Here is a 265,465-nt window from a genome sequence, read left to right on the forward strand (position 1 = left end):
TGAGGGAATGTGAGGGACACTTTACCTGAATTCTGCACCTGTTTTTAGTCCGTTGTGAACCCTTTATTCATAATATGGTTTAACGTAATGTAATGAATTATTTCAGATTGTACAGTTTGTTATCTATGTATCGTAAAGCCCTCAGATGTGGTCAAGGATGACATTGACGCAGATTCACTTCAGTCACTTTATTACCATTAGCAATAACATTCATGCAAGAGCTGCTATCGGCTACAGCTCACGTCCAGGCACTCCACACACAGACTCCCTGACTTGAGCCAATGTTCAGCGTTACACTCTGGTGTTCTTTGCTGAAGTCACAACCACCAGTAAACAGGACAGCCCTTAATGGCCCATTCTCAGAGCCAAAGTTATGACAGTATTTATATATGCTTTTATTATGCTTTGTTTTACTCTGCTGTCTGCAGCCAGGTCAGCATTACGAGTGAGAATCTGTTCTCAATTGTTTTCCCTGGAGAAATAAAGGTAAAAGAAAAAGAAAAACATTGACACTGATCCAGGTTGGGGGCACACCCCAAACCGCATCGTTCGTTTGGAATGCAAAAAAATGAGAGTCTTTAGGCTACCTGGCCAAGAGGCCATTGTCTGTCCACATGAGTCGTTAGGTGGAAACTCCTTCATTAATATTCCACAAAGTTGTAAAGTAGTAGTGGTGTTGCCTCACGGGCCAAGGAGGCTGTGTTAGTTGTTGGAGACAGAATTACTGACCCTCTTTGAAATGGACGAAAAGACGGCCTTGTAAGTGGTAAATAGGTGAAATCTAAACCAAGTCACACTTATTTTGACCTACGTTATGCATAAAACAGTAGGAAAAAAATTGATTCTGATGGCATGGGAACTTCAACAAATGAACTGTACAGGCTTGAAAAAAAAATGCAATTGACACGAATTGGAGCTAAATTGGCAGGTACACATGCTAAGCAAAAGGGAAGGTACCCGATGTCAAATTTACTGATTTGATCCCCATTTTAGTCACCATTCAAAGGTCAGAGGTTAGGTGAAGGATACAGCATGTGGATTATATCTTGCTGAATCAGGATTTCAAAATTGAGTGAAAGCAAAGTTCATTTGTTTCAGCATATTCCAAACACTGTCAGTCAGTTGTTTCGTTGCTTCGAATGAACTGCATCAATTCAAACATACTGCAATAGTTTGTTTTATCGAATTGTTATCACACCGTTGAAATATCAGGCAATCCTGCACACGTTGATTTTGCAAAGAATCTTATATTGTTCAGTATAACTAGGCAACAAGTCGTACTTGCTTATCCCTACAGAAAAAAATCGAATGGAAACTGTTGATGACTTGACTTCCCACAAGTAGTTTGTAAAATGCAACGTTAATTGATATAAAAGCGAAGATATCACAGTACTTAGCATGTATTCCAGCAAGTCCCAACATCCACCTCGAACGTGAACTGTCCAAAACCGACGTTATTTTCAACATGTAACGGAAGACCATTTTAACACTTCGCCCACAACACCAGCACATGAAACACACCTTTAACCTACCTTATTCATTCCGTTGCCCATGGTGGCTTGGTCCTTGTATATAATAGAAATATATCTATTCAAGCCTTTCAGTCTTGTGGCGCGCAGTTCCAATTCCAACATGTATTGTCGTCTTCCGGATTGTTTGGACGTGAAACAACTAGTACATCCGGTAAGTGACGTCATAGCAAAGGGACAACTGGTCGTTATTAAAAAAGTTATTTTAAAAAACTGCGTTTATCGAGGAACCGCTGTATGAAAAACTACAACTTTATTTTTATTATTATTAGTGGATTGATAGTGGTGGATGTTATTTTGCATTATAATAAGGATGTGGCAAATGCAGCAGTCAAATGTGTACTGAGCAGTGTTAGGAAAGTTCCAAAAATGACCCAGTTCACTTCATAGTTCGTAATTCTAAATTTTAAACTGTTTACCATTCCAAAAATGAACTAGTTCAGTTTTGTTTTCTTCTCAACATGTTCCTGACTGGCTATTAAAATACTCTTTTAAAATACTGGCATTTAATTTTCCTGTTGGTGCCACCCATTCAGTCCACACTAGTAGCCAGCTGCAGCTGTCACCCTACAATCTCAAAGGAAAAACATTGTCTTGGTTTTTGAAATTCCAAATTAAAACAGAACGGGTGTTTTGTCCTTAAATGTGCAAACAAAACCACAACAGTATGACAGGAATAATGATTGGTGAAAGGACATTGATAACTTTGCATTACTTGCAACTCTGGCTGACTATATTAAATTGTTTTTCTCTTCATATAGTCATCCATTTTCTGTACCACTTATCCTCACTAGGGTCACAGGCGTGCTGGAGCCTATCCCAGTTATCTTCGGGCGAGAGGTGGGGTACACCCTGAACTGGTCGCCAGCCAATCGCAGGGCACATATAAAAAAACAACCATTCGCAATCATATTCACACCTACGGGCAATTAAGAGTCGCCAATTAAGTTATCATGCATGTTTTGGGGATGAAGGAGGAAACCAGAGTACCCAGAGAAAATCCACTTAAGCACGGGGAGAACATGCACACGCCACACAGGCATGGCCGGAGTTGAACCCGGGTCCTCAGCATTTATTCGCCGACACTTACAAAGCTGTCCTATTCACAGACATCAGGCTCGTATATGGTCTTCAGACAGGTTGGTCCTGGAAGTCCCGAACAAAACCTGGCACTCTTAAATCAAAATTTACTTTTGTTCAAAAAAAAAATTTTCACACCAGAATGAGCGCATTCTCAATGACATTCATCACACAGAAATTAACTAAATTAAGTTCATTTTCACACAAAATATAAACTAATTCATGAACTTTCGCTCATTGAACTCATTCAGGTACAGCACTGGTGCTGAGTTTTAAAATGGTATGTTTTCAAAATTCGTACACACGTATTTGCATTCATACTCTTAAGTTCTACTTTTTTCCCTGACATTTTCAGACAGTCACAAAGTGGGTTCACATTCTTTTACATTTATTTTCTTTCTGTAATATACAATGAACTTAAGAGGAAGAGATCTTCCACAATGATCACACTGAGGTAAAGTGGATGGCTGATCAATACAGTATAGCAGGGATTATTGGATCTTTATATTGGTCTGCTTTTTATTTTCAAATGTGTGACATGGTCCGCTTGTTACTTTTACTTCTTCCACTGCTTATTTTCGTAGTCCCAGTGTGATGAGAAACCCTCCACGGGGTTAATTCTCATGTCCAGCATCCTCTGCAGCTCTTTCTCTTTATACTCATGCTCAAACGTGTAAGGAACTGGTCCATACACTGAAAAAATGCAAAAAGGGGGGTCATAAAAAATTATGTAATTACTAATTTGTGTATTTTCTTCATGGAATCTATATACATTCATAGAATTATAGTAAGAACATTTACCAAACTCACCATACTTCCTCTGCCAGAACACCACCAGACCAGTGAAGCCAAAAAAGAAAAACACCCCCCCAAGCACAGTCTTCCACTCAGATGATCCCTGGTTCATCTCAGCAAAGCTCTGCTTAAAGCTGATGCGATACACTGAAATGGGATCAGAGGAGCACACATTGAATGAAATGTTAATATGTGTTAATGCAATATCGGTCTCCAAATGTGTCAGTTCCCGAAATAAATAGTCAAGCAAAATCTTACATGCTATCTTCTCCTCATTGGAGAGTGCGGCCCATGAGCCTTTCTCCTTCTCCTTGAGCGACTGCTGCTCTGTACTCAGGTTCTGCACGTAGCTGATGTCTGGAAGAGGGTTCTCCCGCCTGTCAAAGTAGGCAGGGAGAGTGTAGCTCTCCACCTTAGCGACACCTGCCGGGATCAACACACAGACTCATTAAATAGAATAGTAGTTTAATAAATGTACACAAAATGAATATTACTTCATTGCCATTTTATTTCTGACATACTAAATTCTGCATGACTGGGATATACCACAATCAAGGTGTTGATATACTCAAATGCAGAGAAGTGTCCATAGGGACAGGCATTTATCACCACAAATGCATTTTAGAATGTTTTAGTTTGTAATCATAATTTTTACACCCCAGGGTAGCGCTTCATTACTAACTTTGCCGTCAATATCATGAAGTAAACCCAGCCTAAAAGTTTTCTGCACACACTTCACTAACTTTTGTTCACCAAGGCCTTGCCAGTGGGGCACTCTCTCTTCATTCTCTAGTTTTTAGTCAATGTTAATTTTTTTTAACAGATTTGGCCCAGTAATGCTCCATGCCAAATACAGAAGCACTGTCTCCTTAAACTCTTCCAACTTCGATTTAACTTGCATTTTTTTCAAGTGGAGAGACCAAACAAAACAAAACAAAAACATAGCAATTAAGGCGCAATGTTTATTGGCGAGGATGCCACTATTGGATCCAAAACAGTATAATGTATAGCATGTAAATAAGTTCCTGGGAATGCATCACCAAAATGGTCAAATGACTTAAGTCAAATATAAAATGTCAACAGAAATAGAATCTCACATTAGATTTGTTATTCAACAAGTCACAGATATACAGTTAGCCTAACAGCATTAGCATTATTGTTCAAGTCATTTTTAACTTACAGTCACTACATCAATAAATACCAACATGCTTGTTAAAAATTGTTTTTTTCTTTGTGCCTGTTAAAATTCTCAGTCATCCAGGTCAGAGTAACCTGCAAAGGTTGAATTGAGAGATGAATGGACTCTTCTTGTTAGTTGAATCAGTTGTGTTTATTTTTCGTTGCTTTCGGAAAATCTTCAAAAATGACTTGGGCAACTATGCCATCAAGCTAACGACAAATGACACATAAGTAATATTCACCATGACTGCCGCGTAAGCAGAGCGATGTGGAAATGGCACGTTTGCCAACAAGACTCAGGGCTCTGGTTGCCAGCATTCTGCAGAATAAGGGGAAAAAATATATATACATCATTCAAACGCCACAGTTATGTATAAACATCTCTGGAATTTGTTGACAAAGCGTGTGTAAAGGCAAGACACTTAAAAGGCATTAAGGTAGGTGCATTTGCAATCTAATGTAATCATTACACGGCCGGGGGGGGGGGGGGGGGGGGGCATTTACAAAGCAATGCACTTGAGCGACACTTACAATATGAAGAACTGTGATTACAAACAAATAAAATATGATTCAAACTTAATTCAATACATTGTTGCAGATTTCAAATTAAATGGGCCGCCCGTGTTATTGAAAAAAAGAAAAAATGACAATCGTATCCTCTTGTTGAATTTCGTGAATATTCTAAAGTTTTTATTAAGCAACTCAACAACATTTACGTAAACTTTTTTTTTTTTTTTTGTGGGGGGGTTAGTAAAACGAATCCAAGCCTGATGTCTATCATTGAGGTCTTCGCCGTGCTTCATGGCGAACGTTAGCATTAGCCGCAGACGCAAGGTCAAAGCGCCCCGGCTTCATTCAATAACACCAGCCTTACTTTCGATGGTACAGTACAACCCAATATAATATTCGCGACTCGGTTCGCTCGTGGAAAATCGCGTTCGCGTGAGGCAGCGCAAGAACAGTCAAGACACGAAACACAGGAAATCTACTCGTTGAATGAATTGTCTGCTACATGCTAACGACAGCTAGCTCCGATGGGCTTAGACAAAGTCATCCGAGTGCTGTTGACTAATTCGGTCACAGGTGCCGACAACAGCAGGATTAGTGCGTCGACTTTGAGAATGCACATTAATTACAAGAAACGTCTTGAAATACAACCGTGAACAAGCCACAAATAAGAAAGGTGTTTTTAAGGCGCTTACTGTATTTTGCTTGCTCCCGTCCACCGATAGTCTCAAAGGAAGTGCATTCGACCGGAAGTACTTACTTGGCCATAAAGTACTTTGCTATTTGCGACGGACTCTAATCATTTTGCGGTAGGAACATTCTAGTTTACGGCCGCGCCGGTCCAGAAATAGTAACCAGTGTGCTCGAAAGAAGTAAGATTAAGTTTACTACCTGCCTGTTCGAAGGAATATTTTCTTATTATATAAACTACATCCATTTATTGTGGCTAGATTCAAATTTTACACTTACTCATATGGAAACTTAGCGTCAAGCACACGCTGTGGTTTGAACGTGACAACTGACGCTACATTTCTCCTCCTATGACATGCGATATTAGCTAACTTATTAGAAGTATTTTTACGTCGTGTGGCACGAAGATCTGTCCGATTCCTTCACGATCATGCCTATTCAGCTGACAAGTCAGGCTTACTGTAAAATGCTCTTGCACGCCGCCAAGTATCCGCACAGCGCCGTCAACGGGTTGCTGGTTGCAGAAAAAGCCAAGGACAAAAAGAAAGACAGTCACCACGATCCGGTCTTGTGTGTCGACTGCGTGCCGCTGTTCCACGGCACACTGGCTCTTGCACCCATGCTCGAAGTTGCCTTAACATTGGTGAGTCTCTTTTCTTTTGTTTTTGTTTTGTTTTGTTTTGATCACCATTTATACAGCCTATTTGACATCTGTCGTAAAATAAGCACCTTTAACACAAACGTGCAGAAACTATCAATTCAAAAAAGAAGTATGGATTTACAATATTTAAAAATAAATATCAAATATAATCTGAAAAAAAAGTCCAACATCAATTTCTGTGGCACCGCTCTCAAAGTACCCACCATAATGACATAAAAAATGCAATAGTGTAGTAGACTGTAGTGTTCATCGGCTAAAAAAATGAGGAAGAGGTTTTATTCTTATAAATTATATTTAATGTTTTTGTTAACCATTCTAACATTACGCACAGTTGGAACATGAACGATCTTCCTAACTATGGCAAAATAAAATACAAACTTTACTTAATAATTCAATCAAAATGTATTTCACACAAAAGTTAAATATAAAATAAATGTTTGAAAACATACATTTCTAAATGATTAACTGCATTATTACACTCAAGTGAACTTCAAAAAAATGTTTATGCCATTGTAACATTAAGAACAGTTTGAAAATTTAATTCAGTGATTCTTTTGCATGGCGGCACGGTGGCCGACTGGTTAGAGCGTCAGCCTCACAGTTCTGAGGACCCGGGTTCAATTCCCGGCCCCGCCTGTGTGGAGTTTGCATGTTCTCCCCGTGCCAGCGTGGGTTTTCTCCGGGCACTCCGGTTTCCTCCCACATCCCAAAAACATGCATGAATTGGAGACTCTAAATTGCCCGTAGGCATGACTGTGAGCGCGAATGGTTGTTTGTTCCTATGTGCCCTGCGATTGGCTAGCAACCAGTTGAGGGTGTACCCCGCCTCCTGCCCGATGACAGCTGGGATAGGCTCCAGCACGCCCGTGACCCTAGTGAGGAGAAGCGGCTCAGAAAATGGATGGATGGATGGATTCTTTTGCATACCACTAGAGTGAGACTGATGTTTATAAAAAATGAGAATTACTGCAATGGGACATTTCACCATGATGTATATTGCTTGAAAGGGAAATTGCACACCAGTCGTAATATTACATTTCTACAGGTAAGTTGCTTAAATAAAATTGATGTGGGAAATTCAGATAAAGTTAGCATGAGCATTGAGGGACTGGCTAATTGACCTTTCTGTTGTTCAGATTAATGGCAGAGATGTGCTTTTTTGACACAGAAATGAATTGCTATAATACTCAGACAAGCCAAGAATTTTTTTTTACATTATCTAGTGTCAGAAAGTGCCTTCCACAAACCTGATAATGGTTTGTCTCAGTATGTCCCTTTAGCAGTAGCTACTCCGCACCGAGGCAGTCTTGCGATTATGTCTGTACGACTATTTACGACACGACTCGATTAACCTCCTCACCCGCAGGTTCCATTGGATTCATTTATCCATTCATGCATCCATTTTCTGAGCCGCTTCTCCTCACTAGGGTCGCGGGCGTGCTGGAGCCTATCCCAGCTAACATCGGGCAGGAGGCGGGGTACACCCAGAACTGTTTGCCAGCCAATCGCAGGGCACATACAAACAAACAACCAATCGCACTCACACCTATGGGCAATTTAGCGTCTTCAATTCATGCATGTTTTTGGGATGTGGGAGGAAACCGGAGTGCCCGGAGAAAACCCACGCAGGCACGGGGAGAACATGCAAACTCCACACAGGCATGTGGATTGAACCCCGATCCTCAGAACTGTGAGGCTGACGCTCTAACCAGTCGGCCATCGTACTGCGTAACAGTTATTATTAGGGTTCAACGTTTGCACGATATGATGTTTCTCGGGATGACAATCATTAATATCTTCAGTTTGATTGTACATTTGTAAGTTGATCCTTTTGATATCTGTGTTCCTCTCAGATTGATACATGGTGTAAAGAAAACAATTATGTCATCGCAGCATACTATCAAGCCAATGAACGCACAAAGGATTCTAGGTAATGAGACCTCCCTGTTTTGTATTTTTATATAATAACCGGTTGAAACACAGGTATGGCACTTTTCTATTTTTCATCCTTTCCTTTGCAGACCCAACCAAGTTGCTGAAAAAGTGGCAGCAAGGATTTCTGAGTGTTTCAGTGAAGCCGCAATTGTTATGGTAAAAACCGAATTGTGACTTTTTTATTTTTCCTTACTGCTCCCTTTGTTGTTCTATAGCATATTCTTTTACAGGTCTGCCTGTTTTTTTGCTGTATCCCACAGTATTATTTTAAAACTGAGTAGAGTAATGTTGTGTGGAGCCGAGCCAAGCTTGCGAACACTGTGTTCAGAATTAACCAATCGCAGTCAAAGTTATGTTAAATGGGAGTCAGCACCAGTCACCACCCACCAGCCACAATTTAAAGTGCCTCTCACTTACCCCAATTAAAGTTCAGATGTTCTGTTCTTTTCCTTACATTTTTGTAGTTACATTTTACAGCAGGTCTGTAGGTCCTGGCATTAAATATCCCAAGACCTTCAGCATTCTACTCGAAAGAAAAAAGAAGAAATGTCAGGAAACGCTTGCTTGAACATCTGAACTTAACTTGAGGTTAATCAGAGGCACATTAAATGTTGGAAGGTGTGTGCTGACTCCTATTTAACATGAGTTTGAATGTGATTGGTTGATTCTGAACGCAGCCACATCCCAGTTTATCAGTTATTTATTTTTACTCAACCTCTGTAAAATATTACATTTCCCCCCCCAGTTGAGGTTTACAAATTGTAGGTCACATCAATGAGTGAAAGTTTTGAATTGAATGATCTTGGTCTCATTTTTAATATCACAGAAAACTAGCGTTTGAACAGGGTTGTGTATTTTTTTTTTTTTTTTACATTCACCGTTTGTTATGTTTGTTCTCAGGTTGACAGCAGCAGATTAAAAATGAGCTGCCGCGAACCTATTGTGCTCATTTATGATCATCACGAAAACAAATGGAAAAGCAGAGATGTCAATCTGTAAGGTTCTCTCAACTTGGAGGGTTCAAATGAAATAATTGTTCAAATGAAAGCTTGACCCGTTCTTCCATGTTTCCAGCGACTCCTTTGAGGACTGGAGCGAAGCGCAGAAGATCACGTCGGCTCTTCTCGAGGGTAGGTCCTACGAAAATTTGATTGACTTTGACAATCACCTGGACGACCTCAGGAACGACTGGACCAACCCGGTGATCAACAAGTCTGTCCTGGACCTGTGTTAAGACCGTCGGCCGTGCAAGCTTAAAAAGCGCATGGAGACTGATGCCATTGCTACTTGTGGCACAGGAGCACACAATGCTCAACGCTGTCCCGGTTCCACCTGTAGTTCTGCTATTGTCCAGAACTTGTGGAACATTGACCGTTTATTAGGTCAAATGATCTCAAGGGCAAGCACCTGGTGTGCACTTTGGCAGGTAGTACAGACACAATATGGCTCAGTGCATTGTTTTTTAAGAGAGAAAAAGAGAATGCTGTGTCTATTTGTAGTTATAAATTAAACATAGAAAATATTTGATCAGTTTTCTTCTTCTTAACATTGATATGAAGTAGCCATACATAGATAGAATCCCAAATACAGTGTGCCTTGAGATAAGAGTTTCTGTTCTGTGACCACGTTTGTAACTCAAACACTTCTATCCCAAATCACATTTTCCCTTTGAAATGGATGGAAATCCCATTAATCTGTTCCAGGAAAAAAAAAAATAGTAAGAAAAATAGTACTCTATAATATTTTACTCCATAAAAACATACAGTAATGACAATTAAATGGAATGTAAAGAATTAAACAGTTTTTGACACATTTTGCTTCAATTCAATGGACGTGGTGCTACTCCTGGTGTACAGTGGGTACGGAAAGTATTCAGACCCCCCTTAAATTTTTCTCTTTTTGTTATATTGCAGCCATTTGCTAAAATCATAATTTTTTTTCCTCATTAATGTACACACAGCACCCCATATTGACAGAAAAAAACAACTGACATTTTTGCAAATGTATTAACAAAGAAACACTGAAATATCACACAGCCATAAGTATGCAGACCCTTTGCTGTGACACTCATATTTAACTCTGGTGCAGTCCATTTGTTCTGATCATCCTTGAGATGGTTCTACACCTTCATCGGAGTCCAGCTGTGTTTGATTATACTGATTGGACTTGATTAGGAAAGAAAAAAAAATTTTAGGAAATTTATTAGGAAAAAAAAAAACACCTGAAGGACTCCAAAATGGTGAGAAATAAGATTATCTGGTCTGATGAGACCAAGATCTCAAATTGTTGGCCTTAATTCTAAGTAGCTTGTGTGGAGAAAACAAGGCACTGCTCATTACCTGTCCAATGCAGTCCCAACAGTGAAGCATGCTGGTGGCAGCATCATGCTGTGGGGTTGTTTTTCAGCTGCAGGGACAGGACAACTGTTAGCAATCGAAGGAAAGATGAATGCGGACAAGTACAGGGATATCCTGGACGATAACTTCCAGAGTGCTCAGGACCTCAGACTGGGCTGAAGGTTCACCTTCCAACAAGACAATGACCCTAAGCACACAGCTAAAATAATGGAGTGGCTTCAGAACAACTCCGTGACTGTTCTTGAATGTCTTTTAGCAAATGGCTGCGATATAACAATAGTGAAAAAATTAAGGGGGTCTGAATACTTTCTGTACCCACTGTATGTGTATTTCCCACATAGGGGCAGTACAATACAGAGACAAGAAGAGTTTCACAACTGACTCCATACGCTGCAGTAATGTTAGCCGTTTTTTTCCTTTTTTCCCCCCGCATAATATAAAGAACATGAGGAGGATTGTTGTTTGTTACTGTTTTCAAATATCCGTTACCTAAAGAGTTAATGGTGACACACATGCTGTTCGTTAGCCCCTCTATGCGGTTTTGCATTAAGCTAATGGACTTTTGTAAGGCAAAGTTACGTGGTTACACATGTAGTTGAGTTTGTTTTATATTTGGCTTTGATGGACAACGTCAAGTGGGAGTGGCAAACAGCTTGAAGCCTCCCTTTTTAAACATTATTCACTATCTGCTGTGAAGTGAGTTCAGTTCATTGCCACCATACAGTGGTTGTATCTCAAATTTGTGATTGCAAGTCAAAGATAAAAAAAAAAAAAAAAAAGCCAAACGAGGGCTCATATTGAAAAACTTGGAAGTCAGGTCACTCGTATCTCAAGGCAGAACTAAGTGATTTGAACTTGTAGATTGTACTGAGGAATGATGACAAGGTTTGTTGCAGTTTTCATACATCCAAAACATAGTTTAAAAATTACAGCACCGTAAGACATTTTTTACTTTCGCATAAGCACCAACAATCATACAGTTATTTTTATTAAGTTATTCCGATTTCCTCTCTAGATCACAGAAATGTATTACTTTTGTTTTGCCCGATTTGCTTTATGTGTTACTGTATATTTGCTCAAATGAGCCCTCTTAATTCTTCTTTCTAGAAACCAGAAGACTGAGTACGGTATGATTGTAAAGATACAGTGCAAGAGTTGTGTTTGAGATTCCTATTTGGCAGCAATAGCCTGTAACTTCAGTCATGTATGGTCATGACATTTTTACAGTTGTTTCTTTTTACTAAATGTACTGTCATACTCTTTATGGTATATGTCGAGCACTGCATTATCGTTGGGAAGTTCAACTAAATCACGTCAGCTTCAAGGGAATTTGAATCAATATTTTGTGTGTTGCTTTGATTTGTGGATTAAAATGATAAACTGTGGCATTTATTTCACTTTAGATGTTTTGCACTATAAAATACACAACGATAAGTGACTTGCAATTTAGTTGACCAAATTATCCAAATCAAATGGCTCTTCATAATATACACATATACAGTGTGTATACAATATGTAAGAACTTAGATATCCATCCATCCATTGTCAACACCGCTTATCCTGGTTAGGGTCACGGGGTGCCGGAACCTATCCCAGCTGACTACGGGCGAAAGGCGGACGACACCCTGAACTGGTCGCCAGTCAGTCGTAGGGCACATATAGACACGGACAACCATTCGCACTCACATTCACACGTCACTGAGTGGGAACTGATCCCACGCTGCCCACACCAAAGTCAGGCACGTGTACCACTACACCATCAGTGACTAGAACTTACATATATTCATTATTAATGAAAATATATTGTATTGATACCCCCTCGGGACAATTTCTGTAATATACATTCACCATTCTAATACAGAACATTGCTTGATAATCGAGCACAACACCGCACATGGGCCACACGGGACAGGGACAATGAGGACCTAGTTGAAATGAACAGTATTTCTGCATATGGACCGAAGTACAATTCATAAATGGTGAAATGCTTCCAGTGTGGCTCCCTATCAACAGTATGAATGAAAAAGCAATCCCAGTACATTTGACAGTTTTAGAAATAAATGTGGATGTCGTCCAAAAATTTCATCCATCCATCCATTTTCTGAGCCGCTTCTCCTCACTAGGGTCGTGGGCGTGCTGGAGCCTATCCCAGCTGTCATTGGGCAGGAGGCGGGGTACACCCTGAACTGGTTGCCAGCCAATCGCAGGGCACATACAAACAAACAACCATTTGCACTCACATGCACACCTACGGGCAACTTAGAGTCTCCAATTATTGCATGGTTTTGGAATGCGGGAGGAAACCGGAGTGCCCGGAGAAAACCCACGCAGGCACGGGGAGAACATGCAAACTCCACACAGGCGGGGCCGGGGATTGAACCCGGGTTCTCAGAACTGTGAGGCTGACGCTCTAACCAGTCGGCCACCGTGCCGCCCCAAACATTTCAATTGTCATTAATTAAATGCGCGGCACGGTGACCGTTTGGTTAGCACATCCACCTCAAAGTTCTGAGGACCCGGATTCAAATCTGGCCTAACCTGTGTGGAGTCTGCATGTTCTCTCAGTGCCTGCGTGGGTTTTCTCCGGGTACTCCCGTTTCCTCCCACATCCCAAAAACATGCATGGTAGGTTCATTGAAGACTCTTAAGTTGTCCGTAGGTGTGAATGTGAGTGTGCATGGTTGTTTGTTTATATGTGCCCTGCAACTGGCTGGCGACCAGTTCAGGGTGTACCCCGCCTCCTGCCATCCATTTTCTACACCGCTTATCCGGTGGATGGATGGATGAATTCAATGTCCACAATATGATTTTTAGTGGAGACAGTAGTACACCTGGTGCCGTTCACACGTTCATCAGAACTAAAAGACAGCAGATGTTTCTAGAAGGACAGTTAATCATTTATGTCTTCATTATCAAATGAAGCACTGAGGGATTTTTTTTTTTTACCTCCAACCAAAGTAGAGTTATGAATTGAATTGACTTTTGATTTGTTCAGCATGTCATGTGTCAGCCTCACAGTTCCGAGGACCGGGGTTCTATCCCCGGCCCCGCCTGTGTGGAGTTTGCATGTTCTCCACGTGCCTGCGTGGCTTTTCTCCGGGCACTCCGGTTTCCTCCCACATCCCAAAAACATGCATTCATTGGAGACTCTAAATTGCCCGTTGGTGTGACTGTGAGTGCGAATGGTTGTTTGTTTGTATGTGTCCCACCTCCTGCCCGATGACAGCTGGTATAGGCTCCAGCACGCCTGCGACCCTTGTGAGGAGAAGCGGTTCAGAAAATGGATGGATGGATGGATGGATGTCATTGTGAAGTATTATAGACGTATGTCAGAATCAGAATCATCTTTATTTGCCAAGTATGTCCAAAAAAACACACAAGGAATTTGTCTTCGGTAGTTGGAGCCGCTCTAGTACGACAACAGACAGTCAATTGACAGAGAACACTTTGGAGACATAAAGACATTGACAAAAAAAAAAAAACAGTCACTGAGCAATAAAGGGTTCCTAGTTGTCTGGTAATGCCGGTACATTTTTTAAAATTATTATTATTATTTTTTACAATTGTGCAAAAGATGCAGCATCCTCTAGCACTTAGAGCAAGCAGTTTGAATGACTAATATTGCAATAGTCCGGTGCAATGACCATGGTGCAAAGGGCGCCGAGACTTCAAGGACTGTATGCAGTTTAAAGTGATGAGTAGTTCGATAATCTGGGACAATGTTGATTGTGCAAATGTTGCAGATACTCCTCAAGCAGTGTGCAAATGGAGCAGATGCTACTCTGGCATGAGTGGCCAGTATTGGTCAACAACAGATATGCAAATAGTGCAGCGTGTTGAGACTACTACAGTGAGTGCACAAGTAATATATAATTGGCCCCACAGAAATGTGACAACAAACTCAAGTCAAAAAATTGCCAGCATGTTGTCATGGAATTTTAGGTTAGCTGTTTAAGAAGTTGATCGTTGGAATGTCTGCTAGTTCTAGTTTGCATTGATCGGTAGCGCCCACCTGAGGGAAACGACAACTGCGGCTGTCTTTTCCTGCAAGCCAGAGTTTTACAGTTCCTTAATTGCTCCAGATTAGTTTTTTTCCCACTTCACTAAACTGGTGGCAGCTTTGAAGCTGTCTTAAATTTCACTCAACAGCACGAAGCAAAAAAAAAAAAAATAATAAGCCAACGGCGGCTCATAAATCAAGGTAATTATTTGTTTGAATGAGTTAAAAAAAAATTAAAAAAAATTTTATGACTCCTCATCACCGGATGAGAAGTCATAACAAGCGTGCACAAGCCTACGATGTCATCAAATGTGAGCAACAGAGAAGGGTTTTTACTTGAGTGTGCGACATCACTTGGTCCTGATGTTGAAAGCTGGGGACGAGGAAGAGCAGGACAAAGACGAGGGCAAGGTAAAGGAGGCCAGGTGGGAGGAGGAAAAGTAGTAGGAGGACAAGTAGGAGGGGCCCGACAAGTACGACAGGTAGGACAAGGAGGCAGATGGCTCTTGGCTGTACAACAGATTTGAAAATGAGAGCGCACATCTGAAGACATGCAAAGCAAGCAAGCGTTGATGACTTTTGGACCTTTTTTACAGATGAAAGACCTGTCTCTGTAATGGCAGGAGCAGTCGTTGAGCTTTCCATCGCCTCTCAGTTCAACGCAGTCGTCAGGTTGTTGAGTTCGCCTTTATTCCATGGGAGGAAGTCCTGTGCATCACATCAGAAATGTGACTTCAGTGTGTCGTTTTCAGGATGCTTTTCTCACAACATAATCTTTTTGGAATATTACAAGTTCATTCTGGCAAAATGACTTCATTTTCATAATTAAAACAACATAAAATGACCAGTTTGTTCACATTGTCCTTTCATTCTTGTCAAATGACAATGCACTTCTCTCTTCTAATTTTTTGTTTTGGTCATTTTTTTCCCCCTCATCATTAAAACTGATTTTATTCCCAAATTCCAACATCATTCTTGTAATGCAACGGCCTAATCATTGCTTCAAAGGATTTTTTTCAGTTTAAATTACTTTTTGAATGATAGAATTTCAGTACTCATCGTCAGCATCCCAAGAAATGAACAGACCTTTCGAGTGATGGTAACAATGACCGCCGTACAGCTCCCACCCGTTGCTCACATCGCACTGTGGCTCCCGACTGGCTGTAAACATATTTTAGGGATTAGTCTAACACGTGGCATGTTCTTGTTCTTCATAAAACCGGGTCTCCATATCAGCATGAGGTTCTCCGTGAGGCGTCTTCTGAACAAGACTCAGGAAGTCTGCCATTGTCCCCTGGGCGCCCATTTTAGTGTCACTTTGGCCATTTCGTGGTTGCCCTCCACATTGTATTCCGTTGCTAAATAATTGCAACTCTCTCTTGACAATAGATCATTTGACCAATTATTTCATTGTATACATGCATCCAATTGAATACATACATTTTAATGCACCAATTAAAGCAAAATAGCAACAATCCAAATTGACAAGACAGCTGCTCATGAAGCACGACGATAAAGGTCCATCCATCCATCCATTCTCAACACCGCTTATCCTGGATAGGGTCGCTGGAGCCTATCTCAGATGGCTTGGGGCGAAAGGCGGACTACACCCTGAACTGGTCGCCAGTCAGTCGCAGTGATAAAGGTCACACCACACAACTTTTAAAGTCCAATGCATGCACTATTCAAGCATTGCTTTAAAAAATGGGACGGCGTGGCTGGGGAGGGTGAAGTCTGGGCTTCCCTGCTAAAGCTACTGCCCCCACAACCCGACCACAGACCCAAGGCTTTTACTGTGAAACTCTGGGTAATTTTAGCAATTCGGAATAGTTCACGGGATGGCTTGAATGAGGTGAACACAAAGTTGGAATGGTTCAAATTGATCGAGGAACGTGGAAACGAGGTCAATATATAAAAATGTCTAATTGCAGGCTTTTATTTTCAAGATCTAGGGAATTTTAGCAATTGGGAATGTTCACAGGATGGCTTGAATGAAATGAACAAGTTGAAGTTGGAATGGTTCAAATTGGTTGAGAAATCAGAAAACTGGAGGTAATCATGTAAAAATGTTGAATTTCAGGCTCTTATTTTGAAAATCTACAGAATTTTATCAATTGGGAATAGTTCACAGGATGAATGAAATGTGCTGAACACAAAGTTGGATTGGTTCAAATCGGTCGAGGAATGTCAAACTGGAGGTAAATATTTAAAATGAATTTCAGACTTTTATTTTTAAAATCTAAAACATTTTAGGAATTGGTTATAGATCACTGGATGGACACCAAGTTGGAACCGTTCGAATTGGTCAAGAAATTTGGAAATTGGACGGAAAAATTTATACATTTTCAATTTCAGGCTTTTATTTTGAAAATCTTGGGAATTTTAGCAATTGGTAACAGTTCCTGGGATGGCTTGAATGAGCTGAACATGAAGTTGAAATGCTTCTAATCAGTTCAGAACTAGGGAAACTGTAGGTAACTGTGTGAACATTTTGAATTTCAGGCTTTTACTTTGAAAATATGGATAATTTTAACAATTTGGAATAGTTCATCATAGTGGCGTGAATGAACTGAACACAATGTTGGAATGGTTCGAATCAGTTGAGGAATGTTGAAGGAGAGAACAATGGGAACATTAAATGTAGGTGAAAACTGTGAAATTTTGGTCATGAGGGAATTTGGGGAAAGTAGAAAATATTTTGTAGATGGAATGGTTTGAATTGGTCAGGGAATGTTGGGGGAAGGAGCTTCCCTGAATTGCTCAGTCATTCACAAGCAAAGATGGGGCGAGGTTCACCTCTTTGTGAACAAGTGCATGAGAAAATCAACATTGAAAAAGGGGGTTGATGGTCCACACGGATCTGATCCTTCCCGTCATTTCTCAAGTGCATCTGAACAATCAGCCTCAAGGATGATGGGATTACAAGGTGTGTGTCATTACAAGGTCAATACGATCACGTCCTCCCCTCTCCCCCCCTGACAGCCTCGGTAAAAAAAAAACTTATGTGGTCTTGATAATCATAGTCTATTTCTCTTGTAGTTCAAAAAGTATGATCATCTCAGATTAACATAAAAAATATACTGTATATTGTGAGGTTTCTGTGGAAAATGTCCCTTACATAGGGTTAATATTGGAAATAGTCAACTGCATTGCATTGAATTGCATTGAATAGTGATATTATGTCAAACTGGGTCCAGACTTTCTTTTCTACAGTCTCAGCAGCTGACCATTGTTGTACATTGTGTCACTTGTTAACCCTAAATAGGGTTAACAAAGTGGGGTTCTAGTTAATCGAGTTGGAATGTTGAGCGACATGACAGGCTGTTGAAGTTACCTCACTGAGGTACACTATACCGATATCGGAGAGCGGTAAGGGGGTCATTCCTGATTTCAATATACTGTACTCACAAGACTGACAAAAAAAATGCAATGACAAAATGTCAACCTCAATGGGCCTACTACCTCTTTTTTTCTTGGAAAATACACACACAACAGGAAGGCCAGTGCCCAAATTTGAACTCATCACCTCTATACTGTACGGTAGATGTGCTAACCACTCGATCTCCGTGCAACCCAGTATACTACAGTACACTACAAATGTACATGGAGATGGAGGAGACATCACAGCAGCAGCTGTAATAGTCGCTCTTCGCAGAAGATAAAGCATATGTGCCTGCGAGCATTGTTATATTGTTTGTAGGCAATGTTGCTCCACCATTTATGTTCAAATACCCATTGCTTAAAAGGATATAACACTATGTCATTTCCCAGTGCGGGTTAGCATTAGCATTAAGCTAGCAGACTTAGAGACAAAACAATGTGGTTGTTTTAAACATCCCCTTCCGTCAACATTTAATTGTTTTTATAATCTTTTATCAGGTTTGCAAGATAACTTGGATGTAAAATGCCCAGAAGTTCTGCCGGAGGTGGGAGTTGAAACTCCTTCTGACAGGGGATTCTGCCAGACGTTCCCAGCAGACCCTCACAATGCGTTTGGGCCTGCCAGGTCGGACCAGCATCTTCCCCACCATTTGAGTCAACTCACCACCAGGTGGTGATCAGTTGACAGCTCCGCCCCTCTCTTCACCCGAGTCTCCAAGACATGCGGCCCCAAGTCGGATGACACGACCACAAAGTCGATCATCAAACTGCGACCTAGTGTGTCCTGGTGCCAGGTTCCCCCCCCACCCCCAAGGACTCCAAAAAGGGTGGGTACTCTGAACTGCTGTTAGGTGCATAGGCACAAACAACAGTCAGGACCTGTCCCCCCACTCAAAGGCGGAGGTAGGCTACCCTCTCGTCCACCGGGGTGAACCCCAATGTACAGGCGTCGAGCCGGGGGGGCAATAAATATACCCACAGCTGCTCGGCGCCTCTCATCGTGGGCCACTCCAGAATGGAAGAGAGTCCAATCCCTCTCAAGAGGACTGGTACCAGAGTCCAAGCCGTGTGTGGAGGCGAGCCCCACTATATCTAGTTGGAACTTCTCGACCTCAGACACCAGCTCGGGCTCCTTTTCTGCCAGAGAGGTGACATTCCACGTGCCTAGAGCCAGTTTCTGTAGCCGGGGATCGGATCGCCAAGGTCCCTGCCTTCGGCCCCCGCCAAGCTCGCACTGCACCCGACCCATATGGCCCCTCCCACAGGTGGTGAACCTGTTGTTCAGTCATTAGTCCTATTTTAAAGAAACAAAAACAAACAAAAAAAACAAAACAATATTTCACAAATTCTGCCAGGGTATGTAAACTGTACATAACATATATGTAGTCATACGTACACCTGCCATATTGGAATGAAAGTGTAGGCTACACCTTTTTTATAATCACTAGGAGGCAGTGACATATTAGAATGAAAGTGCACACCTTTCTCATAACCTCTAGGTGACGAAGGCATTTTGGAATGAAAGTGTACAGCTTTTTCATAACCACTAGATGGTGGCATACATGTGAAAGTTGTTTTTCCATTTGCCCCTATACCTATGTATAATGCACACTTTTTGGGGAAAGAAATGTGTATTATACACAAGAAATTACAGTACCACGTGAGCTCAGTAACACTTCAGAAAAACATTGTCCCTTACCATGCAAAGTGAAAGCCATATATCAACAACACTCAGAAAACAACAAATAATACTAATAACGTTTTTGTTGTTTTCTTCTGTTAAAATTACTTTCTCAAATATTAGGATTTAATTCTCAGAAAATTCCAAAGTAATTCTTGTTACATTTTCATCTTTTTCTTGTCATCACACCACATCTTATTTCTTGTTAAAAGACGACTTGTTGGGAAAATGCCGTAAAAGATCAGCATACCAAATTTTGTAAGTCAGAAAGAAAAGGCATATCTTCCACCTTGTTATTTTCAGTTCCACCCATGCGTCCCAGTATGGCGAACGCTTCAAGCCATCTTTGGGAAAGAAGAACATCAGCTTTAGCACAAACACAGAAGCCAAACTCGATGGATTTTGTGAAGCATTATGGCATCATTCCTAGCATTGTCAGTAATCCCCAAGCGGCAACCTTGGTGCTCACCAATCAAAAACTTAAACTCATCTTCTGAGTGGAAGCTGGCCAGCATCCCACCAAGTTTTGAGCAGATGTCTCGAGAAACAATAGCAATGATCATCGTACGGCTGCCAGCCGTTGCTCACATCGCACTGTGGCTCTTGATTGGCTGAAAACTATACAATATGACCCACAACAAAAATACATTTGACACCCATGCCTAACACGATACTCTATGCAGTACTAGTAACCTAACACGTTACTATTTCCTGACAAGTAATCAGGTTAAAGTTCACTTTTTCAAGCCATACTAAATTATTATTTTATGAGTCACACAAGGTAAACAGAGACTCTTTGGCTTGCAAAAGAAGACACCAACAACTTATACACATGCAGCTGGTAAACCACCTGGTAACTTGCAATATACACCAAACATGACCAAGATGCCAGTGTTTGTCATACAATCCGCAGTCAGGGTTTAATGAAATAAAATTGCGGGGAAGTGTTCCACCGTTGCTCCACTATTTTGGTCATTTTCCTTAGAAAAACGTCTTTAAAAGGCTCTAAATATCTGTGTTCATGACTGGTGCTGCTTGTTTATTTTTCACATACCCTGTAATATTTACCTGCCATGTTAAACACATAATCATTTGTGGGTTGATTATTATGTAGCGTCGGCAATCCCAGTTTGCCTCACGGCTCAGGTTGTACAGTAAATAGTTTCCATTTAGCAGCCCCCCCCCCTCCAAAAAAATCCATTACCACCCTAAAGTCCCAATGACTCAGCAGTCTAAACCCTGACTCTGTGCTTCATTTATCCACCTACTATTCAATCTGTCAGCGCAATAATCCATACTCCATCCATGTGCAATACTACTATACATAGATTTAAAAAAAACATTCGTAATCTTCTAGTCTTCTTCTAATCTTCTTCTAGTTATCTTTTGTTGTACAATAAATATCTTATATTTCTTTTATTTCTTATTTCTTTTATTGTTTTTTTAAAATACTATACATACATGTTTGCACTGGAGAAGGAGCTGCACTTTCAATCCCATTGTATGTATATAGTAACAAGAAAAGGCATTCTATTCTATTAATTATGTGATAACTGTATGTTTTTATAAAGTATAATATTATAATGTGCTAATTTTCCTCATTAAAACACAAAACATTGTTTTGTTTTTGTTTTTTGGGAGGCTGGGACAGATTAAAGGCATTTCCATTCATTTCAATGAATGCAGAAAGATGATTTGAGGTGTGAGTGTTTTGAACAAGAAGACCAATAAAGATATTTTTTGTTTAAAATTTATTTCTGAGAGTATATGTATATTATATTATATTTTTAAATCCCGTTTCAAATTTGTTTGCTGTACCGCCAAAGGCATATTGCTTGCATGACGTCCAGTAGCCAAAGGCTGAGCTGCACTGTATGTGTTTACAGAGGAAACTAGTGGGTAGAGAACAAGGAAGGAACATTTCTTGTCATTTCTTGTTACATGTTTTAGCAGATGTCTGCGACCCACCCAAAATGGACCCACAAGTTGAGAATCGCTGGAAACCTTGTGAAAACATCCATTGCAATCGATAGAACAAGAGAGAAAAAACTGATGAAACCTGTCAACAGAAAATAGATCTTCAGACAACATAGCTGTGGTCCTGCACGGTGTAGGGGTCTTCAGACCTCTTATTCCCATCAGATGGACATCTCATGAGTGAAACTGCTTCACCTGAATCAAATAGCTTCACGGAGCGGCGCACTTGCCACCTCCAATATAGCGGTGTCGTTGACGTATAACACAGACCACTAGCGACATCTTGGCACATGTCTATGCACCCATTGGTCCAATATCTGTGACGTCTAGCCAATCACGGCTGTTTGCTTCCTATGCTGTTTTTGTTCGCGGGAAAGTTTATGCTAGCAATGACAAGCTAGCCAAGTTGTCGGTTGCGTTTTGTGTCCGTCAACGAACAACTATGGACCCTTCGGAGGTCGAGTTCCTGGCCGAGAAAGAGTTGGTGAAGATCATTCCCAATTTCAATCTAGACAAGTTATATTTGATCGGGGTGAGTACGTCGGGCCGTTAATTTAACGATTACCTTCTAAATTGGAGTTAGTCAAAAACGATGGCGTCGAGTACCTTCTCGAAAGCACGGAGAGTGCATTGTGTTATTATATTCGCAGGGGGACCTGGGGCCTTTTAATCCCGGTTTGCCGCTGGATGTCCCCGTGTGGCTGGCCCTCAACCTCAAACAGAGACAGAAATGTAGAGTCGTTCCACCTGACTGGATGGATGTTGGTAAGAAAACATTTTCCAAACCTTATTGAGCCAGGGCAAACATAGGCAAAATGTCACGGCACACCACCACGACAAAACGTCACAAAAAGATATGTTTACTCAAATAATTATGCTCTCGTCTCAAATTTTCTCACAGATGTATTTATGCAGTGTGAAATCTGAGTGTGTTTAGTTCAACGCAAAGCTATGATTCTGTTGCATTCTGCCCGCCCCTAGTTAGTCTAAATCAGTGTCAAACTTTCGGCTACGTTCACCGAAATTTGATCTTGATATTTGTGGCTTAATAAGATATAAATAACAACTATTGTATTGGTGCAAATAGTTACAAGTACATGCGGAAAATATACACAAATTAATTAATTATTATCTTGTTGCAAATCATGAGCAGAATGAAAATTTGTAACACAAACCATTACAATTTCAACAGTATTGCAACTATGTTTTTTTCCCCCCATTTACACGTGCAAATTGCAGATCAAAGTGGAACTATACAAGGGGTGTCAAACGTAGATCCCGTGGGCCAGAACGGGCCATCAGTGGGTCCATTCCAGCCTGTGGGCATAGAAAACATGGTCACTGCTATATTTCCTTTCTTTAAAAAAAAAAAAAAAAAAAAAAAAAAAAAAAAGGCATGCGTTAAATATATAATTTAATATTGGATTTACATTTTCTAATATCAAACGAACTGAAGTTCATTGAAGTGTTTAGAAATATTGGTGGGGGTAAGTTCACAGGGAATGCAATTCATGATACTGGTGAAATTTCAATTGTTTTTGTCAAGAACTTTCATATTCCTCATGATTTGCAACAACAAATTTTCACAAAATAATAAATGTGCATATTTTTCAAATTTATTTGGAAAAAAAAACAAACAAAAAAAACAATGGCAAAGTGTTGCAATATTTATAGCTTATTATATTTATAAAAATAGGTATTTATTTTTTACAGAACTGTAGTGCAAAGGTGACACAGCATTTTATATGAAATAGGCTTCGTTTGCCACTGAATCTTTGCATCTTTTAGCCTTCACAAGTGCATCAATATCAGTTGTCAAACCTGAGGTCCAGCCAATTTCAGAATGTCATCAAAGTGGTTGTTTGTGCGCCCTCTACTGGACAAAATTAACAGCAACACTTACTTTTATTGAAAAAAAATAGCAGTGAATATGTTCTATCAATGCAGCCCTATGGGGGGCACAAGTCAGTGCAAACTGTAGGCCGGTCCCAAGCCCAGATAAATGCAGAGGGTTGCGTCAGGAAGGGCATCCGTCTTAAAACCTTGCCAAACAAATATGAGCGTTCATCCAAAGAATTCCATACCGGATCGGTCGTGGCCCGGGTTAACAACGTCCGCCGCCGGCGCCGTCAACCTGCGGGGCGCCGTTGGAAATTCAGCTACTGTGGGTCGAAGTCAAAGAAGAAGAAGAGGTGGAAAGCGGGTTATTCGGCAGAAAGAGAAGAGGAAAACACTGAATGTGGGGACTTTGAATGTTGGGACTATGACAGGAAAATCTCGGGAGTTGGTTGACATGATGATTAGGAGAAAGGTTGATATATTGTGTGTCCAGGAGAGCAGGTGGAAAGGCAGTAAGGCTAGTTTAGGGGCAGGGTTTAAATTATTTTACCATGGTGTAGATGGGAAGAGAAATTGAGTCGGGGTTATTTTAAAAGAAGAGTTGGCTAAGAATGTCTTGGAGGTGAAAAGCGTATCAGATCAAGTGATGAGGCTGAAATTTGAAATTGAGGGTGTTATGTGTAATGTGATTAGTGGCTATGCCCCACAGGTAGGATGTGACCTAGAGGTGAAAGAGAAATTCTGGAAGGAGCTAGATGATGTAGTTCTGAGCATCCCAGACAGAGAGAGAGTCCTAATTGGTGCAGATTGTAATGGACATGTTGGTGATGAAGAAGTGATGGGTAAGTACGGCATCCAGGAAAGGAACTTGGAGGGACAGATGGTGGTAGACTTTGCAACAAGGATGCAAATGGCGGTAGTGAACACTTTTTTCCAGAAGAGGCACGAACATAGGGTGACCTACAAGAGCGGAGGTAGAAGAACGCAGGTGGATTATGTCTTGTGCAGACGATGTAATCTGAAGGAGGTTACCAACTGTAAAGTAGTGGGAGGGGAGAGTGTGGCTAGACAGCATAGGATGGTGGTGTGTAAGATGACTCTGGTGGTGGGGAGGAAGATTAGAAAGACAAAGGCAGAGCAGAGAACCATGTGGTGGAAGCTGAGACAGGACGAGTGTTGTGCAGCTTTTCGGGAAGAGGTGAGCTTCCAGAAGACTGGACCACTGCAGCCAAGGTGATCAGAGAGGCAGGCAGGAGAGTACTTGGTGTATCTTCTGGCAGGAAAGGAGAGAAGGAGACTTGGTGGTGGAACCTCACAGTACAGGAAATCATACAAGGAAAAAGGTTAGCTAAGAAGAAGTGGGACACTGAGAGGACCGAGGAGAGGCGAAAGGAATACATTGAGATGCGACACAGGGCAAAGGTAGAGGTGGCAAAGGCCAAACAAGAGGCATATGATGACATGTATGGCAGGTTGGATACTAAAGAAGGAGAAAAGGATCGATACAGGCTGGCCAGACAGAGGGATAGAGATGGGAAGGATGTGCAGCAGGTTAGGGTGATTAAGGATAGAGATGGAAATATGTTGACTGGTGCCAGCAGTGTTCTTGCTAGATAGAAAGAATACTTTGAGGAGTTGATGAATGAGGAAAATGATAGAGAAGGGAGAGTAGAAGAGGCAAGTGTGGTGGACCAGGAAGTGGCAATGATTAGTAAGGGGGAAGTTAGAAAGGCATGAAAGAGAATGAAAAATGGAAAGGCAGTTGGTCCTGATGACATTCCTGTGGAGGTATGGAAGCATCTAGGAGAGGTGGCTGTGGAGTTTTTGACCAGCTTGTTCAATAGAATTCTAGTGCGTGAGAAGATGCCTGAGGAATGGAGGAAAAGTGTACTGGTGCCCATTTTTAAGAACAAGGGTGATGTGCAGAGCTGTGGGAACTATAGAGGAATAAAGTTGATGAGCCACACAATGAAGTTATGGGAAAGAGTAGTGGAGGCTAGACTCAGGACAGAAGTGAGTATTTGCAAGCAACAGTATGGTTTCATGCCTAGAAAGAGTACCACAGATGCATTATTTGCCTTGAGGATGTTGATGGAAAAGTACAGAGAAGGTCAGAAGGAGGAACATTGTGTCTTTGTAGAACTTGAGAAAGCCTATGATAGAGTACCCAGAGAGGAACTCTGGTACTGCATGCGGAAGTCTGGAGTGGCAGAGAAGTATGTTAGAATAATACAGGACATGTACGAGGGCAGCAGAACAGCGGTGAGGTGTGCTGTAGGTGTGACAGAGGAATTTAAGGTGGACGTGGGACTGCATCAGGGATCAGCCCTGAGCCCCTTCTTTTTTGCAGTGGTGATGGGTAGGCTGACAGATGAGGTTAGACTGGAATCCCCGTGGACCATGATGTTTGCAGATGACATTGTGGTCTGCAGTGAAAGCAGGGAGCAGGTGGAGGAACAGTTGGAAAGATGGAGGCATGCACTGGAAAGCAGAGAAATGAAGATTAGCCGAAGTAAGACAGAATATATGTGCATGAATGAGAGGGGTGGTGGGCGAAGAGTGAGGCTACAGGGAGAAGAGATAGCAAGGGTGGAGGACTTTAAATACTTGGGGTCAACCGTCCAGAGCAATGGTGAGTGTGGTCAGGAAGTGAAGAAACGGGTCCAAGCAGGTTGGAACGGGTGAAGGAAGATGTCAGCTGTGTTATGTGACAGAAGTGTCTCTGCTAGGATGAAGGGCAAAGTTTATAAAACAGTTGTGAGGCCAGCTATGATGTACGGATTAGAGACAGTGACACTGAAGAGGCGACAGGAAGCAGAGCTGGAGGTGGCGGAAATAAAGATGTTGAGGTTCGCTCTCGGAGTGACCAGGTTGGATAAAATTAGAAATGAGCTCATCAGAGGCACAGCCGAGGTTCGATGTTTTGGAGACAAAGTTAGAGAGAGCAGACTTCGATGGTTTGGACACGTCCAGAGGAGAAATAGTGAGTATATTGGTAGAAGGATGATGAGGATGGAGCTGCCAGGCAAGAGAGCTCGAGGAAGACCAAAGACAAGGTTGATGGATGTCGTGAGGGAAGACATGAGGGCAGTTGGTGTTTGAGAGGAGGATGCAGGAGATAGGCTTACATGGAAAAGGATGACGCGCTGTGGCGACCCCTAACGGGACAAGCCGAAAGGAAAAGAAGAAGATCTTCTCTATCTATCCCCATGGGCTGGATTGGACTCCCTGATCGACTGGTTCTGGCCCGTGGGCTGTAAGTGTAACACCCCTGGTCTAAATGATTGAGTGTCTTTGAATAGCAGTATAAGTTTTTTGTTTCTTAAATGTGATCACCTGCTCTGTTGCCTCATTTACACTTTTTTTTACAAATTATTTTTTATTTTTTTAAAACCTTCCTGTGGTGCCTTGACGTTTCAGAGAAACTTGAGGAGATGCGAGAGCTTGAGAGGAAAGCGGCCGCCTTCACACCTGTTCCCAGTCTGTACTACATGGAGCTGACCAAACTGCTGCTCAACCAGTAAGTCGCAAAAGAATCATCCTCGTCTCATTCAGCGAACATTCACTTCACGTCGTCTGTACCTACTAAACCCAAAAGTGCTTTGTTTGTTGTGCACAGTGCGTCTGACAACATCCCCAAAGCCGATGAGATCCGCACACTAGTCAAAGACATCTGGGACACGCGTATCGCTAAACTCCGACTCTCTGCAGACAGCTTCATCAGTCAACAGGAAGCTCATGCGAAGGTCAGAGCATCACTTGTACTTTGAGGCAGGGGGTGTTTTCCAGGACCCCCTTTGTGGTCCCCATCCAAGGAAAACCATAGAGTAAAAAACAAGATGATGGATAAGCAAATACAGGTATATTCTTGCTTTTTTCTTATTTTTTTTTTGCCAGTGTTTGACAACAAGCCTGCTAGTAAGGGGTCCCATTAGGGAGATTCCCACGTCATGACGTGTCATTGCAGTTACAGTTGGCGGCGGTTCGCCGCATGCCAAGCGATTGAGCACCGCACATCCACAGCGTGCTGCAACAGAAAAACTGCGACCCTGTATTGGGTTTTCAGTCTCAGCATACAGTTTGATGTACAGAATTATTTTATTGAACCACAAAAACAAGGCACGCTTGTCAAGGAAGTGTATTGCCACAAAGAGACGATACGGGCAAGAAGAAGGAGGAGAAAGTAAATAATAATTGATAGCTTCATTCATTGACTTCACTCGTGCATTTCAGTGACAGTAACTCTCTGTCCGCATTTCACTTTCTAGTAGGCATAGTAGGTACATTATAAATACAGTTTTGTTTTATTGTAAAATACTATACAGTGGTTCCTTGCGATAAGAGTGACCCGACTTGATTAAAAAAGTAAATAAATAAATTCCAGATACGAGCTGTTGTTCCGCTTTTTTTTTTTTTTTTTTTGCTTTCAAGCAGGCGGCACGGTGGACGACTGGTTAGAGCGTCAGCCTCACAGTTCTGAGGACCCGGGTTCAATCCCCAGCCCCGCCTGTGTGGAGTTTGCATGTTCTCCCCGTGCCTGCGTGGGTTTTCTCCGGGCACTCCGGTTTCCTCCCACATCCCAAAAACATGCATAAATTGGAGACTCTAAATTGCCGTAGGTGTGACTGTGAGTGCAAATGGTTGTTTTGTTTGTATGTGCCCTGCGATTGGCTGGCAACCAGTTCAGGGTGTACCCCGCCTCCTGCCCGATGACAGCTGGGATAGGCTCCAGCACGTGAGGACAAGCAGCTCGGAAAATGGATGGATGGATGCTTTCAAGCAAAAATTTGAGCTACAAGCGCTTCGAAAAAGTGGCTTCAAACTGTTTGTTGTGACTCCTAGTTGAAGTTTACTGCCAAACTATACATCAAACAGAGTTAAACGTGTATGGAAAAAAACATAGCTTTGCCTTAGAAAAGTCTGTTTAGCTTAATGCTGACAAACAATGCAAAACGCCATGAATGGGCTAACAATATCATCAGTGTTGCCGGGTTATAACGCCTTAAACAGCAGATATTTGAACACTAACAGAGAAGCAACACATGCAGCCAGATAATATAACAATACTCAGACATATATTCTTTATCCTCTGCGAAGAATGACAAATATTACTGCAGCTTCCAGTGGAGTAACTTGTGATCATCTCCATGTATATTCATGACTGTATTATACTGCCCCCAAGAGGCCTGGAATGGCATGTCCATTAATTTTAATGGGGAAAGATGATTTGAGTTTCGTGTGCAGTTAGGGAACTAATTCAACTTGTTTCTCGAGGCACCGCTGTATATAATTGGTATCGGTACGGGTGGGTCTCGCTTACGCTTCAAACCAGGAAAGGCTTTTTTGGGGACGGAAAGCTAATTGACATTTTTGATTGCGTGTTAGATCTGCCCGCTGTTAACCGGCGATTCAAATTTGGAATCACAGCAGAACTAGCGGTCGACACTCGGCCACTCATGAAAATGAGTTGCCGAACCATGTTGAACGTCCAGGGGCTCACTCCACTCTTCTTCATCTACAGCTGGACAACCTGACTCTGATGGAGATCAACACCATCCGGCGGTTCCTCCTCGGTTCGCTCAACTGCATGTACAGGCTGCGCTCCAATCTGCAGCCGGGATCCAGTAAGGGACAGTTTGCGGATTTTTGAGGGACGCACCTCGATGCTCCAATCGATAACGACTCGAGGAGCGCCGGGATAGTTGGACTTGTTTTTACTATCAACGTCACTCTTAGGACTTTGACGATGATGTCCTTTCCACGTGTCTGGCACAGTACATTCAGTTTAGGACCCGATACATGAATAATTGAATGTTGCATGACGTGTTCTAAATAAAAGGTGATAATAAATAGTGATTTTGTATTTTGTTCTGTTTTATGGAAAGCTATTCAAGGATTCATTCAGTATCTCTGACGAGTGAGGCAGAACTGTACTAGTTGATGTCTGTGTGAAGCAAAAGATAACGCATAGAATTTTATATCACTACTCGTACTAGTAGCACACAGTTCTCAACTAATGCACAGTTTTGCCTCACTAGTACCTTAAGATTGAGATCAAGCATAGCGAATAAAAGCTCATATGGGTTTATGGAAACATGTTTGAGCATTTATTGTAAACCAAAAAAAACAACTTAGTAAGACAAGGCCATTTGCTTATTGCACTGAATTGCCCTAATGAGGTAAAAGAGCGTACTAGTAAATGGACCCTAAGCTGCATATTAAAAGAAAGAAATGCTCAAACTACTAGTGTGCTGAATTGTCAGAACAAAGAGCATACTATGCCGTAGACCTTAAGATGGATACGAAGGATATGGAATAAATGCTCAAACGGCTTTATGAAAAGTCAATTGGAAAACTGTTTCTAGACACAGTCAGTCTACTAGTGCATTGAATTGTGTTAGAGCGAGGAGAAAGTACACTAGTACACGGATGTTAAGCTGGATATCGAATAAATGCTCCAACGGCTTTATGGAAAGCTAGCATTTATTACACACAAAAAACGGACAATTCGAAGGCGAGACCAAGGTATATGAACATTTTTGAAATATTTTATTTCCTTTTTTTGTCTGAAATCACAGCCAAATATTCATAAATACCTAATTACTACATTCAACAAAGAATATATTACATTACAATGGATTTTTTTTTTTTTTTTTTAAACAGGATTTCACAGAATCGAGAGATCCTCCGACGAGGCGGGGCTTACGCTGTGGACTGTGCCACCCTCTCGCACTCACCTGGCCCTCAAATAAATGGGCTGTGATGCTCCTGACTTTTAGTTTGGGCAAAATGAATGGACGTGAAATGTTTGAGCTACAGTTTGATTGACGAGGGTCTAAAATAAATGAGGCACTTATTCATACGCTCATAATGAGGGTGTTGTGCTTCCGTTTTGCTGATTTTCCTTCCGCACGTTATCGGGACGGACTTTAACGGTGAAATCCGCAATCCGTGCATGTGATTGGTTCCTACAAGTCTGAGTGGAGCCACAGAGGAGGCTGTAAACACATCAGTTTTTGTGTCATTTTCAGTTTATTACATGTTGGCAACGGATTGGATAATTAGGTATGATCCTTGGACATCGCAGGAAGGACACGACGGGAGTTTAGAGGCTTTTTTAGCTTTTTTTTTTTTTTTTGGGGCTAAATCATTTTGAATTTGAAATGTATTGTTTGGCACTCGGCCCTTCATGGTTGTGGAGAAAAGGCTTGGACCTGGCAAAGGGCCTGTTGCTTGATGCTATTTTGATGTGTGTGAGGAGGAGTCTTCAATAACTAGCAAGATCAGCTGGCCACTTCATGTGTGTGTGTGTGTGTGTGTATATATATATATATATATATATATATATATATATATATATATATATATTTATCAAGTCAAGCCAGTCAAGTAACAAAAACTGGCTTGTGTGCACACTTCAGTGAGAGGCAAACATTTTGTTAAGTCAGCGGAGAAGAAGCTGAAATGGACGTCACGCTATGCTGTGAATAAAAAGGTGGCAAGGGCACGCGTCGGCACCTCGGAAGGAACTTCACCTCGTAACCGCTCGCTGCCAGTGAAGATAAGATCCTGTGTTTTCTCTCAAGCTGTTCTGGCCAGCAGCAGTACAAACACTATAAGCAAGGCTGCCTTTTGCAAACACCACCCCCCCCCCTCCGAAAAAGCATAAACATATAAAAAAAAAATGGCAGGCTTTTTTTTTTTTTTTTTTACTTTTAAAAGAACAATGATTAAAATAATAAACTTACAAAAATTCTTTTAAGTCTTCATATTATGTACAATATAAGGCTGAAGCCCCTTTTTAAAATTCTTATTCTCAAATTTTCCCATTTTGAAATAAAACATTTCCTTAATTATTTCCCCCCAAAAATGTGCATTTCAACATTCTGTCCAAATTCAAATATGTCTTTGTTGTAACACAGTACCACCAGGTAGTTCTTCAGCTATTATTCATAAGTGCATGTCCAGATGGAACGCTCGCAGTGCCGCCGTCGTGACTTCACTTCCTGACTGGCCGCGAGCGTTCCTTTGGACTTTCGGAGTGTCTCTTCTCCCTCGTTGGCAGGATTGTCTGTGTTTTGGGGTGGCGGTGATGAAGAAGAGTGTGCGACAAGCAGGACTCCACCGTATCCCGGAGCCTTCGCCGGGCTCATTTAGTGGCTACGTTGGCACACGTTGGGTTATGGCGCCAATTGCCCCTTCCTTCACTCTTCTATCAGCACTTCTTCTCCACCATAGAGCCGAGTCGATTGGGATAATCTACTGTGAGTCTGAGAGGAGAAGTATCTAGGGGAAGGGGGGCATTGGATGGCGGCTTTTTTGTTTTTTGGAGGGGGGATGTCACCTGGGAGGGTAGCCCTTGTAATGTCCGCCTCTGGGCCAGTGCGTCTGTGGCAGAGTCAAACACTTCCTAAAGTGCTCCAGCTCCGCTTGCAGCTTCTCCCTTTCTACCGCCAGCTTCTGCCTCTGGGACATCAGCTCCTGCAGGGCCAGGAAGCAGAAATCAAACACAATGCTAACATTACCATTTATTAAGATTACTATATGTAGTATGAATTCCTGACATAGTTGTGGTTCACGATTCACATTTGTTTTTTTTTTGGGCTCTAAGATGCCGCGTCTTACCCCCATGGTATGCGAAAGCTGCTCAGCAGTGAGACTGAGGTTGTAGTTTTGAGCTTCCAGCCGTCGACACTGGTTCTGCAATACTTGTCGCTCCAGAGTTTGTTCTGAGAGAAAATGCAGAAAGAGGGTTTAAATTAAAAAAAAAAAAAAAAAAAAAGAAAAAAAAAAAAGGGCAGTGAACATGACAGGTGCGACCTGAAGAATAAAGCCTTTGTTAAAGTTTAAGGGAATGAAAGACAAGATCATAATAGTGGGATAATAAAGATGATAATAAAGACAAATGTGACTAGCAAGGATATTTACCTCCACCCGGTGACCAAGATGTGCTACAACAACTCATTTCGTTAGTTCATATGCAATAAACTAAACAGGAATTAAATATGATATTATAGAATGACTAAATAAATAATTAAACAAAGGGTCGAAGATAGAATTCTTACCTTCAACGTATTCCTGATAAGCTTCAAATATGGATTCAATCCCTTGCCACTTGGAAGCTGGCACCGCCTCTTCCTCCCCCTCCTCTTCGTCGTCGTCCTCCTCTGAGGCAGACAGGTCCTCCCTCGTCCCTGAGGCGTCGCGGTGGAGCGGCGCGGAGAAGTGCTGCCCGTTGGGCTGAGGCTGAGGCGTGTGCGCGTGTGCGAGAGCCGACTGATGCGTGCTCGAGTGTGACTGGGAATGCGGAGGCGGCCTGCCGGGGGCGCGCTGCAGCTCGGGAATGTTGTAATGGACAGAGGACTCCTGCAGGGGAGACGATTCGGACATCCCGGTAGCCCCGCCTGAAAGCACAATGAAGGGTTTGTAAACTTCAAAAGGAGTGGAGGGAGGGACTGATGAAAATGAGACTCTGTGTGCCCATGATTGCCATTATTTTGTTCAAGGGAGTGTTTAATACTTTCGAAAAGATAAAACAGAGAGAATATAATGATACTCGTCATAATGTCCCACAGCCGACGGTGACTTATCGAAATTAAAGTGGGCGGCAGTAATGTGAGCTCCGAGAAATAACGATAGCACTCTTTAAAAGGAATGAGCTCTTGATTCAAATAAATGTCTCTTGAGACACATTCACTGAATGAGCTAGCAAAAGTTCTTCACAGACACCAAGTCAGATGATAGGAGCCCCAGGAAAGATATGAAAATGACAATTATCGCATGACTTCACAATAGGAGCGTAAGAACTAGGACTCTTAACAGTTCATCAAAGTTAAGATTCGATTCTTATCTCGATTTCTGACCCACAGTTTGATACCTGAGTCAATTTTTTTTGTAAACAAATGAATATAATGAAGGGAATATTTTAAAATGAATTAACATAGCATTATGTTTGTTGTATTATTGTATTAAGAACAGTAAAATATTTATCATGTATAGAATAAATGCCTTTGTCAAGAGGAGACTGTGCGTGAGTGGATTTTGGCGGCCCAGTTAAATTAGTTTCGGCATTTTTTGAATCACTTTCGGAAACCACGTCCACTACGCGACTTCCATCGCTGTCCGCAAAGTTTGAATCACGGCAACTGGGCTGTTCTGAATCGAAAAGATTTTAAACTGAAGAAGCTTTTTGGATTCAAGGTGAAACGTCTTCAACAAACAGGAAACAGTCGAGTTGCCTTGATTGACGCCTTTGCAGATTACAATGACCTGGGATACAAATGACCGTCACCAGAAAAAGGAGTCACGACACGCAGTTGGATGAGGCTTCCTAAATAAATGTATCTTTAATCTAAGATGACCTTTTAACAAATAATTGACGATAATAATAATGACACTAAGTTTGGTTGCACTGTGACCTCATATGGCTGCTGTATGTGGACTGGAGACACGAGCGCTGGGAGATGGCAGGCAACACAGGTTCGTGTCTTAAAGGCCCACCGTACACTGCGCAATGCGCTCGAGCCCAATTGGACCGGACCATCGCAAAAATAAATAAATTAAATTAAATTAAATTCCCGCACATTGAGCAATTGGATTTACGGAGGCCCTGAACAGCGAGCTTGTATAGATAGGCGTTTGATGCGGCACAGCCAGTATATTGTACTTCATCACAATTATTAAACCATAAAAAGCGTTAAGGAAGAAGCGAGTTGCTGACTTCTTTGCGAAAGGATAACCGCCCGGCCCCTCCCCCTCTCCCTCCTTTTCACTTTTTCAAAAATGTATTTATTATTATTATTTTTATTTTATCAATTTATTCTTTGGGGTAAAAAGACTATGTTCAAGTAATTTTCCTTATTGTATTGTTTTTTTTCTGGTCTTGCCCTCGTTTATTTTTTGGGGGATTTCTTTTCATAAAAATAAGTACAATCATATTTAATAGTGTATGTGAACTTTTAATATTGACACCTTTGTGCCGATGTATATGTAATGCCTTACTCGTATACGCATCCAAATTATTATTATTATTTTTTTTAAAAACAGCTCACTTTCTCCCGTTCATTTGAACATACGCGGTACGCACCGCTTGCGTACATTTTGACCACAAACTCCACTTTTTCATTAAAAAGGTGTATTATAAATATAGTGAAGTATTGTTGTAAAAGACAATATTTGATACTTCATATACTGTATTTGTACGGCTTGGGGGCGTCGCGGCAGCCGTTGTCTGGCTCCCATTGAACCCGGAAATGTATTTTTAAGCGCGAGTGAAAGCTTATGTGCATTTTGATTGGCTGTACTCTGCGACTCATGAAAATAATTGCTCAACCCGGCACACGCGCGAGAGTTCAGTCGGGTTCGGCCGCATCGCTCGATGCGGGGCAAACTATAGAGAATCGCAATTTTCAATTTCAATACTGCATCGTTTCAGGCGTCGTAAGAGCGATGTCATAACATGAGCCCAGGACAAAAACCTTTAGGATCGTTGCTTGCATTGCTTACCTTTGTGTTTCTGCAGCGCCTTCTGAGTAGACTGCAGCACAGATTCATGGAACTGCTGGGCAAATTCCTCCGGGGTGAAGCTGTCCCACGGTTTGGTGCGTCCATTTATGCTGTGGACGCCCTCCTTAGCCTGGAGAGGGAGCGGGGGCCGCAAGCTGTTCAGCAGGCTGGAACTTCTCTTGGAGACCGGCCCCTCGGTGGCCCCCCGGGCCTTGTCGGGGTAGACAGCTGGAGAAGGAGGATCCTTTGGTCTTAGCGTGTCCCCGAGGGGTTTTGGGTGGCCATTAGGGGACGGGGACAACGGGCAATGTGAGGAGGGGCTGTTCGGCTTGACACTGTGGTGGTCTTCAGATTCTGAGGGTGGCTGGGAACATGCGGAATCTGTAACGATGCCAACATATTTTAAATAATATGATATGCATTTTGGCTTTTAGTTTAGGGTTAGTGAAAACGGACCTCGGTTAAAAAGTTCATCTTGAATGTTTTCTCATTAGCTTAAGCTTCATACATTTTGTTTTGTGAATGTTTTTCCAAGGCAGGGATTTTTTTCGTTTTTGTTTTTAAAACAACACTGCTGTGGACAGAGATTTTATTTATTGGAGAAATGTATGCGTGTACATTCTTTGGAAGAATACATCAAGTGAATAAACTCGCTAATGCGACACCTGAGGAATGAGGAAGTGCTTGATGGGTCCCACCTGTAAGCTGCGCTGGGGGGCTTTTGCACAGCGGATGAGGGGCATGCCTGATGGTATCCAAGGTTACGCTCTTTTCTTTAATGGCTTGAAGCAGCTCCACCGCCCTTTCATTATCTACAAATTGAAAAAAGTAAATACAAATAAATGACTGAATTTCACAATCCTATTGTCATTTGTGGGCAGTGAAACCGTAAAATAAAGGTGTAATAAATGTGTGTGTACAAGAACATTGCAGCTTCAACTAATATAGTCCTCCTTTCAAACTACGGTAAAAAATGCATTATGTATGCAACTTGAATACGCTGTTAATGATACAGGAAATTGAGGGTGAGATGGTGGCATCTGGTGTCAACATGTTAATGAGAGGCGGCTGCATGTAAAGCAGACTGCGCTCAACTGAAGTGAAGCGTCAGCGAGCTGTGGAGCCCGCTGAGAACGACTACAATGCCCGCAGAGCTAATGAGCACGAGATGGTTCTGCTTTGCTCTGCTGGAATGAGATGCAACACTGATATGAGTCACTGATGAAGATGTCAGCATGGCGTGTAAAGGGCGCTGGGTCGATGCTGTGAAGTTTAACCGGTTCACTACAGTCAACACACGTGGGGAGTGGATGCAACAATCTACAAATACTACAGTCTCTTGCCTCTTCTCTGCTGAAGTGTGACATGGGAAAGTCTGAACATAGTGAGGAAGCGCTTCTTTTCCTCCAGCTCCGGTGTTCGGTCCATCTCCTCAGGGGTGAAGCGCGTGCTGAGTTGCGGGGGAGGAGGAGTGCGTTTTGACTGCGAGGCAGCTGGCGAGGGGCTGCGCTCCCTGAGCATCCTCCGCCGCTTTCTTCTCTTCTGCTGCACCAGCTCCTCCCGCCGGCTCACAGTGGTCAGGCTGAACATTCCCAGGAAGTCCAGTTTCTGCACAGAAATGTTGAAAAAGTTCATACTACTACTGCCAAGTCAAGTGGTTTGTGTTAGTGTGTTGGTAGGTGTTTTACCTCTGTGGAGTCATCAAGTTTGAGTGGGGGCTGCTCTGCAACCCTTCTGAGATGTGCCCTCACTTCCTCCTCATCACTTTCATCATATGAGTCATCCAGATCATAGTAGTAACCTGCACAGAACTCACATGTCACCAAAGCCACTGCTAACTACTACTAACTTAGTGTCACCTGCACGTTGCAGTTCCCTATTACTATCAATAAGTACAATTTCAGTCAGCATTGTTTTGTGTTTCATTGTGAAAACTGTATACAGTGGACCCCTGCTAATCGCAGGGAGCGGGTCGAACCACGAATAGCGAAAAACTGCAGATAACTGACACCCATTATAATTGCATTTTTTTTTTTAAATTTTTTTAAATTTTACTTAAAAAAAAAAAACAACTTTAATAAATGGGAGAGACTCCCAATAAGCATTGTCAGAGTTGGTTCCCACCCCCCAAAAAAAAGAAAACGAAAAAGGAATAACAAATGGAAAAAAATGGGTAAATAGGGGAAACAAATGAAAAACAGTCTGCGGGGGTCCACTGTAGACATACATTCAAGGGGTCAAACTGACTATTCGATGACGGTTAGAGGTCAATTAATGGCCAATCGTGTTTTGGCTTGAATAACACTGACGCCACGCTGAAAGCAACAGGCGCTGGATCTGCACATTAAACTAGCAGCCTCAAGTGCGTCGAAATATTTCACTAAAAATGAGACAGTAGCACGGTCATCTGCAAAATATGCAAGTCAAATAACATATATCAAATATCACATAAGAACAAGCGCTGTGCACGTCCATCTGAAAAGGAATCCGCTAACGCTAGCTGACAAACAGCCTAAATTCTCATGCCAGCTGTCAATTATTGAATTTAACAAACGCCCTCCTGTAATGGAAAAAAAGACAGTATACTGCTTTGGCGATGAAACGAGGTTGAGTGGTGGTCCATCAACCTTCTTATTGTGAAAATGAATGGTTCCTGTTGGCCTGACTCAGCACTAACAACGAACCCCCCCCAAAAAAAAACCTTCATCCTTCACCCACTGACACATGGCACACCCCCCTTGACTCACTAATCCAATCACAAATCACAATCAGACGTCTTCACTGCCTCACAGACAGTTGGAACTTCGAAAACTACATTATTGCAAAAGCATTTTGCAATAATGCAAAAGCTCCTGTGATTTTTATTTTGTTTCATTATAGTACTGTTGAGGGTAGCGACCCCGCAGTTGTGTTACGTGAATTGATGTTAGACTTATACAGTTTCCAACTGTCTGCGAGGCCATGAAGGTGCCTGTATGTGATGGGATCAGCGCGTGTCTGAATGTAACTGGATAAGAGAGTAGTTGGGGCGAGACCATATGTCTACGACTGGGAGAGTTAGCTTATATTTGGAGGCCGGGGCAAACAGTTGGCCGCACAGCGAGCTGACAACTGAAGAAATATCAATGACGTCATCGATTAATCGACATCAGCTCGACTGTCATCATGAGAGCGGCGACTACAAAAATTCGGAAGTCGTTCAACCCCTAACAAAAATAATAAAATAACAATCTGTACTATGTGGGACCAACTACACCACACCTTGCGTGGTTGGTCGTGATCGTTATCGTTATTAAGTACTGTGTTGAGTTGAACAGAATTTGATTGCTTGTTGGTCCCATCACGAAGTCTTATGTACTGTAACACTGACAGTGCGAGTACCTTTCTCCTTGGCTTCCCTCTTCCTCTTCTCCTCCAAGTCCAGTTTACTGACCGGCCTTCTGTGCTGCTGAAGAACCTCGTCATAGATCAGCATTGTGTCGGGCACCGTTTCCTGTGGGGCTACCTGTACGACACCTGACCCAGACACCATGCCAACAGCTTGTCCGTGACGACTGTGCCCTTGAAGGCTCTTCAGTCCAGCATTGCTTTTGATAGCTCCTTCCATTTCATACTGGCTGGTCAGTGACATGGACGCCCGGTGCTGGCTGAAGAAAGAGTGGGTGGATTTCTCCAGATCGGCGAGGAATGTACTAGGCTCTGGCAGGCCGGGCGGCCCTCTCGGTTGCAGATACTTCTCCATTGTTCCACTGTCTCTCCTCCTGGCCCCATCCTCATACTTTGAGGGGCCGGGCGGTAGCCTACTGAGCTCAAAGTGTCCCATCCCTGAGGGATCGTGGGTGCGCCGGGACTCTGAGGGTGTCTCTATTAGAGATGCTGGGTTCCACAGAGTCGTGGGAGGCGGAGGGTGATGTTCGCGTGGGGGCTGAGAGGGTTTGGGGGAGATGAGTGGCGGAGGGGCACCTAAGTGGGAATGGAGGTCTCGGCTTCCTGCTTCGTGGTTATTTGGTCTGTGAACACAAAACGCAACATGCTTAGGCATTAATTAGAAAATAGTTCTCATGTATGAATGATATGCATTCAACACACATCACTCCTTAAATGCCTTGCATTAATAATCATTTGTGCACACACACTTGTGTGTGTGCATCATCAAATATCAAATCAAACACAGACACGGTAGCCCGGAGGACTGTGGGGGACGTGGCCAAGACACACTATGTCCTCCAGATACAAATGGTCATTTTGGATCTAATGCGCACCCACATGCACACGGGGTAGACCACATTCATAGAAGTCAAGGAGATATTCTTGGGGAAAGCAGAAAAAGAAATGACAGTAAAGGATTACAGGATGACAATCAGGCTTCCTTTTTCAATCTTTTAGTGGGAAAGAATTTGCACGAAATGGCAAAGTAAGGAACAATATATACTGCAGCCTCACACCCTTGGGGCTGAAGAAGTTATGTAAAGTATATGTAAACATTGTAAATAATTGTTTTCTGGGGGGAAAAAAACACCCCCAAATGGGAAAACTAAAAATACTCCGGTATTGTTTGTTGTGTTTTTTTATATAAAATTACAAAAGGCCAACATTAGCAACTGAAAAACAGCAGAGGAGTATGGTAGTTAAGGAGAAAACGGCAGAGTCAAAAGAGAAAGGCAGATGGACACAGACTACACTGTATCATCAAACCTGGCAGTAGAACTAGAACATACTGCAAGAGCAGCCGCCTCATCAGTGCCTCCTATTTCTGTTTAATATTTCTGTTTGTGAGACTAAATGTGTGTTATCTATAATCTGCAGCGTATGATGTGATTCAGTGATGATACCATCGCGTTACTGATGGTAGACTTGTATGTCCTCGCTGTTCTACTAGTTCAGTATTAACCACAACCCAACTTCTGAGTGAGACAACACAAACAACACATGCATTGAACAAAGGACAGGAAGTCGGAGGCATACGCTGTGCAAGGTTGACAGGATTAGTCAAGAATCTCTCTGCCTTTGTGTAGCTTAGCTGTCCCACCCGCTGCCTGTCTGAAACCCTCCCAAACACATCTCATGAAACAGCAGTTAGCAAGACCCCGTTTTGCACTCTGCATCACCGCCTAAACACGGCTGTCAGTCTTGCCTCCATGTCGGACACAGAAGCGGGCGCGGACAGAAATAGAGTCAATGTGATTCTTCTGGCAGGGTTGATCTTTTTTCAGTCCTGTCTGAAAACAACCCTCGAAAGCTCGTCAGCATTGGAGGCGTCAAAATACTGGCACCACTGACCCGATCTCGGCCCTTGCACACACTCATCTGTGTAGCAGCTAGGGGAAACCATTTGATGAATTCTCGAATTCATGTTTAGGAAAACAACAATCAGTCATCGAGTCATCCTTTTTTCTTTTTTCCCCCCACTGATAATTGGTCCAGTAGCTAAAATAAGTAGGAAGTTGCAAAGATAAAAAGTATTTACTTTAACCCTCATGCAGGAGGCTAAATACAATTTAAGTTAATTTATATTTGGATTAAAATGTATTTTTATTTCAAAAGGGGATATTTTCATAATGTTCAGATTTAAAAAATTATGGTTCATGTGTGTGGATAATTAAAAGCTATAACTTTTTGCACAGCTCTCGCTATCTCTTGTTTTTGCTATAGGATGCGCCTCATTCTTAATTTTTGTCACTTTGGACATACTTTGTACCATCATTTAAATTTTGAAGTAAACTGTGAATAAACCATAAGGAGCGTCTGGAATTTGTCTTTGGCTGACGAAGTTTCAGACAATGAGGGAATGATTGATTGCAACATCCGGCTAAGGCTTCATTGATTACGAACCGACACCTCAATCCATTCACTTTCCACTAATCTGTTTGGTATTTACAGTATTACAAAGTTCGCAACAAAGAATAGGAAGTTAGGGATTATGCGCAACCAACTTCCACATTCGGTAAAACAGGTCGAAGAATTTATGTTTAGGCTTCGTTCGTTTTGACATACATGTACAAATAAATGATATACATGTATTTAACTTTGTCTGAAGACACCAGACATAAAGAAAGGAACATTTTAGAAAGTTCGCGTTGAAACAATGTCATCAGCCCGTAGTTATGCTCATCACAGCATACATAGGAAGTCCGTTAATCTGCAGATTGTTTTACACTTAAATGGTAACATACTAAAACATACTTTTATTATTTGGCCAGCAGCCTGTTTAGGCAGTAGACTTAATTGTAGACTTAATTGTAGACTACTTAAAAGTAGACTTAACGTACAATCAGTGACTTAATTGCTTCAACACAAATTGTGCATATGCAAACAGTTTTTGTATGAATTGTGCAAGGTCACCAAGACAGTATTAAAATGGACGGGAGCTGTCTTCCACCGAACAAATCCTCACCTGTGCAAGTCTGTTCTGTGTTCTGGTGCGTCAGGATTCCGTCCCAAGTCCAGGTGCTGTTCCAGAACCTGCTGGCGGAATTCCGACACCTGGTACTGGCGATCCGCTTTCTCTTGCCGCAGCTTGCGTTGCCTTGCCAACCACCTCTCCTCCTCATTGTTCCTGGGAGCAATTATGGAGGTTGGGAGACCTGTCCCCATGGCGCTGGGCCCCATGTAGAGGCTGTGGCCTGAGATTAGACCAGGGACCGTATGATGCGATTGTACCATTGCAGAGTGGAGTCCTGGCGGGACCGGTTTTGGAGCTGGAAGGGGGGGCTCTTTGGTTTTATCTGTGAAGGAGCAGAAAGATCAGTGGGAGGGTGTTGATAAAACAAAATGATGGTGCGACACAGGCAGCAGTGACACATACCAGCCCGATTAGGGGTGAGTTTTTCTGGCTTGGTTCGGTCCTCCTGCCCTCTCATGGCATGGAGTTCAGCCAGGTAGTGGCTCTCCATAGCCTTGGAGGCTTGCATCTCTTTCTCTCTCAGCGCTTTCTCCTTCTGCCTTTCCAGTTCCTTTTCTCTTTCCCTCTCTTTCTCCCTCTCTCTTTCTCTCTCTCTTTCCCGCTCCCGCTCTCGCTCTCTTTCTCGCTCCCGTTCTCTTTCTCGCTCCAGCTCTCGCTCCCTCTCGCGCTCCCGTTCCTTCTCTCGCTCAGCCTCCCGCTCCCGCTCCTTTTCTCGCTCCCGTTCCCGCTCCCTCTCACGCTGCCGCAGCTCATCCTCCAGCTGAAGCCTGGAGAGAAAAGTCGACGGGCACACAGGTGTAAAGGAACAGGATGGGTTGCATCAAAACAAAACAAAAAAAATAATCACATTTAATATACTAGTGTACAATACATGCTTGTATTTGCATGCCTAAATCAATAGGACTTTACCTCTCAGACTGCAGTGCTGAAAGTGAAGGGTGTGTGAAGTCTCCAGGGTAGCGGACCCCTGATAAGTGCATATGGACTGCGGATGGATGGATGGGGGGTAAAGCGCCCCCTGCTGGTAGTGGATAAAAAGGGGACCTCAAAGCAGAAAGGCAGAACGGGTCATCCATCCTAGGAGAAGAGCGTTGCATGACAAATAAATAAATAAATAATAATAGCATCAGTCTCGCATTGGAACAGCACACCATTCATTGTCATTAACCTTTGTGCCTCTGTCTCCTCAATGAAGAAACAGAGTGTCTCCCAATCTCCAAAGAAAGCAGCAGTGTCTGTCAGCTAGCCTCAATCACTGCACAGCAGCTGTCAGAGTCTGTGTTATGTTGCAACTGTGTGTTGCTTGTGTATATCGGTGACATCCACAGCTCATCCCCTCATTAAACCCATTATAGCGCGGTATGTGATGGCTGCTGCACTTCTCTGATGTTGCGAGGCTGACAGGAGGAAGGGCGGTGGGGGGTGGGACGCGGTTTATGTGAAGGCCTGAAGCAAGAAGGGCCCTTCAACATACACACACACTTCTAGCACACAGTCATACATAATGTAGCGTCAAAATGATCCCATTTGGGGGTTGGGGGGAATCTGCTGCTGGTATTTTTCGAGTGACCGCTGCTGCTCTTGGAAAGATCTACACAACATTAGAACCTCAAAGAAATTCAGATTCCCTTGAAAGGAATATATTAACTTGACGATGCTGATTGTTGTGTTTGTAGCTTGCAGGGGAATACAACTGCACTACAATAGAGTTTTACACCACTGCAAACTACAACCACAAAAGTCAAATTAATATCCAACTGACGGTGGTAATAAATTTGAATTTTCTCATCTTTGTAAAGACATTTTTGAATGCAGCTTTGAGATTAGTTGAGAATAGTTGCCTACAGTGGTGCCCTGATTTACGAGTGACCCGGCTAACGAGAGTTACAAGCCGTGGCTCTGAGCAATTTTTGCTTTGACTGGCTAGAAAGGGATTTGTGGTCCGAGCGCGATATGGTGGCAGCAAACTCAACTCAGGTCACCTCACAACAAGCAGCAGTTTAGCAGATAGTGATCAATTCTGCAAACATAGAGCCTTTAAGCTGTTTATACATCTCATAATGCTTTCAGTAATAAATATCTGAACACAAATGGTGCACCAACACATGTAGGCAGACAATACAACAAACTGAGGAAGTAATTTTCGGCTTTTCCCTGTCACGGGTCACTACAGCGAGTCAACTCTATTTGTTTGGCACAATTTTTACACCAGAGGCCCTTCCTTGATGTAACCCATTTTTATCCAGGCTTGTGACCGACACTGGCTGGGAATTGGTGAACTGACCAGGAATCAAACCCGCACCATCTGCATGAAAGGTAGCTCACAAACAAGTACTGTATTCTTTATTGTCTTCAAAAACACGACAATATTACTGAATATTACTGAGCACTTGTGACTGTCTTCTTTGTGTATAGCTGCATGTCTGTATTATATTGTGCCCTAGTGGCCAAGGCACGAACACCAGAAGGAGCCGCACAATTTATTAATCATGATGCACACTGTTTAATTCTTAATTTTTTACATTCTATTTAACAATGTTAATAATGTATATTTTTGTAGTTTTGTGTAAATAGTATTTACTGTATGTTTTTATAAAGAACAATGGTACAGAGTGCTATTTTTCTTATTTAAAAACAAAACGCTTTTTGGGGAGGCTAGAAAAGATTAATGGCATTTCCATTCATTTTAATGAGAAAGATGATTTCAGATAAAAGTGTTTTGATTTTCAATAGATGTGCCAAGTCAACAAAACGTTTGTATGAAGAGGCCCACCTATACGGCGTGAAGGAGGGGTGAGGCAGGTAGCTGGGATGGTAGTATGCAGCAGCGGCAGCTGCAGTGGCGGGGTCGAGGCCCAATGGCAAAGAGGGCATGCGGAGAGCATCCTCAGTTGTGGCATAGGGCCTAAAACCACGGAGGTACTCTTCTGGTACAGGACCAGGCGGCACGGCATTAGGCAACTGTCTGGGAAGGCTGTTAACATATCAAAAAGGAGGGAGTTGAAGTTGATTGTGTGCAGGGGAAATTGTAACAGTTTCAAAAAAATTATACATATACCGTAATTTCTCGTGTATAATGCGCATTCCCCCCCCACAAAAAGTCAAAAGTCAATAGTTCGCATTATACATAGGTATACGTAAAAAAACTTTCACATTTTATAAATGTATCCCGTCACCTTGAGGTTATGAAAAAGGTGTACACTTTCATTACAATATGCCACCGCCACCTAGAGGTTATAAGAAAGGTGTGGCCTACACTTTCATTTCAATAAGACAGGCGTACGTATAACTGCATATATGTACTGTTGTGCTCATAAGTTTACATACCCTGGCAGAATTTGTGAAATATATATATATATATATTTTTTGTAAATTTTATTTATTTATTTATTTTTAAATACGACTGATGACTGACCAAAAACCATCATTAATATATTTATGGTTATGTTTTGTTTAATGATAATGCTTTTCCGAAATGCTTGACAGTTTGAATTATTTTTTTTGAATTCCATTAAAATAAAATTATATGTGTTTTGCCTGGCCCTTCATGTTTTCTTTAAAGAATTGTACACATCATACAAATTCTGCCCGGGTAATCAATCATATGAGCACAACTGTGTGCTTTCTCATTTAATAGATAAAAGTAGGGCTGTGAATTTCAAAATAAGGGCAAATAATAAAAATAAAGTATTACGTGTTCAAATAAAGTGCTAAACTTCAGAATAATTATTTGAAAAAACAAACAAAATACAGATAATACTTCATGTTTTGATCATATGGGTAGAAGCAAAATCATGCATTGTAAAAATGCATTATACATAGGTAGAAGGGTTTCCAGAATTTTGAGGTCAACATTGGGGGTGCGTATTATACATGGGTGCACATTATACACGAGAAATTACAGTATATAATACAAATAGCAGATTGGGTGAGCATCTCATTCCAAAGTTTAAAAGGTATTCAACGCATGGCGACACTCACTTGAGCGGCTGGAAACGCGAATCCTGCATCACAGCGCCAGGGGGGAGACCAAAGGCATAAGGATTTCCCAGGAGGTGGGCAGGGACTGAGGGGCCCTTTTCCTGGGGGAGGGTCCCCTCTGCACCCAGCCGTTCCCTGCTGGCCCCACGAGGCCCCGAATCAGCCTGGGGGGGAAGATGCAACCAGAGAGTCTTAGTCATTGTTTGAGCAGACATGTGACCGACACGCTTGTCAGTGTTGATGGAGCCCATCCTGTGAGGGAAAAAAAAAAAAGAAGTCTGTTTACGATTCAGAAGTCTCTCTCACCGCCTCTCCTTACACCTCAGCCATCTACAGCAATTCCCTACAAATATAAAACCATTCCATCATTTCTCTGGGCATATACAGTATGCTGTATATACCCCAAACAGGACATGCCCAAAGTCACAAAAACAACTAAATCTAAGCAAGAAACGTCATCCCGAAGCTCATTAAGAATGTGGTAATGTACAGTGGGTACAGAAAGTATTCAAATATTTCACTCTTTTTTATATTGCAGGCATTTGCTAAAATCATCAAGAAGTTATTTTTTTCCGCACAATGTGAACACAGCACCCATATTGACAGAAAAAAATTTGAATTGTTGACATTTTTGCAGATTTATTAAAATAGAAAGACTGAAATATCACACAACCATAAATATTCAGACCCTTTGCTCAGTATTTAGTAGAAGCACCCTTTTAAGCTAATACAGCCATGAGTTTTTTTGGGAATGATGCAAGTTTTTCACAGCTGGATTTGAGGATCATCTGCCATTCCTCCTTTCAGATCCTCTCCAGTTCTGTCAGGTTGGATGGTGAACGTTGGTGGGCAGACATTTTCAGGTCTTTCCAGAGATGCTCAATTGCGTTTAAGTCAGGGCTCTGTCTGGGCCATTCAAAATCAGTCACGGAGTTGTTCTGAAGCCACTCCATTATTTTAGCTGTGTGCTTAGGGTCATTGTCTTTTTTGAAGGTGAACCTTGGCTCAGTCTGAGGTTCTGAGCACTCTGGAGAAGGTTTTCATCCAGGATATCCTTGTAATTGGCCTGATTCATCTTTTCTTCGATTGCAACCAGTCTCCCTGTCCTTGCAGCTGAAAAACACACCCACAGCAAGATGCTCCCCCCACCATGCTTCTCTTTTGGGACTCTATTGGACAGGTGATGAGAAGTGCCTGGTTCTCTCCACACTTAGCGCTTAGAATTATGGCCAAAAGGTCTATTTTGGTCTCATCACACCAGAGAATCTTATTTTTCACCATCTTGGAGTCCTTCAGGTGTTTTTTAAACAAACTCCATGCGGGCTTTCCTGTCTTGCACTGAGGAGAGGCTTCCGTCGGGCCACTCTGCCATAAAGCCCCGACTGGTGGAGGACTGCAGTGATGGTTGAATGTCTAGAACTTTCTCCCATCTCGCAACTGCATCTCAGGAGTTTAGCCACAATCATCTTTGGGTTCTTCTTTACCTCTCTCACCAAGGCTGTTCTCCCCCAATTGTCGGACGGCCAGCTCTAGGAAGGGTTCTGATCGTCCCAAACGTCTTCCACTTCAGGATTATGGAGGCCACTGTGCTCTTAGGAGCCTTAAGTGCAGCAGAATTTTTTTTTGTAACCTTGGCCAGATCTGTGCCTTGCCGCAATTCTGTCTCTGAGCTCTTCAGGCAGTTCCTTTGACCTCATGTTTCTCATTTGCTCTGACATGCACTATGAGCTGTAAGGTCCTATATAGACAGGGTCGTGGGTTTCCTAATTAAGTATCAGTATAATCAAACACAGCTGGACTCCAATGAAGGTGTAGAACCATTTTAAGGATGATCAGAAGAAATGGAAACCACCAGTTAAATATATGAGTGTCACAGCAAAGGGTCTGAATACTTACAGCTGTGTGATATTTCAGTTTTCCTTTTTTAATAAATCAACAAAAATATCAACAATTACGTTTGTTTTCTCTCAATATGGGGTGCTGTGTGTACATTACCGAGGAAAAAAAATTACTTAAATGATTTTAACAAATGGCTGCAATATAACAAAGAGTGAAACATTTAAGGGGGTCTGAAAACTTTCCGTACCCACTGTACAGCATCACCACATGAACAATGACTTCCTGGATTATGTGTGCACATCTTCCACACAAAAACATCCACAGGGAAGGCAACATCCAAAGAGAAACATCCTGCTGCCTGTGTTTCTTGTCAATCCTACATCTCTGACACCTCCCTCTCTGCCTTTGGCAGCATGCTTAGACTCACTTATCCAATTCCACAACACACACGCGCGCACACACACACACACGCACACACACACCGTTTCAGAGGTACAAAGAGGGCGCTCTCCCACTCCTGCTGAGGGAGTGGGAGAGCGCTTTCTGAAAGCTTTGGTTTCCCTTTGGCAACAAATGCAATTGCTGAACAGAGAATCTTGCAACCTTTGTATAAAACAAATCCCATTCAGTGAGACATTACCCTCTGCATTGTGTTTCTGCAACCAGTGACCCAAGCTGACACTGATGTGCAACATCCATCCTCAAATGCCCCCTAATGTTTACTCCACACATCTTTCTTTGTTTCGTAGATACACATTTCCACAGATCGCTCCTTGTTTGTTGGGCTTCACTAAAAAGGAAGCTGCTTCACTCTCTCAAACAGCAAGGAGATCACATTCCAAAAACAGACAAGCAGAAAGGATGTTCTTATACGTACATACGGTATATAGTCTTGTGAACTGAGCACGTTCCGAGTCCTGTCCCTCCCAAAAATTATATAGTTGCAAAACTGACAATGAACCTTTCCTTTTCCTATCTTGCTTTGTTTAGGGCTTAAAGCAGCATCTATAATGTATATCTACTTGAGAAGATTATGTGTGAGGACGATCAGCATACAGTGCAAAACTATATTGACTGCAATACTCTATATAAATTTTTTAATATCATGACCACAGACAAATTTTTGTTACATAAAACACATTGCAAGCAACGCTGTTTAACCTTTTAATTCTATGACGAATTCGAATTTGAATGAAAATGTGTCAAATCAAGATCATACACCGAGGTTAGTGTGAAAGGGTTTTCATAATGACGGCAGTGACTCAGTAACTGTTAGTTGGTGCAACGCCCAGATGATGATTACCGCGAGAATCAACTGTTCCTTTCCACCCAATTTCACAGAAATCCCATCATAAGAGGATGAAACAAAGCACTGCGTTGCTGCTGCTTTTCTGCGATTGCCTTACCACCGTCACTGCACGTCCTTATCATGTTTCATGGAAACAACAAACGCACATTTGAATGAAAATGTTTAAGCATAGCTATCCAGCCCTATGAAAATTATTTTATGTTTGCACAAGCACATTTGTGTATAAACGAAGGTACAAACGGCTGTACCAAAGACACAGGTTACAATCCACATAAGAAAGAACTCAATCACCCAGGTACTACTACATCTATGCAGACATTAGACTTTGACCACTGACTTCTCTTTAACAGCAGCTTGTTACGCATGCACGCACATGTACAAGTGCGCAGTCTCAAAGACACAATCCATTTACTGCCATCTTCCTCGGAGCGAGCCGGGCCCAGTAACCTTGCGTGGCTGAGAGACCCTGCACATTGTAGAGTGCTCGTTTACGCCTCTCAGATGGAGTCCTGAGTCTAAATTGCCAATTAAAAAGCAATTACTGGCCGCAGCGGGAGCAAAATCCTGCAGTCATTAAAGCAAAATGCCAACGCACCAAACCCTCCTTCCATCACTGCCTTGGCCATTACCCCGCCTATGAAAGACTGGCTCATCTCAGGGACACTGAATAGAAAGCAGGGCTCATATTGTATGTTAACACAGCTACAAACAAGCTTTTATTACAGACTGTAAAGGGGTTTAAAGATAACCCCACAGCCTCCATGCTAACCGTTTTCTTTTAATTGAGTGACCTCTACGGCCTTATGGCTCTCTAGGACCACGAGGGTCATTGTGCTCACTGAAGGGGCATAGCAGTCAGGCTATTATGATGCCACCTTTTGCATCTCTGGTGTTGCACTTGCCCACCCCAGCTTCTCTGTCCACATCAATTGCCTCAACCTCGTCATTCTTCTGCTCCACAAAGCCGCTGGAGGCCCGACAAACCTGGTGACACGACCTTTCCATTTCTATAGTGACTTCTTTCATACACAAACGCAGGCACACAAACATGTAAACTAACAAACAGCCTTATTTACAAAAAGAAAACCCGTTTTCAATTTAAGTAACTGAATTGGTGACACTCTTGAACGGCAATAGACACTCCCTCCACTCCAATCTCTGGCTGACCCTTGAAATCTTCAAGTGTTATTTTGTAAAAAGCCATCACTAAGCTGAGTGAGGGTCATTGGGGGGGATCTTGTCCAGACAAGAGGACAATGGTCTGAATAACACTCGCATATTTCAAGCTGCGTGACCTCCTCACTGGCTGTTTGCTGTGCCCCCCCCCCCCCCCCCCCCCCCCATTTCCTCTCACCCTATCCCTTCGGATCCATCAAACTGTGCCCAGACCAGTTTGTGCATGGTGCCAGGCAAGTGCTGTCCATAACCGTGTGCTTGGCCTCCACCATTAGCCCTGAGCTGAGATAAGAAGGCTTAAAGCAAGGCCATAATCCATAATCCACTCCTTATCAAAGCAAGCAGCTCTCCCTCCCTCCCTCTTTCTAATGCCCCACTACATAACAGCAACTGTGTGTCAGGACTCATGAGGCGGAGGATGCACTTGACTGCGTGGGTGAGGAAGGCGGGACTAGAAGTGTAGTTGGAGGAGGGGGAGGAGCCCAAGGGCTGTGGACTTTGCAGGAGCTGCTCCAAGGGCAAGAGGGCTAAGTAGGGAGGCTGTCACCTTGGTGTCCCAGGGGCGGCGGGCATTGTTTAAGTCAAGGAGCCAAAGAAGGTGGGTAGTGGTGGGATGAGGGGATAGTGAACTCAGGCACACACTCATTGCCCCACTAGCTTTGTCAAATGTACAAATGTCACATATGTAGCACCCTAATCTTGAGTAACAGGTCAGCGAAAAAAAAAAATCCATTAATCCTTCGTGAGCCTATCTGCGTGCACGCTTGTGCTAACTGGCAAGCTGAAGAATAAACACTCCATCGCCTCTTAGACGGCACACAAGGAAATACAAGGAGGATACAGCCTAAAAATAGAACAGCTTTCGCAAGGGGTTATTTTTTTAATTTTTTTTTTTTATTTATTACCTGGCGTCCCTCACTCCTCCAGAGGCCGTTGCTAGTCTTGGTTGGAGCAATTGTGACGACGGGCGGAGTGTTTTGCACGCTGTGGCCTGTTGGGGGAACCAGTACAGGCCCTGGACAGAGAGGACCCCTCTTGGGCGTACTGACTGGAGAGCTGTGGTTGGTGGCTGGCGACGACACTGGGGAAGATTCACTGCTGATGGAGGAGGCAACTGGGGAAAGACAGGGAAGAGAAATTAGTGTAGTAACAATGATATTATCCTGCTTTACACAAGGAGAACTGATTAGTGAGGATGTAACAACATCTAAATCTCATGGTTCGGTTTTATCACAGTATTAATCTCACGGTACGATGATTATTGCAATCCCGTGGGGAAGCCCACGATATGGCAGGAAGGTTCACGCCACAGCACAGGTGGGGTAGAGAGGCGCATGCAAGCAGAATCAAAAGACCGCACTTTTTCTTGCTGGCAGAGTCCTACTTGATAGGCTTAAGTAGTTTGTGCGCTTTCCCACTGGTTTTTGTGCAGAAAAATTATAAATTACCCTGCACTTCTATCCTTGTCCAGCCAATGTTTACATTCGTTTACGTCCAAAATGATATCATTGCGGCAACAATAATCATGCTATGCTCACAATAACAAAACTGTCCATTGAGAAGTTGTCTGTTCACCTATTTGACACCTATTTATTGTCATGTTTTTTTATTTATAACATTATCAATTGAATAATGCCTGGCGGCACGGTGTACGACTGATTAGAGTGTCTGCCTCACAGTTCTGAGGACTGGGGTTCAATCCCTGGCCCCGCCTGTGTGGAGTTTGCATGTTCTCCCCCGTGCCTGCATGGGTTTTCTCCGGGCACTCCGGTTTCCTCCCACATCCCAAAAATATGCATGGTAGGTTAATTGACAACTCTATATTGCCCGTAGGTGTGAATGTGAGTGCAAATGGTTGTTTGTTTATGTGTGCCTTGCGATTGGCTGGCAACCAGTTCAGGGTGTACCCCGCCTCCTGCCCGATGATAGCTGGGACAGGCTCCAGCACGCCTGCGACCCAAGTGAGGAGAAGAGGCTCAGAAAATGGATCGATGGATGAAGAATGCCTTCTAACAGTGATTCCTTTGCTTAAGTCCAAAAATTTAAGTCAAGTCAGAAACACAGGAACACTCCTAAATGCAGCACAGAAATCCTTATTTTCTTTTTCTCCGCTTAGTGACATGCTTAAATTCGGTGAGTCGTCTCCTCTGATCTGAGAGTGGAAGAGATGGGGCTGGCCAAACAGCAACCACCACAACCTGCTTAAAAAAAAAATCATAACAGGAAATACTGGTCTGTAGCGGTTCTGTGAACAGGGTTTAGTTTGGATAGTAGGGCTGCTGTTCAGTTCTTTTTTTCCAGCAATCACATTTAATGTTTCTAACTTTCAAGGGAATGTATGGTAATTTCTTGGAAAAACGATGTACAACCCCAATTCCAATTAAATTGGGACCTTGTGTTAAACATAAATTAAAACAGAATACAATGAACGTGTTGCAGCCATAAAATTCAAAGTTAATGATTCTTTGCTAAAAACAATCAAGTTTATCAGTTTGAACATTAAATATCTTGTCTCTGTTGTGTATCCACTTAAATATAGGTCGAACATGATTTGTAAATCATTGTATGTTATTATTTATGTTTAACACAACGTCCCAACTTCATTGGAATTGGGGTTGTAGATCAAGATATCTCTATGCAAAAAAAAAAAAAAAAAAAAAGACATTGAAAAATTGTCTTTTATAACAAATAAGAATCCTTCATTCATTATTGATTTTCCAGATTCATAGATCAAGACAATTTGTTCAAATGCCCATCCCTCACTGAAGACAAAAAGGGGATTGTAGCACTACAATAGCAACAGATAGCACACTTAAAAGGCCAGATGTATGGCCCTAGGCACCTATTATAGCATGACACTGATTAGGATGAGCAGCCCTTTGAGAGTCTCAACAGACTCCGGAAACGTTGCACGAGTGTCAAACACTCATCGTGAATATACATAGTTGCACATACATTTGCAATTCCGCTGCATGCACGCACACAAACATACACATCAGGTGGTGAGAAGCTGGCCCAATGAGCTTCTTTGCCGCTCTGAGGCTTGCTTAACAAAACCCTCCAGGGACAGCCTGTAGCTGAGGGTCACAGTCTGGTCACATGCCTCGCTTTCCTCACTTCTCACTTTCCCTCTTTGTAGTCCAAACGCTCCCAAATGATACACTCACATTCACACATCACAGCAATTTCAGTTTCAAGACCACACATATTTACTGTATCTGTCTGTATGCTGATAACTATGATTCCTCACAAGGGTGCCCAATATCCCTATCCTTTCTTCTATAATCTTGACCAGCGGGTCTACTTGGCTCATCAAAAAGCAGCATTACGCAGTCAAACTGGGTCACAACCAATTCAATGGGACCTACACTACAGCGTGGGAGCAAGAACAGAAGATGAGTACAAAAAATGCACATCCTTGAGCAGGTAGTTGGAACGTCTACAAGCTCGCAAGCAGCCCCACAAAAGAAAGACAGTTGAAACCGCAGGCCACTTTCAGATCTACTTTCTCCCCACCATCAACGAAAACCACAGGCCTCTTCCATATCGCCATTTCTTCCAAGCGACGGTTACCGTGGTAACTGAACAGACAACATCCTCTCATGGTGTGTGCGGTCAGGGAATTGACTGATTTTAAACATCTTATTCTAACTAATAACACTAAATAACGGAAGGAATCAATAACGTCAGTAAGGCGACGGTCCAGAAATCTGAAGATCTACGGTGGGGTTGGAGTGTGTAGTTGGCTAGAATAGTGAGGTGAGACATGAGCATGAAAAATGAGATGGGTGGTGACTGGGGGTTAAAAAAATAAAGTGAGAGTGCAAAAGAGTTGTGAGGCGAGGCAAGAGGTGGAGCGGAAAGGAAACAGGGGTATTGATGGGGGTGCGTCGGGGGGCATATCTTGTCTACACAAAGGCAATTAGTAGGTTAATCCTCCCCTCTCACCTCGGAGAGCCATGACTTTCCCCTGCAAGACTTGGTCAATCAATAGCTGCCCACTCAGCCTGGGGAATGGAGGTACACTTAATACAGCTCTTGTGTCACAGACTATTCACTGACCACACACATACACACTAACTATGCTCTATAAGGATGGGGGAACAAATGAAGCTGGAAGGATAGAAGAGGCAGAGATGAGAGGAGCAGTGAGCACAGTGATACTGTACTGCTAAGCAACAGACCGCCGCTCCATTTATTTCTCCCGCCCGTCTCCCCCACAAGCCCTCCTCTCATCTCCTCTGTTTCGTCCTCCTTTTCTGTTAAAAACAGAAAAGACTGGAGGAGAGGCGGAGCAGCCTAAATAATTAAGTGAGCAGGAAGAGAAGCAAAACAGGTGAGTGGAAATAAGAGCGAGCTATCCAACAACAAAAATATTTACACAAAACGTTGCCGCAGTTCTTGAACAAGATGTTGACCAAAAATCAAACCACTCTAACTCCTTTTCCATTAAAAGGCCAATATCTATTATTCTAAATATAAAAATGCTACTATTGTCGTAACATACTTAATGGATGTCATGTCTAAAATATGTGCCTCTTCTTCGATATACACTAACAGTGACTGTGGCTTCCTGTACGGAAACAAGGCAATGCCCAAACTACAGTACCCTCATACAGTATTGATTGTTGATTAATCATGTCTTGAGGTGATTATGTCAAAAAATGTGTGCATTACTTGGCTGCAACCAGTTGAGTCACTGCTGATTTTGACCAGTCAACTAATTTGTAGTCTGAAGAAGAACAACACGTCAGCTATGGTAAGGTCAGCACACATATACAGACCTTTGCTATGGGACAACTCTTACAGAAAGCTATAAGTACTTCATTTTGCTGTATGTGGCATTTCATGTGGAGAGGTTTGCTATTTGGAAAAACAAACCACAGTATCTTTTTCATACATAATTGATAGAAAAAGTATATTTTAGGCGGCACGGTGGCCGACTGGTTAGAGCGTCAGCCTCACAGTTCTGAGGACCCGGGTTTAATCCCTGGCCCCGCCTGTGTGGAGTTTGCATGTTCTCCCCGTGCCTGCGTGGGTTTTCTCCGGGCACTCCGGTTTCCTCCCACATCCCAAAAACATGCATTAATTGGAGACTCTAAAATTGTCCGTAGGTGTGACTGTGAGTGCGAATGGTTGTTTGTTTGTATGTGCCCTGCGATTGGCTAGCAACCAGTTCAGGGTGTACCCCGCCTCCTGCCTGATGATAGCTGGGATAGGCTCCAGCACGCCCGCGACCCTAGTGAGGAGAAGCGGCTCAGAAAATGGATGGATGGAAGTATATTTTAGAAAAAGAGAGGAACCCAGAGTAGGGCTGGGAAACAACAACAAAAATTGAGTAACTCGGCTAAGTCGACTTCAAAAACTGGTTGATCTAGAATTTAAGCATCAAAGCTCTGCCGGGACCAAAAAAAAAAAAAAAGAAAGTTCCTCCTGGAACCATGTTTGCGCCGCCGGAACCAATGTTTCAGACTCACATTTACTGCAGATGGACACAGTGTTGGGCACCTGATAAACTTTACCAAAAACAACAAAGGTGCATCAATGTACATATAACATGATTGATGTGATGTGAGTGAGCTGAATGGGAGCTACCGTTTTTTTAACCTAAAATGGTAATCGCTATTCTACTAATGCTAATTGTGAATGCAAACTGTTTAGCAAAGGCAATTAGTCTAGTACTTGACGAAATATCGATAGGATAATTGATTCTAAAGATTCGATCGTGACAGCCCTTCTCGAGAAATAGGCCACAAGAAGTGATGAGAGAATGTGAGCACCAGGGTGTTTGATTTATGCGACGCTTCTTGTGTCCTCTATTACAAGTCTCCCAGACTGCCTCCGCACTTGACCGCTCGAGCTGAGCCACACATGCGCACACATAAATGACAAACAACAGACCAAGCTGTTGTCATAGGCTTTGTTCTCTTGCGGATGCTTTCCCTTTATCCATTGACCTCATCAAAGAAAAGCCCCCCCCCAAAAAAACGTCAGGCTCTGTGATAGATGTAGAGATGCACAAAGTGTGTGCTACTGTGCCAAGAGAAGATGGCGGATTAAAATAATGGGGGGAGAGGGGATATTCTGTCTTCTGCTGACTACACAACTACAAACTGTACATTGCGCTTTAATGCAGCACTGTAACTGAGGAGGGTCACGCAAGAAATCCGGTTATGCTATATGGAGGAGGGTGCGTTGTGTCAGTCGGGCTTGTTTGTGAGTGTGTCAGTAACAGTCACAGCCTGAAGGCTTTTGCCTTGAAGGTGCATGCAAAGCACAGCCAGGCTGTGCAAGCTTCAGGCAGGCTCCAGATGGAGAGGTCACAGACATACTTCCTCACTGTCCCAGCATGCTCCTAGAAACAAGGAGAGCCTCCGGACACATGCACACAAACACGTACCTTACAGTCACACCAGAAGCTGACAAAGACCTCAGGTTTTCACAAATCTGATAATTACTATCAAATCTTTCAGGGGGGTTGGGTTCCTTTGCCAATGCACTCCACTATCTTGTGCCCCTTTGTTCTCTCTCTTCCTAGTCCCTATTTCCAGGGATGGTACAACAGTTGGTATGAAGCCAGTGATGAAATTCTGATGATGTGTCTACAAGCGTGTGAGAGGAAACAACTGCGAGAACTAAACCCAGATCTGCCTAATTAATCACATATCAGCGGGCTGGGCTTTTGGAGGCAGAGTGTTATCAGCGCTGTGCGTGTGTGTGTTGTCTGCCCCTCCGATGCTCATTATCCATCACTCTTCAGCACAGCTCTCAGTACTCAGAACTGTTCATTATATTTGCTACAGACAAGTGAAAATTCGTGTCTGGGTTTGCACGTGTGCAAATAAACAGCGACGGTGCTAGAGTGCTTAAATGAGTTCAGTAGCTGCTGGTGGTAATAGCAGCACTCAAACCAAAGCTAAGTCCTCCAGGCCGTAGGACGGTGAGTCATGGTATCCCATATACAGTACGGTGCACAACTCATCTAACAATGGCGTCAGAGATTGAGAGTTAAGGTAGCTCATGAAAATATGGCAAGCTGCAGCTTGCTTACAAGGTTTCAAAGACAACTATTTGCATGCGTGGGGGTGTTGGGGTGTGTTGCCTATAAATACAGGCTCAGAAGACAGAGATGGCTGGAGCTCCAGGGGTGACATGCCTCTACCCACCCCAGGGTCATGGCTCAGAACACAAGCAGAGTTGCCCCCGATGCCCCGACGGCTGACTCACATACACATCACATCCGAGACCTGTCAGGCGGTACAGTCAGCAGGCCTCAAAAATAGCAAACTACTTTTTTTTTTTGTGGTTAAAAAAAAAAAAAAAAAAAGGTTCTCGGCTTTATCAGCAATTATCTGGTGGCTTGTTTTTTTTTTTTTTAATACAACAACAAAAAAATAGAACCCTTTAACTTGGCGTTCACATATTTTCATCTCGCAGCAGGATGGGAAGAATATCAAAAAGCAAGACAGGGCAATAAGAAGAAAAAATATCCTATAAAAAGACAAGTCCTAGACAAAAAAAAAAAGTGAAGTAGAAAGTAATAGAGCGTGCATGCAGGGTTGAGAAGTGAAGTGAGATGAAGGGGAGATGGATCAAGAGGGAGGTGATGAGAGCCGAGTCCTCTCTCTATCTGCACGTAATAAATCATTTGCAGGGGAGCAACGTGTCTGGGGACAGCCAGGATGCTGAGCCAGGCCAAGGGTGGAACACAGGGCTAGCTGCGTCTCTACATAAGCTAGATATGAGCACACACAAACACACACAGGCCTCTATAAACTCAAACACAGATAGGGAGCGAGAAAGTCACAAAGTGGTCACACTGGAAAGTAAGTTTGAATGGGCTAGTAATGGGCTAGGTTAGTAACAGGGTAGGGACAAATAGGGTAGGGACAAAATATTAATATTGCAATATATTGCGTCATAATTGTAATTTAGTTTAATTATAATTCGATATCAATACTGCCACTTTCCATTGTCCAAGCATGTGAACTTGCACATCTCTGTGTTCACTTCAATTGACTGATAACATTGATATGACCACAGAAAATAGATTTATTTTGATGTTTTTTTAAACATATGGATGCTCCTCTACTCACCACTATGTAAATATTTGTCCTTCTTTTGATTAAGACCAAAGAGTCTCATCACTGTCGAGAACAGAGCCGATCGTCATTACTTTAATTTTGAGCTGTTGATTGAGCTTTTGCAACTTATATTACATTACAAACTGTATATACAGTCGTGATGAACCAAAATAAAAATTCTTGGCGGAAAACGAAAAACAAAAGTGAGGAAACCTTGGCCAAAAATCAAAACACCGAAATAAATTATTATGGTAATTATTAATAAAATTGGATTTATGGCTATGATTGAGCACTAACCTCACTAAAAATCCTATCACAATATTTTTTTCTTTTCATATCAGTCGATATCGATACACTGTATATCACGATATGAAACAATTATCTTAAATGTTGCCTGTTAGTCTTAACGTTTTGATTTAAATATTTATTTCCTCTCAAAAGTTGAACATGACATGGAACATTATACAACTGCCTAAAACAAATAAAATATGTTTATATTCATAAACATGTATAATATGACCATGTAAAAGCTTTCCAATTCCGATTTACGCCCAGGGAGTTGGTAACTTTTATGCTTTTTGTATGCTTTTTGCTTTTCATAACTTTGATAAAGGTTAATCCATTTATCTTTAGTCTTCAGAACTTGGGCTCATCTCTGTTCTCGTTGGCAAAGTCCAGCCTGGCCTTCAAATTCTTACTAATCAGTTGTTTGCATCTTCTAGTGTTGCATCTGTACTTTTGTTCCTCTTCATGACCTTCACTCCTGCCCTCTGAATGTTGTTGCTGAATTCACTAAGAGTTCTTCAACTAAGTCAATTTCTTGCCTGCAAATAGCAATATTGCACTCAGCTGCACAAACGGCCCATGGAACACTCTTAAACACAAATACATCAAGAACAAATCTCTGTCACGCAGACAGTTACAAAGGAGGCTCTGACTTGAAGGTCAAATCACAACTTTACCTCGTGGTTCTTCTGCCTGTTTTGCCAGTTTTCGGAGTGCTGCAGCGAATCCAGAGTGAGCCGATTGGGCGGCTGGGCTCCCATTGGCTACGATGGAGCTGTTGAGAGGCGACGGGGTGAGAGGGCTGACCGTCGCCGTTGTACGGGTTGCCGTGGAGATCATTCCTAAGGATGGTGACTTTGGCTCATGGCTCATGCCTGCAAAGAAACAGAAGATATGGAATGATTTTAATATCCAATTGAGCATTTAGGAGCGAGAACTGTCAAATAGTTGATGATACGTTTATTCATTCAAGTCTTTTCACATAGATCAGAACAATATACTACTGAACGACGACTATGCGAAAGAGTACAATCACCTTCGTCAAAATGCATGGGAAAAAAAACAACACATAAAGCTGCTCTCTTGCACACTGATAGTGTGGTGCCGGGTTTCTGTGACAGCTGCAGCGGATGGGGATTGGTGGTGTGAGGGGCAGAGGGCCATTCATTGTACAGCTTGGGGTCAGAGGTGGAAGGTTACGAGGGCAGGTCAACCTTCCACAGCCAAGAACTAAACGTCTGGCTGCATGTCTGCTTGAGGTCAAAGGTGAGACAACACACAACATCGGAACGGCGCTGGCACAATCAAAGTGATTGTGGTACCTTGTGTGTTAACTGTGCATGTTATCAACAGTTCACGTGTGCATGAGACTTCCTGCAACAGCATAACGGAAAAGGATGACTTCTCGTGTAAGAGGGGGAGAAAGGGTGGGAGGTGGTTCCTTTTCTTCCTGTGTGTGTTTGTGTGTGTGTGTTGAAAGGTGACACCGCGTTGACAGCCCCTCAGTCAGTGGAATCCCTAAATGCCAGGAGGCCGTGTGATAGCCTTACATGCTCCGACAACACACACACGCAGGTCAGTTCAGAGGATATCGTTTATGTTCATATTAGTATACATAAAACTAGCACCCAAAAAATGACCCACTGACATAGAAAAAAATGTCAGTAACTCAATTGTATAAATGGGATTTGTATCTGAGTTTACTCTCGAGGCTGAGAGTGCTATAAATAGATTGTGTCCCCTCTGGAGCCGAGCAGCACGGTACCCTGCATGTGTCTGACACATACACAGCAGTGGATTCATACATGAGAGAGAGACAATAACATTCCCAACAGTTCACAGATAGTCCTGCCTGTAACCCCCAAGTTACCCGGTGCACTCCGTGTGAACCCCGTGCACAATTAATAATGGAGTCAACAATGACTACTGGCTGAACAATACACACTGCGCCAATGGGAGAGTGGCAAACGTGCAAACACACAAACAGCCTGTCAGTTAATGCTACTTAGTTAACCCGCTTTCTGGCAGAGAAATCCCATAAAGGCAGGAAAAGTAAGCTAAGAGGGTAAACGAAAGAAAGACTGAGCATTTACTAAATGTAAATAAAGACACAATAAAGACAGAAGGCTGGTGTCCGACCGCACACATCAAGCCACATGGTGAAAGGAGACAGACGAGAATAAAGCTTGACAAACAAACCCAGAGCCACACATCCGGAGGTTTGGCCCGAGTTCCTGTCACCTCCACTCATCACAACCCTCACCCTCCCAAGCCGACAAACAGACAGTGTGGTTGTAGCTCCTTACTGCACAAAGGAGTGGAAGCGCCTGGATCCCCCATGTCTGCATCTTCACATTCAGCCCACACCAGCCCGCACCGGCGGCCGCTGCGAGGACGCACACCATCTTCCTGCTCGCCTCTCTTTGCTCCCTCGCGTCTATCTATCTCCTCTCGCCCGCCTGTCCGCCAGCTCTCCCTCCCCGCCTGCCTCTCACAAAGACCGTTTGGAGCTTATCTAACAAAGCAACACACCACACGCGCTGCCTATCTCTCCCCTCTGTGTTCTCGCTCTCTCCCTCTGAGTGAGAAAACAGAAATTCTTAGCCTAGCAGCTGCTGCGATGTCACATGACCTCATCCCCCCTGCCACCGCCCCCCACACCCCCACACACACATAAACCTCCCTCCTTGACACTCTCCCTCCTCCTCCACCCCTCTCAACCTATAATTCCTTAACCATTTGTAGATAACAGACACAGGCATGCATGGCTTGCCAAGGCGAGCTGGGGGAAGGGGAGAGGCGTAGAAGATCCTCAGCCATTCGCCACGCCTGACCCCTTTGGCGTGTGTGCATGAGCTGTATGTATGTGCATCTACTGATGCAATTGGGATAACTAAGGGTTGGTAAATTCCCTTCCTTTCTTGAGACAGAAAGACATGTCGTGGCATGTGTCAAGCCCTCGAGGATCGAGGAACCATGGGGTTAGGAGCATTGCCCGCAATGAGCTAAGCTCAATTTACTTTACAGGCATTCTCGGTGTGTCATGACAAATTTGACATTCGCAACTACAATGGAAACACATGCAAAAAAAGCACTTTATTTTTATTTTAGACCAGTGGCTACCAGGGTGATAGTAGTGGAGTGTATGTAAAAGCATGGCTTCCGCTCCGTCTGTCCTGCTCTCACTGCAGGGGTGTGAATGGGTCAATTAAAAAAAATTTTTTTTTTTAGTGGGTTCCTGCTGCTATGCCTTCTCCTCTTTTCTCAGAAGAGCAAGGGAGCAGGCAGGCCAGACAGAGGACAGCGGAGAGGGATTACCTTTGGGGCGCAGCTACACGGTAGCGAGCACACAGCCAACGGCCACCTCTTGACAAAGCTATGTTCTGTTATTCACGACATGCTCTATCGCCCCATCCTCACACACCTTAGCTCATTCTTATCACGAGGCAACCACTCTCACAGATCTGACACAAAATCATGAGCTGTGTTCCGTCACAACTCTATAATGAAAGCAAAAAGGATGTCAGTATGACACTATGGGCAGAAATTGTAAAGACACAACACTGAATGAATGAATGAATCAATGCACTGATAGAGCTTACGACCCTTAGACCCCAGTGCATCTTTGTTATTCATCTAAACAAGACATTTTGAAAGATTCCACAGTTCCTCCACCATCATCAGGAGTAAAAATTTCTCTTTTATTTCCTCAATCTTTATGATTGCATTGACCAAGGCCACTGTTACCGAGGGTTATAATATGTACAAAAAATATGTTTAAAAAAGATCTAACAAGATATTTTATATATATATATATATATATATACATACATATACATAAACAAGACAACAACAGTACAGTATGTGAGCAAAAGCGTTTGTACCAGAAGAGATTATGGTACTCAGACCCTGCTGACTAACACACCCAAGTCTCCAGCTCAGTATTACCAGGCGACAGGCAATCCAAGAAATAACCAGCAGATGGCGACATCGCCCAGGTAATTGGTAAAGCAGCACATGGCCCAGCCTTGCCTTTGAAATCCAGTCAGATGCAAGACGGGAAGGGAGCAACTGATTCAACCGATAACATTCTCTTGCATGAAAGTCTGAGGAGATGTGAATACATAATGTGTTTTGGCAATGGCACGAAGGTTGCTAAAAGGAATGTGTTACATACACGCTGAGCTTCCACGCGCTGTTACACCCTGAGGGGGAAATAAAACAAAAAGGTCTGAAAAACGGAATGTAGATTACAGCAAATCACACACGCACGCGCACACATGCACACAGTCTGAACAGATTGACTGCTAAATGGTATACAGTAAACGCATATTTTTAACACCCCACAGAGTAAAGCTGATCACTAACCGCCATCGTCAAATAAACACACAGTTGCACCTTTTAGTGGTTTTAATTGAGATTGCTCTCTTTCTTTCTCGCCATCTCTCTCACACACACTCACAAAATAAATCCTCTTGGCTCCTGTATGCCCCGGCCAGTGGGGAGATAATGCAGTGGCAGCTTTGGCGAGTGGTTAATCTTTAACCAGGAAGGGATTTGCCTATCAGCTTGTTAAAACTAGCAGTGGCAGCCCATCTACGCTAAGTTGAACAAAGCGAGGCTGGAAGAGGATAGCCTACAACTGCGGAAGCATCGTTCACTTTGAGGGAAAGCAGATGCTTCTTGTTTTTTTTTGAAACAAGCTGGGCACAGTTCTAGCATCCATTGTAGATTTGTATCCACAGTAATGTGGATGCAATTCACTGACTTGCCATATTAGACGAGGACGGTAGTTAAAACACGTTTTAAAATTGAACTCTCATACATTCAACCATCTCGCTGTGTGTTGACTTTTCCCACTGTACAGTAAGAGCGGAACAAATACAATATGTGCACTGTACTGGTTCTTCCAGAAACCTGCTTGGAGCGTTTGACTAATAGCAACGATGTTTTTTTTGTTCGTAGATGAGTTTTAACTACATGGATGGAATAGTTATAAAACTCAAGTGACTTTTAATGTTTTGTGTGACCAATGTGCATTTTATGATTATAAAAAAAAAAAAAAAAAAAAAAAAACAAGCAAAAAAAAAAAAAAGGGCTCAGATCATAGACTGTGATAATCATTGTGAAAGGGGACCGCAGATGCTTTGCTCACTGGGGGAAAAGACAACTTCCATTTGAGGGGCAGGTTCCAGTTCCTGTCATGGTGAAATTAGGCAGTGTTAAGTAGCTCAGCCACTCATACGGGAGGGATTTTGGAGTTAGCGTGATGAGAACTTGTCATCCGTTATGGCTGACAGCCTTGTTAGCCGTGGTGACAAGGCTGTCCGAGGGGCGGGCATGTTAATAGCACTTCTCAGTATAAAAAGACGTAAATCATGGAAGAATACAAGTGATGCAAATAATCTAAACTAGCAGTAGGCTGTACAAAGGGCACTACTGCACTCTGAATTACAGAGAGCGCTAAAGGAGTAAAACTACAGTTAGGTCAACAAGTATTTGGACAATGACAGATTGTATGATTTTCCTTCGATACATCACACAGGGTCTGAAATAAAACAATCAGCTAGTGATGTCACGATATGAAAATTCTGATTTCAATACTATACCTGAATAAAGTACTTTGATACCACTACTGAAACGATACCATTAGCATTAAGCTCGCAGATTTTCATTTGTTGAAATTCTGCGGCTAGGTTGAACATTTAGTTTTTGGTGTCAGATTCAAACTGACTTACTTCAACTGTGACCTGTAACCTTTTATGGATTAAACTAAAACCCCCACGCTTACCATACTGTTATTGTGTGGAGCCCTGGAGGTTGAGATTAAAGTAGCCTACCGCACACGCTCGTCTGACTTTTGTTCTCTCCACATAAAAACTCTGTACATTTTTTAATTGGACTGATTAATAAACTGCTTGAAGCAAGCACACATTGACTATTTACCCCTATTTACTATTTACTATTTACCCCCACCCCACATACACACACACACATTTACACAAAAGTACTGGTTACTTAAAATGCGCCGTATCATTTAATGTTTCATGCTGGGGTATCATAGTACTTTTCGAGTACCAGTATCCTTTGCAGCCATACAATCAACTTATCATTGAAGTGTGGACTTTCAATTTAAATTTAAGAGGTTGTTATTGGGGAGAGAAAAAAAACAACTTTTAGGAACTCCAGCCACTGCACAATATCTACATTTTCAAGTTTCAAAAGTATTTGGACAAAGAGACATATTGATTGATATTTTCTCGTGAGCCCATGCACAGAAAGATTTCAGAGTTTCCTTTCTGGAGATGCTTTCCCAACACTTTACTTTCAAAGTGAATGAATAAAGGCAACTCTGTCATTGCCCAAATACTTATGGACCTAACTGGACATAAGCAAATGAAAGCAGGAATAAGAAAAGCACTTAAGGTCATATCTTCAGTTTAGCAAGCATGCACGGAAAGTGAACCTTTGACATACTGTAATATACAGACTCACTCAACTCACTGACAGCAGGATAAACCTGCTCAGGTGGTTCCAGGTTTGTTTAACTTCAAAGATGAGATGTCAGGACAATTTACCCTCGAGCACGAAAGAACGGATCTGTCTGCTCGAGTGTTTGCAAATGCGCACACACCTGCGAGCGCATGCCTGAGCGCGTGCGTGTCACCTCATTTGCCTCATGGCGAAGGCCAAGAAATCATATCAAGGAAATCCTGTAACAGTAGCTTTATGGCTACAAAGAGTCAGGGTGAGAAACAAGAAGGGGAGGAGTGAAGAATCAGGGCGCGAGCCAGCCAGCATTGCCTGTGTGAGGGCTGTCATTATACAGCAGGCCTCCATTATGCAGCTACAGCGGAGAACAGAGAACATCTTCCTCTGACCTCACTTTCTCACACAGACAGACAGACCCACACACAAACACAGCACAAAAGCAATACACGAGAAACTTTAAGTGTGTCTGTGTGTGTTGTTCATCCCTCACCTCCTACTTCTCTTGCGCTCTTCTAGTCACACTGCACACCACCACCACCTCAACCTGCCGGCCAGCAGCTTGCGACAAAAACCTGAATTTCAAAAGACCAGCCGGCATCTCTTCCCTCTTGTCACCTTCCTCTCCTTTTATTTGGAGAAGCACACATCCACAGAGAGTCTATGTATTGAAGGGAGGCACGAACTCAGATGATATTCTCCCCTCCTCCCTGCATCCGACTCACCCACCCCGACAGCGCCATTTCCTCTGTCTGTTAATTACATGCTGGCGGTGGTAGAGGTTGCTGTGCGTGTGTGTTTGTGTGTGACCGTGTCATCTGAGGAGTGTGTGGCTGTGTTCTCGGAGACACCAGCGTGGGCGCGTAACAGCACAGTCTGGTTACGCTTGACAACGCTGCTTAGAGTGCAAGCACCCAAATGCAGGGGGAAAAAAAAACGCACGCACACCACACACACACACACACACACACACACACACACACACACACGCACGCACGCATACGCACACACACACAATACCACGCGCACATTAGAGCCTTCTGTCTTCTCTGGCTCACATGGTCCATGCCCCAGGAGTCAAGCTGCTGTCTGTGTGGCTGCGCTCTCTCAGCAGCTTCTTGCTGAGAGGCACGCAGCCCCCGTTGCTGTCCTAACGAGGGGGCCAGCTTCAGCACCAGCCCAGCCTTTCTACTGAGAGGAGGCAGGGAGTCCACTCTCGACTCACCCGTACTCGCAATCATGGTCTACACCGCCATCGGGCCCTGCTGACTTTGTCTTTAAGCACCTGCTGCCGTGAGTCAGGGGAAGGTAGCTGGGCGCCAAGACGTGACAGGTGTTGTGCATGTGAACTAAAATGCACAAATGGATGCAAATACGTAGAACGGAAGCACTGCCATTGAGCATATCATGGTTTATGCACCTGTGATGCTCAAAAACCTGAAGTCCCATAAACACACAGGCTGCACGTGCCACTACACTATACGAGATACACTCAAAATTCTGCTGTATTCACAGTTTGGGTATTTTCCATTTTCTACCACCACACCTTTGTAGATGTGCAAAATATCATTTATGACTTAATCATATAATAATTCAACTGTTCAACTTCTACACAAAAGTAAATTAAAACTAAACAAAAATGTCAATGTAATTTCCTCACCTAACCCAAAAAAAAACCTAACCCAAAAAAAAAACCTCCACCTTTTCAATCCCAGGGGTAAAAAAACAGGTGAAGCCACGTGGTGGTTGTCTCTTTACAATGACATAACACCACCATGGAGGCCATCATTACCAACGAGTGAGTGTTAAATTTTGATGAATTCATACAAACCTGTGTAAAATGTACAACCCCAATTCCAATGACGTTGGAACATTGTGTTAAATATAAATAAAAACAGACTACAATGATTTGCAAATCATGTTCAACCTATATTTAATTGAATACACTTCAAAGACAAGATATTTAACGTTCAAACTGATAAACTTTATTGTTTTTAGCAAATAATCATTAACTTAGAATTTTATGGCTGCAACACGTTCCAAAAAAGATGGGACAGGTGGTAAAAAAGACTGAGAAAGTTGAGGAATGCTCATCAAACACCTGTTTGGAACATCCCACAGGTGAACAGGCAAATCGGAACAGGTGGGTGCCATGATTGGGTATAAAAGGAGCTTCATTGAATTGCTCAGTCATTAACAAGCAAAGATGGGGCGAGGTTCACCTCTTTGTGAACAAGTGCGTGAGAAAATAGTCGAACAGTTTAAGAACAATCTTCCTCAACGTACAATTGCAAGGAATTTAGGGATTTCATCATCCACGGTCCATAACATCATCAAAAGGTTTAGAGAATCTGTAGAAATCACTGCATGGAAGCGGCAAGGCAGAAAACCAACATTGAATGCCCGTGACCTTCGATCCCTCAGGCAGCACTGCATCAAAAACCGACATCAACGTGGACAGGATATCGCCACATGGGCTCAGGAAGACTTCCGAAAACCAATGTCAGTAAATACAGTTCGGCGCTACAACCGTAAGTGAGACTTGAAACTCTACTATGCAAAGCAAAAGCCATTTATCAACAACACCCAGAAACTCCGCCGGCTTCTCTGGGCCCGAGCTCATCTAAGATAGACTGATGCAAAGTGGAAAAGTGTTCTGTGGTCCGACGAGTCCACATTTCAATTTGTTTTTGGAAATTGTGGACATCGTGTCCTCCGGGGCAAAGAGGAAAAGAACCATCCGGACTGTTATGGACGCAAAGTTCAAAAGCCAGAATCGGTGATGGTATGGGGCTGTGTTAGTCCCAATGGCATGGGTAACTTACACATCTGTGAAGGCACCATTCATGCTGAAAGGTACATACAGGTTTTGGAGAAACATATGCTGCCACCAAAACAATGTCTTTTTTATGGACACCCCTGCTTATTTCAGCAAGACAATGCCAAACCACATTCTGCACGTGTTACAACAGCGTGGCTTCGGAGTAAAAGAATCCAGGTACTAGACTGGCCTGCCTGCAGTCCAGACCTGTCTCCCATTGAAAATGTGAGACGCATTATGAAGCGTAAAATACGACAATGGAGACCCCGGACTGTTGAACAGCTGAAGCTGTACATCAAGCAAGAATGGAACGAATTCCACCTACAAAGCTTCAACAATTAGTGTCCTCAGTTCCCAAACGTTTATTGAATGTTGTTAAAAGAAAAGGTGATGTAACACATTGGTAAACATGACCCTGTCCCAGCTTTTTTGGAACGTATTGTTAATGATTATTTGCTAAAAACAATAACGTTTATCAGTTTGAACATTAAATATCTTGCCTTTGTAGTGTATTCAATTAAATATAGGTTGAACATGATTTGCAAATCATTGTATTCTGTTTTTTATTTATGTTTAACAACCTCCCAACTTCATTGGATTTGGGGTTGTATTTCATGATATTGGTAAATGCAACAATATAATAGTACATCATTAAGGCTTCTGTAATTAACACCTGAACTCTAATAAATTCCCATTGCCACTATTTTAAGAAACATGGTACAAAAAAAAGCATTGCAATTAACAGTGTGTGCTAAACAAATATTTCATGGTAAATGGCAATGCTAATATTAAATTCTACAGAACCACTCACTGATTTTTTTTCCCAATAGTATGGCCTTCACGCGTTGAATGAATTGCGACACATGGTTATAGTCATTGAGAAATGGAATGAGGGGCTGCATTATCTCTAGTCTTCAGCTTCAATATGAAACCAGATGAACAAAAGAGCAGCTCTACCTGTGCAAACAGCAGTCAGACAACACGGAGAATATGGAAAGTTGTGCATTAGTTGTGTAAAATACACGATATGACAGTCAGCTGATTGAGCTGATGTCACGAGGGGGGAGGATTTGTGTGTATCAAGTGGCAAACAGACAAACCATGTTGAAGAGAGATAGAGGCAGACACTGATAGAGGGGAAGGAGACATGATGGTGTGATAGCAGTAGAAAAAGCCTTTGTTTAAAGAATAGCCTGTAGTGCAATGTTGGGTTAGACAGAGAGACACAAACAAGACAGACACATAAACACATGTACATTAGTGGGTCATGCATTACGTATTGAGCACACTCACATTAATAATGCTAAATGAGAAAGAGGTGAGGGCGAGTAGTCAAGTATGGTCAGTGCTGAGTGTGTATCATTCCCTTATCTAGTGTGCTCATGTTGCCTGCCCTGTTTGTTTAGCCGCTGCTAATCAGACTCTGCGGTACGACAACGGCAGCAGCGAACGCCGCCTTACACACACACACACACACACACACAAAAAATACAATAAAAAATATTCTACAGGTTTCTAAACGTTTGGTGTCGTGAATGGAGCAAGAGTTACTCAAGCAAACGACAATCATTCCATATAAATGTGCAGTATGCATTTGTGCTCTTTGTGACTTGGTGACCGTTGAGTCAAACTGGTCTTGACTGTTTAAAATGGTGCGCAAATGTGGCCTACATCCCTACTTATATAACATTATGCAAAACTGGGAGAAAAAAAAAAGAAAAAGAGTTGAACTGTATAAAAGAAAGATATAAGCTACTATAGTATATGGGGTTACTTGGGACAGGTGGGGTTAAAAAATGATTGACCCTGAAACATATCATTTATAGAGTAAATTCATAGCGATACAGTGCCTGAGTGTAAAGTGACAAGCAAATTAACATTTCACTCTTACAGTAAATGCCTTGCCAGCAAATATTAGCCACATAGGCATGAGTGAGTTTTGTTAAGCCGGGTGACAAGGACAGCGGAACATACAAGGGAGCACATTGTGGCCGCTGAACACACAGCGATGCACAAGTTGAGCAGGGAAATGTGGAACACAAAGCGGAACGTGTTCAAATAACAAAAAAAAAGAACCACAGGAAGTGTCTGGGTTAGTGTTGTACTTGACTTCCTGGTGTGCTATGAGATTGTGCCGATGTTGCTGTCCTGTCTGTCTCAAATCCACTCAGCTTTTCAAATAACTACATTATCACTTGATTATTCAACTGTGTAAGTGGTCCGCATATTTTAGAGCCTAACTGTACTACAGTTTTCTTTAACACCCTTCTTCTCGAACGCAAAAGGGGAAACCCATTAAGCAGAATCGAAAATGGTGCAAAAATCCCAGACATGTCCAGAGACAGAACTCTGCACGGAGGCGAACAGAAGTGGCGACATGAGAGAGGAAAAAAGGCACGCATGTTGGCCAAGCAAAACCTTAATTTCCTAAACATCCTATAGTGGTTTCGCCATCATCACACAGGCAGACCACATAGCAACCCTGCCCTGACACACACAGAGAGCGGTTTGCATGCGCCACCATCTGCATATCGTCTCAGGACATAGTTTTATAATGCTAGTCAAATCTAAGTCTCTTCCAGTAAAATACATACCATCCTCTCCATTGAGGAACTATGCAAACCCATGCAAAAGCCCTTCTCTTGCTCTCTCTCAACATCCAGTGCTATCCAAAGCTATCAATGAACGCTGTTGATAAGGAAATGCAAAGTGGGTCACCTTTAACTCCGCGGCTCCTCGTATAAACAATACAGGGAGCTGCTTGGGACTGCGCTAATCAGCGCCAGGTGCTGTCGCCACAGACAAACTGTCACCCACACTTTCCTGAACACAGCTGCTGTCTCGCCCCACCCCACCCCAGACGCTCACCACACTGCAGGCTAGTGCAACACTGCAAAAAACTGCACAAAAGGCCCCCGAAAACATGCCGACCCGGTTATGGGCACGATTACTCAGGAAAATGTTCAACGGCTTCAAAACGGCACGTCGCGAGCGCGAAACGCTTCAACTCTGAGCCAGCTTTTCATACATCGTCTTACACTCTCATTGTGTGCTCAACTATCAGTTACAAGGGACGATAAGTCACTAAATTCAATTTGTCAACACAGCAAAAAAAAATATGAATTAAAAAAAATATGAATAAATCGTTAAATCATTTGTACGAGGTGTGACACACACGTTCCAGGACTGTGTCATAAAAAATATCGTTCAAATCCAAACTACAAGTTTCCCATTTCAAAGCAATCCACCAGGAGTATATTGAACTTTTCCAGCCTTCTCTGCCGTGCCGTCATAGATTCCTGGAACAATTAGTTAAGGATCCTCCACAGCACTGATAGCACGGCCATCTTGATGTCGTCCACAGTTTCAAAACGGGTCCCCTACAGCTTGGGAAATATGATTTTAAAAAAAATAATAATTTAAAAAATTTAATAAAAAAAAAAAAAATCACACATAGACATGTCTGGTGAGTAGGGAGATTGCTCCAGCACGGCGATGTTCTTCTCGGTCAAGAACTGTCGGATGCTCAGGGCATTGAGACCAGGCATGACGTCATGGTGACGCAGCCACTCGTTGTCCTGCCACAGCTCTCGCCTCTTCTCATACACTGAACGAAGCAAAATCCACAGGATCTTTTTGCAGACGGGCTGGTTGATTGTCGGGGCCACATTGAAGGGGAAAACTCTTAGTTTGGGTTTGAAAAATATCTTTTGACACCAGTCCTGGAGCTTTTTTTTGACACATCTTGTGAATATAGATTTTTTAAAATAAAATCATGCAATGAAAACTGCTGTACGTTTGTGCCTACTTTAGTGGCCAAGTGCACTTGAATAAATAAATAAATAAATAAAGGTGTGCGGCGCGCCTTGAAAAGCAGCTGTTGAACGTGCACGCGCTTCAAGTGAGGTGAAGGCGCGCGCGTGGGAAGTGATTCAACACCGTCCACCTGCCACGCGCGCACACACAAAAACAACTAACGTCAACAAACAAACAAACAGGCTCACATCCTTCACTCGAGGCCACCAAATGGCCCGAACAACATGCAAGACAATACGAGCTGTAAACGAGCACTGGCATTTTCGACTGCCGAGGAAAAGCTACTTGTACACTTACTTCACAATGACGGCTCAGTAAAACAAGCCCAAAGGTTGCGTTTTGCATAATAAATGCAAGCAAGTTGAAGTTAATTGGGGTCTGTGTGCTCGGAGGGGGGTCACCCCTTCAGGCTCATCTGCTCTTTAAAAGACAATTGTCTGGAAACCTTTACGATACATAAGTAGCACGAGAGCTAAACGCTACAATCGCGACTACTGTACCTTACTTCGCTTTTGCTTCCCCTTCCGCAATGGGGGAAAAAAAAGAACGGTCGGCTGCAGCGAAAAAAATTAAATTAAATTAAAAAAAATAAAGACAGCCGCCGTTTGCTCGATATCCTGAGGACTTTCTTAATAACATACACAATAATATCCTCGCTTAACACAAACAACGCCACAAGGTTTACACTCACCGCAAACAGCGAGAAAGGGCTCATTCCAGGGTTAATAAATTAGTAACTTCCTGCCGTCATCGGCGGTGGGAACGCGGATACATCCATCCGTCGAGTGCTCCGACTTTTGTTGCCGCGCAGGAAGCTCCGGCGCGGAGCTGAGAGCAGAAGAGAGGAGAAGGTGGCCGGCTGCTGGGAGCCGGGAGCCGGGAGGCGGGAGCCGGGAGGCGGGAGGCGGGAGGCGGGGCTTCGTCGCAGGCGAGCCGGAGGAGGGGGAGGGGGAGGTGGGGTGGTGGGCATAAGCACCTGCTCCCCCCTCTGCCACGCATCCGGGGCCCGAAGGACGGACCCCGCTTTGCGGCCCCCCCCCCCCCCCGCCTACATGGCGTCAACTCAATAAAGTTGCCAGCGTCCTCAACCACGGCGAAGGGATCGAGTCACTTCTTGTTTCTTATAAACAAACACATTCCACTTTATTTTATGAGTATTAACAGATACAGCGCCCACTGATATTTATAAACACTACTGTGTGTTTTATGATGTAATGCAAAGGTGACAAACTCAGATACAGCCCGCTGTGTCTACTTCGTGATTCATGATAATGCTTACATTTTTTTTTTATTTCGGAAAAAAGAAAAAATCAGTACCAAAATTGCATATTTTCCTCCCTTTTTTATATATATTACAAGCATTTTTTCCCCATCAAATCCCTTTTTAAAAAAAGTCACTGTAAAGCAAAAATAAATGTCTCCTATGTAAATGTCACACACCACACTGAAGAGTTCTGTTAACAACACTGCCAAATTTGAATGATTTCAAAACATTTAAATGTCTATAAAATGAGGTTCAGAAATCGTGCAAAATCAAGCATTGGTCTCCGCTCTCAAGCACTGTGGAAGTATCCGCTGACTGCATGAAAACCACACACCCCTGAAAAATGGATGTGACTTGGTCCAGGGGCAGAGCCAGGGGTTGGCCAGGATGTGGCATCGGGTGGCCACCCCGATGGCCAACCCTCTCCTGTGTCGCCAAGTTTATTTTTGTTTCTAAACAGCCACTAGACTCAAAAGTAGAAAAGGTACAGTAGTTTGAGGGGTAAAAAGTTCGATCACCATGCCCTCCCTGCGCCCCGCCCCTTTGACGATCGGTTTTGAAAGGGCAAAAAGTTAGCTCAGCACCGCTGACAGTGTAACGCTCCACAATTCAGGGTAGTTATTCTGTCTTTGCAGATGTTTTTAGCAATTATCTTCAAACGTCTAAAGTATAATCAAAACATACATCCATCCATTTTCAACACCGCTTATAGCTGGTTAGGGTCACGGGGTGCCGGAGCCTATCCCAGCTGATTTCGGGCGAAAGGCGGACTACACCCTGAACTGGTCGCCAGTCAGTCGCAGGGCACATATAGACACGGACAACCATTTGCACTCACATTCACACGGTCACTGAGTGGGAACTTAACCCATGCTGCCCGCGCCAAAGTCTGCCGACTGTACCGCTCCATCATCAGTGACTATTTCAAAACAAATGGAGTATCTGAATTCATTTTAGAAGGTTTTTAACATAAAGTGATCAATAACTGTATATAAAATATTTGTGTCACAATTTTCCATGACTTCTGATTTCAAATTCAATTTATTTAAAAAAATATCCAGTATATATATAAACAATTCCAGGTTCAATTGTGTACATACTGTATAGTTGTAGAGTCACTTTATCATATTATTACATCGCTTTCACAGTCATACGGCTCTGAAGGACACCATAACTATGGTGTGGCTTGCAACTGAAATGAGTTTGACATCCCTGATACTTTATCAAAGGTTCCACTTTTCACTGAGAGGTATTTACTGTATTTAACCATGTTTTATGTTTAATATAGGGGTCTAGGTAATTAGAGCACTCAATGCACTGTATTACAACACCTTTTGTCCTTGGGTAAGTACATTTTATTTATATTGCACTTCTCAGAGAGAGGACTGAAAAAGTCTTTCACATGGTTGAAATACAGAATGACGTTTGCCACGAGGGGAAACAAAACAATCAAATCTTACTTATCTTTAAATGGGTCCCTCTACATGCACAAGGTACACCCTGGACTGGTAGCCAGTCAATCACAGGGCACAGTAATAAACTTATTGAACATTTCATTAATACCTGCATTACAGTGGAAACCAAGCTTGTGGATAAACTCTACTTGTAATGACTCTATTCTTACAAGTAGGTGGACCACAAGTGTCGCTTACCCTATTACAAAATGCACCCATATTTTTCAAGAATTTTGTCAACCCATATTGTCAAAATCCCACAAAATCCTGATTTAATCTTATGGCTCTCTCAAAACATCTGTGAGGGCACCAAGATAACAGGAATGCATAGGCCTTTACAAGACCAGAATCAATGTGGAAATCGCATTTTAATTTAAATTAAGCAACAGGTGTAAGGAAAATGATCCTTTTGTTTAGCCAATTAATTATGTTGCACATTCAGTGAGAAGAAGAGGTAATTCATGGATTGTCCACATGGGGACAGCCACTAACCAAGAGCACACAGTGAAGCTTCAGACGACAAGCGTCATAAAATCTACCAACTCCTTCCTGGTTCATCAATGGTTTTACTGTGGATTAGATAGTAACGGCCCCACAGATTGTAGAATCAAAGCCGCTCTTGCCAGCGATAAAGACAGACAGTTCTTCCAAAGCCGAGGATGGATATTTGGATTACATAGGCAATGGCTGAGGAGGAGGTAGGGTGAGGCATTTCTAATAGCATTGAATTCATTGTTAAAATATGCATTGTGGGGCTCCTGCCACAACCTGCAGTTGGCAAAAGTACTGTACTTACACTGTACTTACAATAAATAAAAGTCTTAGGCAAAATAAGTACTGATTCAACTGAAAGTAAAAATGAATGTTGACTGCCACTAATACACATTGCCTGTTTGGATAACTTGGCAAAATAGACTTTTATGCGCACAAAATAGTTTACCTCTTTTATCAACTTTCAAAGTGCTTGTACGGAGAAGAACAAAAAAAAAAACAACTAGCTAAGATTAGCTCAAACCTTTATGCTATCAAAACAATGTGTAGCTTTTCTAATGTGAACTGACCAAAAAATAAATAAATCTTGGAATCAACAATATCAAACAATTCTCTTAAATAAGGCCATGGATGGAGACTAGTTTGCTTCTCCAAATCTGTTACATCAGCATCATTAATGGTCCCAAAGTCCAAAAGATCTCAATCAAGTAAGATCTCAAGCGCACTTAACTTTACCTCTCTCTGTTTACGATTTTTACATCGTGTCGTCATCCGCGGAGGCTGACAAAAAGTAACCAGCACATTTTGACCAGGTAAGGGCTAGAAAGTACAGATATCTGTTTTCAAGTTTAGGGAGTAGGAGTAAAAAGTCCTCAGAAAAATAAATACTCAAGTACAGACACCTGAAAAATGTACTTGCTGTAAATACAGCAATGAAGTATTCGTACTTTGTTACTTCCCACCACTGACCCTACATAATGTCAGTGCTTTCGATGTCACGACCTTACTCTAGAACGTGTGTCTGGATGCACTTGTGCAGTGTGTGGTAATGACTGTGTGTGTTGTCTTTCATCCAAGTGCTGGTGTGTCCCTCACCTCTATTTGACCTGCCTGCCAGCGAGAGGGAGCAGGTACCATGCGGCACAGAGACCACCGCCTCTGATCTGCCTCTTGCCGTCTGTGCACACGCTACAGTTTGGACAGCTTTCTCCTCACTGACAGAGCCGCCTTCTGTTGATTTAGTCACACGGCCTCGGATGTCTTTTTTAAATTTGTTTACTTTGACACTGCCCCCTCTATTAACCACCATTGAACTTTTTTGCATTGAGTCATTTTTGTTATTAATGATAAATTGTTAACCATTTACACTCTCTAGCTGCATGAATACTTCTCTGACAAAACTGTGTTTCACTATCTGTGTTTACATTATTAGTATTTTTTGAAATGTCACTGCATTGTGCAGATGTACCTAATGTTTAGGCTATCTGTGTCCATCTTTGCCAACTCCACCCTCTTTTATACCCCCCACCTAAGATGATTACTTGCTATCCATGCTACTAACATTCCTCTTTATCTCTGCAGCCTTTGCCCCCCTCCCACCCCTCTCTCCCCCAGCAGCAGACCTGGCCTAAGGCATCGTTCTCTTAATTTAATAAAGGGGCTTAAGCTTTTGAGAGGCTTTTGAAGGATCTGACTGCTGTTACATTCATTACAATCTATCAGCCACTGGAGACAGAAACAGCATGGCTGTGGAAGAGAAGAAGGGAGGCTTCCAAAATTGTGCTAATTATTACATTTACACCTATTTTGTCCTGACTGAAATTATGGCAGCACCCCCCACCCTTTTCAGGATGCCTCCTTGAACTCCCTCTCCCACCTCCATTATGTGGACGACAAGTGGCAGCTCTTTTAGCCTTCACCGTGGGGAGACAGACTCAAAAAAGGATACGCTGTAGTGCATAAAAGAAGACACCCCCACCACCAAAAATGGGACACAATTTTCAATATGATTCACTGCAGTTCTACATTATACGACAACCGCCATAATACAAATTTGTTAAATATACACATCTCAGACAGTGTCAATCTTAACAATATTATCTTAATAAAGGCAGGGTTTCTAATACAGCCTGTGGCTTTTATGTGCGTATGTAAATGAATATTTGCACGGTTGCGGCTGGATGACTGGCTAGGCCACTGTGTGTGCTCCACACTCGTCCATGGAAGCTAATAGAGGTAATTAACATGCTGATGAGAAGTTGAACCAACAGCAGGGGAGGAGCGAGGCAGAGTGACAGGTTAAACAAGGAAAGGAAAGCCCTGTTTTGTTGTTTACCTCTGCGAAGAAGGGCTGTCTTTAGACTCCAATGTGCATGTATACACATTTGGAATTTAGTGGAATCGAGTGCGATAATCTGCCTTAAATCTACTTGACATCACTGGAAATATGCGTCTTATCTGCCCTCACCCACCTATGTAAATATTAACAGATGTAGGAACACATGGTGTAAGGTAAAAGAAAGCAGAGTCGGGAAATAAACGGGGAGGACAGGGACATCTTTAGATGGGACGTGGGTAAACGGAAGGAGAAGGGAGGAGATGTATGGATTGAACATGTTTGGCTCTGTTCCCTCCCATCTGCTCATGTGTATGTATGCAACAGGGGGAGTGTGGTGAGGCCTATTCACAGAGGCGGTAATAGGCTGGGGGGAGCCAGGATGTGTCTGAGCCACTGACCTGCCCATTAGCTCTCTCCACTCCGTTAAGCCCTCACATCGATCACCCCGCCGCACATCATTGATCTGGAAAAACAGGCAGACGAGCACCACACACCCTGCGTCTCTCAGTAATGGTCATTGTGTGTGAGACAGAAGATGAGAGTGTAGCCACGCATACACTGGCGCGTTGTGTGTCTATTGATGATGCACTCTTCATTCCGCATATGAAGGACTTTATTTATAAAAAAAAAAAAAAAAGCATGTTGTTGTAGGATTCTCTAATTATTCAAATGTATTCCTCATTCCAGCCTCTCTGCTGTGACAAAATTAACAACGTGCACTCGACTATTAGCCATGTTAGTGGCGGCTAATTGTTAGCTGCCAGTGTGAATGCTTCGAGCTCAGTGGCAGCCTTTTAACCCTCCCGGCACTTTGCCCGTGCACGTGCCATAGCAATGTTCACACACTAACAAATTCCAGCACTGTTTACATCTCAGCTTAGACAGTATATTATACTCAGTCTGGGTTTAGATGTGGGAAATAAAGGATGAAGCTAACAGAATGAGGGTACAGGTAAAGAGTGGGAAAGATGATGAGAAAGGTGGGTAGAATGCGCATCAGTCAACACAGCGGATGCGACTGCCTGCTTTCTTTTAAAATGATCTATTTTTCTCAGCTGTTGATGTTATTTTTGCAAATGTACCCCCTTAATTAGCACTTCTAAATATGTGTACAAAATATTGTATGTAAAAGCACATCCAAGCAGTCCAATAGTGAAGCCATGCAATTTTTCTCTGAAATAAAGATTATTATTAAGTACAGAATTATATATATATATATATATATATATATATATATATATATATATATATATATATATATATATATATATATAAAAAGTTCAAAGTTAAAGTACGCAAAGTTCAAAAGCCAGCAGCTGTGTTAGTGCCAATGGCTTGGATAACTTACACATCTGTGAAGGCACCGTTAATGCTCAAAGGTACATACAGATTTTGGAGAAACATATGCTGCCATCTAAGCAACACCTTTTTCATGGACGCCCCTGCTTATTTCAGCAAGACAATTCCAAACCACATTCTGCACGTGTTACAACAGTGTGGCTTCGTAGTAAAAGACTAGACTGGCTTGCCTGCAGTCCAGACCTGTCTCCCATTGAAAATGTGTGGCGCATTATGAAGCGTAAACTACGACAACGGAGACCCCGGACTGTTGAACTGCTGAAGCTGTACATCAAGCAAGAATGGGAAAGAATTCCACCTACAAAGCTTCAACAATTAGTGGCCCCAGTTCCCAAACGTTTATTGAATGTTGTTAAAAGAAAAAGCGATGTAACACAGTGGTAAACATGACCCTGTCCCAGCTTTTTTGGAACGTGTTGCAACCATAACATTCTAAGTTAATGATTATTTGCTAAAAACAATCAAGTTTATCATTTTGAACATTAAATATCTTGTCTTTGTAGTGTATTCAATTAAATATAGGTTGAACATGATTTGCTAATCATTGTATTCTGTTTTTATTTATGTTTAACACAACGTCCCAACTTTATTGGAATTGGGGTTGTATATATACAGGGTGATTCAAAAAGAATGCGCCAAAATCAGCACGCAATATTTCAAAAACGAAAAAAAATAGAAAACTCCAGCTTGGACACATATGTTGTACATACTTGAAAGTTTTTATTTCATGTTTTACAAGTGCTCAATGTGGCCACCAGTGGCAGCACGGACAACATCAAGTCAATATGAGAATTCTTCCCAAACATGCCTCAGGGTGTCGTGATTCACCGTGTTGATTGCAGCTGTTATTCGATCTTTCATGTCATCGATATTTGATGGAAGTGGCTGAACATAAACTTTGTCTTTAACATACCCCCACAAGAAAAAGTCTAAAAGCATGCTGCACTGTGACAATGGCATTTGTTTTTGCAAACTCAAGCACACAAAACGCTTTCTGCTGAGGAGTCGCCATTTTGAGTGTAAAAAAATAAATAAAAATTTGTTGACAATTTAATGGCGTCAGAGGAGTACGTCACCACAGCGGTGACGTTCATAACCAATCAAACTTGGATAACCCCCCTATCAAATGACCACAGATTCAATTCTTTGTAATGCTTTTAAACTTAATAAATGCGTAATTATTTTGGCATACTCTTTTTGAATCACCCTGTATATATGACGGTGTGAATGTGAGTGCGAATGGTTGTCCGTGTCTATATGTGCCCTGCGACTGACTAGCGACCAGTTCAGGGTATAGTCCGCCTTTCGCCCGAAGTCAGCTGGGATAGGCTCCAGCGTCCCGCGACCCTAACCAGGATAAGTGGTGTTGAAAATGGATGGATGTATATATATATATATATACACACACACACACACACACACACACACACACACACACACACACACATCCATCCATCCATTTTCTTTTCCCGCTTCTCCTCACTAGGGTCGCGGGCTGCTGGAGCCTATCCCAGCTATCTTCGGGCAGGAGGCGGGGTACACCCTGAACCGATTGGCAGCCAATCGCAGGGCATATAGAAACAAACAACCATTCACACTCACATTCACACCTACGGGCAATTTAGAGTCTTCAATCAACCTACCACGCATGTTGTTGAGATGTGGGAGGAAACCGGAGTTCCTGGAGAAAATCCACCTAGGCACGGGGAGAACATGCAAACTCCACACAGGCGGGGCCGGGATTTGAACCCCGGTCCCCAGAACTGTGAGGCAGATATGCGAACCAGTCGCCCACCGTGCCAGCATATATACACATGCAAAATGAATTGAATTGTAATTATGATTGCAATTTTGGCTGGCACGATTAAATAAGCCTGATCGCCTGCATTTTTTTAAACATTTAAAATGCGGGCGGGCACTGCTGCAACCTAGTCAGCCAGCCACCAGGGGGCAAACGGATGGTTAAGGCTTCATTAAGGCCCACCACGCTACGCAGCCAAGTACAAAATAAAAGCTTAAAATGGCTTTCATGGCCAATGTAGTAATATATGAAGCTTTTATTTTGAAGTTGGCCCTCTATGCATGATGGCAGAGAGGCGGTGTGTCATGGTCAGACACAATTAACAATCTTCTTAGCGGGTGCCTTGACTTCAACTTTTCGGCTGGCCAGACTGTAGCAAAAAAAAAACCCAAAAAAAAACAAAAACAAAAAAAAAAAAAATAAATAAAAAAAAAACAAAAAAAAAAAACAAACAAAACAAACAAAAAAATCGCTACAGCTGTTGAGTTCTTTGCAGTTTGTGACCATGCACGACTGACCAATCTAGCAGAACAACGGCGATGTACCCTTCCTTGACAATTCACTATGTTGACGGGGATTTTCAAATGAAAAGTCTGTTCTTACAGCCTAATGTTATTGCGTTTTATGCATTAACTATATTTGAACTTTGTAATACCATATGTATTCAGTTAGCCCTTGGTAAAGTAGAATTTTGTTGGGGGGGGGGGACATTTATTTTCTAGTATTATCTGTCATTTGTTTATTTTTTTTAAGATTAATTTTGCACGGAAAAATGTTTGTTGAAAAGTAGTACAATAAAAATAAAGATTTTTCCCCAAACGAAGAATAATCGTGACTAATAATCGTGATTAAAATATTGCTCAATATAGTCACGATTATTATATATATATATATATATATATATATATATATATATATGAAGAAACAAATGTGAACATACCATAACACATTTACACTTCTCTCTTTTACAGGCAAAAGGATGGTGACAGCCAAACCAATTATCTTTCTAATTATGAATTAACCGCAAAGCAAAGTGTCCCACACACACTGTTAGGTCTTCAAATTGAGCTGATGAGTGGGGGTTATGCAAATCTAAACAAAATCATTTTGAAAAGGGGACCCCTCATGTGCCCACTTGGCTGATCCGAAATGAAAATGACGAGCGTGCAACTGTGCACCGCTTCCCTGGTTTGCTACACGTTACAATATAGGCACGGTGTGTGTGGGGAATATGCAGTTACCAGACAGCGGAATGGGTGTGTGTTGATGAGACAGTGTGAGTTCAAGCCCATCCTAATAGGGTAATTGCATTGATTTCCATTTAGCGGCACCCTCTGATGTTATTTACAGCATTTAACCTAATGAACAAGGCCTTCCTCAGCTCACTTTTTTCAAGTTGCGATATGCAACTAAACAATTATCTCCTATCCTTTCTCCCCCGTCACCATTTCCGCAACTGACAAAAGCGCCTTTTACATCATTTGTCCATTCATAACAGTCATGCGTACACGTGTCTGATTTTTTACAGTATCACACTCCCTCACCTTCTGTCTAGCCTGTTGGCAGAGACACTGAGCCTGTTTGAAGTGGCCATATTTATCTTTCAAGCCAGAGCTATAGTTGCATGTGTTAGTTGTTAAGGTAAAGGGTGAGAGGGCTTTGCTCAGATGGAACAAATGTCGAGAAGAGTCATTGATAAAGACAACTTATCTTGGTTTACATTTTTCTGATTTTAGTCACAGAAATGTCAGAAACAAGATTAATTCTGCACATTCATACACTGGTTAAATTTGTTATCGCACATACTTTGTGGGGTAGGTAGGCCAGTTTGCAGTGTGAGTGAGTCATTCACAAACTATTTGTCATGAAAACAAACCTTAGGAATATACGGTATAAAACTAGCTGAAAACCATCTAAGCATACATAGTATAAGTAGTGGGGATTTGATAGTCAACAGGTTAAATCCAATTCACCTTACAAAGTCTTTATTTTGATTTGTACTCCTTTGTGTCACATATCCCAACAATAGACTATATTAGAGAGCGGGCATGTAGGACTTATTAGCAGGCAGAAGGCAGAATGTTGCATTAGAGTTACATTAATATGGTGGTCACGTCCAGAACACAGACAGGCTTAACAGGTTCATCGTCACTCCTCCGATCAAAGACTCTCCAAAGCTTTTGCAACCTACTGTACGAGTTTAAAGAGGTCTGTAAACAGGAAACACCACAGAAGGTTTGGCTGGTTCATACACTACATGGGGGGAAAAAAAGTGTTAGGACACCTGGCCATTACACATACATAAAGTGAGAACTGAAAAGAAATGATGGGGTTGAGGTCAAGACACACAAATTCTTCCCAGCCAAATTCACCAAAAGCATGCCTTTATCGACCTTACTGTGATTAATTAAGTGGTGCATCGCGATCCTTTTTTTCCCCATATATGATATACGTTTGTGAAGCTTATCCTCCTCACATATGATTCATCTCATTTCCATTCCAGGACTGTGTGGGTGGTATAATGGCTTGGTATTAACACCATAAAGTCCACGTGTGTGCAAGTGTGTAACACAGAGTATCGAATGTTTGAATGGAACATATGTCATTCAAGTGCATTCAAAACGCATTGCAGTACATTATGTCGACATACTTTTAGGATCTGTTAAATCAGAATAATTAATATGAAACTTTAGAAAACTCTGCAGGTGATACAGGGTTGCCTGGTGATATAAGGGCAGGTCTTTTTGAGAGATGAACCGTCACACATGTAGACAAACAATGTAAACAAAAAACCAAACAAACACACAAAAAACAGGCATATAGTCTTTATCATTTGTGAAAAATGACCAATTTGACCACAGCGTAGTGAGTCACCTACATTAGGTGTGAGTCTCTTCGTCGCTTGTCTGCATGACTGTAGTATAATGACACCCGGTGGCCAAGTCACACACATCCGAAGGAGACAAAATGAATTAATCATGATGGACAAACTGTTGATTTATTTATGTTATTACTACATGTTCTTTTAAGTACAATAATAATAGAGAGTGCTATTTTCAGTATTACAATACGCATTACTAAAATGTTTTTTCTCTTTTTAGGGTTGGTTGGCAGGATTAATGGCATTTCAATGCAATACAATGGGGAAAGATGATATTTGCACCATTCTGTACTCTGAGCACTAAAATACTGTGAGCTCATCTGCGTTGAGACAAAATAGTTGTTATTGATCAACTCTATTCAATATGACACTTGAGTCTGCTCTTTCTATCAGCAGGTCTAATTAAAGGCACATGAAGAAGAAAAAAATCAGTCCTGTTCACTTAACCTCTCATATCCCTAATTTGTTTCATTGCGTATAGGGGGCACGGAGGCTGCAGTGGATCTACCGTATTTTCACGACCATAAGGCGCACTTAAAATTCTTAAATTTTCTCCAAAATGGAAGGGGCGCCTTATAATGCAGCGCGCCTTATGTGTGCACCGGGTTCCAACATCTATAAATGTTGTGTGATGAGCACGCCACTTGACTTTCTTTTTTTTTTTACTTTTTTTTGACCGCTTGACTGACTGGGAGCATTTCCTGCTGACATGCTGCTTATACAGAGGAAAAGCGGACGTGGCTGAGGACAGCATGCGGACGTAAAGGGGGAAGGGTGCGCGTGAAAGAGGACGCCAAAGCCACGCCCCCGGTAGGTATATAGCGCCAAGGTATGCATTGTGCAAAACAACATCGGTTTGGCTAAGGACCCCCGGAAATGGCACGCTTACGAAGCACTGTTTAAACTGCAAGCTATGAGTTACGCGGAGGAACATGGGAATCGAGCAGCTGCGAGAGAATTCAAGATCAACGAATCCATGGTTCGCAAGTGGAGGAAGCAGGAAAACGAGCTTCCCCAAATCAAGAAGACGAAGCTGAGTTTCCACGGAAACAAGGCGAGGTGACCCGAGTTGGAAGACCAACTCGAGCAATGGATTAATGAGCAAAGAACAGCCGGGGGAAGCGTCTCAAGTCACCATTCGACTGAGTGCAATAACTCTGCCGTGTTCAGCAAGTGAGAAAGCTTGCCATCATTCCGGGAGCTTGACGAACCGCTGGACATCCGTGTAAACAGGGCGTTCAAAGTGAAGCGAGCGGCGTGGGAGCCATGGATGACAGATGGCGAACACAGCTTTACTAAGACTAGGAGGCAGCGCCGGGCGAGTTACGCCAGAATTTGTGAATGGATTGTGGATGCTTGGGCTAACGTGTCTGCTTGCACTGTTGTTCGAGCTTTCGTAAAAGCCGGCATCATTTCTGAGGAGCCGCACGGCAACGAGACTGACTCTGACGAGTTGGCCAGCTGTTCATTTCGGATACAAAAGATGAGGACTTTGATGGATTTGTTGATGAGCGTATCCACCTTGTTTTAGCGTGCATGCAGGCTACCGTATGTTTTAAGCTAGCATATGTTTTACCATCCCTGCGCCCAATAATACGGTGCGCCTTATGTATGTGTTAAATACAGAAATAGACCCCGTAACTGAGACTGCGCCTTTTAATACGGTGCGCCTTATGGTCGTGAAAATACGGTACTTCTCTCCAAATGCGGCCATTCAGTAAATGTGCTTGTGAAACACTGGAAGAAGAAGGATGATGGAAAGTACTATGATTAACAACTGACAAGTCATGTCATTAACTACTGTGCTGTAAAAAGAGGTACGGGAACTGTGCTGTGACGTCAATCACTCTGCCGCGATAATAAGTGAAGGCTCTCCTCCGATTACGTTGCCAGCTTAAAGACGATACAAAAAAATCTAAGATGTTTCTATCCTTGCAGAGGATCACGTTTCTGAAATTAGAATGGCATGTGCAGTGGTCAGAACAAAATGTTCGGCTTACTAAGAGTAAAAAAAAAAAAAAAAAAAAAAAAAGACAAAATAAATAGTGATTTGATAGTGAGTCATCAGAGCACCATCAATCACCTGACCCACAAAATAGTAACAATCATAGACATGAGAATGATTCCGTCTGCTTTTTTTCTTCTTCCTGAGTTCAGAGAGGCACAGCGGGAAGCTGCATATTGTGTCAAATCTTGAGTAAAGACTCTTTTTTTATTTCCAGCAACATCAAAGTATGATTATCCACATGTTGAGTTGTTGATTTTAGTCTGTTTATTTCGATGTGCAATTACAGTAAATAATAACAATGAAAAAAAGACCTTCCTTGAAAAATAATTAAAATAATTATACCAGTGCAACAAATGAAGGGGAAAATAATAAGTGAAATGAAAGGAAAATGTAACATCTGAAAAAGAGTGAGAAGATGTAAAACTTTTATACCTTTGCTCTATGGTTTATATGGCAAAAATCTACGGACTTGCGCTTTGAACACCGGCTGACGAGGTACCAGTACTTTTGAGTACCTGGATTTGCCACTGGAAATCTTCAGTAGCGAGTAAAGCTGTGGCGAGTATTGACCGCGCATGACAAGAAAGCAGCATACAGTATTTTACATTTTTAGCAGAAGTTTTGAAGAAGAAGCAATCAAGAGAAAGATGACGGGATGAGGCTTCATCTGTGGAACAACGCTCAATCTTCCAGCCTGCCTGTTAGCTTCCCTTTGCTTCTAACTGCCAATTCATCCCTCCATTTTTAGCTCTGTCAGCCTGCTTCAAAAACATTTTCTTTGGACAACTGAGGCATGATACATTAGGTGTTTAGTAACACTCTTTACATTCCAAAGCAACATAAGCTATGGCTATGAACATTAGAAACACATTCCGAAGCCAAGAACACACTCCTCACTCTTCCAACACACTTTGCATGCTTGCAGATGGTGCATGTTCAAAGCTAGCAGGGCAGCACTGTGCATGTCAATAACGTGTGTGTGCATGCGTTCTTAACGATGGCATGTGTGAAAAGATGAGTGTGTGTATCTGTGTATGTGCAAGCGCAAGGTCTCACCAGGGGGGGGGGGGGGGTGGGTGAAAATTAACAAGCAAATTTTACTGTCTTCATTTTCATTTTGAGACCATCTGCTAACCATCCTGCTCTGCACAGGAAGCAGATTAAAAAAAAAAAAAGAAATATAAGGCTGTGCAGCAATCACTGCCACAGTCCCTTACTCTTCCTTCCATTGTGCAATGGCGCTACAGTAGGGCACACACTGCTACACAGTGAGGGGCAGAGATAACACCTCAAGGCTACCGTGCTGCTCCCAGCCTCCAAAGCGCTCTGTATCCCCCTATCTTGCCCTGTGTGGTGCTCATTATAAAAGTGGGGAGCAAGATCAGAGGAGTATAGGGCAGCTAAAAAGAAAAATTGCATCCAGCGTCGAAGCTAATGCAGGAGCACTGTCGCTGCCCTTTACACTTCATCTACACAACGGAGTCCTGGACACCTGCCTGCGTCCCCCTCTCTCTCTCTCTCTCTAACTAACTAACTAAAGCATTTATTATGGATTGTTGATTTGGAACGTCACATTTTAAAATTTCCACTACCCCGGTAAAACGCAGAGCTCTAGCTTTTACTAATAGGCCAGAAAGGATCTTGAAGCCATACAATATGCTCACAGGATTGTCTGATCACAATCTTATAATGGTCACAAGAAAATTAAATAAAAAGCGCTTCAAACCCTTGGCCAGCACTGAATCCAATAGGATACCAAAACATGAACAACACAATTTCCAAGATTCTATCCAAGAAGTAAACTGGGATGTATTACTTGCTGGTAAAAATTTAGATGAGGATTGTTCTAAATCTGCCAACAAAATACAAAAAAAGTATTATACAATTTACACGGATAATTAAACTAGAAGCTAGAAAGAATGGCCTTCCTTGGTTAAACACATTTATTCTGAAACTGATGAAAGAACGCGATCATTCCTTGAAATTGTCGGTCAAATCAGGATACAATAGACACCACTTTATTTCACTGAGAAATAGGGTAGTGAAAGAAATAAGAAAATCTACAGCTGACTTTTTCATTACTGCTTTGCATAGTGCGAAGGGAAATTCAAAAATAACCTGGAATTATATTAAACAAGTATTGGGTAATACACAAAATAACAAAACAAAACTAATGCAAATTAAATTAAATGGAAACATCCTGACGGAACCTCAAGTGATGGCTGATGCTTTTAACAACTACTTCATTGAATCTGTGTCAGAAATCTCTTCTAAGTTTGCAGTAAAACAAAGGAAGGAATACCCTGCATTGTCTGCAACGCAGTTCTTTACTATTACAAATATTACTGAGACCAAAGTTATCGATTTAATTCATTCACTCAAACCTTCTAAGGCAAAGGATGTTTTTGGAATGGACACGAACATGCTCAAAGATCTAGGTTCAACTCTTGCTACTCCTATTGCCTCAATCATTAATCTTTCAATTTCATCTGGTCACTTTCCAAAGGCCTGGAAATCTGCTGTTGTTACCCCCGTCTTTAAATCCGGTGACTCAAATTGTCTGAATAACTACCGACCTATAAGCATTCTTCCGGCCATTTCCAAAGTTGCAGAAAAATGGGTGTCAGAGCAGATTGTCCATTATTTAAACAGCAGCTCCCCCTCTCTCCACGCCATGCAGTTTGGTTTCAGATCCAAGCATTCCAATGAAATGGCTACATGCCTCTTCATTGAGAAAATAAAAACTTCTCTCGACAAGGGTGGAGTTGTAGAGGCGGTGTTCTTGGACCTCAGGAAAGCTTTCGATACAGTAAATCACTCTGTTCTTCTTACCAAGCTCTCAAAATTTAACTTCTCTCACAAAGCTGTGAGCTGGATTGAATCATATCTGCATGACCGAACACAATCTGTATCAGTTAACAACTACAGATCAGAGTCTCTTAGGCTAACCTCTGGAGTCCCTCAGGGATCAATATTAGGCCCCCTTTTATTTAGTCTTTATATCAACGATTTGCCTGCTGTTTGTTCTGAAGCAGAGTGCGTAATGTATGCAGACGACACGGTTTTCTTTGTTCATGGTCGCTCCAAAGATACTGTTGCTGCTAAACTCACTAATACAATGTCCTGTGTCACAACTTGGTTGCAGAAGTGCTGTCTACAGCTAAACGTTTCTAAAACTGTAGGCATGTATTTCATTAAAACAAATAGAGTATCACCTGACCCCGACATACTTGTTAATGGAGAAAAAATTCAAATTGTCAGCCAATACAAATATCTTGGGTTAATAATAGATTCACAGCTTTCCTTTAAAGCCCATATTGACAAATTGTGGAAAAATATCAAATTAAACCTCGCAAATTTTCGTGCAATTCGAAATGAAATGTCAACTGAAGCCGCAAAAATTTACTTACATTCAATGATTCTTAGTCACTTTAACTATTGCATAACCAGTTGGTCCCAGGCTGGTCAGAATGCAGAAAAATCATTGGAAGTTTTGTACAAACAAGTAATTAAAGTGATGGATAAAAAACCAAGGCACTATCATCACTGTGCAATTTAAAAAAAATACAGTCTTTTAAACTGGGACAGTCTTCACATATTTGCAGATTTAAATTTGATTTATAAAGTACTGCATGATTTGGATCCAGCTCCTCTGGCTGAGTTCATCAGCCAAAGAAACAGCTCTGAGCGTGTCACTCGAGGCTCTGTCAGAGGTGACTGTCTCATTCCTCTGCGCAGGAGCACTTTCAGTAAGTCAGCCTGGTCAGTGAGGAGCGCTGGTGAGTGGAACTCAGTACCTGAGGAGGTTAAACTGCTTACAACATACAAGGCCTTCACAAAAAAACTGAAAATGTGGTTAGTTAACACCTATAGCTGCCAACACTAAAAGACAAGTATGTTATGATGGTTTTTTTTTTTTTTTTTTTTTGTTATGATCAAATGATTTGTGGTTTTATTCTCTCTTAATAGTATAGTAAGTCTTTATGTATCCTGTTTTATATTGTCTTGTAGATGTATTTTACTGCTTTTTTACATCATGGCCAGGGGACTACAGATGAAAACTAGCCTTCTGGCTAATTCTGGCTTTTTTAACCATGTGTATTTCATGTGTTTTATGAAATTGCATTGTCCCCTTTCAAATAAACTGATTAAAAAAAAACAATGATGCCAGATAGTGGATAGCAGCAGCTAGTGTAAACGATTTTGTAAAAGATGATATAATATAAAACTAAGCCTATAGTTGTAAATGCTAATGGAGTGGCGAGGATAATGTTCTACTCCAGGACTGTGGGTGGCATTACGCAGTTGATAACTAAAAGACAATAAGGTAAGTGTTGAAGTCTTCGTTCCAGACTTTTTGCTCCTCCTGGTGTGTGCACTTTGGCTACCAGGGGACGGGGGGCTGCAGTAATATTAGTCATTTTTCACAGAGGATAAAGAATGTATGCCTGTGAGTATTGTTATATTGTCTGTCTACATGTGTTGTTGCACCAGTTGTGTTGAAATATCCATTGCTTAAAGCAATATTACACTGCCACATAAATGTTATTTATTCGTCTATGGCATTTTCCATTGTTTGTTAGCATTAATCTAACGCCCATTAAAAGTTATGTGCTTATTTTAAAAACAAAAATGTGTGGTCCCTTTTGTTTTATCTTTAGTTTTTGCAATAAACATCAACTGTGAGTGGTTATAAGACGCTTTAAGCCTCTCTTTTTAGAAGAATATTTTACTATGTGCCTAGCTGCTGCTTTTTGTGAGGCAAGTTGAATTCACTTTCACTATCGAACGCTCATTACTCACATTTTTGCTCAGAAAAAAAAATAAAAAATCAGCTAAGCGACAATTGTAAGTCAAGTCCGTAGTTTTTGAGTTGTCAGTAAAAAAAATAAATAAAATAAAATTAAAAAAAAGAACAAAACATAGAAATGCAGATGTACGCTCATTCCTGACGCTTTATCTTTGGTAATGGATTACAACCTCGTAGCCTACCTACAACACCAGACAATTACGTTTAATTGCACACATATAACATGGAAAATGTATTTTGTTTGCAACAACACACAAACAATGTTTTTATCTATGTGTGTTTTAAGTGCTTGTTTTATGTGTGTGTTTGGGCTGCAGTGTGTCATTACAAATTCTCTCTGACAGCTGCCTAACGAGGGCACTGGCTTTTGGCTCCTGCATCTGCTCGCTCTGTGTCGAGCAGCCAACAACACCTAAATGTGCTGATTAGAAATTGCTGCAATGTATGCGAACAGCATCTACGTGCACACAAACGGAGTGAGTTAGCAACAAAACAGTTGGGCCCAATGAAAGGGGGTGCTGTATGGAGTAAGGTTTAAACACTATCCGGCTTTTCAAGGCTGTTTTTATTTGTTTATCTACACATAATTGGTGCAATCGGCGGCTAGAATTGGACGAACAGAGCAAGTCTATGTTTATATTGGACTGATGGTGCATGTGTGTGCGTGCATGACAGATGAGTGAGCATGTCTATACCTGTGTGCATGCATGTGTAGCGTATGGACAGTTGTCTGATACAATTAAATTCCTTGTTAATATCGCACAGTTCATCTTCTCCAGAAGATGACATTCTGCGTCAGTCGATCCTCTCTCTCTCTCCTTTTTTTGGGGAGAATCTCCCTCTGTCGACAGGTGCATGCTCCAGTGGCAGCCAAAATGCCAACGTGGCCTCCCTATGCCCGCCTCTGCATTGCCAGGGTACACCTGACAGCGACTCTCTAACAGGATTCAGCTGGCCAGTCCTCCCCGAATCAAGCTCTCGCTCACTCATCACCAGATTTTGCTCCTCCTGGGTTCATCCTTCATGCGCTTGTTATCATTCTAATTCAGCACAAAACACATCTGCTGTCTTGTGTGCTTGGTTCTCCCTCATCTTACCCTTTTCTCAGTCCTCTGACCTTCATCTGCTGCTCCCCGTCCTCTGAAGTGTCCCCCAGTCGTGTTCTCAAGCCTCACTTGACATGATGCAGAGAGAGCAGAGCAGACACTCACAGAGCCAGGATCCAGGCCACATCAATCAGCACCAAAGTGCGGCACGACTGCGTGTCAGATCAATGCATCATCCTTCAACTGGTTGTACTATGGGATTTATTGTAGACCTCGCTGCGTGTGGTAGTAGGGCGGGGGTGGGCTGGGGCATGTTCCTCCCACAAGCTCTTGTCTCCAGGCTAAAGTCATGTATTACATGAGGAGGAGAAGTGCATGTTTGTCCACTCACTTAAGGTTACTGGTACAACCAGGTCAGATTTTTCAATTTTAAGCTCCCCCTCCCTATCAAGGTTGACAGTGGTTAAAAAATGTAGTAACTTAACCTTTGAACTGGTATCTTGTCAAAGAGCACCACAGTGTCACAAGAGATGGCCTACTTGTGTTCAGATGTACACTGCTGTCATTATCACACACTGTCATAGTATTAGTAGATGTGCTTTGTTGACATAATTAAGAGTAAATTTTGACCACAGACAATCACCCCCAAAAACGAATCATCTGAGCAATTACAGTACTAACCTAGTATACTGTATTTCCATCATATTCAGAGACAATTGTGGCATAAGATTTTGTTGTTTGACCTAGCTGTGACTTTTGTCTTGAATCTTTGAACAGTGAAAACACTCCGAAGCCAAAGATTTGCAAATTTGATAAGCAGGGGATTATTTTTTTTAAAAATCAAAACAACAATGACAACCAAAATAAGGTATGTAATCATATGAGGGCATATTGACTAAATAATTGTAGATGTGGAAAGTGCTGATAGAAATCTTGAATTTGAGATGTAGAATCATGTGGTTTGTTGCTAACTGAATTTTGACCATGTGTGACCTTTGCCTTTAGGCAAGCGCTTTAAGGTCAAGGTCAATGCTAATCAGCTCAGCTGACCATAGTATATGTTCATCATGCTTGGAAATGATTGGCTTCTTTTGTGTTTGATGTGTTAGGCATTTCTGCGACCTTGACCATTGACCTACATCTTGATGCTTTAAAATGTGAGTAGCCCTGAAAACAACAAACCGATATGTGGTATTTGGTTCTGTTTTGTTTTGAGTGTTGGAGACAAACTCACAAATGGACCCAATATGTTTTCTTTGCATACGCTTTGGCAAGATCAACACATAAATAAAAGTGCATAGAGCAGAGTTATGAGCATGAGATGAGAAATAGCATCAGAACCTTATGCCCCTTTTGTTTATTCTGCTGAAAAAAAAAAAACCTTAAGACACAGAAAAGACAAACATTTTGGGATGAGATTTATACACCACTATGGCTCCGGTGCTATTTGTTTAGTGGTCACGGTTGGGCTTCAACACACAGAATGATGGATCTGTAATCCTGTGCTGTCTTCACATTACTCCTCCTCCTGAGGAAGTCATCTGACCGGCTCTGAGCCCATCTATTCAGGCCAAAGCCATCATCTATCATCAATCACAGCTCCTCGCTTCAACCATATACACATTAACTGTACAAGGCCTATTTTAACACTGTGTTTTGAGGCCATCATTGATCACTAGGAAAGTGGGAAGAGGTGAGGACAGTAGGAAGATTTATGTGAAGTGTTAAAAAGGGAGAATGAGAAGCAAGGAGATGTTTCTTTGGCTCTTTTCCTATTCTTTAAGAGGATGTGATGGGCTCTTGCCATTCCATTAATCTGTCTCCAATGATTAATTTCCATATCCTGTGTGCAGCAAGGCGGCGAGCGGCCCCAATGAGGGATTACAAACAAACACACGCACATGCGCGGACGCACACACAAAGCAAGAGCCCTTGATGTAGAAAAAAAAGAAAAGATTAATTCAACACTCAGGATGCGGCCTCTGACCCAGCTCGCTTGTACTGTACGTTAAATATAACACACCATCCAGGAAACTGCAACCCCACTGACCATTTGCACTTCCCGCTGACACCCAGAGGTCATCTGCCTTTCATTCTTAACCTCTTGAACCCGCACACAATGAGCTGAGAGAAGCGCCACAGTGGCACAGGTATTTACAACCTCATTTGCAGCACTCTGCTTGCCTCTGTGAACCCTGGAGAGGGAGATAGGGAGCGGGGCGCCTGCCACTCCACAGGCGGCCTTAACACGTGACAAACTGTATGATAGGAAAATTTAAGAAGCATCGCTAAGGAAGATGCATAACATTTCGTGTCTTAATCTTGGCTGGCTAAACTCCAAAAGCCCAATGACTAATGATTGGAAGGCTGTCAGCTTAAAAGGCCTTCCCCACCCACCACACACACACACAACAAATATACACTACACGCAAACTCAACACTCGACAGAACTGCTGAATTTAAAAAAAAAAAGAAAAAAAGAGGGGGGCTCGCCATTTCTAAATCCCTATTACCCTCTCATTGGGTGGTAGATCTCTTTTTGCCCTCCTCTTCCTCATAAATCTTCGCCTCTTAATTACCCAGAGAAACGAGGGAGGATTACTGAGCTTCCATCACTAACCTCATCTATCTTTTTTGTGTGTGCTCGTTTTTCTGCCCATTTATCTGCTGATAAGACGGGGGGGAAACACTGACGTTCAAGTGTTTTTTTTTTTTTTTTTTTTTTTTTTTTTAAGGGGGAGAGTGTATGTAAATGAGGTTGTATATTTATTAGAATTGAACAGAAGAAACCATCATTACCAGACTGTTGTGTGTGCCCTGTTTGTGATACCCTCCCTGCTTTTGTGTTTTTGTTCATATTTCAGTGAATACTGGATAGGGAGGCCCATTGTGTGGTCCAGTATTTCGCAGTAAAGAAGTGTGTCTGCGACACTATGTAGTTTTTGCAGGGTCCCTTACACTTCCTTTCTAAACAGTAGCCCCTTTCCTTCCAATTCAAGACAGCTTTTTCCTGGGTTGTTGTCCTGTGTGAAAGGCACAGATATGGAATGGGTGTAGAAGAAGTACAATCACAAATTTGCTGACATATCAAGTCAAGTTAAGTTTAATTTGTACAGCCCTTCATCACAAAAGAGACTCAATGGGCTTCACTGGCCCACAGTTGGCAACGATTGACTTCCGACATATTATCAAAGATGTAACGGGTGCAACTCTGCCTGTGTGTAAGCTATCCCCTGACACAGAAGTCAAGTTTTACACCGAAGACTCACTGCCCACGTTCCTTGTCCTGTCCGATAAGTATTCAGATACTGGCGCTGACGCCGCCACGCATCTAATTATCCGTTTGCTTGGAGCTGCATGTCGCGTGAACGTGCCCTGCAGGCTCGCCAATGTCCTGCTTCGGTGAGTTCTGTCTGAAAGGCACAAGCAAATAAATGTCTCTACTGTTACTGATGCGGATGTACCATTTTTGTAGAAAGGTAGTGTGAAACGCTACATTTAAAAATATACATATATATTGAATGTTAATTTTCAACCTTATGTCAAATGACCGTCCCTATAGTCTAACCCTACACATTATAATGACATCACATAATACAACCTGGATGTAGGGTATTAGACTTATAGGCGTCACAATTCATTTATTGTACAGCTGGTGGGAAGCTTATAAACCACTGCCCATCCAAACTACAACTCATCTCAGTGCACATAAACAGAACATGATACAGAATACACGTGCATGTCAGTGAGTGTACGCGAACCCTGAGCTATCAGATGCAGACGGGGTTTAATTACAATTCTCTGTAGTCTAATTTTATTAGTGGAGGCAATAGAAGATGAAGGCAATTACAGCCAAGCAATCTCTGCTGTTGGAACAATATATCAGGCAAGAGGTGACAACACACATAAAGAGATGCAAACAAACACACAGATACACACACACACACACACACACACACGCACACACACACAGCACACATACACGTACAAGTGCACGTGTGGACACCCTTATGCTTGAACATGGTGTTCGTTATGGACAAGCCGTGATGAGCACATAAGTCCAATAACAGAACACCGCTCGGGTTCTGATCGGGTGGGCCGTTCCTTCCAATCACGCCCTTCCAGGTCTCACTGTCATTGCCCACAAGGCATTGAAGTCCCCCAGCAGAACGATGGAGTCCCCAGCGGGAGCGCTCTCCAGCACCCCCTCTAAGGACTCCAAAAAGGGTGGGTACTCTGAACTGCTGTTTGGTGCATAGGGACAAACAACAGACAGGACCCCACCCGAAGGCGGAGGGAGGCTTCCCTCTCGTCCACGGGGTGAACCCCAATGTACAGGCGCCGAGCCGGGGGGCTATAAGTAAACCCACACCTGCTCGGCACCTCTCACCGTGGGCAACTCCAGAGTGGAAGAGAGTCCAACCCCTCTCAAGAGGACTGGTACCAGAGCCCAAGCTGCTTCCAGGAGGGGTTGATCAGTTCTAATGTTTGTTAACACATTCACTGCCATTGACTGTTTTAGAAGTCAAATATACATCTTAACTGGAAAGGCTGGCAGTGAATTAATTATTGGTACTGTGTATTTCGTCACTGGCAAATGGCAAAAATGTTGTCATTATATGTATTTACATGTTTTGTTGACAAGCAGAAATGTTGAAAATGTATGCAAATTACAAAGCAAAGCAACATCTTTGTGAATCAAAGATAAGAGACATTGATAATACTCACTTTTGACTGAAAGTGTCAGAGATATTCTTTTAACCAAATACAATTGTGGCTGTTATTGAAAGTGCTTTAAAACTCTTGGGCTGTTTCTCATATTTTGTTCACTTTATTTAGCTTTAAGCCTATTGTAGTAATCTATCAGTGTTTATCAAAACTGATATCTTTGTTTGATGCAACTACTGCATGTTAAAAAGTTAGTTACTACAGGATTTCATAAGATTACGCAAGTGTACATGTCTTAATTATTCAACACTTAAAAAGGAATGTACCTCCTCAGGACTGCTTGTGTTTTATAGAATCCTAAACTCAATAAGAGTCATTTGACAATACAGTTTCTCCCCACACACTGCAACAAAATTAGAGTAAATTAAATACAGTGGAAGTCGATGAGTTTTTTGCTACGCATTCTCATTGTATCGCTTGAATCGAGCAAATAAGTGTGAGCGAGAAAGAAAGAGACAGGGCGTGCGTGTGATATGCGTGTGCGTTTGTGTGTCACTGGGACTCCCCCAACATCGCCGGTGGCTCGCATCCAGGCGACAGTGCAGGCCGCAGGTGTGCAGGTCAGGGTTTAACAGCTCTGGGTTTACGAGGTGGCTAACGGGGGCGGCCGGTGAGACGCGCCACCTCCAACCTTTGCGCCCGTGACCGGAGAGGTGCCACCTGCGGACTGGCGTGGAACAGATGCCACACGCGGCTCGGGTACAGAGCTTTTATAGAGGTAGCGGGAGAGAGTAGGTGAGGGAGCAGGTAGTCCATCATTGTGACTGCTTTACTGTCACTACTGCCATCTAATGACAGAGCTGTCAGGGCGCGTGGAGTGGAAGGAATGGCGGGACGGACAGCGGGGTTGCAGAGTGGAAGGGGAGTAAAACAGATAAATGGATACAATGATAGAGTGAACAGGGGGATAAAAGCATCGCGAGGGGAGGAGAAAGATGGTGAGAGAAGGGTGGCAATTGCATGACACGCACACACATACAGTATATACATACGCACACACAGAGCTTTTCAGGATTGATCCAGCTTCAGCACATAAGTAGGAGGAAGGAGATTGTGCTTCATAATCGTTACAACACTGCAGAGATAATCTTTCCTAACGCAGCACGGACTCATCGGCTCCTGTCAATGAATTGACAGGCACAACATGCCTGCCAATTCGAAAATCCTTGACATACATTATTTTTCACCCCCTCTCCGAACAAGCCCTCAGTAATCACAATTAGTCCGCACTAATGTGGAGCGCAACCTCCTTGCACACATATTGATCAGCTCATTGTGTGTCAATGTGTGTGTGTGTGTGTGTGTGTGCTGTTTTCAGATTGACGGTAAATCAGAAAAATGTACAAAAATGACACAACAATAAAAAGACTGCACTTGAGCATAGTCTCGTTTAAATATTATATTCAGTCAGGTATTGAGAAGACCACGTGTCTATTAAGGACAAGGCCACTGTTAGTTATGGCCCCTTAAAAATCATCATCTCTTTTGTCACATTTTTCTCAAAGTCACTTGATTTTGAGTATCTGTCGATAACAAGTCTCAATACGATACCTGAGCAATGCATTATGAAGAAAAAAGAGAGGGCATCCAAATTTTGCATCACGTGATCGGATCAGAACAACTCTAATTAAAACGTTTATTACTGAAGTTGTTTCAGATGGGACTGAACATCATTGCGTATTACTGAGTGCTGTTAGTAATATTTCCACACTCAAGTTAAGCTAAAATATCAAAAACAGCTCTCAGCATTTTGCTATACACTGCGCTGAACAACCAAAATAATAAACATTATTGTATAGCATCATTATCCTCTTTGATACAGGTTGTAAATTGTATTTCATTAACCTCCAGCTGTACTTAATGCTGTGACTGTGAGTCTTTTCCTCACTGCTTCACAACACATACAAAACAAAGCCCACACATGGTTGTATGTGAAATCACACCTTCAGATGGAAGATGAATAAAGGGAGGAAGATAAGTCGGGCGATAATAGGAGCACAGTGAGGAGCGAAAATAAGAGTATAAGAGTGAGTAGGAAGCATAAGGGGAGGGAGTGACCATGAACCAGCCTCCATTTTGAAGTGGCTGCACCCTGCCTGTGTGCACCTTAGCTGGGATATGAAGTTCAAGTGCTTCCTCTCGCCACCGTTATTGCCACCTCACTTTCTGTGATACGCTCTTAAATTCTCTCTCCTCTCCCCTACCTCATCAACCCCGCACACCAACCCCAGGCCCATTAGTCTTTACTTAACCCCACTTTTTTTGCTGTTGTTGTCAAATAATCATGGGGAACTAGCATGTGTCTGACATGGTCTCCAAGGCAACGGCGGTTAAGATGGCAAAGCAGGCAGGGGCTTATTCAGTGGCTGAATGAGAGAGGGGGGAGGGGGAAGAAGCAACCTGCAGTTCTAAGTGCACACACGCACACACAGAAAATAACAGAGGTGGAAGGTGGATACACACAACCTCTCCAGTGTTGGCCACTGTTACAGCCAAGACCTTTTGTCTCTGTCCAAGTGACTTCTGAGTGGCTCTTCTGCTGGAGGCAAGGATTTGGGAGCACAGGGGGCACAGTCAAAAATAAATAAATAAAAAATGGGGGAAGGCGTTTTCACAGGTACTGCCATGCAAATCAGGAAAGAGGCATAAGAGAGGAGGGGACAGAGGGGCCAAGTGAAGGCATCTCCTTCATGCTTTCCCTCTATTAATTTCCATTTTATTTCAGTCCCTTTCTGCTTCTTGTCATCCCCAACCCATCCATCACCTCGGGTTGAAAGAGAGCACAGTTGCCAAAGGCTGTGACACATGTAGAAGAGACCCTCCTCTCTCCTCAACACCATACCATCCCTTGATACACATACACTCCAGCCGAGCCTTTCTGTCTTTATTTCTCACACCACAGGCGCTCGGCTGCCTTTTAGCAGCCCATCTCCATCACAAAACACCCCTTCTGAACACGGCATGCTTAGCGGGGCTCAGGAGGAGCTGGAGATGTGGGGTGAAAGGATGACGGGACTTGTCACCGTTTCGGTGCATTAGATACAGTTAAAGTGAAATGTTTCTAGATAGTAAAAAAGCTGCTAAAAAAATAATGGAAACATTTATGCCTCAGACAAGGAGGTTACGTTTTGTTTGTTTGTTACTGAACAGGTTTGCCAAAACCTAAGTAACCAACATCCATAAGTGAGGTCAAGGAATAAACCATTTAAATTTGATACTAATCCAGGATGCTATTTGTTAACATTGGCAGACAGAGCATTTTAAATAAAATCTTATTTGAAGTGTGTATAGGGAACTCTCAAAATAAGAATTTCATTGCTTAGTGTAGTAACCACCGAAGTGACCACTGTACTGTATTTCTGCTGTGCATATGATAATCTTGAATCTTGTTTTTTTTTTTCAAGTACAGCATGACGGGGAAAATATTCATGCAGGAAGTGGGTATCTACGAAGAATGAAAGTGCACAAATTGGTGGTGATCCAAATTAGGATGAGTGTCATTCTATGCGTTTCTCTTTACAGGCGAGAAAAGCAAAAAAAAAAAAACTAACCCTTTAAAAGAATTGGAGCTTAAAATGCTTAGTGTGCGTTCTGTAAATAATAAATAATAAAATGCTGGCAATATATGAATTGATTAAATTAATAAATATTGTGATAATCATCTTCAAACCAATGTGGTGGAATATGTCCGGAGTCAAGTGTCAAGCAATTACAACTCCAGATGAAGTGACCACAGGCTGTAGTGTGTCATGTGCAGGACCAAAGTAGCAGTTCTGGTCTAATTGCAAAGTCTACCTGCTGACTGAATAACATTCATAATTCATCTTTGCTGAGAGTCAGTCAAGCATGCCAACTTCAATGGAGAGCAGCATCAGCTCATGAAAGCACTCTTTAACTAAAGCATTTTTGAGTATGCATCACATCACCCGCACGCTGAGACAAACATTGTCTAACAGCAATTCTCACCCATGCTGCATTAAGGGTGAAAATAACAACGAGCGTGGTAGAGTGAATTAATCTTTAAAAGAAGCAAACATGGCCTTAAAGTTCACTCCCACCCAAATCACGCCTCCACCCCTCTTGTCTCTCTTGGTTATACTCTCCACAATCAGAGCTCAGTGAGCCGTGAGACGCACTTAAGCGCCGACCGGCGGTAACCTCACGCCACCCGAGTCCTCGTTCATCTCCACACTACCCGAGCCCCTGCCACACACACACACACACACACACGCACACGCACACACACACACACACACACACACACACACTTACACGCTTCAAGACACAAAGCATGTATCTGCAAACAGACACCAACAAAGCTCTCCATTTGTCAAATGGAGCCAACGCTGCCACTTAAGTGTCCGGTTTACCTGCCGACTGGCGTCCTCTTAAAAGGGCTGAGAGCTTAACAAGGCGCAGTGAGAGCTGCTGTCACACAGCATTACCCCGCTTGCGTCTCAGGTTGCAACCTCAGGAGCAGCATCACAAAAGACAAGTGTCTCCTCAGATCCACAGCTAACCTCCTGTCCACTCTCTCACAGCTCACTGCCATCCAGTAATGTACATCGATGTGGAAGAATATTTGCATCACAACATTTGTCATTACCTTACCTGGCAAGTAGTAAAGTGGTGCTTTTAGTCCAAACATGGTTGCTATAAAAGGTGGTTGCCCCGTCCTGGATGACTCGAGTTGGAGAGGGGGGCCGTGCCCTCGGCAGTCACTCAGAAACAGGGCTCTGTGTGTGGGGCACACCGGGGTGGGACTCAGCCTGTCATCCCACTTTCTGGTCCTCGCTAACCAAGCATGAGGCTGGGACCGCCCAGCCAGCTAAGACAGACACACACACACACAATCACACAGACGGATGCACACAAAGCGGTGCAAAGGGCAACTCCTGCTCTCGACCTTTCTCACTCTCACTCCCCCCCACCCCCCACCCCACCCCCCCACCCCCCGGGGCAAAGGGTCACACACTTGCTGTCCGTTTGTGAGCAGAGCAGCAGCAGGAAATGTGCTTTGCACAGTCCTCTATCTTTCACGCATACACAGATACACAGACACACAGACAGACGGGACAACCAAAGATTTTTTTTTTTTTTTTTTAAAGATAGCAGTCCTGTGCCAAATTGCGGCAGAAAAGAGGCACGAGGGAGTATAAAATACAGATTGGGTAAATCCTGCAGACGGGAGCGACGGCAGATTCCAAAAGGACTGTGTTTTATCCCGCTATCCAAGAAAGCTGATCAGAGGAGAGAGTGCTCTGCTTCCTCTTCCTCTCTCCCTCACTGCCTCTCTCCCTCTCTTTTTTCACCCTCCCTCTCTATCCCTGCTGATTCGGAGAGAAGGAGGTGGAGGAGAGGAGGGCACAGTGAACTCCCTGCAGGCTACAACACAGCCAGATAGCGTGGGGAGCAGACCCGCATGTGTGTGCGTGTGTGTTTGCAAGAAAAAAAAAGAAAAAGGGGGGGGGGGGGTATGGTTAAAGCAAGACAAGATACATGAGGTGCGGGTACAGATGAGAGGAAAATGCTGCCCATTGGTGATGCACCGCCCCGAGGAAGTATTCACAGTTCAGCTCGGAGTCTGGGTGACGGCTGATTGGACAGCCCCGGTGACAGCGAGGGTCGCCGACTATCAAGGGAGCATCTGTTCACACGTTACCAGACAGTGAAGGGAAGCAGCATCCAACACCGAGCGCACAATGAGTCAGATATGTCGGAAAATGGGAAATAGAAGAACTCCGCCTCCATCCTTCTTTAAAATGAGGCTTGTGGTCCAAGAGTGTGTGGGTGCACTTATGTGTCAGTCCAGGAGACTTGGCTTGTGCTGCACAGACTGTTCACCATCCTTCCTCCGTTTACCCTCTTTTTCTTCTCTCTTTTCACGTGCAACTTTTGCTGAAATATGCTGGTATTATGCTCTGTCCCAAGGGTGAGGAGTTGCCATGCCGTCATGCCAAACTCAAAATCAGCAGGAGGGGCAAGAAAGAGAAGAGGAGGGAGAGCGGGGGGGGGGAGGAAGATGGTCTGCAAGGACAGTTTGCCCTGGAGGTTGATTTGCTCTCAATCCCACTCGATGAAACGCTCAGTGGGGGAGAAAGAGAAGGAAGGGGGTCGCGGGTTATTGGCAGGAGTGTCATACATAGGGGAGGTGGACTAAGGGGGTCCTACGCCTTTGGGAGAACCCAAATGGCATGAAAGCACACCATAAGACAATCATAGTGAGAATTAGTGCACACATGAAAGGCAAAAGTCTCTGATGGTGGGAGTGGGTGGTGTGGGGTCTAATGGGGTGGCGGCGGCATTGGGTGTTGCTTAAAGGAAGACAGCAAGAGGACTGGGAGGGAAATGCATAGATTAAGTAGTGCAGGGAGGTGGGCGGTGGGCCTTCACGGCCCTTTTATTAATACAAAACAGGAAATCAATGACTGTTTAATTAAGACAAGTACATGTCCGCAGTGAGTAGATGTGTCTGCTCTGACAGTAAATACTCCAAAACTCTCCAGTGGACGTACAACTATCAATCCACTATCTTCCCCAGGTTCCCCAGTGGGATAAAATAAGCACATATACAGTATGAAACGGTCACAAAATTCATGATAATGAAAATTCATATCACAGTGTAAATTGAATCCCCGATGGTATATATATATATATATATATATATATATAACAATAAAAAAAATAAAATAAATAAATGTAAACATTATAATGGGAAGTATACCGTCGGCAAAATTGATATCTTCTACCCCGTATGCGCCCTTACATATGTCGTGCACGCCTATGTCATTGTGATGTTTCACATTTTAAAAAATTACAATTGCAACATTTTTCGAGCAAAATGTGTCACAAGGAAGCAAAATATTGCAATCTGCCGTACTTTTCCGCAACTTGACTGTCACTGCAGCTGGGTTTTTTCAAACACACGTCGTAAATTGTCACATTCCAAAAGAAATAGGCAAATACGATTCGCTGAAATTTGGTGTTTTACTATTACTATAGGAATGTAATTTATATTATTATGTTCATATTATTTATATAACTCGTGAACACTTTTTAAGCAGTCAGTATTGTGGCCAATTATGAATATTTTCCAAAGGTTTAATATAGGAAAACACTTTATGAAGTAATTAAATGCTGATTTCTTCTGATTCGCTGCTCACTCAATTTGGCCATCTTCGACAACCACAGTGGCACCTCCTAGTTATGACCAAGACAAACACGTTAAAGTTTAGAAAAACATTGTGGCTCAGTTAAAACCCTGATGTACTTTTTCCTGAGACTCTGGTCTTGTGACTTCTGGAAAAAAAATAATAAACAATGGCTCTACACTCCTCAAAACACCCCTTAGACGGCCACAAAATGAGATTCTAACAACTGTCAGTGTTCATATTTGCCATCTGCCCGCCCTCCTGCCTAACTCACAACATGTAAATGTCATGTCATTAAAAGCCACATTTTATGGCTGCAGTTGGATCACTTGACTGTCTCCCGGGAATTTGCCGTTTTCGACGATTCCAGGAAATTCTCCAGTGAAGATGGTTTGTATTTTCTGTCCTGCTTCGAAGATAAGAGCATTGTCATGCTCAAGGGGAACAAAGAGGGTAATTTTTTTGAAAATGGTACATGGTTATGCACAACATAATTAGAAAATTCGGATTGGTGACTTTGTCTTCTGCTGCTGCTTCCTGAGTTCGTTACCTCTCCTAACGATTGTTGTTTATCTCCCTTATCTCAATAATCTGTAATGGGAGTCGACACCAGCACAGGATGATAATCTTCATGTTCTTGACAAATTCCTTATGCTTAAATTGCAGGTAAAATAATACACAAGAAGGCACAAAGACACGCGTGCATGCACATCAAATCTCTCTCTCTCTCTCTCGCTGAGTATAAAAGCTCCCAGAGGACCAAAACAGATAGTGCATGTCTGAGAACGCTATGATCAGAAAACAACAGGGAGATGACAGAGAGGAGTGGAAAAGAACAGAAATAAAAGTGAAAAGTGCAAACAGGAGGAGAGTCAGCCAGCTCAAATACAGAGACACCCGTGTCGGATTAACAAGCTAAAAAGAAATTCTTCGAAAAACATATATACTGCACAGGTGATTCATTAATTAAATTTATGGAGGAGTCGGGAATTTTCTAATTGGATTTGATCTAGATTTGATCCAGTTTAATTAAATGAAAAGCAGCCAATCTGAGGGACAAACAATCTGAGTATTTAACAGTAAATTCAGCGCAGTATATTATTCCTCAACACCATAAGATGAAGAGGGAAAAAAAGAGCTGTAGCAAAAATTCTGCCTTTCCAAAAATACATTACATTACAAACATTACATTAAAATACAACAGAACGGGCGCTTCAATAAGGTCAACTGAAAGGAAACTGTTAAATGCCTTTTGAATGACATTGAATCTATGTGGGGGAAAATGTCAACTGACGAAAAAGTTTATTTCTTTTCAAATATGAATGTGATTAAATTGTAGAAAAACAATCGGTGGTAGAAGTGACGAACAATTATAATTCAATGCATTCTCGACACATTACCTATGGGATAGATAATGCTCAGGCAGCAAAAATAGAACATTGCAAACTGGAACCACAACACTGTAAGAAATATTATTGTTCATTACATTGTCCAATGTTGTGCCAGTAAATGTATAACAACAACCAAAATAAACGTGACAAGAAACAATACCTTGGCTGTGTTGGTCAAGAATCACTTCTGATTTAACATTACACTGAATCTGACCTGACACACTGGTGACAAGAAAGCTGCAGAATGTGTGTATGTGTGCATGCGTGTGTGTCAATCTTTGTGTGTGAGTGGTTTCCGTCCATATGCTAATCATAGCCCAGCACTGAGAATTAATTTGCAAATGTGCCATTACCCATCAGGCACGGCAGCAATAACCCTGCAATTACACTACTCTTGCCTGACCAGCTGAGCACCGTGCACATGTTGGCACATGCATGCGCACACACTTCTGTTATGAACACCAACACTGATCTAAACATGCTCTGTGTAATATTACATTATGCTTGACCACATAAAAGCAATGCTTTATAACCATATTGATTCTGTTCACAATCCACTCACAGCACCTCCTGTGCTTCACTTCTACTCTTACATTACTTTGCAACATCTTTCAAAAGCGTGGCCTCACTTGGAACTCAACGCATCACACGCCCTCATCAGTATCTTAGCAATGTGTGTGTACGTTCAAACACGCATCTGTGAAGCGACGGGTCAGAGTGAAATAGGCAACAACCATGTGGAGGAGGATGGGAAAAAAACGAGAAGCCAGAAGAGTCCATTCTTTACAGTATATACAGTATTTGTATCACAACAGACATTATATCTTGGAGAAAGCACAAGAGGGGAGACAGCTTTAAAATAAACAGAACTACACCGTATCATGCAGGAAGGTGTTTCTAATATTTTGCTCAGCTTTGCTAATCAGTATCTGGGACTGCGTCAATCAAAACAGAGTTCTAATCTTTGCAAAGGCAGAATTTTCAAAATGTCACCATGGGATTCTGTATGTTTACCTACAGTAATTATGGCTCCAATGAAATTCAAAATACATTGATGATACCTTCTCCTAACAGACAGTACACAGTAGGTTAAATTTTTTGTGGTTAGAGAAGGACGAGCCTGCTTCACTTTCACCACGAAAGTGAGGTGTCCATCCAAGGTCGGGTCGCGTGGGCAGTAGCTTTAGCAGGGACGCCCAGACTTCCCTCTTCCCACTTCATCTATCTCTTCCGGGGGACGTGCCCGGAACACCTCACCAGGGAGGCGTCCGGGAGGCATCCGAATATGATGCCCCAGCCACCTCATCTGGCTCCTCTCTTACTCTGCAGGTTCAAACCATGAGTTACTCGCTGTGAAGGAGCAGCGGCTCTTCTCTGAGATCCTCCCGGATGACCGAGCTTCTCACTCTATCTCTAAGGGAGAGCCCGGACACCCTGCGGAGGAAACTCATATCGGTGGCTTGTATCCGGGATCTTGTTCTTTCAGTCACGGCCCACAGCTTGTGACCATAGGTGAGGGTAGGAACGTAGATCGATCGGTAAATCGAGAGCTTCGCCTTTCGGCTTAGCTCCTTCTTTACCACAACGGATCGATACAAAGTCCGCATCACTGCAGACGCTGCACCGATCCGGCTGTCGATCTCCCGTTCCATTCTTCCCTCACTCGTGAACAAGACCCCAAGATACTTGAACTCCTCCACTTGGGGCAGGATCTCATCCCCGACCTGGAGAGGGAACGCCACCCTTTTCCGACTGAGGACCATGGTCTCAGATTTGGAGGTGCTGATTCTCATCCCAGCCGCTTCACACTCAGCTATGAACTGCTCCAGTGAGAGTTGGAGGTCAAGGCTTGATGAAGCCAACAGAACCACATCATCTGCAAAAAGCAGAGATGCAAAATTGAGGCCACCAAGCCGGACCCCGTCTACACCTCGGCTGCGCCTAGAAATTCTGTCCAGAAAAGTTATGAACAGAATCGGTGACAAAGGGCAGCCTTGGCAAAGTCCAACCCTCACCGGAAACGAGTCCGACTTACTGCCGGATATGCGGACCAAAATCTGACTCCGGTCGTACAGGGACCGAACAGCCCGTATCAGGGGGTTCTGTACCCCATACTCCCGAAGCACCCCCCACAGGACCCCCCGAGGGACACGGTCGAACGCCTTCTCCAAGTCCACAAAACACATGTAGACTGGTTTGGCGAACTCCCATGCACCCTCGAGGACCCTGCCAAGGGTGTAGGGCTGGTCCACTGTTCCACGGCCAGGACGAAAACCACACTGCTCCTCCTGAATCTGAGATTCAACTTCACGACGGATCCTCCTCTCCAGCACCCCTGAATAGACCTTACCAGGGAGGCTGAGGAGTGTGATCCCCCTGTAGTTGGAACACACCCTCAGGTCCCCCTTTTTAAAAAGGGGGACCACCACCCCGGTCTGCCAATCCAGAGGCACTGTCCCCGATGTCCACGCGATGTTGCAGAGGCGTGTCAACCAGGACAGCCCTACAACATCCAGAGCCTTGTGGAACTCCGGGCGAATCTCATCCACCCCTGGGGCCTTTCCACCGAGGAGCTTTTTAACCGCCTCGGTGACCTCAACCCCAGAGATAGGAGAGCCCGCCTCATAGAAGCAAGACTCTGCTCCCTCATGGGAAGGTGTGTCGGTGGAATTGAGGAGGCCTTCGAAGTATTCTCCCCACCGGCTCACAACGACCCGAGTCGAGTTCAGCAGCGCCCCATCCCCACTATACACAGTGTTGATGGTGCACTGCTTCCCCTTCCTGATACGCCGGATGGTGGACCAGAATTTTCTCGAAGCCGTCCGGAAGTCTTTCTCCATGGCCTCACCGAACTCCTAAAAACTCTGAGTTTTTGTTTCAGCGACCACCAAAGATGCATTCCGCTTGGCCAGCCGGTACCCACTAGGTGCTTCAGGAGTCCCACAGGCCAAAAAGGCCCGATAGGACTCCTTCTTCAGCTTGACGGCATCCCTCACCGTTGGTGTCCACCAACGGGTTCGGGGATTGCCGCCACGACAGGCACCAACCACCTTACGGCCACTGCTCCGATCGGCCGCCTCAGCAATGGAGGCGCGGAACATGGTCCACTCGGACTCGATGTCCCCCGCCACCCTCGGAACATGAGCAAAGTTCTGTCGGAGGTGGGAGTTGAAACTCCTTCTGACCGAGGATTCCGCCAGACATTCCCAGCAGACCCTCACAATACGTTTGGGGCCTGCCACGTCGGACCGTCATCTTCCCCCACCATCGGCGCCAACTCACCACCAGGTGGTGATCTGTTGACAGCTCCGCCCCTCTCTTTACCCGAGTGTCCAAGACATGCGGCCGCAAGTCCGATGACACGACCTCACACACCAGCTCGGGCTCCTTCCCTGCCAGAAAGGTGACATTCCACGTCCCTAGAGCCAGCTTCTGTAGCCGGGGATCGGATCGTCAAGGTCCCCGCCTTCGGCCGCCGTCCAGCTCGTACTGCACCCGATCCCTTTGGCCCCTCCCACAGGTGGTGAGCCCATGGGAAGGGGGACCCAGGTTACCCTTTCGGGCTGTGCCCGGCCGGGCCCCATGGGTGCAGGCCCAGCCACCAGGCGCTCGCCTTCGAGCCCCGCCTCCAGGCCTGGCTCCAGAGGGGGGCCCCCGTGACCGCGTCCGGACAAGGGAAACCTGAATCCATTAATTGTATTCATCATAGGGGTTTTTGGAGCCGTGCTTTGTCTGGTCCCTCACCTAGGACCTGTTTGCCATGGGTGACCCTGCCAGGGGCGTAAAGCCCCAGACAACAAACCTCTCCACCACGATAAAGTGACGGCTCAAGGAGGGGAAAGCGAGGTGTGTATTTAGTAAATTAATTAGCTTCAGGAATTTCGGTGGCCCCTCCTTGTATTTAAAAGTAAAGGTCACATCTGGGTGAATGTGACACAAAATGTTTAGTCAGCGACAGGACTGCCAACCACCTGCTCTTCCAGCCATTATCATTCCGTAGTGACATTACAGCTTCACACACCTCTTCGTGATTATTTTCTTCAAGCAGCCTCAAGTGTCACACTTATTTAAAGCATGCCAGACACGCTCCTCACGCTGATAACACACACACACACGGAAATATAGTCCTGCCTTGCAGCAAGCATGATTTCACGTGCCAGCAGATCACGAGAACGTCAAAAGAACTTGCTTTATCTTCAATAAGAACCAGCCTCTACAAGGGGTGTTCAGAAAAGACGAACAGGAGAAGAGAAGAGAAGAAAATACACTATGAGCTACGAGAATTCAAAGCACTAAGACACCAGTCTCAACATATGCATTGTCATGTTATCCAAGGTAATCATTCTATAGTTTAGCAATTGACAATGGGTAATACATTTTTTTATACTTGGTAAAGACGATAAAGAATGATGAAAATGCAACACAGCATTACACATTTGCCTATCTGTGGCGTGTTGAAACTTGAGTGAGCATTAGGGTAGTGTTAGCGGGGTTTGCTTTGTCTTTGCTTAAAGATATGATCTGTAATTGTCTTTGTTTTGTGTAAGTTATACTGTAAACTTCAACTGGGATTTTTAATACAGAACTTGAAGCAAGCACATGTTGAATCTTTAGAGAACAGGTACCTGGTACCGTAGTACCTGCATATGACAGACTGGTAAAGGGTATCGGGTGTCGTATTATCGACACGTCCAAGTACGAGAACAGATGCACCGTATCAGCACGTATCAGTGCATCCCTAGATGAGATGTTCTGGCTCTTCCTCCGATTTTAAAGATCACTCATGTAGGTGATCTGGGGTCGTCACGGCAGCCACAGAAGTGTACGTCTCCTGACTACAAATCAGTTTTGAAGCTGCTTTAAAAGCTACAGGTATTACATTTTGCCTCGTACTCCATGACACATTGAAACTGGCAGGTATCTATCTCAATAAACTCATTAAAATTGATGATTTATGAAGTCTGAAAATATTCTCCAGAGTTTTTGCTTGATGGCATCTTCAGGGGCCTCTTGACACTTGCATGTTGTGCTTTGAGTCACATTTTTAATATTCACGAATCAAGCCTGCAGTCTCCCTCTCTCCGCCTGCTCACTGCACTGTTGTCACACCTGATTCAGAATGGATTTCCCTTTTGAATGTCTGTGAGCCGTTATTGCGGCTGACACACACACACGCGCACGCCCACGCATGCACACACACTTCCATGTAGGGGGAGCTGGCCAGAGCTGACAAACTGATCTGCCGTCATGTGACTACCATCCCAGAATGCCTTGTGGCGCACCTGCTTTCAAGCATTGACAACACAAGCGTCGCCGCTCTCGAGCCCAGGGAACGCATCAACGCCACACATCTTGGGTCTGATGAGGCTTTTTATAGTCACTCAGCTCCCTTACCTGCATCTCCCAACCCTTCATGTCGCCATATCAAACACACAAGATTTTGTGCTTCTCACCGAGCCCCGTTGTAAGGAGACGAGCGTGCACAGCCAGAGACCTAAGCGCAGAACCCAGAATGGAGGAGGGAGGGACTCATTAAAAGAGCTGCTTATTTGATTAACAAATGTGTGTGCATGTTCATGCGGTGTGCACGTTGGTGTGTACGCTCGCAGGTGAATGGTTTGCAAACGCAGACGAGCAGTCTCACCGGGAGAATCCTGCTTCACAGCAATGTCACACAAAGACGCACACACAACACCACATCAACAGCATCTTAATATTTAATTTGCCTCAACCCTGAATAAACCTTTTGCAGCACACAAAGAGCTGCTGGCAGTGTTTTCCACTTGACTGTGTGACATTTCCTCATTGGCTCGTTTGTCTCAATTAACACTGCTGATTGGACAGAGGTGGTTAGCGCCAATCCACTCACACATGAGCAAGCGAGCGAGTTGGATTATAGTCTGACCTGCCTGAGGCGTGTTGTGAATCATACAACTGCGCAAGGCCGCAGACAAGCGCTGGCCTGGCCGGGCGCCAACAACAACGCACACGTTGCGCCGCACGCACGCACGCACGTACACGCGCACGCGCTTACACGAGAGGTGAAGAGCAGCTGAAGGGTCATGGGAGCGCCAGCACCTAGGGCCACGCCGTGAGGCCTGATCTGACCTTCTCTGCTCGGCGGTGAGCTTGACACACGAGCCTGTGAGGAAGCTGCATGTGTGCCACGATAGGAGTGAACGTGCCACGGCAAGTGCAACGGTCTTGCGTGTGTGTTTGTGTATATGCGCTTTGCCCTCTGTCAGGCCTCCGCCGTGTTCAGGAAGTGAGGCGTGCTGATGCTGCGTGTGCTCAGGTTTCACGCATCAGCACGCCGTCCAAGAGACTTAACTGAGGTCACGGACTGTTGAAGCCCCCCCCCCCCCTGATGACTCAACCCATCCCCCTCACTATCACTTCATGCTTTACCTTTTGCACCTTATCTTTACCCTCCCCCTTGCCCTCCATCCCTCTCCACCTCTTTCTTTCACTCCCCATCACGCCGCCTCTCACTCCTCCAGAGGATTCCATCATGCTCGGTCTTTTAGTGTCTTTTATGTCTTCTACCTGTCAAAAGAGGAGAGAATATGCAAGCAGCTCTCCAACAAAGGAAAAACACCCTTCTGTGTGGAGGAAGGGCGCCAGGAAGGAGAGAGACGCCGAGAGTCAGATAAGATTGGATATTCTAGCATATTCAAGTGAAGAAGGGAGGAAATGAGGAGGAGGGACTAACTGTATGGCTGCGGCGTAGTGTATAGAGAAGCAAGAAGATCCGAGAAGGCTTGGTGGGATGAGATTAAAGTGGAAGAAGCAGTGGGCCCTAGACCTGACCTTTGGCTCAATAACAGAGCTTGTGCACCAACGTCAGTGACCTCTGACCTCCCCTATAGTCATCTAGCTCACAGGTGCCAAACTGGTGGCCCGGGAGCCAGCTCCGACTCGCCACATCATTTTATGTAGCCCGCGAAACCAAATCAAAATCGTTAATTGTGTTCTGGTGTAATACCATTGAGATATTTACAAGCATTTTTTTGTTACCAACCCCCCTTTGAAAAGAAATGTAATAGTTGAAAAACCAATTTTTATAGGCTTCTGATTTCAAAACTGGTTATTCATCAATGTGTTGTGTATACTGTAATTACAGTATATGAGGTAATATTTCATTAATATGGGTCCACAGTCGTAGTGGTCCTCCGAGGGAAGTCATAACAGCGATGCGGCCCGATGTGGATTTGACACCCCTGTTCTAGATGAATGATCAAAAAAAAAAAACCCAGACACACTCCAACATCTCGTAAAAATCATTTGAGAACGGCAGACGTCGTGTGCCTTGATTTCCTGTTGCCCCAGTTTACAAATTTTGCGAGAGTGACAGTTGCAGATGCACTACAAACAGTCAAACACTTGAATATAAAATGTAAACACTCACAAGGAGCATGGAGAAAATGCTAGCACTGAACTAACGGTGTGGTAAATGGCTAACGGAGTTGGAGTCAGAGTTCCTGATGTCACTCACTAGGCCTCGGCTTTACAGGCACAAGTGTGTGTGTGTGTGTGTGTGATTGTGCATGCGTGCGTGTGTGCTTTTCGGTGTAAGAACTCCTCAAGAAACCATTTTTTTCCTTTACATTCTCTGGTAATGCATCACCTTGTCATTTTACCTGGCCTGCGAAAGCAAATCATGAGCGTCGACTTCATTTTGTTACTAAAACACCAAAATTGCAAATTGTCTGTACCTTTAATAATGTTGAGACAAAGCAATATTTTTTTGTTACCAATCCCCCTTCCAAAATAAACTGAATAACTGCCGAAAAAACTACTTTTTACGAGCTTCTGATTTCAAAAGGAGTCATCCATCAATCTTATTGTGTATACAGTATGAATGTTGAGACGATCATACATTTCAATGTGTTCACAGTCATAACGACCCTCCGAGGGAAACCATAACTACAATGTGGCCAGTGGCAAAAAATGAATTTGACACCCATGATTCATTTTCATTTTTCAAGTGTTGATTTTAGGGCTGCTAAGCCATTTGAGGGCACTCAAATATTGCAATGGCAATGACAAACATGATCGACGAATGGTTGACCAGCAGTGGTTAATTCTGACATCATCTTTGCACGTGGAGCAACACATTGTATCTGTTTTTCCCGGTTTTGCCAGCGGAAAAGCACCAATACCTAGCAGATAAAAGTTGAGTATGTGCCAGGGAGTAGAAAGCGGGCAGTAATCTACAACATATTTGATTTTTAGATTTGTCAGACATATAATCAACACACTATTGTCCTCTAGGTTTAGACAGCTGGCGAATATTCAGCAGCTAGCTCTACTACAACAGTACACAGACCACATTGGATAAATCCATAATCCGTGCAATCCAATAGGTGACTTTCTGTCTGTAACATGCCCACTGCGGTTGTGTGAATGAATCCTTTCGCTGGTGCTAATCTGCTGGTCACACTCTCCTTCTCCACACTGGCCTCGCTTTTGCATTATTCTGGGTTTAGCTCGTGTGTTAGCCTAGCCGCAGCCTCAAGCCCGATATGGGTAGCGGCAGCCATTTTAGGACAATGCTTATTGATGAAACCCAAAGTGGTTTGATTGGATTTATCATCTCTTCTTCACTTTTCCCTTCCAAATACTCTCTTTGTTGTCTCACCTACTTGGACCTCTATCTGTATTTTATGTCCTAATCCATTTGACTCTCAAGCTAAGAGGTTTTTGCTCCAACTCTCTTGCGGTGCTTGACGCGATGCGTTTTTCACCTGCTTGTTGCATGAAGATGTTGCTTTAAACACACAATTTCAATGTGATCTATTACTTGAAAAATACATATTTTAGGGCTGTTGGATGCAACCATGCCAGTATGGTGGAATAGTGGTTGGCACAGGTACTCTGGCCAAAAACATGCAATTGAGGTTCATTGAAGACTCTAAATTGTACATATTTGTGAATGTGAGTGTAAATGAATGTTTTGATTGGTTGTCTATATGCACGTGGCTGGATGATGACGTGAAACTGTGTTTCTTTAAAAAAAAATAAAATAAAATAACTAATTTCCCGTATACGTTTAAGAGTCACACAAGCTTCTTAAGGTTTGAATTTGAATGTATTATCCCCTTCTTATATTCATTCTGAAACTGCCGCGGCAGAGATGAGAGCAAATTACTGTGGCGTGAAAGTTATTTCCACTGTGGCCCTTGTTGTGTGATGCCTGTCCTGTGTTTGGAATGCAAAAACTGGCTGGTGGAGAAGGGCGTGAGGTAAGAGGCAAGGTCGGAAAAGACGAGGTGCCTTGATAAAGATAACGAACAGTCGATGTGAATTTCAATTATATGTGCAATAAGGAAATGAAGTAAGGGATTTTCTTGTGTCTCTTGTTCCTCCAATGAGGGTCAAACTGTCACCATCATTAAAGCTTTAATAACGCTACAGGCAACGTATTTTTTTACATTTCAACACATTTTCAACACAAGTGTAAAAAGACATCAACTACTGTAAAAAAAAAAAAAAACACAAAAAAACATACTGAGCCTTTACTTTGCTAACAATAGACAAGCTATCAGGTGATGCTGGAGTCTTACTGCTAAGGATGGGAAAAGAGTTTAGCGAACTCGATTCCTTTTTCAATAATGCTCATTGATCTGATTTCTTAGCGATTATCTTAACGATTCTCACTAGGTAAAGGATTGAAAAAATACAAATGGGTTTGTTTCCTTTAACTCAAATATTTTCAACTATGGACAGAAGATACAGCACATCCAGTACGTACTGAAAATGTGTTAAGTATCCTTAAGAAAAAAAGAGGTATGTCAGGAGACCCAAAAGGCTTAGTGCAGTTTTTGTGTCGTTTACAAGATATCACAGTGCCTTTGGAAATTATCCGGTTGCACTCTTATTGGTCCGGAGAAAATGAAACATTTGGGGTTTTAAGTCCAACTGACAACAATTTTAAACACTGAGACTGAGAGCAGTCAAATGACAGCTTCAAACTCTAACTCCTGCCTCGAGATCAACTCTCTTTTGAGCCACCAGGTATACCTTTTTTTCCCACTGGATAGGTTTACCAATATGTGACACTTTTGCAAAAATAAATATGGGAAGATTTACACTTTTTACAGTGCTTCTTGAATATTCGACTCACTACAGGAACAGGTTCTTAAAAACTACTTACTGCTTTGAATAAGTCAGCTTACCTCACATAACGTCTGTGTATATTTTTGTTCTTCTTTTCTCACACTTTTTTCTTGACACCTATTGTTAAAGCTGGTACATCTTAAAAAATAAGTGTTGCACAAACAACATAAAAAGCTGTGATATCAATGTCCATGTCCAAAATTAATCCTTTGATGCTCACTGATCTGAGGACTTGTGTGATACGTTGTGTGATCTTACGAGACATCATGCATCAGAACTCTTTCTCAGAAAGATTTGGTTCCATTTTATCTCAATTTCTTTTCCCTTTCAACTAAAATATTTTTTGTTTGATGGATAAAAACAAAACAAAATGCTTTTCATTGGTACCTGAATGTATTTAGCACAGTTGCTTTAAAGTAAATCACACTTCAAAACCAAAAGGAGAAGCGTTAAAGTGTGAAAAAAAAATGTTGTGTATTACTGCTTCTTTAAAATGTCACAACTTACTCACAAGATCTGAGAGTAGTTTAAAGCCACAAATTGCTACAGCTATGGTTATTTACATTTCCCCCCTTGTTGAAATCACCTGACATCACGGCTATTCATCTTACAAAGTGTCTCAGTCCTCCGCCACAAAGAGTAAAGTGCTATTCAAGAATCCCTCCTTTCTCTGTGCTTTTTCCACACATAAATCTGTTCAGCAGCCGTATAAAGCTGAGCTCACTGGGGATAAATGCTCGATTTGTATTATTTCGGTATGACACAAAACGTGAATAAACCTTTTCCTGTGATTCAACACACAAAACCCAAACAAGGTTCCATGTTAAAATCAGAGCAGTGTGCAGATATTTAAGTTTCAGGCAGGGAGGCTACCATGTGCATTGTCTAGTTTGCAATGCTTTATGTCTGGCCCATTTGGCAGTGTGGCCATAGGAGCGCAAGCCTTGGCCCTAGGATGTGAGGAAGCAATGAATGGAGGAAAACGAGCAAGAGAGAAGAGCGAGAGACTTGGGGGCGAGAGACTTTGGGTTGGGGAACTGGGATGGCTTCAAAGAGTGGCCGTAACAATGGTGCTGCTAGAACTTGGTCATCGTGGGAACTGGCCCTCTGCAATTCTGAGGAAGCGGAAACTCGCTCCGTCCTACAGGCGTCACAAGCCCATGACTCTGTTTTAATTGCTGGCTGTTCTCTCTGCTTGTCTGGGTTTCCTCCAGGTACGCCGGCTTCCGCTCACTCTTCACAAAGCATGTTAGGTTAACTGAAGGCTCTAGATTGTCCATAGGTGTGAATGCAAGTGTGAACGGTTGTTTGTCTATATGGGTGCACCCAACTGGAATAGGCTACAGCTCACACGCGACCCTAATGAGGACAAGCAGTATAGGAAAAAATAGTGAAATACCATCTATTATGCTCCTTGTTGAAACACTTTGAATAAAGGCTAGAAGGACACTCACACACACACACACACACACACCGCGGTTTGTTGTTAAATATGTCTGACATAAAGCTCATGCTGTTAGAAACAATTATCGATGGTTCACAATTGCTTTTTCAGATAAACGTGTGGTGTTGAAAATGTCAAACATAATGGCACATGGCCACTTGTGGAAGCTGCCCTCAATCTTTAATGTAGAAAGGAAAATGATTAGGGAAGCTTATTTTTGTAAGAATGTATCATAGATCAACAGTGAACAAACAATACAAAATAAATCGTACATATATTGCTTTAAAACATTTTAGGATCTTAAAAAATATTTATTTTCTTCATCACTTTGTATTAATAGCATTTATGTTACTATATTTGACAGTAGAATCCAATTGGGTAAAGCTGGTCTTTTTTTAAAGTACATTTTATTTCTGTAATGGTCACAAATATGTTTTCATATTATGTTGGTTTTGTGCTTTTTTTTCTATGAATGTATATGAAGTTTGAAATAAAAGACTGATTTGAAAAATATTCTTTAGGGGGGACTAATTTAAGACGTCAGAATGCTAACTGGAGATGCTGAACAGATGTCAACTAGTCAGATGAAATTTCATAAAATGCAGACATGTCTGTTTTGGGATGCTTTTTTATTAATGTATTCATTTATTTTTATACAACACAATTAGCTCCATCAATCTCACTGACTGTTATTGGCAAACTCTGCGGTGTCTCTACTGTGTGCATGCATCCCTGTGTGTGTATGTGTGTGTGTGTGTGTGTGTGTCTGATGTCCCAAGGGACTCACCAATAGTACCATCTCACTGCGTGATGCAGGAGATTTGTGCTTAAGTGTGTGTCTTTGTGTGTTTGTCGGTGAGTGATAGATTCCCTGTCAAAGCAAACAAACCAGTGGAATCAATGGAAAAGAAGACACACACACTTTTAGGGGTGACTACATTGCCATGATTAACACCAAACATATTGATTGCATCCTCAATTAGAATGTGATGCCATTATGCGCATGTGTGTGTGTGTGTGTGATAAGAGATCACACTGGATGGCAGTCATGAGTAAGTGCCACAACTCTTTGGTTCCCACTCCCTTCTGTGATGTCACTAAATGGATTACTAGTGCCTGCTGAAGACCATATAGTTGCCATAAATCACACACACACACACACACACACACACACACACACACACGCGCGTGATGGGTATTTGTGCGCATCAGACGCACAGCGGGTAGCGGAGATACTGCAATGAAGGGAACATTTCAGGGAGATGGCTGACGGATGGATCGCCTTTATTCCAGGAGCCAATTTGAGCTGGCTTCCTGCCTCCTCTGCTGGGATAGATGACAAACACGGTGGCACTTTGATGATGCTGATGGCCACGTTGCAGATAAACCAGACACAGATGATCCCCCGGCCGTCACACAGCAGCAGGTGAGACGTGCGTTGCAGGCTTGACACCGCTAGTGACTTCCACAGTGTGGGGTGAGCGGATAATGGAGAGGGGCCGCTACTTAAAGCGGAAAATGGAGAGTAGGCGGGGGCGATGGAGGTGACCAGAGGGGAGAGTAATTGCCGCAGTACACTCAAGGTGCTCCAAATGATCTGTGACCTGTCCTAAGTGCTCCCGCTTGCAGGGAGCTGCGACGCACGCACGGAACGTACCAGATGAAGAGGAGTGAGGGTTGCAAATGCCCATTTCCTGTCGCCTTCAGGGTCACGCCTGAGGTCCGCGGGAAGTGCGAGACGCAACGTTAAGGTGGAATGACGGCGGGATAATCTTGTCTAAGCTGCAGTGACAAAGGGCAGGGAGCTTGTTGGGAGAAAATGAAAGAGGAGACAGAGGAGGAAGGGGAGCCACAGGCCAGAAAGGCAACCGAGATACTGTATACACACGAATGCAAGTCGCTCTGAAACCGAGAGAGAGGGGGTGACAAAGCAAATGCAGGGGACCTGAAGAAGAAAACACAATCTGCTCCAAGAAGCTGACTGACAATCAATTTGCTTGGATTTTGAACACATAAAATATATTATGAGTGAAAATAATCTATTCCAATGTACAGGTAAATGTATATACATCATTATTTGTAGTGTATAGATTTAACTGCATCGACTGATTGAAGTATCTACAATTTAAATAGGAAGGAAATTTAGATTCAGCGGCCAAATGATTAAAAAAAAATGATACAATTCAATTATGATGTCAAATAGTGTGACTCATGATCATTTGCTCCGCTTTCTGTCCTGTATCAATGTATGATCTATGAAACATATCACACCAATGACGTAAACTGTCCCTTAAAGATGATCCAATACAGGTTCATTTTTCTTCTGAATGTGGATCTACTTGATGTCAGATCAATTCGAGTGAGATCCAGGCCAGCCAAAAATCCGGAAACATCCAAAACTATTTGCCTGGAAGCGAAAAACATCCCATTCCTTGCATGGCCAAGATACTCACCAGACATGTCACCCACTGAGCATGTTTGCGATGCTTTGGATCGACATATACAACAGCGTGTTCAACTTTGCAAAGCAATTAGAGAGGAGTGGAACAATATTCCACAGACCGCAATCGGTAACCTGGTCAACTCTATCCAAAGTGTTGCACGGTGTGATGCAAAAGGTGGTCACACAAGATATTGAATGATTTTCTGAGAGAAATAAGCCTTTGTGTGTGTCCAAAGTCTTACATCTTTGAGTTCAACTCATAATATTTTTTAAAATAATTCTTGTGAAACCATGTGTAGGTGTACATTTTATCTGTCCTCATAATAAGCTTGTATACTGCACAATCGCCCTCTTCTCTACCTCCTTGTGTGCTAACAAGGTCCAAGCTCTTCTTTCCTGCGTTTGTACAAATGATACCTGCCACATACAGTACACACCAAGAAAACAAAATAACGTAAAAAAAATAAAATAACAAAGCCTGCAAGGCTCTTATCCAGAGGTGATGCTGTGCCAAATGTCATCTTATTATCAGAGCAGAAAGGCCAGGCTTACTTTCTCTTTCCCGCCCGTGTAACACGATGCCCAATTCATTTGCACTTGGAGTGCATATGATGTGTAGGTCAGTCAGCACAAGGGCATTCTGACACACAATTATTTGTGGTTCTATTATTTCCTAAGGTACCCGGACGGGACTCTAAGGAACCAGGAATTAATCACAGAGATAAACTAAAGTGACAGAAAAGAGGAGGGAGCGGGGGTTAACTTTAAAATGTGGTTTAATAGGAAGACTTTGTCTCAAACGTTATACAGTATATCTTCATTAACCTATTAGAGGAATATTCATGAGTTCAAATTAGCCACTGTGGATCCATGTAATAGCAATACTTTGGATAATGTTGCAATGGTTATTTGTCTATATGTGCCTTTTAATGGACTGACGATCAGTCCAGGGTGTACTCCTTGCCAAAAATCACATGGAATAGGCTCCAGCTTACCCATGACCCTAAACAGGATAATAGGTAGAAAACAGATAAATGGATGGATGGATGATTTGATCAGTGCCTGTATCAGAAAACTTGTTTATAGTAGCAACGCATTTGAGAGTTTGTTACATTAGTTGAAAAATGTATGTATAAAGAGGGCAAGCATCTACTAAGAATCCTTTGAACTGTTGTGTCACAATGAATAAAATATTAGCGTAATTTCACATGATGTTTCCATGCCAACTAGTTATGGATGAGGTACTTAGAAGTATTGATACAAAATTTCTATGAGAGGTGTTGAGCACAGTGAACTGTTAAATACACACAAACATGTAGAGTAAGGCAGGGGGTTATTGATGAGTGCTCTCACAACGCCAAGAACTTGGCCATGAATAACAAACAGCAGACAGCAGCGCTTCTAGACATTAGCAGCCTCAGATACGACATGAAGGATGGTTTGCATTATAGGAAGGAGGCCCTGGCCACAATACATTCTCACTGCTCCCAGCAAGAACACACCCACTTTTCATTACACTTACATTTAACTATACAGCTACATTCAAAGAGGACATGTTGAGTAAAGTGCAATACATTTAGTGATGTCAAGCTAATCAAAAAACATGAGCACACCGAGACCTTTGACTTTTCACCTCATGTTGACCGAGGGCATCAAAGGTTCCGGTTGGGTGACCGCCCGCCGCTTCCAGCTACGACCTCAGAGGTGCAGTCCATAGGTCAAGCTGAAGGCTCGAAGACTGCTGCCAGTGATAAAAAAAACTACAGGCTGCAGACAGCAACAGGCTTTAATGGCCTTTGACCATTCAACCCCACTCTTGAGGAGATCATGCCATGCGCCTGAATGATGACTGACAGAAACAATTTAGACCTATAAAGGGCCTGTAAATTCGCAATACTTCAAAGGCTTGATAATATATGAGCTGTGTCATAAAAATTCCAGGATTAGTGTCACAAAAGATATACAGTGAACCCCTGCTATTCTCGGAGCTCGAGGCTGACATTTTTTTGGTCCCGTGGGTCCCACAAGATTTCTGTGGGATGGGAGTGAATTTCACTATTAATCACAGGATTGGGCAGGAGCAGGAACGAACTGCAGCGGGAGTGGAAATGAAAGTCACTGAGAGCGGGCAGGAGCGGGAACTATGGCAACAAAGTCAACGGGAGTGGAAAAACCATGACGAGAGTGCAAACCATGGTTTTATCGGGATTCCATAAAATCGGGATTGGGAGGAATGGGATCAATTTCTCTCTTTCTCGCTGTGTGTGTGTGTGTATATATATATATATATATATATATATATATATATATATATATATATATATATATATATATATATAGCACGCCCGCGACCCTAGTGAGGAGAAGCGGCTCAGAAAATGGATGGATGGATGCATATATATATATATATATATATATATATATATATATATATATATATATATATATATATATATATATATATATATACATATACATACATTTATTTATTTATTTTTACGATTGATTGAAGATTTTTTTATTATTGATTGAAGTATTTTGTTATTATTGATTGAAGCATTTTTGGGATTGGTTCCTCCCCAAAAAAGCAAAAACAAAAAAAAAGCAAAAAAATATATAATAGTATATTCTGAAAATCTAAAATCTGAAAAAAAATCAGTGAATAGGCGAATCAAACCTAAACTACAAACGACGAGTTTTCCATCCTGGAGTACATAACTGTGACCACAGCTCTCCAACCAATTTCCCCACATGCTTTTATATACAGGTACATATCCTCTTTGTCATGTTGTCAAGCAATGAGCAGAGTGAGTAAAGATGTGATCAATGAGACCAGTTCATCCTTCAGAGCAAATGCCAGCGCCTGCAGTGAAAGAGTCCAACTTCACGCAGGCTGAAGAAAGTAAGCGAGTCAAAGTCGTATTGTTTGTATTCTTTGATGTGAGGGGCACCGTCCACTGTGAGTTCTCGCCACAGGTGCAGATGCTCAACCGGCACGTCCTACAAACAGATCCTGCAGAGCTTGCTTCATTCATTGAGAGTTGCGGCAGGACAGCTTGTGGCTGTTTTACCATGGCAACTCACCTGCTCACTTCCTTGAAAAACATTGTCGTGTTGGAGCAAACCCCCGAGTCAGCAGACCTGGCTCCGTGTGATTTTTTTCGCCCCTCTTTTCCAAGCTCAAGCAGATTACCAAGGTTTTGAAGACGTGGACGACTTCAAGACGGCCATGACAGAGCTGCGGAGGACCCATGAAGAATCCTTCCAAGAATGCATATAGGCTTGGCAGAGAAGTGCATTACACTCCAGGATTAGTTCAAAGGGTAACACTTGTAGTTTTCCCCTAGTTGGATACTGTATTTAGATCAATAGATAGATAGATGGACAGATGCTCAAATGATTCAATGGAAAAGGTCTTGTGAAACACAAGCATGAATCAAGTGGACTACGAATTGAGCAATCAGATTTTATGTTTGAGCCAGAAATAATAAAACACTTGTGAGAAATGGTGTCTCTCACTTGCCTGATTGTCCTTGTTGATTGCAAGTGCACAAGGACACGGAGGATCTCTCTGCTTTGTAATGACTCTTTTCTTGTCATTGCCCAGTGCCGTAGCTCAGCCTTGATTGGAGGTATTATGTGATGGGGTGCCATCTGAGTGCAAGCAGGCATGTGAATGGATAAACCCCCTTGTCATGCAAGCACACATATGCTCACTTGTTCGCCCAAGCTTGATCATCAGCGCCGGGCTTTTTCATTATTTAATCAGAAGCACTCTTTGCAATTGCTAAATTATTAATCCTTAATGTTCACACAATCCCTCACCAAAAGGGAGCACATGGGTTTTCAGAAAAGCCGCGACTCCTCCACACAGTGAGCGTCCCCCCCCCCCCTCGCTCTATTGTGGGTAAATATAGAGAAATTTCAAGAAAACAAGGGAAGTTAATTAACTAATGTGTTAAACATGCAGCATGTCATTTCTGGACTGAACGTTCTCGCAAGCGAAATGTTCTGAGGCCACTTGGGCGCACGAGAGATGTCACTGCTTGCTTTGACCACCAATGTGGAAATAGCATTGAATACAACTCAGAAGACTTTGCTCATGGGCAACATGCATGTTAGCTGTGTTAATTGACCTCATTAAGTCACAAAATAACTGATTGTAATATTAAAGTAAAAGACTTCTTCTTCCACACTATAAAGAAGGGTTTGCCCCTTTTCTTTCGCCAGCATTACGCCTCAATTCGTCAGAGTTCTGCACATTACGGGTCAGAAAAAACAACTAAGGCTATCAGCTGTAGATAGGAACTAATATTTTGAGCCACATCTTGTAATGCACAGCACAGATTTGCTAATATAAAAACAATGTTTAGCCCTGTAAATTCAAGGTAATATTCTTGGATGTTAACTCACTGCCAAAAGCTGACTCATAACTAAGTGCAGTTGTATGTGATGACAGCTCTCACTACCAACAATGTAACGAACAGTGATGCCTGTAATGTGTGACTCTAAGGTGACTACTTTTTTCAGTAACAAGTAATCCAACGCATTACTACTTCCAAACAAATAATCAGATTAAAGTTACTTATCATAGTCACTGTGCAAGTACTGTGGGTGAGGATGAGTCCCCCCAAAAAATTCAAGGTACTTCTGTTTGCTGAAGCACAATATTTTAAAGAGCAATCAGCAGAAAGGCACTCTCGCAGTCAGTGAGTCGTTTAGTCGTTCGTTACCGGAAATGACCTGGAAGGCACTACACCAAACGCAGTCAGAGTTAAACAAAAATAGAATAAACGTGCAACACAAATACAACGTGGCATGACAGGTACGTTACACACACATTCTAAAACTACAGGGCAACACGAAAACAGGTAAACGATAACAAGATAACAATTAATGTCATTCAATGTGTACAGAAGACTCAAGAAAATGTTGCAGGTGCTATTTTCGTGGGTCCTACGCACTATAGCCTAAATGATCTCCGGAAAACAGTTGGAGAGGAATTAGTTACGATATTGTGTATATTGTATTGAGTGACACAGTTATTTAAGTTGCAGAGCTAGCAGTATTTCACATATTACCGAAAAACAGTCATCATCTTCTCCCCGAGTGTGTTCATGAGAAGTAAGTTCATGCCGCCATATTCATGTGCATACAAATAATAGAGTTGCCGTACCTATTTGTCATGTGCTAAGTTAGCTTACTATGCTAAATTTGGTGCTATGTTAGCTTAGCGAGTACTATGATTTAAATCCATTAGGAGGGCTTGCAGTATGTTGTTATTGTGTCCCAGCTGCTGAAGACAACTACAAAAGTAACTTGTAATCTAATTGACTTTTATTGTTACTTTCAAAATAGAGTAATCAGTAAAGTTAGTTTTAAAGGAGTAATCAGAAATCAAATTACTTTTTCAAAGTAACTGTGGCAACACTGGTAATGAACCTGTTTAGCAACATTTTGTAGCAACTAGAGGATTTGAAAGGGACCATAAAGCCACTGTGCGCATACATTCAAATACACAAAATTGCATACTCATAAAGACAAATAGGCAGTTAAAATGAAATGATTGAGAATGCAGATGGACAGGCAAACAGACGGACTGAGGGAAGGAGAGACACATCGGCTCCATGGTCGTCCCACTCTGACTGTTTTTTTCCCCCCGTTGCGGAGATCTGGAGGTCCAGAAGCTCAAATTGCCCTTACTTGCTCTCCTCCTCTGAGGGTACAAATGCCGCCCAACCCACATCCCACACACAAAGTGCACACGACCCACATGGATACGCTACACTCTCCACCGTGGAGGAGAACCTCTCTGCAGGGGCCCAGTGACTCTTCCAGGGACCAGACAGGTGGTGGAAGCTGAACGGGCATCCGAATGCCAGCCCACTGCCAGGGGAACTTGGTGCCAGTTGGCCCGCAGTTAACCGGCACACTCCCTCAATGTGGAGCACAGAGCACATAAGCAGATAGCAAGCCCGCCTACACACGCGCACACACACACACACACACACACACACGGGCACACACACACGCACACACACACAATTAATTCATGGGGATCTTTCATCACTGCATGCTAAACCTTTGTTAACCTCATGGCTGAACTCACGAGTCCAGTACTGGACAAAATAAACCACACACTCATGCCGGAATAAAAAAATCATTATCTGTAATACTATGCATTCATAGATGGACATTTTCAGAAATGATTTATATGTGCATCATAAATGCATGTATACAGTACACATAGGCTCAGACACAAAAATATAAGAAATGATATATAGTGTTGGAAGCATAAATTTTAATTATATGTCCGGAAGACAACTTACAGTAGCTTTCAATCACGCTCCTGGAAGGCAACATTTACTCACTGTCAGTCTCTCTGCTCTTTGAAATATCTGAATGTATGAATGTAATTTCCCTCCATTATTTATCATGTCATGCGGCAGGCCAAAAGATAACATTGACCAAATAAAAGGAGTACACAGTAGCGCAAATATATCATATTCACACCAATTTTCATAGTGAGCAGATATGGATGAACGCAAAGGAAGGTGTTCTTTGATAATATACTTATTATTACTGTCAAGAAAGAGAGAATTTTGACCTGTAAAGAGAGAGAGGTCCCAGTGCAGTCAGTCAATGTTCCTTTTCTTCATTTGCGAGCAGTCTCATAAACCATTATAAACACCCATTCTTCTACATGAACCAAAAGAGTTCTATTGTACACAATGTGATTGTCATTATTGTGTGGTTCCTTTCTCCCTGGGCTCAACTTGTGTAATACTCCACAGTGCAGAGAAAAAAGAATAGCTACTTTGTCAAAGAACACACAAAAAAAGGATTTGTTCCACTTCTTTCACCAGCAACCTTATTATTTTCTCACATTTTGGGTCCAAAACAACCAGATTTTCTAAAATAAGCCCAACAGGACCACCTGTACAAACTGTTTGAGCCACAGCTCAAAAAGCAAGGTGCAGGAATGACAATAGATGTACATAGAGTCGGCCTTCCCACCATGTACAGTGTATTGCAATAACATTACAGTAAATTACTAAATTTGTGGGAGATCTATACTACCACCCTATTAAACTTTCTGCAATTGGTCATAGCCCGTTAAGTCTTTTTGACTTAAGTGAACTGAATGATTGTGAGTATTGAAAGCAAATAAATGTCAGCGCTACTTTGCTTCATTGTCCTCTCCAAACAGCTGAACGCTGACACATTGTCTCTGAAATGTCACATCCAAAATTAAATTTCCCCACAGGCTTGGAAAAATTACAGAGTAATTCCAACTCAGCCGACTGATCGGACAATTGTCCCTCCCAACATCACCAACCAGCCATCCCATTCACCGTCTTTGATGCCTTATCACATATGTCACGAGCAGATTTGGTGTTTATCTCCACTTGCCAATTTGAAGAAATTCAAAAGAGAGTGCCGACTGCAGACACCCACACATCGCCTCTTCTAAAGCGATGTACTCATCACCCACTTCATTAGGTCCACCAGTACTGTCTGATACTGTCAGAGAAGTATCAATTTAAGAATATGTTTATTATCGCTGTGTGATGTTGAACTGCAGTTTATCCTATTGTTTTATATTTACAGTATTTAGCTAGATGACTGATGAAAGAGGGAATATTATAAACACCCCTCACAGCAGTTTCATAATAATAAGCACACCACTTCCCTTTTGGCAGTCTAATAGCTTGTCCCTGGGTCAGTAGCCTCAGTACTACTACGTTTGTACACTTACTTTACATTGACTTTTAGCCTCGGGAAGGGGACAATTACTTTGGAGTCCAGTAAAGAGCTCTATTTGGAACTTAGTGTGCTGTACATTATTCAATATGGGATAGAAATGGACTGCTACTCTACCCTTAAAGTATTTATGATTCAGTGGATCTATTCTACCCCAGTGCAAACTACAACAAAGGTAATAAAATCATTTTCTATAATACGCAAGGGTAACTAATGCTCTTGAGTGAACTAGTATTATACAACAGTTACTGTAGTTCTAAAAAAGCAATTTCATTGTTTTTTTTTTCCCAGCAATTTGATTGGACAGTCATTTCATGAGTGATGTTATACAGTATAGCAGCACGTGACTGTAGTCTATAACACTACATCTCACAGCTGGTGTTCTAAACCTTTAATTTGGCCTCCATCAATGGTCAGTGGCTATCTAACATTACCGTGGGTTGTGAAAAACTTGGCAAAGATGGAGATATAGCCACATATAACATTTGATTTAAAGTATGAAATGTTGTCAGACGAGGACGAAGGCAAGGAGAGAAGCCCGGAGATGTCACCGCAAACCTCCAGGTGTGCTAATGTGATTAAATGACACATAAATCACACAGTTAAGTGTACAAACAGGAGCGGACACTTGACCAACATACTAACGTGGCTAACGTGCACAGTCGTCACATCATTTGGCTTCATTTTACATTTCCACGACATGTCTTGGCATGAAGTCCACTAATCATCCAACGCACCCTGTGAGAGTTAAACAGTAAAATAAGCTCCGTTTCTTTTTCTTTTGTCAATGTTGAAGCTGACACTTTGGCCAGTTAGCATGTCATGCTAACGGCTAACTCTGCAGCTAACACCACCGTTTGCAGCTATTTGTGTTGGTGGAGTTGAAATACTGATTTAATAAATACAGGAATCAGAATGTCTTGTCCCTTATTACTGCTAACTAATAAATGGTGGTTGTAGAACTGTTTAAAAGCAAAATTACATGCGAGGTGAATCGAAGCCATAACACCACACCCTCTCCTGTGATTTTGCTTAATTCTTCTCACAAACTCACTGAGTGATGTGGACTTTGGTATTGCTATACTGTTCATATACTGTACAGTATTAATGGGAGTTTGTGAGGACATTATACTTTGATGAAGATAGTGCTTTTCCTGCGCACAAGAGGCACAGAACATGTCATAATACTGCTCCTCAACAGTTGTGGAAGTGACAGGACATCTACCAGTGGTTTTAAGAGATGGTGGGCTCTTCTTTTGTCTGTTTACTAATTCATACTTACTGACACACACTACAGTGGGGGGAGTCTAGTGTAGTAAAACATGTGAATCAAAAGACATGTTCTTTTGATTCACGGTCTTCTTTTCCTTTCGGCTTGTCCCTTTAGGTGTCGCCACAGCGCGTCATCCTTTTCCATGTAAGCCTATCTCCTGCATCCTCCTCTCGAACACCAACTGCCCTCATGTCTTCCTTCACGACATCCATCAACCTTCTCTTTGGTCTTCCTCGAGCTCTCTTGCCTGGCAGCTCCATCCTCATCATCCTTTTACCAATATACTCACTATTTCTCCTCTGTATCAGAATCAGAATCAGAATCAGAATCATCTTTATTTGCCAAGTATGTCCAAAACACACAAGGAATTTGTCTCCGGTAGTTGGAGCCGCTCTAGTACAACAGACAGTCAATTTACAGAACACTTTGGGGACATAAAGACATTGACAAAAAACAATTGTGCAAAAAGATGCAGAGTCCTCTAGCACTTAGAGCAGTTCGAACGACTAATATTGCAATAGTCCGGTGCAATGACCATTGTGCAAAGGGCGCTGAGACTTCAAGGAGTGTATGCGGTTTAAAGTGACGAGTAGTGCGATCATCTGGGACAATTGTTGGTTGTGCAAATGTTACAGATACTCCTCAATCAGTGTGCAAATGGAGCAGATGCTACTCTGGCATGAGTGGCCAGTATATGCAAATAGTGCAGCATGGCGAGAGTACTACAGTGAGTGCACGAGTAATACATAATTGGCCCCACAGAAATGTGACAACGAACTCAAGTCAAAAAATTGCCAGCTTGTTGTAATGGAATTATAGGTTAGGTGTTTAAGAAGTTGATCGCAAGAGAGAAGAAGCTGTTGGAATGTCTACTAGTTGTAGTTTGCGTTGATCGGTAGCGCCTACCTGAGGGAAGGAGCTGGAAGAGCTGGTGACCGGGGTGCAGATCGTCCGAGAGGATTTTGCACGCCCTTGTCTTAGTTCTGGCAGCGTGCAAGCCCTCAATGGTGGGTAGGGGGGTACCGACAATCCTTTCAGCAGTTTTGATTGTCCGTTGCAGTCGGAGTTTGTCCTTTTTTGTAGCAGCACCAAACCAGACTGTGATGGAAGAACACAGGACTGATTCGATGACCGCTGTGTAGAACTGTCTCAGCAGCTCCGGTGGCAGGCCGTGCTTTCTCAGAAGCCGCAGGAAGTACATCCTCTGCTGGGCCTTTTTGAGGACGGAGTTGATGTTGTTCGCCCACTTCAGGTCCTGAGAGATTGTAATTCCCAGGAACTTGAAGGTCTCGACGGTTGACACAAGGCAGCTGGACAACGTGAGGGGCAGCTGTGGCGAAGGATGCCTCCTGAAGTCCACGATCATCTCTACCGTCTTGAGCGTGTTCAGCTCCAGGTTGTGTCGGCCGCACCACAGCTCCAGCCGCTCCGCTTCCTGTCGATATGCAGACTCGTCACCGTCCTTGATGAGGCCGATGACAGTGGTGTCATCTGCAAACTTCAGGAGCTTGACAGTCGGGTTCGCTGAGGTGCAGTCGTTCGTGTAGAGAGAGAAGAGCAGCGGAGAGAGGACACAACCTTGGGGCGCCCCAGTGCTGATGCTCCGTGTGGATGAGGTGGCCTCCCCCAGCCTGACCTGCTGTGTCCTGCCCGTCAGAAAGCTGTAAATCCACTGGCAGATGGTAGGTGAGACGCTGAGCTGGAGAAGCTTGGTTGAAAGGAGTTCAGGGATGATGGTGTTGAACGCTGAGCTGAAGTCCACGAACAGGATCCTCGCGTAGGTCCCTGCACTGTCGAGGTGTTCTAGGATGAAGTGCAGTCCCATGTTGACTGCATCATCCGCAGACCTGTTCGCTTGGTAGGCAAACTGCAGGGGGTCCAGCAGGGGACCTGTGACACTCTTGAGGTGGTCCAGCACGAGACGTTCAAAGGACTTCATGACCACAGATGTCAAAGCGACAGGCCTGTAGTCATTCAGACCAGAGATTGCAGGTTTCTTGGGGACTGGAATGATGGTGGAGCGTTTGAAACAGGATGGAACTTCGCACATTTCCAAAGATCTGTTAAAGATCTGAGTGAAGACTGGAGCGAGCTGGTCCGCGCAGACTTTGAGGCAGGATGGGGACACATGGTCCGGTCCTGTCGCTTTGTTAATCTTCTGTTGTTTGAAGATGCGTCTCACATCCTGTTCATGGATGGTTAACGCATCCACATCCTGTTCATGGATGGTTAACGGTCGCGGGTGCGGCCGGGTGGGTGTGTGGAGTGAAACTGTCCTTTTCAAATCTGCAATAGAAGGTATTCAAGTCGTTGGCTAGTGTGCTATTGTTCTCAGCTTGGGGGGATCGTCGCTTGTAATTAGTCAGCGATTGGAATGCACGCCAGACTGATTTCGAGTCGTTCGCGCTAAACTGTTTTTCCAACTTTGCTGCATAGATCCTCTTTGCAATGTTAATTTCTTTAGTAAGCTGGTTTCTAGCTCGATTATACAGGGCCCTGTCCCCGCTCTGATATGCATCTTCCTTAGCTTGGCGAAGCTGCTTAAGTTTAGCAGTGAACCACGGCTTGTTGTTGTTGAATGTCCGAAATGATTTTGTTGGTACACAAACCTCTTCACAGAAACTGATATAGGATGTGACAGTGTCCGTATATTCATCCAGGCTGCCAGCTGAATTTTCAAAGACACTCCAGTCTGTGCAGTCTAAACAGCTTTGAAGTTACCATATTTGCTTCATTGGTCCACTTTTTGACTGTTTTCACTGTAGGCTTCGCACATTTAAGTTCTTGCTTGTACGTCGGTATTAAGTGAATTAAGCAGTGATCAGACGAGCCCAGGGCTGCACGAGGTATAGCACGGTATGCGTTTTTTACCGTAGTGTAGCAGTGGTCTAAAGTATTATTTTCCCTGGTAGGACAGTCGATGTGCTGCTTGTATTTAGGGAGTTCGTAGTTGAGTTTAGCTTTGTTAAAGTCCCCGAGAATAATGAGGGGTGAGTCAGGGTGTTTTTTTTCAATTTCGTTGACTTGTTCGGCGAGCGTTAGCAATGCGGCGTTCGTGTTAGCTTGCGGTGTAATATAGACTCCAGCCAGTATAAACGATGCAAACTCACGTGGCGAGTAAAATGGTTTACAGTTCAAAAACAGCGACTCCAAATGCGGGCTGCAGTGTGTGCTGAGCACCGTGACGTCCGTACACCATTTTTCGTTTATATGGAGGCATATCCCGCCGCCCTTCGTTTTCCCCGATGATTCCATGTCGCGGTCCGCTCGATGAATGTTGAAGCCGGGAAGCATGACGGCGCCATCGGGTACAGCGTCGCAAAGCCAGGTCTCCGTGAAGCACATGGCCGCGGAACGTCCGAAGTCTTTACTGGTCTTTAACAGAAGATGAAGCTCGTCCATTTTGTTGGGTAGGGAGCGTACATTCGTGAGGTGGATCGACGGGAACGCCAATCTGTGTCCTCTCTTGCGGAGTTTCACCTGAATGCCGGCTCGTTTTCCTCTGTGGCGCCGCTTCCGCATCCATGCGCCGAAAACCGCGGACGCCGCTCCGGTGAGTAACTCGGGGAAAAAACTGAGCGGATTTTCGAAAGTTGGTGACAGAAAGTCCGGAGTAGCCTCCTTGATGGTTAGCAGGTCTCCCCTTGTGTAAGTGAGTCGTGTAAGGTCACCAAAGATGGACGAAAAACACAAAAACAAAGACAATACTAGAGAGCGCGTTACCGAGGCGACCACACTGGTAGGCGCCATCTTGGGATAAACATATGTATGTGTCCAAACCATCAAAGTCTGCTCTCTCTAACTTTGTCTCCAAAACATCGAACCTTGGCTGTCCCTCTGATGAGCTCATTTCTAATTTTATCCAACCTGGTCACTCCGAGAGCGAACCTCAACATCTTCATTTCCGCCACCTCCAGCTCTGCTTCCTGTCGCCTCTTCAGTGTCACTGTCTCTAATCCGTACATCATAGCTGGCCTCACCACTGTTTTATAAACTTTGCCCTTCATCCATGCAGAGACACTTCTGTCACATAACACCGCTGACACCTTCCTCCACCCGTTCCAACCTGCTTGGATCTGTTTCTTCACTTCCTGACCACGCTCACCACTGCTCTGGACGGTTGACTCCAAGTATTTCAAGTCCTCCACCCTTGCCTTCTCTTCTCCCTGTAGCCTCACTCTTCCCCCACCACCCCTCTCATTCATGCACATATATTCTGTCTTACTTCAGCTAATCTTCATTTCTCTGCTTTCCAGTGCATGCCTCCATCTTTCCAACTGTTCCTCCACCTGCTCCCTGCTTTCACTGCAGATCACAATGTCATCTGCAGACATCATGGTCCACGGGGATTCCAGTCTAACATCATCTGTCAGCCTATCCATCACCACTGCAAAAAGGAAGGGGCTCAAGGCTGATCCCTGATGCAGTCCCACATCCACCTTAAATTCGTCTGTCACACCTACAGCACACCTCACCGCTGTTCTGCTGCCCTCGTTCATGTCCTGTATTATTCTAACATACTTCTCTGCCACTCCAGATTTCCGCATGCAGTACCACAGTTCCTCTCTGAGTACTCTGTCATAGGCTTTCTCTAGATCTACAAAGACACAATGTAGCTCCTTCTGACCTTCTCTGTACTTTTCCATCAACATCCTCAAGGCAAATAATGCATCTGTTGTACTCTTTCTAGGCATAAAACCATACTGTTGCTCGCAAATACTCACTTCTGTCCTGAGTCGAGCCTCCACTACTCTTTCCCATAACTTCATTGTGTGGCTCATCAACTTTATTCCTCTATAGTTCCCACAGCTCTGCACATCACCCTTGTTCTTGAAAATGGGCACCAGCACACGTTTCTTCCATTCTTCAGGCATCTTCTCACGCGCTAGAATTCTATTGCACAAGCTGGTCAAAAACTCCACAGCCACCTCTCCTAGATGCTTCCATACCTCCACAGGAATGTCATCAGGACCACGCCTTTCCATTTTTCATCCTCTTTAATGCCTTACTAATCATTGCCACTTCCGGGCCCACCACACTTGCCTCTTCTACTCTCCCTTCTCTCTCATTTTCCTCATTCATCAACTCCTTCAAGTATTCTTTCCATCTATCTACCACACTACTGGCACCAGTCAACATATTTCCATCTCTATCCTTAATCACCCTAACCTGCTGCACACCCTTCCCATCTCTATCCCTCTGTCTGGCCAACCTGTGTAGATCCTTTTCTTCTTCTTTAGTGTCCAACCTTGCATACATGTCATCATATGCCTCTTGTTTGGCCTTTGCCACCTCTACCTTTGCCCTATGTCTCATCTCAATGTATTCATTTTGCCCCTCTTCTGTCCTCTTGGTGTCCCACTTCTTCTTAGCTAACCTTTTTCCTTGTATGATTTCCTGTACTGTGAGGTTCCACCACCAAGTCCCCTTCTCTCCTTTCCTGCCAGTAGATACACCAAGTACTCCCCTGCCTGCCTCTCTGATCACCTTGGCTGTCGTGGTCCAGTCTTCTGGAAGGTCCTCCTGTCCACCTAGAGCCTGTCTCACCTCTTCCCGAAAAGCTGCACAACACTCGTCCTGTCTCAGCTTCCACCACATGGTTCTCTGCTCTGCCTTTGTCTTCCTAATATTCCTCCCCACCAACATTGTCATCTTACACACCACCATCCTATGCTGTCTAGCCACACTCTCCCCTACCACTACTTTACAGTCGGTAACCTCCTTCAGATTACATCGTCTGCACAAGATGTAATCCACCTGCGTGCTTCTACCTCTGCTGTTGTAGGTCATCCTATGTTTGTGCATCTTCTGGAACAAAGTGTTCACTCCAGCCATTTGCATCCTTTTTTCCCTCCAAGTTCCTTTCCTGGATGCCGTACTTACCCATCACTTCTTCATCACCCCTATTTTATTCACCAACATGTCCATTACAATCTGCACCAATCACGACTCTCTCTCTGTCTGGGATGCTCAGAACTACTTCGTCTAGCTCCTTCCAGAATTTCTCTTCCACCTCTAGGTCACATCCTACCCGTGGGGCATAGCCACTAATCACATTACACATAACACCCTCAACTTCAAGTTTCAGCCTCATCACTCGATGTGATACTCTTTTCACCTTCAAGACATTCTTAGCCAACTCTTCTTTTAAAATAACCCCGACTCCATTTCTCTTCCCATCTACACCATGGTAAAATAATTTAAACCCTGCCCCTAAACATCTAGCCTTTCTGCCTTTCCACCTGGTCTCCTGGACACACAATATATCAACCTTTCTCCTTATTTTTTCCTGTCATAGTCCCAACATTCTTTTTCCTGTCATAGTCCCAACATTCAGTTCTAGGATCTATGCTTTCCTCTTCTCTTTCTGCCGAAGAACCCGCTTTCCACCTCTTCTTCTTCTTCGAGTTCGACCCACAGTAGCTGAATTTCCACCGGTGCCTTGCAGGTTGACGGCGCCGGTGGCGGACGTTAACCCGGGCCACGGGCGATCCGGTATGGAATTCTTTGGATGAACGCTCATATTTGTTTGGCAAAGTTTTAAGCCGGATGCCCTACCTGACGCAACCCTCTGCATTTATCCGGGCTTGGGACCGGCCTACAGTTTGCACTGACTTGTGCCCCCCATCGGGCTGCATTTACTAATTGATACTTACTGACACACACTACAGTGGGGGGAGTCTGGTGTAGTAAAACATGGCAACATGTTCTTTTGATTCATGGTGATGTGCTGCAAATGAGAGGCAGACAGCTGAACAGACGAATAGACACGGAGACGGATAGATTCTATATTCCTGTTGTGTTAAACTGTTTCAAGCACAGCTGTCTAAGTTGTTTAAAAAAATTACATAAGAGGAGCGAGAAAACACGAAAATGCTTCAGCTTCTTGGTATTACTATTTGACCCTCACAATGGGCCTCATTCACTAACAGTGCACACATTTTTGTGCTTAAATCATGCGTTTGAAACACAAATCTGTGATTTATCAATACTTTATGTTCATACTTGAATTTGTGCATACTCTGCAAACAAATTTAGAACCTCGTCAGACCATACGTACACACACATAATGATCAGCTTTTGAAACAAAGTTTAAACACACATCTTTTACCCAAGATGCACAACGTATTGAAACTACAGTCATTTCTAAAAACCATAAAGATAACTGAGACCGTGAATTTGCTAATGAGGAGGCTTTACACGAGCAGGATTTTTGGGGCTGACCACCGATCAGCGAGTTAGAAAAAACGATGACCGATGACCAATCCGATCACAAGATGGAGCATTGTGTCTATCTATATAATATATTTATATAATATATATTTGTTCCTCTATTTATGGCTGTGAGGCATAGTGACAGAAAGAACAAATAAATGCTCTTCTATTTGATGGCAAATTTTTTGTGACATTTTTGTTTGTTAGTGTGCCGTGAGATTTTCCAATTGTAAAATATGTGCCTTCGCTCCATAAAGGTTGGAAATACCTGCTCTAGTCAGGTCATGCATTCTAATCAGTCAGGTCAAACCAACATTACAACATGATCGTGTAATCGAATTACTTTAGAAACTTTAGAGCAGGACTGGACATAGCGCCGGCATGTTTACGCACAACCGTTAGTGCTAGCACTAGCTTGCTAGGCTACATAACATTTTGTTGCCTGCTTGCGAGCCGTATTGTATTAAAGGTACGTGAATACACCTCAAGCAAGCCTTAAAAGAACGTAATCTCCCGAGCACCGGTGACCACCAGCACACGTTTTTCCCCATTTTGTTCTTATAATACATGCATCGCAATGTCGTCGCCATGGTAATGAATGTATCCGGTCGCGTTTGTTGACAAGATAAAGCCCCGTGATCGTAAAACACGGGATGTGGTGGTATCAGAATACAAGATTTTATTGCAGTAGTTTGACATGGTGAAATCGTGAAAGACCAAATTTGTCTTTTAGTCTGATCCAGGCATTAGATGTTTTCTGTCTCAGACCTGTTGTCCGTCCCACACCGCCAACATGTTTTTTGAAAATAACTTTAATGGTTGACTACGTTGAAAGACACTTGACAACGCTAAAAATAATCTAGTTTTTGGATTCAAATATGCTGTACACAATGGTGACGCGGAGTAAATGAAAACGGTAAAAGGAAAGCCGGAAAACGGAGTAAAATGAAAACGGAGTAAAAGACGTCATTGACGTCATTGATCGGCAAATTATGACATTAAAGCCGATCAGCATAAAATGCTCATTATAGGCCAATACCGATCAAGCCGATCAGATTGGTGTTAAGTCTATTAATGAGTTGACTAAAGTCATATTGTATATAACTGTGAAATTGACACTTCTCAGCACTTTATCCTTATTGCGTTCAAGTGTTAGCATCTACTATATGTGTGTATGTGTCACTGATTGGCTTTTGGCAGCGGTTCCTCAACAAGCAATCAAGCGTGTACTCACGCAACCTGAAGAGCGATCGAGCTGCTCACATTTCCTAGTTTCTACAAGGCTTCAAAGTTTTCGTATCGACCAACTACACACGCTATAAATGCCCAAATTTACAGTTGGCAAATGATGGTAAAAAATATCAAAGGCGAGTCAGTTATTCTTTCAAATCCTCGATGGTAATCTGAATTATATATTTTTCTGTGATTCTACATTTATTTTGGACCTGCCTCTGGCGTGGTTTCTTGACGTAACTCCGACCGGCATATGGCTAATATTTTCTGTCGCTTGCAACCCTGATTTCATGAATTTTATTAACTACAAATGCCTCTTTAATGTGCTATATTTATTCCTTAGAATGTGTTTAAACAATTTATGCCATGTTTGTTCAATCTCCTCTCTTAATTAGTTTTTTTCAATGCATGTTTTGAGTGCCACATTCTCTAATTTAACTTTGCAATTAATCACAAATAATTAACAATATTATTAGGTGTATATGATCCCAGTTTGTGTGTTAGACAAGGTTTCCAGTGATACCAACCTGGAAGATCAAGCTTACAAAATTTTTTTTTTTACACTCATAGCAAGTAGCCAAAAGAGTTGAACTTGCCTGACGGCCCAAACACCTCCAAGCCCTCAACGCTAAACCTCTCCACACACACACACACACACACACACACACACACACACACACACACACACACACACACACACACACACACACACACACACACACACACCCACACACACACACACACACACACACACACACACACACACACACTATTCAGCAGTAAGCATATTGACATATGCTAGCACAGACAGAGTGGGGACGCTAACTGCTACTAAACTAACACAGCTTAATTCCTTTCTGTTCGCTCCCGCATCAGTCAGGAGTCTCCTCCAGCTGGTCGCTTCGCACCCCCAACTCCCTCACCCCACCCCTCTTATTCAACTCCCGGCACCTCTTCTTTGCTCTTAAGAGCGAGGTCCTGTCCCAGGCCAGCAGAATTGTGGCCGACCTTTCACCCCTGCTTGCTAATTACCGCACCATGGCGACACTTCAAGTGACTCTGCCTCCTGGGTTTACAAAAAGTGAGTGCGTGTGCACACACAAAAAATGCACTGACACACAAACATTCCCCTAAGCCATACATTCCATTATGTCTCAGCACACAGATACGTACTTAAATGTACCAAATAACATGTTCTCACACACAATTTAGGAGGATCATATAAAACTGAGTCCTGTGGCAACACACTTTACAACTAGGGTAAATATAGCGCCCATTTTTTGGCCATGAAAACATTTTATTTTACTATAGTATTTTTACTTTTGTGGTCTATCAAAACGTTTGCACCAGAGAGATGGGCCGGATAATCTGTTAATTGATTTAGGTTGATTGTTTATGCAGTCTCGACTACTTTGTGGTCGAACAATATGACGTCAACTACAGCAAGTTGAGCTACGGCCATGGTATGGAATAACTTCTCAAGCAGCAGTATTCTGCTCACTAAAACACTGGCTTTGAAACAGGAGTTCAAAACATTAAAATCCTGGTCATTTGTATATGAGATCAATAAAGTCTGAATTACCAGTAACCAGGTATGTTTTGTATTCTGGGATGTGACAAACCAAATCAGCTTGTGTAGTTTAAGAAACAAGACAATTTGCTCAGAAATTGGCAAATTAAAAATTTTAATTGAGCACTATATAACATCACCAGATGCAAATATGCCCCCCTATTTAATCGGACGCTTAAATGCTTTAAGACAAATGCCATGACAAATTGATTCCAAATTGAATAAGAATGTTTCTGTCTCAGCATGAAACCAGATACATGCTGATAGAGAAAAGTAAGGGGCATGTTTTAAGTGTAGTACACAGGTAAGTTAAAAGCAAAGCAGCATGTGACAGTCATAATGTCATTGACAAAGTTCACTTTCAGTTGCATGATTTTTATTACCAAATTTGCAGCCTCTGAAAAGACTGGTTGGCTCCACAGTTAACCTTTTTGTATTAACAAAGAGGTCACACAACCTCTTCTGACCAAAACAAATAGCAGCAGCCTCTGTCATCACGACCACCATGCTCAGAAGGGAATAACAAGGTTTGAAATGCTGCAACCTGGAAACAAGCCAGTAGCCTGGTGAGAGAGAGATAGCTAGAGAGAGAGAGCGAGAGAGAGAGAGAGAGAGAGAGAGAGAGAGTGAGACACAGAGAGACACACACACACACACACAAACACACACGGGAGGTGTGTGTCGCTGGATAATGTGCAATATTCAGGGACTCCAGAGGAACTAGATCAAGTGTGTGCGCAGCCATGCTATCGGTGTCTAACAGGTGGAAGACTCTGGCTGCTCCGCTCTGGAACAGTTCACGAAACAAATGGCATTTTCACTCCAAAAAGCAGGGGATAGGTGGGGGTAGCATGGCCTGTTTGAAGAGCCGGAGATGCAATTATACAGATGAGGAGAGGGTGCCAAGGTTCGGGCCTGGAGGATTAAGGTTCGGGGGTGGAGGTCTGTGAATCGGGAACCCACAAAGAGAAATATTAGTGCATTTCTCTCAAAAAATGAGGAATAGTGTATACTGTGTACATACATTATATGGACTTGTGGTTCAGGGAGGCAGAGCCTCATAATGCATCATAAAGAGTAAAAAAAATAAACAATGATTAAATAAAATATTTTTTTATTTTAGTTCACTTGTCTGTGCTTAATATTAATTTTCTTTTGGGATCCAATAATGTCGATGACTTCATAGTCCCAATTGCTGAATTTACAAATTTCTGTTCAAAGACACACATGGGTGAGTCGAGAAGCGTGGAAGTGACCAGCCAAATCTCACCTCAGATTGCGCAATCCCTCACTGACTGGGTTGGCAAGTGCCAGTTTCTGTTTATCTTCACGTCTCTAATATAATGTTTTCAGACACTTTTAATGTATTTCATATTTGTGTTTCATATTTTGTTTTGCTGATCATATAAAACTGTAAAGGCATGAGGCGAGGCAGACTGTACTCTGCCTCATAAAGGCGAATTTACCATTGGCCAAACACAGGCAATGATGCACGTACACAGAGACGCACGTCAAAAGAAAACAATGTGTGCGTGTGTGTGTGCGTGGCCATGAGATTTCCAGGGGCCCCAAATGTATAATGTAATCGGTAATGTAATATAATGTAATCTCATGTGGCCATGAGATTTCCAGGGGCCCCAAATGTATCACAAAAACTGATGAATAAAGTTGTCTTGGATTTAAAGCAATTATTATTGTTTTAGTCTCAATTCACACACTTAAAAACACATCAAAATACTCCACCTACCATGATCATTTTCACTCCTTCCCCTTACCTCCTCATGCAATAGACTATTCCATCTTTTACAGAAAGACAAAACAAACAAAAAAATTCTAAAATTAAGCTCCATGTGAAAGTCAAACGTGGCAGACAATATATATAACCTAAAAACTATCTAAAAACTGCACTACCATTTGAAACGGGATCTAAATAATAATGGTAGATCAACACTGGATATTCAAGATATGCTTCAAACATGTCAGAAAATATCAGTTAAGTAGTTATTTATATCTGAAAACTAATTAACGGTAAATAGGGCACTCTGTTGGGCTCGTACATTTCCAAATCTGACTCTAAAGTCACCACTCTCACCAGCAATGAACCAGTTATTGATACACTACAGTACAAATCTTGGAAAAATATCCTACATTTCTTACTGTACATATTCTGAGAATTCAAAAGCCTTACAACATGAGTGGCAGCCAGTGCGTTATGTATGCAAATACACTTTCTCTTTACATGGGTCAGTGCTGCATATATACAAAACAAACAAACACTTATTGCTAGCACACTTGGACACACACAGACACAACTGTGAACGGAGAAACATGCATGCATACTGAACAACATGGCCTGAAGACACCCGAGCCTTTAGTCAAATGTCAAGAAAGATGCCACGAGGGATAAAACCCTGTCAGTCTGACACACACACACACACACACACGCACACACACACACACACACACACACACGCACGCACACATACACTCACACACACACGCATTGTTTTCTTTTGACGTGCGTCTCTCTGCTAAACAACCTGCTGGCAGAGAAATATTTGGCGCAATGTGATGCATCAAGACTGATAGGTGGCGTGAATGTAAAACTCAATTAGAAATAACCGAAGAATGATCCCTCCTTAAGGAGAAAGAATCAAAGGTAATTGCTCAGCATGTAAAAAAGAGATCATCGCCCACAGCCTAATTTCTCCATTATTTTAAGTCCACCAAACCTTCCCTTGCTTGTAATATAAGCAGGTAGATATAATGCTTTCAGGCTTTTATCATCTTTTGAGCAGATATGCCTTCTCCATTCAGGCCTACATCCCGATATCCATGTTTCTCTATTATCTTCGTCAATCCTCCGCTACACTCGTCTGTGGTCCCCCTCTGTCTCACCATCGCTGAATGTCCTCATTCTCCTTCTCTATTGTGCTGACAGCACAGCCAGAAGAGGCATGCTGTGTGTGCGCGTGCACATGTGTGATGGAGCTCTGACCCTTTAATCAGCGTGAGCAGAAACAGAGGAGGACTTACGCAGCCCAGCAAGGTCAGGGGCCGCGGAGAGTCTGCCATTACCCTCCTTTACTCAGACACACACGCACACACATGCACACATCATATGCACACATATTATGGGCTTTACATCCAGTGAGGCATCTACTGAACAGATATGCTAGAGATACATACATGCGCATGGGAGGATCTAGTATTATTGCACATTGTTTCTGCTTTTCTTTTCCCCTAGCAAGTAAATAAATGCTCTGACAAATGCTTCCAATATCCTAAACTGTCAACAACCCGTAACTGAAAAACAACCCTAACATCCATGAACGTGTCAAATGGTGAAAATCTGTCAGAATATCTAATTACACACACACACACACACACACACACACACAAACACACAAAAGCGATAAATGGGAAAGGCCAAGACCCTCTGTATCTCTGCAATGTTTGACTGCTCCCACCCCAGGTCGTCTTATCAGCTGTCTCTCATCTATCACAGCCTTTCAGATACAACTCTCACTTTACACACGCACACACACACACACACACACACACACACACACACATACATACACACACACACGTACGCGCACAGATAAGCACGAGCACACTCCTCTTTGGAGGCCATTTCCTTTGCCGTTGACACGGCTCCAGCATCTCCCTCGGACTGCCTTGGTGGGATATACCTTGTGTAAATAACAGCTACTATAACTCACCCACTTCCAAAGGAATCATATGCATGCGTTAAATCAAGATCAGTTTGCAGCAGTTCCTTTCAGTACTTTAATGTGTGACCGCCTGAGTTTTTTTTGCAAACCACGCTCAGGTCACTGAAAGTGCATATTACACATGCAAATAGTCTACATGCAGGCATTGTTAAAACTAAACCTACTGTTAGTATGTACTGTATTTAGAGCAATAAAAGGGTGAAATACTTGTTTTGACAGTTTTTGTTTTTGTTAGATTAAATATAGTCTACATCAAAAGACATTTCAATAGGAACTCCTATTCCAATGATCTGTATAAAACACACAACCAGAAATAAGCAGGGCAGTTGTACACCACTTCACCATACATAATATTAAACATAGAGTGAAATCTCAATAGAACAGACTAATAGGGGTGGGGTGACGTCAGATTTAGCCGACTGTTCGTTTCATTGAAGCACTTTTGTTTTGAGGCCATATGCACCAATATTACTGTACAGTACAAAATTATTGTTTTGTAGGGTGTTTTTTTCGTGGCCTAAAACGCCCAGAACAGTACAAAGTTATCGGAAATAAATATAAAAAAGCAAAAATGTATCCCAATTTACCACACTGGTGGGCTTGATGTAGATATATGTATGTTGACGTACTCATAGGCGAGTCAAGGCGGGTCGCTTTCATGAGCCGTGAGGAATTAGTGTGCTTTCTAATTCCAAATATGTTGCCAAAGGTGAACGGCATGACAAAAAATAAATAAATGTTATTGTACCAAAAATAGCATGTTCCAGACTCCAGAGACTTGTGTTTTGTATTCCTCAGAGTTAACACTGCCACCATGCCGCTCTATCTCTCTGTGCTGCGGGTCTATGCACAATACACAATAGATATAACCAACATGACAAGTGGCAAGGCCGCCACGTCAGTGGCCCACATTCAACATGGCTGCCACCTAGGCATGGGAGGATCTAGTATTATTGTATAGCTGTGAACCAGAAATACATCAGTCCCATTCTCTGCCTTCATAGCGCCACAGCGACAGTAAACAACAATTCTGGAACAAACAGACTTTGTCAGCAGCATTTTAAATGACAAATGGATACTATTTTTGGACACATTGTTCAGTCCCAAAGGTCCGTTTTATTCGATATCCATTATATCAGAGTCTGTTTTATCGAGGTTTCACTGTACAGTAATTCCTCATTACCGCAGGACTTACAGTCTAGACCAGATAAACGTCCAGATAGACGACCACCCTGGTGATAGACGAAATCTGTGAAATCCACAAAGAGGCAATCATATCTGTATTACTGATTATTTATACATATTTTAAAGCTTTATGCATCTAATACCAAAATATATGCATCTGAGTTGGTGCAGGTATTATTTTTGTCCACATGGGGTCACCATTCTCATGTCCTACTGTACTGTAGTATCTGTGACTGAATGTGTGTGACTTTAAAAAGCAGGGTCTTGCCTGTTGAGGGACGTGGTAGTCAGCAAATGACAGTGTTGGCTGGCTGTTAACTGACTAAACTGTTAGCCACTCTGCGTGTTGAGTGACTTTGCGTCAGTTGTGGCAAATGGCAGGTCGTGCATGAATAATAGTGTAAAATAATCCCAAACTTTGGACTTTCTCTGTCTTTTACAAACTCTTTCTTTCTGGCTGGCGCTTATTGCTCTGCAATAACAGTCTGTATGGAAAAATAATCACTGTAAAATGTTGCGACATAATATGCTAATCTAATCTGTGATATTAAGTATGATTTAAAAAAAAACAGCGAGGCAGTGCACCGACAAAAACTGAATCACGATATAGCAAGGGAGGAATGCATTGTTATGGCAACACCTTTCCGATTAAAAAAATCATCCTAAAAAAGAAAAAAACTCGGTTTTGAGTGAAACTGTCAATCATTGCTGCAGCAAACGACTATAATTAAAATATTTGTCTGCGTCTAAATTGAAATTGATTATTAGTAACTTTGAAAGCTATTGTACTGGATCTCATTAGACTGCACTAATGTGGGCTTTAATCTATTTAGCTGCTTTCTGTTGTGAGCGCTTGTCTGCACTCCCATCCTCGAACACTTCAAAAACATTAAAAAGCATTGTAATCGAAATAAAACATCACTTGCACCTGCAAATGTCTCAAAATGAGCTTTCTTCGTTGTACCTCATCAATATGTGGAACCCAACATGAGTTTTTCCTTATTTTGCTTTGTATCACACCTGCCAGGGAAGTCCGTAAGTACACCTCCTCTCTGTGCTTGCAAGCCAACAATTAGGATGACATGGCTTGTTGGGTTTCAGGGTTAACGCTTATGGCCATAAAAGATGGCTATTAAGCCTCCAAGGCTTAAAACCAATTAAGCTCAATGCGGCGTCCTGCCCGGATGAGAGCAAGCGGTGTTTCACAGTGCAGTGAGCATGCAGGAGGAGGGACTGCGTCAGTTATTGTCGTCGTCATCGTCCTTCTTCGATATATTGCATCGCCCATATGTTCAAACGACTGTACATTCTTTTGTGCTACGTTTAATCTCTCCTGTCTTCTGTAGAGTCGTCTCTCCCCTCCCCCGTTTTCAAACGCCCCTTCAAACATTCTCCGTCACTCCTTTCCTTCCCCCTTTGACAGTCCCACACTGTTCCCTATAGACCCAAAGAAAGGCCAGCTTAACATTGTAGCAGCATGGCAACCAGGCACTAAGAAGGGGGATGTAAAAAAAAAAAAAAAAAAGCACAGTGTTTTCCCTTGAGCCTCTTCTTCCCTCCATCTCTGACCCCCGTCTCGCTGCCCTCTCTCGTCTCTCTGATTCTCTCCTCTAAGCTGGCTGATGGCGATGGGGTCGGGGACCCTGGCTGAGTGGAACTCATTACAGACTCCCTTCATTTCCATTCTGAGTGGGGCCTGTAGAGAGAACGCGCACCGGGGCATTGAGGTGCACTCGCACAGGGAACGAGGCGAACACATTGAGCAAGACACCACTTATGAAGAGTGACGGCCAGCAGAACCAGTCTTTAATGCCCCCACAGAGGAGCGCAAAGAGAGTGGGAAAAGAAGGGCAGAGAGAGGGACGATGGAGAGCAGCAACACCGGGCAATAGCAGGACAAGGCAGAAAGCTGTGGGGCTGACACAACAAGAAGCCTTATTTAATAAACATGAGCTCGAGCTGCACGACAGCAAGCTTATGCAGATGAGAGACGACCTAATGACTAAATGGAGTGGATGGAGAAAAGAAAAGAAAGAGGAGGGAGAGATTAAAGCAGGGATGGAAAGCAGTAGTGTTAAGTGCCTGTGATGGCGTGTAAACAGAGGAGTTTCTTTGCCCTGTTACAGAAAGGGTTTGTCAAACAACAACACAGGAGTGGGAGCGTGCAAAGCTTCGCCCATCTTGCAGCCGCACTAAATGACACAAAACAAGTAAGGCAAATCATAGCTGGGGTCGTGTGTTAATGAACATGTAAGCTGTGGGATGTGCCCAGTGGCACATGGGCACACACACTGGTGTCATGCCACAACAAACTCCATAAACATGGTAGAATGTCATATTTGGCATTTACAATGTTAAAGTCCCTGTGAAATGAAAATGAATATGTTTTCTAAATTTGAAACCGCAGAGAAGAGTGTTGTTAACAACCCTGCCAAATTTGAATGAAAAAAAAATTGTCAAGTATATAATATTCTCTCAAACGCTGTGGCCATGTCTGCTGAATGTGCCGAAACCACACCCCGGGTCAACAGTCCATTGTCTGTCAAACAACAATACTACGACCTGGAAACATGGATGCTACTTCATCTGGCATCTTTCTTATGCCTACACAAAACGACATGGTTGACCCATGAAAATATATCCGCTTCAAGTTTCTGGTAGCTGGAATATATTCAACCGTGTCGTCGCAGGGCTTTTCCACAACATGACAACAAGGCGCCCCGCCACCGTAAAGCCCCGGTCCACACGCCGGCTGTCATCTAGGACGCCCCCTCACTCTTCCGTCTTCTCTCTGTGACATGCCCGCACTCAAGGCTGACAACAAGGCACTTAAAAGCGGCCACGCCAGTCGATTTATCCAAAGGGAAGATGCCTTTTCGGGTTGCAGGCATAGCTAGGTAGCTAACTGCACGTTGCAATTGCGACCTATGGCAAGGGCCAAAGTGTGTGACTGGGTCCCGTTTTGGCCATGCCCGAAAAAACCTGGAAAACTGAAATGTGATGTACAGTTCAATGGAATTTTCACAATTCTGTGCGACACTGTTCTGTCTTTGTGCATGTTTTCAGTCATTATTTTCAAACGTATAATGTATTTCGCAACAAACTCTAAATTCCCTTTACGGGGTCTTTAATTTGAAAAAACTCATAATTTCAAAGCAGTCCGCATTCGAGAGGGTTAATTTATATTAATGGCATAAATTTAAATATCGAAATACAAATGCATCCAGATAACCACTTTTGTTCCATGCTGACATTTTTCATATGTGCTACAATCACAAGAAAGTACAAATTTATCCAAATAAAACTGGGACCTGTGTTCACGTATTGTTCCTTCTCTAAATCGCTAAATAGTACCAAAAAAATAATAATAAAATGAAATCAAAGCACAGAATAAACAAAGGGTTTAATACCACTTTAAAAAAGTTCGAAAGACTAAAATATTTTACTGTTACATTTGTTCAATCCACCTAACTTACTTCATTATCCCATGCTTTTGTTCTAGTTATAATCTATTCCAATGTGTATAATCTATCCAAACGTATACATTATTGACATTTTATTGTCCAGTGCTTGCGATGGAGCTGTAACACAAACTTTATAGGCAATAAGCCATTAGACGAACACAATCACTCAAATGTTTGTGGAAGCATCTCATCAGCGGCAATTTAGAAGACATCTGGCTGATTCTCAACAATTACAGAGCAGCGTTTGTGCATCGGTGAGTTGCATTAGCCACGAGGGGCGTTGAGGTTGAAGTAAGGAGGAGGTTTTGAAGTCATATGCAAAGGAGTGCTTTTGATGGTGTGCGTGTGTGCGTGTGTGTGTGTGTGTGTTTGTGTGTGCGTGTGTGTGTGTGTGTGTGTGTGTGTGTGTGTGTGAGGAGTGGGCCCAGGCTTTTGGAGAAAGAAAGCTGTTTACCTGGAACAAGGGATTATGGGACAAGTCCCTGTGGCATTTTGGAAGCTGCGGAGGTTTGGAAGGGCCGCCCCTGAAATCTGTTTAGGGAACAGTCACACCTCCAGAAGTTCCTCATTGCCAATGTCTCCTCCTTTTTTTTTATTCCTGTCTCTCTTCCTCATGCACCAAACATACTCAATATAACCCCTAAATATTCCCCCTCCCTCTTGCAAAATGTTTAAGTCATAGTCTTCAACTCCATCTACCCCCATTTTTTATATTTTCCCCACAAACCCAATTCTGACTGACGACATTTCAAGTAGCATCTTGAAAATTCCTTACAAAGTGAACAGTTTCCATCGTTTCACGCACATTGTCATAGGCACTAAAAACAAGTTATCAGTGCGACAAAAACCTTAGTTTGCTGTGCCTCACAATGCCATGAATTCCAAAACAAGGACCCGAAATAAAAGTCTGAAGATATTTTTATAGTAAGACAGATGAGGTAGTCTCCTTGTGTAATTATCGTTGAAGATTCCAACAAAACCAAATATTTGACTTGATGCTTTTGATGGGATGGAAAAGGTCCATCGGGGGACCACTAAAAATGATGCATTGGGATGAAAGACAGTAGTAGAGCGCCAAACAGAACCCTCCTACTGTAAAACTGGACATTGTGCTGGCAGCGGAAAGCCTGCGCGTGCATGTTTGTGAGACACACAATTGTTTCCAAAATGTTTGCATTCCGCACTCTGTCTTCCCGCCGTACAGAGCGAGTGGGTGGATTACATTCTTTGTGTCTATTGTGTTATTAATTTAAATACAAATTCACACGTTTGATGCGAGCTGGCGTGCCAGTCTCTCTATGCGAGTGGGAGGGAGAGGCGACGAGCCGTGCACGCTGAGTTTAATTAGGCAGCTTGCTGCTGGCGGCACTGTGGTCACACAGTGCTCTGAAGGGGTGAATGGGAGCAGGTGGCCTCTGCTACCTGGAGGGTGGGGGGTCAGGGGGAGGAGAATTACACACACACACACACACACACACCCTCCTCACACACATAACCTTGGCCAGGACCGATGAGGACAGAGGGCTAACCTGCATGTATTTCTATGCCTGAGTAAAATGATTAATCATTAATGACACATTTATTGCACTGCACAATCACGTGTAATGCAAAGACAATGAATGTATCATATTCCATTGTATTCTAAAGCCCAATTTACACCAATAAGAAGAGTTAAGTCTAATAAATTTTTTTGTTTGTTTGTTTTCAAACTTATCCATCCATCCATTTTGGCAGCAAACAACAATAGACAAACGACCATTCACACCCACATTCACACCTATGGACAATTTAGAGGCGAATGTGCTAACCACTAGGCACTGTGTCCCCCAATAGAAAACAAAAATAAATAAATAAATAAATAACCGTGGTTACGCATAGGGGAACCACTTCTATGTACTAGTTTAGCACCACTTCTTAGTGGTTTTGGTGGTTCCCCTTTGCATACAAGCCAAAGAACCACATTTGGTTACTCTGTAGATTACAAAAAACAAAATGAAAAAAAGATTTCACATGGACCAAGGAAGAACCCTATGGCATCCTACTTGTAATGAGCATTATAGTGAATCTCCAGATATCACCGTTGTTGACTATTTGGGGACCTATCCTCCATTATTAGCAGAAAACATAATAACAGTATTGCTGCTTTGGCGGCATATGTTGCCATCTTTGGTGCCAAGGAACTGTTGAAAGTGATTTGAGGAGCTTCATTTTGACAAAAGTAGTCATTTTCTGCCATTTTGTGGAATCAAGAGGCAATTACATGACCGTGTAAATCTTTTTAGAGGGGTGTCAATGACTTGAGGCTTTTCACTATTCGGTCCGTATCCCTCCCCAAAATAGCCCCCGCTATACACGATAAACACTACTTCAGTGGACCAATAGCAGGTTGTAATTTATCAGTCAAATGAGTAAGACTTGTTTTGCCTCGGTGGTGCCATTGTGGCTCTTGTTGCATTCCACTTCTTTTGTAAAAATTTGTTGTTGAGCTATTCTGTTAGCAAGATGTTTTTGGAGTGTATTTCTGTAACCGATCCATCGAGAAGAGAAATGCCAAAATGTGGGTTTGCCACTCAAAAAGGCTCACTGAACTGTACCGCAAAATGTAACTGAATACGCTTCTTTCCGGTGGAGTGGAGTGGAGACTTTACAAGAGAGGATAGTCTATCCCAGTCACTGCTGTAGAGCCACAGCAGGGGCATGGTTGAGGATGAGGTCAAGAGCCCATAGCGATATCATGGCCCAAATGAAGAGGAAGGCGGCGCAAGGGGGGTACGCAAGGCCAGGTGCGGAGTGCCAGGTGGCAGCAGTGGCATGCCCCGCCACCTGTCCCGGGGAATATGAACCCCGCTCCCTCCGCCTGTTCGCTCGCTATGGGATGACACCGGCTCCCCGTCTGCCCGGTTGGAGCGCTGGCTGTCAGCCCGTCCGTCCATCCGGCTGTCCGCTCGTCTGTCGGCCCAAACCGTCGGTTACCCAGTCGGCCTCCATGCCTTTCTGCCAGGCACGTTCATCTCGCCCCTGTTGAAACAGCTTGCTAGCGCCACCTGCGTTCACCATCCCCTCGCCATGTTAAGGTCCGTCCGCCTCTACTCATTCACTACGCACCTCGTCTTTTCTCCAAATTGCCACAACCGCCCCTTCTCTCTTTCTTTCTTTTCCCTCTCCTTCACCCTCAGGCTCGTCTTCAGCAGAGGCAAGCACACTAACAAGATTTAGATATGCAATAGCTATCATTGCAACCAGTCATGTCAATTACAGCGGCAGCACGCACACACAAACACTATAAGAACAATACTTCGAGGAAGGATACAAGACTGCGTTTCATGCACTGCCAGCTATTCATCTTCAAACAAGTGTTCCGTTTAAAATGCACAGCCTCCACTCAGTGCCCTCTTAGAAGGGAAAGTACGTACAAAACACTGCGCTACTGGCTTGAAAACCATCTTTGAAGACGCGCGGGTCGCTCTGGGGGTAACGTTTTCTGACACTTCACTTGGCAGCAGGAAGTGGTCGGGAAGTGACGCGGCCGCCGAGATTGCCTGCTCCGCCGGTGTGTGTGTGTGTGTGGGGTAGAAAAACGATGTTTGAAAATGTGTGCATGGCAGAGAAGCTTCACGAGCGTGTCGCAAGAGGACAGCAGAAACTCCTCCTGCCAGGCTTGCACCATCTGTCTCTCTGTCTGTGCCTCACAGCCGGGCCCAAAGCGGGCCCCAGCAGAGCCAGCGTGAAATTAGCTGCCTTTGTGAGGCTTTGTCTGCTTGTGTGTGTGTGTTTGGGTGCACCAGCACGCTTGGATTTGACGCGTATTTTGTACCATATTTGTCACCAGGCTGTCAAGAGGTAACCCACGTTTTTGGTACGAGTAATAAAATGCGCGCGGGTGGAATCCGCGGTTTCATCTAACGCCGCCGTACCCTGACCTCTGGTCTCGCGGTGACCTTAGCCTCTATGCACTCCACCTCCGCCAGCCAGCAAGTGACGTATGCCACAGTGAGCATGTTTGTGTGCTTTCGTCTGGTCAAGCGACCCCTGGTAGCCTATCTGGCCCTGGTCAGCCATATTTAGGTCCCAGGAGGCTTTCTGATATCCACTCAGAACACTGACCCTTCAAGACCTTTGGCCTGGCCTTTTGACCCCAGGCGTTAGCGAGACCAGTCTTCCTCCTCCTCGCCGACAAACGTGTGATAAATCAAGTCTACCCTGACACACACACACACGCGCGCACACACACCAATTATCCCAGCGCCACATCATCACCGCACCCCCCTCGCATTGATGAGCCCAGAGGTTAAAGGTTGTTGACATTCCTCACACACTGCTGAACACTATTACTCGGCCCACACACACACATGCAGACAGAGCACAAACACACAACGAGTGAGGTGAATGCTCTCCGGAAGTCAAACGGAAAGTAAAGTAAACATTCCTAAAGGTTGCTTCACCATAAATATTTTATTGCAAACAAATTAGAAAAAAAAAAGAAAAGTGGTTCTATTTGCGGTCTGAGGTGCGGACAGGGCAGTCTGGGCTGACCGGATGAAAAATGCTCCCGCCATGTGATGGATAATCATTATATTCTTCTCAGCTGCACTTGGCTCGGAGACAAACCGTCGGGCGAACAGACAGCTTCATAGCACAGAGCTCAATCAAACCAACGGTAAACACACACACACCAACGGGATTACATACACATATGCATGCACATTCCGAGGAAGCGATCCTTGAGCCTGCAGAGCCTAACTCAGACTGATAACACCAAACAAATCAGACTGTCGGCCCCTCTACCCCACCCTCGCGTCCCCCCCCCCCCCCCACACACCACTGACATTTTGATTGGTGAATAACTTTCTTTGCTAATTAATTCCTCAAAGTGCCACTTAACCTTGCGCAATGGTTGACTTCTGCCATTATCCTTATAGAGACGAGCAGAGGGGAAATAGGGAATGAAGGCTGCGCTCGCCTGTGCTAAGCACCCTCTGCTGGATCAAGAAAGTACGACAAACTGCTCCACTGCTTTTCCCTGCCTACAGAGGAAGTTGGCAACACGTTCAAAGCGGAGGGGCTGTGCTGCACTCCTAAAACAAGCGGTCCAATCCCCCAGGAGAGATGGGCTTCTCACTAAGAACACAAAAGAGGAATAACGGCTGGAAAAGATCTCAGACAGTCTAGTTTACAGTCTAGTACATACCATGTATAGTCTGTGTGTGTGATGTGAGGACAGAAAAGCAACAAATGGGATTAACATATGAAATACACACACATGTCCGTGAGTCATTTCCTTAATGTGTTTATATACGTGCATTCCGAGGCTTGTGTGTCCTATCTCATCCCCTCTGATGCTTGACCTTACAATTACCTCTGGACCCTGCAACAATTGTCCCTTTGAGGCCTCGTGTCCCGCTGGGCCCTGACAGAAGGGAGGCAATTATTTGGTTGGGGGGGGGGCGCTAAAATGATTTAAAGACACTGTAGTAAGGGCAGATTTACATGGGACTGTTGTAACGAAAAACGTACTGTCTGTTTATACTGGGGATAGGTATAAATTCCAGTGACATTTGTGGTTAATGGTTCACTTAGACCTGCCAAGCTTATGAAGCATGAATCTGAATTTAACAAGCTAAAACCAAATCAAACCACTTCAGATCAGTTTACATGCTGCCCTAATGACGGCTGGCCAAATCACATTGTGTTAATGAATTTAGGAGGTTTCTAATCAAATCTGTGTGATCTGGTTGCAAGACTGACGTTCATGTGTGTGCCTGTGTTTGTGTGATTATAGCTTTGACTGTATTCTGACAGCAGGACAAAATGAACCTTAGTGGAGGCAGAAAAACAACAGGCTACAGGCTCTGGATACAAAGACTGTGTCAGGGTTTCACTAATACTGTCCGAAACCTTGGTGTACTGATAGATTCCGATCTGACTTTCAATAGTCATATCAAATCAATTACTAAAACAGCCTTCTACCAGCTGAAGAACATATCCAGAGTGAAGGTTTGCATGTGCAAAGCATACCAGGATAAGCTCATCCATCCCTTTATCTAAAGTAGACTTGACTATTGTAATGGTCTTCTGACTGGTCTCCCCCAAAAGCTCATTCAGCTCATTCAGAATCCTGCAGCTCAGGTTCTGACCAGAGCAAAGAAGTCTCTACACTGGCTCACAGTCATCTTTAGAATAGATTTTTTAAGTTCTGCTACTGGTCTATAAATCACAAAATGGTTTAGGTCCTGAATACATGAAAGAAATGCTAATGGAATATAAACCCAGTAGGGCTCTGAGATCTACAGACTCAGGTCAACAAGCATAGAGTCCAAAGCAAACATGCAAACGTCACTCCCAAGTGTGAATGTTTTTAAGATAAGGATTAAAAACAGTTCCCCTTTTAAATGATAATTCTTGCAAGGTACGCTGTTTTAATTGTACTTTTTTCCCCTCTTTGTTTTAAATGTTTATACACAGTTTTTGTCTTTGGTTTTAAATGCTTTTACTCGTGTAAAGCACATTGTTACCTTGTGTATGAAATGCGCAGTATAAATAAATTTGCTTTGCTTTGCTAATACAGTAATAACTAAAAATTAAACCTTAAACGATACAGGATTGAAACTTAATACAATTAATATAATGTTTTTAAAGTAAATTTAAAAGAATGTAAGCCTAAATTTAAAGACATATTTCTTCAGTAAGCCTCCTCCAACTGTTGTCATGTGACTACTTTTTCAAGTGACGGATGGTCATCTGACTGGATTGAGCAAAACTGTGGCTACCGCTAATGCTAATTCTGCGAAGTGCGGAGAGCATAGCGCAGGAAAGATAGCTTGTACGACTAGTAACACTGAAATTGCAGACCTTACAAGCTCATTTGGAAAGTAAGTATTCAGAAGTATGGGAGCATTTCAGTAACCCGGCTGAGAACAGAGATGGAAATCGCGTAACCGACATGTACCAGACTATTTGCCTTGAGTGCTTTAAAAAACTTCCCCAAATCCCGCCCCAGATATTAATGCATCTTCAAAGACACCATCCCAAAACTAATTTAAGTGGGTAACGGGGGGAAAAACACTGGCACAATCCACTCTTACAAATGTATTTATTATAGTAATAATTAATTGATTCATTATGATGCAATATTATTATAAAAATAATACTTATGAAAAAAATATTTGTATTCAATTAATTAATTTATAAAAAATCGAATCGTCTATTGAACCGTGGGTCGATATGAATCAAATTTTAATGTTGGTGCATCAGTTACAACCCAACCATAAAGACGCAAAGAGGGAATTGTTGCTCGCATGCATGCACATCTGGCAATCCCAAACGGCTCTACATTGACCCTGTTTAGTTCTCAGTCACACATTCACATTCTCATTTTGCGTGTCTTCTAGCTGCCTCACCGGTTACGCTGTATTTAAACATGCGAGAGCTCTTTGAGACGAGAGGGAGAGGCACGAGGGGATCAGTCGCGGCACATACACAACGCTCAGTCAAGTACGCTCGCAGTGCCGCGCACACCCACGAGCAGCCACAAAACACACCCCCTTCCGCCGCTCTGATTAATAAAGGTCAATTAGCAATTATAATTTCCATATTTAATCAGTCCCCTGTGGTGTCGCTCTGTGGCCTGCGCTTTGACAACCAACTCTCTCTCCTGTCCCACTTTAGCTCCATGTCACGCTCCTGCGCTCTTCCCATCTCTTATGTCATTAGCATCCGAGCATCCCTCCTTTCTCCTCCTCCTCTCTCAGTCCCTCCCTTATTACCATGTCATCTGTCCAACCTCTCTCTTTCCTCGCTGTTCTCTCTCTATCCCCTCCCTCTCCCGCGAATGACTCCCCTCATTAATCTCCTCGCTCTTCCTCTCGCTGTGTTCTTCCACGGGCCTTCAAACCTCTCGCTAATTGCAATTAATCACAGAGGGAAACAGATGCGAGGAACAAAAGGCAACCTGGGGAGGGCCGCATGCGGGCGCAGGTTTGTGTGTGTGTGTGTGTGTGTGTGTGTGTGTGTCCCCATGTGTACAACAGGGTGGGGGTTTGATTAAGTTGTCACTCAGGGTGCCACAAAAAGAAATGAAGGGTTGTGACTCCAGGTTGTGTTTGTGTGTGTTTTATGTGCATGATGCTGTCAAAACTCACTGTAGTTGTACCTGCGCAACCCCACTAAGTGTTGCTAACAATGAGAGTCCATAAAAAAAGATGAAGGGTCCCATCTAAATGATCCAGAGCAAATGGCGTAAGTGCATTTAGTGCATAGCCTAAACTCCTGCTAGCTAAGTGGAGCTAAGTGGTATGACTTGTTTCTGCATGTTTTGGTCATTACTCCAATTCACTCCATGTGACTGTGTGTGTATAGCTCCACTCATGCTCGACTTTCAGTGAAATAAAGGATGCTTCGTCTTTCTAATCATCGAACTGTTCATTAAAAATCCCATTTAATCATGCAAATGCATATATTTAACTAGGGACTAAGTTAGCATGTATGTTGGGTTAAATGTGCAGACCAACACGTAGGCAGGTACGTGGCAATACCTCATGGAAATAGTTTGACATATTAAACATTAAAAGGACAAATGATAAGGCATGGGCCGGTTACCGGTTTCAAAGTTTTAAAAAGTTAGGATTTCAAAACCGCTTAAACTAATATTTGCAACCTGCTACAAGAGTTAGCGTGTCAACAATTAGTGAAATAAATACTGAAGACTTGCTACCGAAACAAATAACTAGCTAACTAGCATGACTAACATCAGTTTGTTTCCGCTCTGACGTCACTTCACAATGCAAAGAAGAGCACTGATTAGCTATTCATTCATCTATTCTGAGAAATAAATATTTTTACTGTTGTACTACGTTTTAATTTCATTTCGAAAAATAATTTTTAAGGCGCATGTTTAATGGGCGAAAAAAAAAAGTACCCCAAACATTTCAAATTTTGATTTTTTTTTTTTTTTTTTAGAGCTGTAATTGCAATACCGTGAAACTGCAATATTTTTGCTCACGGTTATCATACCGTCAGAATCTGATATCGGCCCGTGCCTACTCACCACACAACATTGTATGGTCGTGGAGTGAGGCAAAAGACCTTCTGCCGTTGAAATAGGATAACTGGGCAAGAAAGCAAAACAAAAAATAATAAAAAACTTCTTCCATTATCTTGAAGTCTCTGTGCTCATGGATGGTGTTGTTTTATTTGTTTTTAATATCTCTGTAATGCTCATGTGGTTAAGATTTCTACAATAATTTATGGAAGTGGTTACAATTCATAATTATGCAACCTGCCTTCCTGATTTTTAATTAAAGTATATGGTGATTGCACCTGCAAAACGACGCATCAGACGATCATAAACCCCCTTTAATCAGTATACTTGCTTCCTCCAGATGCATATGTGTGTCGTCACCTCAAGGCCCTCTGCCTTGAGAGGTCACAAAATACTAGAGGACACACACGATGTAAAAGGAGAGTGCTGACACCCACACAATAAACACTGAGGCCTGTGCGTGCTGGGCACTAGTCATCCATCATGGCTATCTGCATCACTTATCAGCCACAAGCAGGAAGAGACTAAATGAAAAGGAACCAGAAGACAGACATATATTACGCTTTAGGAGCATAAACCCATCTAAACCAGACATATACTGTAGATTGAAAAGCCCTTCAAAAAAGACAGTGGGAGGCAGTACAGTGTATTGATGTGCTTTAACACAAGCTCGTTCTGCTCCAAATCCTCACTCGGATGCAGCGAGTGTCCGACACAAAAGGTTCCGGGTCCGCTGCAGGTAATTCACTTCATCTTATTTCCTCACATGGCTCTGAGAGGATCATTGCAAGTAGTTTTGAGCCCCTCCTTCCCCCACAGGAGTACATGTAGGGCATCAGAGGCACAATAATGAAATCAAGCTGATCTGATATGTTCCAGAGGATTAACACAATACGGTGACCCTCATATGACCTCCGGCATCAGATGGATAAAAAGGGAGGAGCGTTTGGGAGTGCAGCACCTCATGAATTGCTAAGAAGACACAAAGCAGGTGTTGTGTCCGTGCTCTTGGCAGTGAGGGTGAATCTGCGCACCCTTTTTTTGTGCTCTTCGAAAATGTCTCCAGGGCACTTTGAAGGAGCCGAACAGGAAATGAAAGGGTTATTTGAAAATAAAAACTCTATTTCGTGAGTGTCAGTGATTAACGATGGCCTCCACCTTTGTGACACAGTGCCTTCACGTGCTTAAACGAACGCAGCATATGGAGCTGTTTTGCTTGTCGAGTGAAAGTGGAGCATGAACGAAAGCCTGGGGGAGGCTCTATTAGTTTGCGATTCTCCTTTACCTGCCGATCCAACGATTCAAGAAATGACAAAGCCTTCCCCCCCACCACATACACGCAAAACAACACCCTCCCCTGACAATTCCATCCCAGCAGGGAGCTCATCCTTTATTCATTTTTTATATATTACCTCCTCCGAGTTGGCTGCTTGGCACACAGCAAACGCTGCACTTAACCCATTATGCTCGGTAACGCTCCCCAGAACAGTCACTCCCTCCGCGGGATAAATTATTAACTTCCTTCACATCCCACTATTTATCACTGAGCCCCATCGTGCGGAACCATTGCTCATATCCATGGCAACAAGGGCCCATTTGCGCTGCCATCGGATGCTGCTGAAGATGGGGCGGGGAGGAGATGAAGGGAGAAAAATACCTGCTTTTGGCAAGAGCTCCATTGTTTGCACGTCGCCACCTTTTTCGGCTTTAAACATCTTTACATCCTAACGTACTCTTTATTCACGCCACCAGTGCAGCCCTCGGGTCGAGAGATGGCAGTGGCGGGGTTAATTGGATCAGAGCTTTTTATTCGTCTCCATGGAGATGAATCATACAGTCGAGCTGACAGTATGAGCCTAGCGCTACGCCGTAACCTAATCACAATACTGAACCCAAGTGAGAGGGGCGACATAACCCAATAATACCCACGTGAACCTGCCGTGACCCGCATCCCTGCCAGCGCACAAACACATGCACACACACACACACACACACACACACACACACACACGCACGCACAGGGTGATGAGCCGGGCCGGTTAAACACACCGGGTTACATCCCATGATGCCTCGTGCATATGCACATGAGCTAGTGAGGAGAAGACCCTCACAGGTGTCCTAATTCATGAGTGTTTGCAGCTCATGAATAATTAAACACCAAATGCAAATGCTCTCCTTTGATCATTTACATTCATGTCTAACAGCATTAATTAATCAAACAAACCTTTTCTTTATCCCCAGGAATAGAAGGGGGTGGGGGGTGGGGGGAAGCATGCGGCGGAAGGAGCGTGCAAACACAAGAAGCAGACAAATATGCAAAACAGACAATTCACACAGCAAACAAGTTGACTAATCACACCACTTAAGACACATGTGAGGAGACAATTATTTGTGATGCATGGTCGCGTGATTCAACTTTGACAAGTGAAGGTGACTTCTTCAAGTGAGATTAGTCTCACCGCCTCTAGGTAGTAACACACAGTATGCTAATGCACTAAAACAGAGTGCTACAAAAATTGGATCTATGTTTGTACAGTAGTTGCTGTGTAGTTTTACCACACATGTTCTATTAGTGGTAATAGTGCATTATAGGCATGGAGGGTGCAGTCTCCTCAGAGGCATCCTTTCTGTTTTTCTGGATGGTATGAATTTCACATTTAATACAGAGCAGTGATTGTAAAGTTAATGTCTACACATACACATATTTTGTAATCCTTATTGTCTTTGTGCTCTGTCCCAAATTTGTCATTCAAACAGAACCCTATGAATTATGGCTTGCAACAAGCGCCCAGACATGGAAACTTGATATCAGATCCCACTGAAATTTGTTCAGCTTATGTAGCGTCTATTAAGAACCTAGCTAGTAGAAGTTCACTAGCCTCATTTTACAGGTGACAAATATCTAAACATTTGCAGACGTCGCTTCGTGTTTTTGTTACTGATACAGCTGTGCCTTGAATTACGAGTGAGCTGACTTACAAGTTTTTCGAGACGCGAGCCGTCGCTCGGCTGATATTTTTCCTTTGACCTGCGAGCAGAAATGCAAGATACGAGCGCTAGATGGTGGCAGCAAATTTAACTCACTGCACAACAAGCAGCAGTTTGGCAGACAGCGAAGAAATTTTTTTCTTAAAAAGAAAAATATTCCGACTGTCAAACTAAACTTAAAATAATGAGAATTACATGTTGCTCATTTAAAACAATCACACAACTTTGCCTTTGGAATGCTGCTTGCTTAATGCTAACACAAATGCAAAACGGCATCGGTATGGCATCTATACTGGCGGTGTTATAACCCTTTAAAAGCACCGGATATTTGAACACTAATGGTGTAGTAACACATGTAGACAGCCAATATACCAATCCTTACAGGCATATATTCTTTATTGTCTGTGGGAAAAAAAGACTAATATTACTGCAGCTTACTGAGTCAGTTGTGAAACTCTCCTTCACGTGTCTTCATGACTGTATTATAACGCCCCCTGGTGGCGAGGTCACGCATACCAGAAGGAGCACAATGTAGGGCTGGATCGAATTAATGGAATTTCCGTTCATTAGAATGGGGGAAGATGATTTGAGATGCACATGTGTTCGGAGTAACAAGCGTGGTCGCGGAACAAATTGAACTTGTGAGTCAAGGCGCCACTGTGATACAAAACACAAAGTGCAACACTGCCTAGTGTGAAGTGCTCTGAGTGCAACTACACAACACAAACCGCAGTCACACGCAGGCTAATGACGAGTTCTTTTTCGACACGCTGACTTGGCGAGAAAGACCTTATAAAGATCCACTCGTCATCTGACCTCCTGTTTATAGTAACAGTATCACACACAGTGCTCATAAACAGAGCCTTACTCCCCATCAGTCCACATCTCTGACTCTCTGTACTCCCTCAATTAGCACGGCTCTCCTTTGCTTAACCTACCAAACCACCTCCCGTTAATGCGCCCTTTTGCATGCGGGGCACACTCGCAGAGGCCTCGTCTTATACAAACACAGACGCCAATATGTACGCAGACTAGAAGTACCCGGCAGACTCCTCACTTTCTCCTCCTGCCGTCAATTTCCAGGAAGCAGAGAGAGGCACGTCCGACTTGTGGACCGTATCAATATCTTCCAGGAAGGGGAGGGAAGGAGGAAGGGAGTGGCGGCCCACCTCACAGGCTTCTCTTAGCACACCTCGTGAAGCGAAATGATAGTTGAAGTGGATGAGAGACGTCAAGTTGTGTGTGTGTGTGAGGGAGGGAGGATGGTGGGAAGAAAAGCGGGTTGTTAACATGATGGCAGAGGGTTGTAAAGACACAAGATATAGATCTACAGCATTTGTGTGACATGGGCCTGTTTAGTGTGCTTGTTTGTGTGTGTTTGTGTGTGTGTGTGCGTGCGTGAGTGCAGATATAAAAAGTCGACACACCCCTGTTGAAACGCCAGGTTTTTGTGATATAAAAAAATGACACCAAGATAAATCATTTCAAAACTTGTTCCACCATTATTGCGACCAAGAGTAATAAGTGCCTCAGATCAACGGCAAATAAAGGTCAGTTGTTCTAGTAGGCGTTTCCTGGCATTTTTGGTTTTGTGATAACACTGACTGGTATTTGGAACTGTCCAAAATTCCCTCCACCTTGTCTAAGAACCCAGTTCCAGCTGAAGAGCCCAGAAGCATGATGCTGCCACCACCATGCTTCTCTGAAGATATTTTCTTCTTTTGGGGATACGCAGTGTTGTGTTCGCACCAAAGATACTTTTTATAATTATGGCGCAAAAGTTCAACCTTGGTTCAATCTAACAATAACAGATTTTCCCACATGCATTTGGGAGATTTCAAGTGTGTTTTTGCAAACATTTTAAACCTTCTTTTTGGCCGCAATTGCAAAACATATATTCTTAGATCACAGAAACTGGCATTTGAACAAGGGTGTGTAGAGATTTGTATATCCACAGTAGCTGCCTGTCTGTACGAACATATTACCTTACTATACAGGTACACCTATATAATATTGAGATTCAATACAAGTAATCGATTGCAAAATAATGAGCTTTTTTTTGACACCTTTATAGGGCACTTGGAAATCCATTTGTATTCCACCTATTTGAATTACTACACACACATATAAGGTTTCATCGTTATTAACATTCTTCGTTTGTTAGCTGAGAGACATGACATGGTTCTAAAGCGCTGTAGTGAGACACGTAGCATCCATATTGACTGAGGTTTTAAGTTAACAAAGCTTCTTGCCCTATAAAAGGGTTATGATTCATGCATTACTCACAAAATCTTTTGCAAACAAGAGCACCTTCATCCATGTGGAAATTGTTTAATTAGTTTGTGGAGTTTGCATGTTCACCCCGTGCCTGGATGGGTTTTCTCCGGGCACTCCGGTTTCCTTCCACATCCCAGAAACATGCATGGTAGTTTATTTGAAGACTCTAAATTGCCCGTAGGTGTGAATGTGTGCACGAATGGTTGTTTGTTTCTATGTGCCCTGCGATTGGCTGGTGACCGGTTCAGGGTGTAGCTGGGATAGGCCCCAGCAGCCCGCGACCCTAGTGAGGATAAGCGGTAAAGAAAATGGATGGATGGATGGATCGTTTTGTGAGCAATCCTGCTAACATCTACGGCAGTCAGTAGTTCGCAGACCCCCATCAAGGCCATAAAAGAAAATAAATTGGTAAACTTGCACATTTTAAAAAATTATGTTTATTCCAAAATGAATTGTTGAACTGAGAAATGTTTCTCAACTCAAGTCCTTCTGGTGGGAGAAACACACATTACAAATTTAATGCCAATTAAATGTTACCCATCTTTTGTGACCTTTCACAATCTTGACATTTTTTTTTTCAAACTCAACGAAGTAGCTTTGTGTAATCATAGAATCAAGAGAAACACGTGACCCGTATATTATCGCATTGGTGTATGTAATTCATACCTCTTTGACAATGTTGATCAAAACTGATCGTCATTATCTTTTAAAAGAAAGTTTTTGTAATAAAGCGCTAAAGTATCCAGTGACTTTATATGCGATATAAATGCTGTATGTGTGCTGCTATATTACACCAGTTCATCCCAGCGTTAGTCAAACGGGAGTATCTTGGTTGTGCACATTTAAATATGCATGATGTGGTTAGGAGTGGAAAGGTCGACAACAGTTGAGATTCTCCGCCGGGGTGGTAAACAGACGCATTGCACCGTGGTCGAGCCTTTGACACACAAAACGTACGCGGTTGTTGACATGCAGAGCTGTCGAGGAGCTGCTGAGAGGATCAATACAGCGGAGCGCTTGTGCACCTCTTGTCTTTTCCTCTCTTCAAATCCTTGTTATTTTCTCCTGAACAAAGCGGCATGGAAGCAGAGAAGCTGCAATTAAAAACAGGATTGCATTTAAATCAGGTTTAAAAAAAAACAAAAAACTTTGCTACGCTATCTGAGCTTTGGATACTGTCGCTGTCAGCAACATATGCATGAGTGTGTCCCAGAGGCTGCACGCTCATAAAGGAAATACAATTGTCGAGTAGGTCCAACTCACCGGCACCCCACCAGCAAGAGCTCGGATGAGATAGGCAGATGAAACAGAATCGAGGCGGTGACAGAACAACGAGCCAAGGAGAGGCAGGGAGAACATGTAAAAGGACAAAATGCTTTCTTCCCGGCTTGGGAGTGTCTCATTTTTTCTCATTAGGAGCTTGGTGGATAAAAGAAGGCCTAATAGCCATGTATTTCTCTCCTCTCACTCCGCCTCTTTTCTCTCCCACTGTGCACACGCCACCTAATTAATTACACCTTATCATCATATTGCTATAACAACCACTGGCGGCTAATTAACGGTACGCCTCGATCGTGACCCCGTATTCAAGGGCTGTGCAAGTGTTTGTGTGAGAGAGCGGGATGCGAGAAACACCGAGCAGGGGCGGAAGAAATGCAGAAAATTGAAAGCGGTGGCAACAGCCGAGGTAAGAAGAAGAAAAAAAGCAACGTAGAAATGAGGAGCTCTTTGAAGTGACAGACACAAGGAGAGTTGGAGTGGGGTGGGGAGCGTGGGGGCTCATGGGAGGTAGATGGAGCACCGCCTCTCCACGCCGTGCTGGACTCCAACCAGCCTGCCTGGAGGCAGAGAGGCTGGTTCAGAGTCCCAACTAGGGGGCGTCGCACGCCGGACGCGTTACTTTCAATCCGCCCTGAGCCTGCCTGAGCCTGGCCAGATTGCAACGCCAGGCTCCTATGGCCGCACACGCACTCATACTGATTTTATCATAGAGGAGGAAGGCGGGGGGAATTGTTGAAGTGAGGCAAAGCCCAGAAAAACACACAGAGCCTGCACAAGCTGAAAACCACGTAGACCACATGAAACAGCCTCATGGCGCAACTGAGAGAGAGGGAAATGAAAAGCGAGAAACAGGGTGCGCTGGAGCCATAATTTGCTTAGTGGATGTGATTGGATTAGTGTTGGGGTCATATTATTTTTCACCCACGTCACACACACAAACACAGCCACACACACACACTTCCTGAATCCCATTGCCACAGTTTCAGCAATAATAGTGTTTGTGCTTAAGCAGAATGACATACATTTATTTTCAGTGTCAGTTGTCCCCCCCCCCCCCCCCCCTCCCAAGAGAATGGTGACATAAGTGTGGAGTACAAAGTAGTTAAGGTAAAAAAAACCCAAAAAAACTGAAATCCAGAATGGAATGAATTTGAAGGTCCAAACTCCAAAATTGTTTCCGTCAAGTTAAAACAGGCACAACATATCTGCTCACAAAACACAAAAGACAAAATCGATATATTTGCCTTTGTGTGACTGGAAATAGTAGAAAAGTGTAATCAAAGCAGGTATCTAACACCTCTAAAAAATGGTTTTGTGGTTTTTAATGAAGCAATGTATAAAAATTGGTTCGTTTTCATTCTTTTCCCTCATGAAATGAAGGAAAATGTAGTTTATCCGTTCCAGCCTTCACCCCCGAAAACAACAAATTGTGTTGTGTTTTTAAATAAGTATCACGCTTTAATGTTGTAGTTTATGAAAAAATAAACAGTAATTAAATAGAATGTAACGAATTAAACAGTTTTTGTCACTCTATTTTGCTTTAATTCAATGGACATTGTGCTGCTCTTCTTGTGTGCGCACCTTGACATACACGAAGAAGTGCCTCACAACTGATTTAGTAAGCTACAGAAATATTAGTCATTTTTCGCAAAGGATAAAGAATTTATCATTACTGTTGGGTGGTAAAAAAAAAACTGGCTCAATTTCATATTTTTCACAAATTAACCACACATGGGTCTGTTGTTGTGACGAATTATTGATCTGAAGTCTAGAAAATGGATTGCTGTCTTTGACGATGCAATGTGAATGGCTGAACAAACATGCCGTTTTTTTTTTTGTCTTGTTTTGTTTTCCAGAGAAGTGATGGTTTTGCAGATGTGAACAGTCCCCCCAGAGCCAGCGATATGCCCGTGAGTATTGTTATATTGTCTTTGTGTTGCTCCATTGTTTGTGTTCAAATATCCCTTGCTCAAAGGGTGATGACACTTTGACACAGATGCGATTTGTTAGCCCGTCTATGGCGTTTTGCATGTTTTGTTAGTTGTTGTTTTAAATACACGTGTATTTCTCTTTGTTTTATGTTTAGTTTGACAGCAAAGCTCAACTGGGAAAATACATATACAACTTTGGCTTTTGTTTGTTTTAAGAATTGTCAAACTGCTGCTTGTTGTGAAGTGAGTTGAGTTGAAGTCGAGTGACTCATATATCAAGGCAACACTGTACTTACAATAAGTTTTCCTAATATGATCCTTTAATTCTGATTCTAGGGATTGTACTATATTAATTAGACTGTAACACTAAATAAACAATAAAAAAGGGAGCGGGTGGGAAGAAAGTAGTGAGAGTGAAAAAGAATCAAGCACCAGTGATCTACCAGCAGAGTAGAAAGGCCATGTTCTCTGTCAGCTGTTAACATGGCCACCCCTAAAGTATTAAAAGCACACTATCACCTTGTGTGTGTGTGTCTAACAGTGGACCGCGAAGAATAGGGAGCTGCAAGGTTTCTCTCAAGACGGGGCTCAGTGTTGCCATCATGTGGTTGCTGCAAATAAGATGCCGGTGCTCTTTTGGAGACTGTACAGCACACACACAAACATGCATTCATGCCTACATGTGTTCATCAGCCCACATACTGTGATCACGCTTAAGACAAAATGAAAACAGAGACCTGAGTAATTGATGCGTGAATCCTGCTAGATGCATGTTAGTTAGCAGAAGAGACTGGATTTGCTCCAGGCCTCCCCCTACAGGCAGAAAGTTTAATTCAAGTTTAAGCTACTGAGATAAATGCGAATCCCACATGCATTTGGAGCTGTTTACTAATTTAAGAAGGCTAAAACTGACAAAAACTAATCTGTGTTATCTTGTCTTGGGGGGGGAGTGATAATTTTGGTGTGCACCAAAGTTTGGATGAACACTACACACATCTCTGAGTTTACAAAACATGACGTGTACTGGCTGGTCCACCAGTATCTCAGGCCATTAAAGCGGCTGATCCAGGGTTGCCATGGCAACAATAGAGACGCTATTTTCACCATTACAAACCAGTGTAGAGTCCACATTAGGAAGTCGCTGATCTCAATTACCTAATATATTGTTGCTTTTTAAAATCCACTGTAACGAAAGTCGTATGATATAGGTTGTGAAGTCGCAGGAGGCTTCTTGTTCCAGCTCTTAAGGAAATCGGGCGGGCAGGACGATATGAGAGATGAAACCACCCATTTTGATTTGAAGAGCAAGACACGCAAGAAAAAAAGCAAATAAGGGAAAATGAAAGCTGAGAATAAGAGTGCAATAGTGCTGTTGATCGGGGAGGACGGGAAGGAGGGATGTGGTGGGGGGGGTGTAGGGAGTTAACAAGAGCATATGACAGTACGACCAGTCCCTTCTCCTGACAGGCTTTATTACAGTGCCACCTGCAGAGAGACAGCAAAAAGCACTTAGCCACAGCCGACAGAGGAGAAGAGAGAAGGATGGAGAAGGGGGAGGGAGAATGCGTGGAAGGGATAATTGACATTGCAGGGTTTGGAGGAAAGCAACAAAAGGGAGGAAGGGGGGCAAAAAAGCTTAATCATGTACTCTTTATTTAACGACCGATTTTGGGATCTCAAGATCAATTTGTCATAAAAAAAAAAAATACATTTCAGCCATGCATCTAAAGGCACAGGGCAACTTCATGTTAGGATAGCATTCAAAGAAAACTGAATTCTAGAACAAAGAAATTGTGGAATGGGTTAATATCACTATAAAGCGCCTATGGTGTTCTTGTCAAATTCACTCATGAAAATGCAGAAGAATAAGAAAACTGAGGTCTTATTATAAGCGGCCAAACATTTCTGCAATGATACGTATCATACCATTTTTTTCCCACTGGATGTACGTGATTTTGGCATGTCGCACACACTGCTCTGCTAACTGCAGTGTATCATAAGTTGTTAAATGACATAAGTAAAAAGATGTTTTACATTGCCCTCGGCAAGTTATTTGAGCAAACAAATCATTTTGATCATGTGTATTCTATTTTCATAATCATAGGACGTCCCTGAAATTGCTGTTCACCCTGTCATTGTGGGGTAACTGCCCCTTTAAAACCCTTCGTTTCCAGCAACATTCTTTTTTTCTGTGGAGGCTGAAAGACAGTTGCAGAATAAATATTTACACTTGTGTTTTGTAATTTTCTTTGTCTACAGAGGGCCGTGGCTGAAATTACATACCCACTCTGTCATTTCAGAAATTCCAAATATATTTGCCAAAAAGTACACAGTCAGCTTCCTAACAGAATCATGTTGCTAAGTGAAGGTCCCCCATGTGCTCATTAAATGCTAACATTAGCCAAAAATTTCCATCCTCTCAGCAAGTGCAAATATTTCGCTGTTTGCATGTACATTGTCTACTTGTAGTTGGTTTATATAAAAAATAAATAAATAAATAAATAAAATTTAAGTATGTGAGCTTGGCAAGATGTAGCTCTAACAGCATAACACCTACTTAAAACAATGACTATGAAGTTCAATAGAAAATAATTTTTGGGGGTGAAATGAGACTTCTCAAAGGCAGCAAATGCTGCATTTGTTCTTGTTTGTCTGAGCACATTGTTGTGACTGCCAATCTCTGCAATCAGCAATGTGCTCACTGACAAGAACGAGGTAGTAGATTGCAATGAATGGGTATTCTCAGTTGCGCTATCAGCTAGTTAAGTCTTGGCGCAACATAAAATGGAAGGATGGTGTGAGATGACATGAGCAGAATGATGCAAGATATTAGACGAACAGGAGTCTACTGTTTGCATTCCGGGTAGTTCCATCATGACTGAATGGGCATTTGTATCTGGATTTTCTCTAAAATATAATGTGTCACACTTCTACAAAGTTTTGTGGAATTCGGATGTGTAGTTTCTGCGTAAAAGGTGTCCAATATAAGCCCCTTCTCATTTTCACACTTGGCAGAGGTAAAGAATACTATATATCTTTTAACACAGCATGTTTTTATTCTTGGACACTATTATGGATCGTATCCTTCAATCCTTATTGGTCTGACTCTTAGCAGTTGTAAATAAGACGACAAAAAGCAAGGCCGAGTTTGCAGGCGGACGGGTCTAATCCTGCTGGAACACCTGTTTCCTTGTGCCTGTGAGGTCAAAGTTGAGCGTCTAGAGGTCTTTGCTAAGTGGTCATCTCAGGTTTGCTGCGAGAACCTGATCTCACTGCTCAACACTGGGCCGTGACCTCGCGCTGAGTGGCAAAGCCAACATATATAGTCTGCTAAACCCTTTGTGTGCGTATATATTAAATATTCACTGAGTTAAACAGATGAATTCTGGTTCTGTTTTAATTCATTTACTGTCATTGTTTGGCGAAATTTATGCAGGCCATGAGGAGAAAATAATCAAGGAGATGAAATGAAGAGAGGTTCATTACTTCCTAAATGGTGGCGGTTCACATCTATTAGTGCTTTGTCCTGCTGATGTATTTGCTGATGAGCTTGAGCCAAGCAATGACGCGCTCTGCTGGCTGTGAATCTATAGGTCTCTCCTTAAATCTGCTGCTGCTGGCTCCCAGGCTGTGGATGGAAAACCACAGTCACTAAATCAAATCCATCCGCAGGAAAGAGGAGAGTGAGGGGGGTTGGCGTGCTGAAAGTGAGGAGGGCGAATGGTCTGTTTGTCAGCTTGTTGGAGAGAGGAATGTGTTGGAGAGTGGACAAATCAAGCAGGAGTCACTGCACAATGAGGTCAGTGTGACCAGAGGAGGTTGACTCACATGCTGACAAACAAACACTTTAAACACACACACACACAGACACACAGTCAACGATTGAGTGAAGCCATAACCTCGTGCCCACCCTGAGAGTGGCTAATAACTGTGGCACAGTGCCAAACCCACTGTCTCCTGACTAATCCCTCCCCCACACCCCCCAGCACCCAATGTCCGCCAGAACTGGCGCCACTCTGAAAAACAGGCCTCTGATTCTCCCAAAAAAATCCTGTGATCACCACTGAATTAGACGAACACTATGGCTAAAAAAACAGGCGTCTGTGGCTGATCCAGAGCCCCCTGAAGAAAAGATGTCATGGAACCATTCATCGGCATGCTGCAAATTCAGGGTTTCATTATGTCAAAATAGAAAAGGATTGAAATGTGAGTTTTATTTGGACTTTTCCAGTCACAAGGAAAATGGCAATTGTTCCCTCCCCACAAATTGCAGTCTCTATTATTGAGGTGCCGTGAACATGAAGCAAATCACGCCTTTGGCAATGTATTACAAAGCCAAGGTTGATGCCCTACTTGGTCTAAGAACCAATGTTGCCATATGTACACGAAACATTTTAAAAACCAGAATACATCATCCCATCCATATCCCATCTAACATTAATGCATGCTATTCTGCATGACAAAATTAGAGAGCATGTGAAGATAAATATGCTGATAGCTGTAACTCTGTCGCTGAAATGTAGCAAGCTCATGTCGGCCTAGGTGTTTCAAACTCATTTTCGTCATAGGTCGCATCGTAATTAGGGTTTCCTTAAAAGGGCCGTTATGACTGTGACAAACATTTAATAATGCAATAAGGCGACGATACATTTATACATGCAAAATTGCCCCTGCAATTGATCATCTTACATACCAGTGGTTCTCAAACGTTTTAGAAAAAGTACTTAGCTCTCCACGCACCACCCTCAAGACCAACATTAGATGACAGTAGTGTAGTAGGCCTAAATGTATCAAAACCAAGACAGAGCTTTTATTACGAGCATTTTGTATTGAATATTATTGTAATATATACATTATATTACAAGTTCAAAGCTTGGACACTAACAATTCACTTAAATATAGGCAAATAAATAAACTGTGATTAAAATAATGTCTCAATTCAAATAGTATTACACATAATAACTGAAACAAATAAAGGTTTTAAAACAAAAAGTCCTTAAAGGTTAAATGCAACTGAACTTTCGCATACTATATCTGCTGTACTAAAATTCAAGACTGACACTGAGATTGGTTGTGTTTAATTCTTTGGGGAGTTACACTTTGTTGCACCGCTATGATGTTACACCAGTAACGGTAGATTTTTGGTGACAGACTTGTAGGTGATAATAATTTACAACATTCAAAAAAAAAAAAAAAAACGTTCTACAGTGGAACTAAATGGACTCATGGCCTTGATATTAAAAGAAAAATCAGAGTGAGGATTTTGGAGGTTCCTGCTGTGACTTATGATGACTACTGAGCTTAACCTCAACCTTGCTTGGTGGTAAAAAGAGGACAGCGAGGTGGCACCTCGCCAAGGTTCTGGCTCTATGTACACACACTTTTTATCTGCTTTGTGGGAGCTGTGACAAGCTTGACAAGTCTTTTAGGAGGCTCACCCCACTTCCCGCTGTGGGTGGGACACAAGAGAATAATAGCAAAGTAGCAGAAGGGGTCTGTGCAAGCAGTGTCGTCCCTCCTCATGCCCCCAGTGGTTGTCACTTGTCACCCTCTCGCCTGCCCAGTCATCATTCTCATGTCAACCAGAAGGCTTTCCCTGTAACAGTTTCTCAGTGGAGCCCATGTGACATGACTAAAACACACTGTGGTCATCTCTGATAACGGAACTGCAGTCCTCCTCCGAAAAGCAAATCCCAAATATCGTGAAGGACGCCCCCAACCGGCACCCAGTGGTAGCGCTCCACACGCCCACGGTGGGTAATTGCAATTGTATTGAACTAGCCAGCAGCCAGAGTAGAAACACTGCCAAGTCCAGCTGTGATGTTGCCATCACAATACACTGAAAGCCTCATCTTGTGACAATTACATCTGTAGTATGTGTAATGCAGTGACAAACACATGGAAGGACACACAAACATGAATAAAGTAGAACCTCAAAAGTAGAAAGCCACTAAGGCTGTCTTATCCACAATTGGACTGTTTTCTTTTTAAATAAAACACACCTCTAATGATGCACAAAATATCTGAAGTCAATCTGTCGTTATGCATGATGTCACGTGAGCCCTTTGATAAATACCTTTGGATCAATGCAGGTGCACCTAGTGTTGTGGCCCATAAGTATAAATTGCAGGGGTGACCAGAAATTAGATGTACACAATACTACACGCGCACAACTAGAAACTAGAAACCCATCAGAGGGGGCCCATCCTCTGTTCATGTGTGTGAGCACCTCCTGTTTTCCACCACAGTAGAGGGACGTGCCATGTCAATGTGAGTCACAATACAACAAATGGGATGGAGAGCACTTAAATAACTCATGAAAACGTAGCTCTCAGGCCCTGTGAGACCACCGACAGTCATGTTGAGTGCTAGACTCCAACGTGCATGTCTGTGTTCGTGCCGCGGCCTTTGTCACGACTCTTTAACCAAGTGTCAGAGACCAACTTGTGGTTGAGATAGAGGGACTGCATGTATGTTTGTCTGGGTTTAGACTGGCTCTGTAGTAAAGAGTGCTTTCAGTAAACGACCGGGGGACCCTCATGGCTAAACATAAAATAGCCGGAGAGAAAAAAAGGGAGGAAGCCTGAGTATGCAGGAACGTTGATCTAGAGGGAGATAGGGAAGTGATAAATAAAAGTGTTGGAATAGCGAGATAAAGAGAAGTGGGTGGAGAAATACTTAAAATTTACATTTTGAGAAAAAGAAGAAAAGAATCAAACAGGCCTGTTGATAAGGTATAGTATAGTATAGTATAGTATAGTATAGGAACACCATGTAGAGGAAACATCAGCACTTTCCCCATTAAAATACTGAGCTCCTAAAGCCAGTGTAGTGATGGCATCCCTCAGGGCACATTCCCACGTACACATACAGATCGTCACGTTATCTTTTTTTATAGGCCAAGCTCCTACTTCAGCATAAAATCCTCATCTGTTAGCTTCTATTCAACAGTACCTCAAATTTCTAACAGCATTTTCAAGAAATTCCAGTAAAGGAGTAAACCAAAAAAAAATAAGCTTGGAGCATTAAGCAAATAAAACAGACAGTGACAGAAGCTAGAGGAATGCGAAAACTACAAAAGCATGGCTGCAGACAAGCACATTTGTCCAACTGGATATCCCCCACTCATTTATGATGCAAATAAATAAAAAAGTTTTCACTGCGAAATAGTTTATAAAACACAACATAAAAATCTATGAGATTTGGAACGATAAAGCGGAAGATACCTTTTCGGTTTAAGCAGATGAAAGTGAGCATGTGATGACTTCCTTTAAAGAATGAGTAGTTACAAGCTGTTTATAGTTCTCTCTGCTTGTTACAATATAAAGCAAGGCTATTGCTCAATTTTCACTTAGCTCATGATGTCATCAAACCATTACTCTGCACAATGAAATCAGATTTAAATTATCGGTTAATAAACCAGCCACCAGATTATGACTTGCGTGCATCACCCAGACACCTTTATAGTCAATTATGTATCATCATAACTGCTACCTGCAGCTTGGGTGCCAACTGCTGACACACTGCCAACACAAGTGAAGCATTTTAGAAATAAAAATAAACCACAGGCTTTCTTAATCTCTGGCATTCATAAGAGCATGACTTACTGGAACATGGGCGGTCGACGGGCTCGGATATCTCTGGCTCCAAGGTCACGGGATGAGGAGTGAGGTCACTTCCAGGTTGGGAGGTCTTTATGTTGGCCTCCTCGCCGGCTCTAGTCGGCTCCTCTGTCACAGTGCAGGCCTGAAATATAGAAAGATGTTTTAACTTTAAGTAGTGACTGCCACACAATGACTAAAGTGGCATTTATATGTGCAAAAACCAAGAAGAATACGTGGGTAAACTACAGTCTAAGAAAATGAAAATATTGTATAAATGTGTCTCCCAATGGTAATGTCATTATTGAACTTCACACTACAGCATTAATAGGGCTACAGAACTACCCGTCACTAAACTGTTTGAGTCACAAACTGGACTGAGCCAACAGGAACAGGAAATCAGAGACAGACATACACATCATCAACCTTAATTTATAAACTAAATCTCTACTCTGTAGCAAATATAAAATACATATTGGAAAGAAAGCAAAACAATGTAGACTTTTGGATTTGGAACCCTGACTGTCAATGGATTAGCATCAAATCAATATCCCTTTAATCCCAAAGAATATTGACAAAATAAAGCACACATTTTGCAATTTAATATGAAAGAAGACAGAGTGATTGTATATAATTGGCAATTAAACTGTACGATCATCCGGCCCAACATTGGTTAAACTATTTGAGGTGCTGACATCTACGCTATAAAAAGACAAAGAGGAGGAGGAAGAAGAAGCAGATTCAGCACAAGAAGTATCCCTCCTGTGATGTTACAGAAATCAAAAAGCAGGTGCAATCAAAGACAAAGATCAGCTCTGGCAGCTTTAGTCTGTTTGGATGAGCTCTACTCCACTCTACAGCTGAGAGGAACCGGGGAATAGCATCGAAGATGGAAGCCATGTGACCGTAACCAGCAGCGGAAGAAGTAGAGGGTGGCTGTCAAGAAAAGAGGGACTTTAAAGGAGCTCCTTCCATTGACGAGTGGCAGGGAGACAGGCAAAATAGGTGTGGAGCAGCCTAAGATAAAGAGGCATCCTGGGCTTATGAAATGAACATAATACCCAGCTGGAGAAAGAGACAAAGAACAACAACACAGAGGAAGACCCGGAAGACTGATGAGATTCATACCCTTCTGAAATGCAAATTGATAAAAATATACAGTAATCTTTTCAGATTGCCCAGATTTCTGCAAAAATCCGTTGATGACATCAACGAGTCCAGGCCCTGAAGTAGCAAAGCACACGATGCCACCTCGACCATGCTTCACATGAGGTTTCGATGGTGGGGTATGCCGTGATTTCGTTTCTCAACACATAACATTGTGTTCCTTCAAAACATCTCAAATTTGGTATTGTCCGTCCACGGAATAGTTTGCTAGTAGTCCCGAGGAATATCCAGGTGCTCTTTTGCAAACTTCAAATGTACAGCAATGTTGTTTAGACAGCAGTGGCTTCCTCAGTGTTGTCCTCTAATCACACCTATTCTTGTTTAATGTTTTACTTTTTACGTTTAAACAGATGCATGTGCCCGAAAGTCTTTAGTTGACAATCTATGATTCTTTTTCACCTCGTTGAGCATTCTAGGCTGTGCCACTTTTAAGGAGAGTAACAACAGTGCTGAACTTTCTCCATTCATAGATTATCTCATTATTATTTGATGAACATGAAGGCTTTTAGAGTTACTTTGTAAGCCTGTCCAGTTTAATGTAAGGCAATCCTTAACCTTCTTAATCCTAGGTTTTTGAAAGCTGTTTTGTGTAAACCAAGATTCACACCAGGCAATAATATAAAACTGAAAATTGATTGTTTATTTGGCAGGGCAGCTTTAACTAACAGCACCAGTCTTACCACATAGACTGGACTCTATGTCGGCTCTCTGCTGACAGTGATTAGCTCTTGGAAAAGAAGTTAGTCTAGGGGTTTACATAGTTTCTTCCACCCTGCACTATGAATTTTTTTGTACAATAAAAATATTAAAAACACAGTTGTTCGTGAGGTATCACTTTAAACAGACTTTTATTGTGACTTAGATGAAGCGCAGACCACTTTTTATATTTGGAGACCAATTTATGCAGAAATCCAAAGGGTTCAGATATTTCAGAAGGTACAGAACGTATATACTGTAAATATAAAATAAATACAGATATACAGTGTATATATGAACACAAATATTGCTAATGGCATTTCCTGAGATAACATGAGGAATCAATTTTACAGAAAAATACAACTTTTTTCATTATTATTCCTGAGGTATCCTTTCTTGATTAAAAGTGCCCATGGATACAAATAAAAAAAAATAAAAAAAAGAGACTGTAAAATAAGCAATTGCTGTGACATTCCAAAACAGATGGTGAGCGTAACACAGCATATTGGCCCTTAAAGATCGAGCTGGGATGCCAAGATTTGATGCTACACACTACGCTACCATTGCTCTCATATGACTCATCTTCGGCCACCACACTTGTTATTTACAGTGCATCACGTTGCACAACATGAGTGCTTTGTCGGCACGGACTGGATCAGGGAGCTTCAGTTATGAAGGGACGTCATTAAAAGCCTCATTCTGAATTGAGTGTTAATGAGTGCACACTCATGTTGAGTCACAGAGGAAGAGAGCTGTGTAAGATGCAGTGCAAGAGTCAGAAGGTGAAATGAGAAATATCAACGGAGGTAGTACTAATTGAGGTTAATTCCACTGTTGAGCAATATCTCCTCTAATCGGCAAGCAGGAATCTGTTGCTAATGGAGGATTTTGAACCACAGAGGGAGTCTGCAGGAAGCTTTCAGCCCTTAATGGTTTCGACAATATTAGTGCTTGAGGTCCAATAGACACTAGTAGATAGCTATTGATTATGTCTCTATGTGTTGATGCCTGTCAATCAAGTCAGTCCATGATCTCGATTGAGCTGTCCCAATCCATATCTCACCTGACATGCTCAAAAACGCACATTAAGAAAAGTCGAAGAGAATTAAATTGAGGGGGCGAATATGCACTGCCATACAGTATTTGTTTGAAACATCTGTTACTCGTGGACAGACCACTTACTGGTTAATGGAAGATGTTATTAATGGACTGTTCTATGCTATGGTGAATCAAATGGCAAAGAGAGAGACTACATTTCTCGAGCTGGGTCTCGTCGCGGAATTTAATGAGTTCTTCCACTGCCCAACAAAGACAAAAAGGGAGATCAACAGATAACCTCCAGTTATGGTTATTATCTGAATAGATAATTAAAAAAATAATAATAATTCTCCGTTTTGAAACCAAAAATTATCCGTTTTGATTTATACTGTCAAAGAGGTATCTGTTTATCATTATAGTTGTAGTTGCAGTGATGTAAAACTGCAGCACTAACTTCCTACATGGCGTAAACACATCCTTTTAGTGCACTCAAGGGAAAAACATGTTCTTCAGAGCCGAGCTAATCGATAGCTGAGCGCCGTGCAGCATCTGCCGTGCGACAACCGCAACATTAATTGACGGGGACGGACACACCTGTTTGTATGTGTGTGTGTGTGTGTGTGTGTGTGTGTGTGTGTGTGTGTGTCACCGGCGGGGGTAAACCCATCTACTGGCAAAGGTCTAAACAGGAAATACACTTGAGGAAGTCGATCAGTTAGTCAGCAAGGGTGCGGGGGAGATCAATGGCAAGTCGAGATGTCAGCTGGTGCATCACAGGAGGCGACTGTTGATGTACATGAAACGTTTACGGTTGAGTTGCCACCAGACACTCCATTTCGTACATCTACACAGTCTATCAAGAGACAATTCTAGAGCTGTACAATGAAGTAAATTTTAACAATATTTATTGTTGTGGTTGAATTTTGCAGTGTTGCAGAACTGTACTGCAACATAGTGAGAGATTACTTTGGCTACCTTTTATCTACACAAGAGGGTTAAATACAGTGGTGCCTTGCATTCAGAGTTTAAGGTCGACGACCATGGTTGTATCTCATATTACTGTCACCAATTGAAATGGATGCACATGCCATTAATCTAACCCTGTCCCACAAAATCACCAACAAAAAAATTCTGTAACATGTTAATAAGAAAAATAGTACTCTACAGTATTGCGCTTCATAAAAAAAAAAACAGAAATAACAATTAACTAGAATGTAAAGAAGGTTGTGAATCATAGGTTCATGCTTCAATGCCCATAGCCATTGTGCTTTTCTGGTGTGTGCATCTTGCCCACCAGGGGGCAGTATAATACATTCATAATAAACAAAGAAGAGCTGCAATAATATTAGTACCTTTTCCCAGAGGATAAAGAATATGGCTGTGAGTATTGTTATATTGTCTGTCTACATGTGCTGCTGTACTTTTTGTGTTGAGATATAAATCTTTTAAAGGGTTACGACCACTACATGAATGTTAGTTTTATTTGCCCGTTTTGCATTGTGTGTTACCATTAAGCTAACAGACTTTGGTTTCATTAAATAATCATGTATTCTTCTTCGGGTTTTTATTGTTTTAAACTTCAACTGAGAATGGCAAGAAGCAGCTTGAAGCAAGCACTTGGCATCTATTTTTTAAAGAATTGTTCACTATGTACTGGTTGCTGGGAAGGTTGGTTACCACCATTTAGCACTCAAAACTCCAGTTTCTGGAGGGAACTCAAGGCAAAAAAAACCAAATTCGGTTCATATCTGGAAAAACACGTAAGTCGGGTCACTCGTAAGTCGAGGTACCACTGTATTCAAAACAGCTCTTTGTGTGATACAAATACAACCAACACAAATTAAATATCTTTTTTGCCGCGTCAATCAAAACTGAGCATTATCATCTTTGCAAGTGCAGAATTTAGTTAGAGCTCTTGTGCTCTTGTATTGTCCTGTGAATCTTATATGAAAATACTTACGCATTGGATATGGACTAATAAAATAATACTTCCTGCAATCTGGTGAAAAGGCAAATAAACGAATTAAGCCAGCTGAATGAACGCTGTGTTACTTGGCATTAGAGAGAGGAGCAAAGCAGATGCTTGCGCATGTAAAAATGTCATGGATTACCATAATAACAACATTGGGAATATATTCGTCCAGAGGGATACAGTGACTCTCCCTTCGGGATTTGGGAAGTCGAGGCAGATGTCACCCACAGGACGTGACTGCCCTAGAACGCCATGCTGCGATGCTGTTGTGCCTACGTGCCGACGTGTGCGGCTGGCACGTGTTTGTGTGCAGCTCTACTGACATTTCATCAAATGTGCTTGACATTTCCAAGGGATTTAAAGATTTGATCCCTTCTGTGTTCGGGAAGTTGCGCGCTGCCCTCCACGCAACACTGAGGGAGGCCGGCGGCACGCTTCGCCCTCGAGGCCGCACCGCACACCATTTGGCGATCTCGCTCACCCGTAGTGCCACTGCTGCACTATCGACTGCCTGCTTTTTGGAGATGACTGCTTCACTGCTCAGTCTTTTAGTTTCTATTTTCCCCTGAGCTGTTGAGTGTTTCAGCTCACCTCAACCCAGGCAGAAGAGCGCGCGAGGACGAGACGATATGAGAGAAGGAAGCGGATATGGTGTGGGAGGCAAGGAAAGCGAGAAAGTGTGAGCGAGAGATCTGCTTCTTCAGCTACAGGCTGGTTAGTGGAGCGAACTGACACACAATGACATCTCCCTTCCACTGAGATAGACTGCAAAGAGCTCGCTACGCTTTGTCCTCTCTCTCTCTTTCCTTCAGCTGTCCCTCCATCGCTCTCCTCTCTTCTCTTCTCTCCATCCGCCCTGCGTCTGCAATGTTGCTTTTTCTGCCTGGATGAACACTGCAGCGGTGCTGTCCTAGCCAAAGGCTCAGATTACACCCCACCAACCTATGTTGAACACACACATACATTCCCAATAAACACGCACGCACACATACATGTTGGCCAAATGCGCACCAAGGTCTGGCTGGGGTCAGTCAGAGCAAAGGAAGACAAAAAAAAAAAAAAAAAAGACACAGCATTTTTGTAATTTTAATGAGGAAAAACAGCACTCTAATATTATACTTTAAACTAAACATACAGTAAAAACATCAATAAATACAATTAAAAAGAATTAAACTGTTTTAGTCGCCCTCCTTCAATCCACTACATGCGGAACGTCACGTGACCAAACCTGGAAAACAGGATAGCTGACGTCCTGTGTACGCTACGCTAACGAGCATGACTGGTTTGATGACAACTTGCTAAAGTTTTGTTTGCTTTATGGCTGGTGTCTTTGGACAAAGGTTAAATACATATATATCAATTTCTTTATGCAAATATGGTATATGTAAACACAAACAAAGCCTAAACATCGGCTATTGTCGTCTTTTGTGGCTCTGTGGTGACATGTTAAAAAAAAAGAAGACACTGTAGACATTTATAGTTCCTACGGGTGCTATATATCCTTCCCCTTCACCATTCACCCGAGCGAGGAGAAAGTGCTTTTACCCATACCGGATTGCGCTTCTCATTCTTCTGTGTGCCTTGGCCACCTGGAGGCAGTACATGACACACTTACGGACACACTGTACAGGAGGCTCAACTCCTCTCTCGTCTTCTCATTCATTACTGGAGTATAATTAGTCGTTCTTCACCGAGGATAAAGAATATGTTCCTGTGAGTATTCTTATATAGTCTGTCTACATGTGTTGCAGCACAAATTGTGTCCAGAAATACACTCATTTAAAGTGAGTCGAGTCACCTGTCACAATAAAGGGAAGAAAATAAATAAATAAATAAAAATCAGCTGATCAATGGCGATCAGGCATCACTGTTGATGCAAATAAATGCTTATGTACCAATGAAGTGTAAAACCATGCATAAACTTTCTAGTGTATAAACTACAACTATTGTACTGTATTATTGAATAATGTGGCTATGCACGGCCAACCCTGCAGCTATAAAATGCTACAACATAATCAGACTTCATTATGTGGCAAATGGCTCAACTCACCTAAAGTGAAAGAATACGTAATGACACCACTGACGCTTGACCATATGTCATACTTCAAACGGAAGCCCTTAAATGATTAAATAATGAAAATCAGAGCAACATCCTCACCGCAAGTCTGGGCAAACATTACCAATGCTAATGAGATTCAGATTTAATTAGCAGGACATGAAACGTTAGGATCATTCAAATCTCCGACAAGATATCGCAGGTCGGTCAGCGTTTCTGTCGAGATGTTGCTTTGACCTCTGCATTCACGCTCATGTACTCCTCAAGCATATTCTGACAGGGGGCGGAGCTTAAAGGAGAGCATGCAGTGTCGGACATGGCGCAAAAAAACATTTCCATTCCTTTTTCCCCTGAGGTCTGGGTGTGTGGGTGCAAGGTTGTCATTTGAATTCAACTTTATTGACCCCTGTCAGGCACATGCCTACAAGCTTATAGAAATTGGGTATAGTTCATGTGTTTGTGTGTGTTTAAATACATCAAGTGTTTAGATACTGTACAGTACATCATAAGGAAGCAGCCCAGTGTCCTTGGGATGATCCTTCAAATCGAACAAAGCCTCGGAGACGACGCAACAAATGTGTAGAGTACTGTATGTGCAGAAGGGTAGCCACACACACACACACACACACACACACACAAACACACACACACACACACACACACAGCTGGTGACAACTGCCGGGCTGCAGTGCCTCTCTCCCAGGTCTATTAGAGAGTCTAACAGGAAAAGGTTAAATGCAATCGATTGGCCTCGTGGCCAGAGCAAAAACAAGCTGACTATTAGCGCGCCTTCTTTTGAAGCTGAGTATTGTGCGCACACACACACACAAAGGATTTGATTCTTGGGTTGCAAAGTCAGACTTGTAGAGAGTAAGAGCAGATTCATACGTTCTGTATTAGTGGATATTGTTATAAGTGGATGCAGTGCAGTGGTACTGTGGTGCCTTGTGATATGAGTTTAATTTGTTCCTTGACCACACTCTTAAGTAAAAAAAAAAAAATGTATTTCAAATCATCTTTCCCCGTTGAAATGAATTTAAATACTATAAATCCGTTCCAGTCTCTCCCAAAAAACCTAACAAAACATTTTCGCAATATGAGACTCACTGCTACTTTCAGTGACTCAATAAACTGCCAAAATAGTCTTTTTTTGCATAGGAAAAAAATTATGTGTGTATTGTTATATTGTCAGTCCATATGCGCCAATGCACCATGTGTTCAAATATCAGTCGGTTAAAGTTTTATAACTGACGATGCTATCTGTTAGCCTGTCTACGTTGTTTTGCATCGTGTGTTAGCATTAAGCTAGCCAACGGCAAAACAGCGTGGCTGTTTTAAATACACGTGTAATTCTCTGTTTCATGTTTAGTTTGACAGTAAATCTCAACTGGGAGTGGCATTAAATAGCCTGAAGCCTCTTTTTTGAAGAATTGTTCACCATCTGCCAAACTGCTTCTTGTTGCAGAGCGACAATTGACTTCTTACCCAAAGTCAAAGCAAAGAAATTAGCTGAACGGCAACAACAAGCTACCCCCTCTTAATGCAACTTATTGATGTGTCCTAAACGATATGGACAGTTCTGGAAGTTACAATGTCAATCAGTGCTTGTGTATAAACACAATATGTGGCTCAGGTTTGTATGCTGCAAATGTAGCTACTACTGTACACCTAGTAAGAAGAGCCCATGGTCCATAAGAGCCTCTCCTCTGGGCAGCACTGTGACACTATAAACAAATGGCTGTAAAGAAAAAGTTCCTGGGAATTACAGTCTCACAGGACCTGAAGTGGGCGACCAACATCAACTCCATCCTCAAAAAAGGCCCAGTAGAGGATGTACTTCCTGCGGCTTCTGAGAAAGCACGGCCTGCCACGGGAGCTGCTGAGGCAGTTCTACACAGCGGTCATCGAATCAATCCTGTGTTCTTCCATCACAGTCTGGTTTGGTGCGGCTACAAAAAAAGGACAAACTCCGACTACAACGGACAATCAAAACTGCTGAAAGGATTGTCGGTAACCCCCTGACCCACCCTTGAGGAATTGCACGCTGCCAGAACTAAGACAAGATCGTGCAAAATCCTCTCTGACCCTCCACATCCCGGTCACCGGCTCTTCCGGCTCCTTCCCTCTGGTAGGCGCTACCTATCAATGCAAACTAGAACTAGCAGACATTCCAACAGCTTCTTCCTTCTTGCAATCAACTTCTTAAACAACTAACTTACAATTCCATTGCAACATGCTGCCAATTTCTTTTGTCTGAGTTTCTTGTCACATTTCTGTCGGGCCAATTATATATTACTTGTGCACTCACTGTAGTAGTCTCGCCACACTGCACTTTTTGCATATCTGTTGTTGACCAATACTGGCCACTCATGCCAGCGTAGCATCTGCTCCATTTGCACACTGACTGAGGAGTATCTGCAACATTTGCACAATCAACATTGTCCCAGATTATCGCACTACTCGTTTGAAGTCTCGGCGCCCTTTTGCACAATGGTCATTGCACCAGACTATTGCAATATTAGTCATTCGAACTGCTCTAAGTGCTAGAGGACTCTGCATCTTTTTACACAATTGTCAAAAAAAAAAAAAAAAAAAAGTACCGGCATTACCAGATAACTAGCAACCTTTTATTACTCAGTGACTGTTTTTTTATTCTGATTCTTAAAAGCACATGTAAATGAGATGGAGGAATTATGTAAGGATTTCAAGTCACAAAAAGTCATGTAGGCCTGATAGACAGACTGTCGATCAACTCGGTATGGACAAAAGAAATGGGACACGTGTGCATCATCCCTTGTTGCCATGTTCCCAGTACACATGAATTCCATTGAGGTATACTTGAAATCCTGACCATTCGGAGAGGTTGTGAGCCACAAGGCACTCTCTTGGTGACCTCTGACATCACAAATGTTCTGGATTAATGGTCAAAAACACAATGAACATTTTTTAAGTCTGCTGAGGAAAGTAGAAGTTTCAAAGTTGGTATGATATTCCCTTGCTCTCAGTTTAATAGCCAGGTGTTCCCATATTTTTGTCCATCCAGTGCATCTATCCAAAGGTACACTTTTCTGGAGTGAAAGATCTTTTGTTTTACTTACTGTGGAGGCATTAACAGTACAATTTAAGCAACCTGAAAGGCTGGTGTCAGCCGAAAAATACAGCTCTGCTCATATATCTGTTGTCAGGCCAGAGGAAAATGTATACAGTGTGTAATATATTGAGCAGAGCACAGCAGAACAACCGTATCCTCCAGAGGGCAAGCAGTAAAGATAGAGAGAGGTATACATAAATATGGAGGGGGAGAGACCACAACACAAAGGGCTGTTTTCTGCTGGGCTGGTAAAGTGTGTCCAGGGGGCACACATACACAACCTGTCATTAGTATAGGCTTCCTGCACATGCAGCATCTTGTGTGCGTGTGTGTGTGTGTGATGTGTGTGATGTGTGTGTGTGTGTGTGTGTGTGTGTGTGTGTGTGCGGGCGTGTGTGTGTGTGCACCTTTGAGTTGAGGTTTTAATGTTTTAGAAAAAAGGATGTGTTGTCCACTGTGATGTAGACCTCCATCCGGATCACAACCTGATACAATCAACACTTGTGTGATGAGCTCAAAACCCCCTCTTTCTCCTCTATCCACCTCCCCCTCCCCCTTTTACCCTTGTGTACACTACCCCCCCCCCCCTATCTTCCGCTGACACTGACGCACACATTTAGCCACAGCCTTCTGTCTACCAGCTGCCACTTTGCAGTCATTCATCAGAGCTATGATTAGCCAGCAGAGGAATGTTGTGTAGCTACAGACGACTCCTCACCCCAACCCTGACCTCTCACCTTCGGGCGACCCTGGGCGACCCCGGGCTGCGACAGCTGCTTCTACGCTGTGGCCGACACACTCCATTATGTCTGACACCTGCTTTTACACACACATCACTTTGAAATACGCACACACAAAGATGCACATGATAGAAGGGGGGCGGGGCAAAGCAAGATTTTGAACTGTTACTTGCACGCGCGCTCACAGAGGCACGAATACAAAAGGCCTTTGCACATGCAAATGTAGTGAGGTGGCCCTTTTATGAGATTACACAGTCATTACAGAGAGAGGGGTCATGAGGGGCACCTGTAGCTTAGTGTCTCCACACCCTGCATGTATAAATGCGTGGTTGCACGAGAATAAAGGAGCATGCGGCACAGCAAACGTATCATATAGACTGTCGAAGAGCCAATAGCGGCATTCAGTGGACACTGCGCATATGTTCTGTGTGGAATAAGACACTCTTTATGTAAGCAACTCTACTGTGTGTGTGCATCGTGCGTGTACGATGTGCGTGTGTGTGGGCCCCGGGCCGACTTTGACAGCTCAGTGCTAGCCATCTGCTGGCAGTCACACCAGGAGAAAGCAACCGCAGCCAAACAATAGAGAGCAATGACAGGCCAGGATTTGTGGAGAGTTTAATGTGTGTGTGTAGGGGGGTGGGTGCGTATATGCATTTTCAAAGATCCATATCAGCCCCACACTACGAGCATGTGGGTAGGGGCGTGGCGATTTTTGATAGGCTGCCTCTGTTGCCAGGCAATAGATTAACAAACCCAAATGGCCATCTGAGGTGGACAGATAGCATTGAGGGAATGTTAGCCTTGTCATTCTGAATTTGGGTTTTAAGTGCACATTTGCCAACATGCTGTGTGTGCGCGTGCATGCGTGTGTGTGTGTGTATATATACACTTTCAAGGTTCGTCTCCAGAGTTCTCCAAGTAAAAGAAGAATGGACACAAACAGATGGTCAGGTGTTGGTTGCTTGGCTGCATTTGACGCCAGTCTGACAGCAAGCACCTTCCAGCTGGGAAGAGTCCGCCGGTGAGTCCTTAAAACCCAGCCAGGTGGTCAGTAATTAAGCTTGAGTCACACGACGATAGTTTATCATTCGATTCGAAAATGTTGCCAAATAAATGCAGTCAGGGTTCCAAGCAAAAAAATAAAAAGAATGAAACACGCAAAAATAATTTACAGTGGTGCCTTAAGATAAAACCTTTAATTTGTTTCCTGCCCTCGATCATGACGCAAAACACTTGACGAATAGCAAAACTCGGCACATAATGCGTGCTCGTAATAATTATCATAAAAAAATATTGGGGGGGTTTCCGCCCCAAAAAGGTGGGAATAAGCGGGCCATTGAAAAAAAATACCGCCAATAAGTGGAAAATGGGGGTGGGTTCTCCATCAATAAAAATAAAAAACAATAATTCAAAATTAAAATGAAAACGTTTTCTTTAATCAGCAGATAGGTGTATCCGCGGATGCGGAACAGCAAATATGCGGGGTTCCAATTTACTGTTCATTACGACGTCTAAACTCCTCTCGAAGCTCAACAGTGTAGCACTAATATTAGTCGTTCTACGCAGAGGACAAAGAATATAGGACAGTGAGTTTTATTATACTGTCTGTTTAAGTGTTGCTGCACCATTTATGCTCAATCCGTTGCTTAAAGGGTTAAAGTACAGCAAGATAGATGCTATTTAACATTAAGCTAGCAGACTGAAGCTGAAGCCATGTGGTTATGTGAAATAAGCATGCGTAAGTCTCCTTGTTGTATGTTTAGTTTGACTGTATTTGAATTTGTCAAATAAGAACGCTTGTGTTGCTATTGTATGGCGGCTCAAAGTTCCACTCGGCCACCTTCTGCTAAGTTTCATCAGCGTGTGTTTGAGGGGACCCGGGCTGATCCCTGCGACCGCGTTGAGGCTGGCATGACTCACCCGCTGGCACACAAACAGGGCACACACCTATTTACAGAGCCACAGACTGAATAGCAGGCATTGTCTGGATGAGAATGCAACACTTAAGCTCCCAATTAAGGAGGAACAAAACCTGAGGGGCAAGACTGATGAATGTGTGGAGCAAGACACAGTGAGAGGGAGACGCATACTGTAGATGAAGCGGTTTGGAACAGTGGGGGGGTTTCTGGAAAGGATTCGGAATCTCGTCTGCTTTTGCTGAGGGACAAAGAGGCAAGGAGCGTGGGGAGCATGATGGAAGGAGGTATGCAAAAAAGGCCAGAGGATAGAACTGGGAGTGGTACCTGCATGGAAGAAGGAGGCAGGGAGAGGAACCAGGGAGGTCGAGATGAGGATGAGCAGATCACACACACAAAAAAGTGAGGCCCGCAATGAGAAACAGAGAGGAAAGGCGCTGCATCCTCACTCAGTACAACAATGAGGTAAGAGACAGCAGGCGCCCTCTAACGGTTCTTTTCCACAATCAATGTGGCCTCCATCCTACCCCCTCCTGACCAGGGAGCTAATGTCAGAAACCCATTGAAGCAAATCATCACAAAATTGTAAATAGAACAAAATATACTTTTTTAAAAGGATGCCTCAAAGATTAAACGAGTTTAAGAGGAAAATGTATCTAGATTTTGTGCACATCATCTAGTTTTGTTATTGTTGTTGTTTTTTTTAGCTTATAGGGGCACAAACAAAACATTTATGACAAGGGGCTGAGCTACTCCCTCAGTGTGTGTGTGTATCCTAGCAACAAGGCCAGATAGTGGCAGTGTGGTGAGCAGCTGGCAGAATGGGACAAACAGGCCACGGAGGGGTTTTTTTTAGTGTGTGTGTGTGTGTGTGTGTGTGTGTGTGTATGTGTGTATGTGTGAGTGCATGCATTGAATGAAAGGGCTGTGTGGGATTTACGTGTCTACGAGTACGCACACCTCCAAGGCACCCATGCATGCTTAAACCCTCAACGGCGTGTCAAGCTGCCAATTATGACAGCCAACAAACATCCACACAACATCACATGATCATGTCCATCAAGGAGGCGTAATTAGAAAATGAAACATACGCACACATCTACAAGGGCCGTGGCTATATGACTGTGATACAAATGAAATAAGAGGCTGCGAATGCGGTGCAATGATGTACAGTGGTGCCTTGACTTCCCAGTTTAATGAGTTCCGTGACCATGTGTCTCAAAAAACTCATCAGCTTTCCGCACTGAAACGAATGGAAATGCCATAAATCCGTTCCAATGCCCCCAAAAGCACCACAATGTGTGTTTTTTAAAATAGCACTCCACAGTATTGTACTTCACAAAACAAAACAACATAATTCAATAAAATGTAAAGAATTACAGAAGAATGTTTGCATCATGATTTCATGCATCAAAGCCCATTGATATTGCGTTTCTTCTGGTGAGTGCACCTTAGCCACCAGGAGGCAGTACAATACAGCCATACATCATACAAGAAGAGCTGTTTCACAACCAAATGACTCAGTAAACCTCAGCAATATTGAACGTTTATCACAATGCAGCACCGCTTAGATCATATCTGTTGCTTAAAGGGTTATAACTAACGGAACACTAATGCAGGTTTTGTTAGCTTGTCTATGGTGTTTTTCAGTATGTGTTAGCATTATGCTAGGAGACTTTAAAAAGTTATTAGAATCAGAATCATCTTTATTTGCCAAGCATGTCAAAAACAAAAGGAATTTGTCTCCGGTAGTTGGAGCCGCTCTGGTACAACAACAGACAGCCATTTGACAGAAAATACTTATGAGACATAAAAACATAAAAAAACACAGAGAGTCACTGAGCAATGAAAGGTTATCGGTAATGTAATGTCGATACAGTTTTTGTTTGTTTTTTTGACAATTTTGCAAATGATGTAGAGTCCTCTAGCACTCACAGTTTGAAATAACTAATCGAGCGATAGTCTGGTACAGTAACCATTGTGGAAATGGCGCAGAGACTTAAGAAAGAAAGAGACTTGAGAAATTTAAGCAGTTTTAAGTGACTTTTAGTGCGATGATATGGAACAGTTTCAATGGTGCAAATGGTGCAGATACTTCTCAAACACATGAGTGGCCAGTATTGGTGAACCACAGATTTGCAAATAGTGCAGAGTGGCGAGACTACTAGAGTGAGTGCGTAAATAATGGGTAATTGGCCCGACAGAGATGTGACAACAATCTCAAGAGAAAATCGGCAGCATGTGTCAGGATTTTTGGGGCCGATCACTGATCAGCGAGTTTAAAAAAATTATAACCCATCACAAGATGGAGGAATGTGTCTATTTAAATGACTTGTTCATCTACTATATCTACTTTTGTACTTAATTGCTCCAAAAATTATATATAAAATATATTTACAATGGCGGCACAGTGGGCGACTGGTTCGAGCGTCAGCCTCACAGTTCTGAGGACCGGGGATCAATCCCCGGCCCCGCCTGTGTGGAGTTTGCATGTTCTCCCCGTGGCTGCGTGGGTTTTCTCCGGGCACTGCCGTTTCCTCCCACATCCCAAAAACATGCATGGTAGGTTAATTGAAGTCTCTAAATTGCCCCTACGTGTGAATGTGAGTGCGAAAGGTTGTTTGTTTATGTGTGCCCTGTGATTGGCTGGCAACCAGTTCAGGGTGTACCCCGCCTCCTGGGATAGGCTCGAACACTCCTGCGACCCTAGTGAGGATAAGCGGCTCAGAAAATGGATGGATGGATGTAATTAAATAATCATCATTTTCACATGCATATGGTAACACATCGTGAGACAATAATGCATACACGTCTTCCAGCTAAGCTAAAGCGTCAGTGCTAGCTGTAGCTTGCTAGGCTACATAAGGTTATGTTGCCTGCTTGCGAGCCGTATCGTATTAAAAGTATGTGAACATACCTCAAACAAGAGCACCGGTGACCACCAACACGTTTCCCCCCATTTTGTCCTTATAATACACTCTTGTTGTCGTTGCCATGGTAACGAGTGTATCCGGTCGCATTTGAGTTGACAAGATAAAGCCCAATGATCGTAGAAATTGGGATGCGGTGGTATCGGAATACAAGATTTTATTGTAGTAGTCTGACATAGTGCAATCCTGAAAGAGCAAATTTGTCTTGTAGTCTGATCCGGGCATTACGTGTTGTCTGTCCCACACTGTCTGTCTGTTTTTTTTAAAATAACGTCATTGGCCGTCAGATATTTTACAGTACGACGTCAAAAGAAATGCGACAAGGCTAAAAATAAACTAGCTTTTGGATTCAAATATACTGTGCACGATGAAGACGCGGTGTAAATGTCTTTTGCGGAGCCGATCAATGATGTCATTTATCAGATTGGCGAATTATGACATTAAAGCCGATCAGCATAAAATGCTAATTATCGGCCGATACCGATCAGGCCGATAAAATTAATGTAACGTCTAATGTTACAATGCAATTGTAAGTTAACTGTTGAAGAAGTTAATGGCAAGAGGAAGGAAACTGTTGGAATGTCTTCTGGCTTTAGTTTGCATTGTTTGATAGCGCCTACCTGAGGGAAGGAGCTGGAAGAGCTGGTGACCAGGATGTTTAGGATCCAAGAGGATTTTGCATGCTCTTATCTTAGTTCTGGCAGTGTGCAAGTCCTCAAAGGTGGGTATGGGTCTACCGACAATTTTTTTCAGCAGTTTTGATTGTCCGTTGCAGTTGGAGTTAGTCCCTTTTTGTGGCAGTACCAAACCAGACTGTGATGAATGAACACAGGGCTGATTCAATGATTGCTGTGTAGAACTGCCTCAACAGCTCCTGGTTTGGTTGAATATTCAATGCGTATTTCTCTTTGTTATATGTTTAAACTTCAACTGGGAATCGCAATAAACAGCTTAAGGCAAGCACTTGCCCTCTTTTTTGAAGAACTGTTCACTGTCTGCTGCTTGTTGTTAAGTTGTTTGACACCATTTAGCAAACGTACCTCAAAACTTTCACTCTCAACTCAAGAAAAAAAAAATCGTCCATTTGACAGCTTGACCCAAGTTGGGTCACACGTAAGCCGAGGGACCACTGTATGTAATAAGTTCTCTTTTTTTTTTTTAAATAATAAAAAAACATAAGTTATGAGGAAATCACAGCTCACCCCAGAGATACTGAATTGCATTAAGGTCTGGACCCTGACAGGGCCTTTCAAAAACTATGTACATATTTTTTGTTAATTTGGATGTACGCATGCAGTCACTCTCATGCGGAAAAGTGAAATTTGTCTTTTAGCTTTGTAGTAGATGTCTGAAGATTTTGAGCCAAACCTGACCTCTTTGTGGAACTGATAAGACCACCTTCACCTCAGTTTGTTAGATAAAATCAAAGCATGCTGCTACCACAATGCTTGATTCTACATAGAGTAAAAGTTCTGGAATGATTTTTTTCTTTAAATGCCATCGCTGTATTATCAAAAAATTTAGGTCAATTTTATAGCCACTGCATGTGCTATGATGAAGATGATGATCCATCCAGGAAGTCATCCAGCTGTACACCAGTAGCTCAGAGGTGAGTGGGGACCATATCACATCCAAAATCTAACCCAGTAAAAGGACAGTTGTGCTGGGCATAACTCACTTAAATAGTGCCTTCCTGTATGGTCAAGTGAAGAACCGCTTAGTACAGGTGTAGTACAGGTGTTCACAGAGCAAAAACACATTAAGTAGACACTAGTAAACCAGTGCTACATACTTTATCTCTGCAAATTTAAAGATTAATAGGGGGGAAATGTCAATGCAAACCACATCTGCAGCTCCTTGTGCTGCACGGAGGGATGTTTTATCATTATAAAGTAACCATGTGAGAAGAATTTGTGGTTAAGGCAAAAGTGCACCATAGTCAAATACATAAAAATAGTCAAACATTCAAAAGGTTGAGACTCAAAGCGACAAAAATACAAGGAAGGCTATTGCATTGTCTTCCGTCCTTCTGGTTATTTTGTTTTTCTCGAGGCTGTCCTGACTGATAAGTGTGATGGCTTTTTAAATGGCGCCAGCTTCTTGCATTTTTATGTGCGGTCTTAAAAAAAAATGGCGGCTTTCCTTTCAAGTCTCGACTCACCAACAACTCCCACTTTCACTGTCAGACGGGTGACGTTCTGCAGTGGGAGCCGGCGGGAGTGTCTGGAAGAAATTCAGAATGCAAAAAGGAAACGAGGAAGAGACTCCAGTAAAGACCGCAGTTCTTCAGATCTGCTCTCCCTATTCCACAACAAATTCCTCTCCCTATCACTCCCTCTCTCTCTCCTTTTAGCACACCTGGTGGTGACCCCAGCTGGTACTCCTGGGGGGTTGTAATGTGTTTAAGGCCACATTTAATAGCAACCCTGAGACCACATTAAGAGACTATGATCACACCTCCCCTCCAGCTGTCTCCCACTTATAGCTCTCCACCTTTCAACGCAGAAAATGTCACCTCTTTAGCAATTATGTGTGAACGCTGGGAGGTGTTGCTGGTCATCAAAAAATCGAGGACTATACTGCTTGTACTGTAGTGCTTGTTAACACATACAATACGAGAACTATGCAAAGGGACTCTGAAGAAATCTGTTCCTCTTCGTGTGTCTGTATTATATGGTACTGCCTCCTGGTGGCCAAGGCGACACACCAGAAGGAGCGCCACATTGTATTGGATTGCAGCATTAAAACAGAATCATCAGAATTAGAATCAGAATCAGAATCATGATGAAAAAAGCTGTTTAATGCTTTACTTTCTACTTAATTATGCTATAGTTTTATTAAGTACATTATAGAGTGCCATTTTTCCATAGTAAAAACAAAACCAACCACTTTTTTGGGGGGGAATGGATTCATGGCATTTCCATTCATTTCAATAGGGAAACACGAGTTGCATGGTTGCATGAATTAAACTCATATGTCGAGGCACTGGCAGCACAGTGGACGACTGGTTAGCACACAGTTCTGGGGACCGGGGTTCAAATCCCAGCCCCGCCTGTGTGGAGTTTGCATGTTCTCCCCGGGCCCGCGTGGGTTTTCTCCGGGTACTCCGGTTTCCTCCCACATCCCCAAAACATGCAGTGTAGGTTGATTGAAGACTCTAAATTGCCTAAAGTTTGAATGTGAGTCCGAATGGTTGTTTGTTTATATGTGCCCTGCGATTGGCTGGCGACCAGTTCAGGGGGACCCAGCTGGATTTTTTCTACTTTGAAGTATGCTGACCACATGAAACTTCAGGTGTAATAGTTTTCAGCTTCTCTTGTACTGCTTCGAATTCTTTTTTTCCCATGTTGAGACTGATCATCACTTAAAGAAAAACCAAAGCATGCACAGTTAATCATTTATTGCCTGCTGAACTGAGCTCAGCGGAGGTTTGAGGGGTTGGTATGCACGACGGTTCACACTGTCAAGTTTTGTGTGACATATTTCATGAGGCGGCACGGTGGCCGACTGGTTAGAGCATCAGCCTCACAGTTCTGAGGACCCGGGTTCAATCCCCGGCACCGCCTGTGTGGAGTTTGCATGTTCTCCCCGTGCCTGCGTGGGTTTTCTCCGGGCACTCCGGTTTCCTCCCACATCCCAAAAACATGCATTAATTGGAGACTCTAAATTGCCCGTAGGCATGACTGAGAGTGCGAATGGTTGTTTGTTTCTATGTTTCCCTGCGATTGGCTGGCAACCAGTTCAGGGTGTACCCCGCCTCCTGCCCGATGACAGCTGGGATAGGCTCCAGCACGCCCGCGACCCTAGTGAGGAGAAGCGGCTCAGAAAATGGATGGATGGATATATTTCATGAAATTCTTGGTTCCAAATTGCACGACCGCAGTGGAAATCGACTTCAGAGGCTCCGCATGGACCATGAGTGTGAACAAGTAAGTCTCTCAGCATAGCCACAAGCAATTTTCTAATGAACACAAATGTAATATAAAATAATCAGCTTCATCTTGAGAGGACTAAAATGAGCTCTATTCTGGACACCCTGGGGTAAGAAGAATAAGAGGGTGTGGGCATCAGTGGATGAGTGAGAAGAGCAGACAAACTGTGTGTGTGTGTGTGTGTGTGTGCGCGCGCGTGCGTGCGTATGTGTGTGTGAAGGAGGGAGCGACCGTGTGTGTGTGCAGCCTGAAATGAGCCAAACCTCGCTGCTGACTTGGCCAGGGCCTCTGGAGCCAGAGAGAAAGCCTCACTAACCGCAAACCTCTCTTTTCACTGTCTCTCTCTCTCTCTCTTTCACACACACACACACACACACACACACACACACACACACACACACACACACACCCACCCTTGTTGAGAGTCTCTCGCTGTGTGAAGACGTCATTTCAGAACATGTGTTACTGACCATGAGGAGCAGGGGGGAGGAAGGAGACGCAGCTGTGAAGGAACGAAAAGTTGCCAACAGCTGGGACAAAGTGAGGGCAGAATGAAACGCTCATTCTGAGAAAAGTAAAGAAACCAATAGACCCTCTCTACCTTACCACTACACTGGATTTCAAGTCCAATTACATTATGTGTCCCACAAGGCACTGGTTGACAACAGCAGGACTGCAGAGGCACGAAAATTAATAAGGATGGGGGCTCTGCAAAAAGGGGCCTCGGGAGTGTTCATCTGTAGTCCATTTAATATTTCACACTGACAAAACATTAGCTGGCTGCGGGTGAGCACACAGTCCATAAACCCTGCTCCGAATCGTCCTGCGAACACTAGACATCAGAAGGTTATCGCCCGGTTATTGCGATGCAACGTGCAGTAACAACACAAACCAAAACACGGAGGGAAAAGAAGAAGAGTTTAGAAGGAAAAATGGAGGTGGGCAAAAAAAGGTGTCTAACCTCAAGCAGGTCAGTCTGTCGCCTCAAGACACTTCTGCCTCACAGCCCGGTTGGCAGACAATAAGCACACACTCACACAGACATAATCACGCAAACACACACCTCTGTCTGTGTCAACACACGCTTTAGGGGAGGTGGGCGGAGGCTTTCGTTGGCATGTTTGTTTTTTGGGGTTGATGCAAAGCTACGTGCGTGAGCGTGTGTTTGTGTACGTGTGTGTGAGTAAAGGCGGAGACAAAAGGAGCATATGGCAGCAGCAGCCGAGGCTGTAAATTAAACATGGAGGAAGATTAGATAATGACTGTGTGCTCTGAGACAGCACTGAGCCAGGGGCGGAGCAGACAACAGTGCAGCTTGAGCCTATGAGGCGGGCGAGGGTGTTGTTTGGTGGTAAGCAAACATTAAACACAACCAACAAATGTGACTGACTGACATGACAGTACAGTGCAATGATGTATTGCTGCCCAGGGCACACAAGGCTTTCGTGATGCTGCCTGAGAACCAACTGTGGAGGGGGGAGCGGGGGCGGATTTTCCCATTTAACAATTACGCATTTTACTAACGAAATTCATTTGTCGACGAGGGGGTTCGACTGTTTTGATGCCCACCCAAACATGGCGAAGAATGACCAATACTACTGCAGCTTACTGACTCACAGTAGCTGTGAAACTCTTCTTAGATTGTGTGTGCATGACTGTATCATATTGCCAAAGTTATTTTCCTTATTAAAAAAAAAAAAAAATCATTAGATTTTTCTTAGGGAGGGCTGGAACAAATGAACAGCATTTCCATTCATTCCAAAGGTCAAAGATGATTTGACATACAAGTGGGGTTATGGAATGAATTAAACTCGAATCTCAAGGCACCACTGTATTTAGTATTTTCATCCATCCATCCATCCATTTTCTGAGCCGCTTCTCCTCACTAGGGTCGCGGGAGTGCTGGAGCCTATCCCAGCTGTCATCGGGCAGGAGGCGAGGGTACACCCTGAACTGGTTGCCAGCAAATCGCAGGGCACATCGACACAAACAACCATTCGCACTCACAGTCATGCACCTACGGGCAATTTAGAGTCTCCAATTAATGCGTGTTTTTGGGATGTGGGAGGAAACCGGAGTGAAAACCCATGCAGGCACGGGGAGAACATGCAAACTCCAGACAGGCGGGGAGGGGGATTGAACCCCGCACCTCAGAACTGCGAGGCTGACGCTCGAAACAGTCGGCCACCGTGCCGCCTAGTATTTTCATATTTTCAATAAATAAATGAACTACTACATGGACATGAGGTTTCTTGTGCAATCCTTGCACCTCAAAGGGATATCTTCACTGTCATGTACAGGGTGTTTCAAAAGTAACTCCCTATTTCAAAATACTTATAATTTATGTTTTAATATTTTTTGACATTTTTTTTGTGTCTGTTCCATGATTGAAGGAGCACGTCTATTCTACCAAACCAGCGACTTTGGAAGAACTTGAAGGGCGAATACGAGAAGTTATGTCTTTCATCCCACAAGAGTTCCTTGTGAAATCAGTTGATGCGGTTCCCAGGAAGCTTGAGAAACTGGCGGCTAATGCTGGCCCAATACACTTTCTTCTCATGTTAATTTCTTGTAAGAATTATAGTTCAGAAATAAATTACAAGTACATAAAAATAGGGAGTTACTTTTCAATCACCCAGTATACATAACAATGCCACCAGAACATACAGTCCTGCACGACATGCTTAGCTTGCATATTCTGACACAGCATGGTAGACTTTCTGACTTTGACTAAGTGGGGGAGTGAAATGTGTGCATGTGTGTGTGTGTGTGTGTGTGTGTGTGTGTGTGTTTTGGGGGTATATAAAACGGTTGTGCGTAATCTGTCACTGTCTCATTATTGGACCACATTAAGGCAGAGAGGATGGGTTAAGGAGTTGGAGATAATGCACTGGTATTTAAATGAGGAGGAAGACAGGGATGGAGGACAGCCAGGTTATCCTAATTCAATCAAGGGAATCAGTCGAGAGAAGAAGAAATTGGTTTGTACTTAAATAAGGACGAATGATCTCATCCCTATAGCAAGAGCTGTAGCTCGACCAGAAGAATGTGTATCACTGTCAACACTTCACTTAATTGCATTGAAACAATTATACCGTATTTATGGTGCTGTGTAAAAGTCTAAGGCGATCAGTAGCTTGGTTGTTTCCTTTTTTTTTTACAGTGTTAATTTGGACATAGCTTCACAGTAAGTATAAGGACAGATATAGCTAGGACTACAAAAAATACAAAACCAATTTCCGCAAACATTTGTAGAGCAGTTGGTGCATGGTCAAGGAAGAATAATTTAACTGAAGTGACAATCTTGATAACGGATCACACAAGAACGTCTTAACACTGCTTCAATCAGTCTGACATCAATGGGAATGTCCAACTCTCAGAATCATAATGGCAACCCTTCAGTTTGCCATGCTTCATGAACCAGGAAGTAGTCTGATAACTAACAAAAACATTAAATACAGTGCTCCACTGTGAGGCCTGAGTGGAGGCCTACACCCGAGTGGGCAGCCGTGGCCCAACGGTTAAGATCATCACCTGCCACCATGGTCCCCCATGGTGGCAGGTTCAAGACCCCCACTGGACCATCCGCCAACATCCCCCGGACTCACGGCTGTGGTGTCCTTGAGCAAGACGCCGATTCCCCCGAACAGGAGCAGCGCTGCTCCCTGCTCCGGTGTATTCCACTAACAAGTGTGTGTGTTCACTGTGATGGGTAAAATGCAGAGGACAAATTTCGTGTGCATGCATGCATGTTCATGACAATAAAGGTGATTCTTCTTCTTCGACTGAGTGATATTTTAGTTATAAATGGTCAATATATCATGACTGAAACTCTGGAACTTCAGTGGGGTTTTTTCAAGAGACCTGTTTGTTGTAAAGTGAGCTGCCAACCGAACAGGGCTCGTATCTCAAACGTTTGCTCGCAAGTCAAAGCAAAAAAATCAGCCAAGCGACAGGCCCCGTATCTCGAAACACGCATAAGTTGGGTCACTCGTAAGTCAAGGCACCACCGTAGGTGCCATTTTTACATTTTGATCTTCCAGATGAGGCTCAACATTTTAGTCAAAACACTATGCTTCCTCTCATAGGATTTTTGATTCCAGCTTCATGCTAATGTATAATTACCGCATAGCTGTGCTTTAATGTGTTTATTGGATACTACAGATTTGCCTATTTAGAGTGTACACATTTTGCTTGCATGCACGCACACTTACCGCTGCTTTAGGCCTCGTGGAGGCGCCCATAATCACACACGCAGTAGGTAAAGGTGATCTGCCGACGCCATAATCAGGGATCACTGTTGTTGTGATCGTCACATTGCAGCTCTGATTACAGAGACTGGTGTTTAGTTTCCACGCCAGGAGGATTCCCATGAGAACACGACCACTGCAATTATGTCCGTATTCCTGGATGCGCCGTGCTTGCAGAGGCAGAACAAGAGAGCTGGAAGCCAAGTGATGCATGGGGCCCTCGTGTGTAAGTTTAGTAGCCTGCAGAAGCCCAACACACACCACTTTCTCCCGCTCGCCGTCTGTTTCTTCAAAAGACAAAAAGCGTGGCCTCGCCGGCCTCAGCTCATTAGCGGCGGACGAAGCAGAAGATGAACAACAACATTTCGTTCGCGCGCACGGGCCTCGCATTCGTACAGACACGCAACGGGCTTTTTAATTTGATTGTCATGCTGCTGCAAACCGGCGTTCTCTGCATGCCGCAATCGACACACGGCAGCGAAGAACTAATTGTGCTCCCGCCGCTTGTGATTTGTGACAAAAAGCGTGTTGTTGTGTTGTTTACACCAGCCCTCCAGCTAGCCACTGTGGCGCTGCGTGTAAACTACAATGTGCCTTTTTACTGCCTGACACTGGCATTACAGAGCTTCCTGTCTGTCACCCGGGATTAGCTCAATGCACAATTCTCCACTCCATTTCACCACTGCACATGCTATATAAGTGGACCTTTGTGTGTGTGTGTGTGTGTGTGTGTGTGTGTGCGCACATTTGCATATACTGTATACACAAAGGGGTGATATTAGTTAATCATATCCTTCACTCAGCATAAATAAAGACCAATTACTGTGCTTCCCGATGGGCTCTTCACTGTTAGTACACTAAGGACCCCAAAGAGTAGCTGGTCCATGGCTGGTATTTCCAGTCATCTTGCTGAATGATGATGAAGTACCACAGAGGCTACAGATATGAGGACATCGGTACATTAAACAGAAACACAAATCAAAAGAAGCACAACGATCTGTACAACTGTCTCGACTAACTAATAATTGCATCCCACGGGACCTCGGATTTAGAGTCATTATGGTTTTGTTCAGAATAAAAGCTTAGTTTTCTGTGGAACACATTCACATTTTAATGTACATTTTGCATCCTGTCATGGGCCAACCGTTAGCTCGCTCTTCATATTCAGTTTTGAGGAATTTATAAAAATTTTGTCAAAATAAAAAGAATAAAAGACATGCAAGTTGGGAATAGTGCTGTGCCCTCCGATACCGCCGATAATATTATGGATTTAGATGAAAGGCAAACAATGGAAGTGTTCCCTCTGCATTTTAACAGCTTCCACTCTTCTGAGAAGATTCTCTACAAGATTTATCAAGGTGTGATGTAATTCATCCCAAAGTTACTCCATCCAACCATCCATTTTCTATAGCCCTTGACCTCATTATGGTTGCGGGTGACCCGGAGCCTATCCCGGCTGACTTCAGGCGGATGGCAGACTACACGCTGGAGTGGTCGCCAGTCAATCACAGGGCACGTGGAAACAGCACACATTCACGCCGTCACTGAGTGGCAACTCAAGTGACTTTTTTGTGCTCAGTCTCTAGATTAGGTGCACATTTTGTAGTGCCTGTGTCAAACAAAAGCAGAAATACCGGTAAATGTGGAGGTACATAGTAGCAGGAGTACTCACAGTGCGCACGTGCACTTTAAACGCACGCGCACAAACACGTAGGCTACACACACACACACACACACACACACACATACAGTATACTGTATATATACATGTAGTGGACCCTCGCTGGCAGCCACTCATCACCCAGAGAAGCCAACCTAATTTGGAGGACAGGCTCCTCTCTGCCTGCTGGGGAGGCAGCAGGGATTATGAGCCTTTATACACTCTAATCCAGTTTAGCCATGCTGGGACGATTTGTGTGTGCACACACGCATGCATGTGTATGGGTAAATGCGTATGTATGTGTGTGTGAACCACAAGAAGAGACAAAAAGCAATCTTTTCCATAAACATAAAGAGAAATGATAAATTCATGTGAGATTGGGCAATCGTATGTGCAGTACGTGTGCGTAACAGTTGACTCTCGTGTGTGAGCAGAGATAGGAAGGCTCTCAAACCGGCTCAAAATCTGGCTTAGCCTCTTGTCCTCTGGTGGCACCTGGCAGCGGCGACAAAGGAGTTCGCACACAAACGGAAGTGCACAAAACTGTCATGTGTGTGTCCTAATGCGTGTCCTGGCGCGAGACACCAGGGAACTGTGTCCTATGCATGCCAATATCGAGCTCGGGGAGCTACACTCAGAACACACAGGAGAAAAAGCAATGCAGTTCAATGCACTTAAGGGGCAATCAAAACAAATGTTAACCAGAGGTGGGTAATCACATGCTACATTTATTTCTTTACATGTACTTATTTCTTGTTGGTCAAATGTACTTTTCAGAGCAGTTTTAATGCAACATTCTTTTTACATTTACTTGAGTGTTTTTGAAAAGAAGACACGATACTTTTTTCAGTAACCTTGAGCTTCGTTCTGCTCGCTACGTTTATATTATTGCTTGTGCGATCTATATTTTTGGGTTTGTTAAAGAGACTTCCTCCTTGGGTGCTGTCACATTATTATTTTCCACCAATCCAATGGAACTGCTGATGACTCCATTTGACCAATCCAATAGAACCAGGCAGTCACATGACCGCACAGTCTACGTGGGCTCACAGCGGCCTTCAAAGTGACTAATTTTCATGAACACAAGAGTAAAGCAAGGCTATGTAATGTCTGCCTGGTGAGCCTCTTGTGCGCTTTTATAAGCGCAAACAAATATTCTGTTCTGTTATATTCTAAATGTGCATACAGTATCTTCCTTATCATTTGCTGTTTACTAAATATTTAATCTAAAGCATATGTTTAAATCATTGCATCTACTCAATTGTACGGGGGCAGCCAGTTTTAGGTCTTTTCACTCTCGCAAGAGTGCAAATTTGCATGTGTGTGAGACGTGCGTTCGCCAATTACTTAACTATACAGTTATTATACAGCACCGTATTTGATTTCATTGCATGTACAAAAACTACATGAAAAAAAATAATTAATCATGATCATCAAGTAATCATTTATTTTAGGGCGGCTATGACTCATTTGGTAAACCACTGACCGTAGGGTTGGCGGTTCGAATCCCGGCTCGGAGTCACAAAGTGTCTGGCCTGAGGACACGCGAGAGGATCTGGTTTTGTTTTTGCTGATGTCTTTCTCATAAAGAAGTTAAGGTCCAACGCTTTTACCCTTTGTTACATTTCCTCTGACGGCCGCTGCATGAGTTCCATTCCAGCCGTGGTGTGCACAGGCTCGAATGAGTTCAGGTAACACGCTACTTGCGCTTCGACGCCACTTCCAGACGGTAGCGGAAATTGATTTCACCCAAATGGCGCTGATGAATTATTCCATTTAATTCTTATTCCACAAAGGCAATATTAATCAGAGTATCATGTTTTGACGAGTGCTGGCACGTAAAATGTATTCTTGCACAAGATTGTTGGGGAGTTCCCCTGAAGACAGGGGTGTCAAACTCATTTTCGTCGCGGGCCACATTGTAGTTATGGCTTCCCTCGGAGGGCCGTTATGACTGTGAACCCAAATAATATATTGTCCCATATAATGACATATACACAACAAATTGATGGATACCTAGTTTTAAAATCAGAAGCCAATAAAAAATGTTCAACTATTATTACATTTATTTCAAAAAGGTGATTGGTAACATAAAATTATACAAGTAAAGACACCAATTTTGGTATTTTCACAAGAAACATGACGTCAACACACATGATTTGCTTTCGCGGGCCACATAAAATGATGTCGCAGCCCGGATCTGGCCCCCATGCCACCAGTTTGACACCTGTGCCTTAAGACAATTTCTACTGGCAGAATTGGCCTTAATTTGTTATTTTATAAACACTTAAATGTACTAATGTTTCAGTTAAAGTGATATTGTTGGACAATATCTGAAAATGTATGTTTTAGTCTAGTTGACGTCGATGCTTTGATGAGAAAAACAAATCAGACGTTACTCACCAGTTACTCAGTACTTGAGTAGTTTTTCACCGAATCCTTACTCGTACTCCAGTAATCATTTGGAGGACTACTTTTGAATTTTACCTGAGTGATACTATTCTAAAGTAGCAGCACTCTGACTTGAGTATAATTTGTGGCTACTCTACCCAATGTCTGGCGTTAAGTCATTATGTAAAACGCATGGAAACAGTCATCTGTGTATGCCTTGTTAGCCGGGTCAAAGAAGTCAACTTTGTTAGGCCGCTGGGCAACTTTGTGCGCGTGTGTGTATGTGTGTGTGTGTGTGTGTGCGCGTGTGTTACTGTGCACGCCAACAGGCAAGTGCGAGTATGAGGGCGGATTGGCCAAGAGACACGGACACATTCCAAAACACAGGAGACACGTCTCAAGGCCAAACCAGAGCCGGGACCACACTGGGAATCACAGAGGAAGAGTTTAGACAGCGAGAGGGAGAGAGCGGACCACAGACGCTACAAGCCTACAGCGTGTAGGAGCTCTGGCTTGACTAATTACAGACTCGCCTGCTGTGTGGAGCCGAGAGTCTACCACAACACAAGCCCCAGTGATGACACTAAACGCCGCGCGCGAATACACATATGCACACACTCTCAAACACGCACGTAACGGCAATTATTGTACAAAGCAGTTTCACAGCTGCTCTATATCCCAATTCCTCAAAAACCACACACACATTCATGTACACTTTCCAAGCCACCCAGCAGTACACAATGTCTTCAACTGTTGCACCATGAACATAATTCTCTCACACACAACCACACACACACACAAAGCCAAATGTATTCCTCTCCCATGCTCGGAGATCAGCCCTCCCCTGAGTGGACCACTAGCACCATCTGGTGGCCATAGATATCACTACATATTCTTCACACCTACACTCACAGAAGTACCTTTTGAAAATTGGTTTGCTTAGCTGCGTATGTGTCCTTGAATGCATCTTGTTATGTATACAGTAGGGTCACTGCTATGTGTATACAACCATGGTGTATATTAACCACACTGAGTTAGGTATGTGTATGAGTGTCTGTCATTTTAATGGCTAGTTCAATTGATGGATATTCAATTATTATCAGGCTATTTAGATAGACAGAATAGAAGAACCATGATTATTGCCAAAGAGGGAAAATAGATTTTTTTAAATGGACTGTAGTAGCACAAAATAAGAACACCACAAAGCAAATCTAAATAAACAATATATATAAATCCCCAAATATATTATGTCTACATATTTACATTAGGCAATTAGAACGATCAGAATAAGCAGCAGCAGTGTATTTCGCATCTTTACATGAATAATAAATATTATAGATGCCGATGTCAATTGCAGCTGTCCATGAATAAGTATATATGATGTAAACAAACGGCAGGGAAAAAAAGTAGGCAGCAGCAGTCCGTGTAAATAATCTGTAAGCCGAAATAAGCAACACACATTGCTTCATTCATGCCGCTATAAAAAGAAAAATAATACAAATATATATTTGAAGACAACACATCTAGGGGTAGCAACGCGAAGTCGATCCAACCTCCCGTCACTTGGAATTAAGTGAGTGACAAACAACAGACACCAGTGCTCTTGATCTGTGGAGTCAGCCACAAATTCCTAATTCCTGGTCTGTCTGTTGAACAGGAAGCGCAACATAAATTATACAGATGGGCAAAGAGACGCTGATGGAGCGACAGGGAAGAAAAGAGAATCCACGTGACCAAAACCACAAGCCCTGAGGACAAAAGCACTTTAAACTCACCCATTCTTTTCATGATTTAGGACCATATCCATACCATGGAATTTCCATATACTACACTACAGTATCTAGACCCCAAATTCTAGCGCATGTCACCAACCATTTTGGAACTGAGAGCTACTTCTTGGATACTACTTAATGCGAAAGGCTACCAGTTTGATTCGGACTTCTGAAATAACTAATTTGCACAAAATACAGTTTCATTATATGTCATTAATAATTCATGATATCATGTTAATGATTTCTCACAATATTATTAACAATCGCTTAAGTTTAAGAAATGTAAATAACATGTAACATTTTAAGTCAAGTCGATTTGAGTTATACAGCTTCATTTCACAACAGAATGTATCTCAAAGAACTTTATACATTGAGTAGGTTAGGAACCACACCAATCCATCAGTGAAGTTATCCTACGCTACTATATATTGGGTTTATACATATATTTCTTTTTGAACTGCTATGTCACAGCTTTCTATTAACAGTGATAACTGATAAGGCAAATAGTTTGGGATCTTTCAGGATATTGGGGTGGCCCGCAGCCCTGTATCCCACAAGAAAAGACTTGCCGTCGCACGAAGCAATCGCTGAATCACATCTCCACTTTCACAACCAAAACAGTCAGCTGTAAGCTGACGATCTTTAAAGGAGTGTTTACTTGAGATAGTGTGATGTTTCAAATTGGACAAAAAGTGGAGCAAACAATCACGAGTCACACTATTTTCTTCTGAAACAATTAGTTTTATTTATCGAGGCATTATAAATAGGAAATTGTTACTAATTTAGTTGTAAATAGATTCTATATCTTTTTTTTTTCATACTGAGAAAAACATAAAACCAATGTATTAGTAAGATTTGTGATGGGTGTCACAACCTCTACATTTTTTCAACACCCACGCTTTCCACACTGACCGACCCCCACCCTGTTTATTTTTTTTAATAATGACACGGGCCATGTCAAATGCTATCTTAAATCAACGGCGCGGGACACAAATGGCCCCCGAACTGTAGTTTGGACACCCCTGGTATATACAGTATGCATGTAGACTAAAAGCCAAGAGGCAGGTACAACGTCTAACAAGGGGATTAATGTACAACAGTAGTGTACATGAGGACACCCACATGTGACCCTTGACCTTGTTCAGATAGATGAGAGACAGAAAATGGGGAGGAAAGAGGAAAAGAGCACCCTCTTGACAACAGTCTGCACTGTGTGTGTGTGCTCCTGGCAGACAGACTAGGCATTAAAATTATTGGTGCCGCCAGCGTGCCGCGGCCCCCGCTGAAAAGGGGGAGGGAGGTGAGCGGGGAGGGGGCTGCGTGGAATCACCAAGTGCTAATCGGATACATGTGTGTGTGTGTGGCCAGCGCTGCTCTGAACAGCTGTTCCCATTCGGAGGAGATGGTTGTCTCGCTCACACGCACACAAACGCATTTTTTTTTTTGCTTTTGTTTTTTTTTGGGGGGGGGGGGGGGTGCAGGAAGCTTCCTTTCCTCCATTCATTAGGGGGAACAACAGGAAGCGTGTGAAAGCAAAGGGAGGAAAACCTGCTATTTATATTAGCCACGGAAGGAAGGAAGGAAGGAAGGAAGAAACCCTCGTTTTACAGCACCAGCACACACTTTGAACCAGTAGGCTGCATGCATTACAGTAAAGGACCAAGGTTTCTTAGTGTGCGTGCGAAAACAGAGAGCTATGATAGGCCTCAAGGGAGTGAGTCTCTTTGTAGTGGGCAAGGGAAGTAGAAGAATGTCAAGAATCTCCTCTGGAGGATGATGAAGGGTCTGTCTGCTCGGCCCTTCTTCCCCACTATTGTTGTACCTCTCTGAGTCACGGTCATCCGGGCCACAGTACGTGCGCTCGCGACTGTTGAGCAAGCAACGAAAATGCAGCAGCTGAGAGAGACCAGCGGAAAAGAGATTTGAGCCAATGATGTTTGCTAACAATACAGGAGAAAACCAAGCTTTTTTTTTTTTTTTTTTTTTTTTTTAACAGCAGGTCTTGAGTGATGTGTGTGCTTTTTTGTTTGTTTTTAAATGGGGAGGGGGATGAAAGTGGTCAGACAAATTATTTAAAAAATTGCCATTGTCCAAATAAGGTGAAACCTCCTTTTAAGTGTGTTGTAGTTTTTGTACTATGCTGTTTTTGATGATTATTTTCACCAAAAGTTTGCCCCAGTTTTCTTCCATCTGCTCATAGTGGCTACTCATCCGCCGGCCCCCGTGACTCGGCCACTTACACTATTTCTGAGAATGGAGCCCACACACAAAGCATCCCATAACTTTATTGAGCATTTCCTTGTTGAGCGAGTCACGCCATGCGTTCATCGGAACCATTTCAAATGTTTTTTTATGCTAATTTGAGTCTGACTGTTCAATACGCCACCATGGGGGTCAAAGAAAGTTCCAAGTGCCAGCCTTTTGATAAAATAATTAGAAACATCATAGTATTCAAGAAAGAACGTATAGCAATGTATGAAAGTAACTTCGATCCCTATCTTTCCCCACCTCGTCTTTCATACGCCATCGTGTCTTTGATGAAGGTAAAAGTGATGTTTTATAGTTACGTATTCGTTTCATTAGTCATTTATATTTATTTCACAGTGTTTTACATATGTTAAATATAGTTTGTCTCTATAAAAAGTAGTTTTTTATTATATTTTTGAGCATCCAGTACAGATTAATTGGATTTCCATTATTTCCAATTGGAAATATTGCTTCAGTATTCATACAATTCGGTCATACAAAAACAGAGGTTCCACCGTACTTTTTGGCTTACCGATACTGTGTATGTCAACTGATTGGAGAGAAAAAAACTGTCATCGAGGGCAGTGTTTGGCAATCTTTACTGACCTCAGGCACCCATTTCACATTAAAAACCAAATCTTACGACACACCACTGAACAAAAATACCAAAACAATGATGATAATGCTAATGGTGGGTGTGTTTTATTGAACACAAAGCTGATATACTCACTAGAAACAATGATTTATTCAGTTGTATGAACGGCCACAGTTGGATTCTCAGGTTAATTATGTACTTTCTGCCATCTAGTGAAAGACTGTTTCGTCGGTCTGCCTTTCACAATGCGTCATTTGCATAGATAGATAAACAAAGATACATCAAGTAGAGTAGAGTAATCAACTTTCCCCGCTGGGGTTACGTTACAGACCACCCCTGTGATAAATGAGATCTGAAAACACAATATTTCAGTACACCCTAGGAATGTTTTTATTGCATTACAATTTTTTAAGGTCTTTAAAACACACTTTTAAAACACTACAAACACACTTGTACACGTAATATATTGAGAGCTAGCAAGAGCAATGGATAACACAAAAATATTGTCCAAACAGAATAAAAAGATTGAGTAACAATTGTAAAAACACAAAAATACAAAATCCACGATGTAGAGGGACGTGAAGCATGAATGGTGGTTTACTGTAAATTATAATTTCTAAGCAATCAAGTGAAACTGGATAATTTCTGACAGCACCCATGATGATCTCTCACCTTGGTTGTGAATCACTGATCTAGAGTTGTCCTGCTTCAGAGCAAGTTTGACCACAATCATGCTCTTCATGCTTTGTTGAAACTCTTCAGGGCTCAAATTGTTTTACCAGCAACACTGACACAATGTAGCACTGTTTATTTTGTCTGCGTGCGTGTGCATGAGAAACCGAGGTGAGTGATGGATGCAGTTCACTGGCAGCCACTAGGAATAGAGCATCCGGTTGATGACAGAGATTTTGCAGCTCACCAACCTAAAAGGGAAAGACGTGCGTTGGTGTGTGTGTGTGTGTGTGCCGTGTCAGCACTGCCCAGAAACACAGCAGAAACAGGAACACAGAGCACAAAAGGCGAGTCATAGTGGCACCTGGTGGAGCGACTAGAAAAGCAGCAGCGACGATGTGAATCACTCAATAATGTTCACCATACATCACTTGTGGTGGGAACACTGGGTGAGTTGAGCGAGCAGAACCACATGCATTAAAAAAACAAGAAGGGGGGGGGGGGAGAGCGCACACACTCACACACATTGCGGATGAAAAGGTCTGAAAATAGAGGGGAAGTGAGATGGAGATGAGGGACATTTACACACAGACTCAGCAACAGATGTTCAGTCCTGTCAAGTATCTTGTCAGAATAATAATAATCATCATCTGTATTGTCATGGTACAATTACAGGCATGTTCATGAAATGTAGCCTCTGTATTTAACATATCACAGTAGTAAACAGAAAGGACACAGTGGAGCAGAGGGTGACACAGAGCAGATGAGTGGTATCGGCGCCTTGCTCGAGAGTACCACAGCTGTGGGTGTGAACTGGGATCCTCACCGTGACAAGCTGTCACTGCAAAAATATGATTTTAGTCAGTTTTGTGCTTTCAGGGTAGAAAATGTTTTTCTTGGGACTCCTTAAGGCCATTTCCACAAATTTAAAGTTGAAAAACAAAAACAAAAGTCCACATGAAATTGCATTGGCAGACTGTCAAGTGCATCCCAAAGCTGGAGATAGCACGGTAACCCAGAATCGTGAAGTCATTCCAGCAGTCAGAAGCCTAAAGAAAGTTGTTTCCAGCAAAAGCACACTAACAGCAGAAACAACAATTTTGAATGAGGAAAAGGCAAAAGGTGTGCATCGATAAAGTGGAGTAACTCCTGGGCTAAAAAACATAAAATAAACTTCTGTAGAATTTAGCGTGTGGTGTACATTTACCGCTCCCTGAGCCTTCACCTTATCGTGGTGGAGGGGTTTTGTGTCCCAAGGATCCTAGGAGCTAAGTTGTCTGGGGCTTTATGCCCCTGGCAGGGTCACCCATGGCAAACAGGTCCAAGGTGAGAGACCAGACAAAGCACGGCTCAAAGACCCCTGATGAAGAAGACAAATTATGGACTCAGGTTTCCCTTTCCCGGACACGGGTCACCGGGGCCCCCCTCTGGAGCCAGGCCTGGAGTTGGGGCTCGAAGGAGAGCGCCTGGTGGCCGGGCCTGCACCCATGGGGCCCGGCCGGGCACAGCCAGAAAGGGTAACGTGGGTCCCCCTTCCCATGGGCTCACCACCTGCTCGCACTGCACCCCACCATAGGGGTCGGGTGCAGTGCGAGCTGGGCGGTGGCCGAAGGCGGGGACCGGCTACAGAAGCTGGCTCTAGGGACGTGGAATGTTACCTCTCTGGCAGGGAAGGAGCCCGAGCTGGTGTGTGAGGTCGAGAAGTTCAGACTAGATATAGTCGGACTTGCCTCCACGCACAGCTTGGGCTCTGGTACCAGTCCTCTCAGTTGGACTCTCTTCCACTCTGGATTTGCCCACGGTGAGAGGCGCCGAGCAGGTGTGGGTATACTTATTGCTCCCCGGCTCAGCGCCTGTACGTTGGGGTTCAACCCGGTGAACGAGAGGGTAGCCTCCCTCCGCCTTCGGGTGGGGGGACGGGTCCTGACTGTTGTTTGTGCCTATGCACCAAACACCAGTTCAGAGTACCCACCCTTTTTGGAGTCCTTGGAGGGGGTGCTGGAGATCGCCCCCGTTGGGGACTCCATCGTTCTGCTGGGGGACTTCAATGCTCACGTGGGCAATGACCGTGAGACCTGGAAGAGCGTGATTGGGAGGAACGGCCCCCCCCGATCAGAACCCGAGCGGTGTCTTGGACACTCGGGTAAAGAGAGGGGCGGAGCTGTCAACTGATCACCACCTGGTGGTGAGTTGGCTCCGATGGTGGGGGAAGATGCCGGTCCGACATGGCAGGCCCAAACGTATTGTGAGGGTCTGCTGGGAACGACTAGCGGAATCCCCTGTCAGAAGGAGTTTCAACTCCCACCTTCGACAGAACTTTGCTCATGTTTCGGGGGAGGCGGGGGACATCGAGTCCGAGTGGAACATGTTCCGCGCCTCCATTGCTGAGGTGGTCGGTGCTTGTCGTGGCGGCAATCCCCGAACCCGTTGGTGGACACCAATGGTGAGGGATGCCATCAAGCTGAAGAAGGAGTCCTATCGGACCTTTTTGGCCTGTGGGACTCCTGAGGCAGCTGATGGGTACCGGCTGGCCAAGCGGAATGCAGCTTTGGTGGTCGCTGAAGCAAAAACTCGGGCATGGGAGGAGTTCGGTGAGGCCATGGAGAAAGACTTCCGGACGGCTTCGAGGAAATTCTGGTCCACCATCCGACGTCTCAGGAGGGGAAAGCAGTGCACCATCAACACTGTGTATAGTGGGGATGGGGCGCTGCTGACCTCGACTCGGGACGTTGTGAGCCGGTGGGGAGAATAATTTGAAGACCTCCTCAATTCCACCGACACGCCTTCCCATGAGGGAGCAGAGTCTGGGTTCTCTGAGGCGGGCTCTCCTATCTCTGGGGTTGAGGTCACCGAGGTGGTTAAAAAGCTCCTCGGTGGCAAGGCCCCAGGGGTGGATGAAATTCGCCCGGAGTTCCTCAAGGCTCTGGATGTTGTAGGGCTGTCCTGGTTGACACGCCTCTGCAACATCGCGTGGACATCGGGGACAGTGCCTCTGGATTGGCAGACTGGGGTGGTGGTCCCCCTTTTTAAGAAGGGGGACCGGAGGGTGTGTTCCAACTACAGGGGGATCACACTCCTCAGCCTCCCTGGTAAGGTCTATTCAGGGGTGCTGGAGAGGAGGATCCATCGGGAAGTTGAATCTCAGATTCAGGAGGAGCAGTGTGGTTTTTGTCCTGGCCGTGCAACAGTGGACCAGGCTCTACACCCTTGGCAGGGTCCTCGAGGGTGCATGGGAGTTCGCCCAACCAGTCTACATGTGTTTTGTGGACTTGGAGAAGGCGTTCGACCGTCTCCCTCGGGTGGTCCTGTGGGGGGTGCTTCGGGAGTATGGGGTACCGAACCCCCTGATACGGGCTGTTCGGTCCCTGTACGACCGGAGTCAGAGTTTGGTCCGCATATCCCGCAGTAAGTCGGACTCGTTTCCGGTGAGGGTTGGACTCCGCCAAGGCTGCCCTTTGTCACCGATTCTGTTCATAACTTTTATGGACAGAATTTCTAGGCCCAGCCGAGGCCTTAGAGGGGGTCCGGTTTGGTGGTCTCAGTATTGCATCTCTGCTTTTTGCAGATGATGTGGTTCTGTTGGCTAAATCAAGCCGTGACCTCCAACTCTCACTGGAGCAGTTCCCAGCCGAGTGTGAAGCGGCTGGGATGAGAATAAGCACCTCCAAATCTGAGACCATGGTCCTCAGTCGGAAAAGGGTGGCGTGCCCTCTCCAGGTCGGGGATGAGATCCTGCCCCAAGTGGAGGAATTAAAGTATCTTGGGGTCTTGTTCACGAGTGAGGGAAGAATGGAACGGGAGATCGACAGGCGGATCGGTGCAGCGTCTGCAGTGATGTGGACGTTGTATCGGTCCGTTGTGGTAAAGAAGGAGCTAAGCCGAAAGGCGAAGCTCTCGATTTACCGGTCGATCTACGTTCCTACCCTCACCTGTGGGTCGTGACCGAAAGAACGAGATCCCGGATACAAGCGGCCGAAATGAGTTTCCTCCGCAGGGTGTCCGGGCTCTCCCTTAGAGATAGGGTGAGAAGCTCAGTCATCCTGTTACCTGTTACCAGTGTCACACAGGCACAAGCTTGTGGCTGCAAGTCAGAAAACAACTCACTCAGCAGAACAAATCCAACGTTCTTAAGGGGGGAGAAAAAACAAAAAAAACATGAAAGTGAGAAATGTAATTGCCCGTGTCTAGTAGTGTGTAATACTAACCACTTAACACCCATCTGTAGTAGCTAACAGGTACTTAAGTCTGGTAATGATAGATCCCTGATACACTCCTCCAGATAAGTGAGCAGAAGTCTATCATCAACACAAAGATGAGCAAACTGGACTGGGTCATTATATATTCCTGAGTTTATTTACAATTACAAACATTGTATATCAAGCATTTTACAATTGAAGGGTCACAAAATGCAAATCATGCCTCCAGTTCACTCATGAACTCAGGCACTCCGCACACCGAGCAAGGCGGCCGAATGCAAGTGAAGTTGACCACCGCGAAAAAATTTGAATCTTCACCGCACATGAAGCCATTGAGCACCACGCTACATACGTACAATATATTGTACTGTATTATTTTTTTCATTAAACCACAAAAACATGACGCGATTGTCAAGAAAGAAGTGGTCAGAGGACAGAGTATGGATATTTTGAAAGGCTGTTGGCCACCCATTCAATGGCTGCACCCTTGCATTTCTGCACTTTTCTTTAATAGACAAAGCTACATATGTAATTATTAACATTGTTGAGTATTATTGAAACACTATATGTTCATACGTAATATACTGCATGTACGGTATTAGTACGGCTTGGCGGGCCGGCTCGGTCTTTCGTCGCTTAAATCCTGGAAGCCTTTTTTTGAGGGGGAGTGCAAGCTCATATGCATTTTTGATTGGCTGTTACATCTGCGACATTGCAATGCTGTTCACCGGCGATTAAAAAAATGTATCACAGCAACATCATGAAAACTAGTAGCAACGGTTCAACGAGTTGCGGCCATGTCATTTAGTGTGCGGCGGGCCTTACTTGGGGTTCACGGTGCATTCGAGACTCATGGGAAGAAGCCTCAAGGTGTTCCAGTCTAACATGAAAAAAAAAAAACATGTCTGACGACTGCGGTAAACTAGTTTCGTTTGTGATTAGCAGACCACTAAAAACCTGAGCTTGGTAATTGTTGTTTTTTTTTAATAGATTTTAAATGGCTCAATGCAGAGGTTATGTCAGTATAACCTATAACAGTTCAGATCATCAGGTGTCAATTGTCCATTTTCATCATTTTCTACTCTCTGATACCAGGAGGAGAAGCGGTACGGAAAATGAATGGATTTTAAGATGAAAAAAAGCAGGGTTCAGATATGCTCAGATCTCAATCGGGGATGGATAATATGTAGATTAAAATCAGAAAAATGACATAATTGGACATGGGTACTAGACCAGAATTGGGCAGTGTTAATTGAGCCTAAGTAATCAGTGTATTGTGACTAATATAGATGAGGGCATGTAGCTGAACCTGCTTTCACACTTTAAGCTATTAAACCACAGCCAGGTTACACAGGAAGAATTGTATCAACCGTGAAACCTGGCAGTATGAAGAAAGAAGAAGAAAAAAAACTGCTCCTTGTGGGGGGTACGGTGACTTTACACCAAAGAGTGTATTGTGGTGGTGTGGAAAAAATGGGAGGGAAAAGTGAAAAAAAAAGGGGGCAGGGGGGGGGGCGGGAGGAAGAAAAACAGGTCCCACTGAGCTACCGTGCAGGCGCCAGCAAAGACAGCAAGGGTGGAAGGGCGGGGAGGCGGAGGCGAGGAGTGTGGGGGGGGGGGGGGGGGGGGGGGGTGTGGACTACCCTGGTGAAACTCTCAACAGATGCGTGAAGCCCTTGTCAGCATTCCTGCTAGGTAACGCAAGGTCAGGAGCAAGCAGGAAGACAATATGAGGACTATTTGGGCTCCCTGAGCGCCAGATGTGTTTTAATAAGACGGCTGCCCTCCGAGCTAATAAGGTCAGCCTCTGGCTCCAGCCAGACGAGCAAACAAGTAGACTCTTGGCAGGAATTCAGTTCCAGCTTGGCACAGCCTCTCTTTCTGCTTCCTGCCTTGCTCTCTCACTCACTCACTCACTCACTCTCTCTCTCTCTCTCTCTTACAAGCTGGGGAGACAGAGCGAGGCCAACTCATGGCTGTGTGTGTGTGTTTGTGTGTGTTTGTGTGTGTGTGTGTGTGTGTGTGTCTGCGTGTGCGTGCGTGCGCGCGAGACCGACACACATACACATCCACACCCCTTTTATTAGACACTTCCCTTTTTCTGCAAGAGGAGAGGGAATACTACTGCGGAGAAGCCGGAGCCTTTGACAACATCTGTGCTTGGATTGTGCACTTTCGTGCATACGCATATACACCCAGATGCAAGTGCACACACAGGAAGCAGAGTGAGCCATGTCACTATTTTCGAGGACTGCAACAAGCGATGATAAATATGTAAAAAAGGACTCAAATTTGTCATAAAAAAAGAACTAATAAATCTTTCTTCTCTAGAGAGGAAACTAAAAAGGCAGCTCCGGCGCCAGTGAGATTGGCTCGCATTGCACTAGAACACAGATGAGAAGAGGCAAAGAATGAAGAGGAGTGGGAGGGGGCGTGGAGATTTAGAGTTGAGAATGAGAGAGCTAATTAAGGAATAGACAAAGTTAGGGAAATCAAAAGAAAAGCCCGGGAGAGCATCTGTTTCTACGAGCCAAAACTGATGAGTGGAAAAAAGGTCCAAACAGTGAGAAAAATATAGAATTTCCTATTTATTTTTGAAATTACGGATGCTAAATGTATAACCATTGTTCAAACCAGACAGATCAAGAGCGTTTGTGTGTGTGTGAGAAAGGAAAAGCTGACATCATCATCTGCATCTCACGACACTGGCCCATCAAACAGAGCCTGAGCTAATGGTGCCTGCACTTCTCAAATATTTACCTCAGGGCCAGGCCACAGGATCTCACACACACAGGAGCTCTCACCATCAACGTGGACCCCGGCTCTCACCTATGCCTCTTATTCACACTCACGCCAACAAGTAGCGAAATGTGTGGGAGAAATAAGGGTGAAAGTGGTGTTCTCAGGTAGGGCTGTCACTATCGAATCTTTTTTTAATCGATTATTGTATCTATATTTCCTCAAGTACTTGAATAATTGCCGTCCCCCAAAAGAAACGTATTTATTTGTTTGTTTTACTACTATCATGCATTTATTTCTCATTAAAGACTTATATCTTTAAACTGCATATGTTGGTACTGAGTGTATGGTATTAATTCAACAAACTGAATTTGAGACAACATAATAAGCCTTTGCTAAACAGAATTCACGAATAGCACTGGTGCGCAAGCAATTACCGTTTTAGGCAAAAAAAAAAAAAAAAAATATATATATATATATATATATATATGCTAACTCCGTACGGTAAACATGGACTGTGGCCGGGAAACGTAAATATGTTCTTATTAAAACTTTTTTTTTGGCTTAAGGCTGAAATTTTTGCGTCAACCAATTTTTGCGTCAACCAATTTTTGTCGTCGATTTTCCCAAGTTAGGCGATTATCTGCTACATATACATTGTATTCCACTCTGACCTGCAATTTGTTCTGATCTAAATACATGTATATAGAAATATATATTCTAAATAGACCAATGAATTCCACGGTTTGAACTTTTTCCATGAGAAAATGTTAACTGATAGACAGCTAATGCTTTAAGTAAAACATTAAATTGATTATCAAGTAATCAAAAATAACTTGCACGCAAGTACCGTAATTTCTCGTGTATATTGCGCACACATGTATAATACGCACCCCAAAACTTGACCTCAAAATTCTGGAAAACCCTTCTACCTATGTATAATGCATTTTTACAATGCATGATTTTGCTTCTACCCATATGATCAGAACATGATTATATGTATTTTGTTAGTTCTTTTTTAGTTAAGCACTTTATTTGAACACGCAATCCTTTTTTTAATTTATTGCTCTTATTTTGAAATTAACAGCCCTACTTTTATTAAGTAAATTAGAAAACAAACAGTTGTGCTGATATGTTTGATTACCTAGGCAGAATTTGTAAGATGTGTACAATTCTTTAAAGAAAATATGAAGGACCAGGCAAAACACATTTAATTTTATTTTTATGGGATTCAAATTAAACGGTCAAGCATTTCAGAAAAGCATTATCATTAAACAAAGCATAATCATAAAGAAATTAATGATGGCTGTTGTTCAGTCAGTCATATTAAAAAATAAATTAAAAAAAAACAATATTTCACAAATTCTGCCAGGGTATGTAAACTTATGAGCACAACTGTACATATATGCTGTCATACGTACCTGTCATATTGGAATGAAAGTGTAGGCTACACTTTTTTTATAACCACTAGGTGGCGGTGGTATTTTGGAATGAAAGTGTACAGCTTTTTCATAACCACTAGATGGCGGCATACATTGATAAAACGTGAACGTTTTTTCCGTTTGCCACTATACCTATATATATTGCGTACCATTGACTTTTAGCAATTTTGGGCGGAAAAATAATGTGCATTACACACGAGAAATTATGGTAGGTGTCTTCACAAGTAATACGCATTGGCGTGTACAATTTTAGGCAGTTACTTTTATTTCTACCATTATGACCATTTTTGTATTTGCCTTATCAACAACACAGATGCATTTGTGAAAGGGTGTCAACACAAAAAACAAACAAATAAAAAGCAAAAAAAAATAATAATTTGACTGAAAGACATGGGAGCTCATCTGATGCCAAGCCAGTTTGTTTCAGCTCATACTTTTTTTCACTGGATAAATGGTCAATTGCTGGACCACGAGCCCCTCTAAATTGTAGATAAAATTCTCATTTTGTTTCCCCCTTGAAATTTTGGGTGAAATTCTCAGTTGTTGAATCACCAAACTGTTCAAGAGTCCATTTCAACCCAATCCGGGGTTCTTAATTTAAACAGATGCTGTCCTATGAGGTAAACACTAAATAGTATTAAGCATATCATCCGATCTGCAGCCAAGGAACATGTTTGTTGGACAGATGACCATCATCCATCACTGAGCTGTGAGTAGACTCCAGAGATTACACCTTCCTGTTTTTAATGCTGGCAGACAGGCAACATTAGGCCCAATGTCATTTGAGACGACCTCATCACAGAGAGTTTGCGGTCACAAGGTCAGCAGGCCTCATCGTTGAGCAGCTAGTTATGTACTTGCACCAAGCTGACCGCCACTTGTTGCTCACTCACAGACGCTCCCAGACAAACGTCTGTTTTCCCACGGTTTCAGCAGGTCCACAGGTTGACATATGGAGGCTTCTAAAGCAATGCTGTCACTCGGGTTTTATAGCCTATCACGGATAACCAACAGGACTGCAGCCAAGTACTGCAGCAGTAGATGACTGACCAGCTCAGCAACACGCCATAAAAGCAGCTGAGCTTCTACATGCTGAGGAAAGGTGTGCAGCAGGGGGAGTCATGTTTGATCGAATTTATATTAACGTTCAAGGTGCTCCAAAACATTCTTGTACATGCTTCCATTATCCAGGAACTTGGACAACCCTAACACCCTTGGAGCTGTGAAGGGAGAGTGGGGCTAAAACCTGCTATCAGGCTAAAAGCAACCAAACATTTTTAAAATGTGAGAAACCTCAATCATGGCAATAATATTTTTTTTTAAATACATGTACGTGCTTATTGCTCTTATAGTTTGTGTTGATGATCAACACAGGACACTGCACACAAAACAATATCTCCAATTGCGAATCTCCTCCACCAAACCCTTGGTGTTGACCACACGCAAAGATTTGCTATTGTAAATCTCAATTTACCATATTTTTACACTCGCGCATTTGGTTAAACTGTACATAGGCCTCTCTCCTCCCCCCTATCTTGGAGACGGGGGTCGGTGGAGATGATCAAATCTGAGGCTGTTGCTGTATGGATTCTGCACCGACCTAACGAGACAAGATCTGAGGTGAACCAGTTCCCCGGAGGCGCAGCTAAAGACGATTCTGCATCGACCGACCTGGTCAGGTCCTGAGGAAGAACAACGTTCGCGAAGGCGTTTACCTGGAGCGGTTCATCTCATTAAATTGACTCCTACGCTGTTTTAATTAACATTGTAGGGCACCATACTATGTGGGAAATGTTGCCCACTCGGCATCCATTGTAGCCTGGTTATCCTGGAAGGGGATCCCTCCATCTGTGCTCCCTTCGCAAGGTTTCTACTTTTTCCCCAAACGGGGGTTTGAGTTATTCCTTGTCCAGTTTTTTTATTTATTTATTTTAATTTTATTTTTTTTAAATCAGTGGATGCTTTGTCAACTATGGGCCTGTGAAGCCCTTTGAGACTCTTTTGATTAAGGGATGAATGAATAAACTTGACTTAAATATTGAACAGTTTTGACATAAACGATTGTCGGCCCCACTGACTTTGATGGGAATATATTGCAGGAAAAAAATGCTCAAATTTGGCCTAATTTACCCCACTTAACATGAATACATTAAAGCACTGAGCATACTTGACCAGGCAATAAACCTGGCATGATCACAGAGACTGACCTCGACAGATAAATATTTATTAGCGGACTGCTAAGCTACCCGACCTATGACCCCTCTCACTTCCTCCTAACAAGAGCTGCAGGCGGATATGAATTCTCTTCACCTGTCTCCTCTGTGTCCCGTTTGATGTGACACTCGGGTGCGTTTGAAGAGGCTTTCAAAAAGATATGCAAGGGGCCATAAAGGCCATGTCGAACAGGAGAGGTGTCCTCTAACATCACAGGAATAATACATGTTGATTGGGGTCGCAATTTCAATGAACGGCTGACTGAAGAGAACCAGCTGCAGTTACTATAGCGACCAGCACAAAGGATTAGTGTAGTTCAGCACAAAAAACCCTTGTCATGTGGTATGTATTGTAGTATTGGTACCGTCATATAGGCCTACTCCAACATGCCTCCTATCAAAAACATCCGACAACAGAATATATTACGGGGACTTTGAAAGACAAACGGCTCTTCATTCAATTCAGTTTAAAACTTTATACAGAGATACTGAATTTAGGAATGTACACTGAAAAGCCTGTTCTCACAAGAAACTTTGGAGCTTGAGGTACAAATGTATTACTTTAATCAGTATAGAGGTGCTACGATTATTTGATCATGGTAGTGTAGTGATCCCAATTACTATGGTAGAAAATAATAGCCAAGACCACAAAGTGACCAGCAGAAAATGAGTATAACTCATTACCAAGTGAGCACATTCTGACCTTAAACTGCACAGTTGTAACTGTTCTGCTTTGCAAAGTGTTGCATTAAGGCGCCTCCACCAGAATGGACACATTGTCAGTCTTGTATACCCCCTCCTGAGATGTGAGAGCATATCAGCAGCAGGGATGCTGCAGACAGAACCATATGCGTGTGTGTGTGTGTGTGTGTGTGTGCGCATGTGTGCGTGTGTGTCTGTTTGTGTGCGTGTACCTGAGTGCGCGTGCACTTCCATGTAAGCATGTGTGTGAAACAGATGGGAGGAAAGAGAGAAATAAGAGAGGGGTAAAAGGAGAATAGCGACAGCAAGTCTGCAATAGCTTGTGTGTGTGTGTGTGTGCGCGTTGAATTGGTGGCGGGGGTGGGGGCGATGGGGGGGTTCTACAAGAGGGAGTAGTGTGGCTAGGCATCCAGAGTCACTGAACATTTTTCTGGCAGGCCCTCGCTATGCTCCTGGCCGCGTGCCCAGCTCTGAAGCAAACTTAAACAAACTCCTGTTGCAGCCATCTGCTGGGCCCGCGGGATAAATCACAGCACTGCTCCACTCAGTACTGCTCAGCCGCACCACTATCAGGTTACTGTGTTAGCGGCCGCCCGCACACACACACACACACACACACACACACACACACACACACACATTTTCACGCGGGCAGACACACTCACACCAAACTACGCGTCAGCCTGGAGCCAGGGCCTGCCATGGGGCTCACACCACCAGGAGAGGCCAGCAACATGTGGCCCCACTAATACCACAGGGAGAGATGAAGCGGAAGGGGGAGAAGAAGAGGGGGGGGGGGGGGGGGTAGAGGCAAAAGGGGACAAAAGAGGGGAGGACTGGATGAGGGGGCAAATAAAATAAAAAAGACAGTGGGGGAAAGTGAAAGAAGCGAGTGGGAGAATCCCTCCGACAGCAAACGTGATGTGCCAAGCGCTATTTTTATTGCGCCCTGTGGAGGAGAAGAGGAACATAAAAACATATTAAAGCCGCCTGCCTGTGCTTCCCAAACAAATTAAGCTTTTATAATTGATGTCAATTGGAGAAGGAAACTTAGATTTTTTTCTTTTCTCTCTTTTCTTTTTTTTACTCCTCCTCCCTCTTGATATATCATGTTTACACTGACATGCCAATGATCTCTCTCTTACCCTGCCGCTATTTATCTGATGCATGTTAAGGTCATGTCCACCCGTTAACAGCGCATCCAGTTACATGTGAAATCATGTCCTCCTTAACTGGCTACATTACTGCGGCCTTGAATGAATAACAAAAGGCATTTAGGAGGCATGTGCAGCATCTATCTGTCGCACAGATGGAGACACTGTATTTGTGTATTTCTGATTCATCGCATAGTCATCTCAGTGAGAAACATGCACCAATCCGCAAAACACACACACCAAAAAAAATCTGTTAATTCAAACCTTGCAAGTGGACTAAAATTAGCAAATTTGGTTCATAATCTTAAACATGTACAGTATGTCTGACTCTTAACTGAAAGATCGTGACAAGCCTGAAAATACTATTCCATACCAGTCCTGGAGAGGGCGACATTGCACATCACATAGTCCCAACTGCCACAAACAGGAATCTTTATTTCCCGTAAGTAAATCATCTAGATCTGGTTGGTCACTGCCACATTTGGCCCTAATGCAAGCAAAATTTAATGCCTTTGTCCAGAGTTGCTCCAAAATTGAATGGCTTCTTCCTCAGTCCACGCGCCACCTTCTATACAATGATTTTTTTTGGGGGGAGGGGGGGCATATGCACTGTGGTGCCTTGCGGTACAAATGATCTGACGTGTGAGTTTTTCGGACGATTTTTTGCTTTGACTCACAAGCAAACATTCGACATACGAGCGCTGTATGCACTTTACAACAAGCAGCTGTTTGGCAAAAAGTCTCCAAAAAAGACAAGCTTCAAGATGTTTAATGCCACTCCCAGTTGAATTTTACTGTCAAACTAAATATAAAACAAAGAGAATTACACTTTGGGTATTTAAAACAACTCCATAACTGCCTTAAAGTCCACTAGCTTAATGCTAACATAATTAGAAACTCCATAGATGGGCTAACAATTAGCAAAACCATGTGACGGTGTTATAACGCTTCAAGCAACGAATATTCGATTTGATATATTTGTTATCCTCTGCGAAAATGACTAATATTACTGGATCTTACTGAGTCACTTGCTGTAGTTGTGAAACTCTTCTTCGTTTGTGTCTGCATGACTGTATTTAACTGCCCCCGGTGGCCAAGTCGCACACACCAAAAGGAGCCGCAATTAATTAATCATGATGTACAAATTGTTTTTTCTTTCCAGTCTATTTATGATCTTATGACTGTGTTTTTTTATACAGTACAATATTATAGCGCGCTATTTTCCTTATTAGAAAAACATTACAAACAATTTTGGTTGGGTTTTTGTGGGAGGCTGGAAAGGATTCATGTTAGTTCCATTCATTTAAATGGGCAAAGATTAGTTGAGATGAGTGTTTTGAGTTCGTCAAAGCACCACAGTAGTTTTAGCTAACAAGCTAACCTACCCACTAATGGCTCTGAAAACATAACCTCTTGCCTCGAGCTTTTCATGCTGAGGTAAGGCCAAGAGAATCTGGAGCACTTTTTGTTAAGTGTTAAAACCATACACTTTGGGCATGCTCTCATATAGTCATTTTAAGTGGTGCTTTTAAATTTCAACTCCCGCTGTATAAGTGTATCTGCAACAGGAAGTCAAAGTTAAGGATTGAAGTATTCACACAGTATGGAATGACAGAGCCACAACTTGAGCGCTGACACTGTACATTTGGGTATTCAATTTCATTCAAAAAGTTTGAACAAAAATCAAGCAACCCTGTTTCAATTGTATGAGGTCATTGTCAGGGCCAAGCAAATTTCGGACACGACAGAAATTCCCCCAAATGCAACTTAGACTCAACCCTGATTCAGTCAAGCGAGGCAGCCTCAAACATCTTCATTTGTGCAATGTAAGAAAGACTAAACAGCTTTGCAGCCTTGAGAAAAACACTCAGAATTATTCTTTTTTTTTTTTGCTTGGGAGCATTATGAAACACTGAAAAAAAAGGTTGTAAGGTCTGATGAGTACGGACCTTGTGTGACGGGCGATTCAGAGTAAAATAAATGTGATGTGAGCCTCTAGGGGAAGGGTTATAATCTGCTTTTCAGCAGTCGGCCAGCTGTCATTTCAACAAACTCAAAATGGACGAGGTCTCCTGACAATAGCAATGCAACGTGTTATTCCATCAATGGATATTAGGTAGGTCCCTGACAGCACTCATGTACTATAAAGACAATGCCAGGATTCAAATTTAAAGAGGAACTTCAACTCAAGATGTCAAAAGTGTGATATTTTAATCGGTCATATCTTTTTTTTTTTTGGAGCTGCTGTTTATAAGTTTAAAACATTGCATCTACTCACTTACGGGGGTCGCCTTTTCGAGGTCTTTGCACTCTTGAGAGTGCAAATTTGCGAGAATAAGATGTGTATCAGCCAATTATTGCCCATTTTATTTACTACTTACTTCAGCAACGACAAGCTACAAATTCTATTTCATTACATGTACTAAAGCTACATATAAATCATTATCGTCCATGTGTACTTACTGAGTTATGAGCTGATCTGGAAAACTTTTTGTGGCTCTCTTTCACATCACCAAGTTAATGTACAACACTTAGTCTTTGCTACTCTTTCTCTGATGACTGCCGCATATTTTCCATCTCAGTCACAGGGTAGACAGGATCAAATGATTAAATCCATCGCTCTCTACAATCTGTCAGTTGACACAGTTCAATAGCTCGCTGTATTAACAGGTAACGCGCTACTTTAGCTTCGACGTCACGTCCGGTCTGGAGCTGATAATGATTTCGCCCAACATGCGCCCCCTAACATAGAAGAATTATTCTGTTCGATTCTTATCCCACAAACACAATAATAAGAGGACGGCGTTTTGACCCGTACTAGCACATACAATGTATTCTTGCTTTAATTTTGGGTGGGTTTAGTTCCCCTTTGAAAGAATGGTTCAAGGTGCATGAGACATGATGCTGAAAATAAGACTCTAGCACACAGTGTCCAGACTAAAAAAAACAAAAAACACATTGAAGTTGCCATGGCGTCTGCCTGATCTGCACACTACATTCTGACATCGAGCTCAGTCCAAAAACTCCCTGCTCTGTCTGTCATATTTCCCAGCTGTCCTGGAACCTGCCGGAGCAAGCTGTCAGAGACCAGGTGGTTGGTTTGTATGAGGGGGCGGTGGGGTCATGGCCAGGGGGGATGCTCATGGAAGGAGAGAGTCATCCAAGAAGGGAATGACTTCTTGAGCCAAAATTAGATCCCTAAAGATGAGCGCTACAGATGATTATCTCTCCTCCGATTGGCTCATAGAAAGAAAGTAAACAAATCTAACGTCTGGTTGGTTTGAGCCAGTGTGCTGACTGTAGGATGCCAAGTATATTTAGTCCACTGCGTGCTATTTGGGACTCCAGCTGACATCTACAGTTAGCCTGCTAGCATCCATTTCAAACTGTCAGCGTTAACCATGAAAAAGGAAAAAGGAACAAGTGATGTAAAGAACAGAAGTGAAATATATGGAAACCCAGCGAGAAAAGGTATAGGAGGACGTGATAATAACAGCTCGAAGCATACGCTACACGTTAAAAATAGCAATAGTGGCTACTGTGTCACCACACGCACACGCGCGCACACAATCGGCCATACACACTGACAGCTGTGGCACAATCCAGCTGCATTTGCAAGCACAAGAGCAAACACCTGCCAATGCTGCCGACCACCTGGCAGACACACGTGTGCACAAACACACTTGCAGCTGTTGTGAATTTAGATGCAGAACAAAGATTTTATATTTGATGTGTGTGAATGTGCGCATCCAGGCAGGTTTGCATATGTATGTGTGTGATGGTGAGAGGGCAGCTGGAACAGAGCGCAGAGCTGTAGTTTCTTTGCACTCTGTCCTCTATAATTTACGCCAGTTAAACCTGGTTTACTACTGTAAAACACAGACTTTACATTTTAGGGGAGCGATGCATAACAGCCTTAAGTTAAAGCATGACCACACCTCCTCATACATCATGCAAGGTTCCTTGCGATACTCAATGTATCAAAATCAGATATGCAGTACATAATATATTCAGATATTTGTAGGGATGCACTGATGCCACTTTTTTTTTTTTTCATTTGCTTACATTTGCATACTTGGCGATAAAGTACCAGAACTTGACAATGCCATCGCATCTTGCAATTGTGATGACAGTTTTTTATTTTCATCAAATATTGTTCAAAAACAAAAGACAAACTTGAATTGAACACGGCACAAATTTCACACAAACATCACACACAAAAAAAAATAAAAAAATTGGCAGGCCAGTCCCTGGAGGATGGGATCGTACTTTTAAAAAATATATATTATTCAGAGGTGGAAGCGTAAACAGTATCCATCAATTTTTGACAGCGTTTATCCCCATTGGGGTCGGAGTTGAGCGGTATCCCGGCTGACTTTGTGAGAGAAACAGAGTTTTACACCTATGGACAATTTTGTGTCTCCAATGAACCTAAATTCATCTTTTTAGTATGTGGAAGGAAGCGAGACCATGCAAACTCCACATAGGGATGCCAGATTCAAACCCTGAGAACTGTGAGGCAGACGTGCTAACCACGAATGGTGCCGCTGAAACAGCGAAGTGAAGAAAAAATTCATCTGAAGAAAATGAAAACTCGCGCTATGTGTCTTTTGTCTTTTCTGTCTGCTAGTTAGCAGGCTACTTCATGTTTTATGGAGTATGAACACAGAAATATATGGATGGCACTCTACCATTTATATATTCTGTGGAGGTTTCATTGTGCCTCGAGCAGTAAAAGTAAACTTCTTTATTCGCATTTTTATCCAAACTGGCATGAAAACACTGTTTCCATAATTTCCAGATGTACTGTATTGTACTAATATATATATATATATATATATATATATATATATATATATATTCTGCTAACTAACTAACAAAATACAAAAACATTACTCACCATCACAGTGGGAGGGTGTAATTACCACAAGCATTAAGAAATACAATAAATACCGGTACATACAGTACAAACCCACAGCAACAAAGAACTGCTTTATATAACCCAACCTCACCTCCAATCTACTGTATCATATGCACCCCTTGGGGCCAGAACAAACTCTCTCAAAACGTTTTTGTCATTATTCGCTACATTCAACTGAATTTGGACATTCATTTTTGAAAGAGGCCAGTGACCAGGAATGCAGCATTAGCAAAGCTATTTGTTTCCCATCATCTAGCCATCCATTTTCTATATTATCTATCTTGCAAAGCTGCAGCCTATCCCTACTGGCTTCGGGAGAAAGGCGCCAGCCAATCGCAGGGCACATATCAAGACAGGTGACCTTTCACACTCACATTCACACTGTTACTGTGTGGCAACTGAACCCACGGTGCCAGTCAGCCAGGCGAGGCTACACCTTCCATCTGCGATGAAATTGACGACTTATCACTAAATGACATTTTTCTTTTTGTGAACATTTAATCTAGAGGCATGAGAATAATCTTTGAGAACGATTGAGTGAAGTTCTATACCACTTCAAACTATAACCACAGCATACACTATAACAAAATTGTCAATGGCTCCCTTATCAGTTTATTTGTAAGGGGAGAACATTTGAAGCCATTCTTCCATTGGTTCCTATAAGATTGCTGTGTTTAAATTTATAGACTAGCAGAGGATCATGGGAGTTATGCATGCAGTGTTGCACCAATTCTTGATGCTTGCGGTATTGATGTCACAAACTTGATATTTAGACAATATCGCTGGATGAAAAATATGCATGTCTCTTGTCAATTAATATTGAACACTTTTGAGGTAAGCATTTTGGTGTTGGCCCTCAACAACTGTTCCAGTTTCTCACACGGCACCTTGGGAAAATTAATTATTTATTGTTGGCCAGCCCTGTGCAACAGGGTCAAAAGGTCAATATTTTCCAAATACAAACCAAACTGCATCCTGGCCCCCAAAGTTCTGACGTCAAGCTCCTGAAAACCCGTTTCTTTCCACTCTCCCCGTGACTTTAATGCCAGGGCGGAAAACACGATGAGCAGAGAGCAGCAGCGTGATGTGCTAATTCTTCATTCATTCTTTGCTCTCAATGGCATTCCTTTCTGTGACAACAGGAAGTGAAGAAACATCTCAAATGGAACTCCTTGATTAAATCTCAATGAGCTCGCTCAAGTACTTAATCTCGCCAGCCTGCCAGGAAGTTTACATTATTTGAAATTTAGGATGAAAATCTAACTGCGGTTCCAATTGTGAATGATTCCCATGTAATCATAAGGATTGGAATTCTACACAGTACACTAATTGATTCATGCTTTGTAATGGTCATTGTCAGTATAAAAATGCGCTGTATTCACTATGTGTTTCCGTAAAATTGTGTAGCTGATTGATTACATTGTCTTATTGCTTGACTTGCTTATTTATTTAACCAGAACTAGACTGCTGTTAACACAAAAGCAGCAAAAAAAAAAATAATAATAATAAATAAATAAATAATCGTTCGTTGATTGAATAAATCTACACCATTTTCCCCGTGTGCAACACTGGCCATGTGCTTTGCATGAGTATATCAAGACTGAATCCAAAAATAGTAGAGTACTCACCAATACTGAGTACTGACACTATATAATTCCATGTCTTTCAATTGCGATGAAAATGTGTTTTATTTTATTCAAACATTATTCAAAAACAAAAAAAGCTTTTCTGGGAATAAGTTTCACTCAAATGGAACACTTTTGAGAGTTAAACCTTGTCATGATTGACAATTTAACATCTAACCGCATGTTTTTCCCCACAGTGTTGCCACAGATTTCACTTACATGTATCCAGTAACACAAGGCATTTTAGTTATGTCTCAGCCTGAACACTAGGGGGCACAAGGTAAAAGGAGTACATAAAGTAGATAAGAGACAAAGAAGAAATGAGACAAAGAAGTACAGAGCCTGGCTCATCCACACATGGCATGATAGCTCTATGTATAACCTACAAAATAAAGTGAATACAAAGAAATACAAGACTGCTTCTTGGTTGGGAGTACCACACGTTATAAAATAAAACTTTGGCAGGGCAACTGAAGTCATACTTTAATCACACCATCGCTTACTTCTTGCCACGCCGCAGTGCGTAGTCTCTCGAAGCCGCGGCTTTCTCACTGGAGCTGAGCACCGCGGAGTGGAACGTGTGAGAAACTTCGTGTATGCCGGAGAGCCTGCCGCCGCCCCACGAATTGCGGCGAGATTTTATGTATCTCCACACGGTTGACATGGCCTCGGCCGACTCCACCTAGCCCGAAGGTCTGGTGAACTTGTTTCGGCGTAGTAGTCTCAAAGCATTGTTTTTTTTCCAGTCCTTGTATGTATCACTAGTTGAGACATCAAAGACAAACATTGGAGCTCCTCAAATTCATCTGTGAATGATCTGGACAAAAAAGCAGTACTGACAAATGCGGGAAGAAAGTGTTCATTAAAGCGTCGTAGGCTAAATCAAAGCCTGCATGAAGCAAATGTTTAATTTATTCAATGCTGTGAATTGTGAAATTCAAGGCAATCTATCTGATTCTACCATTGAGAACACAACAAAGGGTGAAAAGTATTTAAAGGTTGGCTTGACGATTCATTTCTCTTCTGAGTGTAGTTGCAGTCCCTTTAATCCCCCCCTCACAGCCCTCAATGTTTCTCTTCTCTTTTACTTGCAATTGTTCACGCTCGCTAATTTGTTTATATCCAATTTCAGCTTCACTTCCTGATCCCATGTGTAATTTTGACCTCCCCCTCATTTCGCCGCTATGCCGTAAATCTTGCTTGGCGGTGCTGTGAGAAGGCTGGCATGTTTTTCCTGTGACAGAAAATACCCTTTGCACAGGATTCCAGACCTGCAATGACAAAACACTCACTTCTATGACACACGTATGATAGGTTAAGTCTCATCCATCCATTACAGAACACGTACACATACGTTGTCAATAATATATGTAAATATGTATTGGAGAATCTGATAAACCATTAGGCAATAATTGTGTTAGAATGTGTCAAATTGGATAAAGTGGCTATTTTCCTGCTCTTGCTTTGGGGTTTATAATCACTGATACACTCGTCTACAGTATGTGTATTATTAAGTCTATCTATCGAGCCTTTCATCTGTCATTTGGGTATTAACGTCTTGTGTCACATTTCAGCAGAATGAACATATTTAAACAAGGGTCTTCTTCTTGAAAGCGCAATGACAACATAATAAATAAAAAACAATTAATAAAACCAAATGTTTTTATTTTTCCAAATGCATGAAATGGGATAAAATCTTCCAGACTTTTTATGGGGGGCACAAGGCACAAAAATCGTGTACTGAAATGACCATTTTGAATGACTACATGATCGTATTAAATCTCAGCACACCCTGCAGCAGCCATTAAAAACCCTGTCAAACATAAAGCTTGTCCCAAGAGGACAAAAACACCTGTTCCCTGCAACCATGTCTCTATATCCCCCCCCCCCCCCCCCCCCCCCCCCACCCTCCACACACACACACACACACACACACACACACACAGTCACGCTTCCCAACAGAGACAATGTCACTTAATACAGGTTATTAGCTCACATAGGCCAAAAGGAGCGTGGGCACCTGCAACTACGCCAGTTCAAAATGATCACTCGAAACCTTCCCGCCCGTGACACTTCTCCCATGCCGCGACACCTCAGTCTCAATGGGCAAAAGCCAGTCCCATAATTAGACTCTATATTAGGAGTACCCCCTATGAGCTCATCTAAAAACCTGTGTGACTGTCCAGACCAATAACAACGACAGCGAAAACAAGTGGTTACGCCACATAAGAGACTCCAGTCATGGATATTTGTTGAAGGTTGCTCCATATCAGTAAACTGTCGTTATCTTAAGGGACAGATAGAGAATGAGGTGGACAGCTCCCGACAGCTGGCGTGAGTGTGCTTCCATTTTAAGATTGCCGAGTGCGAATGGCATCCACAGATGTTTGTCTTATGTCCTGCGAGGCTGTACAGTCGGTAACTGTTTGCATGAGAGAGCGGTTCACGAGGCCAACTGGCGGTCTAAAGGCTCCTCAGCGCTTCATTAAAACATCACAAGCCCTTGTACAGCCCCACTGGCTCCCATTTGCATTCTCCACCCTCAGCTTTAAAACAGCAGGATGGGAATTTTACAAGTTTTACTGATGGAAGAGTGACTTTAAAACATGGTAAAAATGAGCAACAGAGTGGAATTTTCTCTTTTTTTTTTTTTTTTTTTTTAAAGGGAAGTCGATTGAGTGTGGACGTCCCACTTACGCGACAATTCCGCTCCTCTCAGTCAGGATAACAAATAAACAAACAAACATCCACTATTGGCTTTCAGGTGCTTCCACGACCATTGTTACAATTGAATGGAGTATTAACAAGCGTGATTCCACACAAAAGATGGCTCTCTCCACTCGATCTTAATTAGACTTTATACCGATTTGATCAGGCTGATCGGTATCGGCCGATATTTAGCGTTTTATGCTGATCGGCCAATCGGCTTTAATGTCATAATTCGCCGATCCGATCAATGATGTCCGCAAAAGACATTTACTCCGTGTCATCGCGCGCACAGTATATTTGAATCCAAAAGCCAGTTCATTTTTAGCCTTGTCGCGTGTCTTTTGACGTAGTACTGTAAATATCTGACGGCCAATGAAGTTATTTTAAAAATAAATAAATAAATAAAAATATGTCGGCGGTGTGGGACAGACACCACATCGGAGATAGGCAACACGTAATGCCCGGATCAGACTACAAGACAAAATTTGCTCTTTCACAATTGCACTATGTCAGACTACTGCAATAAAATTTAAGGCTTTTAAGGCTTGCTTGAGGTATGTTCACGTACTTTTAATATGATACGGCTCGCAAGCAGGCAATAAAATTGTATGTAGCCTAGCAAGCTACTGCTCGCACGAACGGTTGGACGTAAACGAATCATGCTCGAAAGCAGGGGTGTCAAATTCAAATACACGGTGGGCCAAAATTTAAAATTGGCACAACGTCGCGGGCCAAACTCAATATTGAATGAAAAATCATTGCGATGTGCATGTTTCCCTTCTCTTCAGAAATGTAGCGTTAAAGTTTATCATATGACAACAAACTTCAATTTTGCTTAAACACTGAAACTGGAAAAAACTAACTTTAATGTTATAAATACATGAGAAATCTAATTTTGTATGTGTTTGTTGTTTTGTTATTTAAATAGATAACATGAATTCTTCTGTCTTTCTATCTTCTATTCATCTATCTCCAACTACCTTTCTTTTTGATGTAAATGTTTTTTCAAAGGTCAACAACAAAACAACCAGAAAAAAATAAGAATGTCCGCCAATAAAAACCCAAACTTCAAACTATTAACAGTCCCTGCCTAGGAGTTGATAAAGGGCATTAAAAAAAATAATAATAATAATAAATAAATAAAAAACATGAAATCAATTATGTTATATTCTTTGTTACAGCCACGTTGCTCCGCACATGACAAACAGGTCTGTCGTTTACTTTCGTGAACAGATAATCTGCCTCCCACCTGTCTTGGAAGTTACACTGTTTTCCATCTTTCATTTGGCCATTTTTGGGAAGGGGAAGTGTAAATTTGCCCGAGGAGACTGGTAGCATAGTTGCTAACGGCAGCAACAGAAAGGGAAGGGGCGCTCGCCGGTCTAGACTGATGGGGCCAACACACTAGCAAAGCATTCTGGGATTTGTAATATTAGTGGCGCATGTGCTATATACGGGTGGGCCAGCTCTAATACACATTTGATAGGGTCTTGCGGGCCAAATATAATTACATGGTGGGCCAAAGTTGGCCCCCGGGCCTGAATTTGACATATATGCTCTAAGGTTTTGGTGTGGGTGAAGTCATTTAATTTAAAAATAAAGTAATTTAATCACAGTAGGTTAGCAGCCATTATTGCTGTCATATTGTAATGTTGGTTTGACCTGACTGATTAGAATACACGATTTGACTAGAGCAGTGATTTCCAACCTTTATGGAGCCAACGAACATATTTTACAATTGAAAAATCTCACGGCACACCAACAATCTAAATCTGTCAGAAAAAGTGGCTACATTAATTACTGTATTTACTTCCTGCCATCTAACAGAAGACCATTCATTTGTTCTGTCTGTCACTATGCCTCACTGGCATAAATATACATACATTATATACATTATTTATTGTTAATAGAGGTTTTTCAGCAATTAAGTACACAAGTATATAGAGTAAATGAACAGGTCATTTAAATAGGCACATTCCTCCATCTTGTGATCGGTTATTGTTTTTTTAAACTCGCCCCAAAAATCCTGATCGTGTAAAGCCTAATCTTAATGTCTGTCGTTTTGCATCCAAAGCTCTCCTTTCTATCTTAGGTGCGTGAACTGATGAATCCTGATCGGATGATAGGCCAAAACGTCTTGTAAGAAAACCAGAACAGTCCAGCTGCGATCGATTCAATGCTCTGAGAATTGAATGACCTGGCCCACAGGTGTCCAACTCAAGCCCCGCGGGCTAGATCAAATGTAATGTAATATATAACATTTCGTGCAACTTCAAGAAAGGTTCTTTAGGATTTGCTGTGTGATCTATTTTAAGTCAACACAAAATAAGTCAAAATTTCAACATTGCTCGAAGCCGACCATACCGCACAGCAAAAAGAGAGACATACTCAGTCATGCTTGATCAAATAAACACAATGCGGGCATTGGCTTTCAGACCCCATACTTTCCCTCAAGCGTTTACAGAGGTTTGTTGATGATAAATGTTTGTGTCATCGTAGCCCACATAAGTGGCCCCAAACTTCCTCACACACAACTACACTGCTTGAGGTTCTTAGACTAGCTATTGATACCTTTTTTCAAAGAAGCGCATGAAAGAAAACTGACCAAAGAACAAAGGCACTTTCATGACAGCATGAATGTGACAGCAAACCGTCAACATCATCGCTTGTCATGTGAAACTCCAGAGGGCACAGCATGACAAATGCATTCTGCACTCAGTGTGGGGAAAGTAGAGAGCACAAATGCGTGAACTTCATTGCATGGTGAAAATGAAATATATAAAAATGACCAACCTGTTTTCCAGGCTGTGGCGAGGTTAATTGTGGTTCTTCTCTCTCCCCATCCGAGACCCCGTGTCCAAGCCTCTCCCTGTCCTGCTGTGCGCTCTGGCCCACCTGCACCATAGTCTTACAATCCACACACGAGCCAACCATCAGCCTCCTTCCATCATCCACCAGGAGCGTGCGAGCGCCGCGTGGCGCATAGAGGAAGACGGGGAGCCTCGCCACAGTGACCGTGCACAGCCGCCCGTGCCTGCGCTGCTCCTGCCTGCAGAAGAAGCACATGAACGCCTCACAGGTGTACTGGCGAGCCCAAGGAGAGCTGGAAGACCTAGAGGTCGAGGGTGTAGAGGGCGTGCAGGGGCCCAGGCCTTTGCCCTCATGTTGGGCCCACTGATTGTGCAGGTCATGGTAGCAGAGGGCGCAGGCTGACACCAGGCCCGTGGCGTCAACTGGCTTGGCTTGAGGAGCAGGAGGGTGCACTGTGAGGAAAGGGAAAAACGGCTCCTTCTCGCCACAACGTCCAGGTGGGTTGACAGGAAGCTGGAACTCGCATCCGGTAGACAACTCCAATCCACACAAGTAGCACACTGACACGGTACTCTCAGAAGACACCCCGCTTTGGGAACCAACAGCGCCGAACCGTTCGTTGCCCATGACGGAATGATACCTGACCAGGAAAGAGCTGACAGAGGTGATGAGATCCTCGCTGAGACAAAGGCGATAAGCACTCCAGATGTCCTCGAGGATTAAAAGGCACTGTGAGCAGCAGCGCACACGCCCGTTCCTCATCGGCTGGGCGTCGGGCGGGCAGGGGAGCATGTCGATGAAGGGAAAATACATCACACCGCGAGATTTGCCGACGCCAGCCTGCACATGCACTACTTTATCGGCGCCGCACTCCTGACCGCAAAGGAAACAGGCCTCACGGGCACCCTTGGTGTCACACTCCGCGGGCCGGGTGGGTTTGTCCCGCTGGGGCGCGGCGGCCGGGTTGAGCGGGACGACATAGAGGCGCTGAAGCACGGGAACATCAGCCTGTTGGAAGTTGTGCCACTGCTGCATGAGTGAGGCGTGACAGCTGCAGCACACCAGGGTCGCACCTGCTGGACCGATGGGTAACGCACCTGGAGGGGGAGTGTGCAACCACAGGAAGGGAAAGAAAGGCTCCCCTTGTGCCGTTTCCTGCTTTTGAACACTGACTTTATAACTCCCACTTGGAGCGAGCTCCGTGCCACAGATAAAGCACGCGCATCCGTCTGCGTTTGACTTTGCAGTGTGGCGCAATTGTGCTACTTTTTGGGTCAAAAGGTCACCGGCAGGACCACGACATTTGACATTTGTGCGATTGTCCACGTCCCTGTCTTCATCGCTTGTGATGTTAATCTCATCTTCATTCGAGATGCTCCCTTGTGCATCTCGACGATATTTAGAGTTGACGGCGGAGGTGGGCTGAGGATATTCGGGTGAGGCGCATCTGCTGTCGGCTGCACGCCGGATGTGACGCGACTCCAGCCACGACCTGTTGCGCATAATGACCCCGTTTTCCTGCACAGCCGTGTCGGGGAAATGGTTGTCATGGCACCGCTGGGGGATCCTCTCCTGGAACTTTGCCAAAGAATACGATGACTGACACGCGTTATTCATCACTTTCGGTGCGCGCCTCGGAGGCAGCGCGCTCTCCGGTTTGGGTGACCCCTGCCCGCCGTAGACCCCGACTGAGTAGCGCGGGAGTGTCCGTGGGGAATCTGGGCTGGTTTTAACGCTGTTTTTCCGGCTAGCGTCTCTCTGCGATATACCAGCTGCTCTTGGGCACTTGTCCTTGCTCACCACGTCCATCTCCTGATCTGACATGTTGTCGGAGAAAGAGGAGAAGTCCGACTCCGCGCCCCCGTCGTCGTTGTGGCTGCCGGTGCCGATCCTCCTCTCCAGCTCGTAGGAGATGTTCCACTCCTGCGGGACCCGGCGAGAGTCGCACTGGTAGGGCCGCTTGAGCCAGTACATGCGCTTCTCGACTGGGCGTCCCGCTCCTCTCGAAGGAGTTCCACTGCTCCGCCAGGAAGCAGTGGCACACGGCGCACACCAGCGCGTGACCCTCCGGGCTCAGCTCACTCGCACCGGGAGCTGCCTCCTGGTTCTGCAGGAACGGGAAAAAAGGGAAACGCTCCTTTTGATAAGTCACTTGCAACCTCAGCTCCTTTCCTGCCGTTACTCCGCTCCCACATATGAAACAGTGCACCAGTCCCCCCATGCCGTTGCGGTCGGCCCTGGAAGTGTTGACCGGCGAAGGGTGATCCTCGCCGGCCATGGCCGCAGCCATCAGTCGGTGTTTCCGAGATAAGAGCGCCAGTTCCTTGTCACGGGGGGAATGCATTGCGTTGAAGAGAAGAAGAAAGAAAGAAAAAAAAAAAAAAAAAAAAAAACCGACGCCAGGCTACATGGTATCAGTCCTCCTCGTGCTCCAAGTTAAGCAACGCATTTCACGCCAGCGGATGATAAGAGAGACGACAATCCATTGAAAGTGCAGCAGCGTGCGGCCAAGGCAGCAAAGCGATGACTTGGATCCCCCACGAATAAATCCACTTGAACGAGACAACAATCCACGCAGGTTTTTGCACTTTGTCGTCCATATGTTGCTTTACACGGGAGGTCCGGGAGGGACATGACAGCGGAACCCTTGCGGGAACGCGGCTCAGCTTCCCCGGCGAACTTTTTCTTTTTTTTTTTTTTTTTTTTTTTCTCTTTGCTACCTCGCCGCCGCTCTGCAAAGTTTGGCCGCGAACTCGCTCACACTGTACTCAGCGCCATCCCAGACCCGCGGCACCCCCCGCGACGACCCCCACTCTTGGAGAGCCTCCCCACACACTTATGATGCGAGAGATGGGGCGCTAACACTCTTGGCACGCTGCCCGCATGCGTCAACACACGCAGAGTGCCACGGGATTTCCACTAAACACGCGTGATTCAGTTCACAGGGGAAGTCGTTTTTCCGTGACCTATAATAAGGCTCTCCCAAAAACAAAAAAAAGTCATTTCGTCCTACTTTGTATTCATGTTGAGACAATAAGAGTCCATGCAACGTGAGACGATGGTGAACACATGGTAACAGTAGTTACTCTGGTCAGCGGGCAAGTTTATAGTAAATGAATTTAAAAAAAACAAAAAAAACACTCGTGATACTGAAAAGTGAAAGGTTGGGGGAACTCCAAGTTGAGCGAAGAAACGTCTTAAGCCCATTGAAAGGCTCCCACATCAATCATGGCTCATGCTGTCATTACGTTTAGCCAATTCATAGTCACACAACTTAAATCATGTCATTGTTTACAACACCGCCCCACAGTGTCAAACCTTGGTACTGCACCACTTTGCTCAAGCACGTTTTCTGCAGTCGTACTGTGAATTGGAGAATTTAATACTTTAACGTGTTTACTGAATGTGTTATTTGTCAAGTTTATATTATCCTACGTAACATTGAGTTTACATCTAAGTATCCGGAAGAAAGTCGTCGTCTTAAAATAGTACTGTTTTTATTTAACCCACCACTAGGTGAAATTGCAAGTACATCAAATAGGTTTGAGGTTTAAAATCACCGAAAGAGAAATGAACATCCATCCATCCATCTCCTATAGCGTTTGTTCCCATTGTCCAAGGGTGCTTATATTTGATATTTGTCTGTAAGTACTTTATAGTTGTGCACCCTATGGTAATGACCCTCATTGACCCTAGACTAGAAGACAGGATATGAAGGGCTCTGTGGAAAGATGTTTTGGTCAGAAAAATAAACTCAACAGATGGAAACAAGGAAGCAAGGGGTGCGTTGAATGAAATACAAAAATGCTCTTGTTGACTGTAGAGTTTTATCAGCAGGTGGTGTTGACACGGGCCAGACGGGACTGCAGACGATACGGTACGCTGCACAAGACGACGTACTCAGATCAGATGACAATGTGAAATCAGCCTGTCTGGATACCCATGTTTGTAGTTTTAGTCTATCCCCCCTTGATTGTTTACATGCAACTGGGGCCGATTTAGAGTACCATATCCCTATCCCACATATGCTCATATGATTGAGGCTCGTTTCTGATACTCGAGGCCTCAAATGGAGAGGACAGCTCATAAATACACATTGTTCCATAGTGGACAATATATCCATATCAATATACTCTGTACATAGGATTACTTTTGGCAGCTTGCATGTGTAGGTGTGGAGCTTTCATGGCCATATGGGACTCATTATTATTATCATCATTTTGAAAAATGACTTCATACTCTACAGGAGAGATATTTATTGAACATCAGTGAGAAGGAAAATGTAATGTAATGTTGGCTCTAACTGTTGGCAGTAAGGTTAAAGAACAACATTAAATATGAGGATATTGGAAATATTCAATAAGTATAGTTTGTAAATAGCGAAATAGTTATGACATAAAATGCATATGCTTCAAATGTCGCACAAACAAACAGCTATCATGTATGCTATCACATGACACTTCCATTCAGTGAGAATCCAAGGACTCACGTTTGTTTTTCCCCCATTTTTTTCCCAAAAAGAACAACAACAGAGGGTGTTAAAGAGAAGAATGTGAAAATATACACCAGAAGTTCAGTGAAGCCCACTCCCTTTCACAGCAGTAAGACTCCAGCGTCAACATACACATTGTCACTTTTGATATAAGTGTTTCATAGTTTTTACATTTTACATGAATACTAGTTAACTCCTTCTGACATATGTGACACTTTGATGTCAAATGTTACTTAAAAGTACCTGTACGGTTAATAAAGGTTTCATGATGCAGACAGTTTCACCCAGGGAGGAAGAATTGTATTACCACTGTAGGTCAACCAGAACCATGAGGTCGTAGGTAGTTGACAGTAAAAAACAAACAAACACATAAAACGTTTTGTCATACATGCTAAAACTGTCTGCGTGACCTGACAATAGAATATTAAACCATTTTTTGAAAAATCTCCTTCTTTCATCATATTTTATGGCTGTAATTGATTTGTAATTATTATTTTACAACTGGTCCCTGCACAACAAGAATAGCCAATCAGAGACTGTAGAAACAGGAGGTGCGACCGAATTTGCTCACGTGTGCCACCGCACACGCAGCCTCACCGCTCTCACCGGGTCATCAGGTAAGTTGATCACCACTTTTATATTTGTAATTGATTGTACATTCAAAGAAATACATCAAACCGGAGTAAGATAGGGTGCGTTGATAGGTTTCTCCGATGTGGCCAGGAAGTGCCAGATGCTCAGGGCACTATGGGGAGGCACGTTGGTATTTTGAAGCAGCCACGAGTTGTCCTGCCACAACTCCCACCTCTTCTCACACACTGAATGAATCAGCCACCACAGGATCTATTTGTAGATGTGCTTCTTGATTATCTGGCCCACATTGAAGAGGAAAACTCATAGTTTGTTGTTTGGGTTTGCGATATGCCTACCGTGACACCTGTCCTGGAACTATTCTGAAATACCTTCTAATTATACAATAAGCACACTTGAAAAAGCAAGTGTAAGAAAGGAACAGATGGCCAATATGCCGTTTAAATGTGCTTTCAACGACAATAACAACAACAAGAATAATTTTTTTTAAAAGTTACCCGAACTGCCCAAACTGATGATCCAAGCAAAAGGTCAGCTAGGGGAAGGACATTTAACCGGACAGAGAGCACTGGAAGGTTACAAGCAGAAATGAAAGGACATTTTGGTTGGAATTGGGAACAGATGAGCTGACCAGAGAATGAGGATCAGGTGAGTCCATAAGTAATGGGGGAGAAGTTTAGAGACATCTCGTGGACAGTTTGGGGATGGCGAAGATGCAGGCCGCCCCCCAAAAAAAATAAAAAAAATAAAAAAAATCCTAATCAGACTTATGCTGTACAAAATAAATATTACCAAAAAATAAAAAAAAAATAAAAAATAACCTTCAGTCTATATTGCTGCATTTAGTGCCCCATTGTGTTCTCAGAGACGGTGACTTTTTGATGCCAGAAATAACAGCAACACTGCGCTGCTAGTCACAGCTCTGCATCCGGCCAGGCAGGAAGAGAGGGTGTTTGTGCCATTGCAGGGAGGTGACACAGGAAGTAGACTTAGTCAGAGTCAGCAGTTCAGTTCCCTGATGATGAGCTGTCAGTCGCCCAGGCGTCCTCACACGTGGTGGACTAAAGTGTAAGCATTTCAAGATTGGATTTTGATATTAATTGTTACAATATGGACCTCTTTGTAGTTATGAGTGGAAGTGTTTGATTATCTTGGGCCCATAGCAACAATGAAGTGTGTCACGCACACTTCACACACAGCTGAAAAATGCAACCTCTGAGTATCGAGGCCTGGACTTTCTCCTACTTGTTTATTTGTTCATTTATTTCTGCAGGATTTCTTGCCGCTCTCCAAGGTCAGAGGTGCGTCTAAAGAATGCGTTTCCTCGCCGTAAGGAAAAAAAACAACATTTCCAGCAGTGAAGAAAAGGCCAGTTTGTTGTGTGTTCTTGGCAGTATTGTCCTGCTGAGTTGTTTTTCAACATAAAAACGAAGTTTGACAAATTTGTCACTGATTTAGGCAAGTGATTTTAGGCAAGTGAAGATTGAAGAGGCACCCCTTTGCTCAATGCTGCTAAAATCTGTTGCACAGGAACACAACAGCCACAACATTAGGTACCCTTGCACAATCTGATAACCTGCATCACAACATTACACCCTTTAAAAAGATACTAATTCAGTTTTGATTGTCTCTACAGACACTGCAGGTTTATTATTGCGGTTGTAGTTTGTAATGGTGTACTGTGCATGCATGTTTTGCTGCTCCGTGTGTGTTAAGTAGCATCTGTGCTAATGTCCATTAGCCCGTCTATAGTATTTCATGTTATGTTATGCTAGCATTAAGTTTTTGTTAGACAAAATGATGTAGCCTGGTTGACCATTTAAATATACAATGTTTAATTCTCGTTTTACGTGTCACTTTTACAGTGACATAACGTCAACTGTGAGTGACAAATGAACCACTTGAAGCAATTGCGAGAGAGAGAGAGAGAGAGAGAGAGAGAGAGAGAGAGAGAGAGAGAGAGAACGGGCACTGTGGAATCCTTCAAAAACTGTGTTTTGATAAGTTTAAGAGTGTTTTAACAAGTAAAAATGTTTAAAGTTTATGAGCCGGAGGGGGGCTATTAAAAAAATGTCTTCTGTCTTTCATATTTTTAAAAAAAATGTATTGTGTGATTATTGTGCAAACAACAACTACACGTTTTGCGGCACTAGGCAGAATCTTTACATTTTTACAGCTCTTGTGGTGGGTCTTATTAGAGTAGGTGTTCCTAATGAAGTGTCCCCTGATGGAGCACATTAACATCTTATAATCTTCTGGTCAGTGTGTTTTCTACTTTCTCTTGAAGTGATGAACATCAGTTGTAGTTGACCTCTCCCCTCTTTCCCAAAGAGGTATAGCCTTAACGGAGCCTGCATATGTCTGTGTGTGTCCTCTGTGACACAAGGTTGACGTAATTCACTTTCACCTGTACATGTCAATCAATGAGACGCCACTCGCATTGCCTGAGGCTCCATGACCTTCTCCTCCTCTCCCTCTCGCTCAAAGGCCTTGAAAAGTCTTGACATACTCCTTGTGAACATTCCTCTCTTCTCAGGTCGCAGAGACCCACAAGAGGGAGAATGGAGAGATTGACAGAACACAAAGGAATTGGAGAAGAGGCATGGTGGTCTAGTCGCCAGACGAGGAACTGGAGAGGCTGCGGCAGCTGTTGTCCATTGCAGATGTATGCTGGCCTTTGTAGCAAAGGCTCTCTGCTGTCCTGTTCTTGGTTCCATATGACACAATGCTGTCAATATTTCGTATGAAATGTAATTAAACACAATAAAGAGTTTCAAGGTTCAGGTCTGTATCTGGTCTAGCCTTTCCGTGTGAAATGTTTTTTTTTTTTTTTTTTTTTTTGGTTTACTGCATGTTAGTTCATTGAAGATTGAAGGCTTGATTGTATTCACTCACGAAATGATTTCCCATTTGTTGGCAACAGGTCTAAAATTGATGGCGATCACCATATTTTAGCGGGATTTGCACTTAAATTACAACTCATAGTTTTCACCACGGAACATTTGGGAGAGCACTGCAAGCACAAAGTGAACTCAACTCAACTTTATTTAGAGACAAGCCGATGACAGGTACTAGGCAGGCATCAATGGGATCCAGGAAATGCGAGGGCACGACGAAGAGAGGGATAAATTATGTTATGTACGGAGAAGCAGTCATGTCGCCATGGAACACAAGAGGCCACACACCCTATTAGCCCGCTGGCTGTTTACTACAGCTGTTAGGTCGTCCGTTTTGTTAGCGAGTGACTTCACGCTTCCCCTAATGAACAATGGAAGAAACTGTTCAAATCTCCCCATGCTTCTCGATCCTCTACGCTCATGTTGGCGCCACTTTTTCAACCATTGATGTGACCTCTAACTTGTACAACTCAATTGGGGGGGGAGAAATCTTTTGGAGAGTAGAAGTAAAACAACAAAACAAAATTTAGAGAGTGGAAGTAAAAACAACAACAAAATCTTAAAAATCCAGTATGTGGCTATGTTCAGAATTACATTCAAACTCATTAAATGGGAGGCAGCGCATCCCTGCTACCATTTAAATTGACTCAACCCCAAATAAAATTCAGGTGTTCTAGTAGGTTTTTCTTGATATATATTTTTTTTTTCTCTAGCAGAAGCCTAAAGGTTTTGAGCTAACACCGATTGGTATTTGAAATGGTGGGAATTTTGCACTGTTCCCATTGAGTGAAAACAATCTGAATTGATCTGCCCTGTGAATATAACCTTTGACTTTGGCAATGAGCAGTTACCTTCTGGAATTACGTATGGCCAAAAAGTTCAAACGTGGGTTCATTGGACTGTAAAACATTTTCCCACATGCCTTTGGGAGTTTTTGTTTTTTTTTTCTTTGTAAAATAAGGCTTCCATCTTGCCACTCTATGCGATATTCTAGACACATGGAGAAGACAGGAGATGGCTGTCACAGCCAGTACTTGCCGGAAACTTCTGCAGCCCCTTTAATGTTGCTGCCAGCCTTTTCGGTAGCCTCTCTGAAGAGTTTTCCTCTCTTTGTCAATTTTGCAGGTTTGTCCAATTCTCGGTAATGTCTCTGGTGTGCCATATTTTCTCCACTTGATGAGTCTGCACCGTGTTCCATGGTATATTTAATACCTTGGAAATTATTTTGTATACTTCTCCTGACTGATACCTTTGAACAATGAGATCCCTCCGATGCCCGGGAAGCGTTCTGCGGACAATAGCTTGTGCTACATGTTGTTACTATAAAAATGTAGTCATAGGGGTTAAACAGAGGTATACGTTACCATTTAACATGAGTTTGAATGAGAGTGGTTAATTTTGAACAAAGTCATATCACCAGTTATCTGAGGGTGTGCACACTTAACACATTATCTCAGTTTATTTTTTTACTTCAGCTCTCTAAAATATGTAATCCCTTTTCAGTCAAGTTGCTCAGGTTATTGGTCACATTAATGGTGGGAAAAGATTTTAAATGATTTATATATATATACATATTTTAATCACAAAACAAAAATGGCATTTGGACAGGGGTGTGCATACTTTTATATCCACTGTACATCCCGTTTTGTCATGGTCTTAAATATATATATATATATATATATATATATATATATATATATATATATAATAATAATAACTAATTGCAGGTGACCCATATTACATCATTGTGCGTATATTTACTGTACTGAAAAGACAAAAGAAAAAAAACTACATACTTTGGTAAAAGAAAATTAAGGAAAAATTTACTTTTAATCAGTAATTCATAGGCTAGGTAAATAACCTTAGGATTAACTAAAAACAGTGACAGAAAGTATATAGGCCTACAGTATACTGAAATGATCTCAATTAACATACAAATTGGGTTTGAAATCTGGTCCTGTTTTAGTTGATCACAAAGCTATTATTCTGTTGTATGAATGTCATCAGGCAAATACATTGGTTAATTGTACCTTCTGCCATCTAGTGGAAGATTGTTCTGCGTGCCATTATACGCCACTGGTTCAGATGAATAAAGACGAAGTGACAAACACTGTCATAAATGAATATTTTTCCAACCAGTTAATTGGATTTGGATCATTTCAACAGATAATCTTTCACGGCACAGTAATGTGCCACTGCACAATGGTTGGGAATCATTGTTTTAAAGATCACACTCAAATCAGCATCACAGAAGCAGAGCCCTCAGCTTCATCACCGTCTCACGACGAGCAACAGCAGCAACTAATAACCACAAGGTAACAAGAATAAAAACACAGAACATTGGGGGCAAGAGGAAAAGCCAAACAAATCAGAGGATGTTGCTGCTCATAAAGGGATGCTTGTAATAATGGGAAAGGAATGTGGAGTAACGACTCCCCTGGGACAGGTCCAGTTGAAAGCCTTCTGGCTCGCAAACAACAAACGGGGAGCGCTTGAGGAGTCCAGGGTGCACGCATGAGGGTTTTAAGAGCCTCCGCACTCACTCTTTCACACACATGTAGATCCACACTAACACTCATCCACCCGTCGCCCCCCCTTCCCCAAGTCCCTTCCTGTGCCGACCTACTGGAGTCGGCTGTTGTTGTTGGCCGCCTTCAGAAGAAGCACGCCCTCAGCCTCTCCCTCTCTTCTCTTCATCACCCCCCCCCCCCTCTCTCTTTCTCACTTCAACTGAACATCCAGGGAAATGCTGATAAAATGACATCTTTACAAAAGTCTTTGGAAAAAAGTGTTTGTTGCCCAGTCTTGTCTGTATCAAATCTCTCAGTTCACTCACAAGTATACAACTGACCATGCTGACTACCTAGCTGGCTACTGATACGTGTGGTTGTGAATGGGTGACACAGGCACACAAGTACAGTGGTGCCTTGAAATACGAGTAACCCGACTTAAGAGTTTATCACGATACGATGATTTGCGAGCGCAAACCTGAGATACGAGCACTGTATGGTGGTACTCGACTCAATTCAACTCCACAATAAGCAGCAGTGAATAATTAAAAAAAAAAAAGGTTTCAAGAAGTTTAATGCCACTCCCAGTTGAAGTTCGGTATCAAACTAAACATAAAACAAAGAGAATTACAAGTTGTCTTTTTAAAACAATGACATTTTTGTCAATTCATTCTTTGCCTTCGGAAAGCACACTTAATACTAATAATGAAAAACATTGACAATAGGTATTTGAACACAAGCAGTCGAGCAACACATGTAGACATAATATAATTACTCACAGTCACAGGGATACTGTATATTCTTTTTCCGCTACCAAAAGTGACTAATACTACAGTCTACTACAGTTTGTTGTCACATTTCTGTCGGGCCAATTATATATTACTCGCGCATTCACTGTAGTAGTCTCGCCACGCTGCACTATTTGCATATCTGTTGTTGACCAATACTGGCCACTCATGCCAGAGTAGCATCTACCCCACTTGCACACTGACTGAAGAGTATCTGCAACATTTGCAGAATCAAAATTGTCCCAGATTATCGCGCTAGTAGTCACTTTAAACTGCATACACTCCTTAAAGTCTCTGGGCCCTTTGCACAATAGTCATTGCACCGGACTATTGCTATATTAGTCATTCAAACTGAATGACTAATATAATATGCTAGAGGACTCTGCATCTTTTTGCACAATTGTCAAAAATAAATAAATAAATAAATTGTACCGGCATTACCAGATAACTAGCAACCCTTTGTTGCTCAGTTTTTCTCAATGTCTTTATGTCTCAAAAGTGTTCTCTGTCAATTGACTGTCTGTTGTTGTACTAGAGCGGCGAGAGAGACAAATTACTTGTGTGTTTTTTGGACATACTTGGCAAATAAAGATGATTCTGATTACTAAGTCACTTACTGTAGTAGTAAAAGTACTACTTCTTGGTTTATGTCTACATGACTGTATCATACAAACATGTTTGTTTGTTTGTTTGGGGGGGGGGTGGAATGGCTTAATGGCATTTCTATTAATTTCACTACTGTACAGTCCTGTCCAAAAGGTAGTTGTACAAGTTTGACTTCATGTTAAACCATAAAAGTTAGGGTTTTTTTTTTCATTTAAATGTATTGTAAAAATTATAATCCTGCAAGGCGAATTCCATTTAGTCAACAGGATAACAAAATAAATAAATGATTTCCACAAATTATTGAGGGGTGATGAATGGGACAAAGGAGCCATTCAATTTTGGTGAAGCTCTGGATAAACCAAACATGTATTTATTTGGATTCAATGGAACTGTACACCTGTAGAATCATAATGACATTGCCCATCCGTCATCCTCCCTAAACCAGGAAGTACTCTACTAACCTATAGATGGACAAAAACAAATACAGATCTCCATACCTATATTTATTTTGTCACTTTTGTTCACATTTGACAGCCTTGATGAGGTCTTTTTTTCCCAACTGCGTGACATTCTCGTACAGTAGTTACATGGTCATTTTAGCATTGCTGAAAGAACAAATATGATGTCTCGATTATGACAAACATATGCTCTTGCAGTTGTCAACATGTTCTTCCCAGTTTCTGGTTTGAATTCCGCCATTTAATTGCGGTTGTGCATTTCCTTGTGTTTGACCAATTATTCAAGCCAGTTAAGGGAAAAGAACTTGCCTACTGTCCACTTTCGGTCAAGCGTGGCACAATCTAACACTCAAGGTGCCTGGCATGACTGTCATCAGGAGACTTCAATTTAAGGCACACACAAACGGAAATCCCCTGATATGGGCTCCACGAGTAGCGCAAAGTGATACAGGAAAGTAGGAAAAGATGCAAAGGGTGGAGGTACTGTATAAGTCAAAGTCAGGGAGAGCTGCTGCCTTTGGGCCTGACCAATCTTTACATTCAGCCTTTTGACTCCTAACTTGCTCCTGTTGCCAGAACCACGAAACCGCCAAGAATGCAAAAATTCCAGAGGATGCCTTCAGAGACAATAAACTGTGGCATGCCTTTGCTGCACACAAATAGAATGAGGTACATTCTTATTGCAATATTTTTCTAAAAATAAAAGCACGTCTCTTTTTTTGCGGTTGTCACACAGCTTTCTATCATTGTACAACTCACTGCCATTTTGGTCTGTCTAGTCATAGTGGGTACTGCCGCTTTGGATTTCTTCTGCCTAAATCTATTATTGTCATCCAATCCTATGTTTTCTTGACAGTTCATTTCAGTTTGAGGGTCGTCGGCTTCTTTCGTTCACTATGTAAAGAGAGCAGTACCATTCATCTCCAGACAGTCATCCTCTTTTCATTCAATCCTCCATGACAACCACTTTCACATTCTTGGAAAGGGGCCAGGGTCTGTTCGAGAGCAGAGGAGCTTTTTTACCCCCCATTCCAGGCACATATACTTAAAGCGAAGGCTTCTTTTTCTTGAAAAGGTCACACAAAAAAAAAAAAAAAAAAAAAGGTTTCTTGAAAAAGAAAAGGTTTATTGAAAAGGTCACAATTATTGTATTACAAAAATTGTCATTCATCTCTTTGTTTTCACTTTTGTGCTTTGGTCAATGGTGTTTTTAAATGAGGTGGGGGGGGGGGGGGGGGGGGGGGGGGGATGGTGAGGCACTGACCACTTGTAGTGGTGACATACTTGTAAAAATGACCTCTAACATTTTTTAACTCCCAATTAATCTTTAGCAATATAGAAAATAGTAGAATGTGTCATACGTACAGAATCAGAATCAGCTTTATTGGCCAAGTATGTTGGAAGACACACAAGGAATTTGTCTCGGGTAGTTGGAGTCACTCTAGTACATTGTATAACAACAAACAGCCACTATGACAAAATAAACATTTAGGACATGAAAAACACGTGTGTGGAGTCATTGAGCAAGGAAAGTGTACCACTAAGTGTGGTGATACCGATTTAATGGCTCAAGCAACTTAAAGCAGTTTCAAGTGAATAAAGTGACAGGTCACACGTGCTGGAACCTTGATTAAATATCAAATTTGTGTGGGCACAATCGCAATTAAAAAAAAAAAAAAAAAAAATGGTTCCTTGGCAACTTGGGGTATGGAAACCCAATGCCAGACAGAGTAAGGGAAAGGTATGTTGAGGTAACATTGAAAAACAGTTCACACAAAACAACATGACAAAGGAGTTTTGTTAAATCCTTGTTAATTTCACAATTGAATCAGTAACGTGTAATAAATACAAAAACATGCATTGGAAATAAATTTCAAATAAATTAAATTAATTTCCTTGCTATTTCTGGTATGCGTAACCTAGAACATCCTAGTAAGAATGGAAAATCGTTTTCTACGCGTTTTGGGAAAATGTTCACTTAGCGGCAGCAAAACTGTTATAATGACACCATTCTCAAAATTGCCTGAAAATGCCAGATCAGTAGTTGGCAATGTTTGTTTGTGAAGAATAACTAGCTCACAATATGTATGTGACTTAATTGTAGACTTTACTGGAGAAGTGTTATAAACAATTGTGACAACAGAGCTGTGGCCCATCATTACTGTTTTGGCTGTGACGCACTGCTCTCAAATGTTTCTACAGTATTTTGAGATCCAAAAATACTGCTATCACATAAACAAATGGTCGAAACAACCATCTATCCATCCATTTTTTATTTTTTATACAGCTTATCCTGTTCAGGGTCTCACTGAACCGGTCGCCAGGGAACAGTCAAAGCAACCGCTTTCGGTATGAAAACCATATCATACCATACCATGCCATAACATACATATTGTATTGTCATGGCATGTCCTCTCTTCATACCTGGAAACGGAATAACATTCCAGCGCCATTTCCTTGCCCCAAGAATAAAAAATGTAAAATAGTTTATTTTAAAAAGATTATTCATTCTCATTTAATTAATACTATTAATAATTAATTATTAATTGAAAAAGACAACATTTTAAAATGCATTTCATTGTGTTAATATTCTACCAATCGACCAATTATCCAGTGAGAGGCATGAATATAAAATAAAAAAACTATTTAAAAATAATTTTTTCTCATTTTAGGAAAAATGGTTAATTAACGTACTAATATTTGTGACTCTTGATAATGTCAATACTCGGCGGGCTACATTTAAAAATGGACATGGCCTGTACTTTTTAAAACCAATGAACTGGAATGGTCCTAGTGTGAGCAACAGGCTGTCTTGTCAAAATTTAATTTAATAAAAAAAAATATGGGTTTAGATAAATTATTTCACGTCAATAACTTGCATTCCTGTGAAATAATTTTTCTACACCATTAAGGCCCGAACATGTTGCGTGAGTGACATGAATGAACACCCGCGAACAAACTCCCGCGAGTGACCGCATCCGGTGTGAACGCAGCATTAGTCACCTGAATTTTGGCTGTGTAACGAATACATAATCCATGTCTAATCCATCTGTGCTTGAGCGTACGTTTAGTTCTATGTGAACAATTAAGTGTGCATGTGATATACCTGTTCTGTCCCAAATGCAAGAAGCAGGAGACCGCGTTAGGCCGCTCTCGGTTGAGCTGCATTAAAAGGAGCCCAGTCGCCGGTCGCACACAAATACATCACATTTATGTGATGACAGCGAGCGAAAGTAGGGCAAAGTTTGGACTTCCAAATTGAGCTTTACACTAGAGCATATATGCATGTGGGAGATTTTATACGTGTGCGGTGAAGTGTGTGTTTATCATGATGCTTCACCTCAGCTCTCCCACAGCTTCCCAGCAGCTTCCCGCGGATGAAAGCAAGTGAAACCCCAGACTGGTGGGGCTCCACATCCAATTAGGATTGTTTATTTAGCCAGCCGCTGCCGCTGAGCATAACAGGAGCACATAGCCAGCCATACAACCCTGCAGGGGCAACCTCTTCTCTTTTTCCACTCTTAAACTCCTTTTGGCACAACCCCCTCTCTTCCTTCTCTCCAGCCTTTCTTCCTCTTTGCCCAACTGTTACAGGCTTCCAATTTATATAACAGTAGTGTCCATGATAAGCCACAGTCAAGGGGCCTAGGATACACTCAGGCGCACCATTTTTCCTCTCTACAAATGTCTTCTTTGTGGTAAGGCCACGCAGTCTATCAACTACTATTATCCAATCTTCCATTGTTGGACTCCTTACATGACAGTCCTGTGGTTTCAATGACTCATTTCTGACCAGTAAAAGTAATTCAGTTTTGGTTTGATGTTTTTAAGCGAGTGAGTCATTTTTTGGGCTACATGCCATCTCATACAGTACATGCTTGCCCATACGTCAAAAACACAAATAAGACAAATCAACAAACAGGTGGTTGAACATTCTTGATATCTGTTATTAACATAAAAATAAAGGGCTTACTCCAACAGTACACCCACACCATGTTGCCAGTGTCCTATTTCCCTCTTTTTTTTCCCCCAGAACCGTCCTGGATTCTTGGAAGTCATTAATCAACATCCTCTTCATCATCCATCACCATGATAGGGGTGCTACATCTCCAATTCCCTTCTTTTCCCCTTCTTCTGTCTCCATGTTCTTCTCATATTTTCCCCTCCTCTTCAACGCAGCCTACCCATGATGAATTGGCTTGGTAATTGATGTGTGAAGGGGGCTTAATTGATGCGTGCACACTTGAGTGGATTTTAGAGACCACTGGAGAGCTTCAGTGCTGGGATCATGGCGTAAACGGTGGTGTTCGATTCTGTGTTGTGCATTAAAGCCAGTGACGACGCACACCGGGATTGCTAGTTAGGGTTGTACTTTTATTCGTCTCACTCGCAGTGCCTGACGAAGTCAACACAAAAGAAAATCCTCGTGTCAAATGTGGCGATATAACGCGGGCCTCCCCCATGGACTTCAACAGGGGGGGGAAAGGGCTGTACAATACACTATGCAGTCGAATGCAACATACCTGACAAAGTCAGCACAAATGAAAATCCTCCCGTCAGATGTTGCGATATAATGTGCCCCTTAACTAATTAAATGACACAGATACGTATTGAAAAACAAACTTGTGTATGAAAACAAAAATTCAGCCTAATGGCGCTTACTGGTCCCATGGACATCAACAGAAAAAGGGGGAACCAAAGACATACCCAACTTAACAAGGGCAGTCTCACATTAATTATTGGAATAGGGGAACACATGAAAAACAAAAGTAATGTTGCACCTTTTGATATTTGAGGACGCATTATAAAAAACAGGTCAGGTAATTACCATTAAACAGATTTTGTGTAGTTATAATACAAAAATAAGTGCTTAACTGGCTGTTACACATGGTCACAAGTGAAGATTTTTTTTTTTTTTTTTTTTTTTTAACCAATTCAGTAAACTTTCAGGACACTGACTTGAAGGGAGACTGGTTAGAAAGCAGTGAGACAAAATAATTCCTTTTCAGTGACAAAACTGACCTCCCCCCTAACCAATCTTGTTACTTCTGTGAGCCCATATGCATGCATAATTTAATACAAGCCCACATGGGTGCTAGGGATTCATACTTTCAAGGAAGTGGAAAATGTAAAAGGATCTTTGTGTAAATGTCTGGACAAGCCTGCATTGCCAGGGCCTTCTGGACAGCAGGGGAAGTACCTGGGTCAAACGAAGTGCCTCAGAAGGCAATGAGCCAAACTAAAAGTTCATGACTAAGTCATGGACCTGCCATACAAAACACCCCAGGTGAGCTCGTGGATGTGCGGACACATGTGAGAAGCAGTTCTACTAGACACGTGCTCATTAGAATGTGCAATAGATGTAAATGAATGAGCAATTCTAAGAAAGTGACATTTCGGAGAGTTTGAATGAGGTACACGCTCACTCATAAAGCAGCTCAGTGCGCGAATAAAAAGTCTGTTCACAGACTCGTTCGTCATGAGTGCCTGTGGTTTAGCCTCTGCAGTGACTACGGTGAATGTGAAGTTCTTTCAGTCCTCCAGAATCATTCAACAGCCCTAACAAGACTTCAGCAAGGCAATCTACAAGCAGCATTATACTATTCGTACTGACAGTTCCTTGATGATTCAACAGGCGTAGAATAAGAGAAAAGCAGTGTTGACTAATTAGGTGTAATGGGACTACCTGACGATGTCATCTGTTGAACATGTCCTCTGAAATTTAAGCATTTCCTCATCATTTTAACTGCCCACGAGCTGCAGAGTTGCAAAAACTAGGGTTCACAGTCATGGCTCTGTAAATAAGTACGGAGGAAGACAAACCAAACCACAGAGCACATTCATATTCCAGCAGTAAGACCACTACAGTAAAGAAAATAAATATCTGATTGCATGCTTTCATTTGGAATTGCCATTCTTGAGAATGAATTCAATGGCTTGATGAGTGGATGCTGGCTGTTGAGTTCACACGTCGACAGTACATAGAAGAAATCTGAATATCGGTACATTTGAGTGGAAAAGGTGTTTGAAGTAGTAGTGTTTTTAAGATTTGACTTTGAAAAGCAGATCATGTAATCTGTGGATACAATGTGTTTTAAATTACAGACTGTTCTTTTGTGGAAAATATTATCAAAAAGACATCTTTGGAGAATGAGAGCAACTGTTCAAGGACAAAAATTTGCATTTCGGGATGAGATCAGCTTTAAAAATTTGACATTTAATAAATGATGACGCGGGAGTTTAGTCGATGACAGCTCTTGGTGTCAGTCACGTATAAACAATTTGGTAGTGTCGTAGTACCCGAGATTGTTCTCGATCTCAGGAGCACTTTGGGAAAGGAAGAGAAGGGGACGGATTTCGCTCTCATTTCGTAATCAATTTTATTTTAACTCAGTCTTGTCCCCTATTAAGATATACGGCACTCAGGATTAATTCACAAGACCTACGCACTGTATAATTTGTTCGTGAATATAAAGACTGTAATAGGATAAAACCAGAACCAGGATAGCAATTATTTTGACACAGATCAGCAAATACTTTTGAGGCCTTCCATGAGACCGACATTTTAGTTCAATTTTTAATTGTTCTCAGAGAGAGAAATAGGAAAGAATTGAATTTTTATCTGCTTTGTAGCTCACCAAAATACTTTATGTATTCATTACACAATATTAAAAGTACATTTCTACAAACATTATCATACAAGCCTGAGCATGGTCTTGGTCTCCGGTTACGTGGTTGCGACTACAACAGTAGTGTTTAGTGACTTGTACCAAAACCTACAGATAACTTTGACTATTTGAACAGAAGCATGCTTTAAGAACATCCATCCATTTTCTGAGCCGCTTCTCCTCACTAGGGTCGCGGGCGTGCTGGAGCCTATCCCAGCTGTCATTGGGCAGGAGGCGGGGTACACCCTGAACTGGTCGCCAGCCAATCGCAGGTCACATACAAACAACCAACCATTCGCACTCACATTCACACCTACGGGCAATTTAGAGTCTCCAATTTATGCATGTTTTTGGGATGTGGGAGGAAACCGGAGTGCCCGGAGAAAACCCACGCAGGCACGGGGAGAACATGCAAACTCCACACACTCAGAGCTGTGAGGCTGACGCTCTAACCAGTCGGCCACCGTGCCGCCAGCTTGAAGAACATGTCAATTGCAAAGTTAAAGCAACATGTTACAAGATTTTCTTTCGTTTTTCTCATGTATTCTCCAACAAAAGAGCCTGTGGAATCACAAAGAAATGTATGCGTTGGACTTCAAATCAAATGGAAATGTAATCATTTACACTAGGTCCTAAGATTTGTGAATTCCTGGTGAAAACGTTTTTCATATCAAAGGGGGCTCAATGTTGAAGGTAAAAGCTGGCTTCCGTCGCCGGCACATTCATGCTCTCATAAGGCTTCATATTTCTGTGTTCTGGGTCGATTCGATAGACAATACTTTGTCATGGGTGATCAATCAATCCCCCCACCCCCATTCACCCACAGTTGATAAACTACTGTCTGGACTTTGTCTGACATAATGCGGTCTGGGTCTCAGCCTGTACTCTCTGACTTACAGTCAGGTTGGCAGAGCTGTTGCTAGACTGGAGGCTGACTGGAGCGGAGGACGGGGGTGGTGGTGGGGTCTGCTGCTACCCAGACAGTGTGTTTATCATAACCACTGTCCACTGGGGAAACTTGGCAGAATACATTGCAAATTCATCTCCAGACCCCTTTTACACTGTAACCGTCCGTCACAACCAATACTTGAAGCCGTGTTTGTGTGTAGTGTGCAAAACGTCCCCTGGGAAGACAAATTTACCCATTGAAGATCATTATGTCCCAACTTTTACTAACTAAAAGAGAGGTCTGTTGTTCATGTTTCTGTGTGAACTAATTAAAGTACCATTTCAGTGGTGCCTCTTGTGTAGTACACATGCCAACATTCTTACAGTTGGGAGCAAAGATGGCCTTAGTTCAACACATAGGCCCTCATTAACAGTACACACAATCCCTCCCCAAAAGCAAGTGAGGAAGGGGTACAAGAAGTTTAATGAGCGCCTTTTTAACACCAATTTAAACACCCAAGGAATAAAGTTGATTTTCTTCAGCTCTAGAGCAGCTGTACATTCTTGCTACTCTGCTGCCATCAAACGTCTGCGATTATGAACTACAAGTGCCCGAATTTTACATTGGGATCTCATGCTGTGGTACTCAAACTTTTAAAACGGAGCAAGTACCACCTCAAAAAATACTTTTCTCTCCAAGTACCACCATAATGACATTAAAATGTAGTAGCATAGTAGGCCCACGCGTTCATCAAAAACGAAGCAAAAGTTGTATTCCTAAAAAGCATACATTATATTATAATTGTATGCTACTGTAACATTATGCACAGTTTGAACATTAACACTGCGCTTAAATATTGGACAATAAAAACTGTACTTAAAGACTAAAGTGATTTCAGTGATTTCTTTCTAAATACAATTATAAATAAATTCATATCCCGGCGCAGTTACGAGTTACATAGTAACAACAACTTGGCCCATTTCCACCACTATAGCATGCAGTTAGCTTGCAAGCTATGTCTACAACCTGCAATATGAATCTTATCTGAAGGTCTTATATGTTTTATGTTATTCGGGCTACGGCGTCTCTGCTGTGTAGACCCACGCACGGTGCGTGGCGATGAATTAGCTTGGTAGCTCACTAGCCCGCGGGCTCACTGACTCGCTAGCTAGCGAGTGGACCGGCGGCGGGGTCTTCTAATTCATCTCCAACTCGCTCTGTGTGTTGTGTGTGAGTCTACATAACAAAGACACCTCAGGGAAAGTTAACTGTTTGTTAAACACAATGTCACATGTTATTCAGCCTGTGGCTCAAACTACAGACATTTGGGCATATACTTTGCTTTGCTTTTTCAGCACATTCAGCGGACATGTCCAAAGGATCCGAAAGCTCTCCATTTTTCACGATTTTGGAACCTCGTCTTATATACTTGGCCATTTTTCTATTCATTCAAATTTGGCAAGCTTGTTAACAACACTGTTTTTAACTTTTTTGTTTTGTTTCATTTTACAGGTATTTTAAACAACAATTACAGTTAAATGTATTGCACATGAAAGTTGAGTAAAAATCGACCCTACACAAATGTTTGAAAGCAAACGCTTCACGAAGATTAAATATTGTACTTAAATACAACTGAACTGTACCTGACAAATCTACTACTAATTCACTGACAGGTTGGCCTGTGCCACCCCTAAATTGGGACACAGCCTTTTTCGACCACTATGGATGGGTCAAACTGCTCGCATAGGGTATAGAAACAAATGAGTTGAGGTTTCTGTCTGAATGTGACTGATAGTGTTGATAACAGTTAGCACAGCACATCCCCACGCTTGCTTACGGCTGAATTAGAGACCAGATGGGCAGTGAGAGTGTTAAAAGAAAAGTCAAACAGATGGAGGCACTGATGCCATCTCTGTTGATGGGACCCAAGAGACAGGGGCCAAATGGCCAAGCCTTTCTGGCAGCGTGCACACATTTGGGCTTTTGTTCTGCTTGATCTGCTAACCTGTGGAGCATCTGGCCAGATGGGATAAATTTAGAAGGCTGTGGGAAAAAAAAAAAACGTGTTTTCGAATGACGCACCAAAGCAAAAACCTCAATAATTAGCACAACTTGCAATAGGCAGTCATACCATTTTGAAAGGCCTGAAAATGTCTGACAGGTTTGCTCTGTGGAGGTGCATAAATTGCCAACGCCAATGTAGGATTATTACTCACTATTAAGCCTTAATTTGCCAATGTAAAAATACATCGATTGTCCTCAAAAAACGTGTCATGGATTAGCCTTCAGAGTTTTCATTGATGTTCCTCTGATTGACTAGAAGCAGTGAAACAAACAAACAAAAACAAAAAAAAGATTGATGTAGGATGATCACTCAGGAGGTGGCAGCAGAGAGTTTGCTGTTAAAGGCTGGAGCCAGTAAGATGGAATCAGGTGTCATGTTGTCATGCTACATCTAACCCAATGAGGTCGTACTTTCCTCCATCCAATACTGACCTAGTGCACACATGCATGACGTTCCTGCTCATAGAGATGGTTTATCTTGCAGCTGTGTACTGCAGCAACTGTGGAGACATATGAATAAATAAAAGGAAGTACAAAGTAAAACGTACCTTTGCGTCAGTGATTAGTCATGCTGAGGACATTAAGCCTGAGCTGGCTAAATAAATAAAGAAATAAAGAAGACCATCGCACACCCACACTCCATGTGACCAGCTATTGTTGATAGCAGAGAGATAGGAGAGTGCTTTGGGATCGAGTCCAGATACACTGAGAGGTGTGTGAGAGTGCAGCAGCATTATTATTTTATGATACCTGTTGTGAGATGTCTGCTCTCAAAGGCAAACAGGGCCTCTGGGGACGCAGCCTTCAGAGTGGTGAAATGAGTGGGGATATGATAACGCAGAAAGCAAGAGGGGGTAAAAATCAATCTTGCATGAAAAAAAAAAACATGCATACCAACTCTCATCAGCACGCACGAGTGCTGTCATGGCTGATGCGTTTCACACTCGCCTGGCAGAGGACACAGACGTTAAACAAGCTGACAAGTCTGGTCAACAGTCACGTTTTGCTGAATCATTCACGTGCACAGCCTTGCTTCTAGACAGCAGACTAGGTTTTATTTGGAGGTGGGGGTGGGATATAATGACATCATTCCCTATGACAAAGTACCAACGGCGCCCCTGGAGAGGGGAGGGAGAGGCCGGGGGGCTAAAGTCATCAAATGGATGCACAGCATGAGACAGGCTAACAGTATCAGGCACACTGGAGAGAAATTTAAGAACTGAACATCGTTCCTGAGCATCACAGTGGGAGACCTTCTCTCTCTTATTGCACTTTTACACTTGCAGTGCAAATAGATTGTTAAACATGTTACTTGTAAAACGGCCTGTACAGAGTGGGAGCTTGAAATTAAAAAAAACAAAAACTTTTTGTCATATTTGTTAAAACTGTCATTATGAACTGACAGTAGTATATGAGTAAAATGATCTGCAAAAATATAAAATCTTTCCTCTGGGTAAAACGGAGTGCAGTGGTGCACTTAGGCACTGGTATGAGTCCCCCCAACACACTACACAGTATAAGAACATGAAATGCCTTTGTTCGCATTGGTGGTTATCCGGAGCAATTCTGAGTTACGTCGTTAGAATTACTTAGCCCATTTCCACAACCACAGTGTGCAGTTAGTTAGCTACCTACTGTAGCTAACTATGCTTATACCCCGAAACCTCATTGTTGTTATTTAAATTCCCAAGTGTTATGTAATTTGTGTTATTCAGGCTACCGTGATATGTAAGAACGCAAGACATGGTGGTCATATAACGAGTATGAAATATGTGATCAAATGTCTTTCAGTGTAAGCCACAGACAATAACGTGTGCCGCAGTGTTTAATAGGTGGTTGACTGAAAAGTCTGTTAAGTGGACCCATACACAGACAACACCAAGCAAAGAGGTGACGCCAAAGATGAGCTTGCTGACCATTCGTCGGCCGAGAGGAGCCCTGGTTAGCTTGTAAGCTAGTGGGTGGCTAGCACCTCTTGTCGTGGCATGGAAAGCCCCTGTGACAATCCGGTGGTATACCGTATATTCCAACCCACGGAGACTTTAGGCAGATGTACATTCACGGCTCAATCAAGTAGGGATGTGTATAGGCATAAGAAAGATGCTAGACGCAGTGATATTTGATTGACAGTTGAGAGGGATGTGGTTTCAGCACTTTCAGCGGACACGCCCACAGCGTTTGAGAGCGGAAACAAGGGCTTGATTTTTCATATTTTATATAGTTGGCAATTTATTTATTTTTCTTTTAAACATTCAAATTTGGCAGGGTTGTTAATAACTCTCTTCTCTGGGATGTGTCAAATTTATGACATTTTCTCTTTACAAGGACTTTAAATGTTTTTGATGGTGAAATTGTAAAACTACTTCCGTTACATTCATAAGAAAGCATTTCAAAATATTGAGCAAATCTGGAATAGATTATGTTCAACCGTAGTGGGTAAACTGTATTTAAATGATTTATTGGGCCCAGGGTGACTGAAGACTTATCCACCATGCATTTAGAGCTTTCACCTTAAAAAGAGACTCATCACAACAGCTCAATATATTGTGACATCTAATATTTTAAAAGGCTAGCTAGCAAAGGTTCAGTCAATATTAGATCATCCTCTGGGAGACACCCCTTGCCCTGGTCCTTCATATATTTTCCTGTGTGCACATTGTTGTTTGTGTCTATGTCTTTTCTCTATATCTGGCTGTAATGGAAATATTTGTATTCAAGCTTTGGTACAATTCCAAATTCAAAAAAGCCCCCCCCTCATCTGATCTGATACTGGTCCAGGAAATGGTTTAGATTGGATGTACTTGCTTTGCCTACAGTCCATCCAATATTCGTAATTTCAATTTCAAATACTTTATCTAACCAGATAAGTATCATTGAGATTAAAACATCTTTTAAAAGAGCAATCAGACCAAGAAAGACAGCAAAAGACAGAGATACAACACTACTTAAGGTATTCCAACGGGCAAGAAAACATAGAAGACTCACAACAGGTTCAGACATAAGACACACACGTTGCACGAGAGAGCTGCATTCGTAGTCTTTTAAATAATTTTTAATTCGAAAAAGCGAAACCAAATGTATGCTTCAGTTTCCAACCAAGTTTGTATATGTGTGACTTACTGTAAATCTGAGGTTCTTATCAACTGTGATGCCTAGTACTTGTTGGGGTGACCCTTTAGGTTTCAAGCCCTTCTGCTGTCAATAGTTTGGGAAGATCTGCTGGATGTCTTTTCCAAATTGAGAAAAGCATATGTTTTGTAAGCACTTAACAAAACCTGAAGAAGGGTAAGTGGGACTAAACAATATCTAAGACAGAGTGAACTCTAGTTGCCACAACACAAGGGGATGAGCATCAAATGACTGTCATCAGCATAGAAATGGTAAGCAGCATTTGATAGGTTGTTACAAAGATCATTTGCAGAAATTGAAAAAGTGAAGGTCTCATCATAGAACCTAGGGGTACACCCTTAAGTACAGGGAGGAAAGAGTCAATCGGACATGCTGACCTCTCACAGTTAGATAATTTGAAAACAACTTAACAGCTGCCCAGATAACACATTTTGATAAAATGCCACGGTAATATTAGATTCAAAACAAACTAAATGGTTGTGGTATAGCATAAAAATTGTGACGATTCATTAATTTTCTATAGTTGCTGTTCATGTCAAATTCGGTAAAACACCTCATATAAATGCAATGCCATTAACAATAGATAAAAACAAATTGCTCCAAAATTTTCAACACAACCAAACTAAGCCAAGAATAGCACATAACTTCAGTTCATTTAGTTGAGGGAGACAGCATAAAACCCCTTCATAAACTCAAATCTCCCAAAAGTATTCAAGTTCCATGTGGTCCTTTATATAAGCAAAACCAAAGTGCCACCCTTGCCTTCATGTTACACATCCACTAATCCACAGGATTCAAAGTGAGGGCCAGAGTGCAGTTGGTCTATTTGACTCATTATAGATCGCTTAATTTAATTTGGCTTCACCAAATAAAAAATTACAAAAAAAGTAAGAGTTGGCACTTCAATTTTTATTTGGCCCCCAAGTTTACATAGGGTGATAGAAAACAACACCAAAAAGATTCAAAAGACAAGAAGTACAGAACTATGCATTGACTTGGGTACTAATGATCTCCTCTCACCACATGGTCACTGTGTGCATGCACTCGGATATGACCTATTACCTAACATATTTTCCACCTGTTTCTAAGTTATGAGGCTTCCCTTTTCTCTGTTTTGCCATCTAAGGCAAGGCAGCAGGATATTAAAAGATTGGGCTTGGAGACAGATTGCATTTTTATGATCGTCCTCTCGCTCAAGAGTTGTTATGGTGGAAATGTGCAGAATGTGTTTGCAATAAAGTGTTCATTATATTATTGGAATGCCATTTAGCCTGAAAGGAAAGTGGCTTCACAAAGAGTGGCTGTAAACAACGAGATAAGAAAGAAAATGGGGTAGGAGCAAACAACAGGCAAAAGTAGCATTTGATTTATTCCAGACCATGAGAGGCCATGATGAGAAGGTGAAAAAGTCACGGAAAGGCCATAAATACTTTACAGTGGGGAAGAAAATGTAATGTTGAACCTTTTGTTTAATTCATAAGATTTTGTGCTGCAATAACTCCTTCTGTGCTCAAATGAAGCAGAACCTTGGGGCTTTATTACGTCGGGCCGATCTGGAAAGTCAGAGCATATCAGCAGCACACAAAAAAATAAAGGATTGGTAGTAAAGATTACAGTTTTCAGGACGACACAAAGTCATTGAGGGTAATCTTAAAATTGTTTTAGTCTCATGATTTCAGTTAGCAACAGAACTTTACTGATGATATTTTGGGCTTGACTGTTGGTTTGGATGTGACAGATTGTTAAAGAATGAGCTTGAATTTTCATTAATATTATTGAACAATCTATTATTTTACTTTAAAATATTTCCTGGTAGGGCAGTAAGGTGAGGTAGTGGTTAGCAGGCCTGCCTCAGTCAAAAGGTACAATGTTTGTCCTGTATATCCGCTTAGGCCCTCCTGTGTCAAGTCTGCATATTCTCCCCATGCTTGTAAGTACTCCGGTTTCCTTCCACATGGTCTTTTATGTGACCTGTGATTTACCGGCAACCAGCCAAGAGTGCAGCCCGCCGCCTCTTACCCAAAGTCAGCTGGGATACAGGCTCCAGCTCCCCAGCGACCCTAACAACGACAAGCGCTAGTGAATGGATGGGTGAATAGTCTACGGTATTATTGGGAAGGTCATCAAGGCTCTCTTGTCAAACCTTCCAAAACAAGGTCTCTGGAATTCACGTCACATATCCTCAACTCATAAATTGTCTGGTTTCCTGTTCATTGTGTCTAAAGAATACAAGAACACTCAGAGGTCACTCATTCATGTCTGAGGCTTCACTTACAATTCCTTCCCCGTTGCAGAGCACAGGAGCAGTGATCCTAACGATACAGTATTGTCCCCCAGGTTTTATGCCTTGGTCATTGTTTTGTTATGGAGGCCTTTCCTAGAAAGTAAATCTAATTTAGTTCCTTTATCATATCTTGGAAAATGGGCAATATTTCTTCATCAGGTAGGTTACCAAAAAAAATAAGTTGAGAGGACAGGTAAGTCCAGTAGGTGTTAATAACGTGTATTTCAATCTGTTACCAGCTGTTAAACATCCATCCATCCATTTTCTGTACTGCTTATCCTTACTATAGTCACAGGCGTGCTGGAGCTATCTCCGGGCGAGAGGTAGGGTACACCCTGAACCGGTTACCAGCCAATCGCAGGGCACATATAAACAACCATTTGCACTCCCATTGATACCTTCAGGCAATTTTGAGTTCTCAATTAACCAACCACGCATGTTTTTGGGATGTGGGAGGAGACCGAAGTACCTGGAGAAAACCCACGCAGGCACGGGGAGAACATGCAAACTCCAAACAGGCGAGGCCAGGATTTCAACTGAGAACTGTGAGGCAGATGTGCTAACCAATCATCCACCGTGCTGCCGAGCTATGAAACAAATCGAGAAAATGTTATCTGGGCTGTCTGTGCAATCAGATTGCTCGTGGTGGGGGAGGGAGAGAGAAAAGAAAAAAACTCTGGCAACAATGCCAACAATGTTGTTGCCGTAACATTCAAGGCTGTCTGTGGAATCAGATAGATAGATGATGAAAAAGTGCTTGCTATGGTTAGGCTCCTCATTTGAAAATGGATCTGTGCTCAAAATTGAAAGAATGAGAGAAACACACATCGGAAGTATACAAAGACATTACTGAACATGAGTAAAGATAATGAAAAGGAGTATCACTTTTTTTTTTTTTAACATTTACCAAACCACTTAACGAAGAGTAAATATACTGACAACTTTTCATATAGAACAGGTTGTGACAAATGCTGATATCAAGTATAAGCAATAAATACCAATAGAGATAGTTGATATAATCTTATATTTAAAATGATCATGGGGCCAGTGAAGTCAGGTGTACAGCACATTGAGTGAATGAGTATAAAAATTACTTGGAGCGACATTCCAATGCAGGATAAGATAAGGTAGCATTAGGGAGGGTTGGCGCACGCGAGCGCTCATTAAAACAAATACTAGCCCTAGCAGACATTCTGCACTGACATACTTTGCCACAAAGAATGTTTTTCTACCAGTAGTCATACATACAAAGAAAGTAGAACAAATAAGATCAGAAATTAAGTTGTGTTATAAATGACGCATGGAAAACGTATTGAACACATGAAGAACGGGAGGTGCAAAAAGGCATGTAAAGCCAAGACAACACCTAAAATCTGTAAATCAAACAGCAATCCAGCCCCTTGTCAGTGCAAATGAATATTAGCTGGCTCAGTCCTAATTGATGGCCAACAAAAATGTCTCATTGCCAAAGTGTGAGTCAAGACACATCTCATGATGGGTAAGAGCAGAGAGCTGTCTCAAGACCATCGCAAACTAATTGTTGCAAAACACAACTATAGCATTGGTTACCGGCGCATATCTAAGCTTCTGAATGTTCCGGTGAGCACGGTTGGGACCATAATACGTCAGTGGAAAGCCAATCATATCACCATAAATTTGCCTTGATCAGGTGCTCCTCGCAAGATTTCTGACAGAGGAGTGCAAAGAATAATCAGAAGAGTTGTCCAAGAGCCAAGGACCACCTGTGGAGAGCTTCAAAAAGACGTGGAATTAGCAGGTACTGTTGTCACAAGGAAAACAGTGAGTAATGCACTCCACCGCCTTGGCCTGTATGCACGCTCACTACGCAAGACCCCGTTGCTGAAAAAAAAGCATGACAAAGCTCGTTTAAAGTTTGCTGAACATTTGGACAAGCCAGTTAAATACAGGGAGAATATAGTCTTGTCTGATCAGAGCAAAATTGAACTATTTGGATTCCATAATGCACACCACATTTGGAGGAGAAATGACACTGCACATCACCCTAAAACACCTTACGAACAGTGAGGTTTGGAGGTGGGAACATGATGGTGTTGGGCTGCTTTTCAGCAAATGGTACTGGTCAACTTCACATTATTGAAGGAAGGATGAATGGGCAAATGTACAGAGACATTTGTGACACAAATCTGCTGCCATCTACGAGGATGATGAAAATGAAATGAGGGTGGACATTTCATCAGGATAATGATCCAAAACATACTGCCAGGGAAACTCAATTGTTTTCAAAGAAAAAAAAAAGCTGCTACAATGGCCCAGCCAATCACCTGACTTGAGTCCAATCGAAAATCTATGGAAAGGACTGAAAGTCAAGGTCCATAAAGAAGCCCATGGAACCTTCAAAATTTGAAGACTGCTTGTGTGGAGGAATGGACCAAAATCACACCAGAGCAATGCATGGGACTAGTTTCTCCATACAGGAGGCATCTTGAAGCTGTCATTGTAAGCAAAGGCATTGTATACAAAGTATTAAATAAATACCAGTTGGCGTGTTCATTACACATAACTTAATTTCTGAATGTATTTGTTCGACTTTCATTGTATGTATGAATTATTTGGGTTGTTCCCAACATCTGGTGAAAGTTTCATGTCAATAGCACCTTTGGAAATATATTTAGTGAGAAAAATGGTAACGTGTTGAATACTTCTTTCAGCTGCTGTATATTATGACGAAATTCATTTCAAAGTCAAAGCTGTTGTTGTGTGGGGGCTAGAGGGGGGAGAGGAAATGGGAGGAGGAAGATTCAGTCACTACCACACATTTACACACACCTGACATTTATCTTAGGGAGAGTGTAAATTTCTGGTAGATTTATGTTATCTTTAGCATGAAAAATAAAAGAGTCAGGAAACCAAAGTGAGAAAACAAAAAGAGAATTTCTGTTCCAAGGCTGTAAAAGATCCATTTGCAATGTAATCATTCGGTTCAGTGCTCACAGCAGGAAGGCGGCGGCTGCTGCTGAGGCAAGGCAAGGAAAATTCATTGAATGCCTTGTGAATCATTTTGAGTGAAATTATGAGCGCTCACGTGCACCAACTTGGAAACGGCATTAAAATTGAAGGACATCCTCAAGATGAAGGTAGTGAGGCTGTGCAAGTGGGATCGAAATACACATTTGTGCTTTCAGGCAAATATAACAGCAAACCCACCAGGAGAGAGAACAATCATCCTACAACCACATACAGAGGTTATATACAGTATGCAGCTGTTACCCTGCACCATAGCAACACTGCTTACCACAACATGCTTAAGTTACATAATACAATAATACATCATACTCGGCCATATTTCAATGTCTGATTGGCTACACCTCTTATGTAATTATACTGCATTTGCTAAAGTGGACAAGTATGTTAATTAACTTGATAAAGATTATAAATGTAATATCTATAAAGACTCAGGTGATCAACACCCTAGAAAACAATGAGACAATTCCAATGGGCCCCATCAAAATTCTAAAAATATAAAGGGTGAAGTACAGATAAGAGGGAATTAATCAGCTGCAGCTACAATATACAATACAAAAGGTTGCTCTTCAATTAATCTAGGGAAGAACCCATTCTCGTGAGAATTTAGGTAATCCTACAAGAGACTACTGGTAGAAAATCAGTCTCTGACAAAATGTCAATGTAAAAAGGCTGCTTGGGCTAGTTTTTTTTTTTTTTTTAAATTGAAAACAGTAAGGCAAAACATAAGCTCACTCAATTTTTTTATTCACACTCGACCAGGTACTTTACTCAGTTGTTTGCACTTTACAAAATAATTTTTTATTCCAACAGTGATGCATCACACTGTTGGAACACAAGCTTGCACTCAATACAACTTTCATTTTTAAACTAACTTTTTCAGTGTTTATATAGAAACATTGCATATCTTTGACACACTTGCACTTAAGACCTTTCTCAAATGTTTGTGCAGTTATGTAAACAAAAGGTCAACGCCCTACCTTTTTTTTCTTTTGTTATAGAAATTTTTTTTAAACTTCAGTGCTACTTTCAGTGATATTTTGACTAACGAGTTAAGAGCAATCACTTAAATGGCTTTTTATTTTGTGATTCTAGCCAAAATTTGAGTGACGAGAGTTTCAAATAGGCAACAGTTTTGAAAAAAAATGTGTCACATGACATAATGTGATGACATTCCTATGGTTTGCTTTCATGAAACCGCTCCTGTGTCCGAGTCCAATACCTCCTCTCCCAAAAATGGCAGTAGGGGAGCATCAGTCTGGCATCATTCCAAGGACATGACTGCAGCCATGTCGGCAATGGCGATGGCAGCAGCACATTGCAATGCGTGTGCAGCTTTCCCAGTAGGGCCCACCAGGCTTTGGAAAAGGAGGTGCTCAACTGACCAGATAGCCACATTTGCAGCTCTGCAGTCACGCACTGCACATCACAATATAACTAACATTAGCACAGAATGTTTATAATACGCCCGGCGACTGGTTAGAGCGTGTGCCTCACAGTTCTGTGTGGAATTTGCATGTTCTCCCCGTGCCTGCGTGGGTTTTCTCCGGGCACGCCGGTTCCCTCCCACATCCCAAAAACATGCATGGTAGGTTAATTGACAACTCTAAATTGCCCGTAGGTGTGAATGTGAGTGCAAATGGTTGTTTGTTTATATGTGCCCTGCGATTGGCTGGCAACCAGTTCAGGGTGTACCCCCGGCTCCTCCCCGGTGATAACTGGGATAGGCTCCAGCACACCAGCGACCCCAGTGAGAAGCGGCTCAGAAAACAGATGGATGTTTATAATACCATTATGAAACACGCCAGTGTATAGATTGAGCTTGATTACAGAGGAAAAAAGAACAACTATCATGAGTATTTGTTACAACATTTTTATTGAGCATTTATTTAATAAAATAGTGGTTCTGTGGTTAAACTAACAGAAAAATAAAGGTTTGTTTCAGTTGTACATGCATGCAAACATGGTGAACATTCAGGAGACAAAACATTTACGATAAAATGGTTGCATCGGAAAATAATCACTAGAATGATGCTCTCAAATTTGACAAAACAAAAAACATGCCAAGGTTTTCAAGCCCCGGTGAAAGAACAAAGCAGTGAATTGAGAGAAGAAAGGAAAAAGAAAAAAAAGGGACCATATTACAACACTTTTCACATGAAAAGCTATTGCCCCATGTACATACTGTCAACACTGTCTCTTTCCGCATCCTCCCTCAAAGTCCAATAAAGTGGCGCCGAGTGAACGCGCCCAGCTCCAGCTACAATTTCAAGTCACTCATACTTGTCGCCATAGACCAAAGTCCATTTGGCGAGTGTCACTGGACATATTTCCAACCCTCTGCAATCACATTTCCCCCCACAAGCACTTACAAGGTTCCATCTCTTCTTAGTAAACTCTTACAACAGTAAGGTGGCGCACTCTCGGAATGGTGCAAAAGATCCCAGTTCAATTACATTGTGAATTTCAAATTTTGTCAATTCATGTTTTCCCATTAATAATTTCAAGGTCTACTAGTGTGCTTTCAAGTTGGGTTTTTGTATTGAAACTTCACAGGACAAAACTGAACCAATTGCATCTCTATAATCTGCTTTTAAGATGCTTCGTACACGCATTGCAAACAGTAATATGAAGACATTCAGTATGAGACATTGACAATACAGTACATATTTATATACATATATGAGTGCGCTCGGATGAGAAGCATAATATAAGCAGTTAAAATGAATATCTGATTCAGACAACAGCCCTTCATTCGGGATTCACCAATAAGAGCTGGCTAGCATGTTGAAACAATGTCTTAGTATCGCCAAATAAACAGTCAAATATGAACTGTAGAAAGAGTTGCTATCTAAATTTGGTTTACTACCTGTGTTGTTAAAACTGATATTGATGCATTTCTTACGTTCTGAATTCTGCTACTTTGTATGGATGCTTGGGCGGGCTCGACAAACATGAACAATGTGCAAATACACTTTTAACAAAAAGAACAAAAACTTTGCACATCCACATCACATTTTAATAACATACAGTGCATGACAGTGCTACGTAGGCAAACGTTGTCCCAGAATGCTTAGCTCTCATTTTAGCAGTCCAATATTGAACCAGGAAGCTTTTTTTTTTTTTTTTTTTTTTTTTTTTTTTCAAAAATGGATTGGGCGCTTCACAGTGGAAGTGCTCCAAAAGCTAAGTGCTTACTGGAAAACTTTTTATGTCCACATCAACCAGATTGCATCAGTAAATGAAGAGATCCCCTCTGAGACTGCTGTAATGTAAACAAAGAAATGTTCAGATCAGAGACAGAGAATTTAAAAAGTGCTGACTTGTACTTACAGACAACTATGATAGCATCGCACACGACGACACACCAAATGTGAGCAAGACTGAAAACAATATAAATGAGAGCAAAGCTGAAGAAGTGGAATTTGGAAGACAACTCAAGTGAATACAAATCTCCTGTTTATTTATAAAAAAATAAAAAATAAATTAAAAAAAAAAGCAGGGTTTGCCAAATTTTCTGGTTGGGACACAAAATATATTCGGTTAGAAGTACATTTTTATGGGGGTCAGCCATAGTTTAAATGCCGCAAGTGATTTTTTTTCTTTATTGATAAACCAGTCAGCCAATTTCTCCAATTTCAAAGTTGCTATTCATCTTTTCTTGGAGTAAATTAACATTCTTTGTCATGAATTTGCGTCGAGTCTATCAATCAATGTTTTGTCAAGGGATAGATTTGAGTAAACTCGGGTACAAGGGGGAGCCATATTCCTACTTTGGAATGTGAGCTGAAAAGTTTGGAAAACTCTGATATAAATGTTGTTGGACAATATTGGAGAGCATTGCACTGCATCTCAACAGTGACGGACAACTACTTGCTTTCTTCATTTGACAACGCAAAGAAAACCATCACCAGTGAAAAATAGCTTTGAAGTTGGGAGAAAAAAAAAAGTACTAATAGTATATGCTACTTGTTAAAAATATACTTATCTGTTCAATGTTCAAAATATACGAATTTCTTGGTCTAGATGTCCTCTTGCACTACTTGCAAAAGGGAATGAGTTGAGGCAATATCAACACAATTTATTTATTTATTTTTTAGATAGAATCTAGTCTCTATGAACATAGTGGAATGGCCAAAATGCAGATATTTGGGTGGGGGCGAATAGTTCTATGGCAACAAAATATGTAATATTTTATGCTTAGTGAGAAAAATGTATGTAATGCTTAGTGTGTAACGCTTAGTGAGAAAAATCAAAACTATCAATGCACTGCTTCCCATAGCATGCTTTACAAAGGCATTTAATGGCATGACATAATAGATGAATGAGCGGTGGTATATTTTAACCTCACGTGTTTCCACGTTACATAACGTGGACGTGCCCTCCCAAAGGCCACCGAGCTGTGCAGAACCCTGACATCAAGGCAAATTAACCCTTCACCGGGGCACCTCAAATGCTCACGCCACGTATATATTTGATACTGCGTGTATTTAACCCCCATGCACACACTTAAAACGCCCATTTGTACAAGTTAGTCATTTTAAGGTACCCGGGGGTTTCAACGAACGCACAATTTACGCACGCGGTGTGTGGCTGAGGTTAAATAAAGTGGATCCATCCGTTCTCCCATTCCTTCGGTGGGGACATCTTGAACCGGTGACGCCGCACTTTGTAGTTACTCCCGTTGTTATTATCCCAAAACTCGTCGCCGTCGACTGTGTATTTGATGGCGAACTGCAACGTGCCCCCGTTCTCCATGTAGGTGGGCATGACCACCTTGAAGGAGAAGCGATCCGTGGCGCCGTCGCTCGAGTGGGGCACGTAGGACGCCAAGCTGTCCATAAAGGTGATCCAGTTGTTGAGGGAGTAGCGCAAAGAGACGCTCTTCTCGAAGGCCAGGTTCAAGACGCGCACGAAGCCTGACAGGCTGAACTCGTCCGTCTCGACGCTCTCCAGCAGTACTTTCACCTCCCGCACCTTCTGCTCGAAGCCGGCAAAGGTTCCCGGGCTGGTGAACTGAAGCTCCATGAATACAGACTGCGCCGGGGGTCGGGGGAATTTCGTAGAGGCCATGCGGTTCGCGTCCGCTGATTTGGGTAACTTGGCCAAAATGCGCTCCGGCACCTCCGGCTCGTCAGAGTCGTCGAAGTGTTTCACGGAGATCAGCTCCAGACCGAGAGAGTCTGCGAAGCGCACCTTTTTCTGACTTGTTGGACTTCTTCTGCGGGAGATTTCCAACTTGGCCCTCTCCGTCGGAGTGGGCAGAGACTTGCATCGCCGGCGCAGGCTGGGGCTCTGCGGGGGCTTGAGGAAGGTCTCACGGCCGCGCGGCCTCTCGTCCACCACGGGGCTGTCGGCGGGTTCGCGGGTACCGTTCGTGATGTCAAAATCGTCGCCATCTTCCAGACGAGGATTCGCCGCAGCCAGGCTGCCGAAGAGTCCGGCGATGCAGCTGTAGTTCCTGGGAAGACAGGTCTTCGGGGGCAGCATGTCCGCGGCGGGTCGCGCGGGCTCCGCTTCCATGCAACGCTGCAGCCCCCGACTCGGTGGTCGTGCAGAGACCTACGACTGGGGAGACCGAGACTTCGGGTGCCAGTATCCCACCCGCGGATTGGCGCCGCGGCTGCGTCACTTCGACTGCGGCGCCCGGAACCAATTGGCGCGAGTGTTGTTGAGCGCTGTTTGCTCCATCGGATCTGCCAGTTTAAACGTATAAAAGAGGCGGCGAATAAGAGGGGGGGGGGGGGGAAACAAAAAAACACTTGCCTTGATGTTTCAAAATAAAAATAAAAAATACATAAATAAAAAAGTACACTTCCACTTAAGTGTAGATCGCCCTCTCGCGTGATACTGTGGTACATGACGTCAAAACGCAGCGCGGGCTCACTGTGAAGTCTACGTGCGGATCTGAACGTTGCCTCGCTCGGGACAAGATGGTTCCCACATTTAGGACATAATGTCACAGTACACGTCGAGTGTGAGATGGAGTAACTGCATCGTTACCGGACCGTTTTCGAGAAAGCCCTCGTGTGCGCTGCTCTGTTATTGCATAAGACAAGTGTCATGCCGCTGTCTTGTATGCAGCGGGGTTGCCTGCGCCCCGCCCACTTTGTTACGTCACAGGCGGCAAAAGAAGGGTTGCCAGGGCGACAGCGTCACTCGGCAGCACACTGTGGATCGAAAGTGAAACACAAAAGGGAACTCAAAGACAGTTTGAGGGACAAGATAACTACAACCTGCATGCCACAAGGATTGTGAGTGCAGACGTTCGTGCTAAAGTTACAATGGCTCTTCTTTTCGCAGATTTCTTATTTTTCCTTTTATGTCTGTTGTCAATGAAGTTGTAAAAATATGCCACAAACCGTCATGGGATCACACGTCATTTGCTCATGCAGTCAAAAGTAGCACTTGAGTGTAAAAGGAGAGTCTATTTAAATGGAAAACTCAAATGTTACAAAGTTCAGTTCACTAATAGTTAACAGTGAAATTTGCAATCCTAAAACATTATCGTTTGTAGATAAAGAACTAGCACAGCCATTGTTGTCACTGACACAAAACTATACAGATTGACATTACAATGTGCCTTGTTTTCTTTTGAAGCATTGAGGACCTTTGGAAATCAAGCCATTTAATTTGACATTTTATATGGAAGCAACAAAATGTCTGCCGGTCTCAGCACACAAAATGGGCTCTTTGCACATTGTGCCGTGACATCATATCTATTGATAATACAGTTTACCCTTTTTTTCATAGCCTTGAAAGTGTTTTTGGTTTTTGTTTTCCGCCGGGGGCAGTACAGATGATTGTTGAGTCCCAATATTCACATCATCATCTAAATTGGA

General features: G+C 42.8%; 6 protein-coding genes and 1 long non-coding RNA gene across 7 annotated transcripts in view; 3 read left to right on the top strand and 4 right to left on the bottom strand.

Moving 5' to 3' along the window:
* Positions 1-1,653, bottom strand: part of dusp22a (dual specificity phosphatase 22a) — an 11,867-nt gene extending 10,214 nt beyond the window's left edge. Inside the window, exon 1 of the mRNA XM_061665959.1 lies at positions 1,533-1,653. Within this exon, the coding sequence (XP_061521943.1) occupies positions 1,533-1,634 (102 nt within the window). The 5' untranslated portion in view covers positions 1,635-1,653. The remainder of the gene's footprint in view (positions 1-1,532) is intronic.
* Positions 1,654-2,980: 1,327 nt separating this feature from the next.
* Positions 2,981-5,883, bottom strand: LOC133396296 (cytochrome c oxidase subunit 4 isoform 1, mitochondrial). The gene is made up of 5 exons (XM_061665986.1): positions 5,786-5,883; positions 4,826-4,902; positions 3,663-3,827; positions 3,420-3,551; positions 2,981-3,302 (listed from the first exon to the last, which is right to left on the bottom strand). Exons 2-5 carry the CDS (start codon positions 4,899-4,901, stop codon positions 3,166-3,168), a joined length of 510 nt encoding a protein of 169 aa, XP_061521970.1. The 5' UTR covers position 4,902; positions 5,786-5,883; the 3' UTR covers positions 2,981-3,165.
* On the top strand, positions 5,730-12,112 carry emc8 (ER membrane protein complex subunit 8). The gene is made up of 5 exons (XM_061665975.1): positions 5,730-6,423; positions 8,295-8,371; positions 8,463-8,532; positions 9,277-9,371; positions 9,451-12,112. The coding sequence occupies exons 1-5, from the start codon at positions 6,211-6,213 to the stop codon at positions 9,608-9,610; spliced, it is 615 nt and encodes a 204-aa protein (XP_061521959.1). The 5' UTR covers positions 5,730-6,210; the 3' UTR covers positions 9,611-12,112.
* A 10,055-nt stretch (positions 12,113-22,167) lies between these two features.
* On the top strand, positions 22,168-29,449 carry gins2 (GINS complex subunit 2). Its single transcript, XM_061701195.1, has 5 exons — positions 22,168-22,304; positions 22,423-22,537; positions 27,032-27,131; positions 27,231-27,357; positions 29,133-29,449. The coding sequence occupies exons 1-5, from the start codon at positions 22,215-22,217 to the stop codon at positions 29,259-29,261; spliced, it is 561 nt and encodes a 186-aa protein (XP_061557179.1). The 5' UTR covers positions 22,168-22,214; the 3' UTR covers positions 29,262-29,449.
* A 1,255-nt stretch (positions 29,450-30,704) lies between these two features.
* On the bottom strand, positions 30,705-230,278 carry gse1b (Gse1 coiled-coil protein b). The gene is made up of 17 exons (XM_061665999.1): positions 228,227-230,278; positions 170,611-170,749; positions 58,871-59,068; positions 50,730-50,938; positions 45,501-45,664; positions 44,293-44,493; positions 42,429-42,596; positions 41,922-42,286; positions 41,511-41,841; positions 38,498-39,126; positions 36,805-36,917; positions 36,460-36,724; positions 35,815-35,928; positions 35,117-35,497; positions 32,677-33,015; positions 32,237-32,340; positions 30,705-32,092 (listed from the first exon to the last, which is right to left on the bottom strand). The coding sequence occupies exons 1-17, from the start codon at positions 230,216-230,218 to the stop codon at positions 31,952-31,954; spliced, it is 5,853 nt and encodes a 1,950-aa protein (XP_061521983.1). The 5' UTR covers positions 230,219-230,278; the 3' UTR covers positions 30,705-31,951.
* Positions 230,279-234,303: 4,025 nt separating this feature from the next.
* Positions 234,304-236,106, top strand: LOC133415274 (uncharacterized). Its single transcript, XR_009770109.1, has 3 exons — positions 234,304-234,395; positions 234,601-234,880; positions 235,864-236,106. It is a non-coding gene; the product is annotated as an uncharacterized LOC133415274 (long non-coding RNA).
* A 24,372-nt stretch (positions 236,107-260,478) lies between these two features.
* LOC133396304 (protein phosphatase 1 regulatory subunit 3E) lies at positions 260,479-264,681 on the bottom strand. Its single transcript, XM_061666013.1, has one exon. The coding sequence runs from the start codon at positions 264,144-264,146 to the stop codon at positions 263,223-263,225; it is 924 nt and encodes a 307-aa protein (XP_061521997.1). The 5' UTR covers positions 264,147-264,681; the 3' UTR covers positions 260,479-263,222.
* Positions 264,682-265,465: the final 784 nt, after the last annotated feature.

Source organism: Phycodurus eques, chromosome 2 (genome assembly GCF_024500275.1).
Source record: "Phycodurus eques isolate BA_2022a chromosome 2, UOR_Pequ_1.1, whole genome shotgun sequence".
NCBI lineage: Eukaryota > Metazoa > Chordata > Actinopteri > Syngnathiformes > Syngnathidae > Phycodurus > Phycodurus eques.

Bases quoted from the DNA above. Each gene is read 5' to 3' on its own strand.
- LOC133396296 (XM_061665986.1), bottom strand. From the start codon at position 4,901: ATGCTGGCAACCAGAGCCCTGAGTCTTGTTGGCAAACGTGCCATTTCC. The intron at 3,828-4,825 runs GTGAATATTACT...TGATCCCGGCAG, and splicing joins CTGCTTACGCGGCAGTCATG to GTGTCGCTAAGGTGGAGAGC. The intron at 3,552-3,662 runs GTAAGATTTTGC...ATCCCATTTCAG, and splicing joins CAATGAGGAGAAGATAGCAT to TGTATCGCATCAGCTTTAAG.
- emc8 (XM_061665975.1), top strand. From the start codon at position 6,211: ATGCCTATTCAGCTGACAAGTCAGGCTTACTGTAAAATGCTCTTGCAC. The intron at 6,424-8,294 runs GTGAGTCTCTTT...TGTTCCTCTCAG, and splicing joins TCGAAGTTGCCTTAACATTG to ATTGATACATGGTGTAAAGA. The intron at 8,533-9,276 runs GTAAAAACCGAA...GTTTGTTCTCAG, and splicing joins GTGAAGCCGCAATTGTTATG to GTTGACAGCAGCAGATTAAA.
- gins2 (XM_061701195.1), top strand. From the start codon at position 22,215: ATGGACCCTTCGGAGGTCGAGTTCCTGGCCGAGAAAGAGTTGGTGAAG. The intron at 22,538-27,031 runs GTAAGAAAACAT...TTGACGTTTCAG, and splicing joins ACCTGACTGGATGGATGTTG to AGAAACTTGAGGAGATGCGA. The intron at 27,358-29,132 runs GTCAGAGCATCA...CTTCATCTACAG, and splicing joins AACAGGAAGCTCATGCGAAG to CTGGACAACCTGACTCTGAT.
- gse1b (XM_061665999.1), bottom strand. From the start codon at position 230,218: ATGTACTGGCTCAAGCGGCCCTACCAGTGCGACTCTCGCCGGGTCCCG. The intron at 170,750-228,226 runs GTTGGTCATTTT...TCTATATTTCAG, and splicing joins CGCCACAGCCTGGAAAACAG to GCCTGCACTGTGACAGAGGA. The intron at 36,725-36,804 runs GTAAAACACCTA...ATTTCTGTGCAG, and splicing joins AACTTGATGACTCCACAGAG to AAACTGGACTTCCTGGGAAT.
- LOC133396304 (XM_061666013.1), bottom strand. From the start codon at position 264,146: ATGGAAGCGGAGCCCGCGCGACCCGCCGCGGACATGCTGCCCCCGAAG.